This window comes from Streptopelia decaocto, assembly GCF_964273445.1.
Source record: "Streptopelia decaocto genome assembly, chromosome: 7".
NCBI classification, from domain to species: Eukaryota; Metazoa; Chordata; class Aves; order Columbiformes; family Columbidae; genus Streptopelia; species Streptopelia decaocto.
In genome coordinates, this window is record NC_138661.1 from 37,043,993 (window position 1) to 37,253,461 (window position 209,469).

Here is a 209,469-nt window from a genome sequence, read left to right on the forward strand (position 1 = left end):
GGTGGGCCCTTGGGAACCGTGAGCCTGGGGAGACTGTGTGGGTTGTCAGTGATGGGAAAGGGGAGGAGAAAGATTTAAAGAGATGATGTGTGTCATGAGAATACTTCACAGGCAGAAGGTTTGCACATAATAAGTGGCTAATTAATCTTGAAGACTAGATAAAGAGAACAGTATATATAGGAAGAGGATGTTATTTTTAGAGGGAGGATAGCTCTGACTGGCAAAATACTAATCCAAAGAGGGCAGCAGGACAGCATAGGAGACATTGGAGGGATCTTTCCAATACATGGGTGTAGACAGCACAGGTCAGAGTGCAGAGGTGAGGCCGGGTGCAGGCTCTGCTCTCACCTCTTCTGAGTAGTCGGGCTGCACTGGGAGGGTGGCAGAAGCAGAAACCAGAGGAATGGACACGCATTTGTTCCGTTGGTGCTATAGACAGCCTTTTGAAATTATTACCATTGTTTGTTTTGCTTCAAAGACTTAAGGTAACATTTCCTTTTGAGGCAAGTGTACTAATGAACATTCCCTTCTTTTAAGGAAATGTGTCGGTAGTGTAAGAGGAAAGGGAAGGAGAGGTGAATGGAAGGAGAGAAGAGATCCTTTTGCCCAACTTGTTCGAAGCAAAGTCCTTAAAGATGTTATTAAATGTTTGTGTATGTACATATATGATTTTTATCCTTCATGAAGGAACAGGCAGGTTAAAGAGAAGGGACATCTACCTTTCTCCCACTGCCATTTTTTTTAATGATTCCCATACAGCAAGCTGATCTTACTGTAGTTTTGCCACTGTGAAACTGGTGCTCTGTGGTCTGTGCCTGCCTTCCTGCAGCAGATAGTTGGCATGTGAGCATTGGTGGTCTCCAGGATCTGCCTCTAAATTACTACTATTTTTCACTGGGCTGTGGTCTGCCACGGTAATTCCAGCAGCCAGGAAGGTGCTTTTCTCATTGTTCTGCAGCTCTTATCTATTAGACGCATTGGAAATAATTTGTAACCTCTGGTTTGTGCCTGCAATGAGAAGTGACGGTGGGAGCAGAGCCAGAGGGAAGCCAGCCTGGGCTGGGTGGTCTGGGAAATCCTCCTGAACAGTTGGCCCCTTGGCTGAAGGGTGAAAAGGCTGGGGCATGCAGGAAAACCTCTGCTTCCAGTAAAACAGCCTCATCACAAAGACATCGACCCTGCCACAAAGCTGCTTTGAGAAGCTTGCTCAGAAAAGGGGATAGATGGGCTCCTGCCCTCCCTGGGCGTCCTGCCAGCCAACGCACTGTACTGCCGGCTCCCAAACAGGATGTTCTGTATATGTGGATTTTCCAGGAACACAAAGCCATGGACTTACCAGCCCCATTACAACCACGGGCTTTAACTCTTTAGCAGGACCGAGTGCATCTGAAGCCTGTTCTTGCCACCCCTGGCTGCTGCATGCCACAATTGGAGAACTTCGTGGTGGGCTCAGACTATCAAATAATCCTTTAGCGGTCTGTAGCTTTGCTGGAAACCTCCCCGCATTAGCAGCCTCTGACCTGCTTTTAGAGGTGTCACAAAATGAGGATTGCCCCTCCTGGAAGCAGAAGGGTGCTGGCAGGCTACATGCCAACAAGCTCTGTATTTCGCAAAGCAAGTGTGTGCCCACTCCTCCTCACCTGCCAGGGCCATGGAGAGGGTCCCTAAGGAGTATTGTCCCGAGAGATGAGAGCAGGGTCTGGCCAGGACACTGCCTGCCCCCATCCCTCATCGGCTGCGATACTTGGCAAAACTGCAGTGGTCTCACTCAGCACCAAGCTGGCATCCCAGCATGCAGGGGAATGGCTGGACAAAGGCACACAATGGACTTTCTAGTTCTCTCTCTTCCCTTTTACAGGAAGATGATGTTTATCAGCAAATTCCTCACCTTAATCTGCAGTGACACCTGGGCTGAGACACAGCAGAGCTCAGGAGCCTCGAGGCTCCTGGCATGACATGGTTGTCCTTTGTCAGCTCTCAGTCATCTGGCCCATGCTGAGCTCATGGCAGGTCTGTGGGACACAGCTCAGGCTTTTCATGTTACATTCATAAAAAAAAGAACAGATTTTGGGGCAAGAGGGCACAGACACCGTTGTCTCCCTGTCTGCTTCCCCAGGCGTGCTGCCTGGATCTCCTTGTCTCCCCCTCTTTAGGGGTTGGTGTTTCAGACCATATGCTCTGCCTGGCGAGTGTGGTTTGCCTTCCAGGCCCACAGATCCCAAGTGAGGCCAGGGGACCCACTTCATGGGGCAGACACACTCTCCCTGTCCCCACACATGCCAGTCAATGTCAGCCAGAAGCCCTGGGGCAGCCTGCAGCAGGGGCAGTCAGGCACTGCTGGGCACAGGGCTGGCGCTCTCAGGGAAGGAGGAGGGAGCCATAGTGGACTGGAGCATGCTCTGGATATCCAGTAGCACCAAGGAGGGCTACACAGTAGGTGAGTGTCCCTCCCCTTGTCGCTGCTGCCTGACAAGGTGTGCATGTACTCAGACTTGCCCCTGTGCCTGGGGCTGTCACCTTCCTGTGGTTGAGCAGCAGCTGGGAGTGGCAGAAGGACAGGTTGGAGAGCCGGCAGTGGCAGTGTGTGTTCCTTCTTTCAGGTCAATGGCAGCTGGGGATGCCGTTCACAAGGCAGGGGCTGGGCAGAGCTGCTGGCTGCAGCTGACACACAGCTGGATTTGTTTCTGCACTGGCTGTGCCCGTCAGGTAGGCCTTCCTTTAATGGCTAACATGCTACCTATACTTAGAAAGTAAGGCATATTCATGTTTAAACCCAAGTTTAAAGTCTCCTCATGTTGAGGAGGCTCGGGGCCAGGTTTGGAAGTAGCGGAGTTTTCCTGGGGACGAAAACTCAGGCAGCGAAGGCCTCTGGAACAAGCCTGATGGGAGCCAGAACTGGCAGCCTGGCACCCAAGGAAGGTGACAGCACTGGGTTTCCCATCTTGTGCTCCCATCGCTGGGTGCTGCAGGGCACCTGGGGCTCCCCACAGGTGGGACAGGACAGCAGTCTTGCACGAAGGGCTTCCCTCCATCTCCATGAGCCGCTTGTGCAGGATGGCAGAAATCTCCTTGTAAAGGCAGTTTCCAAGTGATTTATCATCTTGGATTCAGCTCTGCAGACAAAGTTGTTGCCACCCTACAGTCTGTGTCTCCCCTTATAAATGTAATGTGGCACCAGATAATTGCTTCCTCCAAGAAGCTTTAAAATAGTTGATTTATTACTGAAACTGTTCTGTATTTCTCTCATGCTTCGCTGGTGCATTTTCAGCAGACTTACAAACAACTGGGAATTTATCTTCATGGCATCTCAGTGGGTGGGAAGGCCCACAATGTCCTTGTTGATGGGAGGAGAAAAAGAAAAGCATCGAAAACTGAAGTAACCTTCTCCACATCATAGGGTGGCTGTGTTGCAGGCAGGGAAACAAATGCTCTTAATGACACCTCCAGCATGTCTTCTTCAAGACCTTCGCTTTAACTGCGAGCTCCTGTTTCGTCCACGTGTGGTGATCCAGCATCATCCCAAGGGACAGCCCCTTTATTCCAGCACAGGCTGTGCCTGAAGGGAATTCAGAAGTGGTAATTCAGCAATACCGATTCTCCTCATTGTGGAAGCATAATGCCAAGGGCAACACTCTCTTTTCATTCTGCCTTGTGGCTAACTTGAGATAAACCAGGCAGTGCTGTGCCCTGGGGAATCAGCTGCAGGCCCTGCTGTTCCCAGCACAGGTCAGGTCAGCAAGGACTCTGGGACAGTCATACAGAAAGGTGAGCTCTCTTCTTTGCTGCATTTTTGCAGCAAAATTAGGAATTTCAGAACAAGGTGGTAAAAATGCAGATTAATGGAACATGAGACAGGTCTGGATGCAGGGGCAGGTGATGCTGGGGTGCAACTGAGATGCTGTAATTAGGTTTTCTTGCTTACTAGTGGAATAAGAAAAAAGTTAGTTGCTGTTTTGGTTGATCTGTCAGTTGCTGGGCTTGTCCAGCTCCCTATGAGTTGAGAACCAAGGATTAATGCCTTGTAGTTCCCCCCACCCTGCAATTGGGAGATACAATTAGGAGAGGTCCAGGGACACTACACGTTTCTTCCTTTATTTATTCCCTGTTCTATATTTTTACAAAGCCATACTAGTCATTTTATACTGAGGATTTTTTTGGTCTGTTTTTGAGGGTGCACCTTGACCTTTCCCACCGGAGGAAAAACCCACACAGCAACATCTCACTGCTCCTCCACCAGCCACGGTGACAAGAGATGTGGAGGGTTGGAGCGCCAGCCGCCTTTCCAGTCTCTCTCCGCCGGCGGCGGGGGTGACACGCGGCAACCCAAACCGGATTTTTTTGGGGACGTGTGTGGCTGCTGTGCCACCCACTTCGGCGTGATGCCATGAGCTTCTCCTCCCTTCGGGTTCCCAGTGATGGGCTAAAACCCGGTTTTGCCAGCGCTGTCAGCTCTTGCCGGCACAACCCCCCGCGGGGGCGGCAGCCGGGACCGGCGGCGCGACACCGCCCCCTAGCGGCCGCCCGCTCCGCGCAGCTCTGCGCCCCACCGAGATGCCGCCAGCAGAGCCGCGTAGCTCGGGGGCGGCACTCGCCGGCTTTACGCGGGGGTTCAAGGATGGGGGTGTCTGCTCCTTCCTGCGCTTTCACAGGTTTCCTGTACGTCCTCTGGTAACGAGGCACTGGTCAGGAGTTAAAAATGAAAATGTGCTTCTCTAACCAAATAAATTATTTTGGGAGGAACTAAAGAAAAAGTTGTTTGTATTTAAGATCAAAATAATGGAAGGATTGATTGATTGATTGATTGATTGATTTTAAGTAAAGTCACAACAGATCTACTGTACCAACCAGAGTGCTGGCACAGGGATAAATGGATCCAAACTGTCCATGAGATTCAACAAGGCCAAGTGCAAGGTCCTGCCCCTGGGTTGGGACAAACCAGTACAGGCTGGAGGATGAAGGGATTGAGAGCAGCCCTGAGGAGAAGGACTTGAGGGTACTAGTGGATGAAAAGCTGGACCTGACCCAAAAATGTGCACTTGCAGCCCAGAGGCCAATTGTATCCTGGGCTGCATCAAAAGGAGCGTGGTCAGCAGGTGGCGGGAGGTGATTCTGCCCCTCTGCTCCATTCTGGTGAGACCCCACCTGGAGTCCTGTGTCCAGCCCTGGAGCCCTCAGTACAGGAAAGACATGGACCTGTTGGAGAGGGGCCAGAGGAGGCCACCAAGATGATCAGAGGGCTGGAACAGCTCTGCTGTGAGGACAGGCTGAGAGAGTTGGGGTTGTTCAGCCTGGAGAAGAGAAGGCTCCGGGGAGACCTTATTGCAGCATTTCAGTACTTAAAAGGGCCCTATAAGAAAGATGAGGACAGACTTTAGCAACAGGACAAGGGGTAATGGTTTTAAACTAAAAGAGGGGAGATTCAGGCTAGACATAAGAAAGAAATTTTTTTACTGTGAAGGTGGTGAAACAGTGGAACAGGTTGCCCAGAGTGGCGATAGATGATGGAAACATTCAAGGCCAGGCTGGATAGGGTTCTGAGCAACCTGATCTAGTTGAAGATGTCCCTGTTCATGGTGAGGGGTTGGACTAGATAACCTTTGGAGGTCCCTTCCAATCCAAACTATTCTGTGATGGAAATTAGGCCAGAAATTAGGGTCACCACCATTGGTTAGGCAGTAGGGAAGCCTTGTGGCGTGGTTAGGGGAATCTGGGAAGCTGACTGGTTTTAAGATATAGTGTAATCACTTTATGAAATGTCTAACTCTTGCCCAAGAATGGGGCCTTGCAAGTGTTGTTCCTAATCTGGGCTTTCTTAATATCAGAAGAAGCCTCCATTATCGCTCCAAGATGGCTTCAATGGTGCTAGCAACAGTGATCAAGTTGGAAAAGAGCAGGTAAATGCAACTGGCAGGATACATAAGCTGGAACAGACACTCAGGATGACAAAAGTTGAAATAGCGGTGGCTTTGGTCTTGACCAGCAGGTGTTCTGCTGCAGCTGTGAAGGGCACAGCAGCAGGGCCATCACCACCCCGAGAAAACCACTTGGAGGCTGTGCACTGGGAGGCTGTTCCTCTCCATAGGCTCTACCCTGGCCCTTGCCTCTGCAGAGGGTCACAAGCCCACCCTGAACATGCTCACCTGGCTTGGGCCAGAAACTCCTTGGCAGAAGACTTGATTGTGGATTCTGGGGTTTTTTTTGCTTTGTGGGGCAAAACCCTGCTGATTTCTTTAGTGCACGGGTGTCAAATTTGTTTGTGGGACCTAATGGTCATTGGGAAAACAAATCTCTGTAGCTGCCAGGGGGGTGATCCTTGGATCTCTGCAGTTTGCAGACCCAGCTTCTTCCCTCTGCTGTTTGCCAGTGCAACAGAGTCATTTTCTTATAAGAGAGGAAACACATTGTCCGGTTATGATGCCCTTCTGGGCAATTGTTGCAGTTTCCTCTGAAATTTTAAAAAATACAAAATATGATTCTTTTTAATGTGCTGGTTTGAATGAAAGTGAGTTAATTTTCTTTAGACAATTAGAAAACTTTCTTTTAGTAGTGTAAGAAATGTTTAACGAAGAACTGTTGTTTTTACATAGCTAAGGACCTGGCGTCTGACCGCAGCAGGGGGGAAGGACCGAGAGACATCGGACTATGAATTCTTAATGTAATACACAGTTTCTTCCCGGAATATGGACTGACACCTGTATACATACTGATACCTGTATTTACAAACTCATTTAGAGGGGAAGGACTGAGAGACATTGGACTATGAATTCTTAATGTAATACACAGTCTCTTCCTGGAATATGTACTGACACCTGTATACATACCGATACCTGTATTGATAAGTTAATTTAGGGGGAAGTGTAGCCAAAGTACCAGGAATCCATATCTTAAACACACTGATAATGGGAAGGGTATTGTGTGCGTCGGGATAGTCTGTAAACCCGGAAGTACCCAACCAATGGGGAACAGGGGAGGGAAATTGCGGCCGGGATTTGGGGGGGATATGAGCAGGGGCTTTTTGCCCTATTAGGTGTGCCTGCCTTTAGGTAGAACACCCGGTCTTGCAAAATCATTATTAAAATATGCTTTGCTGAGAGATCCTGCCTGGGCTTATTATATTTGCAAAAGAATTGTTTCCTACAGTAGCTAGGATGGTTTTTGTTTGAATTTAGTTTGAGAAGAAGATAACACCCTGGGAGAGAGATGAAGTTTTTCATTGCGGTTGTCTGGGAGCCAAGGCCTCTGAGCTCACAGGTGTGAGGCAGCCGGGAATGGGGGCATAGATGTGGCAGAGCTTGACTGACATCCAGATTGATCAATAAGAATATTCTGTGACATTAGCACCATGCTTTGTATTTAAGGTGAGTTGGGATCTTCTGTCTAGGGTCAGAGTTGGGACCGAGCAGGAACAGAGTTCTGTTTGGGAGCTTCTTTAGTTCAGCCTTTGCCATCCTGCTGTTCTGCAGAGGCCTCTGGGCCTTTCTGCCTTTATTTCTCTTTTCTCTCTCCAGGATCGGTTATTGGGACCACGTGCTGCTTCCTGGGACAGGCTGCTCAGTATGGACAGAGTTCGTGAGGAATTGCATCGGGTATCTTTTATTTTATATTCTATTTCCATTTTGTATATATATCAGTAGTAGTATAGTAGTGTTATTTTATTAAACTGTGTTTATCTCAATCCAAGTTTCTCCCTTTCCTTTCGATTCTCTCCCTTATTTGGTGTGGCTGGGAGTGGCTATCATGGTTATATTCCTAGCTCAGTTTAAACTATGACACCAGTGTTTTTCTCATTTATTTGGTTTCCTAACAAAAAGTAAAAATTAAAAAAATTACATGTCTCCATTTAATCTGGTGAGGGAGCAGAGGGATATTAATGCTTGAGGGGTATTGCCTCCCTTCCCTGCTTCTCAAAGAAATCTTGCCTTGTTTTAAGTGCTTTTTTAAGTTTTCTTTCTGCCTGACTCCATTTTAAGTATTAGGGACATGGGATCTGGTATTCATTATGAGCTCCCAACAGAGTAAGATCAATGAAACTTTAAATAAAGCAGCTGTGAGCCAATATGTTACTTAGCTGTTGAAATTAAAAGCATATATAACAAAAAAATTGAGCATAACCATTTGGCGAGGGTCTTTGTTCCCTCTTTCAGAAGCTTGCGTGATATTGTCATGTTGCTGATGCTTCATAGCCACACAAGGTAGACCTTGTCTGAATTTTCTTCAGTGTACCTACCTAACTACTAGAACATGAAGCCCAGATCATGAAACACTCAGCTGTTATTATACATAGCCATGGTTACTTTTACATTTGCAGTCAGGATGCCTGATGGTTTAACCACAAAGTCACCCTTTTTTTCTTCAACGTGAAAATAATTAGATAAAACATAAAAACTTATTAAAATTGTCTTTTCTTTAAACAGGTAGTGAAATTGACCTCCCTTCCTCCTCCCCCCCCCCCTTTTTTTTTTTCCTCCTAGGTTTAAAGAAAAAAAAGAAGGACCCAATAGCCCCAGTGCAGTTATCAGGAATGCTCCAAGTTTCCCTGTACACACTGTTGGTTGTAGCATTTACACACCAAGAACAGAGCCCAGCACTATTTTCTCCAGGTCACTATTGTCCACCATGAAGCCGCCTGTCAGAGCCAGTGGTGTAATGTCCGTAAGTCCATCCCAGCCAGATGGCTGAGCTGGGGTCACAGAGGCCTTTTTTCACCAGACAAGGAGTCCATTTTACTTCGGCTTCGTCTCTCAGCAGCACAGCCCAGAGTGGCAGAAGCTGACCAGATCAGTCTTGTAACACAAATTCAGCTCTGCCCAAAGAAAAGCACCCTGGGCTGCCAGGAGGTTCCTTCTCACCAAGAAATGGGAAGGGTGGGAGGCACCTGGGGGAGCAGCCACATGTTCAAGCAGCGTGATATTTGTTACTTTAATTAGCAGCATTGCAGTTAACTTGAAGACTCAGGAAAGAGCAATTAAATGATCAGAGGCTGGAAGGACTTACCAGAAAAGATGAGAAGTATGTATATCTCAGCTGAGCAGGGCCAGCTAAGGGAGGTTGATATTGCCATCCAAAAGGAACCATCCTCAGGGAAGAAAATAGAGCCTTTAGCCTACTTCAAGGGCTTATAACTTAATGTGGCAGGAGCCATTTTGAAAGGCAAATATGGGCTAAACCGAAAAAAATGCTTATCATAATGTTATCTGTTAAACTGAAGTGATTTCCCACAGGGAGCAGCAGAAGCTCAGGCTCTCGTCTTGTCTGTAAGCCGGGCAGGGGGCAGACTTTCCTGTGCTTTGGGAAAGGCAGGAGGTGGTGACGAGGAGCTGGGGCAAGTACTGAGAAAGGGTCTGGCCCACCAGGCCCTAAGGCTTCCAGCTTTCTGCCTGCCAGAGATAATGGTCTGTGCCTGTTGTTTATCCTACATGCCGTCCAATGCCTGCATTTGACAATAACAGCAAAAGAAAACTCCTCTGCTGATTTATGTGCTGGGAATTTTAGCAGGGCCTGTTACAATAAGACAAGGCATAATGCTTTTAAACTAAAAGAAGGGAGATTCAGCCTAGATGTGAGGAAGAAATTTTTTACACTGAGGGTGGTGAAACACTGGAACAGGTTTTCCAGAGATGTGGTAGATGCCCCATCCCTGGAAACATTCCAGGCCAGGCTGAACAGGGCTCTGAGCAACCTGATCTAGTTGAAGATGCCCCTGCTCATTGCAGGGGATCAGACTAAATGAGCTTTGAAGGTCCCTTCCAACGCAAACTATTCTATGATTCTAATTAGTAACTGGGGGATGCTGAAGGGTCATGTAGTAGAATCAGACCCCTGGGAAAGCTGATGCAGAGTTATTTAAAGCACTGTGCAGCTCAGGGGGCTGTATGAGAGATGCCTTGGCTGTTTCAGAGCTGCAGAAAATATGCCAGACAGAAGAGAGTTCTGCATAATCAAGTCTTTTCTTGCTGGCAGACACATGGTTAGAACATCGTGGTGGCCGAACGCTTAATTCTAGAGCAATAGGTGCAATATATGGCTCTGAATGGTCTGGGGGGAAGAACAAATATAAAATGTGGCTATTACTCCAAGCATTTGATCTCCTTAAAACAATTTAAAATGTGATTTAAACAGTAGGCTTTCTGGCCATTGTGTTGTTTAGCAAAGCCCAAAAAGTATCTGAACAAAAAATTTATTTTCACCAAAAGGGATGTCCTCAGCTCAGCGCTGGAAAGGTAGCAGAGTCACTGATCTGAGTGCAGAATTTGGCAAGGCATCTGTATGATCGACATCTCCTTATGGGAGGTGACATCAACTCCTGCGCCAAGTGAGCAGGCAGTTTGGAGCAAGAACTGTGGAAGGAGCAAAGCTAATGCACACAGATAATGATTCCCTGGCAGGAACCAGACACCAGCACTCCTAGCCCCATCCTCTGCAGTGTCCCGACAGCCCCAGGGTGCCTGACTGCGCATTTGTTTCCTAAGCTGGAGCAGAAGAGCCCTGCTGCTCTCTGGCTCTGCAAGGAGAAGCTGGTCTCTGGCTGGCCCAGCACATGGTGCCAGCAAGACCAGGGCAGTGCAGGTGCAACTGGTGAAGGTCTGGGAATCGAGCTGCCTTCCCCTCTGGGGTGGGCAAGTCAGGCAGCAGCTCTGCCATTATCTTGTAATGGTCCGTGTGTCTGAACTCTGAGCCAGAGGAACCCCCCGTCTCTGAGGCTGAAAGTTTAATTAAGTTCTGGCATCAGGTTAGCAGGATGGCAGATAATTAACCAAAAGCAGCATGCCCAGGTAGATGTGGGTCTGGGAACCAGGATGAGATACCAAGCCACTCCATGTAAACCTAGTGCATGGCTAAAAACTCTCAAATCTAGCCATGCTAGCCAACTGCTGGAGGAGGCAAAAGTTTGACAATGCTGACCAGCTTTGTGTGCTTCCCTGGCCCTGGCTGGGTGACAACCAGCCCCTCAGAGGCCCATGGAGGTGAGAAGAAGGGAGGCCAATGCTGGAGATGTCTGTGAGCTTGGGTTACTGCTGCCTTGCAGCCTGGTGTGCACAGCAGCTCACTGTGCACTGATGTCTGTGCTCCGGGATTAAACTTGGTATGAGCTGACCCTTGCATCCTAATATTGGCCTTTAAAGCCTACACAGAATAGCACACAGAGTGTGCTTAACGTGCTTAACGATCAAGAGGTGCAAGTGAAATCTGCTGAGCCTTCTAGCTGTTGTACCCTGCAGGCTGTCCCATCCTGACCTCTGTATTTGCTGGTGTAAATCTCTTGTAAATGCCTGCAGATGAGAGCGCTTTGTAGCACCAACCACCCGCTGTGCCAACGGAGAGATTCTTCCAGAAAGAGCCCCTGTCTGAGGATGAGCCACAATCTGCTGAATCTTCTCCTTCAGTTAAACAAACTTCACAGCATTTGTGGCTGCAAGGGAAATACACAGAGAGTGAATCGTCTTCTTGGGGGCTTGGGTGGCTGTCGTTGTGAGCTAGGGTAAGGGTGAATTCCAGTGTCCTCCCTGATTATACTCATTCTGTGCTGTCACACGGGTCACAGGATGGTTTAAAGCTCAAGGGCCCGATGCCCTGTGGTGGCATGGTGCACTGCAGGGAAAGAGTACTTTGGAGGTAAATTCTCTGGTGTGGACAGAGTGAGATGTGGATCTAGTTACTGCTCCTTTGACAGCAGAACCCTGGCAAGTGGGAGGAGTGATTGGTAGCTTGGATTGAAAAGAAAAAAATATATATTTGGTATTATAGTCACCCTCAATGTTGAATTGATAAAACTGAGGGAGAAAACAGTGAGTAGGAGAAGCTTGGAGCAGAAACCTCCAGAACCAAGGCTGTCACTGAATTGACTGTAGCATCAAATCATATCTATAGAAAGACCATGTATTCCTGTATCTTTAGGCAAAATGAAGAGAAAAACACCTGCATTGGTATGAGTACTTTCAAAGAGTTATAATGCTTAAACACACCTTTTCAAAGTAACTGTAGTGGCATAAAAATTCTGTGCATACTAGGCATAATCTCTGGGTGGTTAAATAGTCAGTGAATTCGCAGTTTGTTTTACAGCAAGATCTATCAGAAGGTTGAAGAAACCAGGATATCATATGATGTCACATATACATGTAGGTTTGGTCCTTCTGCTTTGTGTTTTTACCTGTCTAAGGTGACAACTAGTTTAAATAGTATCTTGTGATTACAGCTTAATGCCACTTTTTCTGGATTGTGCAACAATGTGGTATATTGTTTTAATGTTATTTTTGCTTAGTATAACAGTTGTCTAAAACCAAGAAATAAAACCACTAGTGATGGGCTAGGTACCAGCCTCCCCAGACTTGACAAGCATGTGAAAGGTTGGTGATATAAACATGACAAGACACTTACAGCACTGATAACACTCCAGCCTTCTGCAAGGCTTTGACCTCTGTTTCTTAAAGTTATTGCAAGGCTCTTCATGAACTTTGGGGCAGCCGTATCCATGCTGGAGTAGTATGAGTGCAGTGGTTGCATTTGGGGGCACATCTGTCATCGGGTTAAATCAGAAAGGGGCTCGGGTGGCTTTCAGGAAAGGCCTGAAGGGGCCAGGCAAGAAGGGACACATGATCCAGCAGAAGCTCTCCTGTTACTGTCTGGAGGTTTATAAAAAGCTTTGACCCAGTAAAATGTTTTTGTAGCGGTCTACAACTTGTTCTCACAGCACTGTGAGATTTACTGACAAGTTCACATTTGGCATCTACAACTGAACACACTGAGCTGGTGTAAACTTGTTCTGACAATAAAAATATTATACCAAGGAGAAAAAAAATTTCTACTTTGTACCTATAAGCTTCATGTTGGATCACCTGTCCTTTTGCAGCTGGCATAAATTCAGCGTAAAAACATAAAGCTAATCTGAACTTTTTTTGCATGTACTAGCTAATACAAAATATGTGATGGTGTGTTATCCCTTATTGGTATTAAATCTGTATTAGGATGTGATCTGATTCTGCTGTCAATCTGCCTTAACTGTCCCACACAGTTGGCAAACTGCAAAGACATAGGCAGTGCCCACTTCATGCCCCAGAGAAGAGGAGGAGCTGGGTTCCTGGCTCTGGCTCAGCCACTTGCACAGCCCTGAATAATAGACTCACCTGAGCTATGAGCTGAGGTTTACAACTTCAGTGATCCGCTACAGATCCCCCTGTTCCTGCAAAGTACCTCTGAGACTAGCTGAATATTGCTGCTCAACTGTAATTAATAAGATGTTAATTATTACATTTGGTTAGGAAAGGCAAGCGTGAGGAACTGTGTCCAAGGGCTTCCAGCAGAAGCCAGCTGATAGAAGGCCAGTTAGGCAGCCAGGATCCCTTTGGAGTGTGGAAGACTGCCTCTCAGTCAGGCTCCCCATCTCCACTTACCGCTGAGTGACACAGCCCCACGGCAGCACGTTTCTCTCTGGATTACAGTCTAGTGAAGAAAGAAGAGAAAAAAAAAAAAAAAAGAATGCTACAGTTAAATGTATTTCTGGTTGGTGGGCAAGGACTCTCAGCCTGACACTAACATACAACAAATCCGGGTATTTAGATTGAAGCAATTTGAAGAGTTTAGTTTCTTGAAAAGTGAAAAGGAAAAATGGAACAACCCAGTGGCAAACTCACTTCTGGATGTCTGTTATTCCATTATTTATAGGTCAACTTTCACTTTCTTTCTTCAAATATTTTGAAGAAAAGCAATTGGTGCTCAAAGGTGAAATTCTCTAGTTTTTGCCATCTCCTTGAGACTTTTGCAAAGCAGCTCTTGAGCCCTCATTGCTGCTACCTCTGAGAGAGGTACAATTATTGTAGCAGCAACAGAAATACATTAGTTCACAGAGCCTTGGAAAGAAGGACAGAGAATGCGCAGGCAAATAAGTGTAGAGAAAATGAGAAAGTAAAGAAAGGTGGGAAGAGATTAACACAGAGGAACACAGTAAAAGCAATAACAAATATATATTCAGTGATAGCAGAAGTGGATGCTAACTACAGTTCTGCTTCTGTTCACAGAACGGCTGCAGAAGCTCAGCAAAGGCCAACTCTGGCTACATGGCTTATACAAGCAGCTTCACCTTGGATCTGAAGGGCAGCTTTTGCAGACGGTCTTCAGCAGCTGCAGGTAGAGTCTCTGAATTTGAGCTTCTCTTTTTTTCTTCTCTTTCTTCTCCTCTTTTTTTCCTGTTCCCTCCCATCCCTGGTTTAAAGCTGCCTGATAGGGTGTATCCAGAGCATCCCCCAGCAAGTTATGCCAGAGGTCTACTACTGGTTGGTGAAGAACCACCTCCTTTTGCATGTTTTGAACTTGGACTTCATTAGTTTCATCTGATGACATCTACTTTTTTAAAATTATTGTTTGGAAGAGACAAGGAAGAGTTAATCTCTATTGACTATTTTCCACAAGCAGTACCAGACAGTAATGGTGGCTGGTTGGGACTTTATTTCTGCTTTGATTTGGTCTTCTGCCAACTCATGCCCTTTCTGCTTCTGAGTAGTGACTATATTTACCTAGTTACTTTGGTGATTCAGCTAGAGGGATTTCAGCCTGCTTGTGTGACTTTCAGCAGCCCAGAGCTGTAAGAAATGTAGGTGTGGTGGAAGTTACTGGGTTGCCCAGCAGCAAGAATAGTAAAAAGATAGTCTTCAGACAGCCTGCAAACCAAAAGGAGGAATATGCCTTCCTATTAAGATAAAGCTTGGAGAAACTGCATAGGAAACAGATGTGCCTTCTCACGACACTCATGTGAGTCCATGTGAGTAGGTAGCATGGGAACCTTTCAAAAGTGATGGTGGCCTCCTGGGTCCCCTCCTGACTTGTGCTTCTCCCACTGCTCCGAAAATGGGATGCAGAGAAGAGTTTAATGCCTTGCAGGAAAAAGGACAATGGGGTTGCATTTTCACACTGCTAGAATGAACAGCTCTTCCTTAACAGGGTGCTTCTGCCCCTTCCTCTACTCTCCTTTCTTTCCAGTATAAACCCTTGTTTTTATCCCACTGCAATCTGCTTTTTATGGATTTAAACCAGCAGAAATCTGCTTGCTGTCTTTTTCAGGGCTAGTTTTTGCTGGTTTATCTTTGTGAACCGGCTCACTCTGCAGTCAGAAGAGTCCCAGCGTTGGCAGGAGCAGGACTGCCTATTTCCATGGCACCTGTTAGAGCACCGTAACTCATTATGGAATTATCAGTGTGAAATGTTAGACAGCACGTTTGAATGCATATTCCTCAGCAAGTAAAGGTTATGATCCACTGGGGTAATGACAAGTGGTGTTTTTCACTGCTCAAAGCACTCCCCCTGCTGCAGGTTCTCCCATGACTGCACGGTCCTTTATTGTGGACCTAGAGGTCGTGCAAAATGGAAGCAGGCAACTTTGTAACCCAGAAGAAAACGCAGGGATGCTGCCAGCTGCCCAGCTAAACCTTTCGCTACGCTGTAGCCTTTCTCCTTCTTGTTTGCACATGACAGAAATAGCCGTCCCAATATGGTGACTTTGCCCACTGCTGCAGTTTGAGGAGCAGGAGTGGGGGCAGTGGATAAAGCTGTGATGTCAGCGGCATCATGTGCAGCTTTGTTCCAGGGACATTTACGTCAGTGACTAAGCATTAAAATGAGAAGTTCATCTCCAGATAGCTGATTAGCAACAGACAGGGGCTGTCACAGAGATGAAGTTTCACAGTCCGTTAGTGGAATAGTTGGGGGGTAAGACTGTAGGCATCATAGAACTCACAGTGACAGGTTGGGGAAATGCTACCAAAAGGGTCACGCTGTCCTCAGGTCAGCCTGCCGTAGCTGTAATTGCCAGCTAATTCTTTGCATACAGCCAAATGATCCAGCAGGGCACAAACCTGACAATGCCAAGTCACAGAGCCACAACCTCTGTCCGTACTAGAGAATATTTCTCTAGTGGATGTATCTTCAATTTCCAGGTGTCTTCTACATTTCGAACGGCCTTTGGGATTATCTGTTGCCTTCACCGCCATGATCTTGAAGCCAAGCTGTGCTAAATTCTGTGGAGTTATGTAAGACAGGAACAAACTCAGCTCTCTACCTTGTCATTACACACCTAATTCTAAATGAGGATACAAATAGATGAGGTGCTCCTCATGTATTTTTGTCTTGTTTCTTCCTCACTGGGGCCAAGAAACGCCTGCTCCTGCAAGCCCTCGCCCACGCTGTGCCTGCTTGGCACACGGGCACAGCAGTTTTCAGTCTGTTACGTGCTGTACGAATGAAAGAACCTGACAGTTGCGTGCAGCACATCACCTCAGCTGTAACGACAGCCCTGTGCTATGCGACACTGAACCCCGGGGTTGGTTTGTGCTTTTACTGCCTTTTCAAAATGGCTTCCAGATGAAGTACCTCACTGTGCCTTCCGCGCTCCGGACCAGCGTTAACGCCGCCGCCCGTTCCCCCCGCCCCCGGGCAGCTTTAGCGTGCGGGCCCCGGTTACCTAACCCGCGCGAGCCGGCCGGGGGCCAGCACCCCACCGCGCGCCGGCAAGGTCTCGGCAATGTGCGGGTACAGGGGGGCAGGTAGCGAGGGACGCCCGCCCCCCACGCTCCTCCGCAGAGCTGGGCCCCGGGTCAGGGCCCTGTGGGAAGGCTTCGGGCGCTGACAGCCCCCGGACCGGACCCGCACCGCTTGCCCCCGTTCCCATAGCCCCGCTCCGGGGGTCAGCCTGGGCTCCCCCCCTCCCAGTGCTGACCCAGATTCTCCAGGGAAGAGGCGGGGCCGCCGCCTCCTCCAATCACTGTGCCGCACTAGCGTCACGCGGCGCCGCCCCCATTTGGCATTGCAGCGGCGGGCGGTGCAGCAGTGCCGAGCCGGCCGTCACGGGAGGAGGAGGCAGCTGCCCGCCAGTCCAGCACCGACTGCCCTGTGCCACCGTCCAGCTTGGCCCACACCGACATCCGCAGCCCAGGTTTGTGACAAGCCGGGAGCGCAGGGTCACTCTGCGGGGCGCAGCGCCGCGGGTGTGCGTTGTCAGGGGGCAGGGTGGGTGGCGCAATGACCTCCCGGCTGCGCAGTCTGCCAGCCAGGGTTGTCGTCGCTCTATTTAGCGCCTTCGGCGGAGCGGGCGCTGCTGGCGCCGCCGTTGGGCGCGGCGTAGGCCGCCATTTTGTGGTGGAGCGATGGCGTTGGCTTTTATTCCTTTCCTCGGCGGAGCGGTGCGCATGCGCTGGCGGGGCGGGGGGGAAGGGGTGGCACGGGCTCGGAGCGTTGTGGGTGGGGCTGCAGGCTGAACATCGTGTCCCCATTGGCGCAGGCGGAGGCGAGCCCCACCTGGCTCCTTCCTATTGGTCCGAAGTGGGGGCGAGGCCGGGCCGCGGGCCAGCTGCGGACTGCGGCAGGGAGGGCGGCTGCGCGGGGCGGGCGGTGCTGTGCTGTGCTGAGTCACCGGGCGGGCTGTCCCTGCAGCGAGCTCCGCGTCACAGCCATGAGCGGCTGCCGCGTCTTCATCGGGAGGCTGAACCCCGCCGCCAGGGAGAAGGATGTGGAGAGGTTCTTCAAGGGATACGGACGCATCCGGGACATCGATCTGAAGAGGGGGTTTGGGTTTGTGGTGAGTGCTCCTCCCCGCAGCGCTTCGCGGTCCCTGACCGCTGGTGGTCACTCTAGCTCGTGTGCCTTCGATGTGCACGGAGTTGTTTATAAGGACAATGCCATTCATGTGCTCAGTTAGTTATACTACGTCGCAAATGAGTATTTGTTGATTTCTTAAGAGATGTAATTTTTTTTTTTTTACTTTTTGTGGTTTTGCTGCGGGGGTTTTGCAGGAATTTGACGATCCAAGGGATGCAGATGATGCCGTCTATGAATTGGATGGAAAAGAGCTTTGCAGTGAGAGGTGAGGTACCGTATTTCACGAATTTATAAACTCAAATATCTGAAATAAGAAGTGAGTCCGTTTCAACTTGCATTGTGTAACTAGTACTGTTTGGACAATTTTGTGTTGTGGTGTTTTTTTCTTATGACTGTAACTATGAAAGGATATGTAAGAAGAAGAAGAAAGTAAAAATGTATTTTTTCTCCTTTTTTCTTTTATTTTCAACAGGGTTACAATTGAGCATGCAAGAGCACGCTCTAGGGGTAGAGGCAGAGGGAGATACTCTGACCGTTTTAGTAGCCGCCGTCTACGTAGTGACAGGAGGTATGTATAGCTTTGAAATGACATAGTTAAGAATACTGTGGTCTCATCTGATCCGAGAACTTGAGGCAGAATGAGGTATTAGTAGGTATTATTTGCCTTTTTAGTCAATCATTTGATGTGGCAGTAGGATAGAGAGGATTACAAAACCTCTCAGATGTACTTGTTGTCTTCATGCTCTCTACCTAAAGAACGTAATGCTTGTCCTAGATTACTTGGGGCATTACGTAGTTAAGCTTTAATAGTAATGGTGGTGTGCTGATGCTGGTTATTGGTACAGCCTTTGTTAATATTAATGTGTGGTTCTGGCTTAATTACTAACAAAAGTCTCAATTGTTTATTTCCAAACAGAAGTGCCCCACCTTTAAGAACAGAAAATCGCCTCATAGTGGAAAACTTGTCTTCCAGAGTCAGCTGGCAGGTTTGTTGAAACACGATTACTATTTTGACTTCATTTAATGGGTATGTAATGTAATTATTTTGTAAAATAATTAATTAAAATTAAATATAATTTATTTAAAATATTTATATAATTAATGTAATTTTAAATAATAATATTTTATTATTTTAAATGAAAATAGTTAATTTTAATTTGTAATAATAAATTTATGTATTTGAGGTTATATATTTATTTTTTTCTTGTTTTTTAAATCCATTTTAACCACATATTAAACCCTTTATTTGCCAGCCTATCTGTGTCGTTGGCCTTATGACGAGGAGTGCCTGTGGGTTATCCTAATCGTTCTGTCTTGGTCACTCTTGGTCGGGCCTGGTTGACTTTCCAGTCAGCTCCTACAATGTCACTTGGCCACCTCTAGATCTGTGTTTGCCGGTCTAGACGTAATCGATGCACTCCTTAAAGTGCCACATTGCAGCGATCCCAGAGCGTTAACGAGATCTGATTCCTAAGTTGAGAGCTGTTCCTCCTGTAACGCTTCCGAATAAAGAGGTCCTGGTCGAAAAGAGTTGAAAGATACGAAATTAGGTGGTCGTTGGAATCCTGATCGCAGTAAAGTGGTCCTTGGTGATATCAAGCATAGAGAATGTCTGGATCCATCACTAGTCTCCCAGTAGGGAGAGCAGTGCGATTCATGGCTTCCATCGACTGGGTAGTGGTCGTCCAGTGGGTGGCGAAGAGCCAGTCGGGCATATGTCATGACGGTATCTCCGGTCGCTTAATGCAGTTTGCTGCTTGGCTAGCCTAGGGAAATGTTAATAAAGGTAAAGTAAACTATATTTTTAATGACATATGGGGCACAAAGTAATTTGTCTTAAGTAATTGTAATTTTGTACTCATATAAAAATTGTAATGTAAATGGAAACTGAAATAGTAAAAAAATCCATGGGTAGTATTTCACACTCAGTCCAATATATATAGAAATGTACTTTTTTTGTTTCTCTCTCTTTCTTTCTCTCTGTTTGTTATTTAATCTATATAATCTTTGTAGATTAATATTTCCCTTAACGTTAAGACACTTGATTAGCATTTTGCTTAAAGCAATATGCTTTTGCATTTATTTCGTGCCCCGATATAGATAATTCAATTTTGATAGAATACAAGTATGGCAATTGCCATGTTTATCTAACATCTCTCTTTCAGTAATCATAAGTTTCTTTTGTTTATTTTTAACTATTTTTATAGAGATAAGTATTAATTTCACTTCTTTGCATAACATAATTGGTCTTGTGTTAGGATCTCAAAGACTTCATGAGACAAGCTGGGGAAGTAACCTTTGCAGATGCACACAGACCTAAGTTAAATGAAGGGTAAGCCTCTCAAATCATCTCTTCAAAGCTGTAGTGTAATACTTCTGCACATTACGTAGATATTTCAGAAGGGAAGCTATCTGCTTTTCAGTGCTCCCTCAGCAGCTGTTCATGGTTTAATTTAGCTACCCTTTGAAAATGCCTTCTCTGCTATTCAGGGAGGGGAATTCTTCAGTTCATGCTTGAGTTACGATATGAGATGACTGCAGTGAGCAGTGCGAATTTTTATAAGTTCTTTATTTTCCCAGAGTATGTTTTGCTCTGTCGTCAAAAATACAACTTGTAATTGTGAGCTCTGTGATATGTTTGTTTTTTTTTTTTTTCTGTAGGGTGGTTGAATTTGCCTCTTACAGTGATTTAAAGAATGCTATTGAAAAGCTTTCTGGTAAAGAAATTAATGGAAGGAAAATCAAACTAATTGAAGGCAGCAAACGGCACAGGTATGCATTTCTATTCTATTAAATAATGCTTAAATATCCACTAAGAAAGTTTTGAAGAACTGTCAGTGAATTGTCTGGCTATTGTCGTGGTCCATGGCGTTTCAGTTGTAACTCTGATGCTCCTTGTTTCCTCAGTAGGTCTAGAAGCAGGTCGCAGTCTCGTAGCGGAAGCTCATCCAGGTCTCGTAGCCGTTCCCGTTCCCGCAGCCGCAAGTCTTACAGCAGGTCAAGGAGTAGGAGCCATAGCAAGTCCCGGTCAGTTAGTAGATCTCCAATGCCAGAGAAGAGCCAGAAACGTGGTTCTTCCAGTAGATCTAAATCTCCATCATCTGAGGATCGGCACAGGTCTCGGTCGAGGTCCAGATCTATTGACAGTGGCAACTGAACTATAAGTAACTTGGCCTGGGGCCCCTTTTTAAAACCATACTTGCTAAAACATGTGGTAAGTATGTGACTTTCTGTGGGGAAGGGTTTGGATGGGGAGGGGGGAGGGATGGGGGAAACTTTGTAGATGTGGACTATGGTGGGAAGGGTTATTGACTAATTGTATTAAATGTTTTTTGATAACTCTTTTCTTGCTTACATCTTTTTGTGAATGTCTGAAGTGTATAGTTTGTGTATATTGGCAGAGCTCTTTATAACTAAAGCAGACAACGTAAATTTTTTGTACTGCAAAAAAAGTCATCTGAATACTGAATTCCCAGTATATTCAACTGTGTATAGTAACTCAGAACATTAGTATCGTATCTCAAACTAGTAGCTTTAGGCATCTAAGAGCTCTACATATGCTGTACATAAAGCTTTATTTTGGAGGTATTTTTTGTGCTTTTGAACCATTGTTTCAGTTATAGGTCAGCAGATTTAAGTGCTGGTCAGTACTGGTAATAAAACTTTATTTTAAAAGCTTTTCATTCAATATGACTTGCACTACACTAAGAAAATGCCCATTTCACTGCCCTGTGGTAATAATCTATAAAGCACCGTAATTCTTGGTACTTAAGAATTAAATAAATAAAGTATAAAGAAACATGTCTCTGCTTCTAGTGTGTTCTTAGTGAAGTGTTCGTGACTGCATCTCATGTTGGACAGTGTTAAAATGTCCCTTAAAGATGGGTCTACAGCAAAGGTGCCATCGAGCATTTTGGACCTGGGGGAGAACTTCCTTTTAAATACATTATGCTGTGTCCTTAGATCTCTTTTATGTTCTGGAATGAGAACCTTGATAATGAGAATCAGGCAAGTCATGTAGCTTTTAATCACTGGATAATAAAGATGAAATATGAAAGATGGATGTAGTTGGCATACTTCATTAGTGTGTTTGTGCACACGTGTATGAGAGGATATTTAGGTGTGGAGAAAGCATTAGTCCTCATTCTGGAGGAAGAAGAGGGATTTTTAAGTTGGTGGGAGTGCTGCAGCCTATGTTTCAGTGTTTGTGCCTTGCAGGAGCAGCAACCCTATGCAGTCCCCCTGTTTCTCAAACCCTTGTCCATGTTGAAAGAGAGACCTTTAGAATTTTTTTTTTTTTTTTTAAAAGTGTTTTCTTATAAGTGCTTTAAAAAGTTACTCCCGTAACCCACTGAGGCCTTTAAAAAGAACTTTGGAGCCAAGGCTGGGCTTTGCATTAAATCCTGGGAAATGCAAGGTGGTTCTCAGCACCAGGTGTGGCCCTGTGGGAGGTGAGTCATTCAGGGTCTCTGCAGGACCTGCTGCCTTTTTTTGGTGCTGTTGCACAGTTCTCATAAATGTGTTTTGAGCCAATGAACAAGAATGAACTTTTGTGCCTTGGGAATCTGTCTGTGAAGGTGGCCCTGCACCAAACTGCCAGGTGCTCCTGGGAACAGGTGCCGAGGTGGTTGGCTTGATGTGCAGTTGATTGGCTTGTTGCTAGTCAGCTTTGAGGAGTGGAAGGTGTCATTCTCAGAGACTGGTAGTTCAGATGCTGGACCATTGGAAGAGGGGTGGAAGAAGAGGGCTTTACCTTACATGGGTAAGGGCAGGGCTGAAAAAGCCAGGTGTAAGGTCAGCTGTGTCACCTCAAGTTAGTTGGTCCTTCTTGCTTACTTGAATGATCAGGCATGTCTGTGTTCAAGTGGGCCTTGGCTGCAACAGGAACGCAGGTCACTGAAGGCACCTGCTGACTGGAAAGTGGTGGGATTTCAGATACTCCTCAGGCTAAATGCAGAGGACTGCCTGCTCTACAAACAGCTGTTTCCAATTCTGTTTCTGAACCATACCACTTGCTTTGCAAGCAACCTGAATAGGTTTCTGCATTTTATTTGGGGACCTGGCTTTGTGATGACAAACTTCCAGTTTACATAAACCCCCAGGCTTTGCATTATGGAGGGTTATGTTGACTTCTGGCCAGAAATGATTCTGTGTTTTTGAAGCATGGGTTCTTCATATGCGCCTGTTTAGTCTTAGTTAAGGAGGATTACTTCAGGTTGCAATGCATACTCGGCACGTTGGAGGGGTTAATGCCAGTCTGCCATCATGCTCCTATTTGTAGGGTGACAATAGCTAGATGGTGTCCTGTATTTAGTTCACTGGCTCCTGCAAAGCAAGGAACACTCAAGGCTTGTGTATTTTCTGAGGTACAGCTTGCTGGACCCAAACTTGACATACTTCGGCGGCTTGTATAGCTGTGTTCAATTTTTGTGGTCTCTGCTGTGTGGAGAGCAGTGGAACACCACATGATGCTCAGGTTTTGGAAAATGGGAGTGACCAGCAGCCTGTTGGCTGCCTAGCTGCATGCTGGGTAGTGGTGGCCCCTGCACTGAGAAATTGTATACCTCACTTTGGGTCTGTCTTAGAGAAATTACATTAATTTTCAGTGATGCCTTTGGGAGCTGCTTCCAACATCAGCCAGAGAGATAATTCCAGGTAGGTGAAATTGAAAAAGGGAACTGATGTGGGCAGTGACTTTCATCTGGGCAAGACTGGGGGTGGTCATTTGAGAGTGTGGCTCTAAGCTGTCCCAAAGGGTTGTCATGATGACTTGGAAGTCTCTCTCATGGGCAGGCAGGGACAGGCTTAGTCTGGAGCAAGGTCTTCAGTAAATCACAGTGAGGGTACAATTAGCTCTGTGGTGATTCCTTGTTTGGTGTAAACTGAGCATAGAAGTAAGTCTTGCATAGAGCTGCTGGAGACCTCTAAGCCAGCTGCAGAAGGTGCAGCTCGGAGGGGTCGTGATAGCAGCTGCTGCATAATCTGTCTGTATCATTTTCCTGGTTTGCCACTGTTTCTGCAGGGTTTTGACACTTCCAGAGCACTAACTGTGTGCACAGCTGTGCACATCGTTTTTGCTGCATCTGAAGGAAAGGAAAAATGTAGTGAGAATAGGCGTTCTGAAACCTGGGTATGGAAAGGTTGTGAAACAGCTGTAATTGGTGTTGCTGGGTGACATGAAACAAAAGGAAGGAACTTGGAAGTCTTGCCAAAGTATTTAAACCATTTTGTTCCCAGTCATTTATGAATTGGAGCCTGGAATGGAAAGCTAGCCTTTCCGTGGTAGTCCTACAAGCACCTGTATGGCTCTTTCCAGTATCAACTGTTCTGCGCTGGAGGCACACCGAAGGATACAAGTTGGGTGGGGTTTTTTCCCCATCCTTCAGCTGAGCTGTAAGATCTGGTAAAATGCTCCTGTAGCAGCTGCTCAGCTGCTTCTCTGTCCCAAGGGACTGGAGAAAGCTGGTGTGGAAGCATCAGAAGTGTGACTGGTGGAGAATCTCATTCAGCAGTGCTTTCCTCAGATACATACACAGACACTCAGATGGGTTTTGGCATTATGGACCTGCTGAAGTTGGAGACAGGTCTACCTCACTTCTATACCAACAGCATACATGTATTTTAATTAAGCTTAAATCTGCTTGCACTTTTATAGCAAAAGATCCAAATGTTTCCTTCCTTCAGCTGTAGTACTTGGCAGTTCTGTCCTTTTCTTCCTCCCTCCTCTCCAAAAGTGATAGCCATCAGTGAATCTCTCAACAGTGTGCAGTGAAGCTGTGATTTGTTGCATTACAGGATATCTGATGTCTTGTGTGGTTTTAGGCACACACAAACACCCCTGTTCTTTGCACGTGCGTGGTGCAAGTGATAGCTTTTGCAGGATGTCTTAGTTTAAGCAGAGAACTCTGAAAACCTCTGAGCACTGATAGTATAGAGAGTATATAGCTATGTGAAACATTCTGCTGACGCAGGAAGTCATAATTTCTAATGTGTTTGGTTACCTTTGAATTTTTGACTGTGATTTGTTTTTAATGTGTTTGGTATGTAACCCTGAGTTAAATGGCAACTGTATTCTTACTCTAGAAAGCAGAAATTCATTGATAGTTTATGGTTTGGAGTGGAAAGCATAAAAAAGAGCAAAGCCGTACTTGCCATTTCCTTTTTTAATTCTGTCATGGATCCTAAAGACCAGGACGAGCAGGAGTCCCTCTCCAAGCTGGAACAGCAAGTAGAGTAGTGGGAAGAAATACAGGGAGCCGATGATTTCTGGGGCGAAGGCAACCTTGAGGATCGTCGAGCAAAGCTGTACGTTCTGGCAGCCAGTTTCCATGCACACTGTCCGCCGGCATCTGAACGAGGAAAAGTTAAGCAGATTACAGATTTAACCCACTTTCAAGCAACTTAAAAAGAACACTGCCTACCGTGCTGTTGCAGTGGTTTGTGTATTTGCCTGTGCTAAAAGTTGCTTTATTAAGAGCAGTAACGAGATCCCTGGAAGGTTTTGCCTCTTGTTCCCTTTGCAATGGGCAGACACAGATCACGCTATAAATGTGGACTTTGTGCTTAATGGTGTTTGGGGGACTTAAGTCCTGCTATGGGCTCTGCAGCTTCCCACAAGAAAGGAATCTGCGTCCAAGATGAAAAGAGGAGTCTAAGGTGTGAAGGTAAAAAATAGTGATGACTAGCGGGCTTCCTGCCTGGATTAGGTAGGATGGGAAAGGAAGAGAGTGGGTTTTATATGCAAGGTTTCCATCTGTAATTCCTGGGGCTGCAACTGAATGCACTGACTGGTATAGGGTATTTATCAGCTGAGGAATAATTGTCTCACTTGGGGTCTGCTCTCTGTTGGTATTTCCCAGTTCGCTGGTTTTTCATTTGGTGCTATGAATTATGTTCTTCCCCCATCTTCATCACTGAGAGCAGAGACTGGTAATGTGTGCTTAGCAGGTCAGTAGTGATCTTAAGTCAAAACCACCTGTCTGCTTGTTCAGTGAACCTTCTACCCTTTCTGTGGTGATCACGTACCTGTGTCAAAAAAACCCTACACCAGCTACTCCTCCCCTCTCTGATGTGACAAGCAGAGGTTAAACTAATTTCTCTCCCCACTCAAGGTGTGGGAGTTATTGACTTGGGACCAGCTTGCAGTATGTCTGCTTGTACACCTAGGGCCTGTTTAGGGAGACTGCAATCAGCATTTATTCTACAAGAGTACAGCAGTGTTGAAACCCATTTTCATAATTGCTCTGTAGACCAGAGCTGCCATGCTTATCTGTTCCTTCTGGTGACAGAGAACGAGGGGAGTGGGGAGCAGGGGAACATACCAGTCATTAAGCTTGAAGACTGCAGAGAGAACATATCCCAGGAAGAATCCAATAAAAGGCATCAGGGCAGAAGATCCCAGGAGGGATGTTGAGAAGACAACCATGATACTGCTTCCCACATTGGCCACAGACAGAGCGATTATTGCAGCAGATGACAGTAGAAGCACAACCATCCCTGCCTAAAATAAAAATGGTCAAGGCATGGACAAGAGAGAAATCCCCAGCAAAATTTGCCTCAGCCGTTGGAAGCAGCTGTACCCAGTTCCTTGTCCAGCACATATGTCAGTATATAGTAAGAGTGCATAAATACCTTTCAAGCATATAAATGTTACAAGTAATCAACAAAAAACCATCCCGAGGTATTACCTAGAGAGACCTTAAATAACCAAGTACCTTTCTGATCTACCTGCAAAATGACTGAGGCTTTCTCCACCAGCCACTAGTTTCTCAGGCATTGCTATGCGTCTGTCTGTCCAGGTCCATTTGTGAACCTAGTCCACCCAAAGTCCACCCACTCACAGGCAGAGCCTGTCTATAGGTGGTGGTTGTGTTTTCAAATTGTCTCATTGGTATCTGGTGATTTGGTAGATAAAGGAGCTGGGGAATTTTGGGAGGCAGAATACACAGCTTTCCTGCCCTGTGCTGGGTAAAGGGACCTCTGAAGAGCTCTGGACCTCCTGTATCTGCTCTAGCCAGGTTCCCATCCTTCTTAGAGGTGATTCCTAATGTCATTTTATCAGGTCTGTTATTAGGTCTTGGCACCCCTTTTTTGCTGTGCTTGGTCCCAGTTTCTCTGAAATGGAGCCCTATTGAAAGAAGCTATGAAAAATAGGTTTACAAAGTAGTTAACAGCTTTTCGGGTATTGCTAGTGGAACTCTTGAGTTAAACAACCAGTGTACTCTGGTTTCTTCTCATTCAGGATGATGCCAATTGCACAGGGGATTAGCATTATGACCAGGGAGGTGATTATTCCTTTGTAAGGCACCTTGCCCTCCAAATCACCCTCGTATAGTCCTCCCGAGTAAAGGTACAGAAGCAGAGGCATTAGTCCAATTGCCAGAACTGTTGAGCATGTGGTCATTACAATGCTGAAATGAAGAAAGGACTCTTTAATAGAAGAATTACTCTTCTTTTTATGGAATATGCTATTTTTTCTTACTAACCTGGACACATGGATACAAGACTTCACTTGGTTCTTTCCTGACCTGTCACTGAGATTTCCCCAACATTGCTATCAGGTTGTAGAAGGATGTGATATGAATAGAGAGAGGGGGAGATGCTTCAAGTTCTGTACAAGCTCACAAAGGACCTTCATTATGGGTACAGCTCACATTTCAGGAATTCAGAAGTGACAGAGAAAGTAATGATTCTGATTTTCCTCCTGGATCTTGTTTTATCACTAGGGTTTTTTAGGTTCTGCTAGTTCAACTTTTCTCACTGGTGCAGCTTCTCCAGACACCGTGCTCCGTTTACGTAGAACTATATGCTGCTATATGGATAAATATAGCACTTATATGCTATTTGTACTGCTCTGTGGAGATGAAAAAGTGTTCCAACACCCACCTCATCAAGAGCAGCGTGCCATATGCTTCAGAGAAAGGTACAGAATCCCATCTTATAGTAAAACCGGGACAAATTGGCTCATTGAGCAACCATAAGTGCTTAAAAATATTCTAGATTTAGTATTTCAGTCTTTATCCAGCTTCTTGGGAATTGCTAATGTTGGTTAAGCTAACTTCTGAACCAGTTATATGACTAGATTGGCCTGGGCATTCAGAAATGAGCTTTCCTTACCTGAGTTTCATGTCTCCTCTCAGTGCCAGACTGAAGATGTGGGAGAGGTTTCCCCCTGGGCAGCAGCCACAGATGAGGACAGCCAGGGATTCTGTAGCACCCAGCTGGAAGAGCTTGCCCAACACAAATGCTGTCAAGGGCATGATGCCATACTGAGCCGTTACAGCAATTGCCACACCTTTGGGTTTCCTGAGGTGCATTGTGATCTTGGCTATCTCCATCGTACACCCCAGAGATACCATGATGACAAAGAGGACCACAATAAGGATCACATTCAGGGCTTTGTCTGTGGCCTTCTGGCTGAACGCAGATGGGGATGGCACACTGGTCAAGGAGGTGCTCTGTATGTGATTTGGGCTCCAAAGCTCCAGGCTCTCAAAGGCTCCCTTGGTCTTATTCATCCTGCTGAAGAGTTTGGAGGTCCCTTCTTCTGTAAGTGTCTGGGAAGGTGAGGAAGGGATTGATTCAGAAGTCTGGATAACATCCAGTTAGTGCAAGCAAAACGAGCTCTCCTTCAGCAGCTGTTGAAACAGAAATCCATGTTTTGAGCAATCAGCTGTGAACCCCGTTCTCTTTTGTAATAAGTTGTGCAGTTTGTACAGTTTTTGCTCTGGGCCCCACCTCTTCCAGTGTCTGCTTTGACAGTGAGAAAAAGGATATAGCTGATGAGAGAGGGAAGTTCATTCAAAACTGGTAAAGACAGGTGCTTCATACAAAAGAAAATGAACCAGAAGAACTCTTGTCCACAAGAGACTGCCAAGGCCAATGCTTAAAAATGTGATGCATCTAGGTTACTGTATTTTTAACAAGGATTACAAAATACTTATGCTTCTGGCCACAAATCAGTTTCTAAATAGGAGGACTAGGAAGAAACTTCCTCCATGGACAAATAGTTTCTCTAGCAAACTCTCAGGAGCATTCATGTCTCTTTTCCTTCAAGATATTACTCCCTCAGTGTTTAGGGAAGGTTGTGCATGTCAGGAGCCTCAGCTGACATCCGTAGTGCAAAGCTGTGCTTAGAATCACAGAATCATTTTGGTTGGAGAAGACCTGTAAGATCATTGAGTCCAACCATTGACATAACACTGCTCGCTGCTGCACGGCAGTGTTGATTTCAGGACCTGAGTTGCCCTGCACCATGATCCAGTGAGTGGTGCAGGCATCTCCTGAACTCTCCTAGCAAAGGCGAATAGGTAGCTCTTACTCACCTTGGACTGGTACCTGCCTGGTGCTTTCAATATAAGCATATGTGCAAGGAAAGGGGATCTGGGTCGCTGGTGTTTGAGCAGGGAGAGGGACCAGAGAGGTGTCTGGCAAAGATTGTTCCTTCAGCTGCCACAGAGGTGACCTCTGTCTGTCACCTCACTGCTCCCTGTCCCTGGCTGAACAGGGGATATGCTTCCCTGCCCCTGCCATGCTGGGGAACAGCACATTACACAGGATCATACAGAATCACAGAGTGGTTGGGGTTGGAAGGGATCTCTGGAGATCACATTGCCCTGTCCCCTGGTGCCACCCTCCCTGATACCTCTGCAGGTTTTGCCTTCATTTATGGAGCAAACCGACTTGAGCTGAGCACTAGGTCAGGCATGGAAGTCTAAAACATACAGAGCTGAACACTTTAAACTAGAGCAAAGTGAATGTCGTTACCTTCCATGCCTACAGGAGACTTCGGTGAGATTACTTGCTGCTCCATGCCTTCCTTGCCAAGCTTAGTCCTTCAGTCCTTCTGCTCCAAGAAAATCTTTCCCCCTTAGCAAAATCTTGTCCTCTGCTTGCAGAGTGTAAAGCCCGTGTCTAAAAGAACCTTTTAGAAAGGGAAGCTGTTATAAGATAGTTGTGCTACAGGGCTGCAGTCTTTTTCTCTCTGGTGGGGGATTTCAACCAGGGAGGTTTGCTGCGGCAGGGATGAGCTCTAACCCATTTGCTGAAGCGCATTATAACACTGCGGTGATGTGTCCCTCACTCCTATTCATCTAGCAGCTCTGCGGGCTCAGCCTCTCCAGCCCTATTGCTCTGGAAATGCTGCTGGTGGCAGGCAGGAATGTCAGAGCCATTCTTCCCCACTTGATCTCGCTTTGGTTGGGAACTTTGTTTTCCAGGCTGGCAGCCAGGCCGGAAAAGCACCAACAGCAGCTCTGGAGCCCAGCACAGGCATCCCCAGTTGGGCAGGGGGAACGGTGCCTGCAATAGAGCGGGACAGAGCTGTGCCAGCAGCTCCCGGTGGCTCTGCACCTCTGTGCCTGCAGCTTCTCCTACAGCCTTGTGAGAACCACACACTGTCATGCTTGTGGACAAGGGCCCTTCCCGTGAATGGCCCGTGGTACTTTGAAACCTCTGTGTCACTGTGGTGGCAAGGATAAGATTGGGTTGATCAACTGGTTGGGTTGATCAACTGGTATGTGGGCAAGACCCATAGGAATTAGGAGAAAATGCAGGAGCAAATCCCACAGCAATTCCTTCTCTCTTTCTCTCCCTCCCTTTAGGTTTTTCTCACACAGAACCCGATCCAAGCAAAGGAAATGCTTGTTTTCACTGGGTGGCAGAAGGCACGAGAAAGGTCAAATCAAACAAGTGGTTACAAAGCATCACTGCTTTGGCAGCACCCAGTCTCCCCCGGCATGCCAAGTGCAGCTTGGGATTTTCAAACAACGATGTTGTAATGCTCTCCCTTTGCCTTTGCAGGGCTGTAGAAGAATGTTCCGGCTACCCAGTAATTTTAAAAAATGCCTGCTAGTTGTTTGCTCTTCAAGCATTCCTGCTGGTTCCCAGTAGTTAACACACAGGAAATTCCACAGGAACTACGGGAGAGACTGGTTGAGAGAAGCAGAATAAATTAGGATCATAATTTCACCCTGATTCATGCCGGGGGATGTCCAATAGTTTTACATGGGTGCCGGTCCTGGGGCTGTGCATTCAGACATGGCCAAGGAGCTGCACCTCAGCTCTGAAGCCACTGCTTGCTTTGGTGGGGCCTGGGAGATGGGACCGGTGAGGAACGTGGCTGGATGAAGGAGTAGACTCCTGTAGACTCCTGTGCCGGCAGGCAGTGAGGCCTGGTTGGTGCATGGCCTGCTGCTGGTGGCCTGTGGTGGGCTACTGCTGACTTGATGACTATGTCATCTATCTCAGTTCAGAGGAGGCTTTGGCCTCAAGAGGAGCAGCCTGCTTCGCAAGGAAGTCCCTAGTTTCATCCCTAGGTAAAGCATGCCTTTTCCTTCCTTTAAATGCTTTTCAGGCTCAGTTTTTAAAAGGTAAATGCCTAAATGTTCTTCTTTAGATGGTCTCTTTTTTCCCATCTGAGGACCCAAATAGCTTGCTCCCCACGCAAAGGCCTTTGTGTTCTTGCTCTGTGCAAAGCCAAGGAGGTTCCTGACAGGTCCTGCATGGCTCATGCCACTTGAGGGCAGTGGTTGCATGCCCAGAGCCTGGTTGCTCTCTGAGGATAAAAGACCTCATAAAACAACAAAGTCTCACCGTAGGTGCCATAGTTTACATCATTTTTGTTAAGTCAGATATACGCCAAAATTTGGAGATATGATCTAATGCAAAAGGCATCACAAGATGCTTAATAAGGCATTAAGGGAGATATTAAAAAAACCCCTATCGTATAGGTTTGCAGACTTCCTTTTGGATTCAAAACAAGCTTTGTTGTGGACTTTTTTTTTTTTTTTTTTTTTTTTTTTAAGACACCAAAGGAGCAGTGCTTCATACTTTCATAATGCAGCTTCATAGATTCACTGGATAAATATGAAATGGCTCATTCGCCCCTTTCACTGGGGGGGAGCTGAGGTTCGGTTTGCAGCTGGGACTGTCATCTTTTCTGTGTCTTTGTAGAATATAACATTAACTTGAGCTCAGCCCGGTGGTTGCCCATGGGCCATACTTCAGAGGACACACCTGATAGGAGCAGCAGTGACTTGATTTGTGTCAGGTTTCACACTGTACTGACCCACAATCCAAGACCTTGGTATCTGGTACCCATATTTTGCTCAGGTAATGTTTTCTCACTGTAGAGTTACATGCTTGGCTAATCAATATGCTCACTTCTGTGTGACTTTGAGGCAATTTGCCCACCACAGCTCTGCCCACATGGTATGCACTGTCTTGGAGTGGCTGTCAGGGGGTTGAAAAGAGAGGGTTTCTGCAGGGACAATCACAGCTTGTCCCAGCTGTGGCTCTCCCATGCCACAGTTTTGGTCCTATCCATTCTTTTTTTTTTTTTTCCACTTTTGTCACCACCTGAGAATGCAGCCCACTTAAATGGAATTTCCTCCAATTAAAATCTAGCTCTTGTCTGCCCTGTCATGGGAAAAGTTGTGTGTTTGGGTGGTGGTTAGCTCTGCTTGTGTCTGAGCTCCCAGAAATGAGAACAAATTGAACGGGCTAGTCTTGAGATGCAAACCACTCACCGCCGGGTGTGGAGTAGTCTGGGCACGAGCTGCCACGTGCCGTTGGCCAGGGCAGACTGATGCCACGGTGACGGCCACACTCCCCTCTCCTCACCCCCATGCTGGGTGCCATCACCTTGCCATACCAGCTCCATGTCGGGGATGGCTACCCGCTGTATCATGGGGAAGCGGCACATCTGGAGCGGAACAGGGCAAGGGGGGCTGGAGAGGCTCCCCCAGCTCTGCACAGCCCCACTGGCTCCCTGCAGTGGGAATGGAAGTGCTTCCCTCTTAGTGGTCCTGAGCCCAGACAGGAACCAAAGTTGGTTTTATTTATTCAGATCCCATTTAGCATCCATCAGGCTTAAAAATCCCATGACTACCCTCTGATACAATTTTGTTTGATAGGAAAATAATTAATTTTGCAATTAAGCTGTGCCTAGAACAAATGATGTAGAAGCACTCTGTATGGGCTAAATTAGTGCCTGCTGAGACACAGTGCCAGCATCTGTCTGGTTTAGTGACACTTATTTTTAACAGCCAGAGGAGGGCATAGTGCACCCTCTTGTAATGGCTTCCCTTTACTGATGGCTTCGTCTCAGATAGAGACCCAGAGAGGACACAGCAGTGTCAGCTGGAGTACGCTCTGATCAGTAAGTAGTGAAAAATGAGCTTACTCCGATGTCTCTTCTCTGTGTTAGGGAGGTTGTTTGAAATTTAAGCTTGCTGGCCAGGTGGGCATGGCTTATGCCTCAAGCAGTGTGAGGGGCTCTGGAGAAAGTAAAGCTGCTCCCAAGAGTGTGGCACTTCAGCCACTGAGACCAGCATTTCAGTAGACGGGCTCTTTCTCTGAATTTCTAGAGGAAATGCCACTGGAATTTTTCCCCGTCAGCACCGTGATGTGCCGAAGGGCTTTGGTGGCAGGGAAGGGTCCTGCCCTGTCCTTTCGGTGGTGCTACTACCCTAAGGGATTTTAAGTTATCCAGACAGGGAACTTCACTTCTAGGGAAGGATGATTTTTGTGGTGAGTTAACCCAAGTTTCTGTGGACTTCTGATCCTTGTGGTAGCTGTTCTGTTTCTGCTAAGGAGTCGATAGCAGTCAGTGCAACATGGTGATATGTGAGAGAGGCTCTGATTTCCCTTGCTGGGGAGCAGTTTGCAGGTCTGGGGCAGAAACCTCCTTGCTGATAGGAAAGGGATCCTTGCATGGGTTAAGGGGAGCACAGGGAGCACCTCATGTTCCTGGATACAGAGAGTGGTTCTGGCTTTGCCACTCATGCTCACAGGAAGGGTGTTAGCATGGTGCTGGAGCAGATCACTTCAAGGGCAGATGTTTTTTGAGGGGGAACTCCACAGAAGCAGAGTGTAGGAAGCATGTTCATGTATGTGATGCTTATTTTTCCCCTTGGGAGAAGAGATATTGTTTATTATCTATTGTAGTTCCTTATTAACTATGTAATTAACAGAGTTAGTTAATCTTGAGTGTTTCATTTCCTTAGGGACCAAATGTCAAAGATGGCTTCATAAAAATTTGGCAGCTTAAGTTTCTTTGAAACTTCGGTAAAATGCTACCGGCAGGCCAGCAGCACCTTCCTTTAAGCCTATATCTGGTCCTCATAGCTCTGACTATTGCTCTTAGCTTCATGGGAGAAAAAAGACTTGTCTTCTGTTCTTCTGACCTTTGCAGGGTGATGACTATCAAGCACATGCTGTGTTTTCTCTGGGTCAGGTGAGAAGCCTTCTTGGCACAAACTTGGGAGAGCTGATCTGGGCAGCAGAAGGTTCCCTAGTCCCTTGTCCAGATTCCAGCTCTGGATGTCAAACACCTGTGAGAAGGGCACTGCACCTTGAGCTGACGTGAGTGTGCTTCATTTGTATTATATCAAAGCTTATATTTTAAATAATTTAATTGTGTAGATTGTGCTTGAGTCCTACTGCCATAGCTTTAAATGGCTCAATCAGTGACATGAAGTAGATCTTCTTTCTAACGATGAAGATTTATTGAAGAATAAGGCTAGGAAAGTGGAAAGTAAGAAATAAAGTGACCAGGAATAGCCAAGGATTAATGAAAGAGTCCGAGATGTGTATAGAAACCCCAGGTGACAACCGGAGGTCTGTGAAAAGGCAGACTCATCACCTAGTCTTTCCCCTCCTGTTGCTTCCCAAGCTCCCATTTGAAGGGCAGTCAGATTGCCTTGATAAGAGAGAGAAATTTCCATGTCAAGGAGAAGGCACAGAAACTACTACCAGGGTTTAATCTTAGAAATTAGTTCCCAGGTGGCTGTGCAGAAGACTACTAGCAAACTTGTAAGGACGGGGCTACATAAAGGGGATTAACTCCAAGCAAGATGCTCCAGCCGGCACAGAGCATCAGTGCATTGGAGCCACTCAACTCCATGCAAGGGCTCAGTGGGAGGGCTGGGGCACACAGCATTAGAGGAGGGCATCTCATGCTCCTCATCAGTGGGATGCCAGCAAAGCCTATGTCCTGACATGGGTCTGAAGACCATACCTGAGCTGCTGAGGCAGTGCTCTGGCCAGCAACCAAGCAGCTTAAGCCACCTGAAAACTTTAATTTTCACCTGCAAATCAGTTTGGGTAAATTATCTGTTGATACGCTGACCTCTTGTCCCTCTTATCCTCTTGTCCCTCAACTCTGTTGTGATGCCCTCAGCAATCATCCTTCCCAGCATGAGGAGGAAAAATCTCTCTCTTGGGAAACAAAAAATAATTTAAGTAATGCAGTCCAAAACAGAGCTATGTTTAAGTGCATACCTGACCTTGTGGGATCAAGATGACACTTCGGAGTTACAGGGCTAATAAAGAGGAAAACTGTGCTGCCACTGTGGAGCCTGTGGCTTTGCCTGGTTCTTGTCTGCTCCTTTGGCATCCTTGCATCACTGACTGTGGTGCCTGGGAAGGATCCCGTCTCTCTTCTCTCTTACTTCTGTGGTTTCTCACAGACTTTGCTGGGAAGCTGTAAGCTGTGTAGAGTTCTCTCCCATGGGCACATTAGGATTTTCAAGAAGAGGACATGTTTGCTTGCTTAGCAGCAAAGAACTCCCTGAGAGGCAGAAATGGCTGCAACAGCCACATTGCACTTGTTCATGAGGCTCAGGACCAAGAGAGTCATTGAGGCGATGGCTAGGGTCAGTCTAGATCTTACTCCCTGCTTTATCACCATCTCCTATTTGGGAAAAGCAGTGGGGAAGGCTGCTGAAACAATCCAAGCTTAATGAGAGATGAGCATAGCACATTCTTGCTACAGAAGGAGTTTCTTTCAAGCCAGTGGTCACAGGTGTGACGCCCTGGCTCCCGTAGCACACCAGGAGTGTACCAGCCTCAGGGAGTACCTTGAGTAGGCAGGGGGGACAGCAGGGCTTCCCAAGGCAGCACTGCAGCTCAGCTGGGGCACCTGGAACCTCATCCCCAGGGATGTTTGAAGCCTGGCCATCCCTGGGTCAGTCCTGGACTACTGGCCAAGCTCTCTCCTGATCCACAATCAATCAGTAGAGTGTAGTACCTGTACTAATACCTGGGTATACAGCAGTCCTTGGATATGGTCACCTGTTTGTCTACAGGGCAAGCTCTGTGAGTGCTCAGTGATGTGGTTATGCCACTGCTTTTTAGTTTGGATTTTGGAAACTTGTGCTCTTCTTTTCCCTGTTAATTTTGTTCTCTTTTTCTTCAGCTTGTACATGTTATGATGGGACCCTGATTTGGACTGGAGAGGCAGGACATGCAGAGGTTTTGGTGCTTGCTTGCAAGGAAAGAGAGCTGGACCCGTGGCCTTCCTTACTCCTGTTGCAGGACACAGGCAAGCAGATTTCCGCCTCTCTTCCACTGTCCTGCTAAAGTCCTGTTGCCTCCTGCTTGAACTGAACCGTTCTCCTTTCTACGTGGTGCAAATGGGTCATAAAAAGTTCAAGAAGACTGCTGAAAAACCTTCAGTTTTTGTGTACTTCAGCATCTGCCTTCACCTTTTGCAGCTCCTTAGGCCCACGTGTGCTAAGCTCTGCCTAGAGCAGCACCTCTGGGCAGCCAGATCCCGCTCTGGGTGCTAAATGTGTTCCTTGTCTGCCTGAATGTTTTGCTGAGATTCTGGGCTGGTGGAAGCCTTGCGGCTTTGAGTTTGACTGATGCATTAGGCACTGTTGTCTTTTGGTTATTGGCATTCCTGTGGTCAGCCCCTCTGCTCAGGCTTGTCCAGGCACCCAGGCAGTGGCAAGCCAAACCCAGCAGTGCAATGCTTTTGTCTTGCTTTAATTAGAGCAGGGTACAATTATTAGTGGCATGTTTTTATTTCAATTTGTTCATTCTGACAGCAACTAAAGGAAGCCATTATCTCTACAAGAGGATGTTTCAGCAAGTGTTACAGTTAATAAAGCTAACAGGACCAGTGCAAAAGAGAGAATCACATTCTCTTAAAGGCAGCACTTGATAATCCGGCTGTTACAAGCCAGATCATTTCAAGAGGCACCATACCAAGTCTGCACTCAGATCAGCCTTTAATCTGGGAGGATCACTGAGCTCTTTACAGGCTGATAACACTTATCACAGTCTATCCGCCCCATAACATAGATATCCCTATAAAGACATATGACAGTTCTTTCAGCACCTTTGGAGATGAAGAAAGTAAATTGGATGGCACTGCCCCTTTTGGGCAGTAAGTTTCTGTATGGATCAGGCTAAAGATGGAAGCCCAGGCTCGGGTTTGGCCTTGGATAATGTTTCCCAGCTTTCCCTGCCCTTGAACAGCAGCAACCCAGAGCACATAACATGCTCTTGGAGATTCTGTGCTCCTCTGGTCCCCTCAGCCTGGGACAGCAGCCTTAGTTTTAACTTTTCTGCAGCCCTTGGCTGTAAGCAACATTGTTCTGGGACAAAAAATGTCACTGAAGACCTGCCCTTAATGCTGGCAAATAAAGTACTTAAGCAATGTGATGTTTGTTAAAACAGCAAAATATCTTCTAAAAGGGCTTTTGCGCAACACTGGAGAAAGATCGTAAGAGGCATGGATACTGCAGGGTGCTCATTCTTGAGGTCTCCTGTATTTCCTATTCTCATTTTAGAGTAAGTCTTTTGATCTTTGGTGTTTGCCCCAAAGCTGTGGGCACTAGGTGAGCTTCTCAACTTTATTTTATAATAAAAATGTAGAAATTTGTAGCCCTCAGGGATCTGGAGAAAAGTTTGAAAACGTGATCATAAAGTTCAAGAAACCAGAGTGCAATTAGGAAAAACTCAAACATTTATAATTTTCTTTAAAACCCAGAACAAAAACCCTTGTGATATTTAAGCTGTGATTCTCTGGAGCCTGACGCATAATTTTTTAGTATGTGGGGTTGGCAGTGCTGGAAAGATGCTTTTCTCTGCCTGGATCATGTTTTTCTTCTGTGATTTTTATTTACCAGCTACTTTAACCATTTCTGCCTCTCCTTCTTGGCTGGTCTCTCCTGAGGCTGAGGAGCCTTCTTCATCTCTCAGGGCTTGGGAAGGGCAGCCAGAGGTGGTGGTGGCCCAGTGGCAGAAGCCAGGTTGCCCCAGGTGGGTTTGTCTCACCATGTGATTCAGACCTGCCAGGCAGTAAAACTTGTCAGAGGACTCGAAGCCCACTGTCAGGGTTGGGAAGGACCCAGGGGAGCTCACTGGGAGCAGCAGCACCCCTTGTCCCCTGCTCAGTCATGGCCAGGGTGTGCAGCTCTTCCTCCACAAGACAACAGCTTTGCTTGGAGGATCATCTCCAGCCTGCAAAACTCGCTGGAGGGATGTGAGCTTCCCTGAGGGCCCATGAAGGGAAGAGGATCTTTCCTTGGGGGTCTTGTTTGCATTGGCATGGTGGCTCCTGCGAGCGAGGCCACCAGCGTGACCCTGCTCTCAGTGGGGCATGGAAAGGCATGGTGCCTTCCCGAAAATCTCACAGAGATGTAGCAACAACGCCAGTCTCTTCCCTCTGCTTCTCCCGCCCCGAGCCACCCTCCCTCGGGCACTGCTCTTTTATATTTTTAGAAAGCACAGTTTATATTTTTCAGTCCTCACTTTGCACGTCAGCAGCCACTGCACAATGAACTCTCAGGGGCCCGTTTGTTTTGCAAGCAAGGATTGTACCCCGTGACAGTGTTTTCCACCACATCGTCAAATGCACGCTGGGCTCTCACTGCTTCAAAATGGCAGCCTATTGTTCCGTGTCCCAAGCCCTGCTTGAAACCAGGTCCCACCGGCACCCATTTTAATAGCTCCTCTCTGTGATCTTTCTATCCCCCAATGCTTTCAGGGGGAGTGGGGCAGGACTCATTCCCTTTTTAGGGACCCATGCAGCAACATTCGGCAATCAGACCCTTTCTCTGCCTCCTTCCCAACTTTTTGGAGTAGTCCTAGTTTAATCGAGCATGAGTCTCTTGCAGAACTGGAGAATTTGGGTCTGGCCATGTTCGCTGCACCATGCTCTTTGCTGCAGGGGCACAGCCCGGGACAGGTTTTGCAGAATGATGCCTACAATAGCAAAAATATGTTTTGGGCTGCTCAGTCAAAGGTAGTTTTGAATTACAGAGAGAGAGGAGGACAGTGATGAACAGGGCTTTGTTCTGCAGCTATAGGATGACCATGGGGACTGGGGGAACCATTTACTACATTTCTAAGAAAAGATGTCAGGATCAGTAGAAAAGTTCAGAGGTGACAGCCTGGCTGGGCAAGGCCAGGATCTCCTCTCCAGCTGGCCCTGTGAACTCTGACAATTCTCCTTAGAAATGACTTTGCTTCACCTCCCGCTAGCCCCACTGTATGCACCCATATTAACATCGTGTATGCATCATTTCAAAAAAAAATTAGCTTATTCCTCCAAGGTGGAGCTTGTTCCTCCGCCTCCCTCTTGTAAGCACTTCTGAGTTGTGCGGCCACTGTGGAACACCCTTGGCTAATCTGGACTATCTCAAATGAAGCTTTCAGGCCTTTGAATGTTTTCACAGTTTCATAGCGGGGCTGAGCGCGCTTCCAAATTGTCAGCCTGACGCCACCCATGCTGATTTATGTTCCCTGAGAAATGCAATCATAACTATTTCCATAAAGAAAGCCCTCAAAACCGTAAATGGCTCCAAAGCTGTGAAGCATTCCCCAGTCTGGGACTGCAATGCCCCTGTCTCCCTAAAAATTGCCTGTTATGTTTTCCTGAATTTGGCAGTATCCAGTGCTTCAGCTAGAATGATGTTTTTACTTCCAGCACGTGCATGCAGACAAGGCATAGTATCTGCTTACCTTGACATGACGCCCACACTTTCAGACTCTACCAGGACTACTTTCTTCTGCTAAGACTTCTCCCCAGGTAAGTGCCTCTTTTGATTGTGCTGTTCCTTCCTATATTTGCTCACCTACTTCAAAAATAAGCTCTTCAGAGCCCAGGATACTATCATTGTTTTTTCGGGGGCTTGTTGGGGGTTTGGCTAGTAAAGAGGGCACAATTCTTGCATGGTTCTTAGGAAAACACGCTTTATTTCAGACACAAGCAAACCCTAGCTTGTACTTAGCATATGCGAGCTGCATTCACCTATGGAGGTATATAAAGGGTAATGATAATGTTGCCCAGAAGGCTAACACATCAAAGGCCAAGGAGCAGTTAAAATGTATTACGAGCTGTTGGCAGTGATTGTGGGGGGTATTTGTGTATTGCTGGTTTGGACAGCCTGAGTAAATGAAAACCCTCTGGATTAATTGGTACACCAAAGAGATGTGGAGGAAAATGGAGGCTGAGGGAAAAATGGCAAACAACAGAAAATGCGGATAGCTGGGTGTGCTGACCTGTGGTGGGGCACTGCTGATTAATTTGTGGCTCCCCACCGTGCCCTGGGGAGCCACAGGGAGCTGGGGGAGCCCCACCAGCAGCTTTCCTGGCACTTCGGTGGGTGTGGGCTGAGCCCCACAGGCAGCATCTGCAGCACTGCTATTCCGGCACAGCTGAGTGGGTAGTTAGAGGTGAGACTTACCAGGTGTCTTGTGACACCTGGACACCACGGGACAAGAGTTTAATTATTTTTAATGATGTGGGGGCTGGGGGAGGGAGAGAGGAGGCTGTGTGGTGCCTTGTGTAACAGAGAAAATGAAGCTGGGAACTTCAAGATTGGTTTTACACAGAGACTGCTGGCTGAATCAGATGACAACCAATGTGGACAATATTGAACGATACAATCCCATCTTTTACTAGGGCACCCATATTCCAACTATTATTATGTGTTTTATTACTAGTGTTTCAATGATACACAAATGGCATCTAACCCAAGCATTACAGTGACAGCCATACAAACACCAATCATAGTGGCTCATTCACACGCTAATAGACTGGCTGGAGAAGGACTGCCACCTCTCAACGCAGCATGATCACACCAGGTAAGTTCTGCCCTTGCAGACCACCTGACTGCTGATGAAGGCAGTGTCCCTATGTTGATGGCAACCGGCACTGAGCTGGGGGTGTTTCACCCATCCACACTGGGGCTGCAAGGGCAGAGTGTTCTTGTCTTCTCTCTGATCACCAGCTGGGTTCACCAATGGGTTTCCAAACAAACCTCTCCAAAGGAGATCTGACACAACTTGTGCTTGTTATCAGTGATCCCTCTTCTGGACATCATGTGGGTCACCCATTGGTTCCTTCCTCAGTCCCCTTGCCACAATCTCACCTAGTCATCACTGATTCTGGTAGATTGCACTTTTCTACTGCCAGCCTTAACTAGACACCTCATAGTCTGGGTGATTTCCTCTTCTGTTACACCAGTTCCCTTGCAGCTCAGTAGTTTGCTTCTTTCCTATACCAAACACATTAATTCCCCACTTCGCATATTTGTCTCTTGCAGACTTTAGGAATCCTTGTTGTAGGAAGAAAAGCACAGAAGGTGGTGTGTTTTCGGTCACCTGGTGATTTACAAGCTCTCTTTCTCCACACATTATCCCTTCAGTGCATGGAAGAGGGGAAGGAAGAGTCTGCTCAATCTGGCAGGTTCTCCAGACCATGTCCTTCTCCTGGCAGCTGTGTGAGTGAGAAGGGGATGGAAGGTAAAACAACACTGGGTGGGAGCAAATTCCAGAGGGGCCTTTCTCTGTGTTTTCCCTGAATACGCTTAGGAGAAAATTATGTGAGTAAAGAGCTGGCAGAAAGACAGAGAAGGAAAGCGCAATGCTGTATGCAGTGGTAACTGCGCAGGTAGGGTCGCTTCTCTCCCCAAAAGCTTGATTCCTGCTGACCCAAGTCTGACAGGCTCCTGTCTTGTCTCCCAGCTCATAGTCACAGATGATTTAAAACATGGCTCAGCTCTGCAGCCTTCGTCACTACCCATCCCACTGTCCCTCTGCTGGCAACCTCTTTCCTTCCATGGGTGACATAGTAAAAGCCTTGTTTTCTGCTTGTGCCAGGGAGCATTGTAGCAGGGTGGCAGAAATAGCAATCTTCTACACTTTTTTCATATAGTGAGGGGATAAGAAAAAGCATCACCAAATTATTTCTGACATGTTCCTGAAAAATTCCTTGCTTCTGCCATAAATCTGTGACATAAAGAATCTGCTTTCAGTCATAAAGCTAAAGACAAGCACCAATTTAAAAATATATTTTTAAAGCAAATTGCATTGTAATTTGTATTATTAAACTGAAGTTTTTAAAGTGCTCTCATCCTTCGTTTTTAGTGCCTAATGATGAAGTGTTTTCTAAAGGTGACTAAGCATAGCTCAAAGAGTCTTAAATATATTTATTAGCTTATTAAACATAATTAATTGAATCTGGTTGCTAAGATTAGCTGTGCCTTCGCAAATGAAAAGCTCTTTTGGTTAGTTAGACAGTTTCTTCTCAAAGAACAAAACAGCAACATTAAAATATACACAGCTTACTGAATAATCATGTTATTTGTCAGACAAGCAGAAGAATCACCACTGAAGTGCTCTCAAAGTGCCAAATTGGGTAATATACATAATTAGGCCCCATTTGATTAGATATGTGCCCATGGTAACAGCCACACTCTTGATCCACATATTAGTACAGATTTGAAATAATCTTCAAGGGGGATGATGACAACAGAGCACATCTGAAGCTTAACTGGGGAGACTTTTGGAACATAACCAACATGCTGATTTCCTCTGTTCCTGTGGTTATTTTTTATTTTATCTTGTTATCTTTTACTTTTAAAACAATGCATGCCTTGGTTCTCAAAGGTGATATACTGCTTCCACGAAATGTCACTATACTTTTATCCCTAAAAGGAAGATCTCTTAATCATCTGCATCACGTTTTAAGCCCTAAAACCTTCCTATATTTAGGGATGCATCCCAGCAATTGGCAAGGCTGCTGCAAGCTGCTCCTAGGAGGTGGGAACAATCATCACCTGGAAGCCAGCCCATCGCAGATCCACTCTACTCTTGCAGCCCAGGACAGCCTAGTGATGGATAAGGCCTTCTAGATGTTCTTTTAGGCTTTTGCAGGAGCCTTATGAAGAGAGTGCAAGGTCTCAGCAAGAAGACTGATTCTGCATCAGATCTAAGCCTCTGAGAGAGCCTGCAAGTGCTGAGCTACTGCCAACCCACAGGGAATGAGTCCGGAGGGTACTGTTTGGGTAACAGCAGAACCCATGGGAGTTTATTTAGCTGTAGATGCAATAAGAATTGTTCCTGCAGTTTATTTTTACATGCTTAGGGGGTGAATGAGTTTGGAAGAGCTGGAGAGAATCAGAGAATTAGCAGAATGAATTATTATTATGGGTTATTTATACCAAATGAGAGAAATATATCTCCTGGTGCAACAGTCTATGTCCAGGGCTAATGAGAATTGCTGCTTTTGCAGTAATGCCTACTGGGAAATAATTAAAATAAGCTTTTTACCCCAATAAGGAAGAGACAAAGATACGGAAAAGTTCTCCCAGATGAAGGCACCAGGGAGAGACTGGTCTGTAGCAAGGAAGCCTACACAATGGGTGCTGAGGGTCTGGCAAGAGAGAAATGTGGAGCCCCAGTCCTGGCCAGTCTGGTTCAGAGGACTAAGGTGTACGTGACTAGTCTGGTTGTGTCAGCTATCCCACCAGTGCAAGAGAGACACAGCATTCCCATGTGCAGACACCTCACCTTCTAGAAACAAGATAGGACCTAGTGTCAAGGGACCCTGTTTGGAGATATGCGATGGAGAGGAAATCAACACTGAAAGACTGTGAAAAATAAATGCACAAAAATGATCTGGGATGTCTTTTAGCTTTTGGGAAGAAGAGGACTATCCCAAGCATATGGGAAACACAGAACAGCTAAAAAGCTTTGGTGAGGGGGTGCACAGGGGAAGACTTTATTCCATGGTGTGCCTGTTACCTGGCACAGAGGAGGGGAGCATTTTCTCCAAGGAGCCAGTGACACAGTCATGTTCGCAGCCTTCAGCTGGAGGGCAAGAACACTGTAAGTCACATCCACACAAAATTGCCAAACTGTTACTAGATGCAGTGTTAGGATTACACCTACTGAGATGAAAATTAGACCTACGGATCCACCTCAGGCATACGAGTGTGTCACCTTTTTCCATATTAGTGTGCTCTTAACCACACTTAGGAGACAGGATCTATAATCCTCAGCAATATAAATTAAGATCACTGGTCAAATTACAGTAAAGTGAAATTCCCATACACTTGCCTTTTCTCTTTCAGTAAGTGTTGTTTTTAGCATTGCCCCTCAAAGCAGGGGATTATTCAAACCAGTTCCTCATTATTCACATCAGCATCAAAATATGAGGTCTGAAATGGGTCAGACCAAACCCAGTGTCTGCCCTTACCAAGAGCGGGAAGACTCTAAAGGGAACTGGGTTGTGTGTGAACCCTGTGGTGATGGTAGTGACAGCTATGCCAGCCCTAAACACCCTGTTTTTAGGGAACCTTATGGACAGCCACCACCTGTATTTGACAGCACACTGGTGCTGGGTATGCCCAGGCACTTGTGACCTCCTGCAGACTGAAGCGTGTCCTCCAGTCATGGGGCCAGAGGCCAGGCAGCTGTATGGCTGGTGAAACCAGCCTGAAGAGAGGCCTGAAGGTGCCACGGAAAGGCACAGTGAAGGTACTGTGTGTGCAAGTGCTTATGTACATATGCATCTGCATATACATATACACCTACAGGCAATATGGGTCCCTCCTGTGATAAATAGCTCAAAGTTGAGCTATGTGAAAATTTGAATTTATGCTTGTGTTTTCCAGAACAGAACAAACTGGGGTAAAAAAATAGGAAAAAATTGTTTCCTGGAATTAAAACAGTCGTGTTCAGAAATGTCTCCATGTTCCGTTTTGACATTTTTTGGATCAAAGTGAAGCATTTTGACGTTTCTGAGGTAGGAATGTTTTGTTTCAATTTGTTGAACTGACATGAAATGTTTCGTTTAAAGTCTGCTTAACATTAAAGTAGGCAGCGCCTTTCCTTGGGTTTGGGTCCCATTCTCTCCTCTGGGCTGTGCTCCCTGGGAGCTCTGCCCAGCTCCCATAAAGCTTGGGCAAGGTCCACGTTGTTCTCAGTAAATGCAGCTCAGCCGCAAGCCCCACGCACAGGAAAGTAGAGAGGCCTTTTCGGGAAAGTTCATTTCGATGCTGAACTTGACTAAAATGAAAAATTTGGGGGCAGCTGAAGCAAAGGGCTCTATTCTGGTTCACCTCCAACAAAACAGCATTTCTTGTCAGCAGCATCTCTGTCTTCCCACAGGCACTTTTTGTGTTGCAGAAACTGTTTTCTGATCAAAAAAGAAGGAGATCTCCCAGGGAGTGCCTGCATAGGTGTTGACATGATCTACACTAATGAGCTTTCTGAGGGCTGCAGACTGGACCCCCAGAACTTAGTGGGGAAGGTGCCCTTTAGTGTCAGTTGAGCAGATTCTCCCACAAGCTGAAGATCCCCACTCGCCTACTTGGGGCTGGCTGAAGTCAGGGCAGCCTCTGTCTGGCTTGGCTGTCTGTGAGGATGGGGAGGGGCTGCAATGGGAACAGGAGTTTCTCTTAGGACATCAGCAGACTCTGCTCTTTTTATAGAAATGGCTGTAGGGTCTTCCTGGGATTTCTGAAGAATTTTACCTGAAAGTCCATCTAAAAGTTGCTTTGGTTCATTCTCAACAGCTCTCAATAGGAGCAGGCAGATCCTACTACTTACTGTGGGGGATAATTGAACCCTTCTCCCTCCCCCTTTCCTGGGCAACAGCTTCAAAAGATCTCTGATTTTGTCCACCAATCAAGCAATCTCATTTGCAAAACAACTGCAAGGGCCCTTCCAAAGCAGAAGGCCAGGTCCTTTGTTAAATACTCGCTTTTGGTGACACAAAGGAACCATAAAGGTGATGGAGCTGCAGCCTGGACAGCCATGTTTCCTGGACTGTGCAGACTGGCCTCCCTCCCCCTCCCGCTGTAATTTCAGACCCCCAGCCTAAGGATTATGCAGGGCTTGAGCCCAAGGAGAACAAGGTGCATTGCAACTATTCTTAGCTCCAAAAATTATTCCTGGCTTTGCTTTGAAATCTGAACCAGGCTTAATTTCTCTCCCCCTTCCCCCAGTCTGTTTCCTCTTCTCTTTCATGTACCTATTTGCATAGACTGTCATCGTAAGAATCTCCATTAAAATTGAAAGCCTCCTTCCTGCATGTCACCTCTCGCAGCCCCCTTCCGCTTGCCCTGTGTGACTTTTAGAGGGTTGGAGAGCAAAGGTCCTGCACTAGCATCGCCTCCCCGAGCCCTGCATTCCCCCACCATCAGTCTTGCTTCTCAGTTGCTATAGGAACATCTATCAACTTGGGAGTGCCAGAGAAAAAGAGCAGAGAATTATCTTAATTATTTAACGATTGATTAATATAAGTTTATAGAGCTCTTCAAAACTGTGCATCTTTCTGTAAATTGGTTATTAACTGGGCATAATTTGCTGTATATCCTCCAGTCTCATTGGTTTCACGGGGAGGAAAGGGTGGTAGGTAGCTTGCAGATTTTGTGATAATTGTATTACTAAGAGTGTTAGTAGTTCAGCTTCAGGAAAACAATTTAAATATGAGCCTCTGTTTCAAGTTTTTGTAGGCAGAGCTGCACCCAACACCTGCCACTGAGGTTGCTCAAATGCCTCCGTGATAAAGACCTGTGTTCAGCTGTTCTTTGGCAGATTTTTCCCACCTGGAAAGAAAGGCGAGGCTTGCTTCTTGAGGCTGGGTAAACAGAGGAGGCTTGGGAGAGTGCTTGCAGCTGGTGGTGCAGTGTGTCTGGTTGGTATGGGGAGGCTTCTGGCTCAGCTGCTTCTCTCCTGCTGAGTGATGGTGTTTTTTGTCAGGAGGTCACGGAGGCTGTTGCTAAAATTTTTGTGCTCTGTGCCTGTAGTAGCGGGTTGGAAGGACTGTACAAGCAGGCTGTGTTGGCTGGGTGAGAAAGCATGGAAGCAGGAGCATGGTGCTGTGCCTGCTGCCTTACTCCCATGCCCACTTAAGGATGCCAGCTAGACCCACACCTGCTGCCCATGCTGGTTGTGGATCCTGATCTCTCCCCAGCCTGACCCAGGTGACCTGCTGGAGAGCCAACCTGCCCCTGCTCCCTCCAGCCCCCAGGATCTTTAGGCACTGTGAACCGTGAGTGCACAAAATCCACCAGGACTTGTTGTGCAGCTCCCTCTCCTGATGCCTGGCCTCTCTCCAGATGTCTCCATCTCCTGCTAACAAGCCGAGACTATCCCAAAGCGGGATGCAAGGAAAATGCAGACTGACTGCCTGAGGAGAACTGCTTCACCACAAGCAAAGGATGCTCTGGGACATGTGACACATTGCCCTGCACACTTGAGAAATGAGACTTGCAGTCTGAATGGCTTTGGTGTGAGGTGATGTGTACCTTGGAGAGCTGTCGGGCTGGTATGACCTCAGTGTCGAGCCTGAATGTCTGTGTAGGTGCAGGTGGTGAGATGGGCTGATGCAATAGGATACAGGCAGCTGCTGAAAGCTGGTGCTCCCTGTCTGGCTCATGCAGGCTCCTTCCTCGAGGAAGGCCTGTAGCACCATGGCTGCTGTGATAGAAGATGACTGGGAAGGTAATAATTGTAGATGGTGCTCTTGGAGGGGCTGCTTTCCCCAGGTACTGCTCTGTACGAGCACTAAAGACCTGTGATGCCTTGAGATGGGTGTTGATCACGTGTGTGGTGTGCACAGCTCCCTAGTTTTTAAGTGGAAGTACAGAATGAATAGGAAGAGTTGCAAAACAGAACAGATTTGCCCTGGATTCCGAGTAGTATTTAGGAGGTATTAAGATCTTACTCATTTTAAGTACTCTCAGGCTTCTCAGTCCCTGTGAATCCATCCGCTGTAGAGCAGTCATCCCATAAAGATGCGTTCACATGTGGCAGCCACTGTCCTGGTTTGTTTATAGGGCTAGATCAAGGATTGCCACAGAAAGTTCTACATTCCAGCTGAAGAAAGCAGGATTAGGTTGTTATTCTGTAGTAGTTCAGCACTAGAGGGGGATGTAGCATGTGCTTTCCGGCACATTTCATAAGTCCATGCAACAATATTTTACAGCAGTATTTATGAGGAGGCTGTTTTTTTAATTGCTGACATGAAGATTTTTTCTCTTGCAGGGACAATTTTCTTGCATAGGATAAAAATCAGAGAGGTTGCTATTTTCCAAGCCTTAAAAGACTGTGCTTGTAGCCAATTAATTTTGTTACATTTAATGTGTGTCTTGGATATTGGGGCCTCAGAACTTAAGGCGATTCTCAGGTTCTTTTTTTTTTTTTTTTTTTTCTGTCTGACGTGAGCAAACAGCAAACAGAAGTTGTTCTTTAGCTTGGCCGTAGCTCTAGTCCAGGCTGCTGGCTGGAAGGGTCTGAGTTCTGTCCTCTTCTTTCCATGGGGATACCCCATGTGCTGTGCCAGGGAGCTGCAGCCTGATTGTGTCTATGCGTCCTGCAAGGGGCTGACTGAAGACATTAAAGCTGAATCTACCCAACTGTGCTTGCTCGGAGAGCTGCACATTTCTGTTCCCAGTAAAAATGGCTCTTTAACTTCACAGACATACCAGTAATGAAAAAAATAACCCAAAGCCAACAGTTGTCTGCTTCACACACGAGCAAAACGCTTTGCCAAAAATGCTGCTGCCTTGTGGAGGTTTTACAAAAGCTGGACAAATCCCTGTTCTTATTTTTTCCTCATCTCCAGTGAGTAGTTCTCATACCGTGTTTTACTCCACTGTGCAGGAGTGTGTCATTGTTCATTGTGGGGAGGTGACTTGCTAACCTGTGAGCCCAGGGAATTTCCCGATGCATTTGGGTATGGCATCTTGGGAGAGGAGCGGCCTGGCTGGTGTGTGCCACACATCTGCACAAACACAGCTGTAGAAGAAAGTGGGAATGCCACTTGCTGAAGAAAACCTGCATTCAGGCCAGTGGGTACAGACTCTTACAGATCCAAGTTTTGTTGGTTTGCTGTCTACGGGAGCCCTTGGTACACAGCTCCATGTCCTTCTCTCCTTCTCGTACCCTGGACATTGCACGGGGCTGCGGTTCCCACCTCGCGCTGAGGGCAATGTCGGCTAGCCAGAAAAGATGTTCCCATTCACATTTCCACATAGAAACTTTTCTTCCCCTACTTTTAGTGCCTGTAATTACCTCTTTACTCCAGTGCCAGCAATCTTCCATCAGGCATCATTATTAACAGAGAGAAAAGAGAAGGGGGGAGAGAGAGCACCACAAAACTTAATTTAATCGCAGCACCCCATGCTCAATTTAACAGACACAACAGCTCAGAATGGGGTCCCTGTGCAACGGGAGGGCAGGCAGTGGAGTGTCCCTGGAAAGAATTAATTGTGGATGACAACGTGTAAACAGTGCGGATGAATAGGGCACGCAGGTGTGAGGCACCGGGGCCATCCCGAGGACTTTTTCACACGAATTTCAGCTCCTTCACTGCTGACCTGCTCACGAAAACGTGATTAGTGTCGGCGTTGGGAAACCATTCAGGGTGTCAGGATTTGGCACATATTAACTAGCCCTGGGGGAGAGGGGAGGGAGTGCATGGGGGCTATGAAAGAAGGAAGTCTGGCGGACAAGGGGATTGTTAAAAGGCCAGAAAATCCTCATTGCTCTGAGATGCCCTCTCTGCTTGGAGCAAAATGGAAGGGAGTCGAAGCAGAATAGAAGTCTGAGGCATCCTAGCCCTAACTGAGCTGTGTGGAAAACAAGGCATTGCATCGTGGAATATTTTTCTTTTGGTGTCCATCATAAATATTGATGATGTTTATATTACTGACTTTTTCTTGGCTGCAGCTTTCACAGTTCTAGACACTTCAGCTCAAGAGATAAACAGTCAAAACAAGCAGGAAAATTAATGACACAGCAGCACTGAGAACAGGAAATATCTCCTGGGTAACATATGGATGTTATTCAGCGTGCAAAAATCCCCCTTCATCAATACGTACTCTATATGTAAGGTGATACATGCAGACAGAGGGCTGTATAATGGGCCCAATTTACCAAGCACGGGGCTAGACACTCTTAAATTATGTTTTCCATGCCAGCCCAGCCTTCTGCATCCAAATGGAGGATAGAAGTGTAAAGAGGACATAAGGTTACTGATCTTTTTTTCCCCACTTGGCAGAAGAATGTGAGGGGAAGGACAGAACACGAGGTCTACCATGAATACCAGTGCCTCTGCTTGACTCTGTTACGCTCTTTCTCCCTTGCTGGGAACCCTTTTGCTGCCTGTGTTGAGACTTGGGCAGCATGGCAGGGCTACTGTGCAGATGCCTGCTGAGATTCTCAGCCTTGCACTCCCTAGACTGCTGCAGCCCAAAAGCTCCAGCCTCACCTAATATAGCAATAATAAAAGTTATTCTAACTGCAAACATACCTGTGGATGTCAAGGTGAGGCTGGATTCTCGCTGACCGGGTGAAGAAAAATGGGTATTGCCGCTGGTACTGGTCTGGCAGTGCAGACAGCTGTGTGGGATGCAGAGTGGACCAGCTTCTTGCTAGGCTGTTTCGACTTTAAGAGACGAAGTAGGTGGTGAGGAGGGGACATTAAATATCAGCACAGAAACCATGAAGGCCAGTATGCTCAGTAGAAATCTCACTTCAAATTCAGACTTGAACTTAGTTAATTGCTGTTGGAAAATTAGCTACTTATTTTGTTCAGTAACCCACACATATGCGACAGACTAGTTCAGCATCCTTTTGAGGAAAGGCTGTGGCTATCGCTGCCTTCAAGGGGTGTTGTGGGGCTGAGGTTACATGGGGAATTACCCTGCTCGAGCAGTGGAAGTTTTGCCTTTGGTTCTGATTGTGGCAACTGTAGATGACTTTTCTGGTACATCACAGCAATGATTGCGTGGGAAGTCTATAAGTGCTAGTGTGACCTGGCAACGCTTGTGTGCTCAGCTAAATCATTAGCATAAGGGCAAAACTTGTTTGCTGCTAAGCCAAATGATATCTTGATTCATAAGAAACAAGAAATAGTGACACAGGCTTTATTCAGTGCACATCTGGGGGAGTCCAGTCCTGCAGCTCTTGAGATGGGACCCTCTCTGCCTAACAAGCTTCCCAAAAGCTGGATACCCAGTTGAAGCCACTCATCTTGATTCCCTCTGGGAATCCAGAGGGTGCAGCATCTCACTTGTCTTACATGCCATCAACAGGGATGAATGACAGTTACTGCATTGCAACCTGCTTGACTGACTGCTGTTTCCAAAAATGATGATCAGTGCTACTGTTATTTCTTCCCATGGTCTGTCCCCCATCAGATGTTCCCCTCTCCCTGCACCAAGATATCTACCCTCTCAGAGTGTAGCTACTCTTGGGAAAGCTGATGCTCAAAGGACTTTTTTCCTATGAACTGTGCACAGTAGGTCTTTTAAAAACCATTACAGAAATAAGTTAATTCTGTAATGGGTGTTCTTGCCAAGGTGAATGTGATGTTTTTCAGGAGAGTGAATTAGCCTTGTTGCCCGAGAAAAATTCCAAGATATTGGCTTCCTGCAGTTTTCAGGAAAGTGTGTTTCATTAGCTGCAATATGGCTGTTTCTCAGAATCCTGAGTTCGATGTGGTGGTGCCTGTGTTTGGCCAAGTGCTCCTTATGCTTTTGAAGCCCTTTTTTTGTTTGTTTTTCTTTTCCCCATCATTTGCATGGAGTCATTATTTTGAGAGGCATTTGCTCATATTTTCACTTTTGCTTTTCTTTGAGGAAGAGTAATGTGCTCGACATCTCACCAGTTGGACAGCAGATAATTTACGCACTGGAAGGAAGTGGTCTGCAGAGGTCAAGGAGATCAGCTCCCCAGACAACTGACCTATGGACTCTTGCAGGCAATGAAGGACTGTCTCCAGGCAGGCTTCGTGTATCCTACAGTAGGAGCAAACTGGACCTTAACTGATACACCAACAAAGACTGTTTTATCAGAAAAGCTGTAATACTTCATCAGCTAGAGGACCCAAGAAATGTTCTTCATTTATACTTACATGTATCACTGGATCTTCACCTGCACTATAATTAAGGTTCTACCATCTGTCCATGGCCCTGCCATAACTCCCTGTGGGAAGCTTTCCTTGGGGCCATCCCACCATGACAGTGCTGAAGCCCTAAGGCACTCTGGTTCAGAGCTGTCTGGATAGCAGGACCATTCTGGTTTGTTTGTGGACCTTGGTCCTAGATGAAGAAACTGGTGCCACACCAGCAGCATCAGCTCTGCTGATGTTTGCCAGATGAGGACTGAACTAAAATGCTGATCTTTCATTACTCTGTACATTTTTTTGTGCAAGATCTTGCTTTACAGCTATAGAACCAAGGAAGGCTCTGTTGAGTTGCCTTAGTTCAAGAATGGAAGAGATGAGGGTCATGGGAGGTCAATAATTTGCAAGCAGTGAAAATGGGACAACTGAAGAAACTGAGGATGTCTCCCCAATCAGTTTTGTTAAACTTAAGACCATAGCTGTAGCTTGAATTTTTCACAGAATCCTCACAGCACTCCAAACTGCAATTGCGTATGAAATATGCTCATGTGGTGACAATGTGCCCTTTCTTGTAGGTTCTCCAATAAGTGCAAATGTTCTCAGGCTTACTGAGAAACCAGTGCAAGGAGGGACTCAGGGATATTTAGAAGTCATATATGGATGTACCTCTTCTCCAGCGAGCACCACTGCTGTTTTTGGTACTTAGCATGGAATCAGGTCCTGGGCAGGGTGGTGGAGAAGAGGCTGGGCTGCTGGGCACTGTGACCTTTGCAAAGGTGCTGATGGAGTTCTGGTGCAGGCAGGAAGATCTACTGCCATCACAGGATGCAGGAACCATTGCATACAAGCTCATTGTGGCTGTGGATTAAGTGATGGATTTACCTGCAAAAGTCTGAACAGTTTACATCAGAATTCCTGATGATATTCTTAAATTATGGTGGCGTTTATGTTGCTTTTCTTGTCACTGCTTTTTTCTGACACAAGCTGACCTTTCTCAAGCTTACCAGCTTGTTGACTGAGCCTAGATCCACATGTCCCCTGAGCCATGTCTTCAGGTCCATCCCATTGGTTAACTAGGGGAAGAGCTCTGCTCTGGAAGCAGACGTGACTGTGAATGAACTTGTCTGCCTGACATTTCTCTTTTATATGAGAAGGGAGCTTGATGTGACAAAAGGAGAAACCTACCCTTCCCCCAAAACCAGGGCAAAAATATCTAAATTTCTCCATAAGAGTGGGGAAAAAAAAATCCTAGGGTGGCCAAAAAGGGTGTTGCTTAAAATTAAATAAAAATGCAACTGGATAAGTAGTTCAAATTGTGGAGAATTCTTCATGGTGGTTCCCTTTGCCAACTGTAGTAGAGGTCCTCAGCTATTACCTTCTTTCTCACAAATGCTTCTGCAGTGGATGTTGGTTATCATATCTGATGAATATGATGATAGACTTGAGTCCGGCTTTGCACGTTTCTGTTCTGCAAGAGAGCATTCAGCAAAATACTTGGCTTCTTTCAGCCCCCTGCCAGTGTCTTGGCAACCCTGAAGTTTCCCAGAGTGCTCTTAGATACAGAATCTCAGTAACTTATTTTCCTTGTAGTGAGGCTGGAGCAAAAGCTGTCTTCAGAAGAAGTTGTGGCGGAGGGCAAGGAAACAGGAGCTCTGGAGTGTGAGAGAGCTGTCTGCCCTAGGAAAGAAGAGCTGAAGCGCCGAGTGCTGAGGACTTCTGTCTTCTCTACACAAAGTCCAAGCTAGAACAAAGTCTAGACGTGCCAGGGGCAAGACACCTGGGAATATGGAGGAAAGGCCGTGATGAAAAATTCACTGCTCAATATGCAGGCCAAGGAGAGATGTCTCCAGGGGGTCATTCATCACCGTAGCTTAGCTGGTCTGCTCACAAGCTGTGCTGGTCTGGCTGCAGGACAGAAATGTAGTGATACGGCAAAAACCAATACTAAGAAATTATGAAAACAAAATTCTCTGCTGATTCACAGGTGATCTGAGGGATGGTGAATGAAATGGTGTGGGACTTGAAGTCAAAATGTATTTCTTTTAATTTGGAAATGGGTTGACTAATTTTGGTAAAATAAGACTCTATCAAACATTCAGCCAAATCTCAGATTAATTAAATTCTGAGTAACTTGCTTTTCATGACATGTTTTTGAAGTCTGCATTTATAGTTTCTGCTGGGAGAGCTTGCAGAATTGCTACATATCACTTCAGAGACAGTCTTGTTGCATATTTTGTATTTCCTAACCGGTGTCTGTGCTAAGGCAGAGAAGAGGCAATACTGATTTCTCAGTGCAAATAGTTATCCTGGAAGACACTTTTATTGGCTGTAGACCATAAGTTTGAAGGTAGACAAGGCATTTTCTTTAGTTACAAGAGCTTTTCTGTATTAACTGAACTGAAAACCAAAAAAACCCAGAAACCCTCTAAATCCTAACTGTTACACAGCAGCAGCCAGTTGCTATTGCCATCTGACCTGGAACAGGCACCAGCATGGTGATACTGGGATGCTCCGTCTGCCCATCCAGGTGTTTGCTTGCCAGCAAGTGAAAGCACCTCCCCTGCACTCAGGGCCTCTGCCTGGGGTAGATGCAGGTCTGACTCTGCTGGCATGGCCAGAAACACAGAGTTTGGTTTGTTGTCTGGCTTCAGCTGTGGTGATCAAGTGTAGGGCTGCTGGAGAAATGCCCCCAAACAGCTTCAGCCACATAAATTGCATATCCTTTTATCAATTTCTGTGTTTCTTGACTCCCTCTTTGACACTCCTACATCTCCCTTTTCCTCGATCAAGAGAGACAAGCTGCACCTAACCGCTTTTCCTCATTTTCCCTAGTTTTGCCATATCCATACCTGAATTTGGCATTTCTGATACTGCCAGCCAGGTTATCTCAGCCTTGCATGCTATTACAGGTATTGTTACCGGGCACACTGGCCTGGCAAGGTTCTATTTCCCAGAATGTCCCCAGTGTTCCGCTCCAGCTATCTGTGTGGTTTGGCTGTTGCTCACACACGTCCCCCTTAACCACTTGAGGGATCCAGCCAGCCCTGAAGCACTGACAGCTTCTCACAGTATTCCCTCTCACATCCAGCTTTCCACATGTCACATCCACTCACACGTCTATTGGCTTCCACACCCTTACCAGGTAGCGCAACCTCATGCCGGGGCCCAGCTGACAGCCTGGTGCCTGCCTGCACTGCTATCCTCATCTTCCAGGGTGCAGCGTTATTATTATTTGTTTGTAAGTTATGTATATGAAGACTATTAATATATTTATTTGCCAGTGTAAATCTAAGTCATTACTGAAAAGTCTTGCCTATATGAAGATATATGATAAGAAAGTCAAGGCAGATGTCACCTCTGAGCAGTTTTATGTTCAGCTTTCCAGCTAATGCCAAAACCCATGGCTGTTTAATAACAAAGCAGACTCAAAGAAGGTGGTCGTGAAATGTTTGTGGATGTTCTTGCATGTTCCTTGGCAAGTCTACGGTATCACCTCTAGTACCCCGAGGGTGGTGAAACGATTCAGCTTGGTTGTTTCTTTCACACCTTCAAGAATGTGTGAGGTGTCATTTTGGATCTGCTAAGGATGCTGGATGTCTGCCCAAACCAAAATGCTGGCCATGGGAACAGTTGAAGTCCTTATGAGAGAGACTTGGGGGAGAGGAGGTGAAAGCAGTCAATGGCCAAAGGGAAAAGCACTTGTGAGACGTTCCCTGTGTCTCTGCCCTACCCCTGGCACTCCAATTTTGCATCTCTCCTGAGCCCCAGTGGAACCGGTTCCTCCTGGCCAGCCGAGGACAGGGGGATGTCTTCTCTCCTCAGAGGTGCTGGGCAAGGTGAAGCCACCTGCAGCTGTGCTGCTTACTCCCAAGAGGGCCACGTTGCCGGGGGTAAAGTCCTGCTGGGGGTGGCTGCCATGGCTCAGCAGTCGCTGCTGCTCCACTCAGCTCCAGCTCCCACCAGTGACAGCAGATCCCTGCCTGGCACTGCTGAGCTCTTTGTGTCCTGGGGGCTGGAACACCTGGGGAAAGACCCTTTACAAGACTGATTCTTGTGGATCTTGAGCATTAGCACTACAAAATATTGTAATAAGGTAAAGAGCTTGCTCTGAAGCCACAGGTGTGGCAAATGAGTAGGGAACCCACACCTGAGGGGAAGGGATCTAGTTCAGGCTACTGTTTTCTGCTTTGAGAACTGAGACTATCCAGCTGTGATTACTCACTGGGTTTCTATCCATCCATAGGCTACAAATGGATTGCAACAGTATCACTGGTTAATCTTGCTGCATCTGCTCATTTAGGCCTACAAAATATGAGCTCTTTAGGTACAAATCGCCTGTTTGTCCTCTGTTTGCATGGCAAGATCTTGGCCTGTGATTATTTCACCAAAGTGTTGGACTACTCAGTCTTCCAAGTAAGACTAAGATAATTTACATCAGCTACCTATAAAATCCAGAGAAATAGGAATTTTTTTTTTTTTGGAGAAGCAGATTATGTTTAGAGAGGGAGACACTGAAATACCTGAAAACACCTACTAACAGAAATACACAGAAACCTCTGTTTAATTGCACCAGAATCCCATTCTCTCTCCATTTTGGGCACCTTTGTCTTCTTTTGCATATATGAAATGTGAAGTATTTGGCTAGTTCCCAACTGAGATTGCACACCCAGGATTTCACCCAGCTTCTCCACTCCAGTTGTGCACACAGCTTTACTGGCTTTGCCAACAAAGGCACTGATGAGGTGTGCAGCCTTGGCTGGTGCTACTGCTGGGCCCTAAACATTTGAGAGGTTAGTTGTTGGTGGCCACAGTCTGGTAAGGCTGCAGAAAGTTTGGCTGAAAATGTTTTCTGAGAAATGTACAAGTAGTACTCTGACAGTATATACGTACATGCTGTTCTCTGCTGCTCTGCCAACTAGCTTTTCTTTGATGCATGGTGCCTGACAATGAGTCTCCATCTTTGGGTCAGGTTCAGGAGACATCACTACTGCAGACAATTAGAGATGCCATTTTACAGTGGGCCTGCTGGCTTAGACAGGTATTCAGGGGTCAAACCAAGAGACCAGTGCCAGCATCTGACTTGGCTGGTTCTGCCAGGCCTGAGACAGGCCCACAGGTACCCCTACCAGTGATGCTCTATCTGTATTTTGGAGGCCAGAAGGAACTTCTAGGCTGATTCAGTCATCAGAGGGTCACCCCACTATTAGTAAAATGAGGTGAATTGCACATGTAAGTGGGGAATGGCTGTGTCTTGCTGCTCGTGGTGGAGGGCAGTGAGGAAGCACTATGCTGGGGAGCTGCCAGGTGAACAAACTCTTTCTGTAGCTCAAAGGTGCAGAGAGGCCTATGGTTCTAATATAATGCCTGGCCTAAAGCTCATTTTAGCAAATGGAGAGCACTCAGAAAGCTTTGTTTCAAGCCTGTAGCTTGAACTCATGCTTTGGGGATGACCTGCGTAGCCTAGAGGCAACGGAGGATCTTCACAGGAGTGGGGAAGGTCCTGTGCCTCCAGTCAGTCCATGCACCCACATGGTTGTTGTCACCATCACCTACTTGCCCTTTCTTCAACAAGCAGCTAAGTGGAAGGGAGGCCTCTTTGACTGCTGGAGTGGCATGGGAGTGTATTCCTCCTGCAACCCAGGAGCATTTCTGCACACCTTCATGGACTGTGTGGGTCAGGAAGAACCTGTGTAATGAGCATACTTCAGGAGACTGGAAGTTCTGAGGAGATCACAGATACGCCCCCAGGAGGTCTTCTCTTTAAGTCAAGTTGCATGTGCTGTGAGGACTCATTTTCTCAGCAGGGGTGGGAGCAGCCTTTGGCAGAGCTGTCATATGCATGGGGCTCTGGCACCCACCTGCAGTGCAGTTAAGGTAGGTCTTTGTATCTGGGAGATGTTTACACACACACACAGGAGGGGTGCTTGTACACAAATCTATCTATCTATCTATCTATCTATCTATCTATCTATCTATCTATCTATCTATCTATCTATCTATCTATCTATCTATCTAATGTGGCTGTGTTTCCTTGAACTGACTCAGTATCTGACTGAAGTGAATGGGAGCTGGGTGAAGCCTACAAGCCTACTCATGGGAGTACCAATTTGCACGACCATATCTTTGTTTTTGAAGCAGGCTACTGTTCTCAGCAGCCTGCAGCCTTTTCCTCATCTCCTTTTGTATTTTTCAGTATGAAAACACTGCATATGCTTTTCCTCTCTGAAGTCTTCCCTTGCAATGCAAGACGCTCGTCTCTGTCAGTGTTCAGCACCTGAGGAAGCAAATGGAAAGCAGTGGGGACCAACGGTGCTCAGCACTCTGCTGGGAAGTCTTCTGGATCAGCCCCATAAGCTGTGGTCTCTCTTCCTGCTCTCTGCTTCATCCCCAGTGTGTATTACACTTGCCCCAGCTTTGCAGAGATAATTTGCACTCTCCTAGTTCATTAGCTGCTACCCCCTCCTGTCTATGGGCAAAAAAAAGCCCTTACTGTTCAAAAGAACACATGCAGCAATCATTAATGCTGACCCTAATTGTGCCAATTCAAACCACTCAATAGCTCTAATTAAAACTTCTCTTGTGCAGGGCACTGAACAGTAACAAAACTGTCACCCTGAACAATCAAATCATGGAGCTAAGATTTTTTTTTTCCCCCTGTTGTGTTCAAATGTTGTTACTGCTGTCGGAAGGGTCATCTGAAGGGATTAAGTATGGAGCTTTTGTAGGCTGCAAAGGCGGGGGGAATATCTAAACCCAACCGATATCTTTTGGTCACAGTTTGAAATCAGAAGACCCCAACTCTTTTCCAGGTCTCCTTTCATCCCCTTTACCCACCCCCACGCAGCAAGCAACACCTGCAAAGTAGACAGGCTCTTGGTTATGAGACACATGGACACCACAAGTCAACTTAAACATCTGCAAAGGAGGGGGTGAGGGGGAAACCCAGGCGTTCCTATCCCTACAACCTCGTTTCTCAGGGTCCCTGACTACACTTTCCTGTGCACCATAAATAACTCTGCAATTACATTAATTGGTTGCATATTTGTTGACACAGGGGTGGACAGGGGTAGGTTACGGTGGGAGGATTTTTGCTTTCAGTGCAATTTTATACTACTTTCTTCAGATGTCCCTTAATCCCTACTCTCCCCTCCCCCATTATTTAGGATTCGCATGTCTTCCAGAATAACTTTATAAGCCTGTGGGTGGGAGGGAGGTGGGGGGGAGAAAGAGCATTAAAATTCATTTGATGGCACCCATGCACACACATCTGTTCTGCCGTGTTTCTCTAGCAAAGTCTATCAATCAAAAGAAAAAGGTTGATATGTATCACAGTGGGATATTTTAAAAAGCTGGTTGCAGGCGATTGTGTGCTGTAAGGTTTCTTTTTGCACTGAGTTTCTGACAGGGGTCAGAAGAAGGAAAAGCTATGCATGTACACCTAGAATTTTTTTGTACATTTACCATTTTTTAAGAAGGTAGCAATATTAGTAGAGTAATAGCATTAACTACCAAAATTCCAGTCTTGGTTTCTTTTGCTCTGTTTATTGTTGACTGTGTTCTGAATCCCAAAACTGGGATCAAATATGAGAGCCTGAAAATGCTGCAAGCACTTTCGTATCTGTGGTTCTAGTTTAGATCATTACAGGCACACATGCAAGCTCTGGGTTCCAACCACCATCTCAGAGCATTTGGTATGGTGTACTTGACTGAGTCTTTCCTTCCAGTGCCTCCTTGGCTCGCTGTCTTTTGCTAGCAGTAACCAGAGCTCATGGCGTGTTGTGTTTCATCTTCCCTTCTTTCATCTCTCCTGAGCTGCTATCCCAGCTGAGGACTGGGGAGTAGGATGATACCCATAGAGCCCTGGCACTGTGCCTCTTCAAATACCCTGAGCACTTTCTGTTAGAAACCACCTTCGTAGTTTCTTGTTCCGACTGCTGGGTTGTGCCGGGTGCCCTTACAACATTGCCTTGTCTCAGCAGTGAAGCCGTTTCATTTAACGATGGGTAAAACAGCCCACATTTAGAGTACAGCCTGACTCAGCCTTTAAGTATTTAGCCTTGGTTAGCGACTAAGCACAAAATCTTGATGTATAAACATATAAAAACACATTCCTTATGTATAGAAGCAATGGGACAAAACTTAAGAATGTTTTTAAAATGCTTTGAGGTGAACAGTCTCTTTTTATGCAAACTCATAGCAAACTCGGCCATCTGAGCAGATATGTTCAGGATAAGGTCGATTTTCACCAGCTTGCTCTGGACCCTGTGAATCCTAGGGGCAGCAGAAGGGCCTTATTCTTTACTACAAGTGGGGGTGCTGCACTGTGCTGTGTGATGGTGCTGAGCTGCTCCTGTCTTTGTGTCACCACTGAGTGGTATCACAACACTCTCTAGTTTCAATGGTAACATGCTCTTATAATGGGATGAAGAGGAATAGGTGACACTACTATGTGGCATCCAAGGGAGTGCTTTTCAGAGAAAGGTCCCTTCAGCAGCAGCACTGGAGAGAAGAAACCAGAGCTCTTTGATAGTTTTGCTGTTTGTCAGGGCCTGTGCAAGACAGCACAGCATCCATGTGAGGCTCTTATACCTCCTGACACCTCCTCAAAAGGGGGAAACAAGGGACAGAGAGTTTTTTTTCACTGGCTCCAGGTCCTTTTAGCAAGCCAACAGCAAAGCTGAGAACAAACCCTGGGACCGCAGTATCATCTCTTGCCTCTGGAAAGCACCACCTCCTTTTCTGAGCTGCATCTTGCCTGTTTTCATATGGGAAGCTCCGTGTCTCTGTTGATCTGTGAGCTGAGGGTAGGGGATTTCTGTAAAATATGCTCCAGTGTAGATTCCCATCACTTTCTGTATGGATCTCCCACGGTCTCCGTCTGCCCTTCCGTCCTCATTCCTTGCCCCTGTTTTCTAGGCAGCAATGCTGGAGCCTATCCTTTCGACTGAGCTGTTGCACTTTAATTTTCAACAGGCCTCTATTGCTTTTGCACCTTGTGTGTGGTCTTTGAACGTTATGTGGCTCGGCAGCTGGGAATAGTGAGTGGGTGGGCAATTTAAAACAGAAAAGACTCTGTATCAGCACAGGGCTGAGGTTTGAACTCTGCTCAGCTTTGGATACGTGTAGCTGGTTCTCAGAGCTGTGATTTAAGTGCACTTTTGCTGGTGTCAGTGCTAAGAAACTGGTAGGGAAGAAACGACAAACTTCTCCTGTCCGATAACAAGTGTTACTTTTGGCCCTGATGAAAATATTCAGGATCATGGCATTTTAGAATTTGCACCCCACTGTTTTGTCACCATTTTGCCTCCCCAACTCGGAAGTCAAAGCCTGTCTAATATGATGCCAGGGCTTCCTTGCTGGAGTATGTTTCTGAGCTGTTTTCATGCCATTTAGGATGCAATTCAGATTCTGAGTTTCCTGAGGACAAGGACTGCAGATGGAGGGAGGCAGATGAGGGGGGTGCCAAGTTGTGATGCCAAATATTTTATTCCAACTCTCTGAGAAAAGGTAAATGTGCTCAACAGACAAAAAATAATCTCAACGTCATGACCTGTTGAGCTCACATGGCCTGATCCTCAGCTACTTCCTCCTCTGTTTTACTGTTGTCTGTGCTGGTGGAGGATCACATGGAGGGGAGGTCAGGCCTCCATATGCCCTGGCATGATCCCCCCCCCTACATTTCTTTTGAGCTTTTGATAGTAAGTCCACTCTGCCTGAGCAGACAGAGGTCATGTATGGGAGATTCACCACCTGCTCTCTCTCACATTTGCAGCCCAGAGTACGCAGTCCTCAAAATTTCGGTGTGGAGGTATTTCTTTCCCCACCCACTTTTCATCTATCCCACCCAGGTAGACAGGATGAGCAGAAAAAATCCTTGCCTTGATAAGATTGATAAATGAGGTTGGAACAGAGCTCTTCTCTTCTGGAGTCCATATGGAGTCCAACTCAACTTCAATCTCATAGCTGACTCAAAAAAAAAAAAAAATTGGCAAGTCCCTTAGTACTTTTAAAGATTCTAAAGGTTAAAGATATGGTCGATTGGCATTCTTTTTAGAGCCTGGAGTGATATTATATTTACTTCACAAAATTAAAAGAAGGGTGCAATGAACGTTAGAAATCTGTTAGATAGATTATTGGAAGAGTCATTTAATTTTCCAGTGCCACATAAATACCCATTATTCGCCACCACTGCACTGGGCCTCATACCAATTCTCAACATCATACCCTAGAATTTGCAAAACATAAGTAAGAGTAAAAAGGCAAAAAAGGAGAATATACTTGTTCTCAAGGAGCTGGCAGATTTTAACTGCAGACTGACATCAGCCAGGTCATTGTAGGGGTTCCATCCTTAAAAACAGGTATGTGCTTCAGCACCATAAAACATACTGAAGCTCAGATGGTCTTTACTGCCTCTCTACTACATCTTGCACTTCACTGCATTGCTTTTTTGGGTTTTGTTTTCACAATCATATTGGTGTATGGCCAACCACCTCTTCCTGTGGTGGAATAACATAAGAACATGAGGGCATGGCTGGGTAATAGGGTCAGATGGGCAGGCATCAGTGAGTGGCAGGGGCTTGGCAGTGATGGACAACTAACCAGAACTACTAGCAACCCATTGGGAAAACAAAGAAGCATAGCCAGGAGCCACACAATTTAATGTAATTTCTAGAGAAAAGCTCTGCACAGGATTTCTAGATGAAGTCTAATGAATGAAGTGGCAGACTCTAGATTCGTTTAATGGAAGACGACTTGGAATGCTGTCGTATTTTTAACAAAGTTTTTTGTTCAAGTATAAGTGAACATTCTGCAAAGAGCTTCCATGATTAAAAGCCCAAAAGGACATTTACTCATTTACTACTACTAACAGGGATTCTGTTTCTTTCAGGCATATATATAATTAGCTTTTCTAAGAAGCTGAGACTCCTTTTTGTTGACATAATCCAGCAAGTACACCCCGAGACATGCTAATAGCAAAGCATCTCTATGTCTTAACAAGTGTGAATACTTTGCCCACAGCAGCACCTGTGCTGACAGCGGGATGACACTGTGAAAATGCTGTGTGCTGTGATGTGAATCCTTTCAAACCCAAGGACTTTTGATTTCTAGCCTCATAATCACTACGAGTCCAACTTATTCCTCCTCACTACCCCCATATTCAGCCTGTGTCTGGCAAGCTGGGGAAATTTTATTCTACCTCATTTTAGGGTGACTGCAGAGACTCTCTCATTCTGTGGCCGTTATTCCAACCTGTGTAGGGTCACATGTGTGTTCAACTGTGGCTTTTCAGCCTTTATTCTGGGTTGCCCTGAACTTGCTTTTGGATGGAGATTTCAGGGTGCGAGCATAGTAGAAAAGGCTCTTCCGGTGCTGCAGGTCCTCAGCAAGCAATGCCTGTCAGCAATGGATAATTCTCTGATTAAAGTTATCCAAATGATTCAAGAGGCTCATTATTAAAAATATAGCTCTACATTCTGCATCATTACAATCTACAACAAGGAACCTCACAGCAAATCTCCTGTCTTCTTTGATCCTTTTGTGACAAAAGTGAACTAAAATTAGACCTGATGCAGGAGCAATTGTAGCATCCACTGACTTAAAAAAGAACCACTAGCATTAATTTGGTCCCTAAAAGTAATTAGCTCATATTTGGAGGCTAATTCTTTATTGAAAGTGTGAGTAAACATTTCTGCTAAAAGTGTGCAAGAGGGGATACGTTCACTGATAGAAGCTGTGGCAGACAGATCCCATGACGGTTCTGCTGTGGGTGCCAACACTGTTCAAAAGAGGACAGCAATCCTCTGAATCTTGTCTGAGGACAAGTAGATGCAGAAGCAAATAATCAAAGCAATCAAACAGTTCTCCCTGAACGGTTGTCAAGACCACCAATACATACGTCCTGTGCCATGGACTTGTGGTGGTGCGCGTGATATGCATGTACCATAGCAACAAGATATTAATCATCAACACACACAGGCACGTGTTGGGGTACGTCTTGAGAGGTGCAAGTTGTAGGCTGTATCTGCTATACACAACAAGCCCCAACTGTACCAGTTTCAGTACTTCCTCCAGCAGCATTACATAGTTAAATTCCTTATGTCTGGGCATACATCTTCCTCCGAAGGATCTGAATGCTGAGCCTGGTGTATGAATGCCTGGACACGAAGAACAACTTCTCTTAGTTCCATGCCCTTCTCCCTTTGTAGTTTTCAGTTAAACACCCTGGGCAAGTGCTTTGCTGGTGAGACACCACTGACTGAAGAGGCACTGGGCCAGCACAGCATTTGGCACTGCATCCTCAGAGTGGTGGCAGGTAGTTTTGGAAGAGCTCAAGTGAGAAGGTTAGGAGCCCAGTTCCTCTTAAGTTTGGACATCAGCCTCTTCTTGGCTCATCAGCATCTCTGCAATGCCACCGATGACCAAGGCAGGCACTTCCTGCTTCCCAGTAACCTGGAGAGAGTTAGCAGACATTTTAGTCACACAAAGCTTTCTGTTTGGGAAGTTTGTTTTATTTATCTAGATTTTTCTTTGAATATGACACACCAGTAAACTGCACCTACACCAACCAGAGTACCAGGTCCAGTATGCCAAAGGGTTAGGTATGCATTTTCAACAGTGAAGGTCGTTCGCCACTGAAACAAAGACATGTACTCTCTCTCTTGCTGGTATCTTTGAACTGGGGCTGGATGTCCTCCATCCATCTGGATGGTGTTTTGCTGAAGTTTTCAGGCTCAGAACAGCTCAGTGAAGTTTAATGGTTGTGTTACATAGGCCAGGCTATGGAGACTCTTCTGGACAGGTTATTGCACTAAGGCAGTTACTATCTGCAAAGGAAATATACATCCCTACAGAGAAACATCTGGCCACGGATATATTGGTCATGGATGGAAGTACATGCTGCAAGGTTATGAACAGCTTTGACCATAAAGGAGTCGAAGTGTTCAGTTACTGGGAATTTCTGGCCCTCTCAGGAACTTTTACTTGGTGTTAAGATGCTGCTGGTGTCAGGGCCTCATAGGCATTGGAAGGCAGGCTTCCAGTATAACTGATATCCTCTGTTAGGAAATAGGAATAGGAAATGGAAACAATAATTTTTAATGGTGGTAACAAGCATTTATATAGCAAAGAGATCCTGGTATCCCTGGGTTTGTCTGTGGAAGGTACGCCAAAGACAAACATTTGTGTTTAAAGTGCAGGTGATAAAGAACACATGAAGGCATCACACAAAGTAGGTCAGATGCAAAAAAACTCCCTATGAAATTGGAGAGGGGAATGTAGGCAAGTGGGATAATGTTATCTGGACTGGAATTTAATCAAGACTTAACTATGAGATGATGTGGTACTTCAGTGTTGGGATAACTGCCTCAACAAAACTGTACTAGATTCTGCCTGTCTTTCCACAGATGTCAGGTGTGCACTGGTATAACTTGTCCAACCTCAACAGATCTGATCCTGATGTACACAAGGACACTCATATTTAAATTTCCCAGCTCTCCCCCTCCTCTTTCCCTCAAGGTCTCTCTGCTCATGTCATGTGGAATGGCAGAAGTTCAGGTGTGGATCAGAGAGACTTTGAAATGGAAAATCAGAGGATACCGCAGGCCATATTGAAGAAGAGCTGGCAAAGCTTAGGGCCAGTATAGCAGAGTGGTGAGGGTTAGGGCTAAGGTACATCAGTAGGCTTGTGTGGTGTGCTGGCTTTGGAGCTTCAGAGAGATCTGCAAGCCAAGAATAATGAATACTGGCAGAGGTCCGCGTGAGTAACAAACAGCTTATCCTGCCTAGGCTAATGACAAAATGTTACATACTGGCATTTTAAAATAAATACTTTTTTTTTTTTTTTTTTTTAAAGAAAAGAAAGATTAAAGCAACCACCATAGCTCAACACCCTGCTTTGCTCTGATAAGATGCCAGAATTATATGACTTCTACTGCGTAACAAGGTTCTTCGTGTGGGTGTAGCAGCCCCTCCCCATACCTAGCGGATACACTCTAGGGAATTTTTACAAGTGTGAGTATTGCCTCTTGAAAGGTCACCGAATAAAGAAAGTTAAATATGTTGTATGAAGAAATTGCACTTTTTGTGTGTTGCCATAAGAGCACTACAAAACTGTCCACAACAAGGTTATGTGCACAGCAATGACCTCCCATGCATATTATTTTGCAAAATGTTGAGCCTCTGCCCTGCCATGCCCACCACCAAACTCATGCCTGTAATTTAAAACTCAAGGACTCTGTGTAAATGCAAGTCAGTCCAGTTCAGAGGATACCTCTGTCACTCAGCAGGTAGACAGAGGCTTGGCATTGCTCTCCACCTCCATTGCTCAAGGTCTACAGCTTATTGTCATTACATGGCCATGGTGCTGCTCTCTCTTTAGCTCCTCATCGAACAGACACGGCTGCAGAGACTGGGCCCTGCCTGTAGATGCATCTCCATTTTTCCCTGTTCTTGTCCCACAGCTGCACCCACTTGCCTCTTATGTGACACAACACTTTCTACCCAAGCATCCCATTGTCGAGTGCCTGGTTATGCTAGGACATACTGGGCCCACATGCAGCCTAGAAGGTCTTCTTGTCTCTACAGATGTCAAACTTGATGTTGGAACAGTAGGGCTTGTTGTTTCAAGAGATATCAAACTTGGTCTGGGGATAGTTTTCCAGGTGCAAAGTGTGAATTACCAAAGCCCCCACCACAACAGCTCCACAACTAAGGCTCCAGGCTTTGCTGGCCAACGTTGAGCAATGGCCTGTGGGGCTACACTTGCACTTGGGAAAGCAGAGGAAGATCTTCAGGGATGGGCAGTCTCCTTGGTTGTGGGTCAGCCATGCTTTGAGCCCTGGCATGGAGCTGACGAGAGTACCTGCACTCTCTGAGGCACAGATTTGTTTCTACAGCAGCATTGACCCACGAGTGCCGAACGAAAGGAAAACGGTATGTGCACCAGCAGGTAATTTCCTGCGCCAAATTTACTTGCTCGTTGGCCTGAACTGACCGCGCGGCTCGGCTGTCACTGCCACCGCCAGGGCCAGCCGCCGCCGCGGGGCTGGGGCAGGGGATGCCCAGCAGGGCTTTGGGGCGGGCGGAGCGGGGAACGGCGCAGCCCGGCAGCCTGTGGGCGAGTGCCGGCCGCGGTGGCCGGTCGTCTCCAGCAGCCCCGCCGGGACTGCCTGGCACCCGCGCACCCCGCCAGCCGCTGAGGGCGCGGCGGCCGCTCCAGGTGCCGCCGGCACAGGGAAGGTGTTCGCCCCTCGCCGGGCCGCCGGCAGCACCGCACAGCACCGCCCCGGGCCAACCTGCGCCGCCCGCCTCACGCCCGGCAGCGGCGGCGGGGCGGAGGCCCTTACCTCCCCGCTATTGGCTGCAGCCCCTGGCGGCCGCGCTGCGATAGGTGTGCACCGCAGTCAATGCCGCCCGGCCCCGCCCCGCCGCGGCTTTATAACGGGCATCCCCATGGCTGAGACGGGTAACCTGCTGTGGCGGGAGGGGGGAGAGCCGGCCCGGGGCACTGTGCGCGCCGCCCGCTGACGGACACGCCGCTGCCGGGCTGAGCGGCGGCCGCCCGGGAGAGCCGTCTCCGGTGGCCGCAGAGTCCCGCCGTCCCACCGCTGCCCCGCCGCTGCTCCCCCGAGGGACCATGGTGCCGCGGGCCTGGCGCAGCGCAGGGGCTCGCCCGTTCCTGCTGGCGCTGCTGCTCGTGCATCTGCCTCAGGGTCGCGGCCATCGAGCCACGGGGCCCCGGGTAAGTGAGCCGCCGTCCCGGCGGTGGGGCTGCCCTGCTGCCGCCTGCCGCGGCAGGTTGTCCTGTCCCCGGCCCGCCGCCCCCCGCCCTGTCAGCGCCGCAGGTGAAGCCCCGGCGCTCGCCGTCGGGGAGCCCCGGCCGCCCCCGCCCCGCCGTGGGCACGCAGCGGCTCCCGGCCCGGCTTCCCGCGGGCGCGGACCCTCGCAAGGGCCTCCCCGCTCATTAAAGGCCGGGTACCGGCTGAATGCGCGAAGTATGTACATACTTGTTGGTATTTATTGCAGGAAAAAAAAAAAAAAGGAGGGGGGGGAGGTTAGCAGGCTGTATTTTTATATTGCTCTTCTTGCGTTTAATGTAGCCCCTGTTCCCAGCACATAGCTTTAGGACTTTTTTTTAATGTTCCCAAGTAGGGATTAAATGAATCCCTGCAATAAAGCTAGATGCCTTCAGCCCAGACTTCTCCCTGTAGGAGTCTAGCTCTGTTTTTTAATCTGATGATGTTTGACTCTTAGTGGGGCTGTTAATTTCACTTACCAAACTATTACATTGCTCTGGGGGAGAACCCAACATCTTTTCTAAATATGGTCCTCCCAGTGAGCTAATGTTACTACTGCAGCAATACTACAGAGTAGCATGAGAGCTTTCAATTATAAAGCTGCAAAACAGTAGCTGTTCCTTAGCCAATGCTGCAATAAAAGCACAGCCCTGGGTAAGTGGAAAAACTTGGTCTCTCTGCAGGCATGTTGGATGCATTGACCGTGTGCATTCTTGACCCATCAGTCTGAAATGCTATGAAATGTAGTACCTAATTAACTTACACCATGGTTAGGAAAGACCAGAAGTCTTTAGAATCTCTACTTAGCCAATGTATAACAATAAGAGATTTTAGTGTAGTGTTCTAGTGTTTTAGTAGAAGTGCTGTTTGACCATAATGGCTATTAAACTCTTCTCAGAGCTGTGGAAAGTGACTGGCTGCAGTGGTGTCCTTGTATTCAGCTGTGTTGTGTAGCCTCTTTTATGACCAGATATATAACAGCAACTGTTAGAATGAGGCAGATCAGAATTAGCATGTGCCATAAATTCTTAGAGACCCATTCTAAAGGATGGGGAAACATAGAGGTGCTTATATATCTATCTATATCACCTGATATCAAACATAAACCTCAAAAATTGAGCGGTGCCAAATAGAGAGAAGCTTTGAGGTAATAAGTGAGAATGTGGCTGGATGACTAGGGCCCTTCATCAGAGCTGGTATCTAAATACTTTTGTTATTTGTTTCAATTGCTCTTCACCAAATAAAAAATCCTGATGGCAGTGCATAATTGCACAATGAGCCTGTCTATCAAATGGTTTTCATATATGCAATTTTTACGTAGTGTACTTTACAAGGCAATTTAATTGCTCCCTGGGCTGTGTGCTTTGCAATGAGCTACTTCAGGAGACTGGAAAGCCAAATACGAAGGACTAGTGATTTACTTTTTGGTCGAAGTAAGTGAACTGACTTGGCTGTTTTTCCCACTGTCTACAGTTCTGTAGAAAGATATGCCTAAAAGTATTAAAGTTTTAATTTATGAGCTCTTAAATGGAAGGTAGTGAACTTCCAGGATGCTTAACTCATGAAGCCTGTCTTCTCACTCTTCAAAGTATCATGCTTAAGTGCATATGAAGGTGGAGAGTTTGATTTACTAATTTGAAACCACATTGGTTGATATGATAAGCCCCTGAGCTTCATCTCTCCTAGTGATTAGACATTGCCAGTAAAGTTGTCATTATTATAAAGGTGCCATACTTTAGATGCCAACGTACACAAGAATTTTTTTGTTTTTTTTTGTTTATGATTACCAAGTTACACCAGGGTTTCTCATGCTGACTTGTGATTAAGAGCATATTCCTGTTAGGAACCCTCCCAGGATGGGTGGGTCAGTGTTGCAGTTCTGGGGTCTGATGCTGTAGGTGTTCAATTGCTAGGTGTGATATTTACCCTTTCTCACTTTCTATATGTTAAGCACTAGAACTACGATATTTGCAAGCTGAAATGCTTTTAAGGGTGAACAGCAGTTTTTGATCCTACTCAATGAGTTTACATGAGCAGTAATGCTTGAATCAAGTTCTTGATCTTTCTCTTTGCATTTCTCTCTTACTACTGAGTGCTGCTGCTAAGCTAGACAGCCAGCACTGTCACTGAATACATAGACAGAGGAGTATGGCTTGCTACTGTTTGCAGAAAATGATGAAAAACTATGGGTATTGAAGAGAAATGGGTATATCTACATGTCTTGTGCCATTAAGGGATCAAACCTTTGGATGAAGTGAGTTAGTACAAGATGATAACTTGAATACCATGGTAAATTACAAGTGCAGCTAGTACTGGCCTGCTGAGGTATTTCTGGCTCTCAAAAGATGTTGTACAAAGCTTGCTGTTTCCTGTTACAGTAAAACTATGAGCAATGACATGCATCCCTTAGACTTAGGAAGTGTCACTGACCTGTAGGAAACATCTGGCCTTTGTACGTATGCTGTGACCCACTGACAGTTAATGAGAACTGTCCCAAGTGATGCCCTATAGTAAGTCTAATATCTTGTGTGTCCTAGAAATAACTTGGAAGCCCAAGGCTGTTGTGTGACTTGCTTTCTCATGTGACGGACTCTAGGAAAATTGCTTCTGTGTTATGCAATGGCTTGATCACCTCTACTCTTGTAGGTCTAAAGAGCACTCTGGAAGCAATCAGCTGACTATACTTGTCTGTATGTCTGTATGAAGGATGTTGCCTTCTGGAAAAAGATAATTAGACTTTAACTTCTATTAATACTCCCTTCCTGTGTGCCTTTTTCTCTGTGTTGGCATGAGATCTGGAGTTGTGTGACAAGCCAGGTCTTGCTGTTTCCCCTCCTTGACCCCAAAGCAATAGATGGGGAGCCTGACTTCGCTGGCTCTTGCATCTTCTGCTGTGTGGTGCATTTGACCAGTACTCTTCCATAACAGATTACAGATTGTGCCACCAAGCTCTGGTTTTCCCCATCTGGACAATAAATTGTCACCTTTGTCTTTCTATTTCAGAATCTATGTAGGCCCTTTGCTTTTTGAGTATAATGCCTGACTGTTATGAACTTTCTCTGTTTATGGCAGAGAACTGTTAGCGGCAGTAGCGACAAATATTAGCACAGGAAAATGGTGGGTGCTTGCAGAAGGAGCAGAACATGACTGCAGCAGTCAAAAGCTGTCCTAGGAACAGGCTTGGATTTCTGAAAGACTGGGGGTCTGTACCTCCTAGTGACTGCAGAGTACTAAGAAATGGGAGAAGAGGGCAGTCATTCTAACTTTCTTCCTAGTTTCATGTATGGAAACATGCCGTATCCAACCTTGAAAGGCATGCTGGATGGAGATGGGGACATCTTCTGTTTCAGTACTGTTGTAAAGGGAAAGTCATAGACAGTAAAACTATGAAGATACCCACAGATTCCATTGCATAAACTGGAATGTCACAGAGCAATGGGAATTCCCTGCTGCAGGTGGCTACTAGTTAAAAGCCCAAGTAAGAACCTTGATGAAAAGTTTTGAAAAGGTTCCTGCAGTTTTGCCATTCCCTCTGGAGGAGCAAGCAGCATCACAGCTTGTGCCAAGGAGCCTGTGTTTTTTCTGTGTGTTCTCACTGCAGTCCTGCCCGGGGGGGGGCAGGGGTCCACAAAGCAGGTGTCTTTACACATGTTCTACTAAAATTGGGGAGACTGGGTTCTTCATAGTGGGAAGAAATTAGAAAAGGACACATAATAAAAATATAAACCAAAGGGCTCTGTAGGAAAGAGATCTAGAAGAGTGATACTTAGGATAGAATTTCAATGACTGAGTTCTGTTTCTTGGTTTGAGCTTAATCATCAGTCTACATTGCAAAGGTTTACACTGATAAATAGGAACTAAAGTGCTTTAATGTTTTAGATTTCCTTACTGTTGGAGACACATTTTAATGAAGGATTGAGTACGCAAAGGCAAGTCTTTAGAAAAGCATCCCCTGACAAGTGAGATTTGTTACTCTGGCAAATAGCTTTTGGTTACAGATACTGTTTTGGTTGAGTGAGAGATGTTCTTACTGAAGTAGAAGCTCCAATTGTGTATGGAGCTATACTAATTATTTCTCCATCTCCTTGTTCCTATTTAGACTTTTAATGTTAGACAGCTGAATTCCTTGATGTGCACCAAAGAAACTGATGTGACTTGCTTTTGATATGTTATGCAACTGTGTTGAGGAACAGGATTAATTCTTGTGTGGTAAAGTATTAAAACATTACGTTCCAATACATTAGGATTGAAACAGCAGGTCTTGTTCTCAACAGGAAAACACTGTAGGATTTGACTCGCTCTGTGTAGTCTTGGAGTTGGTGTTTTAACTGCCTGAGCTTCTGAGTTGGCTATGAGAATATTTCACTCATGTTAATGACCTCCACCACCAAAAGCTTTGATACAGAAAAAGAAATTGCTCATGTATTTCTGCTGGTGGTGGCAGCAGGCTCTGTAGCTGCTAGAACACCTACAACGATAACCTCTTGGACTAGTTTTCAAGTTTCTAGCACTAGTCATGTGCTAAGGTAATCTTCACTGCAATCAGTGCAGAACAGATGCTGTCTTGGCTTCTTTCATTTCTAAATGGCCTGAAGCAATTGGTAAGATGACTGTAAACTTAATTTCAGAGGTATGGTAGCTCTGAAATATTAATACTACAGTTTAAATATCTTAGATGTTCTTATCCTGCCATCTCAAACTAATTGCGACATTACTATGTCAAAAAACCCCAAACAAACAAAAACCCATTTGTCTCCTACTTGGCTGCTGAATCCTGAGGTTTTCTGGGGCAGGCCCATCTGAGAGTGCAGTCAAGTGTTACACAATACACTTTATGCTCATGTTAAAAGTTAAACACAGAGGCAATACAGGTGAAACTGCAGATAATACGTGAAGGCTGCTGTGCTGACTGTCACACTTAACTTCCTGTGTGACAGCATGATGGAGTCCTGTCTGAGCCCCCCAGAGCTGCCATGAGGCTGCTGGTGCAACATCCAGGGTCTTCGTGGCACAGCAGGCCTGAGCCAGGCTTGGTGTGCAGTGGTGGTAGCTTACTGCTTTGTCCTCAAGTGGAGTTCTGGCAGAGGAGCAAATGTTATAACTTGCGACTTGAACTACGGGTCCTACTTGTGTTACAAGTTTAACTGCTGTCATTGCATTGATAGACCTCTAAGCCTCCTATGCCTGTTTGTGAGAAGCTCTTCCCTTTGTGAAGTTCTTGCCCCAACAATGAAGGCTGCTGTTGCTGTGAGTGAGTAGCTTCCATGCTGGAGCTTTCTGAGTAAGGTGTGAGGTCAGTGTGAGATGTTCACTTTCATCACATCCTGGCAGTTTCTCCATGTATGTGGTATGTGACTGTCTCCCTCTTCTGACTGGCTCACATGAGCAGTTAGGGCTTGCGTTCAGCAGCTCACATGGGAGCCCTATGAAGCTTTCTGTGTGTAGTGGCTTTACTGTCCCTAGGTATGAGGAGGGAGTATTCTGGCATCTAAAACCTTCTGGTGATGACTGAGAAAGCAACTCTGCCCTCTTTTTTTTGGGAGGCATTGTAGCTACAGGAGAGTAACAGCAGGAAAGTGTAGCTAGTCACACCAGAGTCTAATGTCTGCACTCAGGGCAGTGAAAACAACCATCCACCATACAAAGGAGCTTTTGTGTGTGACCTCATGTAAGCTGTTGGCAGCTCTTCAGCCTGAGAGCAGTCAGCTCCCGTGGGATGAAGCCCTACCTTGAAATCAGGCTCATGGCTCCTGTCCTGGATGGTTTTTCAACTTATCACAGTAGCCTTCTCATGCAAGTTGGGCTCCTGTAGGGTGCTGCAGTTAATGCTGTAGGTAGTGTTAGCTGTATTTGTGAGCATTAGAGAAGAAACATATGCTCCTTTTGGTGAGGAAAACATGGTATTATATAGTGGGCTGGTCCACTCACAAATGCTATTCCTTATGAAATTGAGGGGTCAAATGATTGTTTCCCCACAAGAACTGCTCTGAGGGAACTCTTTGCTATCTGAGTAAAAGGTCTGCATGCTGGAAGCACAGTGTGGGGAGGGTTGGTGGAGCAAAGAGGGGCTTTGGCTCATGGAGGGATTTGTTCTAGTTTGTGTGACCCTTCCAAGGTAGCTTTAAGACTGGTCTGGGCCTGACTGGATGATGCTAAGGTGCCACTGGCAGCCTGAAGGAACAGCCTTGGTGGGAGGCTGTCCTGTCACATTTCTCATACTGGCTTCTCTGGGGCAGTTGTGCTGCTGTTCTCAGAGCAGTGGCCTAGAAGCCCCCATGAGCCTCCAACTGTCTGCAGTGTCAAACTCTTCCCTGGTGGTCTCCCAGCTGTAGCCTGCTTGGGAGGATGTGCCTGCATGTTGGGTTTGTGCATTTTTGCCTCCCACTGGCTTGTGGCTGAGCCAGCTGCTTTTGAGGGCTTGCTGACAGGTGTTCTCATTTGGAGTGGCACATAGCTATGCAGTGGGGAAGTGAGTGGTAGGGGTGAAGTGAGAGCAAACTTAGACCTTGAGGGGAACACCTGTGCCTAGAGATAGGGAAAACTAATGCTAGTTACTGCAGGGACAGAGACTGCATCATTAAAGGTTGACTCAGGGTTTTGTCAAGTAGAGTCTGGCAGCAAAGCCTAGACAAGCAACCCACCGGTGCTGCTGGCAGGCTCTTCCACGCAGGTGGAGGAAGCCGTACAGAAACTGGTGGGTGTAGGCAGAAAACTTACTCTGCCATGGACACCCAGAATTCTCTCCAGGATTGGAGCTGGAGTTCCTAAGGAGCAACTACTACCTCTAGATGAAGAACATGAATGAATGTGAGTAGGACAGTAGTGCATAGTTAAGTGCTACAGAGTACCACACTGCTCAGTACTTGAGTAGAGACCCAGACCATGTGCCATGGTTCTGTAAACTGTGTTGTCTTGCCCCAGACACCTTGACTTGACATGGCTAAGGGGAAAGAAGCATGCAGCATTCTTTTTGTGCAGGGTGTAGACTGAATTTACTAAGACTGGCTCAGTAGGTTACATGGCAGCCTTTGTCAGTCTAAAGTTAAATTTGAACCACTGTTGGAAGAGCATTGGCCTAACATAAATTTTCTCTTTTCTGAGTCCTATGGCAAAGTGAAAGAATGTGATTTCACCCTTTTCAGAGTGGAAGGAGCCTGCCGTTCTGTGCCACTGAGACATTTGATTGAAGCTGGGGTTGAGCGGATGGTAAAGGTTATAGTTTTCTCATGGGTGATCTTCTGATAGAAAGAATCATAGGAAATAAAAGGTGTGTAGGAATAAGGAAAATGGGGAAATAGGATAGATTAAATAACTTGCTTTTCTGAGGTTTTTCTTGGACACTGGTACATTTAATGATAGTTTGAGTCGTATGCAGAGGGAAGTGCTGATCCTCAAATAGGGAGGAGAGGTGAGGTTCCAAGCACTTAGTGGGCAGATTCTGTTTCAGAGTTTCTCTTGGCTACGAGTCCTCTGTTACCATTAGCTAGGTCACAGACTAGAAGGAATGTGGAAAATGTTGTCCATCCCTCTTCTCTTCCCTATTCCATGACTGAGATCAATCACTTAAATTGCATTGGGAAGCCATAGTCAACCTTCTGATGAGAAATGTACACTAGTTTAACTGCTATACGTAGGCTTGTTGTGGTATATGAAATAGTGCTTGTTCTGTATTCTTGTGGAATTCAGAATACTGGAACTTTTTTATTGGTTATACAGAGGGCTTGAAATGGAGATCATCTGATCCTTCAGTGGTAATTCTGATACTTTAGGGTTTGACATTTCAGCAAACTAAAACAATCTAATGCAGCCTTAATCTAAAGGTAACTATCTTATGTTCTATGGCCACTATGAAACTGAGTGGACTCATGGGTGCTCCTTGGGCTACCTCTGGTATAGAGGTAGAGTGAACCAGGAATCAAATAGATAAGGAAGCATCCTCAGGTGAAAACACCTGGTAAAAGTAGTGGTATCCTTTAATGTACATCAGGGACACATGCCTGGGAAAGATGTCCAGATGTACGCTATCTCTAGATCTTGCTTCTGTGTGTACCAGAGACACACTAGTCAAAACCAGATAGGATGATAACCTTTTGTTGCAGCACAGACTCTCTTGAGTAGCATGAAGATTAAAGAGCCTAGTCTAGCAGGTACATCAAACCATTTCCCTTCCCATTTCTTTGAAGCAGATTTACATGCAGTCTACATTTAGGCTTAAACAAATACTTGGTGGAATGAGGTGCAAGTCAAGAACTAAAAAGCCAGAAGCTCTTGGGTGTAATTTCCAAGTGGAGGATATTATAATAAATGAGTTGGAGTTTGTGGATACTGGCCAGATAAAGGGGTTTCTGTCTGAGCCAAGTAGCTACTTCTGATTTGGTCTAGTTATCATACAGAATGGTGGTAACTCTTGTTGGCTTCTGGCTGGAGTTTGGTGTTTGGTTTATTCCTCTATTCTTAAAAGTGAGCAGGCAAGTGTTGCAAAAGTAGATAAGCTGTGAACAAAAGTAGCTTTTAAAATGTGTATATATCTGGAACACCAGAGGATAATCTGCTACAAACTTCTAAGGGAAAGGTGAGTTTTAATGTGTACGTTTCTCAGTGGAAGCAAAATACTTGTAAGGTTGAAGTCCATAAAGCACTGAATGTATCAAATGAACAGGGCTGTTCATGCAATGAACACTGCTTTTTTGCTACATAGTTGTAGAGATCAGTTTCACTTGTTTCCCTTTCTGTGTCTCAGTCTAAAAATATGTCAATCTAGAAGAACTTGCTTGACCCTTTTAGCTTAAAAATACCAATATCTGCCTCCAAGGCTCTGGAGTTCTGTCAGGTGAGGGGTCTGGTGTAAGGCAGGAGTGCAGCACTCCTGCCATATCTTCCTGCTGTTGTAGTAAACTCTAGCCAATTGGATTCTCAGTGCTGCTGACGTTGTTGTTTGCCCTCAGTTATATGCAATGCATATGAAATATTCCTGAGAATTATGCTAGATGGAGAAATCTATCCTGCTAGAGCTTTAACTTAGCTTCTGGAAGCAGTTGCCGTGGGATAGGATATCCTTAAATGCACTGCACATGTGCACAAGTCCACAGGTTTACTTCTTTATTGTAGGAGAGTGATGCTTCTCTCTGCTGTACCTGAAGGCCTCAGGTTATTCTAGAGATGGTGTCTTGCAGCTTTATGTGTAAAATCTGATGTGGTAAAGTGCTTACTGCTTATATGAATAGGTGATAACCTGATGGTGGAAGAAGGTATATCAGTAGTGGCTGTGCTACCTAATGAGTAGCTCATGCTTTCCATAAGGGGGTGAATGTTAAAGGAATTTTCTATGAAGTTTTATAAGGGTTGCTACCAGCATTCCTCTGTGTTTGTCAGTGTCTATGGGCTATCTTTTCCTCTTTACTATTACACAGGCAAAGCCAGTATTTTTAGGAACAGGACTTATACCCTGAGGTGCAGGATTGAAAATCAAAGCTGTCCTCTATAGGCTTTAGCTTGTGTGGTGCTCTGTAGAGCTGGTGATGTTCTGCTGCATTGAAGCAGGATGTTTTCTCAGTGGCAGTAACTGGTCTTGCACTCACTCTATTCTTCCTTGTTAAAGCCTGAACTGTAGAAGGAGTAGTAGCTGCGATTTCTAAAAACATTTACCAAATGGACATAAAGATATTTTACTAGTAGTAGTATATTAATGGTGGTTAAAACCATTGTCTGGAAGTGTGGGGGAAGTATGTCAGCCCAAATTCAATTTTTTGGGTGCTCATCTTTATGAACTTCCAGGGAGATGAACACTCTCTTCATAGTGAGCTCTGAAAGTTCTTTTTGCACTTGATGGTGATTTTCTTTTTTAAATTAAGGACTTTTTACACTGAGGCAGGCCAGTTGGCTCCAAAGCAGTCTGGATGTTACTGGCTGCAGCTGTTGAAGATGTAAGTTTGTCAAAGCTGCCAGGTTTTGTCCTCTCCTCAGTTCCCCTGAAGTAACAAGTGTGTTGGTGGAAAAAAATTGTGTTCTGCTGAACTTGAGCCGTCACCTAAGCTACTACCATTCTTAAAACATGCAAAGTTGTGAAAAATTAACTGCAGGAACACTCCTGAACTTCACAGTGCATCTGTCAGTTATGCATACCCTGAAAATCAGGATTACATTTAAGGTGGCTTATGGAGCTGTAAGTAACTAGTCAAGTTAAACTTTTACCATGTTGTCACTAGTATAGGCTCCTGTTGAGGGTTAATAGGATGAGAAGTGGGAAGCAATCAGTGTGAAACTAGGGCTGCCGATGCTTTTCTTGTCTTTTTCCTCAGCTGCCAATGAGACTATCTAAATTTCAGGATTTTTATTGTGAACAATAGATAAGTTAAGGAGTGCCAAACTAGCTGGATTGGGAACAGAAAGAAGTTGAGCATTTCTTTACCACAAAAGAAAAAGTGCTTATTTACCTGAAGCACTTTGGCAGCAGTATTGGAACTGAAGCTGGCTGTTGCTCATCAACATATTGCAGTATATGGTTTGCAGATTTCTGCTCTGAATGTAAAAGCACCCATAGGACAAAGCACCTTAACTCATCTGCTCTGCTTTGTAAAATCTGTTGGTATATAAACAGCTGTAATGTGTAGCTACATTAGCTCTTGTCCTAGGAGGATGAAGCTATCCTGGTTTGTGTGTGTGGTTTTTACATGAAAATAATTTAAAAGAACCAACCAAACAAAACTAGTCCCAGCTTCCAAATTGAGTTTTGCCTGTAGAGTTCACTTCAGAAAAACTGATTTTCTAGAACACTAGGGGTTTTGGTGCTGAAATTGGAACTAAGTAGGAAGAAAAATATCTGCTACACTGGAGTAAATTTGGGCATTCTTAAAACCTATCCTTCAACATCGCTGGAATCAACCCAGTTGTATGACAAGTACATTTTGAGCCCAAAGTCTTGACTCTGATCTAGCTTGAATAGCTGGTGAGTGTCACAAGTAAACTAAGTTGTTTTTTTTAAGTTTCCTGTTGGAACTCTAAGAATTTCCCTAAAAGGCTCCAAGATTTGCTTCTAGTTCTGCTGGCATGAAGCTAAACTAAAACTGAAAAAGCTTCCACAATTGCTTCACATAACCCAGGATCTTCCCTGCCCCCAGAAGCCCCAGAATAGATGGGAAGAGTTCATTATGAAAATCCTGTACAATTTGCGAAGACACATATTTGATACTTATTTGAAATTTTAAAAACCACAAGCAACGCTTGTGCTGTCAAGTGAATGACAGTCCAAAATAGAAAGTCTAACTTCAGCTGTCAGCAGGTTTTTGTCTGTAGCAGGGAATACTGAGTTCCAAACGCATATTTTTTTTTTCTCCCCTATGTTAAAGAAAATGTAGGTATCTTATCACAGTGACTGTTCTTCATGTTAAAGTTACCTTCTCAGGTGTCCCATGCAACTCTTAGCTTATTATTGCTTTTCTTAAGAAAATGTCCACGTCTGCCTTTACAGTGGGAAACCTCCACTGTAATTACTTCTAAGTTAACCAGCCCACTGGTAGTGTGTCACCTTGAGAAGAGCTGCAGATAAAAAGCTTCTGACTAGTTTTTTTCCTTATGTTGAAAGTCTTGTCAAACTCTGCCCCACACCCTCCAAGAGGTGTGCTCTGTGTGTGCACCTGTGGTCAGGCAGGGCAAGGACAGTGGGAGAACAGTTCTGAGCTTGGTAGTTCTTGCTGAACTCTGCCTGAAGCCTGGTTCCTGGAACAGGTGAGTACAACTTCAAGAATTCATGTGTGGGTTTGTTGTTTTTTTTTTTTTTTTTTTGGAAATCACTGGGGCAAGTAAATAAAGTTAAACTGCATGTACTTTTCCACCTGATGTGCTTTCCTTTGGTTTGTTCAGCTTTGATAAACTTCTCAGGTGTAGAGATGCAACCAACTTTTCAGTGTGATGATTAAGTGCAGCATGTCAGAGCAAAAGCTAAGGATGACTTTCACTTCTCTTCCCTTGTCTTTACCTTACATGAAACCATGGAGAATACAAGCTTTTGTATTCAGGAAGTGCCAGAAGGCTGATCATAGACATGATGAGGTCACCTCAGATTAAGAGGACAAAATAGAGTATTATCTTTGGCTTGACTCTGGTTAGTATTTATTAGAAAGCAAACCTCTGGATTACCACAAAGAGCCTAAGCCAAGCATGTCAACTCTTTACTGGATAGCAGACTAATGTTCGTGCATACCCATGCATTTCCTAAGGCAACCAATTAGGATCAAGTGCGAAGAGATAATCTTGTTAAATCTCATGCCAGTGTTCAGATGGGTAGAACCATACTTATCTAGAATTGCTTTAGTGGGACTTACTAGTGGCTTTTGTTTCACTAGCAGATGCTGATGTAAAAATACAACACTCTTGGCATCTGTTTTGTTGTGAGTGATTGACACTAGTACTAGGCATTGTTTACACAAAGCATCTGAGTGAAGTCACTGCTGGATTCAAGAAGATACTAACCGAAGACAGCATTTCTAAATGCTGACACAGATCAAGCTTGCTTAGTTAATGCTCTGTACTAAATTGAAGTCAGGATTTGATGACTCTGAAGAGAGGAAACCTCTTAAAATAGGCAGGGCATGGAATCTGAGGAAAAACTTATTTCCCAAAGAGTGGAGTGTACTTTTTTCCTCATTCCCAAGCTCTATCCTTATTTTTGCTGATAAAGCAGATGCTGGGTTTCAATATCAAGACTTTAACTGAAATTCCTGTCAAATTGTCTGGCTTGTTATTCAAGCTTGGAGCTCCAGATCTCTGAAGTGAAAGGAAACCACCAATAAGTTTCTTCTTAATTTAGGAAGAGACATGCCTTAGGTATTTTCTGGGGAGGAAGCTGATAGTACACAATGTCATCTTGTTATCAGTTGATGGTTGAAGTAGACAGCTGGGTCTTGTGAATCTTTTTAGATGTGTTGTAGGGCAACATCTATGTTAAATCTGGTGCTGCATGCGGAGACTGCTCAGCTTGAATGGTTTTAGTTGGACCTACTGCTTTCAGACAGTGAGCTTGACTTTGTAGGAAACTTCCCTTTGAGTGCAATATCCCCTTGGGAAGAGGTCTTTGTGGAAATTGAGTAAGACTATAAAGTCATCTCACTTTAAAACTCAAATGGCAGTGATTCAACAAGCACTACAAGCTACTAAAGAGGCAATTGTGGAGGGCTGAATAAATAACTGGCAAGTGTCTGTCTTAGTTGAAGCTTGGAATTCACTCTGGTGATTGCAATATAAGCTCTTAGGCTAGAAAAGAACAACAAAGCACAGATTTTTCTTTATCAGCCTGAAAGGTCAGCAGTTCCCCTGGAAAGATGGGAGAGCTCAGAACCTCTGACTCAGTGTCAGTCAACATGACAAGACTAAACTGAACTGTAATTTATCATTTGCATTCAGTTCATTCTCCATTCCTTCCCTTGGTTGATTTATTTGCTGGATTATTCATTTATGCCAGGGAAAGCTTCCTTTCTAGATTTCAAACTATCCCTGTATTTCTTAGCTCTCACTTATGCTACAGTCACCTTTAATAACAAGAAAGATGTCACCAAGTTTTCCACAGTACCAAATGGCATGGGCAGTTCATAGCAAACTGAGAAGGTTTCTGGTTTACTCCTTGCTGGTGTAGTTAGTTGACCTTGCCTAGTTGCCGAACCCCTACTCACTTCTTCCCCTCTTCCAGCATGAGTCTTTTCCATGGGCTGCAATCTGTCAGAAAAAATCAGCTCCATCATGGGCTTTATGGGCTGCTGCTTCCTTCAGGAAATGTCCAGCTGCTCTGGTGTGTCATCTTCTCTGTGGCCTGCAGGGCAATATCTGCTCCACCATGGCCTGTTCCATGGGCTGCAGGGGAATCTCTGGTCTGGCATTTGGAGCACCTCTTGTCTGAGCTTGTTTTTACTGTGGCTTCTCACACTTTTCCCCTTCCCCTGCTATGTGACATTTTGAGTTTTCTTAAGTGTATTAAGATGTTAAGTATTTTGCTGGTGTCCTGTGCTGGCAGAGTTTTCTACCTATGCTAGTGCAGGTATAACTGAACACCAGAACTGTCCGGGTTTGCTTTAAACATTCATATTGGCTATCTATGTTAGTTTTCTTTTAGCAGATATGTTATACATCTCTCCAGCGGAGATCTGGGGTAAATTATGTCCCAACCTTAGACTTATAATTAGTTTTATCATGCCACTTATCTGGAAGCTTTCCCTGCATAATTGGTATGGTGTTGGTGGGTACATGTTTATATGTACTTTTGAACTCTGCAAGGATGCCCACATTTGCCAACAACTGTAGAAGACATGCCCATGATCTGATAAGAGCATTGCCTGGACTTCATGGAGCTGGGTGGGTGACCTGGAGATTCTCTCAAGTCACATGCTTTATCATGTTGTACTCCCGCTTACTGAACTGTACAAGGGCAAGATGCAACTCCAGGAATAATGTGGTTGTGTCATGCTGGTTATGACACTGCTGTGTGATGCCCTGGGCAAGCTGGTTTCAACTTGGGTATGAAGCAGCACTTGGGGGGATGATGTGGCTCATCAGACCTGGAAGAGTTATCTGCAGTGCACTAGACACTGAATTTTCAGGAGGTTTTGATGGATGCATTTGTCCCTATGTATACCTTGAAATGTCTTTGTCTAAATAGGGGAAGGAAACTCTGAGCCCTCAGGTGTGGATGTGATGAACTAGGTTTAGCCCAGCTAGGGCACACTATTAATTTGGGCTTTTAACATCTATATTCTGTGCTATTAAGTCCCATGGCCAACCTGTGCAAGGTTCTTGACAGCTGCTTTTTATTCTCCATTGTTAAATATTTAAGTACTTGCTTGAAATAGAACAGTGAAATAATTCAGCTGAGTGCAGGGTTTCTCTGCTCATCTGTTGCTTGTTAGATCTGCAAGCAAGATTGTCGGTCGCCTTCAGTTCTCCTTGCTTAGGTTTGCAGGATGCAAAAGTGAAAATCTGTCATGGGTGTATGTAAACACAGCATGTTAAAGCATTCACTCTGCAACTGTGAACAAGGCATTTGATGGGAATGAGGAAAGTAGGTCTGGAATGTGTAGCTATGCTGAACTTAGCCTACAAGGGAAGAAGACAGTTTTGCTGTCTGCAGACGGGGCAGAGAGACAGGGCAGAGAATGCTCAGAAATCCTTTCTGCTTTCAAACTACCAAAAAATTGAAATGAGATGGCAAAAACTTGACCAGTGTACACAGTGATGTGCCAGGGTAGGGAGATATGGACTGATGTGATTTGTGGCTTGATGAGGTGAATTTGCTGACATAAGCTAAAGGCTCAAATTATGCATTAAAGCAATTATTATAACCATGGGATGTCTTTCATGTGGTTCTATGCATCAACATCTGAGTGGTGATGTGATTTCTGTGGACAGAAGACTTTGAGAGAAAGCCAGCATCAAAGTCTCTGAGCTCCCTATAAAACACAGGGCAAGGCTGGTTTCTCACACTGCATCCTATTTTCGGAGTAAATGTCAATGCCCTCTAGTGGTTTTTGCTGCACAAGGAATGGCTGACTTGTTACCTACACCAACCTCGTGTGTTTTCCTCAGCAAGAAGTAGTAGCTGGAGGTGTGTGCTCTGGGGACACAGCTATGCTGTAACTGTATTAGGAGGAACAATGGAAAATATCTAGGAAATGCTTCCCAACTTGAATTATTTTAATAGCACAAAATGCCAAGCATTCCAGAAGTGAGATCTGGGGGTATTTTTGCCTTTTTAGGCTGGGAATAAACCTTCTCTGAGGAGCCCACTGCAGAAGAGTTTCAGCATTCCCTTCTCTAAGAGCCTGGGTTTTAAGAATCAGATACTCTGATACTAAAATGAGAAGCAAGCCAAGACAGACCTTCAGAATTGCATAGTGCAGAACTGCATCAGCAGTGTGAGGTAAAGCCTGTTTTACCTCAGACTGTGCAGATAAAATGCACACCACTTCATGTGCAGTGCAAGAGCCATGTAAGATGCAAGGCCTGGGGACTTGGAGCAGCTGGAGGTCTGCATGGGCAAATGGGCTATGGGTGTGAACTCCTAGCAGCTAGGTTAATCTCCTGAAGTAACTTCTTAGCTTTGAATGCTGTTGCCTATGTGCTTTCTAACACCATTTCTTGCTCTTTTGAGGGGAAAAACCTGGGATGTTCAGTGTTTTTTGTGGCTATAGAGGGTAAAAAGGTGTTTGGCATAATTGGCTGTCTGTACTTGCTTACTATCAAGAAGGTAAACTGGAATATGCCTTAAGGAGTTTTCAAGATCAAAACTGCTTACAAGACTCTTGCCTTTAAATCTGATCTTTAAATTTACTGTGGCTTCTAATAATGATGTTCAGCTTTCATTCAGTATGTTGTTGATGAAAGTTAATTAGATGCTTTAATTCCACTTGAATAGTCTGCCTGACCAATGACATAATTAATTGGCCATTTCTGCCATTTGGAGGTGTATGAATTGGTGTGCAGCATACTGATAAGATGTCTCAAAGATGGCTTTCTCGCATGCTTAGTGTAAAGCACTTTGAACTGGAAATTGAGTGGTTACCTCTGGAAGTAACTAATAAAAGCAGTGGACGTTGTAGTTAGTAGATTGTACTGAATGAACAAAGATTGGGTTATGCATCTCTTTTGAAGACTTAATCTAATCTGATAGTGCTTGTGGATTGGAGAATTGGTTCTGATGATTTCACTCAGGTTGTGTTTTAAGTTAGAGAACTCCTAAATAGCTTCAACATGGTAAAAAAAAAAAAAAAAAAGCCTAAGATGTAGTAAGACTTGTCTTTTCTTTAGATTGGTGTTCTTTGAAGTGGTGATCCCCCAGCATGTTAAGGCTTTGTCCCAAGAATTGAAGGATTTCATTTTGCTAGGCTTAGGATCTTGAGTAACTCTTCAATGCAGTAAATCATGTAACTTTGTTTCAGGGATACCTTGTCCTATATTAATACAGTGGCTGCGTACCTGTCACAATACTCGCCTGATCCTGCTTTTTAGTTCTGTGGTTTGTTTACTTTGATAGGAAGAGAATAAAGATTCTGAACAAACTCAGTGTGATGCCTCTTTTCCCCATCACGCCTACTGCAGCTTCATGTTTCCTTGTTCTGAAGGTACCTTGCCATGTAGTACTTCTGCACAGACATGGTTAAATGTCTGAGAAATAGGTAAAGACAAACTTGTCAGGCTTCTGCTCAAATCTAGAAACCAAATCATTATTTAGCAGGTGAGGAAATCCTTTAAGGCTGACAACCACTGTTTTGGCAGATCTATTCTCCAATGATTAGGCATCGCATTGGACTCTTCGGCTTTGGGTTTTGTCATGGATACTATATTTGGTTACAGCTGTGGTGCTGAGTAAATCCAGTCAGTTCTGTTTGAAACTGAACTTGATGGATGTTCCTGTGCTGGACAGGCAGGAGCAATACTGAGGTGGCAAAACAGTTGCTAAAGCTGACTTGCAGCTTCTGTACCCTCTGAGCAGTTGGCTTGGGTGCATCTGCCAAAGCATATGGCTGTTGGTCTCCCTTGAAGGTACATGCCTTACATCTGATATTTAACTCTGAGCTTTTTGGAAGTTGAGTGGGTTTCTCTGTGAAAAGGAATGATGTTAACAGCAGTCCTACTTGATTTTCTCCTCATTGTAAGTATACTAAGCCATTTTGTCAGCTGTGTGTGTATTCTGCCACAGGTTTGCAGGCTGAGAACAGTTCAAAGGAATTTCCCTCAAAGTTTTCAGGAAGAATCTATCTAAGCTGTGAGTCATCTTGAGTATTAAATGCCACATCTAACTGGCAACTTCTTCTGTCTCCTTTGTCTGCCTCATAAATTACGAATTTGAAGGAGATCTCTGCCTTTTTACATGTGCTGCCCCATTGCTTGTTTTGTGGAGGTTTACCCTTTCCCATTTCTAGTTAGGAGGGCAAGTGATTTTTTTCTTCTACAAAGGAACTGCCATGTGTTTCTAGATCTGAAGCTGAGACAAGTGCCAGCACTGGAACAGAAAACAAACTCATCCTTCACTGCCTCTCCCAATGCTTTCTATCCTGCAGGCCAGTTAGGTGATGGGAAGTGACAGTGCCTGGACCTCCTGTGCTGTGCTAACCTCTGAGGGCACAGAGTACTCCTTTGAGATCTTAAATGGCACTTGGCTCTTCTGTAGTCAGGTTGATGCCATGTTTACACTTAGTTTGCCCCAGAGGTGGGGAAAGGGAAGCAAGGAATGTCAAGTATCTTCAGCTTGCCACAGGATGTGATTAGATAACTTCAGAGGATTTTCAACTCTTTCAAACAACGAGTAAACATGTCAAATGTGATGGAAAGCTCCAGAGTCTTATATGGACAATATAAGTCTCTCTGTCAAACTTGGAGCATCAGGTTAGTGTTTAATTTCTACTCTCTTTTGACCCCTTTCCTTGGAGTGGGAATGTACCAGCTGTTGTAGAAGAGGGAACAGGCCTTTGCAGGCTAATAAAGGAATAACTTGCCCCTCTGCTATTGAGGATTAGTATCTTATGGCTTTGGGTAAGCTACTAGTTAAGTTATAATCCAATTCTATAAGAAACTCAGTGGCATGTTACTCTTAAACTGCATGAATCTGAGTCCACTTATCTTGGGCTTAGATTAGTGTAAGTGTAACTTCTCTAAAAGCCCAAACAAGTCAGTTAGTCCACAACAAGCATGCCATGTGTTCACTGTAGCTTTTTGTACCACCTTTTGTGTGTTTCTACCTAGCCTTTCCTTGACTGCTGAAGCTTCTCAGACAATACAGTGGTGTTATGTCTTGTCCCAGTGCAATACTCGTGCAGTAGTATAAAACAGCAGTGATGGGTTCTTGCCTAACTCTTCCCTATCAAAGGGTGTTCACTGCATTCCTGTCCAATGTTATTCATCCATCTTCTATGTTAGGTAGCCAGGCTGCATTAGCAAGTGCTTCCCTGTGGCTCACACATTGCATGTAAGTGAAGCCTGTACTTCCTCACAGCTGTAACTGCTTGGAGAAAAGAGCTCTGAGGGATAAGGAGTTAACTACATACCACATCTCACCACAGTGATGCATTATTGTGCTCTTCTCTTGGATGTGCCTCTGGTAAGTAACTATGAACATGACTGGAGGCTGGGGGAGAACTTTCCAGGCATTAAATGCCTTGTGAATGGTGGTAGCTTGTGCTCTCTTATATTTTCTACTGGCTTGTTTTGTGAACTTGAGTGAGCTACCAGCTCTAAAGCTTTTCACCTAGAGTGGGATAATGTCTGCCTTACAGGTATGTGGCAGAGCCTTTTTTCTAGTACATATGCTGTAGTCCACAGATAAAAGAAGTCTTAGAGAGGTCTGCAAAACCTCTGAAGCTGCATGGCATGCTTATAATATCCCCATTAAACAGCTGTTTGGCAATGTCTAATGCAATTTCCACTTAATGAGGGATGACTTCAGGCCCAGCCAAGAGAAGAGGTGATGTTTTAAACTCATATTTTTCATAAGTCTTTATTTCATAAGAGGCAACCAAGGATGTATCCTGTTGCATTTGATGGGATCTTGGTCATTTTTGTTCTTAAACAGGACCCCAGATTATTACTGTTCATGTGTTATGCAGCACCTAAGAGAATACCTGACTTAAAGCTCAACAAAAGCAAAGAATGTCTGGGGTGCTTTTGAATCTGTATCAGTTTGGGAACAGCAGAGAAGAAACTCATTCAGTATCATTCCTTTAGTCTCAAACCTTGGAATAAGTTACACTAGGGTCTGGTATGTCCTCAAATTTAAAAGGAGGTATGTGCTCAAGAGGAAAAACTGTTACTCCAAACAGTTTTCCTTGTCACTCATGTGGCAAGTGCTTATCTTGTGCTTTCTAATGAATCTTAAAAAGGGATGAGGAGAGTAAAGGGGTGTCAGGCCCATTTCATTTAGGATAAGATGCAAGTTTAGAGTTTACAGAACATGATAAAGATGCTGATGTAAGTAAGCTCAGTCCTTTGCCTGTAATTCAGGGAAAAAAAAAAAAATAAGGATTTTGGACTGGACAGGCTGGAAACACATGGCAGGGGATGGAAGGCCAGTGTTTGGGAGTAGTACCTAGTGAAGGCATTGGCCATTAGGGTATGTAGAATGGCTTGAAGGTGGAGAGAATGAGGTGGGGAGCATACCTGGTACATAAGGCTTTGATTGCCTGCAGGCAGTCCCATGCTGGTGCCTTGAGGCTGGTTTTCAGCCTCTGAAATGACAATGCCTTGGGATGGAAGTGTAGTTGTGTTGCTCTTCTTTGCTTCTGGGATATGGGGCTGTTACTGGGAACGCTGTTTCCATTGCATCAGTATACAGCAATGCTCTTTCACTCAGAGGTGCTGATTACTCAAGGGACAGGCTAATATGGTAGAACTTGCCCTTCCTCTCAACACTAGGTGTTCCTGCTGCACCCCAGAGCTCTGGTGCAAAGAGTAGGCTTGCTGAGTGGCAAGAGATTACTCAGCTGTTTTGAGGACTGGATGCAGCCTGTAGGCTACCAGCTGAAGAGTCCTGACAAGTTATCTAAGGCCTGAGATGGCAGTAGTCTCTCACTGTTTTCTTTAATCCTTGGTTATTTTGGGCTGCTTATTTATAGGCACTAAGTGTCAGAAACAGAATTCATGCTAATTGCTGTATTGGCTTGCTGTAGAAGCACATGCTTCCCATGTAGGAGTTCATATGGGAGGCGAGCTAAGAGATAGAAGTGATACTGTGAGCTGCCTTGGCACTAGAAGTGCTGTCTTCACTGCTTCTAGAACAGCTCAGAAGGAAAAAGGCTTATTCTTGGCATCGTTTCCTCTTTATTGTAAAGTGCAAGGAGCTAAATCTTACAGAAGATTGTGGACAAGAGACTGGACTGAAAGACTCAAGCAGATAGAGATCATTCCTGATAAACCATATTTGGGTTGGCTAGAGATAAGAGTAATTAAAACAACCTGTGTGATAGACATTGTTTTGAAAAGCTCATACAATCCTAGGAAAGATCTTCACAGTTACATACTCTGACTTTTGTACTGGGCCTTCATTTGACCCTTTCCTTTGCCATACTGCTTGCTGTCCTTTAAAGTTCTGTCAATATCTTTCCCGATGCTCAGTTTGCTTTTCCTGCAAGTTTTCTTTGCTTTTTCCTTAAATGCCAAGTTAAAGCTCCTTGCTGATGTTTAGCCTCTGAGGCTAGGATACCAAGCTGGTGCCACATATCACCAAGTAAAACAATTCTTGAAACAGTCAAAAGCTACAGGATTTCTCTGGTATTCCTGATGTATTGCCAATATCACTTAAGGCTAAATAACTTACCTTTCTCAGGCAACATTGCTTCACTCTTCTTGACAAGGAGAATTTAAGCCTGGTAAGATGAAGAGGTCAGTGAACTTAAGAATGCCAGTTCCCTGTGGTTAGGACACAGATATTCTTCTAGGACTTGAACCTAGTGCAGACAGTATAGTAAGTGGGGAGGAAGGCTAGAGGTCAGTGAACAGTTCTGCTAATCATAGAATACCAGGTTGGAAGGGATCCCAAGAATCATCTGGTCCAACCTTTCCTGGCAAAACCACAGTCTAGACAAGATGGTCCAGCACCCTGTCCAGCTAAATCTTAAGTGTCCAGTGTTGGGGAATCTACCACCTCCCTGGGGAGATTATTCCAATGGCCGATTGTTCTCATTGTGAAAAATTCCCCTCTTGTCTTCATAAGAGCAAGCCCTCCCATGAGCAAGCTGTTGAGAAAGCCTTGAACTGATTCTCTTGTTTTTGTGTTGCTGTGTGGTGGCTTATGGGAATTGCTTTCCATGCAGCTACCTACTGTTTTCTGACTACTGGTATGACTCTACAAAAAAGGAAAGTAACTTCTGTGTTTGGATAAACAGGATTAGCTAGTAAGAGTGACTTGGTTGCCTTTTTTTTGCTATGTACTTACTATGTACCTAATGAATTTGACCAATGAATTTAGGTTAATTGCTACCTGTTGAACAATATGCTCTAGCCTGTAAAATGCTGTGAAGGTTAGCTACTGATTTATGCATCCTCCTATAAATACAATCTCCTGGTTTTGAGCTAAAAAATAAGTCTTTTAGATCCTTTTCCTTGCAGGATGCAGTTTTGGAGGAGGTACAGTATTTCTGCCTCTTTTCAGTTGACATATGCACTGGACAAGAGCTCCTTTCTGCATAGAAATACTAACATCAGAGCTGCCATCATTTCACAGAATCTTCAGGTCCTTGAATTTTCTTGGGAAGGCAACAGTAAGACAACCATCTTCTAACAAAAATCTCATGTCTAAATTCATACTATACTGAGTTTCTGTGAGGATGCTGTTTCCATTCCTTGGCTTGATATCTTCCCAGTTAAAGCTGAGCCTTTTTTGTAAGCACTTAGACACCTAAGGCATTGCATACATTCAGAGCTTGCCAAGTCAGAGAACTGACTTGAACAAAAATGTTTGGGGCAAGCGTCATTAGTGTGTGGTGACCTGTGACTTGGGGAGACTAGACACTCCAGCTCTGCTCTTGCTCTTTAGGAATTAATTCAGTAATGGGTTTTTAAGGATCCATACTTACGTTTTGGCACTTCTGAAGAAACTTCTTTCCATACTCAAGGATGTATGCAGGTCTTGCTTCAAGGTTTTCTCATTTGAGTTATCACATAGAAGTAGTTTATTTGTTGATTACAAACCTGGGGTTGATCTGATTTAGAGGACTTTAAGTGACTCCATTTTAAGAACAGTGTTCAGCTGAAGATTTCTGTTCAGAGGCAGTCCTCCAACAGAAGCCACTTCTGGGTGTGAACATGGAGAATTATGAAATAAGCAAGGGATAGAAATCTGTGTATTGGAGCCAAATACTGCTGTCAACCTTATTGCGTGCAAACTTCAGACCTTCCCTCCCGTAAATGTTGCTCACAGGTGTTCAAAATCTGGCTCTGTTTTTACCTATTGAAACTTTCCCTCCCTTTAACCTAAGGATTAAAGATGACTAAATTACCCTGTAAACTTTTCTAAGAAGTTTGTATTGGGCTTTGCTTACAAATGAGGAAATTCTACTGGTGTGGGGGGAAGAGGGAAGCTCCTTGGCAGAGATTCACAGCCAGACTTGGGAATTGCAATGATCCTAGTCCTGTGTGAACCCCCACCTACCTGTGCTCTTAGCAGGCTTTGGGCAACTTAGTATTGTTTTCAGATGGCTTGTATATTCTTAAGGATAATTTGAATATGCTGCTTTTTTTCTTTTTCACTCTGCTTTTATTTTAGGCCACACTAATGTTTTGATAACCAAGTGTAACTGCAGTGTGATGCTTCTGAAAGATCTTTACAGGAAACAAAACTACTGCTTCGCTGCCTCGTGGTCAGCAACTATGTGATATCCAGGGGCTTGTTACAAATAGGAAGCTAGGCTATGCTTATCTTTCTTTGCCACTGAAAACTAATAGGAATAAAATCCTCTTTCAAGATTTTATATTAGTCATCTGGTTTGATGGATCAAACCAGGACAACATTGAACTGACTTATTTCTCTATAGTCTGGAGTTGGAAGTCTTGTGAAAACAAAGGAATATGCTGGTACTTGAGCTGTAACCAGTGACAGAGGATTGGGGATTGAAATAATATCCAGTGATAGAGCTGGATTACTGAGTATAATTAGGGGGTCTGAGGGTCTGGTTAATAACTTCTCACTGGAATTCAAGTAGAAAGAAGAAATTGGCTAGTGAAGTTGAATGGGTTTGGAACTGGAACTGGGAAGAGAGAAAAGGTCTAGGAAGCTGAACAAGTCAAGAATGAGGAAAGAGGAGCAAGAACAGTGATGGGGGATGGGAATGAAGCAGCAGCCTGGCATGTGAATAAACCTGGGAAGAAGATGCCAGATGCCTGAGCTGACAACATTTGTATATGTAAGATTAATATAATTGCTAAAGGAAAAAGTCTTTCAGAATCAGTTATAGCTCTATGTGTAAGAGCTGGCAAACTTAAGCTGGGAGGAGCAGAGATGACTCTTCTTGGCTTTAATGTTTTCTCAAAGGTTTCGGTATTTTCCAAATACGTGCTGGAAGAGATCTGATTAAAAGTGCAGGACCTCTCTGAATCTTAAGAGCATTGGATTTAAAAAGGAGCAAAGACAAAGAGTGAGCAAGTATGAGTGAGAAACTGGGAGTGTCTGGTGACACAGACACTTGTCTGGAAAAATGTTGGGACCAGACAGTTATGGCAAGAGTCAGACAAAATCAGGATGGATAAGAATAAGCAAGCTGATTCAGGCAAAATTAGGCTGGAATCTTTATTGGTGGCCACATCTTTAATTTCCAAAGGTCCATGAAATCTTATAGCTAGGCTAGGTACATAGCCATTTCTTCTACACCTACAAAACTAGTTTTAATGTGACTTTCAGCCCAATTCCTTAAAACAGATGTTTCCTCTTGGGTCACAGTTGACCTAAACTGGCTTAGTATCTGTCTGGAATACTATCAAACAACATAAAATCAGTTTTTTTAACTGTTGCCTTCCTATTTGTAAGGCTGAATTTCACTAGATTTCTTAAACTGTTTCCCCCTCCAAAGATTTTTGCTTCCTGGTATGGAGAAAAAAAGCTTGTAAGAAGTGGCATGTGAATCAATGTCAAGGGGTTTTTTTGTCAGGTAAAACGAAGACTTCTCAATGTTTATGTAGGCAGCTAGTGTCTGGGATAACTTTTCAGCTTGTAGAGGTTGTTGAGCTCATGGGAGGGGGGAGGGGAAGGGTCTCTTGCTCCAGAACAGGCTGCTTCTCAACCAGAAGCCCACTGAGAGCTGTTTGAGAAGGATGCTGCTGCCACTAGTCTTGCTAATATTTAGGTAGCACATAGCTGCTTTTTAGGGGGTGGATGCCAACCACAAAAGTCTAGGCCTTCATTGTTGCCATCTATCTACCTATTTCTAAACAAACCTCAACTGGAGTCTGCAACACTTCATAGCTATAGTGACTAGAGGACTCTTGAGGCTTACATTTGAGCAGGGTGAGGGAGTATGATTTGCTAGTGTCATCTTAGATGAAAAGTATATGCTGTAATTCCTACATGGGTGGCTGCAGGTAGATGAGAAGCGTTGCCATTCAGTGATAAAGCAAGCCCTGCTTCTTATCCTTCCTACTGGTGCCATTGCTTCCTGGGCTCATCGTCTTCTAAACCATAGTCCAGGCTGCTGGAAAGATGGGCAATATCCTCCAGTGAGAAGAGGAACCTTGATCATTAGGGTCAGAAAAGTAAATTCCTTTAGATGAGATCAGGCTCAGCAGCCTCTTAGGCTGTAGAAGGTATGAAAAGAAAAAACTGCTTAACCCTGTGCAGAAGCTCACTGCACTCTTCCAGATGTGGTGGTGGTATGAGTACTACTACTCTTCATAGTCTGAAATAGTCACAAAAGCTATGTGGAAGCTGGTATCACAGCCTGCTTTAAGTCTGTCAACTAAAAATGTCAGTTTGGTCTTTGTCCACTGAGATGTCTGACCAGTGAGCCTGAGTATGTGTTTGTACTGAGGCCAGGTCTTAGACCAGACAGAACGAGATCCAGAAAATCTGAGGAATCCAGATAAAGCCACAGCTGTTTTGCTACACTTTCTTAATAACATTCCCTGAAAAGGAAGATGAGAGGCTGCAATAATCTTGCCAATTATCTGTGTCAAAGATTTCTTGTGCAAAGGTCTCATATTTGCTTATATTAAGACTGATACACTGCTCCCTTCAGGGAAGCAGACAGCAAAAACAGACCAATATGTATGTTAGATTTTTTTTTTTTAACTTCCACTAGAGAAACACATACATATTGCAGCACAAAGTTAACTGAGCACTTCCAAAACTCCAGTGAGTGCAATTGGAGGAAAGTTAACCTGGGGAATGCTGTGTGATTTTGGACTAGAAGTGGTTGCTTGTATGGAGAGCTGTCAGGTCCTGTACCAAATGACTCATATATGAAGATACTGCACTGGCTTGGGTGGCTTTTGACTACAAGGCTCTTGGTGACAATGAAAGTTAACTTGTGTGTAAGGGGAAATACTGTAGAGCTAGAAATGCTTTAAAACTTATTTCCACAGAAAATAAGGAAAGCGTGTCTGCCTCTAGCAACAAGGAATCAGTGTGAGTATTCTGTACCTTCTCACTGAAAGTGTGAAAAATAGTTCAGTGTAGCTGGAATCACCCTTTCTGCAAATTGAAAGTAAACACACTAAAACAGTTCTGTAGTGCAAAATGCTGTGAAAAAGTTGTCAACCTGAGAGACTTGAACAGTCTGTATGAAGGTCAGTCTTGAACATCCTTCTGCTTGGATCGGGGGATTAAGTGTATATATAAACGTGATGGGGTGGGGATAAGCACTTTGGGAAAGACATTTTTTTTATCTTGCTGTGTAAACTCATACCAATAACCTACAGCAGCATCAAGATACCTGTAAATGTAAATGTTGTGGGTTTTTTTTTTTTTTTTTTTTTTAGAGATAGCCCCGTAGGGCCCAAAAGAAGAGCCAGAAAACTACAGGCCACTCAGTCTTACTCCAGTCCCTGGGAAAGTAGTGGAGCAAGTCCTAGAAACTGTCACAAACCAAATGAAGCAGGTGCTTGCGAAAAATCAGCATGGATTTACCAAAGGCAGATCATGCCAGACTACCCTGGTCACCTACAATAGAATAACTTTTCCTGTCCACATGGGGAGAGCAGTTGATGGCAGCCTGTCACAAGCGAGGTCCCTCAGGGATCAATGCTGGGCCCTGTGCTGTTCAACACATTGCACTGGAAGAGGTTTCAGCTTGGTATAGGAAGGAATTTTTTTACATTGAGAAAAATAAATCACTGGAACAACCTCCCCAGGGACGTGGTGGGGTCCCTGTCACTGGCAGTTTTCAGGATGTGGTTGGACAGGGCACTAGATCACCTCATCTAGGCTCCCTTTCCCACAAAAGGTTGGACAAGATGATCTTTCAAGGTCCCTTCCAACCTGGGCTGTTCTATGATGTAGAATAGACTATTTCTGTTGGAAGGCACCTACAACAATCATCTAGTCCAACTGCCTGGCCAATTCAGGGCTAACATTTAAGACTGCAGACCTTCAAACAGCAACCTCAACAACTTAGTGATGTTCCCCCCTCACTACAAGAAAGACATTGAGGTGCTGAAGCTTGTCCAAATAAGAGGAATGAAGCTGGTGAAGTCTTATGAGGAGTGGCTGAAGGAGCTAGGGCTGCTTAGCCTGGAGAAAAGGAGGCTGAGGGGAGACCTTATTGCTGTCTACAGCTACTGGAAAGGAGGTTGTAGCATGGAGGGTGGTGGTCTCTTCTCCTAAGTAACCCAAGTAACAGGTGATAGCATGAGAGGAAATGGCCTCAAGTTGTGCCAGGGGAGGTTTAGATTGGATATTAGGAAAAAATTCTTCATGGAAAGTGTTGTCAAGCATTGGAACAGGCTGGCCAGGGAAGTGGTGGAGTCACCATCCCTGGTGGTGTTTGAAGGATGGTAGGCATAGTGCTTAGGGACGTGGTTTAGTGGTAGGTGTGGTAGTGTTATATTAATGGTTCTAAGATTCCTTGCAGATCTCGACAGGAGGGATTCTTCTGGGAATATCATACAAACCAAGTCTATCACTTCATTATGGAAAAGGCTTCTGACTTGTGTAAACAGGTTTGCATGAAAAAACAAATTTTTGTGCTAGTGTAATAGTAATATTGCTGGGTAGTTCAGCAGTGGTGATAAAATGCATCATCTTTTTCCCAAGCTATTGGAAGGCATGTGAACTCTACTTGAATAGGCTCAAAAACCTTGCACAGGAACAACTTGCTAGTTTGAAATGATGTTGCCTAGTTACACTCTGCAATAAGTGGCAGTGCTCTAGTGATGCTTGGCCTGTTTTTTCTGCTTTGTTTTACCGCTTTCAAGTTCAGCAATCAGCAGTTAAGTTACTACTGCAACTTTGACACAAGTAACTGCTGTAAAGGAATCCTGTCTGCAGAAATCAGAAAGCCTTTACTCTTTGGTGTATACAGTAATACTTTTCTGAATACTGTCTGTCACTGACAGCAGATGATGCCATTAAAGCTAACCATGGTACAGTTAACAAGGATCCTTCATTCTTGTCTCTCACAACTATTTTATCTTAGAACTGTCTCTCTAGCTTTTCCAACTCCTGAAGCAAGCACTACATGCATCCTGTCTGTTACAGAAAGGTTTTTATTGTATTATTTAAATAATCATAGTAAGTGACTTTTTTTGAGGTGGGAGGAGGGAGCAAAGAATTGGTTTCATACCAGCAGAACTGAAGTTGATATCCTGAGCCTTCTGTACACAGCAGCTTCTTCCATTTGTGATCCAGAAAGACTTTTAATACTGGGGGAAGCTTCTCTGCTACTGCCCGTGTTGTCCCAGGAGACTCTGACTGCCTGACAGTCTGAGGAAGCATTGTCCAGCACTTAATTCGTACAAAGGGCTAAACTCTGTGGGTGGTTACCCTGACAAAACTGAGGGAAGCATTTGGTTTAAATGTAAGTAGAAAGATGAGAATTATTGTAAACACTGCAAAATACAATGCAAACAGAACTGCAGAACAAAGTAATGAAACAATGACTCTTTCCCTTAGGGAGTTAGGGGTAAAAGTTTATTTTTTTGTGACTTTTGACAGGAGTTTGTGCTGTTTTGTACATCCTTTCCTGATTCTTTCCCTCTTGCTCCAAATTCCTGGTTGGCATATTTCTTTTATTGGCTAGCAGGAATTTTTTTTGTTGTTCTGAATTTAAACTTTGCCTTAGACTTTGTCTGTTTTGGTCACTGTAGAATCCACCAAGGTGGGTTGGCACTTTGGAGCAGTGAGTGTTAAGAAGCTGAGCCTGGGATCCTTATGACCCCTATTGGAGGGCTGTTCTGAAGAGTCTCTGGCCTGCTAAGCAAGAGTTACAATTTCTAAATGGTGTCTTTAAATGTTATAATTTGACTTGTGTAGAAACTGAGTCTCTGAAACTACCTGTCTGCAGGTCAGATGTATGCTGTCTTAATGTCAAATACCTGCATGTATTGGTAGGTGGATGTCGCTACTGCAGGGTTTTGTTGAAAGAGCAAAGAGTACCTCATAGATATTAACTGAACAGTTAATACTTCTACTAATGAGGTTGTGTATTCGTTGCCTCTTTATCCATAGGCTAAAAGTCCAGGGATAACACAACCTCTATGACATCAGGAAAAACCTGGTTCTTCTAAAGAATATGGATAACATCATTCCAGCAAATGTGGGAAAGCTGCTGCTTTCAGAATATTTGCAATGTGAGCTACTCTGTATTTCATATGGGAACATATTATCTATGAACAAGGTGAAATTCCTGTCTTGTGTTTTTTCTTCAGTTTCGCTGTATTTGACACTTTAGAGGAATAATAGAGTACATAAGGGCAACTGCCTTTACTCTGTAGAGCTGAAGGACCCAGAACCCAACTTTGAATATCTCTCTGGAGGTGGCAAGGTAAGCCTGTAGGAGACATGTAAAGATAGTTATGTCCCCAAACAGAAGTAGTAGTAGTGGTGCTTCAGGCGCTTTGACACTGAAGTTCTGATGATAGTATATGTAAAGTTAAGTGAAATAGGGAGAAGCCCCTGATGCAGCCATCTTTCCCTGAGTTATCTTTGGTTAATCATATATTTGGATCATGTAGGGGTAAGAACATAGTTAAAAGTGAACTCTTTAATATTCACAGTACCTCCTTTTTTAATATCCCTCCTGTGCAATGGAATTTCAGTCTTGGCATTCAGTTATATACCTCTACGGATGGGCAGCCAGCCCTTGCTGGGTTTTGAACTAATGAGTTCAGCTATTCCTAATATCTACTTCTTGGTTCTGCTGTTGGCAGCAGTAACAACCACCATAATGAAGGCTGGATGCCAGTTTCACTTTGAATGCTTCCTTCAGCATTTTAGAATAATTGATTTAAGAAGGACTGAAACTTGTAGAGCTATGGAGTTTTAATGGGTGACATTTTCCATCTTGGAAGATCTACAAGAACAAAACACTTGTGGTATAAGAAGTGCCTTTGGACAGTTGTAGTTCCATTGGAGCTCAGCTCTGAAGATATAGTTTACAAACACTTTGTCAGACATATTTAATCATCATGTCTCCTTGTGTGATGACCTCCTAGCAGAGCAGAGCAGTTCCAGAGATGGTAGTCCTCTTCATACATCTGCCTTGGTTACAATAATAGTGTCTAATACATATGGCAGTGACTGAAGTGAGACACTGTAGACTAGACAATGGGAAGGGTATCTGGCTTGATGTAAGCTCAATTGTATCCATTTTGCTGTGTGTGCCTAAGTAATGTGCCTTTTGTACATGCTAAAGGGAATTGATGGCACTCACCTAGGAGGCAGTGTTCAAGGGGTTTCAAAGCTCTTTTTGGTAAGACTTGATACCAAGTTTTTGCAGTGGGTGGTCTCTGGCATGTACAGAAGCTTTTGTCTTATTGGAGAGAATATGTTGGGAAGAGATGAGAAAATGTGGTTTTTATTTTCTTGCCAGTTTGGAATGTTTAGAAGTCTTATCAACTGACTTGGAGATTCCCCTTAAAGTAGATGCCTTGCTCTTCAGCAGTAATGTTGTGGAAGGAAAGGGCAAAGTACTTTGCGTTATTGAGAGAATGACAGCATGACAAGGTGCTTAAGAGAAGGGGGTCTGGATGAGTCAATGTCAGGTCATGAAGCCAAATTTTAAGGGTTTTAAATTTAGAGGGAAGTCCTTTATAGAAAATCTTGGTTGTAATCAGACATAACTTGCAGTTAATGTGTATCCCCACATTCCACAGCAGACTTGTGTGAGAAGCTTATTTGATATCAAGACTATTCTGCCTTTTGAAACAAGGAAGAAGTATTATGTTGTTCATTATATCATAGTGAAAGATATTACTGCAACGCTGGCAAACTCACATTAGTATAAATCTTGAGACAAATTTAAGGAAAGGATCTTGCACAGTGGTTCTTGAGCAGCCACAGGCCCCAGAAAGGTTCTAGTGGAATTATTAGGAAGGAACTAAGTGTGGATGGAGGGGAAGATTACTGTGGATTACACATCTGGTTCTAATTCCATCTTCTAACACCTCAAGAGGTCAGAACTAATGGCTGCACAGCTTGCCCATTCTGTCTGCAGTACTCCAAACTCTTGTAAATGGGGAAGAAGCTTTCCTAGGCTGGCTGCATAGCCAGATCTCCTGGAGGTAGTATGAGGGGGAAATAGGCTCAACAACATATGCTTTCATTGATACTTTCTGTATGTGGCTAACTTCCTATGTGAGTGTACAGAAACCTAAAAATCCTGGGATTGACTTTTAGTGGATTATACAGTGGAAGGTAAGAAAGCAGGTACTTCAATTTCTTCCATTACTGAAGAGAATCAGTTCCAAGAGGGCTTGCTCCAGATCATGAAGAATGCATATGATGATTTAAAGTGTTCAATGTGACAGCATTTTTGTTAGGATAGGGGTCATTCTGTGTGGAAGTCTTGCTTGAGATACTGTCCTTTATTGAAGTATACACCTGACATTACTTCAACCCTTCTGCTTTCTTGAAAGCTGCTTTTGAGGAAAAATATTCCATTCCAATGGAACAGCTAACTTCTCACTGAGTGACAGCATAAATCTGTAATCCCGCTAAATTTGCCAGGGGAGAACAACAGCCTCACCTATCATTATGAGAAACTGAAGTAGGGGATATGGTTACTCAAAGGAGACTTAACTTGGCATATGTTAAACAGATGGATGTTTTGAGTTTGTTCTTGAGTTGTGCTGAATAAGCAGAGGACTCCCTAAACCAGAAAGACTGGTTACTAAACAATACAGTGTAATAAAGACAAGATTCCCCCTTTTATGTTAATGGAAGTTTTGCTGTTGTTTTCTTTGGGACAAGCAGTTAATTGCCTGACTATGCAAACATCTGGATTTTCTGTCTGGTTCAACATGTATAGTAGCAAAGCTAAAGAGAAGAAATAGTCCAAGTTAAACATGCCTTCTCTAGTCAATGTGTTTGACAAATTAAATTTAATCTCAAGTTTGTTCTAGGCTTGCATGTCATATTGGCTGGAAGAATAATCTGAGTAGGAGAGTGAGCTTTGACAGAAGCTGAAGTAATGTTATTTCAAAGGAATTAAATCAGTCTCTGCCTTAGTGTTGCCAAACTTACTAGAAAGGTTTAGAAGTCGTGTGTTAGAAATGTGAGACTTGAGCTGAAATTTCTATTTTGTTATAGAGTTTTGGTTTCCTTGTCTCTTCAGTTGATAGGTATACTGATCTGTGGTACAACATATGAGATGCTTAATCCTGATGTTCATAAAATTCAAGTCAGTTTTTATAAGGGTGATACAGGCATGTGGATGAAAATTCTGTGGGAGAAGGGATTATTTTAAAATCTGAAATGAACTCTGTGTCCTTGATGTCTCTGGCATTTTCCTTCCCATAAGTCAACTGTAGCTAAGCACTTGCATAAACTTGTACCTCATAGGCAAAAGAAGATGTATAGCTTTAAGTTTACTCCCCGATTGCAATGGCTTTTTCTTTTTTTGTTCTTGTGGCTTTGTTTTTAACAGAAAAAAACCCAGTAGAGCTTTTCTGGGATGAGGTCAGAATCTAAGGGTTTTCTCCTGAACCATTTGTTGTAGGTAGGCTCTTCAAATATGCTGTTGGGCAACCTCTTTGGACCTAGTATGTCATATTCTAAAGGAGGAGCACAGCTGCTGCATCATGTTTGGGTATCTGTTTGTGAAGAAAACCAGAGTATTATTTCCTAGCTAGAATTAATCTAGCAGATGAAGCACTACTTAAGTGCTCTCCTTTATTGTAGTGGCTTATGTGAAACAAAGATTGACAGAGGATGGTGGGGGAAGGGAGAATCACTGTAGAAAAATGAGATTTCTAGCCTGTAAGGGCAGAAAACTGTCTTGAATTCAACTTGTACAAATACAGCTAGAGTTTGCCTGCTTTTTGGTGTGATCCCATGTGTTTGCCCAGCCTTCACTATCCTCAAGCACAGGCTGTGTGCTTTGAACCTGTTCTTGTTTACACAACTGAGGGACCTGGGCTTGAAACATAAGTGGTGCTTTAACTTAAGCTAGACTCTTCACTTTGCAGGTGGAATCACTCAAGGAATAAAGTATTACAGTATTCTTGTAAGTCACTCCTGTCTGAGGAAAGTGCTGTGCCCTTCTAAAATTTGTTGGGAAAGCTTTAAGTCTTGGGATAAAAGTGTAGGAGGCTAGAAAACAACTCACACAAGGACTGGAACTTGTTTAAGATGTGGAACTTTGAGAAACTTCAGTTTAAAAACATTAAACTGAAATTGTCCAGATGCAAGTGAAATACAAACTTCTGATCATATCCAAAAAAGAAATATTAAAATAAATTTTCTTCCCCCTATCCCAAAACACATGACAGACTTTCCAGTAAGCTCACTTCAAAAGCCTTTTTTTACTAGATAGGTTCTGAGAGTGGATGGACCAAGGCTGAACATCCCGGTCAGCTGTTGGGAGCTGTGATGGTTGATATCTTTCTGCACATGGAAGACTGCAATCCCTGACAGTCCCATCTCTGCCAGAGTTTCTAAGATTTTCAAATCTTCTTTGTATTTCTCAAAGCCAAGCATTTTGGGTCTCTCACTTAGAACCTGCTAGGCTTCTGGTTCCATGGCAAGAAACTTGGCTGAAGACTCAAACCCATGGTTGATGTTGAAGGTCTTGTGGCCCTGTAGGCAACCTGCCATGGAGCTTACAGTCTAGCCATGACTAATACTGGGACTTGGCTCCAGCTCTGCCTCTACTACGGCTGGTTGCACCAGGTTAGAGCCTGAAACCAAGGAGTACATCAGTGAGGTTAAAACTAGGAAATGTGAAATGATGCTTTCCAACAGCAACAAAAATGTCCAGAAGTTTATGGTCTCTTCTAATGTATAAAATGGTATGGTTCTCATGTGGAACTTTCCCTAGGAACAAGTTGCTCATCTGTACTTAAAGACAGGCCTTCTCCATGGGCCACAATGCCCTCAGAGATATACCTGCTTACCCATAGCCACAGTCCCTTCAGAAGTGTGCTTGCTCCAACATGGCCTTATCCATGGTTGTAGTTCCTTCAGGTATGTACCTGCTCTCTTGTGGGCTTATCTGTGGCCACACACGTTGAGGTGCTCCAGCATGACCTTATACACAGCCACAGATGCTTCAAGGGGTACCTTCTCCAGTGTAGACTTACCCTTGGGCCACAATCCTTTCAGAAGTATACTTGTTGCAGCACAGATACAACCACAGCCACAGATGCTTTGAGATGTACCTGACTTGGTGGGGCCACAGACCCTATGCTGTGTCCTGCTCCTGTATGGACTCATCCACAGGTCATAGTCCATTTGACTCAAGTTCACACTGGCACTGCAGCCTGTCCAGTAAAGCAGCACAGAAACAGCAGTGATGCCGTGGCCGTCTGCCAGCTCAGGCCCATCACAGCAAGCAGTGAAAGCAAAAAGGAGCCACTAACAAGGGCTAGACTCTAAGGTATAGTAAGGCAAGCCCTAGGGTGAGCACAGAATCCTGCTGATTAATAGCTAAATGGCAATAACACCTATAAACCTGATATAGCATGTTCCAATTGAACCTGCCATTATCTCAAACCCTTTGAGTCCCACGTTGGATACCAAAAAGGACTATAATGGTTTAACTCCAGCTGTTAACTAAGCACCACACAGCTGCTCACTCACTCTTCCCTCATGGGAGTGGGGAGAGAATTGGAAGGGTAAAAGTGAGAAAACTTTTAGGTTGAAATGAAGACAGTTCAATAGGTAAAGCAAAAACTGTGCACACAAGCAAAGCAAAATAAGGGATTCATTCACAGCTTCCCATCAGCAGGCAGGTGTTCATCTGTCTCCAAGAAGGCTGAGCTCCATCACACCTAATGGTTGGGAAGACAAATGCTATCACTCCAAATCACAGAATCACAGAATGTTAGGGATTGGAAGGGACCTCAAAAGATCATCTAGTCCAATCCCCCTGTGAGAGCAGGAACACCTAGATGAGGTTACACAGGAAGGTGTCCAGGCAGGTCTTGGATGTCTCCAGAGTAGGAGACTCCACAACCTCCCTGGGCAGCCTGTTCCAGTGTTCTGTCACTCTCACTGAGAAGTTGTATCTTCTCAAATTTAAGTGGAATTTTTTGTGTTCCAGTTTGTACCCATTACCCCTTGTCCGATCATTGGTTGTCACTGAGAAGAGCCTGGCTCCATCCTTGTGACACTCACCCTTTCTATATCTGTAAACATTAATGAGGTCACCCCTCAATGGCCCCTCCCTTTTTTCTTCCCCCAGCTTCATGTACTGAGCATCATGTCATATGGTGTGGGGTATCCCTTTGGTCAGTTGTCCCAGCTCTGTCCCTTCCCAACTTCTTGTGCGTCCCCAGCCTACTCACTGGTGGGTGGTATGAGCAGCAGAAAAGGCCTTGACTCTGTGTAATCACTGCTCAGCAGTGACTAAAACATCCCTGTCTTATCAACACTGTTTCCAGCACAAATCCAAAACATAGCCCTGTACTAGCTACTATGAAGAAAATTAACTATTCCAGTTGAAACCTAGACTTTGCTTAAACAAATTGGTGGGTGATCTGTGCTGTCTGAACCAAACCTAGATAGATTTTTTTTTTTTTAACAGTGTATTCAAAGGGTCTTCAAACTTGAAGTCTGCCAAAACAGCAGTAAGACATTGCATGTGCTATTTCCTCCATCTCTCTACTCCAGGGGTGTCAAACTCATTTTCACTGGTGGCCACATCAGCCTCGCAGTTGCCTTCAAAGGGCCGAATGTAATTTTAGGACTGTATAAATGTAACTACTCCTACAATGTAGGTGAAAATGAGTTTGACACCCCTACTCAGTTTTTTTGGGCAGCTGCCTGCAGTTCTAATCAGCAGCAAAGCTGCTAAACAGCGGAATCACCTCTGTTTTGATCTGTAGTGGACTCTTGTAGATTTGTTGCTCAATAGGCTTCCACTTTCTCACATTTATGTCACTTGTGTCCCTTACTCTCCCTTTTCCCCTGAAACCTTACTAAAGCACATTACTCTGGTACTGCAATGCCTTGGTCATTTCTTGTTACCCCCATCACAAACGGCTGTGCTGTTCTGTTTGTGCTTATAATGTACCCAGATGGTGAATAGAATGAGTGACCACCAAGCTCATTTTCACTTGTGGGGTCAGACCTTTCTCTGCTAAATAACACAAGTGTTCCCAGCTGCTGTGCAGCTGCAGGGAGTCTGCTTTCCTTCACAGGCATTAAAAAGCCTTTAATCAGTGTTTGTTGTTTGTCAGCAGTGGTGTTGAGGTGTGGAGAAAAAGAACAGATATGCTTTGTTGGCAAAGTTAACTTCATTCTGACCTCTTATCTTTCCTTTTTCTTTTCAAGTCTGAATAGCAGAAAGTAGTTTGGGAAGTGGTTTCTGCAAGCACCTGTGTAAATGTATTTGCTCAAGGAGGAGGTTTATGTCTTTATACAGATATAGCATTTGACATAAAAAGATGCTCTGAGAGCTGCATTGAACTGGAAGCTTTTTAGGACAGGGACTCAGGCTGGTGTAGAGCTGTTGCAGACTCCCTTAATGTAAGGAAATGCTATGAAAATGCAAATATTGTTTTCTGCTACTATCATTACTTATGCTTATTTTGATATTGAGTCTACATTCTTTTGCAATCCTCATCAATTTTAACATTTCCCTGGAAAATAGATTATTTCAGCTAGTTTGTGTGTAATTTTTTGTGGAATTTTGTAGTGGGGTGGGGTTTTTTTGGTTGTGTGGTGTTTTAGTTTTTTTTGTTGTTCTTGTTCTATTTCTTCTTTCTTTCTGCTTTTAATAGTTCTCTCATGGAGGAAAGGGGAGGAGAGAAAAGGATTGATAACCCAGTCCCATTTCTTTTGGATGCTGAAGTAAATGGGAACACAGGTATCAAAAAGAATCTTTGAGAAATCTCAGAGCTAAGACAATTATTTCCCTCTTCTTTTTAGATGAAGCTGGGAAACCTGATGGTTCTGCACATGTTTTTGCAGGGTTACTTTTTCACTGCAGTGTGATCAATTCACATGGTGTGTCTATGCACGAAGTGCAGCTCTGTGAGCATTGATTCTGTTGTTTGCAAAGCCTGTTTGTGCAGCTGTCCTGAGGCTGGTAGGATCACAAGCTTTGATTTGCGCACCAAGGATTGTGATAGGACATTTGGTGTTAAAGGTGGAATACTTTATCTTGTTGTGCTTCCCCTGGTTTGAAAGGACCAGAGAATTGTGTTACTGCCTTGGCTGTGTCTAGGGAGGTTTAGTGGCACCCTGTGTATGTTCTCCAGCACTCTGCCTTGCTCAGCAGTATCTCCTGTAGCAACCAAGATGTTCTGTTGGAGCAGAGCTATGCTGCTTATACAAGCAGTGCCTGCTTGGTCGACAGGGGAATAAAGAAAAAGGAAAGAGTAATGTACGAATGGTAGTCCCAGCTCTTAAAATGGTAGATTCAAGTGCTTTCTCCATGGGCAGACATGTATTTCGGCATTCATCCAGTGTTTTTCTTCTTCAGGTGGCTGAGGCTTCTTACAAAGGAAGGTAGTTCTGCTCTTGGACAGAGAAAATGCTAGAAAGAAAACTCTGTGCTGGGTGGGAAGGGATGGGCAGTTGAAACAGCTAGTATGTTAAGTGTCTCTGGATGGTCTGTGGTGATCATCACTTCTGTAGCATGAACGCTCGCTGTCTAGAAATGAGTCAAAGAACCACCATTTTTACTGTCTGAAAGCTGGCAGGTCTGCAGAGCAAAGACAAGGGCTCTGAGTTACAGGGGAGCAGGTGTCCTACTGTAAGGGGGAGTTTTTGAACCCCATCAGTAATATTTTCAGGAGAACCCGCCTTTCTGGCAGTGCTGCCTGATCACATGAGAAGATCCTTGATCAGACAGGTGTGATCGTGGATCCTTCTGGAAAATAATGCAGACTTGTTCAGCTAAATTATAATTGTAAAAAAACAAGCACCATCTTGTGCAACTACATAAACCAGAAACTTTTTTGGCAAGGCAGGTGTGGCATCTTCACTGTCTGGAAAGCACCTAACATGCTGTGTGGGCTCCCTACTGTAATCCAAAGTACAAATGCTAAAAAGACTTTGATTTTTTTTTTTTTTTAATAATGTGGTTCTTGGCTTAATTTGGGTAGGCAAGAACTTCACAGACTGCATTAGAGCACTCTGCGTGTTTCCTCAGGCCCTCATAATTAATCAATGCTGAGTTCTCCCTCCACATCCCTCTGTGAGGAGGCACTGAAGGAAAACTGTTCTATAGCCTTAGCTTTAGCTCATTTGTCCAGCCCTGAGAAAGGCTTTCTATTCTTCAGAGATGCCCTTTCTGGAAGAAGAGGTATTCCTGGCCTGAAAAGCCCCTCTATACTTGGCACTTTGATATAGGCTGCAGAAGGCTTAGGTGTGTTTTCATGATACAAACGGAGTTTTCAATAGGTTCATAGTATGGTTTGATGCTGGGAACCAGTATTCTAGCTTTTTCGGTGCATCTCTGGATAACTGATCTGTAGAATTTGGCTTCTGACACAAGGAATTTGCAAAAAGTCTCATGCCAGTAGCTCAATTCCTCAAAGCTGTGATAAATGGCTTATGCATGTGTTCCTTCTAAACCAGAATGGCCGCTGTGTTTAACTGAATATTTAATCACTCTATGTGCACCATACTGTGCTATCAGATAGCTCTGCTTTTAAAGGCTGTTTATACAGACAACTGAAAAGCCTGCCGAGTCTTTCAGGGTCTCTGACATCACATGCTGGGAGGGAACGTCAGCATCTTCAGTCTGCTGCTTTTTGCTCTGTTTACAGTCATTGGTGATCTTTGCACCTTGTGGGCTTCAGAAAGACATTACTGTAGCCAGAGTAATTCCAAGCTAACTTGCGATAGTCCAGCCCCTGACAAGAACTGGGCAAAAATTTGGTCCACCTTTACGGTGTTTTTATAGTCTAGTCCAGGTCTATATAAACTATTTAAAATTGCCTTCAGGTTTAGATTTTCCAATTTCCCATTTGGAACAGGTGTTGCCAGGTTATAGAAAGTGTTGCAGAAAAGGAACAAAAACATTTTAAACTCTATGCTGTTACAAATGTTGGCAAGTCTCTGCCAGATGAGATTTTTAAAAACGTTTGCCCCACCCAAATTAAAACAAGTGCAGACCTTGCTTACTTTTCCCAGCTGTCATGTTTAAATAGGGTTTTTAGTAATGCATGAGTCTTCAAAAGATCCAGCAGTACAAAGCTAATATGTTCTTATATGAAAATATGCAACTTCTCAATTGTTTTTCATCTCATTTAATTGGGGAGAGAAAGGGGTGAAGAGTTGTTTTTTTTTAATGTCAAAAAAGCAAATTTCAGAGATGCATGTTCTTGGAGCGGTTAAAAACCAACCTGAACTAGGCTTCAGGCGATGTTTTTTCAACAGCCTTAATCTGAGTGTAGAGCAGACAGCTTTGTAGGCAACTGTAACACCATGGTGATTATGGCAATGACTCAGACTTCCCTGTAAGGCATCCAGCTATCAACACGTGTGGAGCGCACAGTGCTGTGTATGCAGGCCGGCTGTCAGTCAGTGCCCACTTGCCAGCCAGCTCCCAGCTGCTGCGCCAGGTGAGATGTTGGTGTTTCAGAGACAAACTCTGCTCCCCGGGCTTGTGAGAGGCTTCGGAGATGGGAGCTTGGGAAGGGGAAGCACAAGGCAGGTTTATCTTCCCTTTCCTTTGCGCTCATGGGACTTGTTTCAAGAGCCCCCTGAATTCTTCCTGTGGGCAGGTGATTGGATTTGGGTAATAGTTAAGGGTCAGACTGGTTAATCACTAAGCAGGGTAGCATGAGAAGTGAAAAGGGCTGCTACTGTTGTGTCCTGGTGAAACTCTTCCGATGGTAATGGAAAGAGAACTGGCAGTCAGGGTCCTCAGGAAGACAGTATGAACTTGGGAAAGAGACCTGGGTATCCCTATAGGCAGCTCAGAGTACAGCTGAAGGTACAGCAGTAAACTACTGCCAGGTGTTGGGATTTACAGGAAATAGGTGGACAGAAAATGGGGACTTGTTCGTGTGCATTGGGGGTTTCCCCATCACCGAAAGATGAGGCAGAAGCCAAGCTGTCTTCAGAGAAGGCAAACAACAGCAATTGTGGTATGGAGGAGATCTTCTGGGAGAGGAATTGGGAGACCAGGGTTATTGTCATTGAGAGATATGTTCATACAGAACAGGCTGCATCTGAACTGAGTGTTTGGGAAGAAGAGGTATTCAGAAACATGAGAAATTCAGACTTCTGAAAGGAAATGGCATTTTACGTAGTGTACAATTAGATGGTGGGATGCATGGAATGCAATTGCTAGCTGGGCAGGAAGTCATCAGGAAGGAACAAAATGTGTGTTTGGGAGCGGGCAGGTATGCTGCTGCAGGTGGTATCCACAGATGACATAAGTAATGATTTAAAAACAAGTAACTGGTGATACAAAGCTGGCCACATCCAGGGTTCAGCTGCCAAGACCAATCTTGATAGGTTATTTAGGTTCCTCCAGCCTCAGTGATAAGTTTCTTGCACCTCTGACTAAAATTGTCTGGTACCGGAGATGTTTGTGGTAGGGCGCTGGGCAAGCTGGGCTGTTGTGACTCAGCATTGCCCTTCCCGTGTGGGTTGTGTTTGGCTTTGGACATCTTCTGTTTTCAGAGGTGAGACAGGGTGAGTAATGTTTCCATTCCATTAAAGAAAATGGAATACCGAAGACCCTTACTTTTTTTAAAGATGTACGTGTTTCATTTTAAGTTTCCTTCAGGCAAAGTCAACTTTGGTAGGTGGCTTAAACTGCATTATAGACTATATCGCTATTGTCGTAAAAACAAAATACACCGTGCTCTGTTTTGGGAAACCAAACACACCCACGTTTTTCCTCTTTTTTTCACTTCCTTCAGTTTTTAATAAGCGACCGTGACAGAGACCCTCAGTGTAACCTGCATTGCTCCAGGTCCCAGTCCAAACCCCTCTGTGCTTCTGATGGCAGAACATACGAGTCAATGTGCGACTACCAGAGAGCCAAATGCCGGGATTCAAGTCTGAGCGTGACACACCGTGGCCGGTGCAAAGGTAGGTGGATTTCAAGTGCCTTTGAGGGGAGGAATGTGAGTCCTACCTCATAAGAAACTGGACTGTTAGACCCTTGGGTGTGGTACCATGCTCTATGGGTAATCTGACTGAAACTGTGCATTCGTGTTAGCATGGGTATCTGAGTCTTGGTTTAGATGTCAGGAGTAAGAAATGACTGAGTTATCAATGAAAGAAGGCAAAGGAGCCAAAGATATCACTGAAAAAGGGCCAAAACAATGTGTCTGCAGAGCAGAAGGAGCTGACCCCATGGAAATGCAAAATCAAATCCTGAAAGAAGAGTTCTTCCTTGCTCCCTGTGCCAGTGAGGAAGTGAAATACCTTTGACTGATAGGAATATGGAGTGGGGAAGAATGTGTGGTGCACATAAGATGTCTTCTCCTGTTTTCAGACAAACACAGCCTTTCTGTACTGAGCTAATTAAGAAGACAGAATATATGCAAGGCTTTACATGGGCTCTTTTTAGCCTGTGTGCTGTTACACATCTGATATTATTTCTCTCTTGATTGAGCTCTTCTTCATCACAATCTAAAGATGAAATTGCAACCTTAAGGAATATTGGTGTCTTGCCACACAAATGGTTTGCTTCTGCAGTGAAGTGAAAAAGCAAGTTAGTGCATTTTTTGAGAGCACAATTGACTCAGAGGGCAGGTGGCACAGATGTTTCTAGCAATTGGTTAAAGTGACAGGAGAAACTCATTAAAATCACTGTGGAAGGATAAATAGGCATATGTTTAAGCTGGACTTTTGTTTGTGAAGGCTTTTTTACTATTATTAAAATGTATCTTTGTCAGAACTACTTGTTCTAAAATGGAGACCCCTTTTTCCATGTATTGACAAGCTTTATAGTTCAGGTGAATTATGAGCACGACCTCAAGTATTGCTCTCATTTAAACTATTTCTCATTGGAAAAAAGCTTACTTGTATGATTTTTTTTTTTTTTTTTTTTTCCACTGCTGCTGAATTGCTTTATTGCAGCTTCTCTCCCATTGCATAGAAAAAGGCTTTTGAATCATGCTGCTTTCTCAGTACTGGAAACCCAGAAGCCCAAGAAGTGGTTGGACTGTTCTTGCAAGTGATGTAGTTTTGAGTATCACAATAAGAAGCGGTAGGGTGGGAGTCCTGCTTTTGCTTTCAATACTTGAGCAGAGTGGCTTAAATAAGCAACTCCATGGCTGATACTGGCATATAAACTGGCACTGTTCATGTGATCTGAAATGTGGTACATCCATATGTAAAAGTGTGTGTTTCTGGAAGTGAAAAAAATGCTGATTGCCAAACTATACAGCCTACTGTATATTGTGATTGCAAAGTAGTAACTAAAAGTCTTTAGTTACTTCAGTAAGTCTTTGTCTTAAGCACAGGTACTTTCTGTTCTCTCAAACACAACTGAAATGTTTAGCTGATACGACTAGCGTTCTTCTTTCCTTTTCCTCTTACCCTGTGGTACTATACACTACCTAAAAACCTGGGAGTGTTTGACAACTGCAAGTTTTGCTTTTAACCCACTAACACCTCCGTGAATCCCTTTTCAGTGAAATTCCTTTGTCACTAAATTATCTGAACTCCCTCACTTGCACATCAGAAAGGGTTAAAAGTCAGGAGTAGCTTAAAATGGTCAAACTATGGCATCCATGACAAATGGTGCCTCATTGAGGTTCCAGAGAATAGTTCCAGATGGCTGTGCGTAAAATACACAGCCAAGCATTCCTACCTGGATCTTTTGTCAGCAGGCATCTTATGATCTGATGTTAAATAAGAATTCTGCCTCAATTTTGCAGAAATGAAGGACAAACACTTATTAAATGAGTCTTGGCGAGCTGTTGAGATTATGCAGTGATTCTTAGGATATATTACATATCTGTGGCCTAAACCGTATTTAAGTTCTATGTTAACTGGCTGTTCTCTAGGAACTTGTTTGTCCTATTTAATTAAAAATAAAAGGGGAGGAGTATTTTAAAAACTTCCCTTGAGATTTATAGTGGTTGGTTTTGAAAGTCTACTGGTATAGACTCTGTTCTTAGATCACAAGTCACTATGTAGAATGAACCTATCTCTAAGTTACTGGTGGGGATGGTAACAGTCTTCAGCTCATGTATTTGGACACCTGGACGAACAAGCTTTTGGCTAATGTGCTGGAAGAGAAGGTCTCCTTCTGGTTAGGGATGGGTTGTTTGAAGGTAATCTTTCTCCTCTACCTACTGTTGTCATTGGGCAGGAGATGATATTTTGGAATTACTCCTTTTTAAAATCTTTTTTTTAAATCCACTTGCTAGATCCATGTTTTGTCTTTGAACTTTCTTGTTCCTAGTCAGGCAAGAATAAAGTGGGTCCCTCTTTGGCAGTGGTTAGTCAATAAAATCTTTCAGTCACTTTCCAAATGTAATCATGCTCTTAGGTATGCTCCAAATAAGTTAGGGAACTCTGGAGTAGAAATGGTATGCAGATATCAAAGGTGCAAGTCACATCAGCATAAAAGAAGTTGGAGATTTCATGTACAGGACTTGTCAGAATTGAAGTGGAAAACAATGGGGAGAGTGAAGAATGATTGACACCCTGTAAAATAGATGGGCATGGTTTTGTAGTTTGCTCAGGTTCCATTTTTGCCTGTCTTATGCAAAGACACGGATCATTTGCTGGAGTAAATGTGTCTGAATCTGCTGAGTTGGTGTAGCTGGACTGCTTCATGTCTGGTGGGGACCTGGCTGGTATGCGAGACGGTTACCTAATGCAGTTTGAAATAGTTCAAAAGCTGCTTGAATCAGTTTTTGCACTTTGAGCTTTTGATTAAAAAAAAAGTAGAATTAAAATTAAATAGCTAGATTTTTGTGGTTGCATTGTATAGATTTGCTGCTAGTGTTACGTGGATGCCTGGAGATGTTTTACTCTGTATTATTAGGATAGCTTGGGTCTTTATACCATGATGTTGTGCAGTGTCAAGACTGTCTGTTGAAGGAGAGGGTGCTGGAATTCTTGGGGCCTGCACTGTGTATATTATTAGGGACATGGTGGTCTCATTTGAATAAACTGTTCATGGATAAGATCAGCCATGGTAACTAGCCAACTTCATTGCAAAATCCAAAATTATGTGCACCTGCATTCTGCAGATTAGGCCACAGATGTCAAAAACATCGCTTGTAGCTCACACTCTCCTAGTTGCCAGCTACCAACTTGAGAATGAATTTTCTTTAAAATGCAGCTTTCTGAGCTGCAGTAAATCTGTCCTAAGTCTGAAGAGATTTAAAGTCAAATTATTAACTAGGTCTACTTTAAAAAAGGTCATCCTGTCTTGGTTTTTCACCTTATGTAAGTGGGGGGGAGAGAGTTGTATTTAGTCTGTCTGGACTGTGAAACTGGAGTGCATTAATGGCATTTTGTTTTATAAGCTTAGTGTTTGATACTCTAGAGAGCATTTTTAAGAAGAGGGAAGAAAAAGTGCTGAAACACTCAGGTAAACAATCATCAAAATGCAGAATAGGGTATATGAATCTACATCATAACATCAGACTTCAGTAAAATTTGTAATGCATCTTATTTGGGGTGATCTATTTGGCAGCTACTTTTTAACATTTGGCACTCTTATAATATTTTAAATTTTCTAATTAACAAAGCAAAAATAGCAAGGTGAAGTCATCCCCTTGAAATCACATGTTGATGCAAACATTATAAAAATACCAGCCTGTGGAGTGAGGAAGAGAAGGATTGACAGTCCTTTTAAAAACAAACTGGTAAATGTTGATATTAAAGGCACTGTTTTTACTGGAACTGAACTGTGAAACAACAGACAAAAAAGATAGCGGTATGCACGCACCTCTCCAGCCGGCGTGGTACGTAGGTGCTTGTTCCAAGTCAAGGCTGTAAAAGGACTGGTGTGACCTTTGGAAATCAATGAGGGAGGATGGGAAAAGTAATCAGGGCTGAGTGTTCATGAACAGGAGAAAAAAAATTTGTCTTTGAACTTCAGCAGCAATTGATGAAGAGATGTCACTTGGGCCAGGAGTTGAATTGCAGAAGAGGGTGCTGCAGCAACAACAAGCTCTTAAATGCTTTGGTGTAGTGCTACTGTGCTACACAATGGGGTCTACCGGGTGGGAGTAGAGAGTTCAGTGTATAAAGACCAGTGAAAATGGGCAGAAGGGACATGGTCACCTTTAGCAGTAACATGTTTACATTCTCCTTATAGTAAGGGCTTGATTTAGTTGCTCATTAGAAAAATTGGACAGAGATCTGAGTTGGTCTTCCTTCTGTCTGGGCTCCTAATGTATTTGTACTACACGGGATACCACAAAATGTTTGTTCCTACCAGCTATGTGGTGAAGCATCCAGATTCAGTCATGCAGTTGTGAGTGTGCCAGCACTAAAGCAGATGCTATGTGGAAATGCTTTATGCTTCTGTTTTATGTTCAGGAGAGGAACCAGATATTCCTGTCTGCAGTCCTGTATCCTCAGATGGAGAGACTAGAACACACACACACTTTCATTTGTGAATCTGTGCTTTGATTATCACGTGAGAAATTCGCAACTTTTTTTTTCTTTATACATGCAGATCTGCATAATCTATGCTGATTTTTTTTTTTTTGGCTACTTAAGTTGTCTCCTGTGAAGCAGAACTTGAAGGTGTTTTTAATCAGGCAGCTAGCTATAAAACAGAAGGTGCAGCCACACCATCTGGTTTTGTAATAATGTTCTATGTCATGCCAAGCAAGATTAGACTCTTAAGCTTGAACAAGAGATCTGCAGGTGATATGTGTTCCAGTTAACAGCATGGCCAGTGCTTCCTTTTGAGCTGAAAGAAGGAGCAGGTGTTGGAAGGGTCAATACTGGTGGCAGGACCATCCTCCAGTGGAGACATGCAGACAAGGCGTGATCATCTGGTCAATTTCGCAAGGAAGGCAGGAAAAAAAGGCAATTTCACCTTAGAGGTTATATCATGGCTAATTAGGAAAAAAAAAAATACTGCTTCTCTAAATTCAGTGTAAATTTGATTCTGGAAAGTCTTTTCATTCTGTGAGTAACAATCTTGCTCTTTATAAAATCTTATAATAGGTCCACCTGAGACTGAAGCTCCATATGCTATGTGTATTGTGCGAACACCCCTCAAACAAATTACAGTCTAAAGATGAGTGATACAGGATCAGAAGGAACACAAGGTCATAGGGAGGTGAGGTGACTGATTTGTAGTCACTCAGTGGGTCAGTGGCAGAGCTAATATAGGCACTCTTGCTTCATAACCCACTGTCTGAGCTACAGGTATCTGTGCTGAATACTATTGCTATGAATAATGACTTTTTCCAAAGAGAAAGGTTCGATTTCCATAATTTCAGAAGGCTTGTGAAATCCTCCTTGGGGAGTAATGTGGTATGTTTAAAATTAAACTGTGTTGGCAAACCAGAAACTTAGTCTCTTGAGTCATCAGTTGTGTAAATAACATACTCAGCTTGAAAGCTTTGGTCTATGTCTTTATCAAAACTATTTACAGCATTGTCATTGGGTTCTGCATTGAGATATGCTTAGATGGAAATCACTTCTGTTTCCATGCAATGTGAATTCAGTTGAACTGAGAAGCCTGACTGGCTTTCTAATTCAGTGCTGGTAGTAGTGATCCTGTTGTTGAAGTTCATGTGATCTGTGAAGCAGAATATGGGATCTTTAGGGATCCAGTGGAATTTTTTTGTTAACCAATGTGATTTCTGTGCCTGGTAGAATGGCGATTCAACCTTGATCAATATTGTGTTGCTGAAAGATTCTGATGATCAGGTTTTGCAGCTTCTGCACTGAAAGTCTTTCAATGGATTCATGGGAAAAGGAAGACGGTGCTAGTCCCTGTGTCAGAGCCCCATGGAAACAATGTTTGCTGGTTTTCTTCTCTTTCTAGACTGAACTGCAGTACTGTTAGACATTGTGTTTTTAAATGTAAACACTGAATCAATCTGTATCTCTGCAGGGCAGAACTCTCGTCTTTGACCCATCAGTCATCATTGTTAGGCTTACCTTGGGTCTATTCTCTCTAACAGTGAGCTAGACCTGGAAGAGGCTAAGGTCATGCTACATGCTGCCATCATCTGAAATAAATGCAGAGCTGAGATCTTAACCCCTTCAAGCTGTGCTTGCAGAGCAATATTTTCTCTTGGCAGCAAAGTGAGTAACTGATATGAGAAAGTATAACGCACACCTGGCTGTAAGCACTGGGTCTGGAGGCGGAAGCTGGGTTTCAGGAAAGCACAGGCTGTGGCATATCTGCCTTATCTGAACCACACAAAGGTGGAAGTTCAGATGGGACGCTTGTTATTTAAATGTCTTACTGGGAGAGCTGCTCAGAGAAGAAGTTTTGCTGCATTGCTCTGGGCATGAATTACTTGGCTTATGCTCAGCCATCAAGTTTCAGGCTGTTAATATTAACACAAACACAACTCCCTCCAGGAAGGCCTTTCACCATGTGGACATTGTGCTCCAGCACTTGTTGGAAGCTTCTTCCAACTCCTTAGATGACCATAAAAACTCCTGCCTAGGAAATTAGGCAGCTCTTCATTAACTGGCTTGTAGTTTGATTGTCTAGGTTAATAGTTGTCTTTGAGATCCTGAATGCTAACTCCATAGCTACCTTGTTAATGTGCAGGTAATGGTCCTTGATGCCTTGTATTTGTTTGTTTGAGGTTTTCCTCCCTGTAGCTGTGTGGTGCATCTGGTAGCTTTTGAAGAGGCCAAAATGGTGTTTGCAATCTAAGTGGATTTTGCTTTTCTCTTTGTAGATGCTGGCCAAAGCAAGTGTCGATTAGAGAGAGCTCAAGCTCTGGAACAGGCAAAGAAGCCCCAGGAAGCAGTCTTCATCCCAGAATGCAATGAGGATGGATCTTTCACGCAGGTAAAATTGCTGTTGGCTTCTTTCAGCCAAGCTCCCAGTGGCTGCAGGAGATTCACTGTTGAGGCATGAGCCAAGTGATGATAGCAGCATGGGTGTACATTCTGACTCCGTTACTCAGGTGAAAGTGCTGAAGGCTGGGGACTTATTTAACCAACTGGAAGCTTTGATTCAGTCACCATACTTTGAAAGACACATACACACATAATGGCATCAACTCTGGCATGGCACAGAAACAAAAACAACTTGCAGGGGAGATTTTTTTTTCCTTCCCCTGAAGATTAGCTGCAAAGAGAACTGTGGCTCAGACAGAACAGGGTGGAACTAGCTTCTTCTGCTGTTACTTGTGCTTCATATACCACAGCAAAAAAGTGTGATCTGATGAACCTCTTCTCTCTGCAGGGTACTTGTTACTGACAGACTCCCGTTTCCTGTTCTATGCCCTGTTGTGGTTTGGGGGTCTGTCAGAGAGGTGTTGAGGCTGCCTTCTTTGGGGTTTTGATTCTTCACTGTTCACTTGCTGTAACTAAGTGACATGCTGGGATTGCAGGCTGTTTCATAATGCTGTTTCTCTTGAGAAGCAATTGTCTCAGGCAGAGGTAGCAGAGGAGGCTTGTGGTTTGTTGGCCTTCGATATCTGTGAAAAAATGAATAGTCAGTCCTGGTTACTAGAGCATCCTTCTGAAATAGTTGGACTGGGAGAGATTGTACAGAATTTCAGTGAAGACGAAGTAGTTATGGCAGAAAGAAAGCCCTTCTGCAGGAGATTTTGAGATAAGAGTAGTTTGCTAAGGCAGGTCAGAAATGAAGACTGATACTTGGTTCTGTTACCACTAACATATTGAACAGTCTCCCAGTACCAACTGAACTGGGTGTTAAAAATGGATCATGTACAGTTCCCTAACATGTAGGAGGGGTATGCTGTCTCCTCAGTTTGGCGCATATCTCAAAAGCCAAAATCCTGTGACCCCAATGACCTCTGCTTTGTGAACTTAGGTAAATCACACAATTTTTTTTTTCCCCCTTAGGTTCCCTACATCTAGCAGTGCTCTAGAGATCTTGTGCCTCAGAGGAATTTTAGGATTCATTAGTTATTTTTTGCAAAGTCTTTTGAAGGTAAAAAAGAAAATATCTAAAATATAATCAATATTGGCTTCTAAAAGATGAGGAAGACAAAAAGCTTTGGGGTTGGTTCAAACACTTTGTGATGCCTGGGGGAAGAGGGGGGGGGGGAAGATTAATTTTCGTGATAACCCACCAAAAATTATCTCCCCCCCATTAGCCTTACCCTCCCATTATCAGGTGTGTGGGAGTGCTTTTGGTTTTTAATGTTGAAGTGGGAAAAGTTTCACCCATCCTGCCAACTTCGCATACTACTTGGAGCAGCATCATATTTGTGTACAGTGTGGACCATCTCGGGAATGTGGGGTTAAGAGAGAAGGTGGCTGAGTTTCTCACAGGCTAACTACACTCTCAGTTGTTGAAGTTTGGTGTTGCATAAGAGCTGCTCAGGTTATGTTGGCACTGGAGGGGAATACTTATAAAATCCAGCACAGAGGGCCAACTAAGTGTTCCATGTTAAACTTTATAGTTCAAAAAGAAACCAGGAGGAAGGAAGCTGAGTTTCCAATGTCTTTGTCAGCTGTCCATCAACCTCTTGGAGAGTAAAGTAGGAGGTGCAAGTGAAACTTTTATCTTAATAAGCTGTACTGAGAGTGCAGTTGATAAAGCTTTGTTTCAGACAGGTTTATTTGAAAGGTTGGTACCAGTGTCTGGATTGTGGAGTAGTTGCTGGGCCTCTTTTCTGCACATTCTGTGGCAACTGCAGGTTGCTAATGGAGGGGCAGCATGAAACTGCTTACAAAAATTGTTTTCAGCTGGTAGCCAAGTGATATTTCACATTATTCCTCTGTTCAATTCTGTCCATAAACACTAAAATGCTTTTGTTTTACCTGGCACGATGAAGGAAGCCTCTGATCCCTTTGTAGCTGGGATTAACTGAAATTCATATCGTTCTTTGGATCATAAAAATACCCCATGTTCCACATACCTCAGGAACCATCTTCATCATTTATATTGCAGCATTTAATGTCATTGTCCCTGCATAAGATGTGAATGAAAAACAGCATCCAAGGAAGCTAGCTAGTTTCAACCTGCATTTGAGAAAAAATATTTCCTTTAGCTTCTGGTCCAAATTAATTAAACTTTGATTTTTAAACAGACGTATAAAAATTAGAATTTTGGTGAACAGTCTAAACAGTTTTTTGCCTTCGGCAACTCACGAATAGATCTCATCTGGTGGAGGTGATTTGGATACTGCATCTCTTGTGCAGAGAACTGGCACCCCCAGGTTCTGTTCTGCAGAGAAGCTGTTCTTGAAGTCTCTGAGGCCTTGCTGAAGTCTGCTCTGAACTGTTACTATAATATTTTGTTCTGGTTCCGTAGCCAGAGAGTTGATCCATCTAAACTCTGAAATCTCACTTGGAAAGTTAGGAACAGAAAAGCATTTCTCAATTAAGTTTCTAGGAGAAATACCCACCATACTCTTCAACCTTGAATCCCCATCCCAACATGCATCTAAGCAGATTCCTATGCTGCAGGGTATACCCTGTATGTTGCGTTGGCTAGCAATTTTTTTTTTTTAAAACTTGTTTCTTCTCTGTAACTGTTATTGGAGGAATATTTTGGGTAAAAGAAAACTTATGATCAGAGAGATGACAAAGATTCATGCATATATTTGGAATATCAAATACCTTGTTACAGCACTCAAAATGCGGATGACTTGCTTTCAGGCCTTGAGCTGAGCCTTTTGTTTGTAGATGCATACACAGTAGGTGTTCAGGCCTGCATCATTGTCCTTGCCATCAGACTTCAAAAGATATGGGTTTTTGTCTAATTAATTGTCACAAATTCTTGAAAGTTTTGCAGGAGTGAAAGCCACAAACAGTGTAAGTTTGGGAGCTGCATTTGGTAGTGGTAACTGTATGCTCACAGGACCTGCTTGGTCCTAACCAGATTGAACTGCTGCTTTTGTGGTTTATCATCATCCTCTTGATTAGACTCTATTATAAATTGCAATCACTGTGGGTACACACTGAAAGCAGCACTGAGGTGAGGCTGTTCCTCTGAAAGCAGCTCAAGTCTGCCCTTTGCAGCTCCTGGAATTGCATACAGTATAAAACTGTGTGGCTTTGGGGCTGGATCCACTGCAAATAGGATGAGGCTGTAGGGTGGTGAAGAGAGCATTGTTACTCTGCAGTTCTGTGACCAGCAGCATGTGTGGCATGGGGCAATGGCAGCAGAGGGGAGACCGTGCTCAGCTTGTCTCCTCCTGCTTCCCTGCAGGGCAACTGGCTTCGAGACCCAGCAGTTGGACGTGGTAACAAAGGCTGAAAGGGATGAAGGTCAAAGACCTTGGTTTGGCTTGCATTTAAACCCTGTGTTAGAATTATATCCTGGATGTCTTAAACGCTTGTATAATGTGTTTTTTTTCCTCTTGTCTGTAAAATCTGGACCGAAATGTTGCCACTGATTCTATTGCTTGGAGGGTGAGTTTTCCTAGGCACGACTGGTCAAAATGGGTTTTCTGTACTGCATGTGGAGGAGCAGGCACCTCTCAGTTCACTGGTTTTCATTACTGTTTCTCTGTACCATGTCTGACACTTCCCTTATTCTGGGAGTTTGTGTGTTGCAAATATCTTACCAAATCCCTTTTTAGCACTGCTTACACATCTAAAAATGTGGCATGGATTTGCAGCATGGAAGAGGTGGTGGCATTGCAGACATGATGGGATGACTAGAAATGGGAGCAGACCTGGTGAATTGCTCTGGAATTGCTATTCTTTATATTTCAGTCTGTGCGGGGAATATTGCTTCTTATAACAAAAGCTCTCTGCACTTAGCCCACAGTAATATAAGCACGCAGATAAAATTTGAGTTATTCACAACATAAGAATGTTTATTTGATAGGAGTAATTTGATTAATTGGATAACTGAGGTCACGTTCTGTTGTGCAAAATTGGACATGACTAAAACCAGTTTCTGTTCCCAAGACTTTCTCTCTCCTTACTGCTGTTGTGCTTTATTTTGCATAAATGCCATTCTCTTTCCATGCTGCACTTAACCTGCTGTGATCTGTTCTTCATAAACAACAGGCTCTATTGGGTAATCTGCACACTTTCTTTTTCTGCCTAGTGCCATTGGGCTTGTTGCCATGGGCTGAGGGAGACTTACATTCTTCATAGTTTTCCCCCAAGCAGTTTTTTAGAAAAGGTTGTTGAGGTTTTAAATGGGATCCGTTTCAGACAGCTTAATATGAACATGAATAATGTTAACCCTGCTTTGGGAGTGTAGTCTTGTGGGGCTTATTGTGGTGTCTTATTTGCCACCACCTTCCACTGTCTTGCTGTGGTTTCTTTTCCTTGCAAGTCTGTGTACAAGTGGCTGAGAGCAAGTCTCCTTGGAGAGTTTCTTTGAGTTTGGGGCTCTCAAAACTGCAGCTGCTGGTGCACTTATGATGCAACTGAGATTTCTCATGAAGCAAGTGCATCAGTTAAACCTGTCGTCTTATTATGCGATCAGTGACTGGGCTGACTTTGTCAGAGCAGTTTTCCATTATCAGATAGCTTCTGGAGCACTCCTGCATCTGGTAATACAAGTCTGTTTGGAAAGAGTGATATATATTGTGGTCCACAGCAATAGTTTCATTCTGTGCTACGCTAATACATGTACAAAGTACTGCTTTCTCCTAAGTCTCACAATCAGACCCCCCTCTAAAGAGGTGGGGAACCCTCTCTTTCAGCCTTCAAAGTCACCTTATGATTCAAGTCTGTTCCTCTGCATTGGCTAGTGCAGCATGATGCTGGGCAGAATTACAAACTCATTCCTAGTGCAGCATGGTGCTGTGAGGCACTGTGTAGACATGTCCTGCATTCCCTGGATGCTGCCTATTATTCCATTATTCAGTGCTCATACTCTAGCAATACTAAGCTCTCAAGGACTTAACCTCTCCTTTCAGAAGGCAAAAACACAGTCTGCCTTGCTAGATTAAAGAAACTCTTCATAAAGAATCTGGGCTTTAATTAGTAGGTGACTTTTTTTTTTTTCAATTAAAAGACTTCCCCTCTATGAGAGACTGTAGCTGGAGCTCTCTGTGAATACTGATCTGCAGATTTGTCTGCTACTTACGCACTTGCCTTCTTCCTGCAGGTCTCGTGTTTCTCATGTGTATATGGAGGTAAAGATAACCCCTGGATGGGTAAGGAGGGAGCAACTTTATGTATGGCATTTCTTCAAGAAGTACCAGTCAAGACAGCAGAAGAATAGATTCTTTAAGCAGGAGTGGACATCCTTATGAAAAGCAGCAATCATTCTTAACTTTAAAGAGTCACATTCTGTGTCAGAAGCAGAAAGCCTCTCTTGGGCATCTATCTCCTGAGCTAAAAATGGTATCTGTGCCAGAGTGTGTGCTGAGAATGCCCTTGACCATTGCTAAGATGCTTTTGCCACAAATCACTTCTTTCCCTGGTTATATGAATAGTGAAATTCCTGCAGAGCAAGCATTTATTGAATGGTGCATAGACTTGAGGGAGGTGGATGCTGCATAAAGCAGCCTGGTGGGAATATAGGTCTGCACAACATAATTTGGGAAGAATTAAATGTGAGCAGGGAACAGAGAAAGTGACAAGAATTATTTAAGTGGTTGCAGTTCCAAAGAAGCTCAAACTTAAGATGCAGACTGATTCATAGCTCCCTAAAATTGTCTGTAAAGGCAAGGCAGGCATCTGAGAATAGTCAGCTGACTCTTAATCTAGCAGAAAGTATGACAAGAGCCAGGGTCTAAGCAGTACAGCAAGACATTTAAACCTAAGCAGAGGCATCACCGCTTAAGAGTTAGGATAAATAGCTATCAGGCCAGTATGCTGATTGTACACCAGTAACTTGGGTTCAGAGGACTTTCTAGATGAGCCTCAATGGCTCGAACAAAGGAAAAGCTTGATTAAAAATTGCTGTGTGGCACTCTGGCTTCTGTTCTCTGGGTCACACCAGGTGATTTACTGGCTTGGAACAATTTATTTAGCTGTTTTTACAGTGTTTACAAGGAGAACTTAGGCACCGCCAGGGTTTGGAGCCTTGGCTCACTCTGTGAGCATGGGCAGTAACTCTGCTGCCTGCCCTTCTCAGCAGTGCCATTCAAAAACTAGATGTGCTTATTCTCCTCACATAGAAGTATTGCTTTTAATGCAGAACGAATGTTTTTCATCCCTTCTCCTCTCTGCCCCCCATTATGGAAGGAGCCAGGGAATCTTTGTCTGATCTGTGATGGGAAAGGAATCTGTTACCAAACTCTATCTGAACAGCAGTGAAAGGCTAGTCTGAACTTTGCTGTTCCTGTGCTCAGTCCAGTGCTTGTCCAAGGTGCTCTCAAGCTTCTTACAGCAAACAACTTCTTTCTATAGCTCTGCAGAGACTGGTTTCAGCCATCAGAGAATTACTGCTTTGCTCTTGTTCTCTCCTTTATGCAGGTGCATGCCATTTCTCTTCCATTTCCAGTTTACCCTTTGGAAACAACCCTTTGATTCTCCTTTGTCAAATGACTGTAAAGGGATGCTGCTGCTGCTTGTTGAAAAGCTTTGAACTGCTTGGGCATCTGATTCTGTCATTGTCAGTGAGATACCGAAGAAACCCAAACAGGGGCTTCTTTTTTTCCCCTCAGGAAATTAAGAGGCAGAGTTGTCTGCCAGTGACTACACTTTTAATGTTTTTGTATTGTAACAAACTTTGAGAGCAGGTGTTTATTCATATGGCCAGTGGTGAGGATGGTGGCTGCTGTTTGATTTCCCACATTGCCACAGCAGGAGGGAACAGAGGAACTGCTGCTACACTCTTAATTTGGGCAATGGTGACAGAACAATTTTTGTTGGTTTGTCCCTTGTGCTTTTCATCCTTCAGCTGAGGCACAGTTGAGATGGTACATCTCTCACCTCTGAGAAATGCAACAGTGTCCTTGGGCTTGATCAGAGATGTGGGTGCTTGCAGGGCTTAAAACTGTAGCTTGTTTTGGTTTTTTTTTTTTTTTTTAAAGTGTAGATGTTAATGGAGAATCTGTTGGAAGACCTCAAATGATTTGCAGTTTTTGTCTCTGCCCATTATGGAACTTAAAATTCTCAGATGTTGGACAGATTTATGTTCATTTGAGATGTCAAATTCTGTCTGTCATGTGCCTTTCCAGTGGTAATGAGCGTTCAGTAGCTGCAGCTTGGTTAGCAATCAAGTTTGTTTTATATAAAACTGATAATGTATTTTCTCTGACATAATGCTTAACTTTAGAGGACCAAGAGCCAAAAAAAGTCAAACACTTTTTCTAACACATATTTTGGTAGGGCCCAAATAACCTCAATAACTGAAGATCACATCTGTGTAGTAAACAGGTGTCACTTTCACACATTTGCTCATCTGATTATAACAGTATTTAAAAATCTTGCCACTATGGGAGTAGGGTTATGATGAAGTTGAATTTCAGGTAGAAGATTTAAAGAGGACTTAGAAACAAAAATTAAAACCTAAGATAATTGGAAACTCATTGGAGAAATTTAAAGTAAAAAATGTGAATTTTCAAGACTCCTTACTATAGGTGCTCTGGAATAGTTGACACTTTACAGGATTTGTGGCTGCACACAGTGTTTAGAAATTATACTGGATCAGCTATTGCTTTATGTATTTTCAATGCCTTATGAGTACAATGTAGCTGTTTATTTATTTATTTTATATACATATATATATATTTCTTCCCCCCACCCCAGCCTTTAAGCTGCAAACTTTAGGTTGTAGGCCACTGCTGTTCTGACACCTAAATATGCCAAGATCTGGTCATGTATCATGGTGAAACATAGCATCTCTCAACATGAAGACATTCAGGAATGCCAACTGCAGTGACTTTTGAGGTTTCTGAAGTGTCTGTTCTTCACAGGTAGTTGTCTGGCCTTTAGGATAAGGACTGAGATTTAATTGCTGCTGTTATCCATAGTAGGGAAGTCCTTTGGTACTGCAGTAGAACATGTGGTTGTTGTGAAAGTCCTGTCAATCTGAGATTTTCTTTTTTTTTTTTTTTTAAGAGGCAAGGGAAAGAAAGAGTCATGGGATACCAGTCCAAGGAAGATCAGCATTCATTAGCTTAGTTATTTACAAAATTACTTTGCTTTTATGGATGTAATTTGCTTGGCTTGCGTAAATGAGTGTATGTAATTGGTAGCCCTCCATTAAGACGAGTTGCATAACATGCTCTTAGTTAATGCACCTATCCTAAATTGAAGTCAATACATTTTTTTAACTCCTCTGCCACGTACTTTGTTTTCTGAAGGCTTGGCTGAAGGTCTATGAAGTCACTAAGACATGAATTTTTTAAATGCTGGGTACAGTGGATTTTTTTCTGTAATGTAACATGGAATAGACTTGCCCTATGTATTCAAGACCCTATGTTGGAATGTGGCTTCATCTCTGGTTAATATTTTTACACTTAATGCTCAGATGTAAAGACAGCTTCTTGTGCTGTTGGGAATGCAATCGTGTGCTTGTGATCCCCAAGATAAACACTAAACACAGAAACCCAAGTAGTTCCATCACACTCACTTTGAATGTGCGGTCGTTCAGATGGAGCAATAAGAGATGTTTTGCAACTTGATTATTGTTAATTATGTTCATAGTGCTTTTGAGTAATTTGCAATCAGTTTTGTGATATATTGAGGGAATAAAAATGAAAGTATACACATAGCAGCAGCAGTGACTTTAGTAACATGGGCACATGAAGTTATTCTTGATTTTTGGCTGCTAAAAGTGAATTTTCTAGAGGCAAAATGATTGATTTGCACTTCAGTAAAATGCAAGATAAACACACAGTACCATGTTATAATTGCTCTTAGATCATGTTTCATGTGATACTCAAAGCCTTTTAAAAAGTCTCTCTCTGAACAAACTCTGCTCCCTTAGGGAATCAAAGGTAGCTGTCAGCAAGGGGGAATGATTGGTTTAGCTCCAAAGGACCCCTAATAAAGGAGCAGCACAAACATCTCATCACTCTTCTGTGGGGAGAGGACTGGAATGGGAAATTGGCTTCAGTGAACTTGTTTGGAGAAAAAGAATGGACAGAATTCAATTTACAAGTAAAATAGAAAGGCAGTTTCTGAAGTGGTCTCATTTTGTGGCGCTTTTTTCAAAAAGGTATTGGAGGAGCAATCTCTAGCTTATACTAACACAGGCATTTCTATACCGTTTCATGATGCTGACAGAAGATACAGAGAAGGCAGAGTTACTGAATGCCTTCTTTGTCTCTGTCTACACTGCCAGAGGCTGTCCTGAGGAGCCCTGTACCCCTGAGGCCCCAGAGGAAGTCAGGACAATGGAGGAGTTTGCCTTGGTTGATGAGGACAGGGTTAGGGAGCAATTGAGCAATCTGGACATCCATAAATTCATGAGTCCAGATGGGATGCACCCGCAGGTGCTGAGGGAGCTGGCTGAAGTCATTGCTAGGCCACTCTTCATCATCTTTTATAAGTTGTGGGAAATGGGAGAGGTGCCTGAGGACTAGAGGAAAGCAAATGTCAGTTGAGTTTTCAAAAAGGACAAGGGGGAGGACCGGGGTAACTATAGACTGGTCAGCCTCACCTCCATCCCTGGAAAGGTGATGGAACAACATATCCTTGGTGCCATCTCAAGGAATATCAGGGATAAGAGGGTCATTAGGGGCAGTCAGCATGGCTTCACCAAGGGGAAGTCATGCTTAACCAGCCTCAGACTTTTATGATGATATAAGCAGGTGGGTAGATGATGGCAAAGCGGTGGATGTGGTCTACCTTGATTTCAGTAAAGCATTTGACACAGTGTCCCACAGCATCCTCACAGCTAAACTGAGGAACTGTGGTCTGGATGATCAGGTAGTGAGGTGGACTGGGAACTGGCTGAAGGAAAGAAGACAGAGTTGTGGTCAATGGGGCAGAGTCCAGTTGGAGGCCTGTATCTAGTGGAGTCCCTCAACGGTCGGTACTGGGACCAGTACTATTCAATATATTCATCAATGACTTGGATGAGGGACTAGAGTGCACTGTCAGCAAGTTTGCTGATGACACCAAGCTGGGAGGAGTGGTTGACACGCCAGAAGGCTGTGCTGCCATCCAGAGACCTGGACAGGCTGGAGAGTCAGGTGGGGAAAAATTTAATGAAATATAACAAGGGAAATGTAGAGTATTGCATCTGGGTAGGAACAACCCCAGGTTCCAGTATAAGTTGGGGAACAACCTATTAGAGAGCAGTGTAGGGGAAAGGAACCTGGGGGTCCTGGTGGACAGCAGGATGACCATGAGCCAGCACTGTGCCCTTGTGGCCAGGAAGGCCCATGGCATCCTGGGGTGTGTTAGAAGGGGGGTGGTTAGTAGGTCGAGAGAGGTCCTCCTTCCCCTCTACTTGGCCCTGGTGAGACCACATCTGGAATATTGTGTCCAGTTCTGGGCCCATCAGTTCCAGAAGGACAGGGAACTGCTGGAGAGAGTCCAGTGCAGAGCCATGAAGATGATGGAGTGGAGCATCTCCCTTATGAGGAAAGGCTGAGGGAGCTGGGTTTCTTTAGCTTGGAGAAGAGGAGACTGAGGGGTGACCTCATTGATGTTTATAAATATGTAAAGGGTGAGTGTCACAAGGATGGAGCCAGGCTCTTCGTGGTGACAACGAGTGATAGGACAAGGGGCAATGGGTACAAACTGGAACACAAGAGGTTCTACTTTACATATGAGAAGAAACTTCTTCACAGTGAGGGTGACAGAACACTGGAACAGGCTGCCCAGGGAGGCTGTGGAGTCTCCTTCTCTGGAGACATTCAAAACCTGCCCGAACACATTCCTGTGTAACCTCATCTAGGTGTTTCTGCTCTGGCAGGGGGATTGGACTAGATGATCTTTTGAGGTCCCTTCCAATCCCTAACATTCTGTGATGCTGGAAATACTGATGTGCATACTCAGCCACAACTGAAAGTGTGTTTGCTAGAAAGGATTTTGGAACCTGTTAGTATTTACACAGATGGCTGTATGATGATCATTTACTTTTGTCTCAAGGGAAGTCAAAGGCATCCTGAATTTTCATCCACATGCTGACCACTCAGTGAAAGCTGAGGCCAAGACTGTCATTAGTTTTATTAAACTAGATGAAACTATAGTGCCACTGAACTAGTATCTGCTTAGATATTACTAAGACCAGTCTGCTAGATTGGGATTTATCTATTCTGACTCCTGTTAGAGATCCACATCTGAACTAGTTGTTCTGGTGTCCTGCTGTCATGAAGGAAGGAACTGGGCAACTCCAGATGTTTAGTTCAGAAGTAGAGCTTTACAGTCAAGCAAGATGAATCTTATGCTGCGTACCTTTTGGCTCATTAGAGCCTTCATAAATGTTCTTCAGTACTTGTCAATACATGAAAAGCAAGAAGAATGCTGGACTTTGTTCCTACTGCCTAGGTTGACATAGTAACAGGAGAGAGTTTAAATCTGTCTGGAGAGGGTTTGTTAACATAACAAATCTATGTTGCATTTTCCCATCCGTGTTTACTGAACAAAATGCTCTTGAAATGCCCACAGATGCTGTTTTCAGGCAGCAGCTGTGGAACTGGGCCAGAGTGGTGTTTCCACATCCCAGGTGGGATGCAGTGGGACAAACATTTAATGGTAAACAGTAAATGGCATTTAGCAGAGGGTAGAATGAACTAAGACACAACTGCTGCATCCCCAGTATAAAGGGTTCTCAACTGACTATTGTAACTTCATTTGCCTCCTGAATTGCAGCAAAAGGAGTTGGAGTAGGAGAAATAACCTTTCTTTAGGGCAGGAGGTGATGGGAGAAAGAAAAGATAATAATATCAAAGATACTATTTTTTGTGACCTCATTCTGAAGCATATGTTTGTGATGTGTCTGGGTTGGGACTTCCACTAAGGTGCTGGATTATAATAAAAGTGGTGGGTGGTAGAGTGAGAAATGAAATGCCGGCTCTTTGTTTTATCAAACAGGTGCAGTGCCATACCTACACTGGATACTGCTGGTGTGTGACACCTGATGGCAAACCTATTAGCGGCTCTTCTGTACAGAACAAAACTCCTGTATGTTCAGGTACTGTGGGAGTGGTTTCAACAAATACTTATTTGATAACCTAAGGGGACTGGGGGAGATTGTGTCCTGTTTAGAGTGCTTAATCTTTTCAGGTGACTTCACCAGTTTACCTGATTTAACACCACAGTTGTGCTTGTGTCTCCCTGTGTGCTTGCTGGCATTTGGAAGCTGTGTGGGCACCTGAACTGTGGCGTGTCCACCCTGCAGTTGGGGTACAGACGCTCCTGCAAGGCTCACTGTGGAAAACCACTGAAGTATCAACCTGTGGTAGTCAAGGCAAGAGTTGCACTGTTGCTGTGTACACCAGAGATTTCTTTAACAGATGGGGTAACATTTTTCCATGAGCTGTATTTTAAAGAAGTGGTTCTTGGGTTCTATTGAGTGGGCCATGGGGTCATTTTGCTTGCAGAGTGACTGCAATTATAAGTTTGATAAGATGGTTCTGTGAGAAACTGGTAGTTGTTCACTGATTAATCCCAAATCTGGGGTCTTGTTGTTACAATGAATTTGGGTCTTCTGATCATGTTGCTCAGCCTCAGGGTCCCCATGTTTTTGTCATGGGGCTGGACAGCACTGGGCTTGCAAATCCATCATTTTCTCTATTTAAAACAGTTATGTTTGCTTTTCCTCCACACCATTCAATGTGACAGCAGCCCATGGCTCAAATGGGATGAGGTTGGGCTCTAGATTTTCATATGGCCCTGTAGTGTGTTTGAGCATGACAGCAATCACATTTTTGGAATTTTTTTTTTTATCTTTCTCACCTTTTTCAGTGTCCTTTCAGTGTCCTCTTGGCTGTAGAGTATTTTGTGGTAATAAGAAAACATAGTGACTTGCATGAGGGTTTGAGTTGAGTGAGATATCTATTTGGGGACCATTGTGACTTAAGGGGATGCTTGATGTTTCACAAGGACACACAAAAAAAGATTAATGTCCTGGTTTTGTGTAAGGTGAAATGCTACAGTAATTTGGCTTAAGCCTTAGAAATATTACTTTCTTCCACCATTCCCAATATATGGTTTTGGTAGGGCATGTTTTAGAGTTTTGTTGATCTATTCATTTAGTCTTGAGATGTTTATAAAATTGTATTACCAGGAAAGTAAAGTAATGATGTATTGTAGGAGACATAGGTGTTAGGCCTATGATGAATAATACTGGATATGCACTTCCAACTTGTAATTCAGCACTAGATCTGTGATGAACTGATCTGCAAGTGAAAGTGCCTGGGCAACAGAGTTTATGTTTAGAGTTTGTCTTGACCAGACTCTCAGGCCTGTTGGAGCTGCTTTCTTTTGGGAGCTGACTTTTGATCCATGTTTCCTGAATGAACGGTAATAACTAATCACTGGAATTGTTCAGTAATGGTGCATGGAAGAATCAGTTTCCTGTGAATAAAGCTATTCCAAAAAGCAAAACAATGACAAAACCAAAAATGCTTGTCATAATTTTTTATACAGTTTGGTAATGTATTTGTTCTAAAAGCTTCTGTTATCATTTCAAGTTTTAGTGAAAAACTGTGTGATGAAGCACTAAAGCAAACTGCAGAAACAAGTGTAGAATCATAAATACTATGTGAAGATCTAAGTTATATTAAAAAGCTCAAGATGTGTTCTATTCACGTACACGCTGGATCTTATTAAATGTCCTGTCTCAAACAGCTGGAGATGTTCAAGGGTTGGTTGAAATCTATTTTCTGCAAATTGTCCCACTTAATCCCTCTCTTCTAGAATACTGCCCCTTGCATTCTCTGCACACTCTCCCCACCTGGTTTTGATTTGTTTTTCCTGACATTTGCAAATGAAATAAGTGACTCTTATTGATCTTTCCTCCTTGCCCTTGGATTTATTCCAGGTTTCTTACTAGCACAGTGCTGTGTTGAGCTCTTTCAAATCACTCGATCCAGCTGTTAAAGATTTCTTGTTTACCCTCATCCTATTTTGACATCTTAACACATAAAACTTCCTTATACTATTCCAGTTGGCCGAAGCCACAGGCTCTCTGACTTCTAAACTGAGCTGTTGACAATCAAAGCAGACACTTTGTGGGTTGAGATATTGACTGTATTAATGTGACATTACATGTTCTGTGTGGTCATGCAGCATCTAAATAGATGTTTGGTTTTTTTTTTGTCTTTTTCCTCCTCTTTAGGTTCTGTAACTGATAAACCGTCAAGCCAGGGTAATTCAGGAAGGAAAGGTGAGTGAAGTCCTGTGCTTCAGCAACTTATTTTGTAGTAGCAGCTGCCCAGCCAAGCCCCATGAGAACTTAGAACCTGCGTTCCAAATCAGCTGGGTGTGCAGGAGATTTACGTACCTTTAGACCTCCCCCTTCAGTAGGAGGAATAAGATGACGGTCTGTCTGTGCACCACCCTGTGGAGTAGAAAAAGGTGCTTTCTGCTCTGTGCTCGTCAGCTGAGATGTAGTGCATGAAAGCAGAGCTTCCCAGAGGGGTGGCTGGTACAGAATAACCTCTGCTCGTTCACCCTGAAGTTTACTACTGTTTCTCAGTAAAATCCCCAGAGATTAGGAAGGCTATTGGTATGACTGGTACACTGGGAGTGGCGGGTGACAATGTCACGGTTGTGGCTTTATATGCTTTGAAAGGTGGGGTTCCTAACAGAGCAGAAAACCCTCTGGTCAGCTGGAACAGTGCTAGATTAAACTCTAGCTGTGCTTGGAAACGTCACTCTTTTGTGCATTAGGCATTGGTACTCCTTTACACTCCTTTCTTCAGTCCTTGGCTTTCCTGAGCAAGGCACTAGATGTGTTTTCCTTCTACTGTGTGGATTCGTAGCCCTTCTGTGTCCTCTGTTTTGCATTCATTGAAAGAGTCTTGGGAGGAGTGACTGTTGAAGTATACATTAATGAGCAGTCAAGTTTGTTTTTAAGCCTTCTCCACACCCTGATATTCAACACTTCACCCTTTTATCCCTCATTTAGAGTAAACTTTTGAGTTTGTCTCCTTACTACAAGAAAACAGTGCTGAATGCATCCTCACTCTGGCTGGTGAGGGTGAAGGCCATTTCCTGGGAGAAGTTCCCGTTTTGATATCTGAAGCAGGATTTTTACTGCTGATGCATTAAACCACTGACGCACTTCAAAATGCAGGAAAATGCCTGCCTTTATGCTCATGCTGTAATTTGAAGCACATCTTCCATGCTCGGACTGTCAATCAAGTCCTGAAAACACTTAACAGGAACTATAGGTTGCTATGTTTGAAGCAGTGATGCACTTTGGGCATATCTGCTTTACAGTCTTAGTGGTAGCTTAGGAAAAGTTACAGAGAAGAAAGATGCAAGGAAAACTACTTGGTTAAGACTGAGTGCTGAAGTCTGCTTCTTATTTTAGATAAGGATATGTCTCTATAAACCTGTAATTAAATGTTAATGTATAATTGGCACCTGCATGTGTTATCATTTTGTTAATGCAATCATTGTTAGTCTAGCCTGAAGCACAAGCAAATCAAGTAGCTCTTGAAATGTGCATTGTTTTTGAGTGGGGGTTGTTTGTGGGCTTCCTACCTGAGTAGTCCAGATCTGTTCTTCTAGAATTAGAAGCAGCTGACATGGGATTTCGTAAGAAACAGAAGCAAAAGAGGAAAACATCTGAGCTTGTTTTTCCTACTTCACTGCCTTTATTAACCTTTAATGCCATTTACGATGGTTAATAATCTAAAAATTTTAGTATAAATTGATTCTCCTTGGTGCTGCCTGTGGCGTCCTGTTTCAAGAATGGTACACTTTGTCACGTGGCTGCAGAAACATCGTATGCAGTAGCTGTCAAGAAAAGGAAAATGTTTCTCTTTGGGCCTGCAGGCTTCAAGCAATCATGTAAACATTTTGTCTTGTGTAATTCTGAATCTGTTCCTATCTGTTGGAAACCCCTGCACAAACCACTTTGTCCTTTCTTCATCATGTTAAAAAAATACTTGTGAGCAATTATTGAATAGGTCTTTTAAAATCAAGAGGGCTTTTAGAAGCTGAAATAATTTGGTTTAAAATGTGATAGACTTAACTTTTTTCAGTTAGGGATGAATGCCTAATCTAAAAATGAATTTGGCTTTCTTATCGGTCCTTTTTCTTAAGTTACCTTGATTCAAAAGCTCCAGTATCAGGTCCTGTTGTAAGGAAGTTGGAGCTGAGAACAGCCTGGCTTCCTTGAAACAAGGTGGTGGTTGGAGGTCTGGCTTCTCTGAAGACAAGTGGCTAGGCAGCTTGCACAGAACCCTCCATTCTAGCTGAGTGTGCACACTCTTTCTGCAAAGATTGCCCTTTGCGAGAAGACAAAACGGGCAGGATGAGGAGGGGTCTAGCAGGAACTTTGTCAGTGTTGGCTTTTCTCTTGTAGAGGCATGTCTTGGAAACTTTGGACGTGACTTTGGGCAACTGCCATCTGACTCGGGAGCTTTTGGACTTTTCCCACTGCACAGCAGACTCCTCTCCCTATCCCTGGATGAGGGTCTCTGAGTCAAAGAGCATTATCTGGCACAGAATAGACACTCTCAGGAGGAAAAGGAAGAGCTAAAGTTCCCCAAAGTGATTTCTTTTGTCCCATTCATACAGGAATGTAAAATATGAAGCTAATAAACTTTGTGCGATGCTGGTGCCTTTCTAGACTTCAGGGCAAACTAGCTTTTTGAATGGAGACTGTTCTGCCTTAGAAACAGTGCAAATTGGTAGGCTTAAGCTGTTGGGTAGTAAATGGAGACTTTACTAGCATACTAGCTCTCCTTTAGAAGAGACTAATGTTGGAAGGAGTAAAAGGCTGATTACCAGTAATAACTCTTTCTCCAAATGTTTTGACCTCTTTCCCATCCTGTTTGGCCCTAATTTCTGGGAGTCAATAGGTATGCTGGAGTCACCAGTGGATGCAAGGTAACACGCAGTTCCACTCACAGGTGCTCTCACTACTGATAAAAAGAACATGGAATGGCTTTATGGTCATGTGGCTTGGCATGTAGTTCCAGAAGTGGCTCTGTGAGGCTTTCTGCAGAGAACAGGCAAGAGTGCTGGCAAGAAATCCTTTTTATTTTTAAATCCCATGCTCTGATTATCCATGTTTACATTGCTGCTATTGCTGTATGATGCAATGCCAGTTACTCATACAATTTACCCTGTAAGGTAATTTAAATCAAATTAAATTGGCACCAAGCTTAAAGTGCTAGAATAGCACATACTGATTTGTTCTGTGTCTAGGAAGTGTTCTGTTGCTGGAAGGCTGAGCAGACCTGGGCCCTGGGAGACGGAGACATGATTGTGTGAGGTGGAATGGAAACCCAGGTTCTCCAGGACATGCTCAGTGTGTGGACTTTGCAGCTCAGACATTTACCACTGTTCTTTCTATGCTGAATTCAGCCTGCAAGTGAAGCCCAAGTTTCCAGGACCTTAGTCAAGGAATGCTGTTATTCTTGGATGGGATTAGGATATGCAGAACATGCAGATTTCTGTTGCTGTCTGTTCCTTATTCTGCTTGTTCCTTGTACTATCCTTTCTCGTAAGGAACTTCTTGGACTAATTTACTCCAGTTGCTGCTCAGCTTGAAAGGCCTGAGAGACTTGGAAGATGCATGCTGTCCCCTAGAGGGTTGGATCTTCCCCCTCTCTCCCACTGAGAGGTTGTTAATGTTTTAAGAAGCAGTGAAAGGCATCCTTGGAGCCAACATGACTGGATTTCTTCCCTTCCTAAAGAATGCAGAACGTTCCTTTCCAGCCAAAGTGAAATTGTGCCACATGTTTGAAACAAAACAAGCAAACACAAACCAAAACTTTTTCTTTATCTGTGGAATGCTGGGGCTTTAGGAGCTCAAAGCTACAGATTTGGCATATTGTGGCTATGAGGGGTGTTTTTCGCAGTCACCAAGCAGGTTTGAAAAAGTTGGCTGTTCAGAAGACAAGGGATGGAAAAAGCAGCTGTGTAATTGCTTATCTCCAGAAAGTCACTTGGTCTGCCTTCTTAAAATGGGAAACTGAGTGAATTACAAGTGGAGAGATTGGAAATGAGTGAAGAGGAACACAAAAAAAAAAAAGAAAAAAAAAAATGTTTATATTGAAGTGGAGATACTAATTTGTTAGTGATTGTGGATTGTTCTGGACACTGTGTGAGAGGTGTTGGTACCATTTTTAAATCAACTGAGTGAAGTAAATGAGAAAGGAGGCCTGGTTCTGTAATGTGGGATTAAAAGATGATGCAAGTACAGGGTAAGTATGGGCTGGATAAACTCTCAGTGTCAGTCGTAAAGAGTCTTGAGTGGTATGAACTCCCTTTTTCTTTCATAAAGTCTGTTGCAGGGCATAGAGCTCCAGGCCTGTTTTGACTAGCTTTATTTCCCTAATGCAGAAGCTGGCAACAGCATCTACAGTTCTCCGAGCCTGGGGCAGGTACAGTGATGTTGGTGGAATGTAAGCTCTGATGGCTCCACAGAAGGCAAAGCCTGAGTTGAGCTCATTTTACACTCACTATCTTGCATGTAGACATAACTCTTGTATGGAGTTGTGAAAAAACTTTGCCCAGTGAGTTTGCAACCTACAAGAAAGCACTGAAGCAAACTGAGGAACCTAAGATGAAGAACTTAAAATCCCTGTCAATTAAACTTCTAGAACTGGTTTCCTTTTTGTGGGTTTAACTGCAAGACATGGGCTTAAAGGCAGGCTTTGTTACAGGGACATCCTCCACTGCAGCTGAGGGCAAGCTGGCCCATTCTGTGGCTCCCTTCCTGCTGGCTTCCAAGAGTCTTACCTCTAGAAAATGTTAATGGCCTAGTTGTGCAGCCAGTAGACTGAGCAATTTGAATCAGTAATGAGCCATTAGTCTGAGTCAGTAATTAGACTGAGCAGTAAAGGGTGAACACTCTCCTCAGGCAAAGCCAAGTGGAGCACAGCTTAAGCAGGTTTAAATAAATGGAACCCTTTGTATATGGAGACCTGGGAGCTTTGTCTGCTGGTGGTAAGAAGTCAGGTGCAGCTGGCACTAATTCACCTGCTCACAGGCAGTGGAGCACACTGCCTCCACAGTGGTTAGTACATTGCAGACAGATAATATCTTGACAAAAACATCAAGTTGAAATGTGACCAAAACCTGAGACTGGGACTTTGGTCCTTAACTGCTCTAGTTCTTTCTGGATTCAACCAGGTACTGACCAAATCTGAAACAGAGCTGTACTATCACACAAACCAGGCTTCAAGTGCTCAATTATTCCTGCCTCTCCAACCTCATATATACTGAGAAAATGCTTTATGTTGTCTTAAGAGCTCGTGGATAATACTGAGAAAATGCTTTATGTTGTCTTAAGAGCTTGTGGATAATACAAAACAGAGAAATATTGTATTGACCTTCATTGGTAAGGTGAAAGACATGAAAGGTTACTGGGGCAGCGATGGTTCTAGCTGATGAAATTCATCTTATGATGAATTTCTTGCAGAACACAGGTATTAAGTCTGCAGTGCTATCCAAACAATTCTTCTGTATCCCTCATGCTTCTTATTTATTTTAAAATAAATGATATGCTAGTTTGTGAGTCTAGATGGAGAATTTTCATGCAAAATTGGGGCTGACATGTTTCTGTCAGGTCTTTTCTGGGTAAAATATACACATGTACACAGTGTGCATACAATTTGATGCTTCTGGACAGAGCTGCATGTGTAGTGTAGCTGTGTGGAAAGTCAGACAGTGCTATGCGTGCATAATAAGTCTGCTTCCTGAAAGCAGCAGATTTGCTGCGCATCTGCTACATGAACGCTCCAAGTCCTCTGGATGTGCAAAAGCTTGATTTGTCCTACCATGCACTGATGGTGACAGTTTCTTGGTCTACACTGATAAAACTTAACAAGGGGGGTGGGAAATTATCTCTAAGAGAAATGTGACAGTGTCCTGCTTTTCATGAAGCTGGGATTAAAAACTCAGGTGACTGGTTAAGATGAGTGCAGTAAAAGCACTGTCCTCCAAAGGCCTGATTGGGCTGTGAATAAAAAATTCTGTAGATGGAATTTGTAGCACATAAGAGTTTGGTTAGTTCATATTTATATTCTAGACAAATTTAGTGGTGGGTTTGAAGTGTGCTTATCTGTTGTAAAAGTAGTTCTGTAAAAAAATACCAATACTTTAATCAGCAGGTTTGCCAGTTTGCAGGTACTCAGAATTCTGTCTGGTTCCTATCACTGTCCCTATACTGTATGTAATCTACAAAATTGTTTATTAAGTTCCAGTTAAATGTAATTGTAGAAAGCAAGTGAATTTCACAGGTATGGCAGATTGTAGTTGGACAATATTACAGATTTTATAAGACAGAGATAGAACACAGCTTTAATTGGGGGTTGTGATTGATTTTTGTGAGAACAGAAGAAGGTAATTTTACAATACTGAGTATACTGGATCACTTTTCTAGAGTAGAACAGTCTAAGAAACACTTAGATACATTACAAAAATCTGTTTGATTTATGCAAACTATTAAGATCCAGAAGAAATATTCAACCTCAAATTTGCTACATAAACAGTAGAATTAAACCAATCCTTTTGGGTCCCCACGTCACTGATTTGTCTGAAATTGTTTAGTTTTCATTGAGACATTTTTCAGTGGGCCTCAGAACATATGTATCAAATTTGAAGCTGAAGAAAGTTCCATTGGCAAGTTTAAGCAGAAGGCAAATTCTGTTTTAAAGTATATTTTGTTTGATATAATGCAAGAATTCTGCTTTTATCTATAAAACAACAGTTCTAATCAGTAGGTTAGTCTATATAATATGACTTAATAAAATTGCAGTTTACAAGTGTTATTATAGCAATCTACAGACTACTCATGTCTGTAATGTCTTAAGAACAGCTGTAAAGCTTTTTAAATGATTAAGTCATGGCATCGAGCAGCCTGGTGAGTAGATCTAATAAGCAGACTAACAATTGATTAAGCAACATCTGTTAAGGTATTATTAACTGTTTATGTGCTATACATGGATTTCTGGTGTCTGACCAATTACAGCTTGCAGAGAAATGGAATAGTTTTGGGGACTGTGGGTTGTTTTTGTCATTTAAATACTTTGTAGCTATGTGGCCTCAGCACCTTTTCTTTTTTTTAAAGAGTTGTTAACAAAATTCTTCCCATGCTCTTTGAGTGTCTGGATCAGCATGCCAAGATGTTACGCTATTATGCTATGTATTTCTCTAGATCCTTTAAAACAGCATTGTTATAACTTTGAAATTAATAGTCCTAGACTTCCTGTCTTCGGTAGCTCTTTCTTAAAAATAAACCTGAGGATAAATTGGTGAAATTGCTGCGTTTGCAGATAAGTGAAGCTAGAAGTTGTTTTCTTGTATCAGCCTAGCATGACCCTATTTTGTTTGAGTATTTACATCCTGCAGAGGGATCTAGACATCTAAACTTTAGTGGTGGTGTTTTTTCAAGTCAGAGTAATGCAATGAGAAATGTATTTTGTTGTGGGTGCAGGGACTCAGTTGAGTGGCTGGAAGTACTTTTCTTTTGACTTCTTTGCCTCATGAGCTCTGTCGAGGTTTCTCTGTAAGGGAGATAAACTATAAAGTTTTGATGGGAAAGCGTGGATGCACGCAGAGCATGTGTGCTTGTAAATAAGGCAGAGGGAAGCTGGAGAGGCAACCACAATGTTTGTTCAAGTTATCGAAATCACACCTATGGGAATTAAAGCTTCTTTAGGACAAATAGCTGGAATAATAATTTCCCTCCATGAGCTCATCTGGGGTTTTGTTTATGTTGACAGCAAGGGAGATGTATTGCAAAATGCTTTGATAACGGCTAGCGACGAGAGAAGGCTTCCTGACAGACTGAATTTCTCAGAGTTGTGTCCATGTCTTTTATTACACATAACTGTGCTCGGTTTGGTGCTCAGATTCTGATGAGACCTTTAGGTGTTGCAGCAAAACAATTCTCAAGTGTGAAGACTTGACAGGTTTCATCTTGATTGTTCAGCTGCTCACAAATATACCTTTAAATGATGATGTTTAAGATCAGTTGTCCTTGGCTGATTTTGAACAGTCAATCTGTAGATGTCTGGCAGTCTGTAACTGAGGAATAACCTTCCTCCTCTTTAAAAAAATATTTTAATTTTGAGGATGTGTCAGTTGTACTGTGTGTACATTTTTGAGACTTCCTTCATTCTGTACATACAGATTTACTTCTGAAGCATGTTAGATCCTTTGGAGGTCCTCCCAGCACTACTCAGTTACTTTGCGTATCTGCCTCCCTCCATTCTTCCACATCCCTTCCCTCATATAGAAAAACTATTCCTTTAGCTTCATAATCAAATACAAAAACTCCTTTAGACTAAATTCAGATCCTGAGGTGAACTAACCAGGGCAATAGAACTAGAGAGTGGAGTTGTGCATACTCGCTAAAGCTCTGAACCTCCACTTTTAATGATCCTGGGGAGGGATGGGTGGGAACCTGTAGAAATGAGCAGTGAAAAAAAAATACAGTTAGGTTTTTTTGCCTTTCTCTCATTTGCACACATGTGATACAGGCATAGCAGCGAGGTATCCATTCTCTTCGCCTGCGAGGAAATGAAAAGGTGTATTGTAAGCCCAAAACTAGTCTGGTTGTCAGCAAGGAGTTAGTCCTCTAAAGGAGAATGGGAGAGGGGCTGGTGAGAGAAGAGGCTTGGCAGGGGGAGGGGGGGGATGGAAGGTGGAACGTACGCTTTTGAGATAGGCTAGAGGTGGAAGGAGAGTTGTGCTTCTTCAGCACGCAGGTGTCGGGAGAAAGGAAGGGAGCTAGTGTTTTTATACGTGGGCATGTGTCTGGGGGAGCAGGATCAAAAATTTAGACTATTTACTTAATCCCTTGGAAGGGCTTTTTTCTCTTCTGTTTTCTTTTTGTGTTTAACAGACTGCTTTACTGGGGACACGTGTGGTAATTAACACATGCAGCTGTAGGGCTTCAGCCATATGTCTGAATTTCAAATGGCCATTGATCTGGGAAATTTGCTGCCATCTCCACCCCCCACTTATAGGCTGTATTCCTTGAAGACGTGGGGGAATTTATAGGGCGTTTACCTCGAAGAGACCAGAGCTGGAAGGAGAGGAGTGAAAGGGAATGCGTGTGATGTTGGGGAGAGAGGGAAGTGAGACTGTGAGATTGCAATCACACCCTTCATGCCCCTTGCCCCAGGCCACCATATATTTCAGGTAGCTACTAAAGCATTCCCAGAGCTCGGGATCTGATCATTGCTCTTATGAAGCTCGCATAACAATTATTACTTTTTTTCCTCCTTCAGCAAAGCAGTCTAAGATCTGAAACACTATGTCCTTGTCTGCTTTTTCAGACATGTGTTGCCATTTTCACAGCTGCAGGTATCTGGCCTCTTATGCAGCCTAGAACTAGCAAAGTGAAGTTGGTTGTAGACTCTGAGCAACCTTTCAGGAGAGGCAGTCAAGGAGGTGGTGTGTGTGTTGAGGTGGAACAGAAAATACTTCACATCAAAGCAGACACTCCTGTGAGAAGATGTGATATGTTGTAGGTAGAATCAAGCCAGAGAAGCTAAACTGAACAGTCATATGGTGGTTGTTGCTTTTGCCATCTGTGATCAGGCAGCTGTTGACAGTGTTATAGAGCTTTCTGCAAACTTCTCTCCAAGTTTGGGGCAATGTCAAGTGCTAAAATCTTGCTATGAGATATGGCGTCTTAAGTGAAATATTTCTTTGTGTGGAAATTTCTTTGCTCCCTGTTTTATTTCAGATGTCACTCAAGGCAATAAGCCAAATGGAAGATGGATCGCAATTAAGATACTGTGGTTTAAAATCTTGCAGTATGTATCTCACTTCTAGTGCTTACAGAGTGAGATAAAAATACGTTCTACCAAGTAGGAAGTGATGAAAACTATACCTCTCTTCCTCCTTTTCCCTTCCTTCAATCTATTTTTAAACTTTCTCAATGCTGGCTGTTGCTGATTCCTTGATCTCATCACTCACTCCACAGTGTAACACTGACACTTTGGAGGTGTTTCCATTATGAAAAAGAACTCCAACAAACATTCCTAATAGTGTGTACTGCAACTCTTGCTGAAGGGGGACTGTGATTTACCCACCTCTTATAATATTGCTGCTCTGTTTTCCTGTGTTCTGTCTTCTCCACTTGTCCTGCGAAGCTTAGTGCTGGGACTGTCTGTGGCAGCTGTGTACCATAGTGCCTCTTCTGAGTCACCTCCCTTTTCTCCCTTTTACTATGGACAGTGCTCCTTCTTGGGACAAGATGGCCCAGCATCCCCTCTGTGGATTGGCATCACCTTTTCCAAATCATTTGGTTGTAGCCTATATTGATATGCACTTGGATACAACTTTTCTTACACAGATGCAAGGCCTAATTCTTCTTTATTCACTGTTTATTACAGCTGTTTTATTTCCTTTCAATTGTTTATCTCCCTGAAGAATAAGGATATTCCTATTCTTCCTCTCCATTAGCTCGATTCTTTTCTCTAGAGAAAAAGGGAAGTGCTGGATTTACAACCATATAATTGCTAGGTTGCGTTTACCGCAGCAAGGCTTTTTTTATGCCAGTTGACCCATGAAGGTGTCTGCTGGTCAAAATGAGCCTTGAAGACTTAGTTTTGAAACTGAGTACCATCCCCACAGCCAGCTGCCATCGTCCGTTAGGAAATGTCATGATTCTTCAGCAAGCATGAGGCAGTCATGATTTTTGGTAATAGGTATTTTTTAATGCTGTGTACTATGGCCAGTCCCAAAAGCCATCCAGTCTCCTTGTTGCTTTTAGCTATCCCTCCATTTCTCCTGGGGTATGTGTATCAGTAGGGGATGGATGACATTAGACTTTTGAAGGACAACGAAGTATGCAGCTGAACGAAAAATATCCATTACTTCTATAGGGAGCCTCTTTCTGCAGGTTCTATGAGTTTTTTAGGTTTGAAGGGATTCTGATAGCTTTCTTGTGTGTCATTGTAGCTGAGCTTTTTAAGCCACTGAAATTGCTGCTGGTACACGAGGACAATAGCCACACTTAGTGCTGGTTGCAGGTTCTTGTCTTTAGCTGTGTATAATACTGCTGTAAGCTGAGAAACCTTGGTCTGCTGTGACAGGCAAGCTGTGATCCTGTCTGAAAACTTAACCAGATGACACAAGCAGAGCCAGAAACTGAGCTGGGACTCTGAGCTTTGCTCCACTTTGCTTTCCTCAATAAGCAGTTGAACTAGCGTTTTTTAAACATGCTCATGTGGCTGGCAAGGATGGGCTTGCACCTTGTGTACTGCAAAATGCCATGTTCTGAAATGATCTGCTGTGAAATAAACAGGTTTGCATGTGAATGTATGGCATTCACATGTAGCATTTCTAGACAAGCTGTACAACCAAGGCCAATGGACTCGAGGCCAAAGAGAGCTTTTAGTGTTGTCCCAGCTGCTGCCTAGCTGATTTCATGAAGTATATGAAAAATACAAGGGAGGATGAATTCTGACACAGTGGGATTTGGAATTTACTTGTTTTTCAATATGAAAGTATTGCACAGTTTATACAGTTATTAAGAAATTACTTTTTTATTATCTCAGCACGGGGGCAAGAACAGCAACAGGATAGAAAAGATGCAGCAATACCAGGGCAACACTGCCTTCTTCCAAAGAATTCTGACACTTTGCCTCTGAGGGAAGGGAGGAACTTGGCTCCAAGGGGGAAATGGTAAAATCTGGTGCAGTGGAAATAGTAGATTAACAAAAATATATGACTTGCATCTTAGCAGCTCCCTCAAGAGCCTTTAAATGGATGATAAGCAGTTTCTTTGAAGATTTTGCCTTTTTTTTTTGTTTTTTTTTTTCTTTCTCCTTCTGGAAATTTGAGCCACTTCGGGAGTGAATTGAAGGGTTTGACATAAGACAATAAAAACCATTGCCAAGCTTGATGCCATTCTTCTTTGGGAAGGGGCACAACTGAAGGAGTTAAGGCTTGGTTCTGTAGGTCAGGGCTGATGACAACAAAGTGTATTTCTAAGTCATACAATGCCATGTGATTTCTGTCTGGCTTCACAAATGAAACTGCTGCAGGGAATGTTGGGGGAGGGTGGGAATAACAAGTCTCTGAAGATGGTGGGGGGACAATGCCTTCACAGCTTGAGAGTGATTTCACATTGATCAAAACAAAGCTTTTTGTGCAACTCTAAAATGGAGATGGTCTCAAACTACCCTGACTTTTACTACCTGCTTTTTTTTTTTTTTTTGGAGATAAAGTTAAAATCTGGCCTTGGACATTTATTATCACATTATGTCCAAATCTTTGAAGAAACCTGTTTTGCCTTTTGGGTGGGAATTTGATTGTGGAGTCTGAAAACTGTAAAATGGCATAAGGTAAATCTATGTGAACTTACAGGTCTTTGCCACCCAGGCTTCCTTGTATTTGACCTTAGAAATGATCTGTTAACCAAATAGAAATCTGATCATTTGCTTCTATGCCCATCTCTTATGGACAAACTGCTTTGATAGAAAAGATCTCAGTGTTGGACTTTGGCCCCAAAATCAACTGAAAATTCTAGTTAAGTTCAAAACAGCAGGACTGTACAGGTTCCTTGTTCTGAATTACCTCTGTATTTAGGCTACTTGAGAGATACTGCTGCTGCTTGTCCAAAACTCCAAGCCTCCAAAATTGTTTAAGACTGTGTCTTACTGTTCACAATTTGGTGAGAAACTGCCTGAAACCCAAGAAACCTTTATTTCACAGGTTTTGAGGTTTTGAACCCCTCATTTATTACTTAATAGAAAAAAAATAAACTTGTGTACTGCAAGTCACATAAACTTGTGCTCCCTGCTGTTGTCCCAAATTGTTTGATAGCACTATAGCTGGGATCTCAGCTTGAAAAAGGGGAGAGCAAAAGGTGTGTCTCAAATTTGAATTAGGTGAGTGCTCTAAATGCTAAGTTTAATCATTCTAAGATTCTTGCTTTGTATTCTGCTTGGAAGCATGCCCATATACCTGAGGAAAAATATTTGAAGTGCTATATTTCTATGAGTGGGTTAAAACAACAGCTTTTCACAAGTACTGAAACAAATTTACGTCACTAGAATGTTCACAACCAGCTAAACTTAATTCTTTGAGCCTTCATGGCCGATGCTTGTTCCTAGAGTAACGTGTATGTGTCTCCCTGCATTGGCACCAAAATTCATAAGAGTTTTGCCATGAAAGTGATAAAGTATAATGGGTTAGTTTTCAGCTGCATTGTCCTCCATGCAGCAGTACTAGGAAGATTATATTTTTTTTTTCTCACCAGAAAGGTTTGCATAACTTATAGAAGTGAGTCAGGTATTTAAGTGGTAATTACCATAGGGCTTGGTTCAACCTGCAAAGTTCAAATCTGAATCTGGATCTGAACTTTCCCAGAGGCAGGGGGTGTGTTTGGACATTGTGTTGGTTTGACCTATTATAGTGCAAACTCTGAAATGCAGGTGCAGATGTGGACTGGCATTCTGTGTCTTCCCAAGTATGAGACATTCAGAGCCACTTGTGTTGTTTAAACTGACTCCTGTTAAATGATACATAATTGAAATAATATAAAACTAGATCTCATTTTGGGGAAAGTGTCTACAGCATTGTGTCTGAAGGGTAATATCTTGCTGTGCCTTTATTTTTCAAAAGGAGCTATTTGCTTAAAGCTCCAAAGAATGAGAAGTTAGAGGGCAGGTTTGTTTTGGCTAATTACTGTAGAAGTACCTTGAGAACTTAAGCAGTAAATGAGGACTTTGAGCTTTTGGGAGATCCTATCTGAATCTTGGGATTCAACAATATTAAAGCTGCCGAATCCCAGAGACTATAGCATCGCTATTAATACAGAGTGCTGCTCCAGACCCCTTTTGACACGTTTGCTTTTGAAGGACCAGGCCTAGGAAGAGGGAGCTCTTTGTTTTCAGTCAGAATAAACTCATTGTACACCCAGACAATTAACTCTTCAATCGACTTGCCAGCCTATGTAAAGCACTCTGCTCCCTTCTCTATCTCCAGTTCTATTCAGACACTTAAGCACACCAATGTTTTTTTGTTTATTATTCTGCAAAAGTCCTTCACAAGAATAGTCAGAGCGGATCAACATTGTCCTCCCAGCAGCATTTATCTCCGCCTGGCAGTGAATGTGTCAATCAGGAATCAAAAAGCCAAACAGAGAAGGCTTTGAATTGTGTCACGGGGGTCAGAGTTACTTCCAGCTGTCTGTGCGTGGGATAGGCTTTCTCGCATGGTGAAGAATTGTGCTGCCATACAAATGCACTGACTACATTGGACTGCAAAGTCCTCAGGGCTTGAGTGGCTTTTTTCATGTTGATGCACCTGCAAGGGAGATGTGAGGAGGAAGCAGGGGGAACTAATGCTTTCCACAAGGCGCAGGGAAAGGCTCCTCATCCTATCTGGATGATGCCTGGAATGCAGTGTGGAAGTAAACACAGCCTGCGTCTGCACGGCAAACCAAGTAGTTGATGTAGGAAGGGAAAAATCACCACAATGACATCTCAAGTCAGCCTTCACAGTTAAGAGCTCCCTAAGCCATGCAGAGCCCTTTCATGTTCAGCACTCAGGCACATTTTCATCTTTTTAAGCAGAACTTTTCCATATTTTGGTCCATGTTCAAGTGTTTGTGGGTTGTTCTATCCAAAGGGAAGCACATTGTTGCTGCTTCTTAAAATGAAGGCAATAAAAAGTGAGAACTTGCTTTTGCTGATTTGGTTTAAAAAGTTGTGTATGTGTTTTTGTTTTTCTAACAGCTATGGTATCTTCATGTATAGAAGTAGAAAGGGGTGTGAAGACCTGGCAGGGAAGTCTCTCTGCTCTGGTGCTTTTCCATTTCAATTGCTTGGCAAGAAATTATTTCAATTTGGCTGGGTTGTAGGAATTTAAGGGTTTTTGTGTGTGTGTGTTAATGCAAACTTTCTGCACTTATATTGGCAATATGTGTCTCTGCATAAAAGTTGCATAGACGATTAAATTAATACTGACTTGCTGAAACTGTTTTGCTTGACATAGGGAAGGATTGTGATTAAGGCAACAATTTGCTCAAACCCTACAATACTGGAAGGGGCATGTATTTTTGTGTAAGACCCCATATAGTGCAAACACAGGTTTTGTTGTTTGTTTTTTAATGGTTAAAACACCACCCCCAAGCCTGGGGATAATACATAGAATTGTCAAACGTGTAAAATTGCGTCTTCAAAATTTAGGAACTGCACAGATACAGGGAGCTTGAGTTGACCTGGCAGGTCTTTGTTGCATCTGACCAGCATTATTTAAGCCACAGAAAGGTGTATGTGTGCTTTAAGTCCCTCAGGAGTGCTCAAGCCTCCCTTTCCCTTGGTTTGACAAACTCACTAGAGGTGGGCTTTGCTGCATTGAACAGGACATGCTGAGAATTTGCTTGTCCTGGCTACCTGTGCTCTAATTAGCTTATTTAGCTTCAGTAATGCTATGAAATGGCTCACCCAAAACCAGATGATGGTAAGTGAAGGCATCCCATGACACTTGGAAAAAAGGCTGCCTCTTCCCAGGGCAGAGCTATCCATTTAAAATTATCACCCTCTTATTCTCTCAGGCTGACTCAAAGTCTGGGAACAGTTGATGTTTGAGCTGTAGACTTACAAAAATGCTAGAGTTTGTACAATGCCTGGATGGTTAACCCCATAAACATTAGCACTCTTTAAAATGGTAGAAATGTTTTCAGAGTGTCTCATGGGTTCCAGTGAGAATATTAATACAAAAGTGATGTACTGAAGGTTGAGGTTGCTTAGGAAGAATATAGGCCTTTGTCTGTTAATGTGATGATGCAAGTATGCAGATGACTTTTGTAGTAGGTATATTTTCCTGGGTAGGAGCTGTGATATGGGGGGTTAATTATATCACTTTTCCCTTTTCTCCAGCTTCCATGAAGCAGCTTGAGGCAAGAACAGTGATTCACAGCAGCAGACAGTTACTTCACATTTTTCTGCAGTAATTTATGCTTTTTCTATGTCAGGGAGTTTACTTTTCTCCTGACATAACTAGAGTTTCTCATGGCCTCAGCACCTGTCATTCAGAGGAAAAAGATCACTTTAACAGTTGTCTTTCGCAAGAGCTGAATCTCCTTGTCTCTTAGCCTCAGTGTATGTGGCAGTCAATCCAGATGTGGATGCTTGCTAGATATTCTGCAAGGATAAGGGTAAGGGAGGGGAGCCCTAGTGGGAGCATGAAGAGTTCTTGCCCACCACTAGCCATAGATCTGGATGTGCAAATAATTGTCCTTGAGTTATTGTCAGGCTAATGCAACAAAAACTGTCCTTAAGCTTATGAGCCTCTGACAGTAGTAGTGCAAATGGGCTTGTGCCTCATAGGCATGGTATCTTAGTGTGAAAGTGCATTAGGGACTGTTGTTTGGACCTGCCTGTTTCACTCTTATCAGTGATAAAATAAAAATACCATTTTTAAGTTGACAGCAATTGAGTCAGAAAAATCAATTCAAATTTCACAAGTGTAACCAAGGAGGAGGAGGCTCACTGGAAAGGAGTTTTGTGGCTTGAAAATGATGTCCCCTCTGGAGGTATTCTGTTGAGTGGTGCTGTCTGTATTCAGTGGTTGTCTTGTAAAAAGAAAGCAGGTATTCACGCTGGGTTGTAAAAGATGGAAGAGAAGCATGTCAATGCACTCTTCATCAAGGCTCTGAGAATATTCTGCAACCAAGGGAAATTATCCTTGATGGTTCTACAGTACGTGAGTTCCTGATCTGCAAGCATTGCCATCTAGAGGGATTAGGAAGCACCCACCTGACCATTTTTTGATCACAATGTTTGTGATGTGCTCTACATGAGGAACTATTGCAGTTACATGCCTTTTTTGAAAGTGTGGAATTTAATAGCTTTTTGAAGAGAGGAACAGATTGTACTTGATCAACATACTTCATTACCTTTGGCTCCAAAGTAACAATATCCTGTACATCTCATATAATATCACAGGGAGACCCCAGGTCTCTGAAATAGCTTGTTTTTTCTGTTCTATATTAAAATGCTTCTTTAAGGAATACAAAATGTTTTTTTCAAAACGTTCAGGTATGTAAAATAGAACTTATTCCTTGTTTACCAGGAGCAAACAGCCCAGTGGAACAAATGTTCAGTGTGATGAACGGTGTATTGAGTGAGAGGGAAAAATCAAATGAGAGTAGCCAAGTATTAGGGTTGTTCTTTTTGCCATAAGCTAACTTAAAACACTGAGACCTACTGAGAATTCTCCAGTTTTAGAAATAGATTTGATAGTTTCAGACTAGGAAGCTGGCAGCTGCAATGAGCATGGTGTTTTTAATAAAGTGCATTTTATGTGACTATTTCATGACCCTTAAAGAAATAATCAGAAATATCCCTGGCTTTTGATTTTTGACATATGGTGATTGTAATTGCAGGGCTCTTGTCTGCTGCATTTTTTCTTGTATGTGTGATGAAAGTACTGTATTGTTTCAGCAACAGGGGAGTAATTATACTTCCCTCTATTTGCAAAACCCTTAATACTCTACTGGGTGCTGCTAGGATGTGGACTTAGTTGACAATTTGGCCTTAGTAACCCAGTGAGGAAATGATTGTGTAGTTCACAGAGCCATTCTACTGAGCTTACCACTCAGTTCGAAGGTTACTTTGGTATTTTTGTTGATTTGCAGCATTTACTAATATTCTGTCACTGTTTAATACTCCTCAGTAGTTTAATGGGTAACTATACAAATACTGCTACAAAATTCTTTTTCCTTAAGAAGAGTATTTCCCAAATTGTAGTTGCTGCTGTCTCTGTTCCTCACACACACGAGAGCCTAAAAGAAACTCCCTGAACCTGAAGTGTCCTGAATTCTGGCAAAGTTCACATAACAGTTTGGATAAAATGCTGTGGCTCAGATCCTCTTCTAATTTTTCTCCATTATTGGCTTCTGAGTTGCTGCTTTAAATCTGAAAAGCAATTCTGTAATTACTTGGTGCAGAAGTATTCACAAGAACAATAGGAATAAACTTATTATCATACTGGTAATTTTTGTTTTTATGCCAGGTCTCTTCCTGTTTTATATGACTTAAGAATTATTCACCTTTCCTGTTGTTCTACAAGTACCTTTCACAGTTCTGGGTTGGTTTCTCAATCTGTAAAACAAATTATGCTGATTACATACTGCTCACTGCTTCATTACAGCGTGAAGTGTCATCCTAAATAAACAACAAGACGTAGCTGTGGTTTCGGGGATCTTGCTGAAGCAGAGCAGCCTATTCTGACCAAAAAATGAAGATCAACTATTTACTTCTACCCAAAGATTTATTAAAAGGGCAAAATCTTCCTTCTTGTATATTAAGCAAAATTTGAGGAATTTTTCCAATAAATCAGTTGCTGAGACTTTTAATGAAAAATACTGCTTATACGTGTTACTGGTAATACCCAATAACAGGAAAACTCAGAACAAGTGAGGAATGGTAAGTATTTTTTCTTCCAAATATTTTTTGCTATGCTGGCAGTTAAGCAAATAATCCAATACAATGATGAAGAGGAAAAATGACAACAGGCTCTCTTGCTCGTTTCTGTCAACCTTCTTTACTTCAGTGGATCTCTGAGGCTGAAATGGAATTACCAGCACATTTTTGCTTTCTGTGAATTAGGTTGCTTTCTGTGGAAATGCATAAAATTAATGATCTGTGTAAGACGTGTTCAGGCTTTAGCTCACTTTTTAAAACTGCAAATACAGGTATGGGTGGAAAAAGAGTCTACAAGCCTCTGTATTCCATCTCTCCTTTTCCTTTCCCCTTCCAATGGTCTCTTAATTTTGTAATTTGGAAGTAATGTAAGGGAAGGCTTAGGGCAGATATTGCTACCTCCAGGAGGGGCTGTCACTTGCACCTTTCCTTCAAATGTTGCCAGCCCTGTGCATCTGATAGTCATGGAGACGGTGGCAAGCCTGGCTTTTCTGGCATGGCCTCCTCCCTCCAACTGATTTTTACGGTGTAACTTTACAGTTTAGGTTACTGCCCTCCTTGCTGGTATCTGGTGTCATCTTGGCCCATAACATTTGCAAAAGATAGATGTTATAAATCTTAAGTTTTAAAAGTCACTGTATTTCAAAAGGGGAAAAAAGGCAATTCTAGGCTAATCTCATCTTAGTTTATAGCCCAACAATACTCTGTTTTCTAATCTTGCAACAGAACAACAGACTTTCTTCTACAGATTTTTGCCAGCTTACCTTGCTCACAGTTTAAGGTTTTTCTCACTTAATGCTATGCCACTGTTCTAATGCTGTGTAAAGATGCTCCAAGCTGGGGCTTGAAATCCAGATCCCCCTGAGTGCTGAGGAAATCAGACTCATCTTGAATCCAAGCTGGGCCTGTAGATATGATGGATAGGCATACTAAGCCAAATAGACTGTAAACTGAACACTTTTCCCTGTGGTCCATCTCTAAATATTGAGATTTATATTTCCTGTGGAATCTTTTTTGGTTGAAGCTTTTAATTATGAAAGACTTGTGGTCAGAAGACATGGAGTGCTTTTACACATGGAAAACCTAATGTAAGAGAAGTTATTTTTCCACAATTTTACAATTAGAAGACATTGCCTTGATGTAGACATTGTAAGAAAAAATATTTGCTATTGACCATCCCTTTCTAACAGCTCTGCAGTGAATGCTGGTGCCAGGTTCTGCACAGGTAAGTTGCAGAAGAAGGGTTTTACTTTTGAACAAAAAGAATGAGAAAGGCACAGTGGGACAGCAATCTCCAGAGCTCTACTGACTCAGGAAATGACCTGTGTGGGATATATAGCCACCTGAAACTCAAAAGGTGATTGCCTGATCAGTGCAACAAGGGGAGACTACCAGGTGATGCATACCAGTGGTTTGTGGTGGGGGTCATGTCTTTTGAGTCTAAGGATAGTGCTTGATGCATGCTTGCGATATAAAATGTTATTGCTGTTAGCGTATACTGTTTTCATTCTGTCTGTCTTCTGTCTCTTCTGGACTTGGCCGGGCCATGTACAAATCCCAATCATTCAACAGTACTGGAGAGTAGATAGTATTTACCTCAATAATGGTAGTTTCTTTTCGTTTCTTTTTAACCCTCAATTCAGATGACGGTTCAAAGCCAACGCCTACCATGGAAACACAGCCTATTTTCGATGGAGAAGGTAAGAGCATCCCTTAAAATAACAGCAAAAAAGCTACTTTTCTCTCCCTTATCCTTAGGATTTATGGCTCAAATGTTTTCTTTATCCCTTAAAGCAGAAAAGCCAGTGAATCTCATAAGTTATCCAAATTTCACAGTGCCTTTGGGACCTTAGGCATTTTCCCTAATCCTTTTTCATCCTCTCCTCTTCCCTGGAATCCAACAATAACAGCAGTTGACCAGATTCCTGGGGTAACCTTGGAAGAAAAGGTGTCATGGCAAAAAAACGCGTTGAGTCAGAAGTGGCAACTTCCTTACCCCCTCACTCTTTCCACCCTCGTGGTACCAATGCTGGGAGCTTCATAACTTCTGCAACACATTAGAGCTTCACAAAAGGGAGGGTAGTGCTAAACCACAGCTTGTGAATGTTGACCTGAAAAAAAATTGCTGGGAGGTTTTCTTATTTAGCAATTACTTTCATTGACGCACATAGTATTGAAGCAAATGAAGTCAGTGTCCTGTGCCCACTTAATTCATGGCCTACCAAGGCAGTTTCCATCTCAAATGGGCTAATCTTGTGATTGCATTATTTTGAACAGGGAATATTGGACATTAGTCCATTGGAAGTTTTGAAATAAGGATAAAATGGCTGTCATTACAGAGGGTTCAAGCCTTTTACACATACAGAAATGCCAGTGGGGATAGGGGCCCTTGAGTAGTGAATGGGCGTGCTAGCAGCTGCTTATATCTTGCATATTGTTTAGAAGTAGTGCATGTTTTCTACAGATTTAAACCCACAACTGTTATAGCCAAGCTATGGGCTGAAATCTGAACCACTCTGTGACCCATCTGAAACTGTGGACCATAAGGCGATGAGGCTTATGCATTTTCATAGTGAACTGCTGTACCTGACACTTCTAAAAACTGAATCGAAGGCAGAAATGAAGACTACTGAGCAAGAGTAGGCGGTGCTGTTGATACCTCCTGCCTTCTTGTAAAAACAGGTGATGAGGTGGGGGTTTTGGTGCTAAAATAAGATGCTTTAATGGCAAGATACTGTAGTCATGTCACTTCCATTTAGTGATTGTAGATTTGTAAGAACCTTTCTGTGAGCTTTAAGAAACAAAGCAAAGCCCTCAGAGAAAAAATTGTTCTCAAATAAACAAAGGAGACTGAAGACATGCTGACTATCTCTTGTTTATATCAAAAGAAGGTTCTTCCTGGCAGCAAGCTGATGTTGTATTAAATTGCTGTTCATAATCACGAACTTCTGGCCCTTAAGTTTTCCCCTGACAGGGTGCCCATAGATTCAAAGGAAAGAATGCACTAGTAAAATGCAGGAGTGAGCTGATCTGGTTAACACAGCCTGCTCAGAAGCTCCTTCTGGGACAGACTCAACAGTTTGGTCATTCAAATAGAACTGGGCAAAGTTCTTGAGAGACGGTGCAGTGAACGGACCTTTTCTGATCCTTCTGGTGACAGGCAGTCTGAAAAAAGTCTTACCCCATCTTCTATGAAAAACATTTTCAATCAAAAACCTTCACATTGATTTGTAGGTGAAATCAAGTCTGATAAATGGACTTGGACCGTATGATGAAAGATTGCCTCTCACAAATCTTGCAATATATTATGCAAGACCTTATCTCCTAGACTTCTAGAGAGAATGACTAATGCGATGGCTTCCTGTTCTATTAGCAGTGTCCCTTATGACTTGGGAGAAGAAAATGTGACAGGCAGGTTAATCAAGCTATGCATCAATGAATTCTAAGTTTGTCACTCTATTTTTGTCATCCCTGTTAGTAAAATAGGACTAACCGGATTTCAGTGGTGGTTGTAGCAATAAGCACAAGAAAATCCATTCTGGATCTTTGCGTAATCCACTACCTTTGAGCGTTCTCTCTCCAACAGTTGCTTAAAGTGGGTGCATCAGGAAGAGTGTAAGAAGTCTTTAGCCAAGAGAAGAGTTAAAGGTGACCTAATAGTAGCCTTCCAATACCTAAAGGGAGGTTTGTCAAGAAGATGAAGCCAGGTTCTTCACAGTAATGCATTATGAGAGACAACAGTCATAAATTGAAACAAAATGTTCGGACTTGATGTAGGGGAAAAGTTAGTCACCCTGAGGATGATGAGGGAATGGAAAAGGTTGCTCAGAGAGGTTGTATTCTATCCTTCCTCTCCAAGCCAGTTGGATAAAGCTGTGAGCAACCTGTTCTGTTCTTACAGCTGACCCTGTCTGGAGCAGAAGTTTGGACTAGATGCCTCAGGATGTCATCTTGAACCATCTCTTGATTCTATCTGAGCAAATATCATGATGCTTCACTAGAATACTCTCCCAGTGTCTTGGGCAGATCTTCCTGTCAGACATGAATGTTAGATGACAAAAAAGGGTGAAACAGTTATCCATTCACCTATCAGGTCTGAACTCTTCATAGATGTTCAAAGGAGTTAAAGTCCAAATCCCATTCAGTTTCAGTGGGTTTGAGATCTGCCAGGCCCCTGAAAACCTGCGTATTCAAAGTCAGGCAACCATGGTGAAGCTGATAGCAACATGAATGGACAATAAAAGTATGGTATTTATTTTCATGCTTTCTTTTTTGGGTGCCTACCTTCAATCCACAAGGGGATGGGGGGTTTAAGGGCATTAAATACCCTTAGCTGCCCCTGGAATGTGTGATACCTGTTGGACTTCAGCTTCTCCAAGATGAAGGTTTACCTTTCTCATGTTTTCACCTACATTAGAGGACGATGAAAGTTCACATTTCAGGTATAATAAGTTCCCCTCCCACTCCCTACCATCGTCCCTGAGGGCATAACAGAGCAGTGCCAGAGATATAATGTAGGTCAGATAACTTAAACTCTCCTGTCCAAGGTTTGAATCGTAAAGCAGCTGTCTCTTTAAAAACTACTTCACTTCATTACAATATGGATCTCAGCAATGTTTCTAGTGAATCTCCTCTTAGGACAAGATTTTCATCTGCAGGAGAGTGTTTTATTAATGGTCTTTGTTATAGTTTTAAATTTTAAAAAGTTGTATTCCCTCCTGCATCCACCCTCTATTTAGTTTTGGTGTGCAAGCTGTATTAATTTCCTAAAGAATAACTTCTTTAAACATCATCTTCTATTTTGGTTAACTTCACTTTTTAATTCAGTGGGAATCTACTCTTTCCACACATCTGTTGTTCAGAGAACTCTGTATCGCTTACCTGTATTCCAAAAATGTCCAGGTTAACTGGATGGAAAATGCATTTTTATGGTAGATCCCAAAGGATTAATTTCTTTTTCCTTTCTCCTCTTTCCCCAGAATTCCTTTTTCTGCACCTTTCTACCTCACTTGAAGATATGCACCATTGTGTCTCTAAAGGCCCTGACCCATTCTTCAGCATCTATTGACTTTGTCCCTATATTTTCAGATGTAGACATGCCCAGTCCATACAGTGCAGAGCCAGAGCTAAGTTTCATCTCAGATCTAGGAGTCTGGATCTAGCACTTTGGTTTATGGACTTCTACTTTTGCACTTCTCCCCTTCCTGCTCTCACCCAGTGTTTAATTTAATATAGTTTTCCCCAAAAAAAGGCCCAAAGTATATAGATGTATGTATTTATAGGAGTGCATCATGACTGAGTGATGGTAAAATAGTGTAGTGAAACCTGCAGATAAGGCAATATTTGTTAAGTCAACTTTTACTACTGTTGGAATATCAATGTCCAACCTAAATTTCCATATGAAAAAATGCCCTGAACATGATTACAATAATGTCTACAATTGATGTGGCTGCAAACATTTGGTAAGGAAAAATTCCCTTTTGTTTTTCCTTCATGCTCTTATAATGTATAGTCAGTTCCTCTTGTAGTCAGCCAGCTCCTCCCTTGCTGAGCAGACCCATGTAAATGTCAAAAAGGGAGCAGGAAAAATCTTGTAAAAACTTCATAGAGGAACTCAAGACAAACTCCAGGATCTAGTATTTAAGGCATGTTCTTGTGGAAACTGAACATTTTTCAGAAATATTATTTCTGAAAATGTCACCTTAGGTGCTCTAGCCGTTAGTGTAGGCTACTGCTTTGCTCATTTCTAATCAAATGCTGATGTTGTGTCATTTCTGTGGTTTAGGGCAGGTTCTGGTGTGTTTTGAAGTTGATTGTAACAACTCAGATGAGAGGTGCTCAAAGCACTTTTTTTTTTTTTTCACAAATTGATGTTTGGATGTCTCTGTTGTAGCGCATCAGACACGCTTTTCTGATGAGAACTTGTTTTTTTTTCAACAGACTTCCCTTCAACTCTTTACAGAAATATCCTCATTTCTCTGCCTACTTTGGTGGAAACCAATACATACTCTAGCACACAACATAACCATTGAGGTCTTTAAGTCTTGAGGAGAGAGGTTTAGTCTTGAGAATTTAGGAAGTGGGGGGTAGAGGGAGGGAAAAAATGGTTTACCAGCAGAGTGCTGCTCTCTGGAATAGGAAGATAATGAGAGAACCTTGTGAAATATTTACAAACAGTGGTTCATAAGAGATGGAAGAATTCCCCAGGGGATGAGCCAATCTCTACAAAGAGGATGGATCAGTTAAGGCATGATTGTAGCAAGCATCTTGTCCTCATGAGCAACAACCATGTGTATTCACTAGTTGCTGTAGTTTCTTTAAGGCAGTTATTTTTTTCTCTTTCAGAAATCACAGCACCCACCCTTTGGATTAAGCACTTGGTCATCAAGGATTCCAAACTGAACAGCTCCAGTATAAGGAATTCAGGTAATGTTCTACCTTTTTTTTTTTAAAAAAAAGGGTTTACTTTAACTAGGCTGCAGTCCCTCACTGGCTGTTCTTGTTTCATTCTTTTTTTGTTGTAGCTATCCTGCTGCTTTTCTGTGTTGCAGGACTTGAATTGCAGGTTATAAAATAATTTCAGATAGCATCCTTTTCTGTGTCCAGAAGGCCACAGTCAATTTGTGATGAGCAATGTTTCTGTTTCCCCAAACCATAACTGGGGAACCTCATATTTCTTCATCTGTTAATTCATCCCAGCCAGCTGTCATCTTTATTCTGTTTGCTGTTAGGCAGTCTTTTGTGGATGTACAAACTGATGCATTTGGCTCTGAGATCTGGCCTGTGGTTTTGGTCTAAGCAGTTGAGAAAATACAGAGAGGGTCGTCTTCTCTGGCAATTTCAAGATTCTTCTCTGCAGGGAATGTTTTTTGATAGAGAAATGATTGGATTATTTCACAACTGAAAGTGGGTTACTTACGTCTGAGCCGAAGTGAATGCTGAGATTGTTTCTGTGGGTAACAGAGTGGATGAGGGAAGTCTGAAGCGTAAAAAAACCCCAACAAAACAGCAAAGAAAAGATCATGACCATGAGTGGGAAAAGGGGGAGCAGGAAGATGTGAAGTTAGGATGTAAAACTTGAGACTGGAGATGAGGGTGAAACTGTGTGGAGTCACAGAAATCACAAGAAACTGGAAGAATCTGAAGAGGAAAGTTAAAGATTCTCAGTAACAATGGTTTCTATCAGATATATTTTAACTCGTGTGGGAGAAAAAAAGGTGGGAAAGGGAATATCAAAAGAAGAAAATTGCCTTAAGTAGCCATGGGTTTATTTAAAGGTTTAGATAGGAGCTGCTACTATTGCACATATTTTATGAAACAAGGTATGCTTAGAACAGGTATTGGGAATAACTTCAGTCCCCAGAACAGTTAAATTGTGATAGCCTGAAGTACCTCATCACCTGGTATTTCTGGATTAGCCAGAGAGCATTCAGGGCACTCAGCAGTTCCCTTCACCTTCCTGTGCCTCTTCCCCACTGCAGGGTGAAACCAGGGCTGGGTTAGGTGAGGTTCTCTTTCTGCAGAGTGAAGAAGGGCTCTTGGCAGGAGGACATCCATCATTGCCCAGAGCCCAGTTTCAGCAACAGTCTCCTGTGCCTCACCTCCTGACTGTTTTTGTAGCAGGGTGGGCTGTGTAGGAACTGCCAATGGGAATCATTCAGAAGCTTCAGATGGTGTAGGAGTATCAGCATTCTTTTTTAAGGATGTCTTTCAGAAGAGAGCAAATTCAGCTTGTGTTTTGTGAGCTGCTGGAAAAATCAGCAGCTCACAGTGCAACTGCAGGTGACAGTTTAATATTAAAACCCTATGTAATGGCTCCTGCTTTTCTTCTAATGCAGTGAACCTGGTAGCTGTGATGGAAATAAGATTTCCTAGATCTGGGTTCCAGGAGGCTGCAAAGGTACTTGGGAGCAGGAGGGTCTTTGGCTTGAGAGCCTGTCTCCTACCCTTTCCTTGGCCCAACAGAGCCAAAGTAGACTGGCTTTTATGTTGTAAAGGTGATTGTTTTGTTCAAGTGTTTTCTCTGGAAGCTGCCTTATGTAAACTGGAGTTTTGGTCTCAGAAGGGTTCCTTTTGTGAGTTTACTTTTGTCCACTTTTTTTTTTTCAGTTGGCTCTGATGTAATTTCTGTTATTCAAACAAGATTATTATGGGTGTATGCTACAAATAAAAAATGAATGTTCTTCTGGAAAATTCAAGAGTTCTGTAAGAGGTGGTTTCTACAGCAAGCTAAAAGGACATGTGCGGTTTATCTGACTCAGCCTTACTGATTGCCCTGACAGACACTCATTTGTTGTAGGATCTCATTAAGAGACTGGGTTGCCAATTTTTAACCCTAAATTTCCACATTAGACCATGCAAGTACATAGCCATCTCTGTTTCTCACACTTGAATTATTGTTATAAAGAACTGCTGTGTTACCAAAACAGGGCTGTAGTTTCGCTGATATTAGGTGTGGGCTATTTTAGTCTGTTTCTTTCAACCAATGAAGCCTTGTCACCTTGTTTGGTATCTTTAATTCCCTTTATCTATTGTCATATATGTTAAAAGGCAATGTAAGGTACGTGGGATCAAACAACAATGAGATGGGAAGGCTAATTGTGATTTAGAATCATATTCTTTAAATGTCTTCAAGTCTGTTTCGGCTGAAGATGATGAAACAGCTGTCACGAGATGGGTATGCAAAATTAGGGGATGTTTTTAATTGCTTTTGGCCCTTGTCAGCTTGAAATATTAATGTTCAACACATTTCTGATTATTTTTATTTATTTTTAAACAGTTAAGGTAAGTTTTACTAGGGCAAGATGGGATTTTTGTTTTATTATTTGCTCAGCTATATTGTCACTCTGAGTTTGCACGTACTGTCTTGAAGCAGATACAGCCTGGTATCCTCTTGCAGCAATTTAATGGGATCACTGAAGTTAGAGGTGAGAAAAGACATAGTAGGTCATCTAATCTACTGCCTTAGTGAATGTTTGTACTGTATGAAGAACAGCATTTTCTAGTGTAGCATAAATGCCTTAGGTGGTAAAGATTTCACTTCCCACAGGAAACTACTCTGCTGTCTGAACTCAGTCTTTGGATTTTACTTTTTGTAATATCCAGCCTAACTTTTTTTTTTTTTTATTAGTCTCTAAGTTCTTGAAAGCCTGCCTTCTTCCTTGGGGTTCTTATACTGAAACACTTAACTCTGATCTCTCTCCTCCCTGCGGTGGCTATAGAGCCCTGTTCTTTGCAGTGAAGTCCATCAGATACTACTGTCAGAGGACGTTTACTGCTCTCTAATCAGCACTGACATTGGACATACTGGAAAGCTAGCACCATCACTATATCAACCAATATCTCCATATTGCTATATGGAGATGAATAGGCTCTGTAATTTGCTGTCATTGTCTCTAGCCAACATTAGGCTTCAGAGTGAACCAACTGCCAGGTAGCTGAGTGTTGTAGAGCTGGTGACACCCCATGTTGCACACACAGCCTGTCTCATAAGAGCTGCATTTGAAATTTGAGTGTTCCACCTTCCATTTAGTGTTGACAAACAGAAGAGGTTGTCCTGAAGCAGTCCTCTCTTTTGGAGAATCTACGTTTTGCTTGGCATGTGTAAATACTAATTAAGCTGGGGATCAGGAGAAGCAGAATGATTCTACCCTGGTGATTAGAGCACTTGACTGAGAATCTGTATGTCTCCAGGCATTCTGCCAGTGAATTTTTCCGTGCTAAATAAACCAGCATTTACAGGAGGGATTGCCAGTGCTGTTATTCCAGCCTGCCTTAAAGAATGAAATGACAGGTAGATCTCTTCCTCAGTAGAGCTAGATGCAGGTTCAAATTTCCTTGGCCAGAGGCAGGAACCAAAATATGAATATGCTCTAACATCTGGACTCTTGAGTAGCAGAAAAGTTATTGTTTTTCTACATTTAAAAACTAAGTATTCTGATGTTATGAATCCTAACAGCCCAAAAGTCAGTTTTTATTTTTGGGGCAAGTGGAAGATGTATATCAACACTATTTTTTTTCACTGTGGCAAGATGACTAAAACACTTTTTGATGTTTGTTTTCCATTGATTTTCACTTTCCCTAAATGTGCCCACCAGCGTGTGTACACACATGGATACCTCGTACTAAGCCTGTTATTTAACCATTCTCTCTGTGATGTGTCATTTATTTTTAACACTGTCAGAGCAGGAGGCAATATAGATGGGAATTCTGCAATGGCCCTTCTGTAATCAGCATGGGTGGGAACTGTCTTTTCATTCAACTTCTACTGTTTTAGCCTCCTGCTCTCCTACCTCCTCCTCCCCCACCTATTCCAGCCTGCAATAGTCCAAATGATTATTCTTTTAGATTTCTTAATCTAGGGAAACACTTGATAAAGTATCCTGCTTCCAAGAAAATAAATCTAATGGCTGCCTGTTTGGGAACACCCCACCTCATCCGAGGAATCCATGGTTGTTTCTTATTTCCAGAGCTGGGTTGTCTCCAAAACTATTTGTGCTACTTAGTATTTGGTTTTAGTCAGCAATAGATTCCAGCCTGTATCCAGCTTACCCTGACAACCTTTTAAGAAAACCACAGAGTGATGTAATGAGCTCATGCATGGAAAAATAAACAGCTCTAGAGAAGCTAGCAGTAGCAGCCTCAAGTAAATATTCTGCAGTCACTGGGGTTTTGAACATGACGTTATTTGAAAGGAAGAATGACTAATATATTAAGGTTAGCAGCTGAAGACAGGTTTGTGTGTGCTTAGTTAAAAAAAAAAATGAAAAAAAAAAATAGCTGTTTATTTCAAAATCTTGCCTGTTGAATGGGGGCCAGCTCCATGTGGCCTACTCTGTTCAGCTCTGCCACTCAAGCATCATACAGGCATCTCATGTGACAGCTTTCCAGTGATAGAGCTTTCTGCTGTCAGGAGCTCTTGGTGGACAGAGTATAACTTTAAAGGAGACTTGAAAACAAGAATGGTGGTATTCACGTTTCTTTTTGTTAATTGAATTCGCTCAGAGCCCCAAGTTTAGGGCTTCTCAAAGGGAGAAACAGCTTGAAAGCTACATGAGTAAATACTTTTCTAAGAAGCAGAATCACACCCCACCATCCACCCCAAAGGGAGTCTGTATACTCTTGGGTGCAGTTTGCCTCCAGAGATCAGGACTGTGAGGTGGGATGTGATTATATCAAGTAGCACTACCAGGACCTGAGTTCTCTGGTTTGTCTGTGTTCCTTCCTTAAGGTTTTGGGGTTTTGTTATTTGTTTGTTTGGGGTTTTTTGTGGTGGTTGTTGTTGTGGTGGTGTTTTTTGTTTTTTTTTTCTTCCACTTGCAGAAAAAAAGGCAAGAAAACCCACATGGCACCCCAAAATAGATCCCTCTTCCTCATACTCACCTAGAAAGGGATACCATCTTGCTTCATGCCTTTCTTAAGGATCAGAGATAGTGATTGCTCCTAGGAGGAATGTACTTATGCTATGTTGTCTTAGCCATATGGAGTCTTTCTAGAATCGCATACATTAACAAGGAGTCTGCTTTCTATATTGAGAATCAGTGTAGTTCCTTCTGAGTCAGACTGCCAGGTGAGATCAACCAACATATAACAGGACAGGGCCTGCTGATTTGCTTTTAAAAAGGAATATGGCAGTTTTGGTGAGATACACTAAAAAAAAAAGCCAAGGTTAGACAAAAGTTTAATTTGTTATTAGGACTTTCCTTTTTAGCAGTGAGGACTAACACCAAGGAGCTTGAACACCTATATTATTTTCCAGAGTAGTGGGACAGTGTACCCATTTGTGTTGAATGTACAGTTATTTGGAGTTGGAGCAAATTTCCTTGTGCCTTGGAAATGTGGAACACTGCAGAGACTAGGGAGCCACAGCTAGATTCAGATGAGGCTCTTGGGAAGCAAAGCACTGTTTTGAACGGACGCAGTTTCTCACCTGTCTTTATCTTGTCTTCTCAGCATTCCCCTCCTCATTATTTGAAGATGAGAGACCATGGGCTTCTGCTTCTCTTGAAACTTTTATCCAACTTTCTACTACTACTAAACTATTTGTGTTAGTTCCAAACTGACTGGCTGTCTCTCAGTGCCAGATGTGTTGATATTACTGTCCGAATGTCTATTAGAGGACTGTAGGCTCTTCCCCATGGTCTGTGGCTGATTAGTGTTATTCAGGACATCAAGTGGAGGAGATGGGTGGAAGCAAAAGTTGACCTCTATTTGACAGGAAAGCAGGTTGAGAAGGGGACATTGCCAGGCAGATCTGTACTTTAGTGACATCTTAATAAGAAGTCACAGTGACATTGGAACTGGGTAATTTTTGGTGCCCGGGAATGACATCCTAATGCTGACTGCAGGCCTCCTTGGTAAACATTTTGGTGCTTCCATCTCCTCTGGGCATAGCACCTGGGAGTTGAACTTCCCCATAGCTGAAGACGAAAAAGAAGTGTCAGTGATGATGTCAAGAACAAGAGGTCATGGGAGGGAACCAGTGAGTCAGAAAGATTTTGCCTTTTCTATTGTCCTGTGTTAATGTGTGCCCTTGGCTCTTGTCCTTCATCTTAAGTCAGTGCCTCCTAGCGCAATGCTCCTCTGACCTGTCAAAACTATTGTGCTAAAATCTACCTACCAGAACTATTTATCTTCAGACCTTTGTATTAGTCCTGCCACTCCTTTTTGTGAAGGTTTGTTTTAGTTTGGTTTTGAATTCATTTTAATTTAGGTTCTGGCTTGATATCAAATGAAGCAATCTCAGGAGAAGCTCCTGTTGAGTATGACACAAAAAATTACTAATTCTATTACATTTTCACAGCAAATCTCTATGCTATTCTCTGTTCATTTCCTGCTTCTTTGCAAGCCAAAATGTGCTGTTTCTCCCTTACTTTCTATCCCTCCTTTCCCTGCAACTCCATCTGTGCTTCAACCACCCCTTCTTGTCTCGGCTGCTGTTTGGGAGGCCTCTGTCTCTTCCTTCCTCCTGCAAGTTCTGAGAAGGTACCACCTATGTGATGCGCAAGAGTGATTCTCCCACAGTCTTGGGGAGTATGTAGGGGAGAGCCGAAGCAGGGAGAATGGAAGGATCTAAGACCAGGACCTGTCCCAGACAGCCAGCAAACAAAGTTATACATAACATGCCATTGGGGGGCAGTTAATCTGCTCTATGAAAAGGTGCAAAGTATACAAGTGGGAAAAATAACATTGTATAATAATCGGCATGCAACCATAGGTGTTAAACCATATGCAGCTAGGCAAATAAATGAAGGTCCCCCTGAGTGCTGTGTGATAAATCATTCCCAAAGAATTCAGTCACTCCCCCCTCCCTATCCCCCAAAGAAAGAAAACAAATTACTCTAGACATGGAGTCATAACTGCTACTCTACACCTGCCAATTAAGGTGAGTGGACAGAGAGCAGCAGGAGAAGGGCAAAGATATAAGAAGCTGGGGTAAAAGGGAAAAAACCTCAGCCCTGCATTTAAAACCACTGAGGATTGGGAGGGGAAACAAAAGGAAATAAGCTCCAGCACCAGACATTATGCGGACATACAGGGGACAAATGAAGAGTAGAGAGGTCAACTTTATGGATTTTTTTAATTTACTTTTTAGTAGAAGCTGATTCGTATTGGAAGAGTTGCATTGATTCGATGGAGTAATTCCTTGGCAGCAAAGTGCTCCTAGCTGTATGTAATAGCATTCTGCACAGGTTTGTATGTGGATCTGCACTTCAGACACCCATTTGAACATATTTTGATGCCTACAGATAGACTATGTGTACTGACTCTCCTTGGCCCTCTTGAAATTATCCTGTCAATTTCACAAGAAAGATTATAACACTTCTAAGATGCCACAGATAAGGAGGAGCTGTTTCAAGGTATCGATTTGACCTGCACTCCAAGATTCCCCCTGGAAAAGGTTTAGACCTAGGCTTCTCCTGAAACCAAAAGCCCTGGTGGGGGTTGCAAGTGATTTGTGAGGACACAGCTGAAGGAAAAAAAGGATTCAGTAGTATACAGATAAGCATATCCCTACGAGTGTCTGCTGCCCCCAGAGTTGTCCAAGGAGGCCATGGATATCACCCAGTAGGGCACAAGGCAGTGAGGGAGCAGAACTGCTGGAAAACCCTACCCCTTCCATGAAGGCTTCCTTCTTCTTGTGCTAGGATTAGAGTGAAGAGGTTCTCCATTTTGGTGGGTCTTGGACATGGAGTGAGGAGATGATAAGAAGGGAAATGTGTGAGGCTCTGCAGAAATATCAGTATGGCCTGTGGAGAAGCAGCATGGGAAGATGTCATAGAATCACAGAATCGTTTAGGTAGGGAAAGGCCCTGAAGTCAAACTGTTAACCTAACACTGCTAAGTCCACCACTAAATCATGTCCCTAAGCACCATGTCTACACATCTTTGAAATATCTCCAGGGATGGTGACTCAACTGCTTCCCTGGGCAGCCTGTTCCAATGCCCAACAACCCTTTCTGTGAAGAAATTTTTCCTAATGTCCATTCTAAACCTCCCCGGTACAACTTGAGGACATTTGCTCTTGTCCTGTCACTTGAGAGACCAATACCTGCCTTGCTACAACCTCCTTGCATGTTGACTGTGTTCTCTCTTTACTTTCAAACTGATGTGAACAGAGCTGTGTTGTAAGAGTATTCTGTATATTGCAGGGGGTGGGGGAAGAGAGAGGAGGTGTGAGTAAAAGCTGCCATCCTCGTGTTTGCTTTCTCTTTGTGGTCATCTCATTTTTGCATTTTGCCAGACTAAGATAAGGAAGTGGTCAATGGGAACCAGTGAGTACATTTGGTGGTGTAGTTCAGAGGTGACTTAACTGCCTGTTTTTCAGGCTGTTGAAATGGTGTGTAAGTAGCTAGAAAGACCTCTTGGTAGAAGGTCTCATCTTAGGCTCAGTGAACAGGTTCTGACAGCACAAAGCTGCAGCTTCTCTCTGGAGCTAGGAACCCCAGAATGCATGGAGTCCCACAGCTGGAAGAACTGTTGCCTGTGTAAGGCTGCAATTCAGAGAAATCCTTCTGGGAAGAACACTAACTTTAGCTACAGTATCACTTCATAGTCCTTCCCTTGCCTTTCAACCCAGAGGGTGGAAGAGGGCTCCCTCCATCCCATGACACTGTTGAAGTGGGAGCAGTTTCTCTGTCCCATGGCTGTTGCCTGAATCCCATATGTTACATCATCCGAAGCCTGAACATTTTGGCCAGAGACAGCTGGCTCAAGCTAAATGTCTAAGAGTGAGTGATAGCACTCCTGTTAGAGGCAAGTCCACCTGCTTCCTCGTAAAGTGCTAAATACTACAGGATAAAGCTGATCTGTCATTATGTGAAAAGACTCATCACACTGTAAAACTGTCTTTCCCCTTTTACTCACCAGCAGCAGCATAGAAAAAAAGTTACTGTAGTTAGGAAGACCAGCCTGAAATACTTTTTACTTGCCTGTGATACTTTTCAAAAGCTTTCTACTTGGTGTGCTGTAGTTATACACTTAAAATACTGTAAAAATAGTGTGCTTGTATACTCCAGCCAGCAGAGGTAGGCAAGTTCTCCAACAATTGCTGTGCTAGTTGATCCAACCACTATTAAAAACAGGTGTAGAAGTGAAAATAGTTTTCCAATAATCCTAAGGCTCCAGTGGAAACACCTATGGCTTCTCATTTTATTGAATAGCATTCCTCAGTGTGGAAAGAGTGCAGTGAGGAAGGAGTACAGGGAAAATGAATGAATGTGTTCAAAGACAGGTGGCTTATCTCAAAGCTAGGTATGCCATGAGCTAACAATTCTTAGAAACTACGTGGAATGGAAAAGAGGGATTAGGGAAGAAAAAAATGCAGAGTCTGGGTAGCTTTCTTTCAAAAATCACAAAAGCGGTGTCTAAAGTTGAAAGTTCTTCTACTGCTGAGGAACCATCCTGATGTGAAGAACTGAAGAGGGCTGCATTTTGGTGCCAAACTTTCTCTGCTCGGACTGCAGAAGCTGTTGTCCTCATGAAGGTTCTGCACAGCTAAAGCTGTCACACAGAATGTGGAATTCAGGGTGCAGTAGGAAGAGCAGACCCCAAGATCTGGTAACTTAAACCAGGTCAAATATCTTCAAGATTTTAGACTGTATTTGCAAAGAGGCTGTATCAGTCATCTAGGATTTGCTGGAGCTTCTCCACCTGTGTGAGGAGAGGGGAAAAAACCTGAAGAGGTCACATCAGTTTTTTGCTCCCCATTTTGACTCATATCCAGTTAACAGCAGCTCTGATGTGTGTAACCTGCTCCTAATGCAGCGACAGGGATCCTGTTGCCTCTTCCAATGAGTGAATACTTAATTACCAGGGCTTTTTATACTAAACCTAGATCTCCTTTCTCCAAGTAAGCTGACTGCTACTTGAACTACCCATGGGGAGAAAAAAAAAAGAAAGATCTATGACCATCTTTTTTTTATATAACAGCTTTTATGTCTCAGAAGACTGAATGTCATCTCTAGACTAAACAAATGGAATTCTTTCAGGTTTTTCTCATAGATCAAGTTTCTTAGATCTCTGCTTGTTCCCTTTGCTCCCTCCCAAACTCTTGCTGAACAGCCCACCTCTCCCTCAAAGTGCAGCGCCCAGAGCTGGACACAGGGCTGATTTAAAGGCTCACCAGTCCTTAGTGCCTGTTTCTTATGCGAGGCCCCTGTCACTACCTCCCACAGCTAGATTTACCTGTTTTGATTTTGTTGTTGTCATTTGCAGTGTGATGAAGTTGCAGACTTTTTTGTGGTCTACCTAAGATCTTGACCATTTTTTTTCAAGTGTTGCTGTCTTGCCAGTAATTTCCTTTCCATGCACTGGATTTCTGAATGCTGGATGTTATGGTTTGTACTTGTAAGTTGTGATCACACTGATTTAAAACCATTTATCAATATGACTCTGAATTATTTCCTGAATTTCAGTCTGTAAATTGGATGCTATGTTCCACTGAACAAATTGGTCATTTAATCTGACCCAAGAGGAGTCTCATGATCCCTTTCAGTACTGAAGAACTGTTTCACAGAGAACTCTTGAGGCCTTAAAGCATGTTTTTCTTAACCTGCAGTGTTAGGCAACTGTCTCATAGTAGTTGTATGTAGTCTACATTTTTCTCATTTGCTTATGAGAATGACACAACTTAGAGTATACTATAGTGAATCAGAATTTAGTTAGAGCTCTATCTAATGCATTGTGTATGAACATACTTTTTTTATTTCTTTTTTTTTTTTTTTTTTTTCCAGGATGAAGTACTGTAGCCATAAGAGAAAATTCTTTCTGCCACCCTTCAGCTAGTCTGGCTACAGTTCTGGGAGGGCTCAGACTTGATGTCTGGCTGCTTGAGAGATGGGGTGGCAGAAAGAGTCCAAGCCCTGCCTGAAAGACAGCTGAGTCAGAATTGCAGGGACAAGTAGCTTTCAACTGGCTGGTTTCAAGATGTGTAGGCATGGAGATTTATTCCTGTGTGGTCTGGAAACCCTGTGGAGCAGACTCCTTTCCTAGCTGGGCAGCACCCAATGCCCCCAGGTTCTGCAAAGTGAGGACAAGTTGTGCATCAAAAAGTCCCTCAGCAAGTTCATGCTAATCCCTGGAACAATACTTCCTTCAGCCATTCCTCCTTATTTCAAGCTAGAGGGTAGGAACAGGCTTCTCACCACATAACGCTGGCGGGAGTGCAGTGCAACTTTATTGCTTTGAGCAGGAGGAAAACAGCAGGGGAAGGATGTGTTCCTGGATAGCTGAAGTTAAATGAGCCACTCGAAACAATGCATTTTTTAAAAATTAGAAGCCACCTGTTAAACCTTTGCATTGTACTTGTTCAGCACTGGAACATGTATTAACCTCTGCTTCCTCTGTAGCCTATGCCTTGAGAAATGAAATTGAGTGAGTAGCAAGGTAAAGCAAGGACTATTCCACTGGTATGGTGTGGGAGCACCTGCAAGGCTTTTTTTTTTTTTTTTTTCTCTCCCTTTACATTAGCCAGAATACACTGGAAGGACTACAGCTCCAGACAGAACAGGGTGGAGCGGGTAGCAGCGCTGATGACTAACAGAGGTGTGGAGAGATTTATGCTATCCCCACGAGCCGTATTTGCTCAGCTGTTATTGTGCTCCTAGTAAACACAGAAGGGGTTGTTTCTCTCCCTCCACCCCCAGCCCAGCTCCGGGCACAGGCAGCTGGTGCCTATTCACCGCATTGCTTTGCTAGTCCTGCCAGCCCCTGTGCATGTGTGTACCGAGGGCTTTTCAAGTTCTCTTTCCCCTCTGAGGTGGACGGGATGCAGATTTAGGCTGCTGATATAACCTATACTGAACTTTCTCTGTGGAATGAGGCTGTGCTTTCTGCACACAGCTTTTGTAAGCTTGGTACTGGGATGAAACACCTGTTCTTCCAGAGTGGACTTGGGTCCTGTTCCTATTAAAGCTCCCTTACACAATAGAGAAGCACCTTTAAGCTGGTGTACACGCTATGACAAAATAACCAGTTCAAGGCTACTCTTCCCTGGCAGAGCAATTATAAAGACGGGCTAAATAAAAATGAGAAATCAACCCTGTTTGAATTAAGCATCCCTGGGAGACATGCAAACATTTTCTCTCACTGAGCGGAAAACTGGGGCACAAAGACTCTTAGTCCTCACTTTTGAGCTGGCACTGGATGTCAATAAGAACTTGGCACTAGGTATCCATACTGCTACCTTTTGTTCTGTGCTACACTTGTTCCTGACAGAAGGGAAATCTGGGAGTTGAGAAAAAAAAAATGTGTTTGATTTTTTTTTTTTAAATGTTATTTTGAAGTCTGGTCCATGTTGCAGCACTTACAATGGAGACTGGTCAAGAATCCTTCAGTAAAAGACCTTTTCCTCCCCTTCTGATGAATGCTTGCTCATTAAAACCGAAGCTTTTTGTGGGAACTCCATGGGACAAGTTTCCCCAGTCCAGACAGAGTTTATGGTCAAAAGAAATGAGAGAAGGAAAGAGAAGGAAATCTGCCCTGCCTGGTGTAGCCTGTAGCTCTGGGATTAGGCTGTTTACATAGATTCATTGGGGCTGAGCAGATACACAGAGGTTAGACCCGCTCTTTTGCCTGATTTGGAAGAAGCACTCCTGTCTCTCAGGGGTGTTGGGGATCTCTCCAAGGTGGTTGGTTTTGGTGTCACAGTCTCCTTCTTTTAATAAGAAAAAAAAAAGATAGGGTACAGAAGAATAATATTCAAAAAAATATCTGCTATGGATTGATAGATCTTGCTTATGTCCCACCCTAATTATCCACAGCATCCTCGCAGCCCCAGTGACTGATGCTTGGTTCTTTGGCTCTGATAGCAGTGAGAGTAGTTATATGTCAGGAGAGCAGCTGGGGGCTGCTGCCCTGTCCCCAGAGCTGCATCTCACCCTGCAAGCTGAGCAGGAGAACTGCTCAGCACAAGCCTTTGCTTAGATGCTTCTGGACACCCTCTCTTCTCAGCTTTATAAGGTAAACAAACACCCTATCTCTTTAATAGCTGTCTAGTTTATTAGACAGTCCAATGAGTCCCTTACCTCATCCATCATTTTTATTTTTATTGTGGAGGCACTACATGTATGTTTGAATGTGTGTACTTAAGGGACCAGGAATGAGAGATCTTTTTATGAATCTGACTATGTATTTCTCAGAAGGCCATTACTAGGGAAAAATTGTTGCATAAATAATGTACAACTGCAGATGTCCAAGCCCTGTTTTCCTGCAGTAGATCATGGCTTCAGAGACATTACTTTATAAAATGTTTTAAGGAGTGTTAGAAGTAGTCAGGAGTAAGAAGGAACAATCAGCATTTTAGAGCTGAGCAGTTAAGGTAAAATGGATATTTCTGCCAGTGAGTCTCTCCTTTGTGTGTGTGTATATACATCCCCTACCTTTTTTTTTTTTTTTTTTTTTTTTGCTGTCACTGAATTTGTGGTAATCTAGATTTGCTGTCTTCTGAGGGTTTCACTCCTCAGCAACATCAAGTTGACAGATCTTACTCAGCTTCTTTGCTGATGGTTAAGTCAAAGCAGAGATGGCAGAAAACTTGGGGATGTGACAGTCCCTTTGAAAGAAAAAAAGAACGGGGGGTGTAATATTATTGTTCATCCTGGAAGGCTTTTGTGTCTCACTGACTTGCTGTCTTAAATATTTTTCTCTCTCTAAACGTTTAATATAGGGAAAGAAATAAACCCATTTTTTTTTTATTTTTCTGTGCCTGCAACCCCCATTAACTCAAACAGGCAATACAGCTTTAAGTACACTGCATGTGTAATGTTATAAATATATGCTTCTTGCTAAGATGACAGGTTAATTTCATAGCTGGCATTAAACCTTCCAGCTGGGCCATAGGCTTTCACCATCCTCCATAAACCTGGCCTTGGCAACAACAGCGAAGTTTCCAGTAAGCAGTCTGACTGGAACAAGCTGACTTCAGTGTCCTGGAGCTGGGATAGCATTTGATGGCCCCTTCATTACCCATGAGACCATCTTTCAGGGTGACGGCATATGCGGTTCATGCCAGGTCCCATACTAGGGAAGCTGATGGTATGGATTTCCCAGCTGATTTTGCTGGCTGTTGAAATATACCCCAACTGTTAATATTCATGTTTATTTTTAAGAGAATTAGGTGCTGTTAGAGTGGTAGCCTGGAGGAAAAAGCCTTTCCGGCAGCTAGTGCTAGTTAATATTTTCTTTTGTGTAGTAGACGGATGTCACTGAAGGAACTTTCCACAAGGCTGTTGTCAGAGCCTCCATTTAGTGTCAATGTGTTTGTTGTTGTGATCCTCTCTAGCTCAGGGACGGTATGGTGGATCTGGGAAGGGTTCCGAGGAAGAACTGGGTCAGCTGGGACTCTCCAGCATGTAAAAGAGATGAAGTAGGAATCTGTAAAGTAGTGACAGACAGGGAGGGAGACTGCATTGTTCACTGTTTCATCCTGCAGAAGAACTAGGGTCAGCAAACAAACCTAGTTGGAGCCAGGTTTAGATCAAACCAAAGGATGTGCTCTGTTCCACATGCAACATGTAGTCAAGCCACAAAACTACCTGCAGGATGTCATAGTCAATAGAAGTTTATGAAGGGACACATGGCAAACTGGTGGAAGGGAGAAACCATTGCTAGTCTGTCTGTCTCTGCAAGTTTCTGATCCACAACTGGCTGTGACATGAAATACATGGTGGAAAGAAGTATAGGCTTGTCCTGGTCCTTTGGTTTACCCCAGTATGTCTGTTTTATGTTCTTCAGGGTGTGGTGGAATAAATGAGACTTTCCTAGTGGCTACTTCTAGATGTAAGCTAGGAATGAGAAAAATCAGATCTCCCTGCCATTTCAGTTGTACTGCTGTCATTGCTAATGATGGGCCACTGAACACTGGTGACAGGGGTGTAATTTGCATCATTACATCTATCTGATGCCAAGTGAACAAAACCTGTGAGATTTGTTTCACTCAGCCTTTAAACACCCTTCAAACAGGTGTGACTACCAATTAGTTCTGTATTCTGGTAGTAAATGATGTGACTTCATTTCTCACAAATTTCTGTTGATATGTCCAGAGAATTTTTTTCCGATTTTTATAGCACAGTACAAATGTGTCTAAGTAAATACATTTGTTCTGTGTAATTTGCATACCTAACTGCAAATGTACATAAAATAAGATAGTAACTATTTAAAATATATTTATTTCTTTTTTTGTCTTCATTTCAATAAAAGTTACATTTTTTTCATTCTGGCACACAAACCCCAACACTTTGATTTTTTTTTTTTTTTCAGAGTTATTTTTAGTGCTAGTTTTGCAAGACTCAGAGGACTTGAGAGATCTTGGTTTGACTGTGCACTCAGGAAGTTTTGGGGATTTAGATAGAAAAATTCCTGGAATGTACTTCTCTTCAGCAGAAGTTTTTGGTTTGTTTTCTTTTGCTTATTATATAAAATGATGCTAGGGAATTCTGCCTCGGTTTTTACTTCCCCAAGCTGCATGAATGATCCTCCTCACCTGAGGGCCAAGGTGTGAATTGCTGTCACAGACCGCGGGGGAGCCGGGCCCCTCCTGATGTAAGAGGTTTGTTGGGGAGCCTGCAGGCCTCTCACTCAATGACTTCTCTGTCCACGTACAGCTTGGGAACAGTCACGGGGCCTTTTTTCAGATGTGAAATCTGTCAGCAAAGTGAAGTCAGCTTAAATGTCAGCTGAGGCTTGAGCTTGCTTTCAGTTTTTGTTGACTTTATCCCCCCCTGCTCCTTCCTGACCGAGTTTCTCTCTGCTTGAGTCAGACTTGCCGACCCTTAAAAGTTTTTATTCTGTGTTTCAGTTGCGTAGATTTGTGTGTGGCAAAGTTCAGGTGCCCTTTGCATTCCCAGCCTCAACAGTGATCTAAAATGCTGAAGAGAGACCGGTCTGGGTCTCTGAGACTCTTTTGCTGCTACAGTTCAATTAGAAACCCGTAGAAGTGCTTCTGGTACCCAAAACATGCTGTTCTCAGGTGCTGCTGTGCACACCTACTGGAGCTTTTTGTGTTGTACTTGCTGCTGCCAACCTGAGGAATCTGACTTGTGAAATCAGCACTACTTCTGCTCCCCAAATACAAAATAAAAAGTTACTCTTTACCCCAGAATTTTTCACCAAAATATAAGATGTAACTGGTGGGTTACTTACAAGCAGGCGAAATACACAGGAACAGTGGGTGTATGTTGGTTGTGTGCTAAGCCTGTCATGGGGGCAGGATGCTGAGGTCATGCCATGTCTGCTGGCTGACCCTGCAAACATCTGCCCCTTCGGGATGAACCTGTGGTATCATCATCTGTCAGTGTTGAAGCATTTTATGTATTGAAAGTTTGAGGGGATTTTCAGCTCTGGCAAGGCATTTCAGATGTTGTGGCTTATTTATGAAAAGAAAAAACACAGTAAATGGCAAGGGAGAGGAAAACTAGGGAAGGAGAGAAAAGCTGCTCTTGCTTCTAGTTTTTGTCACTCTCCTAAGGATAAAAGTTAGGAGTTATATTGTTGTCTTTTTACCCCGGGCTTAGATGTGTTTTAAGTCTTGTGATCAGTCGCCTTGACTGCTTTCTGTCCTACACGCATGCTTTTTTTCCTCCTCTCTGTGACACCTTCACTGGTTTCCAAAGTTGAAATAATTTTCCTATTCCTATGTTTGAAGACTTGTAATTAAGAACTTCCGGCAGTTCAGCCAAATAAGTCTTAACATCCCGCGGGTACTCTGTGCATCTCTTCCCCCTTTCGTGCTGCATGAGCAGCAGCAGCCTGGCACCTCTGTGTGCATCTGTCACTCCTCTGCAGGTGGTGGGTGGTTGAAGAGACAACATTAGGGCCGAAGGTGCCAGGGTGTGTGTAGAAGCCACTTATGGGCTTCCTTCTGTTCTTTGGTGTGTGCCATCTGTGTACTCTGTTCTCTGGTTGGCAACATCTTTGGAAATAACCTTTTCTGTCTAATAAACTAGTAAGGGACAGGGTCCTAACTGCCCCTTGGTAGGAAGCAAAGTTGGGTGCACTCTGTTTTCCAGGTGAGGACAACGGTGGAGTGTGCAGTGTGGGTAGAATAGGATATCCCATTCTGTTCCCTGCCAAGGTGTGTGTAAGTGCTCTCTGCACTGGATAAACTTCTGCTCCTCTTGTGATCATGTTGGACAGATGCTGTTGAGAGGGAAGAGTGCATTGCAGTCTGGAAAAAGAGGCGGTGGGGCAGGGAAGGGTGTTTGCCTCCTTCGTTTAACAGGAAAATACAATTCACAATTCAGGATCTCTCAGTATGTGAAAAAATAATCTGGGAAATGCTAACCCCAGGCTGCAGTAATAGTGAATTATTGTTGTCTGATAGCTCTGTTCCTTAACTTAGGTGAACAAGAACAGTTTTTCCTGCTGTTTGTGTCTTCCTGGGTACTTGGCAGCGAATATCTCCATAATCTTGTTGTGTCACAGCTAAATGTAGGAGTTAGCTCTTGAGCCAGAAGTCCCTAGGGATGTAAGACATACTGGTGTTTGGTGAGAAGGAAACAGACACAACGGTCTCCTGATGTGAAGGATACTCATGTCCTGCTGAGCTGAGGAAGATGATCTTGATTTGATGTTTTTTTCTCTACCCCTCTCCAACCTCTCTCCTGTCTTCCAGAGAAAGTTCACTCCTGTGACCAGGAAAGGCAGAGCGCCCTGGAGGAGGCCAGGCAGAACCCCCGCGAGGGCATCGTCATCCCCGAGTGTGCTCCTGGAGGGCTCTACAAACCAGTGCAATGCCACCAGTCAACTGGGTACTGCTGGTGTGTCCTGGTAGACACAGGACGCCCTCTGCCTGGTACTTCCACTCGGTAAGAGCTATAGACCTGGTGAGATGCCTGCCTGGAGAAGATGAGATAGAAAAAAGTACTGTTGCTATATCAGATAAGTTCTTAGTTCTAGAGCAGTCAACTCTGTGTTGCCTTACTGAGAGCTAGCAATGCTGTATGTGATGTACCCTATGTGATATACTATGCAGCTCCCTCTCTGTAGGAACTGGTGCATATTAACTACTGCCCTTACTTTGCTCTGTGTTAAGTACTCTTGCAAAGCAATGTCTTTCTCTGGCTTGCAGCTTTTGTGTGGTAGTAGGAACCAGGGCTTTGCTCAAAAGAAGCATGGACAGTGAAAAGACAAGTGGCTTTGTTGCACTTTCCTCTGCTTTATACTTCCATGCTGCAGCCACTTGGATCCTGAGCAGTACAGATTTTGTTTGTGCATTGATAGATCTTTAAACCAGTGATAGATTTTTCTTTAACTTTGTATCTTAAAACTACATGGGGAATCTTTTCTCACTTGGGGTTTGGAAACAAATTGTGGGTCTGGCAAGTTATAAAAACAGGCCAGTACGAACTGGGACATAAACTCTGCTAGATACAGTGATTCTGCAGAGCATGGACAGCTCTGGAAAAAAAAGCTTGGCCTGTGCCCACAAAAGTTGGAAGAGAGCCTTGTGCTGTTTGTGGGCTTGGGTTGGTAGCTGGTAGTGGACTTAAGAGTATGCTCTTCCTTCTCTCTCTACTGCTGCTGTTGTTGCTTACTGTCCATAAGCAGACAGATGTTTGAGAATAGTATTTCTTCCGCAGGTTTATTTTTTTCCTCAGCAGTAAGCAGATAAGACACAACCCCTTAGCAACCATCTGATGACACTAAAGCTGTATCACATAGTTTAGCATCTCTTGTTCTCCTTTTTCAGCTATGAGACCCCAGTGTGTGAAAGTGATGCCAGATCGAAGAGCACAGAGATTGATGATCCATTCAAGGACAGAGAACTTCCAGGTCAGAGAGGAACAAGATCCTGTCTTTGCCTTCTTTTCTTATCTCACCTTGGGACTCTTAAGAGGACAAGAATATTGTTGAGGAGATGGAGTGTTTCCCTCACTGTGCATGTTTTACCATGAGTTTTATTCTGTGTTATTTTGGATCACCTCCAGTTTCAGCAATGAACTGGAAAAGGCTAGGAGTGTCCTGGGGGCTGGTTTATTACCTGTCTGCCTTCTGAAAGCATGTCTGGGATCAGAATTTTCAGGAAAGAAACCTGGATGCCTGGAAGTCCTCTGGGAGAAGAATGGGTTCAGCATTGAAAATTCTTCTTCAAAGCCTGGCCAGGACAGTATCCTTTCCACTTAGCAGCAATTTGCAGTGGCTTAGTGCCCCCTGAGCAACAAAAGAGGACACAGCTGGCAATTGTCAGTGGACCACCTGGCTCCTTGACACTGCCCTGACCAGGCAGGGCAGCATTCTTCATGTACTAATGGCCCTTAACTAATGTTGACTCCTCACTTAGCTTGGACTTTATTCTGCATTTTCTGCCTGGGACCTGCTTTATGTCCCATTGCTCCTTGTTTTATATTCTCCTTTTCCCTCCTAATTGAGTGACAAGCTGTAATTGACTGTCTGCCTACCTTATTTTCTGCTAGGAAGATGTGCTGGGCATAGGTGTCTGTGCAGCTCTTAAAAATGCTGTCCTACCTGCTTGTGCTCTGTTTTTTCCTTCCTACCACCTTTCTAAGGAGCAGAGTGAGGGGCCCTCACTAACAGGTCAGCCATTGCTCTGCTGAGTGGAGGCTGCTTGAAAACAGAAGCTACAAAGCAAAGGAAATGAGATTTGTTCCAGACTTGCCTTCTGTGTCACCTAATTCTCCTCCTGCCGGCTCCTGACCTCAGGCCCTGTAGCTTTCTGCTTAGCAGCTCTGCCCTCAGCAGGACTCTCTTCTGTGCAGCTCCTCATTTTCACAAGTCATGTAGAAATTTCCCATCTGCCTCCCTCTCACATTCAAATGGAATTGGCCGGTTGGTTCAAGTATTACTTTAGGGGGTAGGGAAACCAACTAAATGATTGCATTAAGGCTCATTTCCTTAGGATATCACACTAAAATAGAATAACCTTACTTCCTTTGTTTCCCATCCCCTTCTCCCCTTGCTTTACTGCCTCTCCCTGCATTGCCCCCGCTGCATCTCCAAAACTCCTCTGTGAAAATCTTTTGCTCGTTTTCTTTGAGACTCTCTTTCTGATCTCTCAGGAAGACAGAATGGTTTTGCTTCCCGTCTCTCTCCCCTTCTGCACTGCAACTGGACAAAGGGACAGGAACTGTTTGATGCAGAAGAGGACACATGATGCTTTGTAGCTTAGTGGTCTGGTCCCAGCATCAGACTCCAGGATTGTTTCCCTCTCATCTCAAGCCACCTTTCTGTGTCTAAGTAAACTTTTAACTCTGCTTGGCTACATTGGCTGGCATGATGGTTCCTGTTGCTGAAAATACTCTGGAGAGTCTAGGAGAGGGAGGATCTGATCCTGGTTTGTCTCCCTCAGATGCTATGCTGCATGATCTTTTGATACAGACTTGAAGTTGGTTTGATTAGCTGCTCTTGTATGCAAAAATTCACTGGTGAGACAACTGCAAGGGATGAGAGAAGATGTTTCTTTTTACTTTTTTCCTGCTCTTATTTCTTAGCAGAACTGAATTTTAAGAAAAATCCCTGCTTGACTTTGAGACTGATCATTCCATTTGCACTCAATTATATAAAGGGGACTTCATACACTATTCCTCTTCTAGAGGTTTGCTCATTCTGCGGACACTTGGTGCTCTTTAGCCTGTGTGAAGAGACCCTGCAGAGGCCAAGGTGAGGGAGACATAAGTCCAGATCCTTGCACAGCTGTGCATACCCTCTTCACAAACTGTGTCATAGCTGTGGCCAGAAGAAAGAAAGAAGGAACTAAGGAGAGCTTTGCTTGCACATAGCAAATGGCAAGCTGCTAATTCCTGCAGACGGTGAGATGCTGAGGCCCCAGGGAGATGACTTCTAGCAAATGGTTTTTCAGCCTTCTCATTACTGCAACAAAAAGCTCCTTTAAGTGAGTGGTCTACTCTGGCTGCCACAGCAGCTTACCCATTACAATGCTGACATTTTCTGGACCATGTGCCAAAGGAGTGCTGAGGCGTGTGCGTGTGTATAATGCACATAATATGGAGAGAAGCGAGGGACTGTTGGTTGGCTATTGCAGAGAACAGAGCCTGTAATACTGCAAAGGAGGGAGTTTTGTCAGATCAATTTGCAAGCTTCTTTCAGCTGTCAAGGGATTACAGTAAGTTTCTGGTGCTCTGTTTGGGATACGCATGCTTCTCTGCTTGTCTGAGAAAAGCAGAAAGTGTTGACACTGCTATATGTCGCTGGGGGGGGCTGTTTTCTGATGTCTGCTGCCTTAATCAGCTGACTAATTAGTAGTGAGTTGTGGTTTGGAGAAAGAGGAGAGGTGAGCAATGTGGTGGTGGCTTCTCTGTCACATCAAGAGAAGACAATAGGCTGGGAGGTGATGGGTTTTGGACAATAGTTTTGGAGGTGGTGGGCTGAAGTATGCTCATTCCTCAGTAGGCTAGAGTAATTGTTACAGTATCAATGTGATAGTAAATGAAGCGAGCTTTTGCTTCTTTAAGACACAAGAAAACGGCATAGATTGCCTCATAAAGGTGAGGAGATGGAGAATTTAATCTCAGCTGTGTTGTAACAGGCTGGCACTGTTAAGGACAGGAGGCTCTGCCTGTCAGTTGTTATGATGGTGGTGAACTAAGTGGCCTCAGCACTAAGTAATGGAAATGGTTACCAAGTTTGTCTTCAGCCTGCTTTGTCCTGCTTAAGCCAGCAGTGACTGGGGGGGATTACCATGTGCTGACTTAGACTGATGTATTTCTCATGCAGTGTGATCATGCAAAGAACTGAATTATTATGGTAGCTTCTGGCAGGCAATGTGCTCTCTGCCTGAAGAGGAGAGCACGAGCAACGCTCCTCACTTTGGCCTGTGCATACAGAAGCTTTAAGCTGTCAGTTAAGACCTCAAAACAGTCATGTTTGCAGAGGAAGATGACCCAGGAGGCAATGACTTGTTTTGTAAATGTCTCTGCAAGTGTCACCATGGGAACTCCCATCGGCCAGGCACTTCCAGCACATCCCTGTGGTTATGCTGGTAGAGAAATGGGAGAGGCTATAGAGCTAACCAGATCCTGCCAGATATTGTTGCTGACCCTGTGTGTGCCTGGACAAAAGCAGCAGGACAAATTGCCACACAGAGAAACCCACTGAGGGATTCTTCTGCCTTTCCTTAAGGACTGTGATGATGGCTGATGTTACAAACAAAGGATGTTCTGGCTGATCCTTGCTGAACTGCGACAGGAGACCAATCCTGTGTGTTCTTGCATTAAACCCCTCTTTTCTTTCTGCAGGCTGCCCAGAAGGGAAGAAAGTTGAATTTATTACCAGCTTACTTGATGCTCTGACTACGGACATGGTACAGGCTATTAACTCAGCAGCACCTACTGGGGGTGGGAGGTGAGTCCAGAAAGCACCCAGGCTGAATGCCTCCAAGGTGGCTGCAGAGCTCTGGGTGCCCCTGAGATGGGGGTGGGAGGGAAAGGTGGTATTCTGCACTGATTTGGGTTCCTCTGGGTCGCTGGGGGAGGAGCTGAGGCTGCATCTTCAGATGCTGCTCTATCCTGTTATCCTAGCCCTGGTGCCTCCTCCTGCCCCTCCTCCCTGGCAGCTGCTCCACCATAAAGGTCTGTATAGCCCATTTGAAGTGTGAAATGAGAGCTTAGTGGGAGGAAGTGGCTTGTTCTTTTGTCCCCTGGTGCATGAAAAGACCTAATAAAATGCAAATGGATTGAAGGAGACCGTGTGGCCTAGTGGCTACCACAGGGAGTAAAGAATGTGAACTGAATTCTTGGCAGTACCAGTGCTGTGGTTTTGCTGTGGGGCCAGAGCCAGCCTGCCAATGAGGTGAGGAACTGTTTTTCATGGCCCTCCCCTCTGACCAGCTGCCTCTTCATCCCTCTTGGAAGGAGCAGCAGGTCAGGCCTTTTGCAGGAGTGGGGCAGAAGTCTGCATTTCTGGGGAACTGGAGAAAAGCTGAGGTCTTGTCTCCCCCTTCTGCTTGATAACAGCAAATCCCCTTAGCACAGTGGCTGCGATGCTGCGGCAGGACAGGCCATTGAGAATGGGCTGTGATGGATTTAAAAGAGCACTTTATTGCCTCAGCTAGGCAAGGCTTCTGTGGTTCTAGGTTCCCCTGACTGGAAGACAAGTCAGTGCTAGTTTAGCATGCAGGGGTGCCACAACTAATGTGCTCATGTTCATAAGGGTGTAGGGATGAAGGAGGTGCTTCTGTGCAAATGTTATTTCTGTGGATATTGCTTTAGCATACTGAGAGTAATGTTGATCCCCTGCTTTCCTCTTTCAAACTGTAGAAGGAAGCAGTGCCATCTTTAACTACTCAAGACAAAAAGCTTCCTGGGTGGCACCACTGTGACTCTTGTTTTCAGTATGGAGCCTGTGAACCCATATGGTTTTAACTTTGCATTTGGACCTTACAATCAGGCCAGTGGCTGTGTGCCTGCATGCTGAATATTCTGTAATCCATTGAATTAGTGGTATATGCCTAGCATGTCTATATTCATATAAACAGGAAGAAAAATACCCCAAGGATGGGAAATGCGTTGTTTGCTCTCAGCCATAAGCATTCCACTGTCAATTCTGTCTAATTTGCATGGTTCAAATGCAGTGGGTAGGGGTGGCGGGAAGCCCTGGAGAGTATTTGATACTTGTTTGGCATCTTTGGCACTGGGACTGAAATCCAGTCAATGTAATCATTGCTCTTAAAATAAAGCTTAATATAAACAAATATTGTAGAGACCAGAGATGTATGCCCCCACTGCACTTCTATAAACCAGCAGGCTTGCTTCCTAATGTTCCCCAAGCTTTGTGTATTTCTCGGCTTTCAATAGAGGCCTTTCTGGTAGGATTTTTCACTACCCAGCTCTTCACACAGTCATCATGTTGATTTATTTTCAGCTCTAGTGTCAGCAGCCCAGTTGCAAGGGGAAAAAGAAATCTTTTAGCAGGCTGTCCTTTGTATGGTGAAAGATTGCTACCACCCAAATACTCTGCCCACAGCTACGATTAAAGTCAGGAAACTGCCCTGGTGTAAACTTCCATGTACATCAGCCTAGGCTAAGCTCATTGCCTAAAGAGCGTGTGTCAAGCTTTTCTATCCCACCATGCCATGATGGGACCATTTATTTAAAACCAAAACAAAACCAAAAAAAAAAAAAAAAAGGAATTTTTGGTACTTAGATAAAAATCCAATCAGTACCACATCAGTACCACTTTCATTTCATATGAGTTTGCGCAGTTGGGAAGCTGTGTCTCTGCAATGACTCCTGCTTTCCAAGTTTCCTAAGGGGATGAATATCCTGAGTCCTCTCTTCAGGAATATCTGAAACTGTCTGGGTAATCTAACTTGACTTTGACACTGGAAATGAAAGCTCTTTTCTAAGACAAAGGGATACTTTACAAATAGGGTTAATCATGGGGCTAATTCATTTCGAGTCTTAACAACTGCCAAAGTAACAGGTGCTTATCCTGCATCTCCCTGGCCCAGGTTTGCTGAGAAGGTCATGTTGTAAAGAAAAGCTGGAGATCTGGCTATATGATTTTTCTTAATGTCAGTCATGCCAATTTTAATGTCTTAATGTCAGTTTTCTTACTGGTGAGGCAAGCTTCACTTACTGCAGGCTCTGCTCCATCTTTGCCATAATGATGGCGGAACAGGTTCTCTATTTAAACACACTTGTTCCCTCTGTAGCCTCCCTCTTTCTGTTCCTTTACAGTGTTCAGCATTTCATCCTCCTGGGCTTTTATTTTATAGTTTGAACAAATGCATCCAATGATCTAAGGTAAATTTTTAAGTATCACCAGCAAAGCCTATGCCTGTTGCAGAGGGCAGGCCAGGCAAACAGCAAGCCGTACCCCCATGTCACTTGGCCCCATATATTGTCCTATGTATTTTCATTGATCAGAGAAGCAATGAGTAGGAGTTTTAGGGAAGGGAGGCAGTATTCCTCTTCATCTGTGGCAGCAGAGAGAGTATACTGGCATGCAATATACATCTTTAGTATCAGCATTAAAATATGGGACCAAATGCAGAGATGAGCCTTTCCAAAGTGCCAAGGGCTGAAAAAGCCTAACAGTGAGAGTCTTAAGGAGCTCTGCCTTCTGTAGGATATTAACAGAAAGAAAAAAAAAAAAAAAGGTTGAAAGATGATTTTGTATAGTCTGAGTATCTCCATAGGGACAAAAGCTCTGCATGCTCTTTAGTCTAGCAAGGAAGAACATGATTAGCTGAATATAAACAAACTTGTGATCAAAATTTCTTTAAAGCAAGGGCAATACTAAGGCAGAATGAAGTCATGAGGGAGGTGACAGATTCTCTCTCTCTAAGGCTTTCATCTTAGGCCTGATGCTTTTCAGAAGGACTTGCTTTAGTCAAACCCGAGTTAGTCCTAAGAGTAATTTGATTCACGTTCTGTGAGTATAATATACAGGAAATCAGATTAGATGAGCCTGCAGCCTTTAGTCTGAATCTGGATATGAGGAGTGAAAACTTCTTGCATTTGCTGAGAGTCTTCAACACTTTACTTATTTATACTGCAAAGCTGTGACTTCGCAATTAATGTATGTATTAGCTTTCTGGGGGGCGATGGGGGGCAAGCATGGGGAGAAATTATGGAGAAATGCTACATCAAGCTGTGCTAAACTGCACACTTTATGCTTTGCACACACAAAACCGATCTAGTAGTAGCAAAGTGAGGCTGTACAACTTGGATTGCTGCAGGCCATGTAAGTAAAACCTGATAAGACTTTTTTTTTATTGGGCATGCTTAAAACAACCTTGTAATCCCTTATAGGTCTTGTCTCGTTTAAGCAAGTTCAAAGCTATTGACTTTAATTGAGTTACTCTTGCTTTACAATAATGTAAATGAGATGAGAACTTCCCTTCCTTGTGGCCCTGGTTTATATTACAGCTAAATAGCCAAGTAGACTTCATTTAGACTTTTGAAACAGAAAATCTCTGGTAAAATTCATTCTTAATTTTAAGTTTATGTGATAACTCCAAGGCACATCTTGTTACTGTATGTTTTCAAAGTAATTAAGGGAGCGCTTGTAGGAAATGGGTTTATTAGCCAGTGTTTGGTATCCTTTTTGAAAAGATGCATAGCTGAAATTGTTCATGTGTAAATCCTATATAATAGGAGCAGCACTTTCTAAAATTTAGACTCCACTTTAGTACATTGTAGTCTGTTTTCTAATTCAGACATACTCTTATTACATGAGGCCTAAACTAAAAGAGAACAAGGGGGATCCCGGCATGCATTTCCCTGATTGGAAAAACTCTCTTCAGTCCTTGCCAAATCAGAAATTAATTTTAGTTGCCAAAATATGTGCACTATGGCTTCCTGCTTTATCAGCAAAAATATTAATGCCGTGTGGAATTTTTGTTTAAAAGGGCAGCTTACAACAGCTACCCTTGTCATGTAACACAGCAGCTGCATCCCTTCATTTTAAGTTGCCAATGGTTCCCCATGTAATAGCCCTAAAAAGTACTCCAGAAAATTGCCCCTGAGGTTCCCTTTCAGCTCTAGTTGAGCAGTTTGAAGCAGACAAGCACAGCTCAGCACATCTCTAGGGTGTTCTGAAGCCAAGCCATGTTTTAATAAAGACTGACACTTTCAAACAGTGCAAGGAAGTTAATGCCCAAGCCCTAGTGCATTTCAATTGAAGTTAGATACCAACTTCTCTTTGTGCTTCTCTGGAAATTCTAACCTAATTAAAGACATGGCAGCGTTTGTATAAGAGGAGGATCTTTGAACAGTCAATGAGCAGTGAAAGGAGATGATTTTTAAACGTTCTAAATGATTTATCCCACAATCTTCAGAAAAGTTGTGTCCAGAATAGTGTTTCATACACAGCTTGGCTGGAGAAGAAGAAGAAATTGGGCCTGTAATAGGAGGTTAATTTAAATTTTAACTGTAGAGGAATTACGCATGCCTTGTAGCAAATTTGGGCTGTGTAGTACCCTTTTGTTTAGTCTGAACACAGTTTAGTTTTTTATTGAGTCTTTGGCTACGGGAAAGGGAGAATAATTAAACAAATACATGATCCTTTTGCAATTCCATTAGAGTAATCCTCTTTGATTCAAGACATGTTCCACCGTTATAGCTTTTGACTTCAGAACAGAAAACCACAAAGAACAACAAAAAGAGAGTAAGAAGTGGAAGCAGAGCAAGAACAATTCTGAATTTTACTTCAGTTTGTTAAACTCTTATTGTTTTCCACCACTCCCCCAGGCACCTTGGTGAACATTGTGAATGCTGTCATGGGCATTGATGGGCAGGGTCTGTCCTGTCATTTCTTTAGCTTTGCTCTCGTCTATCCTTTGTTCAGGGACAGAACCAAGCAAGGTATACATCCTTGCAAAATATTTTCAACTCATAGAAACTTACAACTTCTGTAGACATCCTACTACAGACATACCTTGTGTGTTCGGAGTGCGAGCTGGACTGAATTTTTTCTACTCTGTTGCATCTGCTAGCAGCTTCCTGTCCATCAGTGTTCTCTCATCCTGGAATAGCTCCCTCTGGTTTACAGTATCTATTTATGGTCCTGTTAGGTGATGTTAGACTGGTCTTATTCCCCTCCTGTCCTTCTGCCTCAGCTGCTGTTGTTGCCTTGTAAAGTTTGTATTACAAAATAATAGGTTTTCTAAAGGTCTTCAAACAGGTGAACATCTTCAGGTGTGTACTTCAGAGACTGCAGCCTTGCTTTCTGTCACAGCAGTATTTTGCACCAAGATTTTCTGTCACCGCTGCAGCACTGTGGGTCTGTGCAGCCTGTGCAGTGGGATGCAGTGGAGCTGCAAGTGTGCGGGGAGCGAAGGATCAGCTTTGGTAGGAATGGACTTCAGTTTACTCAGTAAAATTTAGTTGGACATATTACGCTTTGTTAGCACTGTTCTTTGGAGGGTAATGCGATTGCACGTGGTTTTCTATGTGAGTAATATCTGACATTTGCTGCTCTTGTATACTTTACCCTGTATACCTCCCCTTCTTCACTGCTCCTTCCCACTGAGTTAATTCCTCCTTTCTTGCAAGGGGCCTCAAGGGCTGGAAAACATTACAGACTGCATGAAAAGTGCATATTCAAGCTGCCTATTTGGTATTTTGGCATATTCTGCTCTCTCTGCTCCAGAACTCACTGCAGCTGCAAAAGTACATGTCCATGTTTTTTTCATAGCCTCTTTGCCTGCACCCCAGTTACACCAGATGAAATGATGGTGTTCTTTGGAATTGTGTCTCAACTGGAAAACAGTATTGTTAGAAGTAACAGTACCTCCAAGCATAAACCACCTAAGAAATAAGTATTCTCTTCCTATCAGGGAGCTGATAGCAAATAATCCAGGAGGAGGAGCAAAACCCTACTTAGAGAAGAAGTGCTTGATGCCAACAAATTAGTAAGAAAGCTGAGAGCACAAGTTCCCTGTCCTGGGCTGTTAATGACAGATCACACTTCTCTTTATTGTTGGACTGTGGGTGGGCTTATGCTCCATAATGGAGCTAAATTTTGCTGGCTTATGTAAGGAAGCAATCCATCAATAGCAGGTTAGATTTGGAAAATCACCTTGCACAGAGTTCTTTGCTTCCCCAGCACTCATTCTTTAGGATTGATTGTTTTGCCATAGAGTGCTAAAGAGGAAGAATTTAAGTAAGCACAGCTGTAATATAGTCAACATGAGAAGACTGAGAAGGCTGCCTGCATTTTGGTAATGTTTGTCTTCACTAGGACTTACAAAGCTGCTACAGCACTGGAATGAGAGACTGGTATTCAGTGGGGGTTTGTGTGACAGGTGTTAGCGCAAGAGATGCTGTTTTGCTGGGAGTTGAGAATGTATAGGGTAGCTTTGTTCCCTCTTGGTTTTTCTGATTCTGTTATGGTCTGAATGAGTAGAGAGGCAGCTCAACAAATGAACTTTGCATCTAAGGGCTGATTTATTTCTCTTGCAACAGCAATGGAGAGGTAATTGAGGGAAAATCTCCTGGAACACTCCTGCGAAGTCTGTGTTTACAGGACAATTAAAGCCCCCAGATTATTTCAGCTGACCTGGCAGGGATGGTTGTTGTCATGGCTCATCATCAAAGCTAGGTGGCTTAGCAGTGTTGTGAAGTTGCATCAATTCATGTTTCATAGATGGTGCATAGATGTCTTGTGTGGGCAGTCATCAAAGTCAAGATAGTTAGACACGGTGTTGTAACCTCAGCCTTCTTTACTGTATCATGTAATTTCATGAGCCAGGGAGATATAGCTGAACTGAGATGATGTGGCTGTGCTGGAATTCTGGATGATCATAAGAAAGGGCAGGCAACCAACTCAGGAACTGTAGTCCTGCTAAGCCAGCCAACAATAAGTGGTAAAAACTCAGAAATAGCTGTATCTTCCTTCATCCTACAATCACAGCAGTTAAATTAATTCCCTTTAGCTCCATTAGCATGCTGTAGTTTTCAGCATGAGCTCTCAGCATGTTTGTAATGGCAAAGATTGATGTATTGTCACCTCATGAGTCAATGTATTTGTATTAGCCTGTGGATTTCCCTGATTTTCTTTATGGACATCCTGAAGAGAGCTATATTGCCTCTCTTGGTAACTCGTGAGAGTTCCTTCTTGGTATGCCTCTGAAAAAGAGGCACTTCCAAGTCCTGCTTCTGAGTATCTCTTCAGCAGGTAGAGAGAAGCTTGTGGTCCTACCTGTTGTCTTTCTGCTGTTGGTTCTAAGATGCTCTGCTATTTTCTCCATTTCTGCCCCTCCAGTTGTGAGCCTTCAGGAAACAAAGGACACACCAAGGTGCAGATGGGAGGAACCTCATATGCAAAAGCTCAGGTTTTATTCCTCTATCCCAGCAAAAGCAGAATATTGTTCCTTGAAATACAGAATTTCCCTGTGGCTGTTGGAAACCTGCTATTCTTCAAACGATAGCCAGCTCATTTCCAAAGGGAGAGAAGCCAATGCCTGTGTTAATAAATGTCATAAAAACAAGCCACAGGATGTGTTTTTATTCTCTCCTGTCATCTTGGTCTTCACATACAGTTTCAAGGCTCTGAAAAATCCAGGCACTTCCTTCGTTTCCTGGAGATATTTTTGCAATTTCTGCACGTCCATAGGTGGCTCCAGGGGCTTGCCTTGAATTTTGGCTTCCAAAACTAAGCCAGACTTATTCCCAACCTTTTCTTTCTTCTCCACAGTGTTTGTCCCACTGTACATTGACCAGCTGCTGTGACTGAATGCCAGGCTGCTTCTCAACTAAGAATTAAGTTATGAAGGAGATAACTTCAAGTAAAACCTAGGGAAAAATGTGTAGTTTGTTTGCCTCTCCCTACTGTTTGTGTTTACTTGTTGCAAGCATCCAGATGTCTCTGTGTAGGAGCTTCCTTTCTAAATCGTATTATCATTTGTAAAAGCTATCAGAGAAGGTTAATGGTGATCTCTGTTTTCAACCTAAGCTCCAGTGCTTGCTTTCTGCATATTGCAGACTCCCCTTCACTAGTGATTTAAATTACCATGGCGGTAGGGTGGGGTTTGTATTTTTCAGGCTCTGTAGCTTCATTTTAGAGGCAAAACTGGTCATACCATAAGGTAAAAATAATTTTCTCCCTTCCAGTTTCCAACAAAAACATTTTCAGTGACCATTTAAATATATATCCTACCAGTTTCTGAAACAAGGTTGGTGACAGTCTTAGAGTGCATTTTACAAGGTACCTGAGTTCATATTTCCTCATCAGCTAGAATGCCCCAAGCTCACATCAGAATCTGGCTGCCTGCAGCATCCAACTGTCCCCTCTCTCCTTGCTCAATAAGGAATTTACGCAGTAGCTGGAGATGTCTCCTGGAATAAGTCAGAGCAACCAGTGCCAGTGTAGCCTGTCTGACTACCTATTCACTAATTTCCATGCACTGAAATGCTTTATTTGTGGGAGGCTCAAGTCTTAGCATCATTTTAGATTTCTCTGCTGGCATGCTCGTCACATAGAAAAAAGACGGACTAGCTTAGTGCAATTCTTAAAGAATTCTTCTTAAAAGAGAGTTTCTTCCTTGGTTCTTGGTATCACTGAAGAATAATCCCTTTCCTACTGCTGCTGCAGAGCACCAGGCACCACTTAAATGGTATGACGTAACACTGCCTATTCAGCGATGGCCTTATGTTGAATCGCAGTATTCTGTATTTGTGCATCTTAAGCTGTTGCTTTTCCTCCTCCTCTCTGATATTGTTTCTTGTTGGGCACAGAAAGAAAATGTGATCAAAATAATGTCAAACTTGTAATATCCCAATGAGTAAGAAATGAAGCAAACTGAAGTTGCCAGTTCCATATTATTGCTTTCCATGGATTTGTGGTGCTTGTCTGCTGTGAAATTCTTGTGTATAAATCAACCATGTGAAAAGCATTAAATATGCTGAAAATACAGCACAGGAGTTCAGATTGTATAAATAGATACAGGAAGAATGTTGCATCTTGCCAAGGACATTTTCATATAATGAATGTGTCTTGCATTACATGAATTTGTTCTTTTTCTGAAGTCCCAATGTTGCTATCACAGAAACCACCATGACAGCTGACACTCACGGCTCTCCTGCTGGTAACTTGAAGGGGAGCCCAAGGGTCAAAAGGACCATGGAGATTGCCTCTTGCCCTCTAAAGGGATTAGGCAGAGTTTCAGCAACTGATGTGAGAAGAACCAGAGGTACTGAGCCTATCAGCCTCCAGAAATCTTTGGCACCACTTGTTAATGCTAAATGAGATGTTTAGAAAAAGTTCATCTCTCTCAAAAGAGCCCAGCTAGAAGGAAGAGATTGTAAGTCCTGCATATTTTGCCTCCTTTAAAAGTGGCTTAGTGCATGTCTGACTAGGTGAGCAGCTCTGGCTCCTCAGCACATGCTTGACGGTATTGGTGAGAGCAACCCCTTGTTGGGGACTTGTGCTTCCTCTGTTCCAGGTTCTCTGAGCCAGACCCCAGCCACACGCTGGAGGAGCGAGTGGTACACTGGTACTTCAGCCAGCTGGACAACAACAGCAGCAATGACATCAACAAGCGTGAGCTTAAGCCTTTCAAGCGTTACGTAAAGAAGAAAGCCAAGCCCAAGAAATGTGCCCGACGTTTTACTGACTACTGTGACCTCAACAAGGACAAGTCAATCTCACTTCAGGAGCTGAAAGGGTGCTTGGGAGTCGGCAAGGAAGGAGGTGAGTGCCTTTTCTTCCCCACTGCATGAACATGAAAGACTGACATAAATTTACAGCAAACTCAGGAATCAATTTCCTCCCAGGTGATTCGAAAGTGCCACAGTTTGTGTGAGAAAATGAGTGGGATTCATACCCCGCCATGCAAATGTAGTTTGTTACTTGTGTTACAGTTCTGTCTTGTATCACTTATCATGGACCTTTGTGCTAAGCACTGTACAGAAACAGGGCAAAAAGATGAGCTTGCCCACAACCCTGCTTGTACTGTAGAAGTCCTAGGAAACCATAGTTCAGATCAGGTCCCTTCTGACTAATACACTGCTAACAATATTCTGTTGTCTCAACCATGTAGGCTGGATGATGTATGAGCCAGCACAGACCCAGTCCTTCCCCAAAGACCCTGTTGACTAACAGAAATAATATTTATTTTAGATGCTAAATCCAGCATGCAGGGAAATGGATGATGCAAAGAGAACAACTCAGAAAGAAAGTGCAGGATTGACCTTTTTCAGAGTGAAATTGCACTTAAAGATTGAGGGAGAAATAGGGCATATGAATAACATTTTCCTTTCTGTTTAGTGCCTGAGCAACCAACCCACCCTCCTTCCTTTTCTTCCTCTTTCATCTTCACCTCATCTTCTGTTGGGACCTAGACCAAACTAATATTTTTGGAAATTTTCCAAATTGAAACTGTTCAACCCAGATTCAGTAATTGATCAGTCATTCTTTACTGTGGGCAGACTTGCTTGGCAGGAGAAGGCAAACAGGGAGATTCCAGGGGGCTAATTTCCTGTGCAGGTGTTTTGGCTGTGCAGACTGCTCTTGTTATAACCATCGTGCCAGTTGGGAAGGGTGTGTAGGTCCTTTCTCCAGGCTTAACCTTTTCTTAGTTCTTTCCTCAGGTTTAGCATGAGTGGGAAGGGAGTCAGTGCATCTGGATGTTGGGAAGTTGCCTTTTCTAGGCACTTCGCAAACATCTTATTATCATAATAAGACTATAGCATTACTTGTCAGCTGTGAGAAGCATTTAGCTTCCCTAGCTCAGTGGAAGTTTTTTTTTATGTCATTGGTACCTTACTGAGGAATGACATACAAAAATAGAAACCTTCTTCCTTAATTTTATTACTTTCCCCATAAGATGAATATGCCAAATAAGTTTTATTGCCACTTGGCCTGGAATAAGACTTTCTGGAATCTGCTGCCTTGGCCAACCAACCATTCAAAATTTAGTTTATGGAAAGGAAAAAAAAAAAAAGAGAAGGAAGAAAATGTGAATCTTTGAGCCCATGTGAAGGGGAGAGAAAGCAGCAAGATATTGTTGTGAGTGTCTGATTGCCCAACTATTTCCTGAGAACACAGCCTTAACCTCTCATGGTTTCTTCTGTTGTATGATGGCAGGATTGTGTGCAAAAAGGGGCTCTGACCTGAGAGAGAGTCCTTTAGAGGTGCAGTAAGCGAGTTTGTGATGGATCTCTTTTGAGAAGTCATGAATTAGTGAGGTGGTAGATGATGATTGCTCTGTTTTCTATTCACAATAACTTCTAAATTAAGAAATAAGCAGTAGCTTACCCCTTCTCCAGCTTTCCCTTATCCTGATCATGGGTGCATGTAGTCAGTCAACTAGTCCATGTATTTGCTCTGCTTCTTTCTCTGTACCACGGCCTCCAAACTTCTGCTGGGGCTGAGGTCACTGTGGGTCCAAGACAAGAGCTAGTTGGGAACCTCTTTGGCATGCTTTCAGTTGTAAACTCCCAGTCAGGTAAAACCAAAACTTTTCATGGAAATGCTTCTGTTTCAACAAAAGTTTTGTTGGAAAGGTTTTTCTGGTCTGGATTGGATGAGGAAGGGTTGGAGGGAGGCAAGGAAAGTCATCATTTCCCCTTGATGAATTTCACTACAAATGAGCTTGCCTCAGATGTTCCAAATCCTGGTGGAGTATCCAGCAGTCTAAAGACTAAAAGGAAGTAGGTCATCGTTCCAGGTAAGTGTGTCCCCTGCTAGGCACACTGAACACTTGTCCTGATTTTGAAACTAAAATTTAATACAGATTTTGTAGGGTTTAGGGTGCTGAGGAGGCTTCTGCATTTTTGTCAGTGTTCTTTTTCATTGGTTGGTGTTTTTTTTTGTTTGTTTGTTTTGTTGGTTGCATGTTTTTGGGGTGTTGTTGGTTGGTTTGTTTGTTGTGGGTTTTTTGTGGTGGTGGTGGGTTTTTTTTTTTGGGTGGCCAGTTCCATCCAAACATGGAAATAATGTCACTTGAAGGAAGCACAGGGTATAGATAAATCAGTACTGTTATATGCCTCTTGGGCACTAGATAGTCTAAATGAATAAGATTTTTGTGGGAGAATTCAGCTGGGATATTCATATGGACGAACCTGAATCTGAACTCTTTCCAGCTTAGGATCAACTGTATCTGAGAGGCATAGTTCTGTCTGTCTTCCCTCCTCAGCAGGTTCTTGATGCCTGTGGTAATACGTAGGTGCTGCCAGCCAATGGTTCTTCAGTGTGGAAGATAGCTGTCCAGTCTGCCAGTAACCCTTCCACTTTTCCATCTTTATGATGACCCAGAAAGTTGATGGGAAGTTTGCAGGGTCTGGTGGCCAGTTTGCACAGCTCTTGCACCTCTGCTTAAACCAGATGTGTTTCCATCAGGGGCAACTCAGATGGAAAAAACGCCATTCCTGGATCTCAGAATGGAGTAGCCACAGAGAGCCAGCCTTTGAGGGCTTGTGGAAGCCTGCAAATGGTGTTTTAAACAGGGGCAGAACAGGCAGAGAGGGCTTGTAGCTCAGGGTACACCAGGAGCAGTCTTTGCCATCATTCGATCTAAGATTGTCTGTTTGAGGAATTGTGGAAGGAAAACAGACTGATTTACAGCCTGTTAAAAGTTAGCATTCATCAGTGCAGTCTGTGCAGCCTGAGTTAAGGGAGGAACCATCTGTGATCAAAGAATAAATTTAGCTCTATGCATTAGTCAAAAGGCAGGGTCTTTGAGAGGATATAGACACGCACTGTAAAGCTTTGCTGGAAAGTTACTGGACCCAAGATTAATCGGAGTTCACTGATCTTGGAGAGGAGGACTGCAGATCTGAGCAAGGCTTGTACTAGTTGTGCTGGCTGCAAAGTGCTGGACTGGAGTTTTACCTCTGTATTCTTCCAAATTCAGAAGACAAAGTCAGCATTTTGTGCATGCCCAAAGAGGAGCTAAGGGATTAAGCAGCAAAGTGTCCCTCTGCCAGCTGACGGGAAGTTTCCTTGTGCCAGTTCAGATCCTGTGATTGCTTTGCCATCCAAAAGTTTGTCAGATGGTAGGTGTTGGGTGCGTTTCACAGGCCATGAGGACTTCTGTGGTGGAACACAGCCACCTCCTGTGCCAACAGCCAGCTACCAAGAGCACAGTTCAGAAACAAGATCAACATGTCTCAATTAAAAGGAGCGAAGAGAAGGGTGTGTGTATAATTAAACAGCATGTCACTTTCTACTGGACCTGAGCAAATACTACAGAAGAAGGAAAAATAATCATAGAATAGTTTGAGTTGGAAGGGACCTTTTAAATGTCATCTAGTCCAACCCCCCTGCAATAAGCAGGGACATCTTCAACTAGATCATGTTGCTCAGAGTCCCATCCAGTCCAGCCTTGGATGTTTCCAGGGATGGGCCATCTACCACCTCTCTGGGCAACCTGTGCCAGTGTTTCACCAACCTCATAGTAAAAATGTTCTTCCTTATATGCAGTCTGAATCTCTCCTCCTTTACTCTAAAACCATTACCCCTTGTCCTGTCACTACAGCCCTACTAAAAAAGAAGTCGGTCCCCATCTTTCTTTTAGGCTCCTTTTAAGTACTGAAAGATAAGATCTCCCTGGATCCTTCTCTTCTCCAGGCTGAACAACCCCAACTCTCTGTCTGTCCTCACAGCAGAGCTCTTCCAGCCCTCTGATCATTTTTGTGGCCTCCTCTGGCCCCTCTCCAACAGGTCCATGTCTTTTCTGTGCTCAGGGCTCCAGAGCTGGACGCAGGACTCCAAGTGGGGTCTCACCAGAATGGAGCAGAGGGGCAGAATCACCTTCTTTAACCTGCTGGCCATGCTCCTTTTGATGAAGCCCAAGATAGAATTGGCTTTCTGGGCTGCAAGCGCACATTGCCAGCTGATGTTCAGCTTTTCATCCAGTAGTACCCCCAACTCCTTCTCCTCAGGGCTGCTCTCAATCCTTTTGTCCCCCAGTCTGTACTGATACCAGGATTTGCCCCAACCCAGGGGCAGGACCCTGTACTTGGCATTGTTGAACCTCCTAAGGTTCACATGGGCACAGTTTTGAGCTTGTCCAGGTCCCTCTGGATGGCATCTCGTCCCTCACTCATGTCAACCACACCACTCAGCTTGGTGTCATCTGCAAACTCGGTGAGGGTGCACTTGATCCCACTATGTCATTGATGAAGATATGAAACAGTCCCAATACAGACCACTGAGGGACACCACTTGTCACCAGTGTCCATCCCAGACATTGATCCATTGACAACTACCCTCTGGATGTGACTATCCAACCAATTCCTTATCCACCAAACAGTCCACCCATCAAATCCATATCTCTCCAATTTAGAGAGAAGGATGTTATAGAGAACTGTGTCAAAGGCCAGACAGGCAACATCCATAGCCCTTCCTTCATCTATTGATGTAGTCACTCCATCATAGAAGGCCAATAGGTTGGCCAGGCAAGACTTGCCCTTAGTGAAGCTTTGCTGTCTGTGTTGAATCACTTCCCTATCCTCCATGTGCCTTAACATAGCTTCTAGGAGGATCTGTTCTATGATCTTTCCAGGCATAGAGGTGAGGCTGACAGGTTGGTAGTTCCCAGGGTCCTCCTGTCTACCCTTCTTAAAAAAATTGAGTGCAATGTTTCCTTTTTTCCCGTCACCAGGGGCTTCATCTGACTGCCACGACTTCTCAAATGTGGAGAGTGGCTTGGCAACTGCATCTGCCAGTTCTCTTAGGACTCTGGGATGCATATTGTCAGGTCCCATATACTCATGTATATTCAGGTTCCTCGGGTGGTCACGAACCTGATCTTCTCTTACAGTGAGAGTGACTCTGCTCCCCCAGTCCCTGTCTTGTAGTTCATCCGCTCGAGAGGTGTGGGAAGAGAGCTTGCCAGCGAATGGACAATCCAAGCAGCAGGTTTTGTTCAGTGATGTTTGGCACCCTTCTTATTGGCATCCTCAGAAGTGACTGATTCTCTGCATGCTTGGAAGGCTTTTGGGAATGAGGATGCTCTGTACCACTGCCTCTGGACTGGTGATGGTAGAAAGCTTACAAGAGTCTGAGAGGCTATGAGAAAACCGTAATCAGGTAATGACTGAGTTAATAAAAGTGAATTCAGAGTATATCTACTTACAATTAGATCAGAATGTAAACAAGCTCCACTGGTGCAGTGCTTGGTTTTATTTGCCTTTTTCAGATATCTCACTTTGGCCCTCAATAGAGATGGTGTAGTTTGTCACCTTTAATCTTGAAAAAAGTTACTGATGGTTAGTATGAAACAGAACTACAGTACTGTGTTGAGGACACAAGATAGGGCTCATGGTAGCATGTTTCCTGCTCCCCCATCAAAGGGGAGAGCTTTGCTCAGTAAGTCTGAGGAATCATTTCTACCTATAAAAAGATGCTGGGCTTTCCTTGGGGCTTTTCCTTTTGAAATACACCTGGCCTAACCTAGTGTGGCCGGAATTGTTGCCTGAAACAGTGTACTTATAAGGCTGAGGAAATACTCTGCATTATGAAACTTTGTGAATGAAAGGGTGTTACCTTATAATACCCAAAGGTTTCCCAGGTATATGTTAGTAACCTGCTCTCTCTATCTGCCATACTCCTTCCTCTCTTTCATGTCACCTTTATGCTTGGTGCACTGTTGCTTTGGTGGGGTTTGTCTTCTGTAGGTGTTGGTGGCTGGCCTGTGACTGTATTGAAGGCAGACGGCTGAAGGCAATACTCTCTGCCTTTGGAGTGACAGGTAATGACCTCCAGGCTGGTTTCCCAGGATGGATCTATGGGGCCAGCCCCACAGAAAGCCCAGAGTCCCACCAGGCTGCAGCAAAGGGATGCCCTGCCCAGCCTGGAACACCTCTGCCTTTTGCATTGACTCACCTGGAACTCCATGCCTCTTTGCCAAGACAAATATATCTCATTCACAGCAATGCACAGTGATCTTAGCTGCACTGGGTGCAAAAGGTGGAGTTTGTTTTGATATTTCCCATGGATGCTGGCAGCTACCATGGCCCAGCAGCACCTTTTATGGGCCCATCACTGGGAGCAGCCTGGGCTCTGTGGCTTGTGAAGCACATGGGTTTTCATTGAGAGTCCCAGCTAGCTCTGGAGGAATCTACCTGTTGGCAAAAGAGCTCTGCTTTTTATACAGGGGTGCAGAAATAAGTGAACAACGACGGTGCCTCTGATCTTGCCAGGGTAGACAGCTGATACGACCCTGGCATAACTTACTGTGTTTATACAGTTTCTCGTATCAACAATCCCTAAAGCCAACAGATTCTGCATTGCGATCCATTTGAAACTCAGCCACTGCCACCTTTCTTGCCCCATCTCTTTTCCTTTCCAGTGGTTCTACTTCTGTCCTGCAGCCCAGCTTCCCATCTCCCGGGGCTGCCCCGGTCTCACTCCTGCTCTCCAAGCTCCTCAGCATCTTGCTTTTGCATGGAGCTATGTTTGCTTTATCTGCGAGAGTGAAAAGCACTTAATGTGGAAAGCAAGCTGTGCAATCAGGTCAGATACACGCACAAATCAAAGATGAGTCTTAGATTGGGCTGCACTGGAGGGAGGCAACAGGCTTACTGCCTCTGGCTGGGAGCAGGAGTTCCCATTTCCAGCTAATCCCTCATCTGAAATCAGACCAAGCAGCTAGCAGGAAATGTAATGTGCTTTCTGGAGCTCCTGTAATCCCTGAGCTGTCTGTACCCGGTGCATGGTAGTAACAGGATTATTGTTGAGGTGAGAGCCCTTGTCATGAGCTCCATCTGGTGTAGGGTGCGTGTGCCTGTATCTCACGATGCAGTCGCAGCTTTGCAGTCTGTTCCTGCCATTTGGCTGGATATGAGTTCAGATCTTTGATTTTAGACACCTGCTTGATTGTTTGGTCCAAGCTAGAGATTTAGTAAACTTGGGCTACCTGTATTGCCTGCACCTTCACTTTTCTGCCTATTCTACCCCAGCCCTGACTACATGACATTATTTTGCTTGATGTTAGCAGAAACTGTTTAGGGAAATTTCATGATACTACTTGCATCCTTCCTTTCTTACTCTTCATCCTTCCACAGTTTAGTTTAACCTTGTAATTGTTGCCTCTTGCCCACACAGAATCTATGGATTTTATGACATTCAGGTACTACAACACCAGGTATTTAGCATCTCACATCTCAAGCTTATTGATCTGATTCTTGCATGTGAATCTTAAGGCGTGCTGGCAGGATTTCCTGTGTGCCCACACAGAAGAGCTCCTCTGAACCTGTCATCTGGCAGCAGGCAGTGGGGAGGCTCCTTTGTCATGCCAGGGCATTTATTGCCTTTAACATGGTTCTTGGATTTTACAGGTAGCCTGAGCAGTTTCCCCAGTGGAAAAAGACAAGGCCTTAACCCTTTCAGTGAGTATCTTGTCAGAATGTTTCCTTTTTTTCTATGATAACCATGTGTCCCAGAATCCATTCTCCCCTGCTCTCCTATGTTCACAAATATAAATATAGAATCAGCTGGAAACCAAAGTTGTTAATAAGAGGTGTGAATATAATAGTATCAGCTCCACTGCATCATTTCAAAGTTCAGCACTGTGTGTTCAGCTGGGGCAGACAGCGTACTGCTAAGGAATTAGAACAGGATACAGCAGCTATGGGAGAAACACTCCCCTACCCTATTCTCCCTGCTTCTAGCAAGCAATGATTTAGGTGATTTGTTGTGTTTACATTGCATTGCTCTGTGGACAGGTTCTCATGAAGATTCTCTTCTTCTCTATCCCAGTGAAGGTCTGCTCTCCTCTGTATTTTGTGGCAGTAAATCATGTGAAGAACAACTTTTATTTGTTTTGCTTTTAGGGCTGCTTGCCTCACTGTTTCATTTGGATGCTTCTCGTTTTGAACTGTGAGAAACAGCGAGCAGTTCTCCCCTGCCTGTGCTTCCCATGCCATTTGTTGTTCTGTAGCCCTGCAACATACATCTGGTTAGACTCCTTTCTGTGTAAACACGTACGCTTAATAACAGAAGCCCTCCCATACCTCTTGTATTCTCCTTACCTTTCTGGGTACCTTATCTGGTCCTCATGAAACGAACTGAACAGAGAACTGAAGATAAGGAACAGCTAAGCCTTATACATTGATGTAGTGATGTTTCCTGGTATGTCATCCATTCTGAGCATGTATTTGATTTTTGTCTGCTGCTAAAAGCTAAGCAGAAGCATTCAAAAAATTGTGTACTGTGGCTTCAACCTCTTTCCTAGTCATCTGAAGTGCTTAGTGTAGGATAGGTCATCCCCACTGCCCACTCATGTGCTGCTTTGCATCTATAGACATTGAAGTCAATCTGCTGTTTTTATGAGCTGGTCATTGAGCACTGTGAGCACCTTTTGCAGAGCTGTACAGTCAGTTTCAAATATGACTATCTGGAATAATTTTGCATTTGACAGTAGTCACGCCACATGGCAGGGCATGTTGATTAGCACTGATCCCAGTGAAGCTTGTTTGTTAACCCTTCTCATTTCTGAAGACCATACTTCTGCCTTCTCTTCACTGTGTTTACACCTGTACTTAATGCGCAGAGCTCTCGCTCTGGTATCGTAAGAGCTTTGGTTCTTTAAGAACCTTTGATGAGGGGCTTATCAAAAGCTTTCTGGTGAAACAAGCTTGGAGGAGTGTGTGTCCATCTGAAATGCCAAGCAGCAACCTCACACCATCCACTGGAACACTAACAGTTCATCAGGGTCCTGGGACCCCCAGTATGCTGTATCCTTGCCACAGATTCAGTAGCTTGGTGGGCTTCAGAGCACCTTGTGCAGGCAGTTCTCCAAGAGCCACTGAGCAGGGAGACAGCTGCCCTGTGCTGTGGCAGAGCTGGGGAGAGGCAGCTTGCTGTTGCCCTGCATGCCTGCCTCCTCCAAGGCTGGCCAGCCTGCTGGGGAAAGCAGCAGCTGCCTGCAGCACCAGGGGCTTCTGCATCAGCCCTGGCAGGACAGAGAGAAGAGGGAGAGATGTCGGACCAGTTTATTCCCCGGACTGCACGCCCGTTTCCAAGGAGGGGGAGTGAAAGTGGTGGTTTGTGTTTAAAAATACGTCAGTCCCTAGGGCTCTGTGTGACTCATTCAATGCTTTTTTCAGCCAGGCTGTCTCATTAGCCCCTGGTTGTTTTCAGCCTCACAGCTTACTCTGGGATCTCAGCCTTCTGGGGCCATGGCTGCAGCAGAGGCTGTACTGTATCTTTATCAGTCAGGTGCCCTTTTGGTTTTAGTATGCCTTTTTCCCTCACTTTCCCTGCTTCTGATTTGTTTGTTTGTTTGTTTTTCCTCCTTGCCACCCCATCCTTTCAGTAGGTCGCCTGGTGTAGCAGCAGAAGACAGGAAGGGAAGGCGGGAGCCAACCCAAAGGAAAGGAAGATCCAGCGACAGACGGACAGACACCTTACTGCTTGTGAGCAAGCATGCAGCGTCAGCAACATCCAGTGTAGCAGAAGTGGCACCCAGAACGTTTGCACTTTTTAATGATTGATTTGGGTTTGGTTTTAATCGCTTTTCAATGCCATTATCTAATACTTTGGAGAGTGGGGGGGAAGCAGGATCATGAGTTTTTGAAATTGGAACAGCTACTGATGACATACAATTGAGTTCACTGGGACTCAAAGAAAGAGAATTTTATATACTGTATATAAATATATATGTAAATTGTACAGTTGTCTTGTACAGGGCTTGGAGTCACTATTCTGTTCCTCCCTTTGCTTTTGAAGGCTCTTAGTATTAGAGGCACACTTTGCATGTAATGGGTTACAGTAATGTTTTCATTTCTGCCACCAAACCATTATTCAGTTGCAAACCTTAACATCCCCTTGCACAAAGAAGCAAGTATATCAGCATGACTTGTGCTTGCAGATATGCAGACAGTGCCAAATGCTTCTTGTGAGCAGCTGAACTCCTTATTTTCTTACCATAAAGCCCTGTGCAACCCACAGGCAATCGGGCTTGGAGAGAGCACAGATTTCACCCAAGTATTGGTGCACTGCAGAGCTGCTTAAAGTAGGCATAGAAAAGGGTTGGATTAAGGACATAGAAATGTAGTTTCTGCACCTGTTGCAAGTTGGGCAGAAATGAACTGCAGATGCATTACTATCCAGGCTCATAAGACATGCTTAGCAAAGATGTGCCAGGCCTTGGGAATCTAACACTGTAGGGAGAACATGGGAGCCATAGGCCTAGTAGAATCAGTGGAATGAAGTCTTGCATCTTCCTCTCTGATGAAGCGTTCATCCATGTGTTGTTCAATAAAAATATTGAGAAGCCTGCTAAAAGCAGCATCAGCCTGCCTGTTTCTTTGCTAAACTGCAAAGGACTTTTTGTTAGTGCAGAAAGACACAATCATGCTGCTGGTCCCCAAGAGTCTGGTTTTACTTATGTTTCAACACTACAGCTTGGGCCATGCTGACAGGTCAAGGACTGTCTGCAATGACTGTCCTTGTCTTTGGTGGTTGTGCACCGCAGGCTCCTCTCCTACACAGTGGTGTGCCTGCCTAGCTTAGGGTATCCACCCAATTCACTGTTACTGGTACCTCCTGTGTTATCTTGCTTCAGTGTCACATTACTGTAACAGTGAAGGCTTGCGTTGTGGAGACTGGTCTCTTGGAGGCCACAGGGCTTGTTTCAACTGCCAGCAGGTTTTCCAGAGTTGTTCCTTATTTATCTCAGATACAATTGTAAAGTCAACAGTGGGGCAGGGACACCCATATCTGCAATCTTAGGTTTGGGCAGAGTGTGATGTGACACACAGTATTTTTGCTTTGTGCATTTCCAACCGTTGGCAGCACTTACCCCTTTGTAGGAAACGTTCTAAGCAGCCTCCTACTTCAGAGCTGGCAATCCTTGTGCCACTCGTCTCTGGACTAAGAACCTGTAGTTGTAAGTGATGACATGCCATGCTAATATGCGATAACACCAACTATTGCTTATAACAGCATTGTGTTACTGTAGAGACCGGCCTAGTCCCTTGAGGCTTTGTTGCTTTGGTAAAAGCTGTTGCAACACAGCATCTTCACTCTGTGACATGTCATCGTGGTGATCGCTTGAGATAAACACATCACAGCAGGAGTGTCCTGATGCAGTAAGTTAGTGCCTTGTTGACAAAATTGGAAGTTTAAAAAAACCCCTTTCTATAAATAACTGTTTAAGGGTAGTAATAATTCTTCCTCTGGGAAGCAGATTGGAGTTAAAGCATTTGGCATGGTTGAAGACACCTCTGGTAATCTCTAAAGTATATATCATACCACCATAATATGAAGAAGCACTGTTTTTAGCACGAGAGGATCCTGCGGCTAGAATGTCATGGTTTCTCACATACGATGTATGTGGGGTTTTTGGCCTGCAAGCTCCCATCTTCTTGATTGCATCTTCTCTTTTTTAAATGCTTGGGGAACATCATTGGTGCGTTGAAATGATTTGGTTTAGTGTATAGTTAGAAATGTCCCTTTCACTCATTAATCCTATTGTAGGAGCAAAGAAAAACATCCAATTGTATAAAAAAAAAAATCTTTTTTTAATATGGTAGTTTTAGGAATTAAAAGCTCTGGCTGCTGGTGGTGTTTTGTTTTGTTTTAATGTATAGTTGCATCCAGCAAAAGCAGCCACGTGGATGCCCACAGGAGTTCTGTCAGCTAGCCGCTGGGGCCGGGCGATGCCCCACAAGATTGCTGGGGGAGTGCAGAGCTGCTAAAAGTCGTTGCATCTTTTCTTCTGGAAAACCAGCCAGCCATGCCTCCTGCCTGTCACATCAATCTTCCTGCAGCCCTCCTATTTCTTGTCCTTGTGTCTTTCTCCTCCAAAAGGCCTGTGTTCACATGTACTTAGCAATTAAAATTGCGTCAGTTCTTCAAGGAAGCCAAACTAGGGGCGGCTGTTGATGTCAGCTTTGGTATTGGTGGGTATTCATATTGCTATGCTAGAGCTGACTTTATGGATGGATTGGGGTCCAAGCATTATATTGCTTTCCTCTTTACTTTCATGAGATAAGTCCAAGTCACCACGTTCTGACTTGTTGGGTTTGCATGCACCTCTGAGCAGGTTCTGGAAACACTTGTACATTGGCATGCAAGACCCACCAAGCATAATTGTGTAATGTCCAGATAGAGGCTGGGTTACTTGTTCTGGGTTTGTGTGTTGGAAGATTGTGCAGACAGTACTGGTCCCAATTCATATAACACATCCTGTAAGCTGTGCAAACTGTATGCACTCGTCAGAAGAGAGCAGGGCCTCTTCCCTCATTGCTTTTATTGCCAAATAACTGGCTGGTCCACCTGGCTGTTAGGCCAAACCTGTCCTTATCTGGCAGCGGTAAGGATGTTCTGCTCTGCCTTGCATAGGTAGCATCCTGATGAAGCTAGGGATTGGGGAGTGTCAGTGTTGTGCCTGGAAGCAGACCTGGGCAAGTCTCTCCTCATCCTTCAAGTTCTCCTGGGCCTCTCCAGCTCTACTTTGAATGACAGCTGAGAACAGCTGGGACAGAGAAGAGAACCAAGGGCTCCATAGTGCAAGTCATCTGCTCTTCCTGCCAGAAGTAAAAATCTTTCATTTTTATGCTGATCCTCCAAGGGCATAATGTGTTGGAGGGAACTGCATTACAGTGGGATTCATCTGTGTGAAGGTACCACTTTCCATGGCCTGAGTTTATATTGAACTTACCCTGCCCCAGCACATTTCTGCCTATGGCATTGTTTGTTAGACTGAAAGGCATCTGTTTGGTTTTGGTTTTGTAATAAAATAGATAACTTTTGCTCCAGTGTCTTGTGGTTGTTTCTTGTCAAATTTTTATTTCCAGAACTTCTCTCTTCCACATAATGTTTTGTTACCTATGCAGTGCCATAGCAGAGGGAAAGAGACTCTCCTGCTCCCAGAGTCATGTGTCAGTCTCTGGCTGGGATCTGAGGTCCTTGGATGTTTCTCTCCTGTGTGTAAGACTCCAGGTTGAATTGAAACATGCTCCAGAGTGCTTCTCTGTGGTCTGATGACAGCTGCCTGAATCTGCCCAGGCTGCTTTGAAAGACTGTAAAGCTCTGTTGGGAGAGTAGAGGTGACTGCAGGAGGTGGGACACACAGCCAAGGGGGATCTCATAGCACAGTCTCTCTAAACCAGAGACAGAAGTCAGGCACTGCACCTCCCATCTCCTCATCCCCACTCACCTTGGGAACCTTCGTACTTTACTTCTGCAGGTCAGGCCTCACTGTGTGGGAGCCTGAAATACTATCTTCTAGGTGTTGTCCAAAACTTTTTAATCCTCAGGGGTGACAAGCAGCAAGATATGCTGGGAAGATGCTGCTATTGTAAAACATGCTTTTTCCTGGCCTACAGGAAGGTCCTGTTCATTTAAGACTGCAGCACCAGGTCTGTGACAGAGGAGGCCACACACCCTTCCCATCAAGCAGATTTGACCAGTTTTCTCATCCCTGTCTATGTCATTTTACTTGATCACTTGTAAATCTCTTGCAATTCATATTGCACATTGAAGGGGAGGCAGTTGCAGTCTCAAAGTGACATTTTCTGCTTGTATAGAAGTCACAGGATGGCTTGTTCCTAAATGAGTGGAGAGGGTATCTGCTAAGGCTGTTGTCTTTATATGCAAGTTCAATCATGAAAGAAAATGCAGGGATGAATGACAGCCAATGTTGATTTGTCAAGAATAAAATGGCAAACAACTAATTTCCTTCTATTACCAAGGTAACGAGCATTGAGGCTAAGGGAGAAGCAGTTGTTATCATCTCTGGAGTTCTGCAAGACTTAATTAAAAATGGGAAAAGAATTTTTTTTTTTTTTAAGAGCAATTATTTGACTGTTTCCTGTTTCTGGGGTCGATATAAGGTACTCTGAGAGGCCTTCACCCTTCCCTGGTGGTGCAGTCGTTCTATTAGCAAGTCAGAAGAACTACAATGAGCTTGCTTCTTTCTTTGCTTCCAATAGTGATATTGCTAGAAGACTTTACCTCCTCCCCCACCTCTTCCCACCTTGTCTTTGACATAACAAAATCCACATTCAGAATGCTGACCTCCTGACTTCTCAGCAGCCAGCCCTTGCAAGCCATTTTCAGGCAAAATAACTTGGCAACCCCGCAAAAGCTGGTATTAAATTGGACAGCAGGATCTGCAGAAGCAGTGCTCCTTGGTTTAGAAAACACCTTGAAAACAAAGCAGGTTAAAAAACCAACACTTCAGGAACCAGGAGTATAACAGCAAGTATTTTCTGTGGAGTTTTTGCCAGAAAACCTAAGGCTATGATGTTTTCTGCCATCCTGTATCTGAGGGCCTATTTACTGATTTCAATGGCTGGTTTTGTTTTTCAAAGCTGCCTTGGCTGTGCACACCAGGAGGTGTCTGGTGTTCCTTCAGAAAACACCAGCTCTGCGCTACATGTTGCAGAGCAAATTTATAGCCACACCTCATGCAAAAGCATGAATGCACATTTATTCCATGTTACGTTGTTCTTTCAGCAAAATGAGAATGGGCTGAAGGTCTCCTGTCTCTCAGCCCAGGCAGAGGAGCCATGGCCTCACCACAGGCTTAGCTGGTTGGGTTGGCACACCCCTGAGGACAAGGCACGGGCAGCTCTCTGCTCCCTGCCTGAGCCTGACCTGCACTGTGCTGCAGGCAGAAAGATGCATGTTGGGTGATGATGGGGAACAGAAGATTGTGGCTCTTGGGTATTGAGGTTGTTGCCTCCTCCATGGTGCCAGGAGGAATCGCAGGCCCAACTCTCCTGCATGCAATTCACAACTAGGTGGCCCTAGTTTGGAGCTCCGAGTAGCTCCTCAGTGCAAGGTTTGTGGGCTGGAGTGCAAATGAATTCAGCTTACCTTACGAAAATAAATTCAGTCCCAGTACAAAACAGATCCTTAATTCATTGCTTTTTGATATGTGAACAGACTCAGCACTGTCTGTGACTTATGTCCTCAGTTTGGCAAAATGAGTTCTTCTGCAGCATCTCGGTGCCATGTTTCAAGCAATAAAAACTGCAGGGTCTGAATGTCCCTTCTATAGGGCAGCTTTGGCTTTGCATAGCATCAAGCACAATTGCTATCTCCCTCAGTCATGATTTTGGCTGGGACCACTCAAGTAATCCCTGCTGACTTCACCATGTCAGAAAAGAGTTGACGCAGCATTTGGCTGAAGAGAAGGAGCTATTTCTGAAGTGACTTGGATGTTCTCGCTATGAGCTGGCAGGTTGTAACAAAGCTGTATGAAGGTGGCTGAAGTTGGATCAGTTCATCTGCAGCCCAACGTGAACTTGATTTTTTGCATCCCTTGAGCTGTTATGATTATTTCAAGTGTTCCAGTGTTTGCTGCAAGTTTTGTCTTCCCAAAATGCAGTTGAAAACCTTGTATAATTAGTTAATCTAAAGTTCTTAGACTCCAAAAAAATAAAATATCAAAAACTCAGAAAACTGATGGGCAGGGCTCTGTGAAGAGATGCCTTAAAGGATAGAACCGATCTGAGAACTGATAAAAAAGCTGGGATCAAAGTCCCAATAAGAAACTATCCTGCTGCAAGAGAAATGAAGTAGAGACAAATAAAGTGGATCAAGAGCTCTTAAACATCCTGAAGCATTAAAAAGAAAAACACGAAAAGTGGGGTTGGCACATTGTAGACTACATGTGGGATTCCAGGGGACTTAAGGACGGCACGGCAATGTCACCTAACTAGAGATGAAGAAAAACATAGGCAATTATAGACCTGATGTCCTAATAACTCCCCGTGAAAACTCACAAGTGCAAGCTACTGACCAGTTAGATTTATAAATTTGTAAAAAACAAACAAACAAAAACAAAAATACAAACAAAAACAAAACACCACCACCACCAAAGAAAAAAACACACACACACTCACAAAAAAAAAAAAAAGAAAAACCTGGAATGAATTTGTTGACGTTTTACTGAGGACAAATCGTATCAAACTAATTTGATTCCATTCTTTGACAGGATAACTGGCCTCATGGCTAGGGGGGGTCAGCACTAGATGTGATATGTCTTGACTTCAGTATGGCTTCTGGCCCTGTCCCAGAAGACATTCTTGTAAGCAAGCTGAGGAAATGGAACTGAATTAGACTCACAATATGTTGAGCTCAGTGTCAAAATCATAGTGCTTTCTGGGACATCTTCCCAGTGGCTGTCTGGGGTCCAGGCCTATTCAGGATTTTCATCAGCAGCTTTCAGAAATTGTTTTACTATGAAATTTCCTGGTGATATCTAACTGGGAGGGGCTGTACCTATGAAGGGTAGGACCAGAATGCTTGATGAATTGCAGAAACAGTCCAACTCAGCAGAATGAGTTTCAGCAGAGAAGCAGGCGATGACCTGGTGCAAGGCAACTGGTGTGAATGCACAAACTCAAAGCGGGACCCAGCACGCAGCAATCCAGCAGAAACATAGAATCATAGAATGGTTTGGCTTGAAAGGGACCATTAAAAGTCATCCAGTCCAGCCCCCCTGCAATGAGCAGGGACATCTTCAACCAGGTCAGGTTGCTCAGAGCTCTGTCCAGCCTGGCCTTGAATGTCTGTAGGGATGAGGCATCTACCACCTCTCTGGGCAACCTATGCCAGTGTTTCACCAACCTCATCATAAAAAGTTTTTCCTCATGTCTAGCCTGAATCTCAACTCTTTTAGTTTAAAACCATTACCTCTTGTCCTATCAAAGTAGCCCCTACTAAGTTTGTCTCCATCTTTCTTAAAAGCCCCTTTTAAGTACTGAAAGGCCTCAATAATGTCTCCCTGGGCCTTATCTTCTCCAGGTTGAAGCAACTGCTCAGGACTGGAAGAGGAAAAAGGAGAATCTGGCTTACCATATACAAAATGCTCTTAGGACAAGGATAGTAATCACTTGTTTTCCATGCCTTTGTGAATAAAACAAGAAGGAAAAAAAATAGCAGGGCAAAACCCACCAACATTGGGGTTTACTGTTATTTTTCTGCCCAAGGTGCTAATGAAGAAGAGGATGTAATTGAATCTCTCTTCACAGCTTTTTTAAGAGCTTATTGAACAACGGTGGTGTTGATAGATGCATGGAGGCACTCTGTACAGTATGTCTCAATGCCAAGGAGGTGTTCAGGGGACCTTCTGAGAGCTGTATTGAAGCTGTTGTGTTGAAGTTTTTCTTTTTGTATATTTTTCCATGGACCCAAGTTGTACACAATTCTCACAAAATGGGACTAGAGTTTCTGTAATACAAGCTTATATTCTAAAACAACAGAGACATCTTCCTGGGAAGGTATTTATAACTTCACATCTCACATCCTAAAAAAAAAAAAATAAATCTTGCTTGGCTGGTTTATTTCTTTAATTCACTTATATATCACACCAGTTTCAAAGTACTTCCTAGACATGTTATTTTTTACTGCATTCTTCAAACTGGGCCTATTTCTGAGTGCATGCCCAGTAATCAGTCGTATGTAATGATTTTTCTTTTAGCCACAGCTCCCACTCAGCTTGCCGGATACATGGCGATAGCAGCAGTACCATCTGGAACATTGGTGAATACTTGCATTCAGGTGCAGTAGGAACATCTGATGAGCTCATCAACCTCACATCACGCCTGCAGGCTCCATGTCTAAGCTTAAATTACCACCTGAGGCCAGGTGTGGGGCAGGGCTGGGTTTCCCAGTCTGCGTGGAGAAGGGCTGAGGGTTTCTGCTGCTGGCAAAGGGGGCAAGCGTGAGTGACACCCCTGGCCACCTACCGGGATGCCCTGTGGGCCTGGGGTGCTGGTCTCTCTCCACCACTGTGTGCTGCCAGGAAAAGCACAGACATCCCTGGGCAAAGGGAAGGCAGGGTGTAAATCAGGGTGTTAATTATTGAGATAGTTTAAATAGGTAATTTTAAGTGCTGGGAGGTCCTTAATCCCTTGCCCCTCTGGCGGCAAGATGGGAGCCCTGTCTTCTCTGCTGGGCGGTAAGTGTCACTGGCACATACAGCTCTGTTATTAACAAGCTGGCTGCTGCTGGCACATGCACACAGATGGCAACGGTCATTGAAAACTTTTTTTTCCCATCTAATACTCCAAAGTTTATTCTTGGTCACGAGTGCTTTTCAGCTTGTGGCCAGAGCTCACTAGGGCTCAGCAACTGCTGCTCCCATTTGTGTGGGCTGGGTCCTACACCTAGGTTAGGGCTGTGACCACTCCCTGGCAGAATTAACCCAAAAAAGCTTTTGTCTGTATTTTTCCCCAGGAAAAAAAAAAAAAAAAAAAAAAAAATCCAGGTGAATTATATGAGAAATTACCTGCTTCCAGCTGCCACCAAAGTGTAACTGAGGATGGGTTGAAATTTCGTGGCTTTGAATAGTGGCATATTCAAGCATGACCAGCTCTCCTGGAAACTCTTCTGTTACTGTCTATGCTACTGTGCTATCAAGAAGTGGATGATGGGCATTCCTCAAAGGTCTTGTTACTAACCCTTTATCTCAACAGCATCCACGTACAACAGTACCATGTGTCCTCTAAAACGCTTTTCCAAAGCCAAGTGCTATGCTGGTGGAGACATGCAGGTAGGCATCATCTCACCTCAGGAGTGGACCAGAGTGTTTGAAGCCTGAGGTGGCACATGCAGCTGATGGGAGCTTCTCCTTAAAGATGGTGCCGTGAAGTGAGGTCAGTTGCTGCTTTGGGGTGGAAGGTGGTGGTGGTGGGGTCCTCCCATACCAGGGACAAGTGGCTTACAAACCAGTCCAGCAGCCCAACCATGGAATCAGAGGAAGTGTGCAATCACAGGATATTTTTGTGGTTTATTTGTGCTTCATCCAGAAGAGCGTTGATCACACCAGTAACACAGTGATTGCCAAAAAGGTGACAAAGCCAATTCTGAGAGCTGCAGTTGCCTCCTCCCGGGCTTAAAACCTTTGCTCCCTGGCTCTAACAAACATTTCATTATCACCGTACGGTACTGCAGCCAATTCCTGATGCCTGCACACTCCTGTCACTCAACCCAACTCACTCAGGGACAATCTCCTTTGGTCCTGGACCTAAGCATCAGTGCTTGTGGGGACCGGGATGCTTCTGCACAGCCATGGTAGCCAGCCAGCCCCAAAGGGTCACAGTCCTTCCCCTCTCTCCCCCAAGCCCCCCCAGCCGCTTCACTGAAGTCAAATGGGTCCTTTCCTAGAGCAGGAGCAGGAGCTGGAGCTGGTGTAAGGCTTCCCCTGGGTCAGGAGCAGGCGTGCTTGCTGCAGGTACTGTGGCTCATGGAGGGCTGCGAAGTGACCCCACGGGCTGGGGGGAGATGGGATCATGCAGGACCCAGTGGGTCACTGGCCTTTTTGTGGCCAGGCCAGTGGTCTTTGCTGAGCCCTGGCTGCCCCAGGGAGCAATGTGCAGTGCAGCCTCCCCACAGCCACTCCCCCAGGGCCACCCTTCCTCCAGCCACCCCTTTGCTGCAGAAAGGCAAATGGGGATGGTTCTGGCACAAAGCTCACTGCAGAGGGGATTTTTGGGGGCAGGGGCCCAAATACAAGTGGAAGAAGGCAGTTAGTGGTGATACTGGGTGAGGAGGTGACACAGTACTGGACGAACCCAGGGCATGATTCCTGGGCAGCTTGACAGGGATGGACAAGTGATACCCCTTTGCAAAGCTGATTTGTACCCAAAGGCTGATGTTTGACTGGCATCCACACAGCGCAGCATCACCTGGATGGCAAAACCCCTGTGGTGCTGGAGGTGCCCCCGAGGCAGTGGAGTGGGAAGGCAGCCAGAGGTACCACTGGCCCCACACCGCATGTAGCCCTTTGTGCCGCCATGCCACAGCAGTCCCCAGTGACAAAGCAGCTCCTCTGTTCACCTCTGCTTTCCCTTCTGATATCAGGGCACGTTATTTATCCTCAAATGCAACAGTGAAGGGGTCTTGGTGAGGAGTTGGGATGAAGAAGAGGGGGAGGCTGAAAGGTAAGCATGTGCCGCTCAGAGCATGAGGAAGCCAGCGGCTGTCATTGCAGGCTGTTGCGGGAAGCTGACGGGAGAAACAATGGGGAATGAACAGTGAGAACAGCAACACCAGCAAAGTTCCTCTGGGCCAGCCAGGGGCAAGTGCTGTGGGGTTCTCCCAGCAGTACCGAACCGGAGGGCTGAGGCGGCATGGGAAACAAACCAGCCAGAGCCAGTGTGACCAAGTCCAAGCACCTGCCTAAAGGCAAACAGGAGCAAGCAGATAGCTAACCCCAAAATAAACCATAAAAGCCTCATCAAATAAAAAACAAAAATCCCCAGAGGCACCAAACTTGCCTTTTTTTTTTCAGCTTGCATATTTTTTAATGAAGTAGAAAATAAAAATAAAAGAAAGAAACGCTCCACAGCTGCTTTTGGCCTGGCACAGATCGCCCTTGTGCACGGAGAGCACAAAGGTCCCCATGCAGTGGGCACTCATGACAGCCGGTCTTCTCCCTGTGCCCCCTCCCCGAGGTCAGCTGAAGAAGGAAACAGATGAAAAGCACGTGGTGGATACAGCACAAGCAACAGAAGAAACTCCCCCAGGCTGAGCTTTACCCAGGGGTGTGTGAGCTGGCATGGGTAAAACAGACTTGCTATGTCCAAATTAAAAACAGCAATGATAACAACCCCCCCCACCCCAAGAGCTGTACTTTAACCACCACAACTACGTCCCCCTGCCAAGGACAGCGTTTGGGGGGGGGCTTTTGTAATCTTTCTTTCAATGTCACATATGTGCTCCAGGGTCCCCGGCTGGCAGGCAGAGGTGGCCAGCAGCTGCTCTTGGTGGCTGTTGGCACAGCCAGAGGCCAGAAGGACCGGCAGGCTCAGTGGCAGCCTGGCTTTGGGGTTTCTTGCCCATCATTTTCTCTCCCAAAGGCATGATGAAGGAGGACAAGGAGGCTGGATGCTTGTTGGCTTCGAACTCAATGGCTGTCACTCATGCTGGGCTCCCACTGGCAAAGCTCTTGCTGCTTGTCTGAGAAGGATCCTTCTTCCCTGCTTTATGTGTATACGCATTTACATATAGATATCTGATAAACATTTTGTATGAAAATAAATACTTCATCTGTGTGTTAAGGACCATTATCACTCTCATCTAGACACTTGCCATGACGTTACATCTTTTTGTTCATGACGTTACATCTTTTTGTCCATGACAACCTTGTTCCCATTGCTTTTTTCCTGACCTGTGGCCACCTCCTCCCTGCGTCCTGGGCAGCATAAATCACTGCAGTGGGCAGAGCCACAGCCTCTGGCAGCCCCTCTCTTACTTGCTGCTTCCCAGTATCTGGCTTATTATAGAGAACTTTGTGAAGTAAATGTTTCCCTTTAGAGCACCTGCTTCTTGATAGAAGAAATTATCTTCAACTTGAAAACACTTTACAAAGAATAAGGATTTAACAGCCTCTTAAAGGGCTCTCAATTAAGAAATATGTTTCTAGATAGCACTGTTTATATAGATATAGGTATAGTTTTTATTTATTTTTATTACCAACCCAACATTTCAACTTGCAGCCATTGATGTAATTAATGACATACTCTCATGGTGTTTTGTTTTTTCCTTAAAAATAAATGCACTTCAAATGAAAAGGATGCCTTTTTCTCTGTCTGATGTTTCTAAAAGGTACTTGAGATGCTACCAGGAGTCCTGACGTGGGTGGCAGTTTTGAAGCCTGTACCTTTCATTGGCCTGAAGAGCACCAGCAAGGTGCGGGGCTGTGAAAACAGGGGTAGCAAAAGAGTGAAAGGGCAGCCACGGCACAGCTCAGGGTGGATGGTGCTGGGAACACACGTGTGTGCTCTCTGGGTTTTCCTGAATTCATTTCCACCTCCGAGCAGGAGGCCCACACAGCAAACCCACTACCACCATCCCAAGGAGCTGGTACTGCTTCCCCTGGCTCCCTTGCTCCCCCAGGGCAGACTGTTCCTGGGTAACAATTTATTTCTTTATCAGTTGTAAATTAACAGGATTTTCTCTCCCTGCAGTACCACAAGCTCAAAGTTAATTATACAAAGAGAAATGCCATAGTCAAAATGTACATGATACTTATTATATTAGAGGGTTGAAGTTTGGGTTTGGTTTTTTTTTTTGTTTCCTCCTTTTTTTCTTAGCCCAGGCAGGTGACTGAGATGCTACATGCTCCAGCCTTTGTCACCGAATGTATGTGTGTGTCTGTGTTTGTATTAAAAATATATCAGTCTTGTGATGTTCTTAAAAAAGAAATGGAAGGCGGCGAGGGAGGAGAACAGTAATAGTGAAAAAGTTCTTTAACTGTGTCACAGTCTTTTGTGGCTTCAAAAAATACACATGTTCAATTCCAGCACTGATGGCAGCTTTAAGCTTTAGAGTAGATTTTTAACATTTTTCTGTTTGAGTAGTAAAAATAAAAAATAAAATACCTAAGCAGCATGCCCCCCCAAAACCAAAAAGCAACTAGCAAATGAAAGGAAAAATAAAAAAAGAAGAAAAAAAAATAATTTCCTGATCAGCTTTCTGCAATTCCCAACCAGTAAAAATAAGAAGACATCTCCTTACAGCAGAAGGGTGCTGGGGAGGCAAGTGGACAAGCCCCTGCAGGAGAGGTGGCCTTTGAAGATGGCTGAAACTTCTTAATCTCATCGAATGGGCTCAGTGGCTGGGTTTATTCTGTTTCGTTTTGTTTCAACACTTGCCATTGTTGCTTTCTTTTATTTTTGTATCATTTTGGGTGGGGTTTTTTTTGTGTGTTTTTCACTCTGTGATGGTTTTGCCCATCTTGGCACCCAGCTGTCCGACCGTCTGGGCAGCAGCAGCCCCTGAAGGACAGCCATC

General features: G+C 43.8%; 4 protein-coding genes and 1 long non-coding RNA gene across 11 annotated transcripts in view; 3 read left to right on the forward strand and 2 right to left on the reverse strand.

The window, feature by feature from the left end:
* The first annotated feature begins 16,772 nt into the window (after positions 1-16,772).
* On the forward strand, positions 16,773-21,383 carry SRSF5 (serine and arginine rich splicing factor 5). Of its 3 annotated transcripts, none has more exons than XM_082057698.1 (8): positions 16,773-16,918; positions 17,416-17,560; positions 17,775-17,845; positions 18,053-18,148; positions 18,497-18,566; positions 19,839-19,912; positions 20,242-20,352; positions 20,488-21,383. In XM_082057698.1, exons 2-8 carry the CDS (start codon positions 17,435-17,437, stop codon positions 20,735-20,737), a joined length of 798 nt encoding a protein of 265 aa, XP_081913824.1. In that variant the 5' UTR covers positions 16,773-16,918; positions 17,416-17,434; the 3' UTR covers positions 20,738-21,383. The 3 variants fall into 3 exon arrangements, 2 of the variants coding, with proteins under 2 accessions (XP_081913824.1, XP_081913825.1); XM_082057699.1 differs by having other exon boundaries at positions 20,491-21,383; XR_014184551.1 differs by lacking the exon at positions 20,488-21,383 and having other exon boundaries at positions 18,834-19,912; positions 20,242-20,318.
* A 2,029-nt stretch (positions 21,384-23,412) lies between these two features.
* SLC10A1 (solute carrier family 10 member 1) lies at positions 23,413-28,097 on the reverse strand (the record flags this gene model as incomplete). Its single annotated transcript, XM_082059221.1, is given in 8 exon segments — positions 23,413-23,535; positions 23,537-23,572; positions 23,575-23,663; positions 24,733-24,928; positions 25,904-26,080; positions 26,778-26,780; positions 26,783-26,990; positions 27,697-28,097. Coding segments are annotated over 8 exon segments (1,233 nt in total).
* Positions 28,098-33,631: 5,534 nt separating this feature from the next.
* Positions 33,632-41,727, forward strand: LOC309442829. The gene is made up of 5 exons (XR_014184699.1): positions 33,632-33,945; positions 35,780-35,905; positions 39,302-39,403; positions 40,321-40,461; positions 40,923-41,727. It is a non-coding gene; the product is annotated as an uncharacterized lncRNA (long non-coding RNA).
* Positions 41,728-67,006: 25,279 nt separating this feature from the next.
* On the forward strand, positions 67,007-199,469 carry SMOC1 (SPARC related modular calcium binding 1). Of its 5 annotated transcripts, none has more exons than XM_082059101.1 (13): positions 67,007-67,259; positions 108,259-108,430; positions 115,198-115,310; positions 127,352-127,451; positions 129,600-129,647; positions 149,454-149,543; positions 154,189-154,269; positions 171,956-172,148; positions 173,033-173,115; positions 176,556-176,661; positions 186,209-186,456; positions 194,049-194,099; positions 196,028-199,469. In XM_082059101.1, the coding sequence occupies exons 1-13, from the start codon at positions 67,155-67,157 to the stop codon at positions 196,042-196,044; spliced, it is 1,407 nt and encodes a 468-aa protein (XP_081915227.1). In that variant the 5' UTR covers positions 67,007-67,154; the 3' UTR covers positions 196,045-199,469. The 5 variants fall into 5 exon arrangements, with proteins under 5 accessions (XP_081915227.1, XP_081915228.1, XP_081915229.1 ...); XM_082059102.1 differs by having other exon boundaries at positions 196,031-199,469; XM_082059103.1 differs by having other exon boundaries at positions 149,487-149,543.
* Positions 199,470-209,388: 9,919 nt separating this feature from the next.
* SLC8A3 (solute carrier family 8 member A3) overlaps positions 209,389-209,469 on the reverse strand; it is a gene marked incomplete at its 3' end in the record, with an annotated part of 117,920 nt that continues 117,839 nt past the window's right edge. Inside the window, exon 9 of the mRNA XM_082059230.1 lies at positions 209,389-209,453. Within this exon, the coding sequence (XP_081915356.1) occupies positions 209,389-209,453 (65 nt within the window). The remainder of the gene's footprint in view (positions 209,454-209,469) is intronic.

Bases quoted from the DNA above. Each gene is read 5' to 3' on its own strand.
- SRSF5 (XM_082057698.1), top strand. From the start codon at position 17,435: ATGAGCGGCTGCCGCGTCTTCATCGGGAGGCTGAACCCCGCCGCCAGG. The intron at 18,149-18,496 runs GTATGTATAGCT...ATTTCCAAACAG, and splicing joins CGTCTACGTAGTGACAGGAG to AAGTGCCCCACCTTTAAGAA. The intron at 20,353-20,487 runs GTATGCATTTCT...TTGTTTCCTCAG, and splicing joins GAAGGCAGCAAACGGCACAG to TAGGTCTAGAAGCAGGTCGC.
- SMOC1 (XM_082059101.1), top strand. From the start codon at position 67,155: ATGGTGCCGCGGGCCTGGCGCAGCGCAGGGGCTCGCCCGTTCCTGCTG. The intron at 108,431-115,197 runs GTAGGTGGATTT...TTCTCTTTGTAG, and splicing joins ACACCGTGGCCGGTGCAAAG to ATGCTGGCCAAAGCAAGTGT. The intron at 186,457-194,048 runs GTGAGTGCCTTT...TGGATTTTACAG, and splicing joins GGGAGTCGGCAAGGAAGGAG to GTAGCCTGAGCAGTTTCCCC.